At 41.6% G+C, this 214,434-nt stretch overlaps 4 protein-coding genes across 8 annotated transcripts; 2 read left to right on the forward strand and 2 right to left on the reverse strand.

The window, feature by feature from the left end:
- Positions 1 to 224: 224 nt before the first annotated feature.
- On the reverse strand, positions 225 to 4,960 carry LOC134296090 (taste receptor type 2 member 4-like). The gene has a single exon (XM_062970070.1). It carries the CDS (start codon positions 3,628 to 3,630, stop codon positions 2,728 to 2,730), a length of 903 nt encoding a protein of 300 aa, XP_062826140.1. The 5' UTR covers positions 3,631 to 4,960; the 3' UTR covers positions 225 to 2,727.
- Positions 4,961 to 8,565: 3,605 nt separating this feature from the next.
- Positions 8,566 to 55,702, forward strand: LOC100566351 (semaphorin-3D). Of its 2 annotated transcripts, none has more exons than XM_008105079.3 (18): positions 8,566 to 8,760; positions 23,659 to 23,878; positions 27,205 to 27,365; positions 27,658 to 27,720; positions 29,019 to 29,138; positions 31,555 to 31,657; positions 32,622 to 32,750; positions 33,616 to 33,761; positions 35,209 to 35,323; positions 35,998 to 36,067; positions 36,853 to 36,997; positions 37,692 to 37,914; positions 41,343 to 41,431; positions 42,899 to 42,940; positions 43,064 to 43,221; positions 47,632 to 47,696; positions 54,619 to 54,752; positions 54,940 to 55,702. In XM_008105079.3, exons 2-18 carry the CDS (start codon positions 23,743 to 23,745, stop codon positions 55,345 to 55,347), a joined length of 2,307 nt encoding a protein of 768 aa, XP_008103286.2. In that variant the 5' UTR covers positions 8,566 to 8,760; positions 23,659 to 23,742; the 3' UTR covers positions 55,348 to 55,702. The 2 variants fall into 2 exon arrangements, with proteins under 2 accessions (XP_008103286.2, XP_008103287.2); XM_008105080.3 differs by lacking the exon at positions 8,566 to 8,760 and adding an exon at positions 14,984 to 15,285.
- Positions 55,703 to 57,202: 1,500 nt separating this feature from the next.
- Positions 57,203 to 179,780, reverse strand: rad54l2 (RAD54 like 2). Of its 4 annotated transcripts, XM_003217632.4 has the most exons (23): positions 179,642 to 179,780; positions 141,258 to 141,467; positions 98,611 to 98,809; positions 95,542 to 95,681; positions 93,673 to 93,807; positions 91,358 to 91,590; positions 90,273 to 90,455; positions 89,889 to 90,022; positions 81,698 to 81,894; positions 80,580 to 80,922; positions 79,583 to 79,760; positions 77,786 to 78,037; positions 76,855 to 76,973; positions 75,612 to 75,730; positions 75,127 to 75,226; positions 73,353 to 73,558; positions 72,808 to 72,983; positions 72,180 to 72,376; positions 70,895 to 71,091; positions 64,797 to 64,886; positions 63,989 to 64,081; positions 63,149 to 63,595; positions 57,203 to 60,272 (listed from the first exon to the last, which is right to left on the reverse strand). In XM_003217632.4, the coding sequence occupies exons 2-23, from the start codon at positions 141,409 to 141,411 to the stop codon at positions 60,205 to 60,207; spliced, it is 3,960 nt and encodes a 1,319-aa protein (XP_003217680.2). In that variant the 5' UTR covers positions 141,412 to 141,467; positions 179,642 to 179,780; the 3' UTR covers positions 57,203 to 60,204. The 4 variants fall into 4 exon arrangements, with proteins under 4 accessions (XP_003217680.2, XP_008103289.1, XP_062826139.1 ...); XM_008105082.3 differs by having other exon boundaries at positions 57,203 to 63,595; XM_062970069.1 differs by lacking the exon at positions 179,642 to 179,780 and adding an exon at positions 179,125 to 179,461 and having other exon boundaries at positions 57,203 to 63,595.
- A 23,363-nt stretch (positions 179,781 to 203,143) lies between these two features.
- LOC134296091 (uncharacterized) lies at positions 203,144 to 208,253 on the forward strand. The gene is made up of 2 exons (XM_062970071.1): positions 203,144 to 207,164; positions 207,247 to 208,253. Exons 1-2 carry the CDS (start codon positions 204,545 to 204,547, stop codon positions 207,288 to 207,290), a joined length of 2,664 nt encoding a protein of 887 aa, XP_062826141.1. The 5' UTR covers positions 203,144 to 204,544; the 3' UTR covers positions 207,291 to 208,253.
- The last annotated feature ends 6,181 nt before the right edge of the window (positions 208,254 to 214,434 follow it).

Genomic DNA, 214,434 nt, shown 5'->3' on the forward strand with positions numbered 1-214,434 from the left:
TTGTGTGTCTACATATACACACAAAAGGCTTGATTGTTATCTGGCTTGGGAAATGGCTCAAGGGTTCCTGGCCATGGCCTTCTTCCCCAAGGGATTGTGTAAACTGGGTCATGGAGGGGTGGCTGCCCTCAAGTTACATTTTGATACATGTTATAGAAACAGGGTTGTTGTATGTTCTCCGGGCTGTATGGCCATGTTCTAGAAGTATTCTCTCCTGACGGAGAACATACAACAACCCTGTGATCCTGGCCATGAATGCCTTTGACAACACATTGTTATAGAAACAGTTTATACACTTCATATAGTAGGAATTGACACTGTGCACAATATATAAAAGATACAAGTTACACAAAATCATCAAAATGATCCATTTTATGGAAGAGTTTCTAGGGTACAGCTGCTGCTAGGTCCGTTTCAGAGCCTCTAGCACTCTGGATCTCCAGAAAATCTTTTAATAAAAAAAGGAAAAAATCATATATTTGTTGGAAGTCTCTTGATGCACTATAAATGTTTCAGGGGAGTATATAATAACATAACCCTCCCACTACCCTGTCTTGCCCTCCCATCACTCTATCACCATCCCAGTGCCACCCCTATTCTGATTCAGAGTCTGGTGCACATATCTAAAAAAGACAGGTTTTCCAAGAAAGTGCAAAGTAAAAATAAAATAATCATTTTTTAAAAAAAAATGTCTAAAAGAAGTGCTTCTGAAAACCACTTTGAAAACCAAAGGCAGTGGTGTCAAAAGGGTTGGTGTCAGTAACTCATAGTGTCACCCCCATGAGCTTCCTCCCATACCTGCTCAGGCCATGCTGTTGTAGCTAATATTCCAAACATTTTTACAAAATCAGTAACTATAAAAAAAACTAGCAACAACAAAAACAAGAGTATGTGATTGCAGTGATGGTATATCAAAACATATTATTCAAAGCCTCATTGTAATTGGGTAACAATTGCAGGTCTGACAGTCACAGGAGTTTTAGCCTTGGAAGTATGCTAATATAGTAGACATTAGCTGGGCTAATGAAAAAATGTTCTGTGGCTAAATCAAACTACAGGAATATTTTTATTTTAAGCAAAGGAATACATTTCTGCTGAAAAAGTACACCAGAATTTACAGAGAGTGGTTATGGTGTCATTGTGTGGAATCTGTAGCTCCCATCCCCCTAGTCATTAGCCAGAAACTCGCATTGGCTCCATGTCCATATTTTCAATCGTTCTGCAATAGCTCTGAAACCATAACATGGAATGCTCTTGAATACTGTATTCATTGCAGTACAAAAAATAAAATAAACCTTACATTAATAAGAAACAAACAGCCAACAAATAAAAAGCCCGACCAGAATTCTAAACCGAAATCCCAGTCAAAACACCCCTACACTTATACTCCCCAGCCCATCAGTTAAAGACATATGTTAAACCACTACAATACATTTCTTAAGTTTAAACTTCTGCTAAATGTCAACAGTTAAAACTATTTCAAAATAAAAGTGACTCCCAGTTTTATACAAAATTATGCGCAAATTGATCATTAATCAATTATCATCCTCGAACTATGAGGGATCGCCTAAGTCAAGTCATAGTTTGTCCAACTCTGCCATTTCCCAGCTTTTTACAATTCATTCTTCTTTTATGGGAAGCATAAAGCAATATTTTATCATTAACTGCAAGGTCCAATAAAAATAGTTCTGAATTCAGATGGATTCTAATTGTTTTAATGTTTTGCATTGATATCTTTATCATTTTCCTGTCCTTTTTTGTAGATCTACTACATATGCCTTCTAGAGATTCACATTTCCAACATATATTATAGGTCTTTTTGAATATTTTTGAAAGTCTTGTTGGGTTTAGGTATCGTCTGTATCGAAACTCAACAAAAAGGGCCAAAAAGTCAGTAATTGGCACTTAGAGAATGTTGCCTTTCTGGTGGATGGCCAACCGTGCAGCAAATTGTTTGCCTAGACTTTCTCTGGCAATCTTGATTTAAAAAGAGAAAGTTAAATATCTAAAGCACCTGAATCATATAGGGATTTGGAATGGAAAAGGCTTTTGGTACTTTGCTCCTGTTATGTCCGGATTCAAATCACGGACATATCATTTATTAGCTTATTTTTGCATCAAAGGAAACATCATATTACTATCAGGTACAAAAGAAATTTAATCCAGACATGATGGAAAAAATGAAGCCCTCTTCATGATACCCAGTCCAGTTTATCCTCCAATGTTAACTCTCTAAAAAAAAAAAGTTGTAAATTTTTTTCAGCTGTAAAAAAATGATAAAATGAGTCATGTCAAAATGAAGGATGTGAATACCTGATTTAAAAACATTTGCATTTTTTGAAAGAATGATATATAGATGAAACCTACAAACAAATTTACATTTGGACAATTTGTAGGCCTTTATAGAAACATTTCACTAACTTGGCTATCTTTTCTGTTTTTGTCTTCTTATTCTGCTTTTGTTATAATGGAATATCGTAGTGTATAACTAGGCAGGGAAAACCCACATCAAGTATATTCAGGATGTTAAGGCTTTGCTTTTTGAAACATATAGGTAAATGTCTGTTTTATTTTGGAGTTTGTCAAAAGGAAGATGGAAGATGGGAGCTGTGGAGTCCACTATCATCACTATACAAACAAAGAAAGCTTCATCTCTGCTTATATCCATTGTCCAAGACCTGATCTTTGTCTCATAAAATTAACCATAAAGGAAGGGGAAACGATGCATCAATTTTTCTCCTCACATATTAAGACTGTTCTTTGAACCATCACGGCTAAGGCCTGCTTTAATTTGGGGTTATTCAACACCAGAATGGCAGCCTGAGCAGGAGAGTATATTGTCATCACTGTGAAAATAAATAACCTTTCATTATATCCTATATCTACAGTCATAGACAAAGTCTGTGCCACAAAAAATGAAAGAAAAAGCAATAGCAGAGAGAGCACTGTCCGAGCTGCCTGAACATGAGCTTTTGTCTGGAAACTCCTGAGATGGGATTCTTTACCTGTCATTTGACAGACGTGTCCACAGAGTGATGCAACAACTAAAATGGAGCATAATAAAACCAAAAGGAAAGGACAACCAGATCCAACAGTTAAAAAGAACACAATTAAACTCTTGATGCTTTCACTATGTGACATTGCATGGATCACTGTTGTGACATTGGCCGGGGGTGGTAGTATATACATAAAACTTAAAATCATAACGAAAGCTAACAAGGTGATAATAATAGATCCCACCAGAAGTCGGGGTATTAACCATGATATCCTCAGTTTGCACCAAAGGAAGAAAGTGTGGGTACTGTTCACAATCTTGATGCAGTAGAAAAAACATAGCAAGACAGTGAGCCAATACCTGACTACCACAGCAAAGCTGAAAAAGGAGAAAAGGAAAATTTGATCATTGAAATTGGTTAAAGTTGCAAAACCGAAGCAAAACACAATCAGGACAATTGTCACCCACAAATTGGACAGACCCAGGCTTAGAAGGAGCTGTTCACTGGATGCAAGTCTCCTGCTTTTAGTCCATGCAGTGATCATCACAGTAACAATAAAGCCATTAGAGATGAACCCGCTGATGTTCAAGACAGCTGCAGTTACCAAAAAAGCAATGTACCCAGGAGAAAACATATCTCCTGAGCTTCTGATTCTTGCAGAGGATGCTGTACAAGGCTTTATTTATATAACCAAGGTTGCTGAGCAGAGGCAGAAAATGCTCATTTCAGAACCACACTGTCCATTTTATGTTGATAAACCATTCATCACGCTACGCAAATTAATGAGTTTCTCATGTTGCCTATTTCCTTAGTGCTTTTTGTATCAGAGGAGGAATTGCGCTCAGTTTTGGTGGTTACGTGTGTGTGGGGGGGGGGGGGAGTTAAATAAAAGGACCTGTTTACCTGCCTCTGCCTTGAATGCCTGAGCTAAGAAATTGCAGTAGTGTTGAGATACTACTGTTGAAAGGCAGAATCCTAAAGAGAGGGTAATCAAAAGTGGTTTGCACAGACCATGGCAGGGGCAGTCCAACTTTTCTGTCATGTTGATTTGTATGAGAAAGGTGTTGACATAATTGTGGTGGACCCTTTCCCAGCTGCTTCACTCTACTGTTCCTGATATGGCCTCTTGTCTTCTATTCTATACTATGAGACATTTCCTGGCTTTAATCAGAATAAGAATCATGCACTGGACTATGGACTACTGCAGCCATTGAATCAGGGTCAGTGTGACACTTGAATCCCTCACATGACACACACCAACTCTCCAAGTATCCTGCACCCCTCCAAAATACTTCTGCTGTGGAGAGAAAACAATCTTTATGGGCATGATTGGCATCGCTCTCATCTGATGGCCTGATTCTACCTGACTTTGCTGACACTTGATGCTTCCAAATACATGACAGGTTGGAGCAAAGAGTTTTCAAAGCTCTTCTCTTATCACTGGCTTAATTCAACTTACAGGCCAATTACAAGGAAGTTATGAGCATTCTATTGTTCCTATCTTTAAAATATCTATATATATAAAAAAGTGAAGGAATCCCGGCAACGGACAAAACAACAAAACTAAACACCCCACAACCTCAAAAATTGACAGCCCAACCCCTCATCCACGCCTCAAGGTCAAGACAACAAAAAGAAAAGAAAAAGTCCTAATTAGAGGGAGATGAATAATTGTTTTTATCCAATTGCTGCCAGTTAGAAGGCTAAGCTCCACGCACTTGGTCTCCTAGCAATCCACTCAGCCCAGGGGACAAGCAGAGTTAGGCCTCACTTAGGCCTCTTCCACACTGCCTATAAAATACAGATTATCACATTTTAACTGGATTATATGGCAGTGTAGACTCAAGGCCCTTCCACACAGCTATATAACCCATTTATAATCTTATATTAACTGCTTTGAACTGGATTATCTTGACTCCACACTGCCATATAATCCACTTCAGTGTGCATTTTATACAGCTGTGTAGAAGGGGCCTCATATAATCCAGTTCTAAGCACATCATATAAGATTATAAATATACAGTAGAGTCTCACTTATCCAACATAAAACAGGCCAGCAGAACGTTGAATAAGTGAATATCTTGGATAATAAGAAGGGATTCAGGAAAAGCCAATTAAATATCAAATTAGGGAATCATTATACAAGTAAAGCACCAAAACATCATGTTATACAACAAATTTGACAGAAAAAGTAGTTCCATGTGCAGTAATGCTATGTAGTAATTACTGTATTTACAAATTTACCACCAAAATATTACAATGAATTTAAAAACACTGGCTACAAAAACATTGACTACTAAAAGGCAGACTGCGTTGGATAATCCAGAACACTGGATAAGTGAATGTTGGATAAGTGAGATTCTACTGTAATATGAAATAATTACTGTGGTAGAATAATACAGAACAATATAATCTCTAAAACCAGGACAGTAAATAAAGAGCAACACTCTGAAAGCAGGGAAATTGGGAATTCCACAAAGGAAACAATCAGGGCCAGCTAACACCTCCCAAGAAAGGATTCTTCCAGAAAGGAAGCTGAGAAGGGAGTGAAGCATTGTGTATTACCAAAGTCATTATTATTACTATCATCATCATTATTATTATTATTAATATTATTATGTTGCTGTGAACCGTGAAAATGAATACAATCTGGCTCCAAGTATTCAAAAACACTAAAATCAGAATATATAAAAATTACTATGCTATACATATATATTATATATTTTCATTTTTTCCTCTTCTTTTCTCTACTGCGATTAAGTAATTATAACAATAATAACAAAAAATTTAGTTTTTCCAGTATATACACAATTTAGTGTATGTAATACACATAGTAAAATAGATACTCTAACTTGCAGTCTTAAATCAGTTCTATTTATGTCTCTCTCTTTTTTCATATCTATATATTAACCCTTCTTTTTCTTTTTTTCTTTTCCTTTCTTCTCTTTTTTCTTGTTTTCCCTTTCTCTATTACTATTGTATTTTTATTGTACTATAAAATAAATCTTAATAAAAAGTATTTAAAAAAATTACTGTGGTATAATAGAACAATACAGTTTCTAAAATCAGAACACTAAATAAAGAACAACACTCTGAAAACAGGGGAATTCCACACAGGAAACAATCAGGACCAGCTAACACCTCCCAACAAAGTATTCCCATCACCAAACTCTGGCAAATTCTCTGTTTTCTGAGGGCCACAGACAATAGAAGCACATAAAATATTGCAAAGAACACCACTCTGAAAACAAGGGAATTCCAGGCAGGAAACAATCAGGGCCAGCTAACACCTCCCAACAAAAAATTCACTCAGGGAGGAATCAGCCAGGCTTTAAAGCTGCAAAGCCATTACATGATAATCGTTTTGTCTAATTGCAGCATTATACTTGCCTCCAATCGACAAAAAAAAACCCAATCAGAAATATTGTATATTCACAACCTTTAGGAAATAATATCCCCTGATGGCACAGCGTGTTAAAGCGCTGAGCTGCTAAACTTCTGGACCGAAAGGTCACAGGTTTGAATTGGGGGAGTGGAGATAGCCCCCACTGTTAGCCCCAGCTTCTGCCAACCCTAAAGTTCAAAAACATGCAAATGAAAGTAGATGAATAGGTACTGCTCCGGCGGGAAGGTAACGGCGCTCCATGCAGTCATACCACATGACCTTGGAGGAATCAATGGACAACGCCGGCTCTTTGGCTTAGAAATGCAGATGACCACCAACCCCCAGAGTCAGACACGACTGGACTTAATGTCAGGGGAAAACCTTTACCCTTTACCTTAACTACCACCAATTCCTCAATACTTTATTTCCCATACCACCATACTTCGCCACAGCAATGCGTGGCCAGGCACAGCTAGTGTCTTTATAGATTACTTTTGTCAACATGCATAATAATAATACAGTTGAATATTGTTATATATAAGTTAACAATGCTTAAACATCAAGAAGCAAAATGACAGCTCCAAAATCTTACCATGATAAATAAATAAACAAACAAATAAATAAATAAATAACAATGCACTGTGAATACTACTGACATTAATCAACAAAGCTAACCAAATGAGTATAATTTAACAAGAATATTTATAGATTTTTACCACAGCATTACTGGAAATCATTTCTTCCCCAAGATCAGGTTGTAATTATTAACTAACTTTTTAAAAATTTGCTGTCAGCATAGTTACAAAAGCATAATAGAGCAAGTTGTCATGCTATGAGAATAAACTCAGTTAACTATGGAGCAGCTAGAACTGGAACACACCACACAAGCCAGTGTATAAATACCTTTTGTTTCTTGTTTTAACTAATTTTGGTTTTCCTCCTCTTTTCTCTTTACTTTCTTCCTTGTTTGGGCTGCTTCCCCCTTTTCTATTCCTATAACAATCAAACTATAACAAGGCAATTGTATCCCTATCTCTTAAGATGAAACCTGATAACAACACATCCAGAGATGATTCTTCAAATTAGCAGACTCTCTCTTTGGGAATTATAATCAAAATACAGGCTTGTGGCTTCAACATCTCGTCAGGATGATTTGAGGGTTTTTCTGTTTCTTTTCCCAGGCCCAGCGTGATGAAGATTTCTAAAAGACTCAAAGCCTCATTTTAAAAAGTATTTGAGTGGTCCAATAAATAAATAAATGACTCTGCTCCCATTTGCTTAGGAACTACATGCTGTGTTTCTGGTTTTGTGTTTCAGTTCTATAGCAGATTCACACAAACATAATACTATAATTGTTCAGGGCCACAACCCTACTATAGAGTCATAATGGTTAACAGAAAGTATGGAGAACAGTGGAGTAGGAGCATATTATTGAGCATCATACAGCTTTCTCACCACAAACAAGTGCCTATAATCTAATCGTGGAAGTGAATATATGGCAATAAAACACCTTCCATATTCAACTCTGAGTTCTTTGATAGATAAAGGTAAAGGTTTTCCCCTGACATTAAGTCTAGTCATGTCCGACTCTAAGGGTTGGTGCTCATCTCCATTTCTAAGCTGAAGAGCCAGCGTTGTCCGTAGACACCTCCAAGGTCATGTGGCCAGCATGATTGCAAAAAGTGCGTTACCTTCCCACCAGAGCAGTACCTATTGATCTACTCACGTTTGCATGTTTTCGAACTGCTCAGTTGGCTAACACTGGGAGTTCACTCCGCTCCCGATTCGAACTGCTAACCTTTTGGTCAGCAAGTTCAGCAGGTCAGCGGTTTAACCCGCTCCACCATTGGGGGCTCCCGAGTTCTTTGATATCCCACCTGTAAATAATAATAATGTTCTTTTGTATATCGTGTTTTAAGTGTGGTATATGGTTAATGATGTCTCATGGGATAAACAATTTTATAAAAAGATTACTGTGAGCAAGGGTCAGCTTGAAGCATCAGGTCAATCCTCAAAAAAGAAACTGTGTTGAGAAACCTATTTAGAAAAACGACAGTTGGCCACAAGATGTCATCAAAACTCTCTATATATTTATAACCCAAAGAACTGAGCAGAGGCTGAAAATGAGTTCGAACAGATGGTGTTCTAACCAACAGCTTCTCCTGATTTTTATGAATGGAGGTTGTCTCCAAATGACATCATAGTCTGTTCACTCCTCCTCCTAATTCGGATTCTCTGTAATTTTCAGGTATTTGTGTGCCTGCCTCTTGTATAGTCGACCCTACTTGGTTTGAGACTGCTTTGCAGGGTGGACAACAGCACAGCCTTCTGTGCTTAGAATGCATGCTGCATATGAACCCACTGGGCAGTTCTTGACAGGTAAGTAATTTAGCACTTTAAAAAAGTACAATACGTTATTCTGTAAATAATTGTGGAATGATTGTCTTGTACTTTTTGTTACCTCTTTTGTTGTTTTAGGAATCAAGAATGATTTTGTCAAAAACTGATAAAACAGTATTTCAAAAAGTCAATAATGTACAATAGTGCCTATTTTGAATATTTACTTTGCATGTGTGCATTTCCTGACCTTCCAACACTTGTGTGGTAGAAATTAGTAAAACAATTCTATGAATAGTATTTCATGGCAGAAGCTTTTCACAGTGAAGAAGAGAGTGTGCAAGAGAACTAACTTGAAGACATGGAAGGTTGTCTTGTTAGAACATTTTAATTCCAGTGAACACTTTAATTAAAATCTGGACTACAAATCTATGTACACTTCTGAGACTAAACTCTAATGTTGAAGTTATGCATATTTTAGTCAATCTACCAGTGTCTTAAAGTGTAATTAGGATGCCAACCTAATAGAACAATATTATACATATTTACTCCAAAACAAGTTCTGTTATGAGTCCATAGAAGTATGTATACATTTTTTTTCTGTTTGCTATAGATCTTAAATAGTATAGAATTTCAAAGCACATCAGACTTTTAGCAAACCCATTAGATCCACTCCGAAAGAAAGAAAGAAAGAAAGAAAGAAAGAAAGAAAGAACCAGATTCAGCCAAATATTATAGTATCTAGCTACTTAGGCCACCAGGCTGGGAGAAAGATGAGATATAAACAAAATGATAATGGATGTTAGGCTCTGATATTGTTATAAAACCTGGCACACACAAGCAACTATTACATATAATGTAAAATTGAACATGCTGCATATTAAACAAGTACATTTGAATAGAATTTGAAGATGCAACCATGTTAATCTACAACAGGGTTTCTCAAACTTTTTTAGCTGCGGAGCCCTTTTTGAGACAAGTGTTTGAGAACTCCTGCTCTAGAATGTCAGTATGCAAAGGCACCTTGTAGTTTCGATGGTGGTACAAGATCTTTTTGCCAGTACATTTGAAAAAGACATGTGATTGTTGGGCAAGCTTTTCCCTCAGCAGTATTGTACCACTTAGAGACATTTGGGTTCCTGGGTCGGATGGTTTTCCCCTGCCCCAGGGTCCATATGCAAAACAGCTCCTTTCAGTTGCTCTCCCCAGATCTCTCTCTTCCTTTTCTTGGCTTTGCAAATAGAGAAAGCAACATATAGCTGTTGCCAAAGGCTTTCATGGCCAGGATCACTGCATTGCTGTGAGTTTTCCAGGTTGTATGGCTATGTTCCAGAAGCGTTCTCTCCTGACATTTTGCCCACATCTATGGCAGGCATCCTCAGAGACCTCACAACCTCTGAGAATGCCTGCCATAGATGTGGGCAAAATGTCAGGAGAGAATGCTTCTGGAACATAGCCATACAGCCTGGAAAACTCACAGCAACCCAACATATAGCCGTTACTACCCGGAGACCTACAGCTTATTAAGAGGACAAAAGCAGCTCTGAATTATATTCAGTCATCCCTTTCCTACATGGAAGGAAGAGAAGCATAAAGCATATAGAGATCATTGCTATAGCTGTGCATCCTAGAAAATCCAATGTGGAAGAAAGACTAGAGTGTAGGTTTTTATGTGGTAAATCCAGGTTCAGGTTCCTGCCAAGGGCCAGTTCATGCCACATGCAGTTTGTTATGTATTTTAGTGAACCTTCGCCGGCTCTTGTAAATTGGTGTGGATGCTCAATGCTCATGTTTTAGGATACATATCTGATTGGTTACATTTTATTTAACTTTAGATGTCATGTTATATTGTGTTTTTATATGCTGGGTTATTTTACGTTATTATGCAGTAATTGTATTTGTTGTTGTATTGAGGCATTGAATATTTGCCTTTTTGTTTGTTGGAAATTGCCCTGAGTCCCCTTGGGGAGATAGGGTGGAATAGAAATAAAGTCTTATTATTATTAGTGAAAGGTTTGTGTTTCTATGAAACAGCTGAAGATTTGTCACAAGGAGTAAATCAGTCATGGCTCCTAAGCTGTAACCCTTAAAGGGGGCATGGATCTCTTAGTTACCATTTCAAACATTCAGCAGCTGGCAAAAGACAAATTCGGATTGACCCTCAATTGTGAATCTCTGTGGGGAAAAGGAGACAAATCACTATTTTGTAACATAACTTACCTCATAAAATTGTAATGAGACATCAGGATTCTTTGGAGGAAGAGCATGCGAGATGTGAGGCAAATAAAAACCATATCATCCACCTCCCTTCTTTTCTCAAGGGCTCTGTACCTTCATTATGTTTCTGCTAAGGCATTCTAATGAAAGAGGAGCCAAGATTAGGATTACTCTCCCATCCATTTGTCTTAAAATATAATGGGAAACTCCCAACTAAGCCTATTTTTATTGCTGTTTCTGCTAATGCTTTTCTTAGGAGTCATTGGTTTAAATAATAAAGCTAAGACTTTCTGTATATAGAGCTGGGAATCTCTATTATTATAAATATCTAAATTGCACCGATCTAAAGCATTTTTCAGGTTTTTTTGCTTAGAAAACACTTTTTCCAGATTCAGGCTTCTGGGACAATCAACCCTAATCCATCTAGATGAGATAGACTTCCTCTTGAACTGGTTAAGTGCATTGCTGACACCATAGAAAGTATCAAACTGTTCAAAAGGATTGGTCTATTAAGTGGCATTACTAAAGTTGGTGCAATCGATATATACATAAGGGAAAGTATTTATTTTTGTTAGTTGCTTTGTACCCCAAAGGCTCCTCCATGGCATGATGGATCTGGACAAAATGTGGCACACATATCCTTCATTATCCAACTTAAAATAGTTGTATCATTTGAACTACAAAATCTACCCTGTTTTGGGGTGATGGCCCCCAAAACTAAAAAAATGGCAACATAGGAATTGCTACTGGATTACAAGTATGTATGCATGCAGCACTCAGATGCAACCACAAGAGGACAGTATATAGATAGAAAGGATTCGCTCCTGGAACATGAAAAGGCCACCCTATGAGGGAAAGCCACAGCCCTGGAGGCCACAGCAGGGACATCCATGCTAGAAAAAGAAGTAAGCAATTTAATGAAGATTTATGTGTGCCTGCATCTTGATCTGAAGCTGTAAGAGTGTGACTTCCTATAAAATACCTGATTAATGAAGAAAAAGGAAAGTAGGAAAGTATGTGGCAAGGAAAGGAAAGGGAAGGGAAGGGAAGGGAAGGGAAGGGAAGGAAAAAGACAAAAAAGGGAGTTAAGAAAAAAGAAAGGAAAACAAAGCAAAGAAGAAAAAGGAAGGGAGGGAGAGAGGGAGAAAGGCAGATAGAGGGGAAGATGAAACCACTTGATTTGGTCATTTAGTTTGATAGTTTCAACCAGGGGTCCCCAAAATTTTTAAACAGGGGGCCAGTTCACGATCCTTCAGCCCGTTGGCGGGCCAGACTATAGTTGGCTAGCTACCGAGCAATAATTAACAACAACAACAACAACAACAACAACAACAACAACAACAATAAAGAGGGTTGGAAGAGACCCTTTGGGCCATTGAGTCCAACCTCCTTCTGCCTTTGTGCACCAAAAGGACAAGCAAAGCACCCCTGACAGATGGCCACCCAGCCTCAATGTTAATACTAATAATACTAATAATACTAATAATACTAATAATAATAAAAAGAGGGTTGGAAGAGACCCCTTGGGCCATTTAGTCCAATCCCCTTCTGCCTTTGTGCACCAAAAGCTCAAGCAAAGCACCCCTGACAGATGGCCACCCGGCCTCAATGATGATGATGATAATAATAATAATAATAATAATAATAATAATAATAATAATAATAATAATAATAATAATTGTAAGAGAAGAAGAGACCCCTTGGATCATTTATCCCAACCCCCTTCTGCCCTTGTGCCGTGGGGGCCAGATAAATGGCTTTGATGCGCTGCATCCGCCCCCCGGGCCAGTGTGGGGACCCCTGGTTTCAACTTTAGTTTTGTAGCTTGGCAATTTCAACTTTAGACTTATAGATACAGTAGAGTCTCACTTATCCAAGCTAAACGGGCCGGCAGAAGCTTGGATAAGCAAATATCTTGGATAATAAGGAGGGATTAAGGAAAAGCCTCATAAACATCAAATTAGGTTATGATTTTACAAATTCAGCACCAAAACATCATGTTATACAACAAATTTGACAGAAAAAGTAGTTCAATACGCAGGAATGTTATGTTGCAATTACTGTATTTACGAATTTTGCACCAAAATATCATGATATATTGAAAACATTGACTACAAAAATGGCTTGGATTATCCAGAAGCTTGGATAAACCAGGCTTGGATAAGTGAGACTCTACTGTATATTGAAGATTGAAGATGGGCTTATAAAAATGTTTTTATGGTAATAACTAACTACAGAGAATTTTTAAAATAAAAACAACAAACCCCAGCTGAAACGCCGCACAACAATTTTATAAACATTTTTATATTACACTCCCTTATGGTGGTGCCACCTTGTTTGATCCACACACCCTCATACTTCTAGTGATACCACTGGGTTTATTTAAACATACAAAGAGCCAACTATAATAGACTCACTATTGCTGCAACTACTGTAGCACTCTTTAGATAGCATTCATTCAAGGATTTTAGAAATCATAGATTTTGGCATGAATTCCTACACCTCCAGGGGGCTGGGTTAGATTTACCAGTAAGGTGATTCCACAGTCACAGAATGGTACTAGGACTTTACTATCAGGGTCTCAAGTCACTGAGAGATATTACCATTAGTTTCTTTTAAGCTGCTGGTCTCAAATGTGATGGTATGACCAACAAAGCATTGTAACTCCCAGGCATCACAGCAATTGAGAATCCTATGGCAGTGGTGCCTCCATGATTAAGATTTTAGTGCTATTGGCATTTATGTAAGAGTAAGACTCCATGAACACAATGATTTTTACTTCCACCAAGTGCACTGCATAGGATTATGTGGTAAGAGATGTAGCCTAATCTAGTGAGATCGGTATGAGATCTACAGTTAGCTGAATCTAAACACTCACTTCTCCATGTTTGGACAATAATGGGGAAAGTGTGCATACTGAATAGAGAGGGTTTCAAATTATGATGAACAGCATATGCTCTTATCTGTAAAAAAAAAAAAGTTGTAGTTGTGATATGCCCCCTACAGCAAGCAAAGCATTGACAAAAACAGTAGTAAATGTGGATATTAGGGGATGCAAAATGTGGAAGTTTCAAAGGATTATGTGGGACAGGATTGTATTGGCATTATGCATGCAGTTTAGATCTAAAGAACCTTGTGTGTGGCCTTATATATACTACGGGTCTCTGATGCAGACAAGCATTTTCTGCCTGTCACTGCCATGAGTTTGGAATGCATTGAACGGGAAGGCAAGAGAGAAAGACAGTGTAGGATTTGAATACAGAGGATTTTCACCTCAAGGTCATCTGCCCAAATTTGGAGGGTGTCAACATATGCTAGTAGTGATTGTGGTTACTGGCTGTTCAATGGCCTCAGAGAAAGAAGTGGGTGGTCCCTGCCACATTCCTAAGAGACCCATTGTCACCATTAATCTTGCCCCATCCTGCCTGCATTAGCAATCTAACTAGAGATGCTGATCCTTGAATGTGACAGACAGAAGTGTCTGTCTGGGAGGATACCCTAATGGGGGAAATATAAATAAAAGAGGGACAAATCTTGTTCTCCTGCACCCTGGGTTCCTGAAACAGGTGCAACGGAGAGCTCACAAAGTCAGCCGCAGGATTCCCTGTTTCAGGAACCCTGCGGCTGACTTTGTGAGCTCCCCATTGAGAGTTAATGCCTCACATTATTTTCAAAATGGAAAACTCCCGAAGATAAAATAAAATAAAGTGATGTTAACGAGCACAGTGCCTGTCCATTGGGAACCTCTAATCCCTGTCCTTTTAGGCTGTTGAAGATGATGGATGCATTTGGGAATGTAAGTGTTTGATCTGTAGTTTCTTCTGAAATCTCAGTTCTGAACTCTATTTCTTTAACTTTGTCTCCCTCCCTAGTTTGAAGTATGAAGGCTCTACAGTATTTTCCTTTAATCAAAAAGCTTTCCCCCTCCCTCAAATGCACTCTCTCCTACATCCAGCTGTAATTGGAAGAGCAGGGGGCGGGTGTAGGAGGGTTTGTCAGGGTCCAGGGAAAGTATTTTAATAAGCCCTGAGGGAAGACAGTGCGGATGATCCTTCTCTGTTATCTGCTTCTTGTCAATTTTTTTAAAGCTGGGATTGCTCTAAAATTAAGGGCTGTATATGGAGGCAGTGCTCCTTTGGGTTCTCAGGAACAATTCTCATTTCTTTAGTGCACATTATCCCTATTTGACCTTTGCCATTCCTCAAATGCTTTCTTCCTCGGAGCCTCTCTCTGTCATCTCTGAAAGAGCACAGGATCCGTGGGCAATGTCTTGTGATAGTCACTGTGGGCTTTTTTGAACAATGCCTGCTTCCTATGAAGCCTGGAGTATGCACCTAGGAAAAGAGTTGGGTAAGGGCCATTGCGCTGAGCTTCTTTTGTGTTCTGCTTTTCAGATCTGAGCAGGTCTAACCAGAAGTGCTTTCATATAGTACTATGATTCCATTTGAATTGGCTTGGTAACATCCTATGAAAGCCTGGGATTTGTAGCCTGTTGTGGTATTAGAGCTCTCTGGCCAAGAATTCTAAACTCCCTTCTTTAAATAACAAATCCTAGGATTCCATAAGATATTGCCATGGCAGTTAAAGTGAAACCAGAACTTGCATTTCTGTAGTGTGAAAGGTCCCCTTGAAGTCCAGCCACTGTATTTACCTCATCTGACCTGTAGCTGCTTAAGAGACTTCTCTGCATAACTGTTGTGCTATCATGAGTTTCTCTCTTGAGTTTGGTCATGCCCCAAGAAATGAATCTTCAAGCCATGGAACCAGGAGTGCCCATTGTAGTGGTGGTTGATGGTTCCCATGCCAATGAAGCACCAATCCCACTCCAAGTTTTAGTCAAACTGTAAAGGCAATTATTCCAAAAATAAATTCAGCACCTTGAATAACTCCTTTAAAGTTTTTAAACCAAAATCTGGAGTGGAGTTGCCATCCCAAAAACAAAGGAACTATCAGCTATGACTGGTGTGTTTGAACTTAAAGCCCAAGAGATGTTGAATAACTTCCTCACTTGCCTTGCAGACAATTTTATTGTCCAGAAGGTAGAAGAAGCAACAAGGTGGGTCAGTTATTCTCGATCTGATCCTAACCTTAGGTGGGAGTGACTATATGCTCCTAGAGTTTGTGATACAAAAGAAGGGTGAAACAAAGAGAAGTCAAACACACATTCTAGACTTTAGGACAGTTGACTTCAGAAAATTTAAGGAAATACTGAGCATGATTCCATGAAGAGGAATACTAAAATATAAGAGAGTTAATTATTAATGGGAGTTTCTTAAAAGTGAGATACTGAAGGCCCAATTGCAAACAGTGCCAGCAAGGATAAAAAATAGAAGAAGTGTAAAACAACCAGAATGGATGTCCTAAGATTTTAAAGAGGCATGCTCAAGAAATGGAAAAGGGGGAAATCACCAAAGAGGAATTTAAACAAATAACCAACATATGTAGGGAAAAGGTCCATAAGGCTAAGGCACAAAATGAACTCAGGCCTGCCAGATAAATTAAAACCAATGAAAAGGTTATGTCAGTAGAAAAAGGAAGAAAAACGAAATGGTAGGGCCTCTGCTTGGAGAAGGTGGTGATGTGCTAATAGGAATAGGGAAAAAGCACAGCTGCTCAACACCTTTGCCTCAATCTTCTCTCAAAAGCAGATTGGTGTTCAACCTGAACAATAAGGGTCAGTTGAGGTAATAGGGGAAATGCAACCCAAAATAGGTAAAGAAGTAGTCCAGGGATACGTGGCAACTCTAAATGAATTCAAGTCTCCAGGGCCAGATGAACTACATCCAAGAGTATTGAAGGAACTAGCAGAAGTCATTTCAGAACCACTGGCAATCATCTTTGAGAATTCTTGGAGAACAGGAAAAGTCCCAGCAGACTGGTGGAGGGAAAATGTTGTCCCTATCTTCAAGAAGTGAAAAAGGAGCACCCAAACAATTACCATCCAGTCAGCCTGACATCAATACCAGGAAAGATTCTGGAGCAGATCATTAAGGAGGCAGTCTGCAATCACTAGAAATGAATTGTGTGATTACTAAAAGTCAACATAGATTGAAACTAGGACTTGAAACAATGGGTTCAAATGACAGGAAAGGAGATTCCACCTGAACATTACGAAGAACTTCCTGACCGTATGAGCTGTTCAACAATTGAACTCTGCCTCAGAGTGTGATGGAAGCTCCTTCCTTGGAAACTTTTAAACAGAGGTTGGATGGCCATCTGTAAGGGTTACTTTGATTATGCTTTTCCTGCATGGCAAGGGGTTGGACTACATGGCTCATGTGGTCTCTTCCAACTCTGTTGTTCTATGAATGTGGTGTCACATGTCTGTTTATTCATGGGAATAAACTGATGTCAGTTTCAAATTTCCATATATAGTGGGCCCTTAGCATCCACTGGGGTTTAGTCCCAGCTCCCTTCCCATCCCTAACCCCACAGATAACAAATCCATGGGTCCTCAAGTCCCATTATATATAATTGTGTAATAAAAATCCCTTATATAAAATGGCAAAAAACTTGAAAAAATGCCAGAGGAAACCTGGGCATCTAAGAAATGGCAGAAACACATCAGCAGAGAGCTCAGTATGCAACAAAATCAAAAATTGCTTTTTGGGTTTTTTTTCAAGTACTTTTGGCCCATGATTTTTTTTGAATCTGTTGATTCAGAACCCATGGATAAAGAGGGCCAACTGTATATACCATTTTCATTTCCATAGACACTCTGGGAAGCCACTGAATATATTGGGATTGAGACACATATTTGAGTACCAATTTCTGATCAGAGCTGGCATTAGTTTTGCATTTAGGATTCAGAAGACTACTGCCCTGAATTCGTGTTACCTAGTGATTCTTCTGTTGTTTCTGTACTGGATGGAAATGAACTCTTATGTTGATAAAGTCTGTTTTGGAACTAATAATCATGAGGAGAAAGATTTCAACCTGTTCACACTTATCTCAGTGTAAGTCCCATTAAGTACAATGGGTGTTACTTCTAAGCAAATATGCATAGGTATGATTGCGCTGCACTTACGATTTCACATGGGATTGGTGTTTTCATCCCTCTTTGTTTTGAAAGTGTTTGCAGATGTGCCCAACTCCTTGGAACAGCTTTCCTTCACACAGTAGTTCTACCTTTCAAATACAGGAACAGGGATCATGCATATATTGTTCTGGGTTGCCCTCCCCTGAAGAGGCCCACTCAGTAATCCTTCCCAGGGGCTGTAATTAGAAGAAGAAGCAGCTCAAAGAATCCAGGAGCCAAGATTTGCCATAAATCTTCCTTCTTACTATAAACAGTCTCCAAGAAGATGTCACTAGGAGCATGGATGAGAAAGAGGCCTGTGTTTAGGGAGAGAACGTAGATGATGAGAGGGTCCTGTTTTGGACTGAAACTTTAATTAAAACAGAAAATAACCTCCTGGAAGAAGGAGGCAAAATGTATTGAGACATATAATCCACATCTTTAAGGTTGATGGAAGATTTATGGACTGGAGCACTCCAAACACTCTTTGTTTAATATCACTTTTTGGTGTGCAGCCAGAACCTGCAGGTAAAATGCACACCACAAGTTCAGAGCCACCTTCCAATAAATGTTGAAGTGGCCAGTATGTAGTGAGAGAATGGATGATTCCACCCAAAGAGTTCTGAGTTTGAGAAGAGTCAGCCAGTCTTCAATGTACTTGGAATCCAAATGGAATTTCACATTGGGGTTAATGTATCACTCTGAAAAAACCTATTGGGTGACCCTGACCAGGTAATATACTGTTAGCCTCAGAAAGCCCTGTAACAGGGCACCCTGCCAGAAGGCCCTATATCCCAGGATCTGATCCCAGGTTTTCTGTTTATCCCAGATTATCTGGCAGTGCGGACTCAAATAATTCAGTTTAAAGCAGAAAACCTGGGATCAGATTCTGGGATATAGGGCCTGTCTGGAAAGGCCCAGGGTCACCTTAGGATTACCATAAGTTGGAAATTACTTGAAGGCACACAGCAAAAAATAACAGTGATATTACACAGTAGTGGCCACCCTTAGAACCGAGATCATCCTATAACGCTCAAAATGAAAACATATGATCATGTCAATTAAAAGCTACACATTTGGCAATTTTGCTCTCATTTGTGTCTTTCTTTTAATCATGGCTTGAGATGACTAATGAGAAGACTCATAAGAGAAGTCAGTAATGTTTGGTAAGGTAGAGTAATGTAAATAAGGTAGAAGACAGTGGGAAAGAGTAAGATCAAGGAAGCCATAGCACTGAGGATGCATCTACACTGTAGAATTAATGCAGTTTGACACCACGTGAACTGCCGTGGCTCTATGCTGTGGAATCCTGGGAGTTGTAGTTTGGTGAGGCACCAGCATAGGCAGAGGCTAAAGACTTCGTAAAATTACAGCTCCCAGGATTCCATAGCATAGAGCTATGGCAGTCAAAGTGGTGTCAAACTGCATTAATTCTGCCATGTAGATGCACTCTGAGTTTGCAAGATTTGAGCAGGATTCTTAATTTCCCTCTGTCTTTGAACCGTATCTCTGCCAGTGTCAGTTTTTGTTCCCAGTGTGATTTGTGGTACGGATCAGGACTATATGCCTCTTGCGGTCCATTATAGATTTATGTTTCTATTATTCTATACCATGGGGAACAATGTGTATATCATACCATCTTCAACTTTAGAAGATCAGGAATGATTGTATCTGTACTCTCCATGAAAGGTACATGTGGAAAACAGTTCAAGGTGATCAAAAACATACCCTTTGAAATACCTACAAAGCCAACACTGTTTGGTAGAGCTTTGTATTGTTCTATCATTTTAATTATAGAGTAGGACCTAAATATTGGAAGGTACCAAATCCCTTCTGATCTTGGAAGCCGTGTAAGGTCAACCCTGGTTCATACTTTGATGGCAGATCACCAATGAATATCAGGTGGTGTAAACTATTTCAGAGGAAGGAACTAGCAAAATCACCTTGCTTAAGAAAATCCTATTAGATTCATGAGGTCACCATAAGTTAGCAGGCAACTTAAAGACACACACTGCATATCAATCCTGTACCTAGTTCACCATAAGTAAAATCCATTGAGCCGCAGAAACACGTTGTAATATCTAACAAAGGGAACAACAAGAAGCTTTCTCAGCTGGAGACATCATGCACCATCAGGAATTTGAATTGTTGAGCTAAATGTCAAGCCATGTGTTAGACAGGTGATAAGTGTCAGATTCATTCCACATGAAGGAATCCCTATGTAAAAAAAACCAGAAGAATGTAGGCCATTTGAAGGCTGTGTTGTTTCTGATACGTTATTCAATATGTACACACACATAACTTTTGTACTTGCATCTTTGGGATTACCAAAGCTCATATTAATTATGAGTCACAGTGCAATTCTAAACTGGGTCAGTACTGTCATGCACAGATGCCCCTCTGCCTCTTCAGTGAAGTCTGGAAGAATGTTATTAGCAAAGGGATATGCTAAACTAATCATGCCAATCTGGAAACGTATTGCATCTGGATGTAGTATCCTTATGGTGACTTAGAACCAAATCTCCGCAGATACTGAAGAAAAATCTTGTCCGTGAACCTCCTTCCTCTTTATTTGTTTTATTTATTTTATTTCTGCTCCTTTCTGCAGAGCTGACCATTGCATTGGATAGACTACATCAGCTCTAGATTATTAAATGTGTTTTTCCGTGGGTGAGCAGATGGTGACTACTGGATGTCATATGTTCTGTATCAGAAACAAGAGCCGATGTGGTCTAGCCAATGCAATTTTATGAATCAGCACCTCAAATAACCAAACAGAATCTAAAGTTGACCAAAAACTGATTAGTAGTCCTTTTGGTGCTAATGTTGAAGAGTGGTCCCTGGTCAAAGTGGTCCCTGGTCAAAAAAAGATTGGGAACCACTGAATTAGATGAAGGCTTTCACTGTGGATGTGCATTTCTTTGAAAAATGTCTGAGAATTGTTCTTGTGGGGTATTGTTCATGGAAATGGGGCAGTACAGATTTTCTTGCTTGGAGTGATGGGTGGGATGAGTCTAGCTTGTAGTTTATCTTTCTAGATAAAAGTTTTGATATCCTTCATACTTCCTGGATGTGTGCGTTTCTTTTTAACTTCACACATTCCTTTTCAGTTGCTGGGTGGACAAGAATTGGTGTTTTATTTTTTGTTTTCTTTCAGAATGTATCCAGCTGCTTCCTTCTCTCTCAGAAGGGGCGAGGGAGGGATTTTTCACTCTCATTCTAATTGTTTTTGGTGCAGCAATGTAATGTAAACTTATTCCCCTTTCCAATATACACATTCGTTTTTTAAAACTTTTTAGTGTAAATGTAATAACCAGCTCTACACACCCCTTGTCATGACTTATGCTGAACAGGACTGACGGGATTTATAATACAAAACATTGGAGAGTCACAAAATGGAAAAGAACATTAATGAGGCGGCTGTTCAGGTTCAGGATCCCAATCCAAAATCTCTTCAGACCAAAACACACCTATTTTCAGTAATTAAGTCATAACAACATTGTGCTGCAAAAGCTGTGCTCAACTCCAAGACAACTGCTCCCAGGGACAGTGAAACAGAAGTTATTGCTGAATCCTTAGTTCATGCCCTTGTAGTAAGCAGGTGGGAGACAGCTGTCACTCACAGGACTGTCAGTTCCTGGGGAGTCTGTATATTATTTTGCTTTTGGCTTAGTCCTTCTCCCACTACTTGTAAGCAGTTTATTACTGCCGGATACCCTCTATTCCTGTTACAGAGAATGCAGCTGTGTAGGTTTAACCAAAATCCATATTATAGCAATATCTTTATGAGGCTGAACAAACCAAAAAGAAAAAAAGAATGCAACCTCCTGTTACATGGCCTATTATTGGCCAACAGTAGTTTGGGGTCAGATTAGTAACATCATTTCTATCATTCCAAGGGAAGTGATAAGAGGTCTATAGTTCTCTGTGGCAGAACAGAAATCCCCTGAATGAATGAATGAATGAATGAATTACAGAAAGTGAGTGACAGCTGCTATTCTCTGGAAGAAATAGGTTTAACACAATTGGCAAAATATTCCCTTGCTCTGCGTTCACGGTTTCTTCTCAATGTGGGACCAAAACACACAGAAAAACTCACAGAAAAAAAATCCTTTCCTGCTGTAAGTGGGAGTATAGAATTGTATTATTCGAAAAGACTGACATGAGCAATTTGCCTGGGCTTTATCAGCTCAAGGATCATCTTAACTTTAAGGGATTGACTTACCTCTCTAAATTTCATTCCTTTCCCAAATGAAAACCCTGGATACAATTTAAAAATCTGGTCTTTTTGGTTTATTCATCATCACAGTCCTGGGGTTTCACTAATCCAATTCTGTTTAACATTTCAAAGATGGTGAAAAATACCAGAACATTTGTTAACTATACTTATGATAATCTAATAGTTGCCTAAGGCAACATGTCTTTGAAGTGGGCCTCCTTTTAGAATGCAAAAATAAGGCTGTGCTGCAGGGACCTAAAAAGAAAGGGCGTTTGGTAGTGCCTGATTTGAAATGATATTTTTGGGCAGCAAGAATGATATGGGTTAAAGATTGGATAAATTTACAAAAATGAACGATTAGTGCAATTGGAGGGTTTTAACTATAGCTGTGGTTGGCATGCATACTTAGGATACAATAAAACCAGATCAAATAAAAATTTCCATCACCACAGTATTAGAAGAGCATCATATAAAATTTGGGAAAAAGTCAAAACAAGATTTTGGATTAAAATACTGCAATGATTATCACCACACAAATCATTAACCAGAACCGAACTGCAATATCTCAAAGGATGGTTGAGATATAAATACATATTAATAAAAGACAAACAATACCTAAGATTCAAAACTAAAGAAGAATTAGAAAATGAAGTGGTCAATGTGCAGTGTTTTTTTATACATGAGGCAAACATAGGCATGGGCAAACTTCAGCCCTCCAGGTGTTTTGGACTTCAAACCACACTTCCTAACAGCCTCAGGCCCTTTCCTTTCCCCCCTCAGCCGCTTAAGTGTAAAATGAGTTTGCCAGGAACCAGAAGTATTTCCTTCAGCAGTGGGCTCCATAATCAAAAGCAAGCCCTATTTGAAGGAATAAAGCTGGAACAGACTGGGAGACCAAAAGGTACCATGAAAGGAAGGGTTCAGCACTCCACCACTTACACCTCCAACTTCTTTGCTTTAAACCACCACCAACTCCTATTTTATACTTTGCAACAGAATTGAAAGGGTTATGACATCATATTCTATTACACCAGCAGTGGGAATCAGGCAACCCTCTAGGTATTGTTTGACTTCAGCTCCCAGCATCTTTCACCACTGGCTATATTAAGACTTTCAATTCAACAACATCTGGAGAGGCAGCTGTTTCCTATCCCTGGTTTTGAGTCTTACTTCCAAATAAACATGCATGGAGTCTGGTCTCCAGGCAGGCAAGGGTAAGTTTCTAACCACCTACATTCCAGCAGGAAATTCAATGTTGTGAGGTTAGCATCTTGCCAAAACTAAACCAGGATCCATGAAGACAGGTGGGTTCCAGATAACAAACCTGAAATATATAGGCATCATATTCAGCAGAAAGGTCCTTGGGATAGTAACTTTACCTTTAATCACTTTGTTCTTTCAAGTTGTTTCACACGGGAATGATAAAGGAGACTTGTCTACCTCTACCAATAGAGGTATTGATGATTATTTTCCATTTCTGTTTTAGGTGGTAGGTGACTTTCACTGAGAAGAAAATGCATCTGTGAAGTCGGGTTTTTTGGACACTGGAGCATCTGGCAACAGAGAGGGGATGATCAGATTGACTTTTCCCATGTGCTGCTATTTCACCACCAACATAGCCCTTGTGGCTTGGTTTGTTTTACTGGAGGTTGAGAACAGTATTTCCTGGAAGCAGTGGGTTCCCCGTCTCCGCCTGTCATACCAAGGTAGTAAAGCTGGATGTCGTGTTGGTCTTTTGGGTTGATTCCTAGGATGGAGGCCCATAGCCATGGCACATTTAATTTTCACTGAAGACAAAAACAAGGCAGATGCAGGCATTTTTTCCCTAACCTAAGGATTCTTCTCACACTCCACCTTCCAGATTGTCACATTTACTAACCCCAAGATTCAACCTGTAACCCCTGGCTGAAGGGTCAATCTCTCAATATACCTCAGGCATGTGAGCATCTGTGGGTCATTCAAGTCAAGTTCATAAAGGCTAAGCAGCACATCTGAGTTCTTTTGTGTTGCTCTTTTTTTTGTCTAATCTTTACTGATCTGCAGGTGAACGATTTGGGGCCTTCCAGGTGAGCAGATGTAAAGCGGTTATGCATTTTGTTGTGATTGAGATGTTTTTGAACTCTTCAGTTACTGTGTTTTTGATCCCTCCACTTTAAATTTATTTTTTGTCACTAAAAGAAATTTTGATAATATTCATACTACAACCCAGATGGCATGTAGATTGTGTAAAATGTGTCTTCTATCCCTAGAGCCATAGAATTATAGTTGGGAAAGGCTACAAGGGCCATCTAGTCCAACCTTCTGCTATGCAGAAATGTATCATTCCTGAAAGTTGCCCATTCAACCTTTTTTTAAAAACCTCCAAAGAAGACTCTGCTCCCAAAATACCGGTAGCTTTTTTCACTGTCAAATAGCTCTGACAGTAAATAAGTTCTTAATGTTTAGGTGGAATCTCTTTTATTGTAATGTAAACCCAATGCTTAGTGTTCTAGTCTCTGGAGCAGCAGAAAAGAAGTTCGCTTCATCTTCTACATCTCTTCAGATATGTAAAGATGGCGATCATGTCACCTTTCAATTTCTCTTCACCAAGCTAAGTCATTCCTCATTCAGCATGTTGTGATATTTGTTTTATTAAAAATAACTTTCCAAGATTTGCTCAAGAATTGTTCTGACTTTTGCCTCTGGTAACAGATAACTCTGCCTGCAAGTCTGGCTAGATATGAAACAGCTTCCCCCCAGAAATTGGCAAATTAAAAGGAAACATTCACCAAGACATTTAAATCACCTTCTTCCCTTACACTTATTTATGAGCAGGGATTGGAAAAGTTATTTTGTGGGATTATAATTTCCAGAACCCACACACCACAAGAATCTGGGAGTGGTAGGTCATTTCCCCCCTGATTTCTGTTGTGGAATGGAAACTCTGTCCCTCTTCAGGAGTGCATTGCGTTCCCCAGCCTAGTTTGGGGAGTTGGGGGAGGGGGGGGTCCTTGTCTTTTTTGGGGAAGATGCACATGCATAGGACTATGCCCTCCAAAATTTCACAGATGAAAACGAGGACAAGTGTGGCCAAACAACACTGGAGTGCAATCAAGATTCAGAAGTTGTTCATGAGGAAGAAGACACGAGCGGAGAGAGGCTGCGCAGTTTGCTTTTGCCCAAACCTATTGGGAGGGGAAATCTTCCAGCCCTTGCTCTTTCATCTGCTAAACTAACTGAGTTCAAACTATTTTGGTAGTGAGTTTACAAAATTACATTACAAGGGGCAGGACCTAGTGATGTCATAAAGCATAATACATTTTAGTCTCAATCACTGTTAGATAGATATTCAAATAAAAAGTTAACAATGCCTTAAAGTCTAACCAATTTGAAATATATATGTACCTACATTCCTCCCCCACCTTCCCTAAAAGACCAGATAAGAGAGGTTGAGACTCCTGAGTTATGGAAATCTGAACTGGTAATCATGGATTCTCACTGCAATTTTTGGTAAAGTGTAGCAACTGGGCTAACAGAGATTGGAAGCAAGCCGATTGGCAAGTCGGCACTGATTTAAGTGAAGTGAAATGAGCTTTAGAAACAGGCTGTCATTTTAACAGGGATAGGTGACTATGGGCAAGTTTGGAACAAATACATCTAGTTTGCAGATACAAGTTATAAACAATTCATTTTCCTTCACCATCAACCTATTGCATTTCAGCTTTGCATTTCATAGCAGCCTGCCTGATTTAATTTAATATAACTTGTGTATTCCAATCTAATTTTTCTGGAATGAAGGAGGACAGGAAGAAATGAAGATGACAGAGAGATTAATGTTGCTTGCAACAGAGCCAGACAATTCTAACAGATACAATGCCAGCTATTACAATGCCCACTCCCACCCCCAAAATAAAGTAATCTGACTTTCCTTGAAAAGAAAGTATTTGAGACGGTGTCTCAGGACAAGAGCAAGCTCTCCTCCCGGGTTCAAAGGGAGGAGGCCAGGCACGGTTTCTGCTAGGGCTGGGCTCTTCATCTTGGCTCTTCAAAGAGAGGAAGTTCCCAGCCTGTAGAGGACCAAGGGCCAAGACAGACAATGGCAGGAGGTGTGACTCACAGATATCAAGCTAAGTTCAAGGACACAAGGGATGACAGCAGTTTATGTTAGACGGGCCCTTAAAGAGGTCCTCCGCCCTGGGAGTAGAATAGAAGGAGGAGAAAGAGACACGCAGATGGGCCTGCCGAAAGGAAATGATAAAACCAAGGCATGGAGTGCAAAGGAAAGATGTGCCTGAAAGACTAAGGGTGAGAACAATAGCATAACAGAGCAATTGTGAGAGTCATTTTGGAGTGTCAGGGCTATTGGGTACACGTGCAGAAATTCATGTAATGCAAGGAGGAAGGTCAATCTTCTTTCTGTGTTTTGAAAAACAATAACTATAGCCAGGAAAACATTGGCCTAAAGCATGAAAGCATGTTTTCAGTCAAGATAGTTCCTTGTTTATAGAGTGCTGTGTACTTTGTAAAAGAGCTTTCCATAGAGGAGTTCCACAAGCAAAGCAAACATTTTATGTATAAATTGGTCCAGACAATGCTCTGATCATTTGCAGTCTTCCTGTTTCTCTTTCACATGCCTCTTATCCCGCTTTACTCTCACTAGAATGATAGCAAGACGGTGAGTCTGTGAGATCTCACATTTATGATCCTGTTGCATTCTCTGTGAAAACAACATAAGCGGAATCAGTTTTATAGGTCTTTTGCCTTCTCTACCAGAGAATGCTCATGGCTTACCAAACTACAAATCCCAGGATTACATAGCATTGAGCCATGATAGTTAACGTGGTGTCAAACTATTCCGCAGTGTAGACACATTCTTCGTCATTGTGTCACTCATTTGTTTTTATTAAAATATTCATAACCAACTATGTGTCCCAAGATCTCAGGATGGTGTATATGTAAGATCAATATTAAGTAATTAAAATAAATAGAGTAAAATATATTACTAAAATATATATCAGTTTCAATTTCTCTGTTTCATTGTTTTATTTCTCAGATCTACTGAGATCAAATAACTCCCGGCTGCTTCTAGACTCGGATAATGACCTGGTCTTCCAGTCACTTCTTCTGGATGAAAAGAAGGCATGGTTGATGGCAGGTGCCAAGGATCATGTGTTTCTGCTCAACCTAGACAACCCCAACACAAAGCCTCAAAAGGTTAGCTGGCCAGAAGAGATTAATATTTCACCATTATATCACAAAAAAGCTAGTAAAGGTAGTAAAGGTTTCCCCTGATGCAGAGCCGGTCCAATATAGAGGCCAATGTAAGCGCCTTCTTGTGGTCCATTGTCCCCGGGGAAGGCAGCGGCGGGGACCATCGGCAGAAGGCCTTAGTCCTTCCGCATTCGGCAAGGAGGAAGCCGATAGCCCCGCCGCCACCGAAGGTATGTAAATTATCACTACCAAAGTAACAAAGTCTTGATTATGTACTTTTTCCTTTTTCCTCCAGATTTTCTGGCCAGCTCCTAGAGAGCAGAGAGAGCACTGCAGATTGGCTGGGAAGAATCCTGAAGTATGCACCTTAGGCTAAAGTCTCCAGTGGTGTTGTCAGGTTTTCAAAATAACAATAAGAGACTGTCTAAATTCATGACATGGCGGGCTATTAGGAATGTTGTGTTCTCTTTGAGTACCAAATGAAAGTATTGGATTCATTTAACCTAATCATGTGTTTCTCTGTGAAATTAGTACACATTGTCCACATTCATAAGATTACATGATGCACCTATTTCTGTCTTTGTGATGGATCCAAAATGAAAATATGGGATTTGTTTGTTGTCTTTTTTAGTCTATATAAAAAGAAATCTTTCCAACCCTCAAATAGGAGACACTCCTTATAATAAGGAACACTACTCAGTTCGATCAGGGCTTCAATCAGGGACACCTGACAAACGCCTCAATCGTTTAGATCAGTGGTTCTCAACCTGGGGTCCCCGGATGTTTTTGGCCTTCAACTCCCAGAAATCCTAACAGCTGGTAAACTGACTGAGATTTCTGGGTGTTGTAAGCCAAAACATCTGGGAACCCCAGGTTGGGAACCACTGGATTAGATTGAGGTGTCTCCCAAATGTTCAGTAATCCCTATGAATAATGTGGTTGAAGTGAAAATGTGCACAGACATTTATTTCTGTGGAACAACTGATGGAACCTCTCTTTCGCATCTTGCATGGCCCCAGGCCCAGTTCAGCAGCAGCAATAACTTGATAATTTATCAGGTGTGGGTGTATGTGTTGCTTGAGGCAGTTTCCATATTGGGGCTCATCTGAAAAGAAAGGCCATTCCACCATAAATGGAAAAGGGGTTGATGGCAAATGCAAAGTTCAGCAACATTGTGAGAGGAAGAAGAAGTATATTTTACAGACCTTCATTAGATATAGGTCTTAATGATAGCCTGAGAGAGAGAGAGGCTTTCTCCTGTGGTAAAAAAATGGGATGAAACAGAAGTATTCACAGGCTTTATCAGACTACACTACTGAAGTGAAATTATTCCACTTTAACTGTCATGGAAACATTATGTGGAATTCTGAGCTTTGTAGTTTACTGAGGTTGAAGTACCCTCTAGCTCAGGCATGGGCAAGCTTTGACCCTCCAGGTGTTTGGGACTTCAAATGAATTGTGGGAGTTGAAGTCCAAAACACCTGGAGGGCTGAAGTTTGCTCAAGCCCGCTCTAGCTGAGCATTCTGAATGTCCCTCCCTAAACTGCAAATCTCAGATTTCCATACAATGTTGCTATGGCAGTTAAAGTAGGATATAGCAATATAGCAGAGTAGTGTGAGAACCCAGAGTAATGGTTCCCTTTGGCTCCTTTCCAGACAGAATGTGCCAATTTCATCCGCTTTCTCCAGCGCTTTAACAGCAGCCACGTTTTTGCCTGTGGAACGGGCTCCTACCAGCCCATATGTGCCTTCATACACATCAAAACTGGAGCTGAGGTGAGTTGCCCCATGGAGGAACATAATGCAGTTGTTTCAGGTACCAGATTCTGAATGGTCTGTTCTTTCTGGCTTAGTGATCTGTGAATGAAAGAGTACTGAAAATAAGTTTGCATTTTCCTACCAGATGAAAAGATGTGCACTGAATAAACTCAGAGGAAAAGCGTCTTCCATTTCTCTGCAGGAACACCACACTAGACAATAGGACGTTCAGTCACTCTTCCAGTCCCAGTCAGCACATGTGCTATGCTTTTGCCCTTTCTACTGACACTGCAGAAATTCTTGGTGAAAATATTTGTATCAATAAGTGATTTAGGAGACAGAGACACTCATTCTGTTCTGACATTCTTAATATTCACACTAATGATATGAAAGGATATGAGAAAAATGAGGGGGACAGGAAAAATATGTGGGAAAATGGATGATAAACTTTTCTTTTACAACAACAAATACGGTAAAATGTTTGTGATAAGTTGTTCATATATTTACTCCGTTATTTCGATTTCTATTATTTTAAAAAGTTACGTAGCAGGTAGAATTTTATGTAAAACTACGTCCTGGTGGTGCAGCAGGTCAAATCGCTGAGCTGCTTAACTTGCTGACCTAAAGGTCGGCGGTTTGAATCTGGCGAGCAGGGTGAGCTCCCACTGTTAGCCCCAGCTTCTGCCAACCTAGCAGTTCAAAAACATGCAAATGTGAGTAGATCAATAGGCACCGCTCCTGCAGGAAGGTAGTGGCGCTCCATGCAGTCATGCTGACCATATGACCTAGGCGGTGTCTATGGACAACACCAGCCCCCAGAGTCGGACACGACTAGACTTAATGTCAGGGGAAAACCTTTACTTTTACCAATGTACAGTATCAGATCATTGCAATTCCTGGTCTTGGTTTCCTTTTCTCATTTATTTTTATCAATATTATCTAAAAGGGGAAAACATGATATGGGGTAAAAATCAATAGATAATGAATGTGAGGTTTGGAGAATAGTTTCTGTCATGGTTTAGTACAGTGGTTCCCAAACTTATTTGGCCTGCCGCCCCCTTTCCAGAAAAAATATTACTCAGCGCCCCCTGGAAAGGGGGTGTGGCTTAGGGGGTGTGGCTTGGGGGGGTGGGTGTGGCTCCTGCTCAAAAGGGTGGGGCTGAGCATCTACCCTAGTCCAAGATGCAGGGCTGGGAGGGGGAGGTGGGTGGGGCCACAAATGGGCTGCCAGGACTGGGATGGGTGTAGTTAAGAGCTCTGAGGCAGGGCTGAGCTTCTATCCCTGTCCGGCACCTGCCAGGACACAGGGGGTGGGGCTAAGGAGGGGGTGGGGCCTCCCAACGGGGCTGAACCTCTATACCCCACCCTCGTGTTCTAACAAGCGCCTCAGGGGAGGTATACAGAGGCTCAGCCCTGCCTCACATTCTTGGGAAGAGGCCCTGCCCCTAGCCCTGCCCTTTAGTCCTAAAAGGCTCAGGAGAGGTATAGAGGCTCAGCCCTGTCTTGAGCTCTTAGAAGGAGGCCCTGCCCCATTCCCTAGCTCCACCCCCATGTCCTAATAGGTGCCATCATCGCCCCCCTGGATCGCTGCAACGACCACCAGGGGGCGGTAGCACCCACTTTGGGAATCATTGGTTTAGTAGGTTTATATTCATGTAGGTAGGTGCAAGCATAGTGTGTCTGTCTTTGAATTAGTTATGTAAGGTGTAGTATTAGTGTTATATATTATGAAAGTCTGCTTTCTTTCTATTGTCTTTGTTTTGTTTTATACTTCTTAATAAAATTTAGTATTAAAAATTGACCTCTTGTTTCTTGACTGCCAAAGCCTGACATCAAGGGCAAAGCTGGCTTCCTTCTCTCCATGGATATGGCATCTTATATAACTACTAGCTGTGCCCGGTGAAGTCTGGTGGTATGGGAAATAAAGTATTGAGGAATTGGTGGTAGTTAAGGTAAAGGGTAAAGGTTTTACCTTACATTAAGTCCATTATAAATGGGTTGTATAGCTGTGTGGAAGGGCCTTGAGTCTACACTGCCATATAATCCAGTTCAAATAAGATAATCTGTATTTTATAGGCAGTGTGGAAGAGGCCTAAGTGAGGCCTAACTCTGCCTATCCCCTGGCCTGAGTGGGTTGCTAGGAGACCAAGTGGGCGGAGCTTAGCCTTCTAACTGGCAGCAATTGGATAAAAACAATTATTCCTCTCCCTCTAATTAGGACTTTATTTTTGTTTTCTTTTTGTTGTATGAATGTAGAGGCATGGATGACGGGTTGTGCTGCCAAGTTTAGTGTTTCTGGGATGTGTAGTTTTGCTGTTTTGTCCTAGGCCGAAATTTCATTACCCTTTTATATATATAGATGAGGTTTCTGTTTGCAGTGATTCTTCCAGCATAACGTTTGCTTGAACTAAAATGTCTCTGTTGTGCTCTGTAGGAACCAGGGCTGCCGACTATGCAGTTGGTGCAATACTCTATAGGATCTGGGAGAGGCAAGTGCCCATACAACCCTTATGAGCCTTTCGCAGGGCTGCTCACAGGTAAGAGGAGAAATAATGAACACAAACTAGGCCAAAGAGTGCCCTTTTGCTTTCACTGGAACTCTGTCATCCACCAGACACATGCAGGTGCAAAACTAAGCAAGGAAGGTTTATGTATCTGTGGAAGGTCCAGGGTGGGAGAAAGAACTCTTGCCCGTTGGAGGCCAGTGTGAATGTTGTAAATAATCACCTTGATTAGCATTAATGGCCTTGCAAGCTTCATGTCCTGGCTTCTTCCTGCTTGGGGGAATCCTTTGTTCGGAGGTGTTAGCTGCCCCTGATAGATTCATGTCTGGAATTCCTCTGTTTTCAGAGTGTTGCTCCTTATTTACTGTTCTGATTTTAGAGTTTTTTCTCCCACCCTGGACAAGAGTTCTTTCTCCCACCCTGGACCTTCCACAGAGATATAAACCTTCCTTGCTTAGTTTTTCCAATATACCTCACAACCTCTGAGGATACCTGCCATAGATGTGGGAGAAACATCAGGAACGAATACTTCTGGAACATAGCCATACAGCCCAGAAAACATACAACCACCCTGTGATTCCATCCATAAAAGCCTTCGATAACACATTTAGTTGTAGTTTCTGCTACACTAATCCCCTTTCAAATTACTACATCTTTGTGGTAGGAAAAGCCTCACTGGCTTAAAGTCAAGAAGGCAGGAAGCTACATAAATTCCATATCTAATTGTCCAATTTTTATCACTTTAACCTTTTCAGTATAGCGTCATGAGGGAAAAGAAATGTCCCTTGCATTGTAAGGTTGGATCCCAACTTACTCATTAAATCAATGAGGCAAGTCAATCATGATTAAATTCCATTTTAAGGAGTCTACTTTAAGCATAACGGAGTTTCAATTCACCCCCACAGAATGTATATTTTGCCATTAAAGGTCTCATTTAAGTTTTGTTTTTGTTTTTTTGTTATTTTTGTTGTTGTTGTTGTTGTTTTTTTTTTTACAGATGGAGAGTTTTATTCTGGCACTTCCATTGACTTCATGGGTAGCAGTGCAGCTTTCTTCCGGACACAACTTGACAGAGTTGACCAAAACTACATCCGAACAGAACAAAACCAAGATTATTGGTTGAAAGGTAAATGGAGGTGGGGAAATAAACTGCTAAGAAGGTGGTTGTAACAAGTGATGAGATGACTATAGCCATGCTGTGCAGTCAACAACAAGCAATAACAAAAGTAAGGACTGTGTTCTTATTGAATCAGACTGACTCCAAGAAACAAGTTGTAGGTCCAGGCCACAGTACTAATCTGAGAAGGACCTCTACCCCTCCCTAAAGATCATTCCTGGAGATCCCCTCTCATACATTCAGCCCTCAAAAGCAGAGCATTAGAAACTGTCTTATATTAAGTCAGACCATCAGTCCATGTAGTCCAGTTTTGTCATTTTTTGAGCAGCAGCAATTGCTCTTTGGCATTTCAGGGATTGCTTTTTTTCTAGCCCTACACTGAGATTTGGATCTCCCATTCAAATATTAATCATATCTGCAATCAGTGTGCTCAGGGTTGTATGCTGGTGGGAACAGAGAATTCAAGCAGGAGTGGTATTTTTGTTCAACTAGGTGTCTCTGATCCAGTTTCATCCATGCCAGTTTCCCTCCCAATGAAGGAAAATGCAACCTGATTGAAATTGCAAGACCAGTCTCACAATTTGCATTTGGCCCTGGAAGTTGGTTTTGCCTGTGCTTCATGTTTCTTAGGCCCCTTCCACGCAGCTGTATAAAATCCAGATTGAACTGGATTATATGGCAGTGTGGACTCAGATAACCCAGTTCAAAGCAGATGTCGTGGATTATCTGTCTTGATATTCTGGATTATATGGCTGTGTGGAAGGATCCTTAAAAGCTTTTAAAATTAAAAAAGGAAAAATTAGGTCTCTATCCATTTTTAGCATGTTATTCCTACAGGGTGTGTGCTGTTTCTATTCAAATGTCTTCCTTTCAGAGCCAGTGTTTGTTGGTGCCTATGCCATTCCTGACACGTACAACCATGATGATGATAAGGTGTACTTCTTCTTCCGGGAGACAGCAGTAGAGGCTGGACAGTGGGAGAAAAGGCGCATCTATGCCCGAGTGGCTCGGGTCTGCAAGGTAAGCTAGAGGCATCGCTTATAGAAACCAACTTAGTTCATAGAATGCACTTCTTTGGCTCAACATAAACACGTGGTTGCCTAGTGATCTGAATATTTTATTCTGGTGTTTGCTAAGATAATAACTTTGATAAGCACTTTAGAAATTTTATATATTCCTTTGGGTGCTTCTGGGAGTTAGGAGACATTAGCTGTCAGTTTCATTAATTCTAGTATGACTAATGGTTAACTGGGCAACCTAAACCTGTTTACTTAGAGGTCTGTCTTACTATGTTCAATGGGACTTGCTGCCAAGCATGTATATATAGTTTTGCAGATGAAATGCAACATCTAGATAACGTACTCTTGACAAATTCATAGATCCTTAACAATGCTCCTAAGGCAGTGGTTGCCAACCTTTTTTTGACCAGGGCCCACTTGACCAGGGAACACTTAACCAGGAACCACATTGACCAGGGACCACTCTCCAACCGAAAGGATTACGAGTCAGTTTTTGCTCAACTTTAGATTCAGTTTGGTTATTTGAGGTGCTGATTCATAAAATTGCATTGGCTAGACCACATCGGCTCTTGTTTCTGATACAGAACATATGACATCCAGTAGTCGCCATCTGCTCACCCACGGAAAAACACATTTAATAATCTAGAGCTGATGTAGTCTATCCAATGCAATGGTCAGCTCTGCAGAAAGGAGCAGAAATAAAATAAATAAAACAATTAAATAAAGAGGAAGGAGGTTCACGGACAAGATTTTTCTTCTTGTGGCACACTGCTGGGCCATGGCCCACAAGTTGAGAACCACTGCCCTAAGGTAAGCTAGCATTGTTAGAATAGTTACTGCAGATGAATAGAAATGTTATGCTGAAGTTAAATACCTTATTTTTCTCCTTTCCCCCATTGTTACCTTCAGGGAAGATTAGGTTCTAGCATCCTCTCTCTCTGAACACAGTACAGTAATCATTGAAGCCAAGCAGAATTCTTTTATCATACAGAGCTAGCACATCTTAATTTGGAGATAGACAACCATTAAGGGTAGTAACCACACTAGTCCCAGAGAGGACCTGAGAGAAGTGCCCCCTAATCTCCCCTCAAACCTATGTATAGTCCGCACCCATTTGAAATGTGAAACTGCTGTTTGTACTGTGCGCTGACAATCTGTCTGAGACTTATATATGTTTACTGGGAAATACATCCAAACCCATGGAATTTAGTTCTGCATAAATGTGCATTGGAATAAGCTATATGGAAAAAGATGGGCATCCTGGCCATGAATGTCCATTCATCTTTCCGCTAGTGACTTTCAGAAGAGATAAGGAAGCAATGACTGAATTTCTAAGAAAGGTCATAGTGACAGGACTGACTCTGGTTCGAGTAATATCTTAGAATAGCATGAAGCCAAGCTTGGAATATGGAGATGACTCCTGACCTTCTCCTGTTTGTGGTTGGCAGAATGATGTTGGTGGGAAGCACAGCCTCATCAACCGCTGGAGCACATTCCTGAAAGCCCGACTCGTCTGCTCCATCCCGAGTCTTCATGGTACTGAAACACATTTTGATCAGTTGGGTAAGTTTGTGTCATTCTATCCTCCTGTAACAAACTAGCCATTTGATTCTGGCTTATCACTCAGTCATAACCAGAAAGAGATATCTTTTTCAGTGTCACTGCTCAGTTGCAAAACTATTATTGGTGCCAAATTCAGTGGTGCTATCAATCCCAGCTTTTTTTTTCACTGAAGAGTTGACAAAATGAAAGTGATTCAATGACCCTTCCAAAATCTGGACATTTACTAACATTGCCCCATAGAGAAAGCTCTTGTTGCCACCCTTTGTTACATCTCAGAAGCTCAGCCCAGAATCTGAAACAATACAAAGTGCCATTCCCATTCTTCTCCAGCCCAGAGTTATGTGAGGTTTCCGTACTTCTGATGTAGCAGTTTTAGCTCCAACAAGGATGAGATTATTAAACACAGTTTATAAAGTGAGTAACATATCTGGGGAGATCAAGGTGCAAGTCCCCTTCAGCCATGAAAATCCACTGAGTGACTTTGGGCAAATCACACTCTTTCTGCCTCAGAAGAAGGCAACATCAAACCCTTCTGAACAGCTCTTACCAACAAAACCCAAAGGGTCCCTATAAGTAAAAAATGACTTGAAAGCACAACAACAATAACATTAGTAGCCTTGAAAATTGATAGTGAAGGCCTCTTTATCTTACGCTTGTTCTTTCTTTTCCATCAGAGGATATTTTTCTCCTTCGTATTCGTAATATCCAGGACCCTCTTATTTACGGCCTCTTCACAGTGTCTAGGTGAGTGAGAAAGTGATCAAAATATATAAGAAAAAGCAATTCCTTCTGTTGGGACAGCTCAGCTTCAGTAAGACTGAATTTCAATATTATGTGTCATGTAGTATTTGTGCAGACTCATGGCTAACTTGTGGGAGAAGCACTTTGTGACCTTGATTATGGAGGCAGGGTTCCAATTCAGTGGTTTCCATTGGAAGATGCTGTAGGTCTGCATCCAGATGCTTCTCCAACCCCCTTCCCTTCTCCGCCAACCCTGGAGTTTAGGGGGACTTCCATAGCAATCCCTGCCCCCCTGGGAGTAGGGAATCATACCACCTTTGGACTTCCAATTCTATGCTGGATGTTGTAGGGTCTATGCCATTATTAGCTTTCTGTGAGCATCCAGGTTATTAATCTCCAAATGACTCCGAATTCAGTCAATCTAGTGTGCAACAGGTCTTTTGTTTAAGATCCAACTATTTCCATGTCTTTGTTTCTTAAATAAAAACAAGCAATGTAGAATCAAAATCACTTCGCTACACTTTGAAACCAGTTTCCAGGGTCAAGCAGTTATGGCAGGAAAAATCTGTTAGCTCTGAGCAGTGGATTTCTGCAGTGTCTTCCCATCTTTACACCTGCATCAATCACAGCCTGTTTCTTTCTGCTATCACTGCCTGTACTACTGTAGTCACACCAGCTGAATGCAAGACTCCTACCGTATGTCGGTTGTGCCCACATTGTCAAGTTTCTAAATCTCAAGAAAGGTTGTAGCAGGTCTCTATTCCTTATGCATTTATCTTCTTTCCCAGTGGCATTTTTAATGGTTCTGCAGTATGCGTTTACTCCATGGCAGCCATTCGGGCTGCTTTCAATGGACCCTTTGCCCACAAGGAAGGCTTGGAGTACCAGTGGGTTGAATACAAGGGAAAGATCCCCTATCCCCGCCCTGGAACAGTATGTATATACATTACGAAGGTCACAATCCACATCTTGCTGGTTGTTGAATAAACGCTCGGCAATGGAACATGGTGAATGCAGCCCACAGGTCTGCCATAAAAACATATGGCTCTGTTTAGCCATTATCCCTAAAAATCAATGAAAGCAAGACAGGAGAAGTGCATTAACTTAAAAGCACTCACTTCACGTTGATAGGCATTCGAGGTTGCAGCTTTTGGCTTGTGCATCACCATTCCTTGAAGAGCATGTGTGCCGGTACACTTGTATTTCTTGCAATTAAATGGCAGGTTCTTGAGCACTTGTTCTCAGCACCGAGGAATGAGGTGGGCAAGAACTGATTTGCTGCAAAGTGTACAAAAGGACATGCCAAAAATTGGGCCTTTAGAAGGTAGGAGGTGAGCAGCTGCATCAGGAACTATTTTTCAGCCTGAGCCAGCATTAGGTGGATGCAGGAGTGGGTTCCCAGCAACCCAGAAATACATAACAACATGGGGTTTTTTTAACCTTAATTTTCAGGCAAAATTTGGCTCATTGGGGTTGTTGTTGTTGTTGTTTGGGTTGGGAATGTTGGAAGATTAATAAGATTAATCGCTATTAATAAGCCCTACAAGGCTACCTCTTCTGGGGGAAGTTCAATACTAATACTCTACTGCCCTTTCCCATTTTCACTGTCTGTCATTCTCTCTCCCAGTGCCCCAGTGAAACATATGACCCACTCCTCCAGTCAACCAAGGATTTTCCTGATGAAGTCATCAGCTTCATGCGCACTCACCACCTGATGTGGGACCCCATCTATCCTCTCCAGGGGAAACCCATCCTGATGCGAGCCAATGTCCCCTTCCAGATCCATCAGCTGTTGGTGGACAGAGTGGAGTCAGAAGCTGGGCACGTGGATGTCCTCTTCCTTGGAACAGGTAGAGGGTCCTAAGCAAATATGTCTGTGTGATATTACAACACTCCTCTTCTCACATCTTCCCATTTGACCTTTCCAGCTAAGAGGGCAAAGGAAGGTGGGAGTTGGTAGAGTGCGAAAGTAAGTTGCATGGAAAGGAAAAAAAGCAGGCTATAGTAGTAAAGGTAAAAAGTTTTTGCCAGTCAAAATGCTCTCAAATGATATAGGAATCTTTCATACTACCTGTTTATACTCCTATGGTTCCAGTTTAACTGCCATAGCTACACTATGAAATCCTGGAATAAATAGTTTAGTGAGGCACTGGAGTACTTTGCCTGGGAATCATAAATGCCCCTCTCTAAACTACAAATCCCAGGATTCCATGGGATGCAGCCATAACTGTTGATGTGAAATCACAGTGCTATAACTGTGTAGCATGAAAGGGATCCTAGTAACCAACTATGAAATAAGTTGTTGATTTAATGACTGTTTGTCCCCCGCCCCCATGCTCTCAATAGCATGAATTGCCTTACGCTTTAAAATAAGGTTCACAGACCGAGAGAAATAAGCATAAGTTGATCTTGAAATTGACTGGAATCAGCAAAAGCTTCTGCTTGAAATATCATTAAGTCTCAAAAGTGCTGCTGGAGTCTTCTCCAGACCCCTTGGATTTCTTTGAAGAGAGGACTCTTATTCTTCATGATGACTACAACACTGAGAACAACCTTGTTGAAATTTACTCATTGTAGAGACAGACATGATGGTAAAATGAGCTAACATGGGTAATACACCATTCTTTTCCCCATTTATTGACACTGAATTATCCTCAAATAGGAAGACTCTTAGAAGGGGAAGGTCTATCTAGGTTCTTCCATGTTCCCAATGTCGCTTTCTTCCTTGTAAATGTGCAGAAAAGAGATCGCAGGCAACCTTTATTAGTCCTAGGAGGGCTCAATAACAATCACTTTCTTAATATTCCTTGGTGTTCACTGCTTTGTTATTTAGTACATTTCTGATAATTCCCAAGGAGACATGATTACGTTGGTGGTCCAATTTTGTTTCATAAGGGCTCTCTAACCTAGTCTTTTTGGGAGGGCACAGGAAGCTTGAGCCCCTCTTTGCTTCATGTTCCATGGAGCTTGAAGAGAAGCAATTACAGATGGATGAATCCAGCTCCTTCCTGCCATGTCATCTGTCAGTTCTATACAGAATCAACAATGATACAATTCAGACTGACATGTCTACTTCCATCTCATCTCTCTTGGCTCAAAACACCATCAGGTCTATGTGCTTCCTTTATACACAGCCATATACAACTGGAGCAGTGGTGGTGCAATGGGTTAAACCCCTGGACTGCTGACCTGAAGGTTGCTGGTTCGAATCCACATGATGGGATGAGCTCCCGTCTGTCAGCTCTAGCTTGCAGGGACATGAGAGAAGCTTCCCAGAAGGATGGTAACAAATCCGGGCATTCTCTGGGTAACGTCTCTGTAGACAGCCAATTCTCTCACTCCAGTATGTTCTCAAGTTGCTTCTGACATGATATATATAGCCATTATAGCCCTTGCAAAGCGTAATAAATTTTGTTTCTTATGGTAAATGAAATGGGTAGATTCAGTTAAGGAAGACACAGTTAACCTGAGTTTACAAGAACTGAGCAGGACTGTTCATATCAAGGTACGCACAGGTCTCTCTTGCATCAGCTTGTCATAAAGTTAATTTGATGAAGTTTACTAATAACAACATATATCTCTATGTGTATGTACCTTCAAGTAGCATGTTGACTTATGGCACCCCCAACATAACTGGAATTAAAAGATGACTTTTCAAATGTCTGAGATATTTATTCTGCCCCTATCAAGCAGATTTAAATAGAACAAAGTATATATGCAGGTTCTTGAAATGATAGGCCATCTCTTTGGATAGAGACCACTCACAATTGAAAACATCATCCATAGGCTACAACAGCTATCAAAACAAAGTTAGAAACTCTTAGCAAAAAGGGAAAAACAACAAAGGAAGTATCATAACAGGTCTCAATGTGTTCGCATCTTGAACACAGCTTGCAGTCTTTCTAATAGTTTCATCTTAGCAAAGATCAAAGCTGTGAAAAAGTATGGATAGGTTCCAAAATGTATTATGGTTATGGAAGTAAGATCTCACTCTGGTGAATAGGGAAGAGCTGTTGAGCTGCAGAAATAATGGAAGCAAAACCAAAACCTTTCTGAACAAATCCTGCCAAGAAAACTTTGTGATAGTTTTTTTTTGCATTTCACCCTTTGCAAATTGCATTGTTTACTTCAAACATGCTGCAGCAAACTGATCCCAAAAGCCTCCTTTGCCATTCTGCCAGTGTCAACACAGCTCCCTGGTCACTTGGGTTTTTTTTTTCCAAAGGGAAAGGTTTAGGCAGTCAAATCCAGAGCAGTGGAAAAGGGGGAAGATGTGGACACCATCCTTCTGCAGTTCCCCCAAACTCTATAAATCATATGTGAAAAAAATCACCCTGATAGGCCTTACAAGGTAGCTACAAAAGATGTGCCTCCATGTGTGGATAGATTGAGGAATATTGAGGGGAACTTGCTCTTTTGAACACTTATGGATTGTGTACTTTCAACATTTTCATTAGATAGAAATTATAATGCTGCTGCCTCTTTTTACTTGAGACTCTGGGAACAGAAAGGAAATGTTACTGCTCCATTCAAGATTCACATCTGATTTAGGAAAGATGTTTTGATCTCATGGGGGGGGGGGGAGATATTAACATACTGTAATGAAACTCTTTCGTCCTGACCCTCTACTGGTTTTCTGACCTTTAAGACCAAAATAATAATCATGTAGGAATCCATGTTGTTGTTGGCTTAATTTAAGAAGTTGACAATAAACCATATTATTTCTCTTTTTTTAGATATAGGCATGACGAAAAATCCTTGGAAGTTATTAACCAGGGGAATCAAATGTAGCATTGTGTTTAGGCTCTTTTAAAAAAATTTATTGAATGTTAATGTATCAGGTTTAGGTGTATATACACTGGGCCTTGGTATCTGCTGGAGAGTTGCTTACAGAACCCATATGGATAACAAAATCCCTGGATGCACAAGTTCCATTATATCCAGTGGCATAGTAAAAAGATATAAGTCATATAAAATTGCTACTTTAACCATAACCCTGTAATTAAACACTTGTTTCTTGGAATTTTTAGGTGGGAGGGATGTTTTACAGCTGAAGTTGATTCAATCCATGAATACAGAGGGCTGACAGTACCAGGTTTTAGCAGCCTCTCTTTACCATTGTTGTCTAATGTAAACATCTCTCAGACATGATCTACTGAATTTGCTGAAGTAAACTGCTTTTCTTCCCTTTGATGGTTATGATGTGAGTAATCCTCTGAAGGATGAATGAACACAGCTTCCTTTTCTCTGACATATCTTCTTGTTCGGCTTCTAACAGATGATGGTAAAGTGCTGAAGGTGAGGGTTGCTAGCAAAGAAGGGCAAGAACTGCAGGAGATTAGCCTGGAGGAGATCAGTATTTCAAAGGTATGTGGAACTCTGTTTTCACTCTTAAATATATTTGTGGATATGGATTCATGTAGGTAGCCTTGTAGAGAAGCCCATTGTGACACATTTATGTTGACTGCAAATGTGTGCTTTAGGCTAAATTAAATCTTAATCCCAATTGAAATAAGTCATCTGAAAGGAATGGGACTTGTTAGTCCCATTATATTATACATATATATTATACAATATATTAAATTATATATTTTAGTGGCATATCTCTAGGTGGGAATTGTTAAAGCGTGTAAAAAATCTGTTGGGGTGTGTGTTAACTGTAAAATGCAAAGCATGAAGCTGATTGGTTGGGTCATGCCCAGGGAGCTAACTGAGCCTGGGAATTTTGGTAACAGTTACATTTAGTTCTCTGTGCAGGAGCAAACAGAGATGGAGGTTTGCTCCTGGGCTACTGGAGAGAAGACGTTCTACCTGGACACCTAAAGCCTATTTGAATCTCTCTCAAAGACATTGTGTGAGTCAGTGCAACTGTTCACATGACTGTATATATGTTGCTCTGCATTTCAAAGAGTAAAAGTTCCTGTTCTTTACTGATCATCTGCGTGACATATCTTTTCTCTGGCAAGACATTTAGTGGACTGGTCAAACATGAACTACGTGTGATTTTCATTTTGTCACAGGAATAATATTGGTTTAGCTATTCAGTCAGATTGCGGTGGCAGTGGCTGCAACATTTAGCTTCAGGGCAAGAATGAAATCCCAGGGATCTTCCCAGGAAAGGTATCCCCTGCCCCAGTTTGATTCATCAGTGTTAAAAAGACTTATGCTCTGCTCAGACTAAATGAGAAAAGCATATAAATAGAATTAATGTAAAGGGAACAATTTAAAATATCTCCATACATCATAGGAGGCTCCTGTACAAATTCATCACAAAATATATACCCAATTATTTGGTGAATCTCAGTTCTTCAGTTCATTCTGGTCTTTATTGTCACAGGTGAGTTTCTACATATCCATTGAATACTTCCTTCCACAAATTCCTCTGTGTGGATGGACACCCACTTGCATTATAGGTTGTGTTGCTAATGAAACACAACCTATAAGGGGCTCCATGAGCAGTCTATTTCAACCCCCAGCTCAGGACAGTTAAGAATTTTTAAAAAGATTTCTGTGTTCTTTCTTTTAATCCTCTTTTATATTGCGCATTTCATATTTTACAATGGCATGAATAGGTTTGGGACTTTAAACCACACACACCTTTTTGTCAAGCTAGCCTCTTCACCCAGGATGGCTATGGGAAATTAGTGGGGAATTACATTTAAGGCTAATTTGCCATTCCAGAAGATGGGGAGAATATAGGATTTCAGAAAGGGGTCAGGCTAGGTTTATGGGCACACAAATGTATATCAGGGGCAAAACTTTAGAAATGCACCTACTAAATTCAGCAAGGGTTTTCTGTGTCTATTTAAACTGCTGCTGTTCTTTTTTTTGTAGAAGCATTTACTCATCCTAGACATGCAGCTTTCTCTAAAAAGGGTAAGTGCTTGGTTGCTAATGAACATGCTAGAGTAAGGGAGAGGCAGGGATTTTTTTTTTCTTCAAATGTTGGGGAAATAAAATTGAGGTGGTTTCATCCCCTTCTCTCTCTCTTCTGAGCAGCAAGAAGTGTTTGTGAGCAGCTCCAATGGTGTGGTCCAGCTCTCCCTTCACCGCTGTGAGCTCTATGGCAAAGCTTGTGCGGAGTGCTGCCTGGCTCAAGATCCCTACTGCACCTGGGATGGCAAATCCTGCAAGCCCTATTTGCTCACTAAAAAAAGGTGAGGCCCCTGGTTTTCCTACTCTTTGCAAGGCTTATGCTTTGATGGTGGTAGGGGTGTTGGCATTGACTTTCCCCTAGACAAGTGAGCGCCCTCCCCTGCAATTGGATCACCTAAACTTCTGTGTATTTGAGTCATCTCAGGAATTAGAAGTGCATTAAATGATGAAGCACAAAATATATTGAGACAGCGTTTGAAGTTGAGCACCATGTTGAGAAGTATAAACAGCCTTGCTGGAATGGAATAGTAAGATCAAATATATTAATTAAATATATATGCAAACTGTGCAGCCATATTACTGGTAAGCTAACTAGCCAAAATTAATGAGAACCCTTCTGTTTGTTGTGTGCTTTCAAATCATTTCCAATTTAATGGGACCCCTATGATGACCCTATTGTGGGCTATTCTAGGGCTCCTTCCACCTTAAAAACAGTTTTGGAATCCCTTCCTCTCATACTCTACAAGTTAGCTGGCATTGCCCCTCCTGACGTGCGACGGGAAGTTGCTGCTAATGGTGAGAGAAAAAAGGTCGAACATTGTGAAAGCCACCCACTGCATGACTATCAGCCTCCTCCCACCAGACTCAAGTCAAGGAAGGGCTTCATGAGAACCACCACTCCTCTTGATGTTCCTCCAGCAGCAGCAAGGGTGTCTCTCTGGGCAGCTAAACCTGGCAATTCTAACTGGATGGCCCCCCAAGAGGGTCTTCCTCCAGGGGCAAACCAAGAATGGGCAACTTGGAAGTCCCTGAACAGACTCAGAAGCGGAGTGGGCAGATCAAAAGACAACTTGGCAAGGTGGCACTACCTGGAGGAATCCTCCACCTTGTGTGACTGTGGAGCTGAACAAACAACTCAGCATATGTATGCTTGCCCACAATGCCCTGCCTCATGTACGGAGGAGGAGTTGTTTAAAGCTACAGACAATGTGGTTGCTGGGTTGTTGTATGTCTTTCGGGCTGTGTGGCCATGTTCCAGAAGCATTCTCTCCTGACGTTTCGCCCACATCTATGGCAGGCATCCTCAGAGGTTGTGAGGTATGGAGAAAACTAAGCAAAGAGGTTAATATATATCTGTGGAAAGTCTAGGGTGAGAGAGGTCAGTGTGAATGTGTAGTTAATCACTTAAATTAGCATTGAAAAGCTTATCTGCTGTCTTCTTCCTGCCTCTGGGGCATCCTTTGTTTAGAGTCGTTAACTGCCCTTGGTTGATTCATGTCTGGAAACCCTCTGTTTTCAGAGTATTGCTTTTTATTTACTGTTCTGATTTTTGAGTTTTGTAATACTGGTAGCCAGATTTTGTTCATTTTCATGGTTTCTTCCTTTCTGTTGAAGTTGTCCACATGCTTGTGGATTTCAATGGCTTCTCTGTGTAGTCTGACATGATAGTTGTTAGAATGGTCCAGCATTTTTGTGTTCTCAAATAGTATTCTGTGTCCAGGCTGGTTCATCAAATGCTCTGCTATGGCTGATTTCTCTGGTTGAATTAGTCTGCAGTGCCTTTCATGTTCTTTGACTCTTGTTTGGGCGCTGCGTTTGGTGGTCCCTATGTAGACTTGTCCACAGCTGCATGGTATCCGGTAGACTCCTGCAGAAGAGAGAGGATCCCTCTTGTCCTTCGCTGACCGTAGCATTTGTTGGATTTTCTTCGTGGGTCTGTAGATAGTTTGTAGGTTGTGCTTCTTCATCAGTTTGCCTATGCGATAAGTGGTTCCCTTGATGTATGGTAAGAACACCTTTCCTCTGGGTGGATCTTTGTCTTGACTCTCATGGCTTGTTCTTGGCCTTGCAGCTCTTCTGATGTCTGTGGTGGAGTATCCATTGGCCTGTAGAGCCCAGTTTAGGTGGTTGAGTTCACCTTGGAGGAGGTGAGGTTCGCAGATTCTTTGTGCACGGTCTGTCAGGGCTTTGATTGTGCTCCTTTTTTGACTTGGGTGATGGTTGGAGTTTTTATGAAGGTATCTATCTGTGTGTGTAGGTTTTCTGTAAACTGTGTGGCCCAATTGTTGATTGGGTTTGCGGATGACCAGAACATCCAGAAATGGCAGTTTTCCTTCCTTTTCTTTTTCCATGGTGAATTGGATGTTTGGGTGGATGCTGTTAAGATGGTCCAGGTACTTGCTGTTGCTGTTGCCCGCTTTTGGTCCAAAACTATTTAGTTGCTTGTGATTTCTTTTTTTTTCTTTTTTTTAATTTTATTTTTATTTCCATTATTTGAAATGTACAATGCTTTTGACACGAAATAAATATACACTTTCTCTTTCACAAACCCCTTCAGAAACATTCAGCCAGGGAGGATCACTGTTTAGACATGTAGAGTTCATGGAAGGTATCTTCTAGGCTGCCAAATCAGTGTCCTCTTGACTAAAAAAGCACCACTGAACTAGTGGGAGATAGCCATAGTTGAACTTGGAGCTGATCACGATATTGTGGCCACTTCATTTCCTTTTCCTTCTAAGTCTGGCACTTACTGGACTACCCATTAACTACATACATACATTTAAGTATGACTTAAGGTAAAGGTTTCCCCTGACATTAAGTCCAGTCGTGACCGACTCTGGGGGTTGGTGCTCATCTCCATTTCTAAGCTGAAGAGCCGGCGTTGTCCGTAGACACCTCCAAGGTCATGTGGCCGGCATGACTGCATGGAGCACCGTTACCTTCCCGTCGGAGCAGTACCTATTGATCTACTCACATTTTGCATGTTTTCGAACTGCTAGGTTGGCAGGAGCTGGGGCTAACAGCGGGTGCTCATTCCGCTCCCGGGATTTGAACCTGGGTCCTTTTGATCCACAAGTTCAGCAGCTCAGCGCTTTAACACACTGTGCACCAGGGGCATGACTTACTTCACCCTTTTTAGATGAAGCACAGGAGATATTCTCTAGTCCAGGGGTTCTCAAACGTTTTCGGCCGTGGAGCCCTTTTTGAAGCAAAAGCATCTTGTGGAGCCCCCCCCCCCCCAAATGTTTATATATTATATTATATATAATGTATATATATCAGGCATGTACAAATTTTTTGATGCCTTGTGTTTTAAAATTTGACAGACGGGCCGGGGCAGTAGCAGATGGATTGGAAGTGTTTGTGTGAACTAACTGGAAAAAAATGAACAAATTTCTATGCACACTGCACATATCTCATTTGTAGTGCAAAAGAAAGAAAGAACAATACAATGTTTAAAATGAAGAACAATTTAAACCAACATAGACTTAACAGTATTTCAGTGGAAGACCCCAGGGGCCATTCGGTCCAACCCTCTTCTGCCATGCAGTAAAAGCACAATCAAAGCATTCCCAACAGATAGTAGTAATAATAATAATAATAATAATAATAATAATAATAATAATAATAATAATAATAATTTTATTTGTGTTCTGCCCTATCTCCACAGGGAGACTCAGGATGGATTCCCAACATAAAGTGGCAAACATTCAATATCTCTATAAAAACAAACAAATACCAATATCAAATCCCAGAAAAACCCACATATGAAAAACCCCACATATAAAAATAACATTAAAACCTCACATCAAATAAATTGAGCCAAACGTAATTAAACAAAAATTATATGATGACTTGGAATCTGCACAAACATCCACATTAATCTACAGAGCTAACTAGAGTTCACAAAGTTGTGTGTGTTGGTTGTGTGGTCAATGATGGTATCTGTGCTGACATGAACTAGCAGAGCCCAGATATAAAATAGTTCTCAACCAGGAGCCTAATGGTGATCTCTCATTATCTCATTATCAGATGGCCGTCCAGCCTTTGTAAAAATAATAAGAGTCTGTGCGGCAAGAGGGCGCCTGGAGTGGGGTCTGGGAGGCGAGGGGGGCATTTGGAAAAGGTTAGTGCCCCTGGTGGACAATGATGCCGCCGAGCACCCTTGAAACAGAAAGAGGAGGAAAGAGGAGGAGGATGAAAGTGCAGAGCCCCTCAGTATCTCCGCGGACCACAGTTTAAGAACTGCTGCTCTAGTCTAGTACACTCAGTACAAAACCATCAACTGGGAGCTGTCCAGTCACACACGAGACACCATCACTGAGTCTGCATACCAGAGAGGAGGGATGGTTGCGGGGCGGGGAATTGAGATTATGAAGATGAGTCTGCTCTGGACTTTTAAAGGAAGGGAAAGGGGGTGCCCCTAACTGTGAATGCGCCTTCATTTCTTCCCTCTCGGACTGAGTCCAGCTGCTACTTCATCATCTGAATTGCCTCCCTACTACATTCTGCCCACAAATGAAGCAACAAGGCATGGGGTGGAGAGAGGACAATGAACTGTGTGGGTGGAGAATTAGGCACCACCTGCTTAATGTAAGATTTCACTATATATAGTTGGTTAATTCTGCTTCATGGGCTTGGCCTTTGTGCAACCATATGCTAAATATACCTACTGGTTGTCTTTCCTGTAGAAAAGCACAGTGCCAACATATGCGGAAGGCCAACCCAGCTGGACGGTGCCAAAATGCTGCAAAAGGTGAGTCAAGAAAAAGTGGTGACGTATGGTATGACGTAGGTAAGAATTTCAGTTCAATTCAACTTTGATAAGAACTTACCAAGTTTTGTAAATGCTTTTATATTTGGGATAGAAAAAGCATGAGTTTTTTTTATAAAAAAAAACCTCAAAGTCAGAAGCCAAAAGTGGCAGATCAAATGACTGAGACCCAAGAGGCTTTGTTCTTAAATTAGAGGCTGTTAGAGGCTTTGCTCTTAAATTTCTGGCTTTGGGTACCTATATGATGGCCATGTTTGAAGTGTCATATCTTTTTCTTGCCCTCTTGAGATGATTCCTGGTCTTTAACAGCTACATGACAAGAAGGGACAAGAAGCTTCTCTTTGTGCTGGGAATAGCTATAGCTTTCTAAAGTGATACCTTTCTATTCATCTCTGAAGAACGTACCCTAATTCATCAGCTGCAACAGATCTTAAAATTGGATAGATTTTCCAGGAAACATTTTCAGGGATAAATGTGTAGGCTGTACAGCAAAATAAAACAAAAGCCACCAAAGAATGGTACCTTTATGGACCAAGCATGATGCACGAAACACTTCATGCAAGCTTTCCAAGCTCTGGTAGTTCCTTCATTAGGCAAAATATGTTTTAAAATCATACAGAAGAAGAGAAAAGTGATAGTGTTGGAGTAACAGGACAATATTGTATCAGGTGTTGGTTCTGTTTCTCAGTTGGTCTGGAGCAGTAGTTCTCAACCTGCGGGTCCCCAGATATTTTGGTCTTCAACTCTCAGAACTCCTAACAGCTGGGAAACTGGCTGTTGTATGCCAAAACACCTGGGGACCCACAGGTTGAGAACCACTGATCTGGAGGGATCTCAATGTAATCAGAGGCCACTCTCCCATTTTTGGCCATGAGGGAACCAAGGCAAAGGACGGTAAGATTCAAACTCGGTGAGCAACAGTGAAGTCATCTCATTTAGGATCCAAGATGTTTCTATCTTTTGTAAAGCTTCAGTGTTTGATGCATTTTGGTTGGCCAATAAAAATATCATTCTTTCGTAGATATTTCACTGTCTCATCAAGAGCCACTCACTGGGTCCACTTCTGAGATGCTAGGTCTGAACCACTCCACAGATGGAGTATGCATAATGCCATTCAGAAGTGGGGAACATTCCAAAGACCACTTAAACCAGCCCTTCACTGAAAGGCAGGCTTCAATATACCTATGAATCATTGCTTAGTAGAAATATGCCCAGCCTCCTCTTTTTTCACCCAGCACTGCCAGGCTGAGTAACCTGTACAAAACTTGCTTAGGTGGAGAAAGGATTAAATGTAGCCCCTGACTGCATGGGAGACAACATCCATTTCATTTAAAGTGCTCCCTAGTTTACACTGAGAGTTGTGTGGCTATCACAGATCTTTCATTAGTATTTTAGCCACAGCTGGGGAAATGGAGGCACTCACCTGACTTTCCATAAACACTGTCAGGCAGGGATTTAGGTGTCATTGTTAATATAAACCCAACTCTGGTTCTGTTTAATGCAAACGCTGCTGGATGCGATTGATACTGCTTTGCAGGGTGGCCTTATTCTACACCTTTAAGAGAGACTGTGGTTAAAGTCAGTGGTTAAAGTCTATTGGGCCAGTGCAATTAACAACCATGGATAAAAGCACTGGAGCACTCTCATAGGGGTTGGGGTAAAGTACCATCATTGTAGCACTTTACGCTGAGTATACTACTGCTCCCAGTTAGAATACCAATATGTCCTTAAAGGAGATAGAAGTAGGAGACAGCGGTAATAAGATCCTCACGTGTGAAAGTGAGTCTACCATTATGGTAGACCATGTAGGGAGAGGGTATGTGTCTAGCAGCTGGGGGGCCCCCATCGAGGTGATCCAGGGGAGGGGGAGATACGGGAAAGGGAGGCATAATCTAATTCTGCCTAGGGTGAGCAACAGAGTGCTTGTAGATTTAAAACGGCCTCCTGACACAGTAAACTTGGGTGCCCAAGTTGGCGGGCTCTCCGATCTGAAGGTGGTGATGCTGAACGCCAGGTCTGTCAATGGTAAAGCTGCAATCATCCAGGATCTTATCCTGGATGAGCAGGCAGACCTGGTGTGCATAACGGAGACCTGGTTGGATGAAGCTGGGGGGGCCAATCTCACCCAGCTTTGTCCACCAGGTTATGCCGTGCAGCATCAACCAAGATCTGGAGGGAGAGGAGGAGGGGTTGCAGTGGTCTATAAGGAGTCCATCCCCCTGACCAGGTGCCCCATCCCGCAGTCTACCTTGTTTGAGTGTGCTCATCTGAGGGTAGGGGGCCAGGACAGTTTAGGGATTCTGCTAGTGTACCGACCACCCCGCTGCACTACAGTCTCCCTGCCTGAGCTAGCAGGGATGGTCTCTGGCCTGGCGCTGGAGTCCCAATGACTCATTGTGCTGGGGGACTTCAATGTCCATGCCGAGACCACTCCTTCTGGTGCAGCTCAGGACTTCATGGCCACCATGGCAACCATGGGGCTGTCCCAACTAGTATCTGGCCCTACCCACAAAGCGGGGCACACACTTGACTTGGTTTTCTGCCAGGGATGGGAGGAAGGTGGCGGTGTGGAGGAGCTCACCATTGCTCCTTTGCCATGGACCGACCATCACCTGATCAGGTTTAGAATCACTGCGCCCCCCAACCTCCGCAGGGGTGGAGGACCCAAAATGGTCCGCCCCAGGAGGCTTATGGATCCGGATGGATTCCTGATGGCTCTTGGGGAATTTCCCGCCACCTTGGCTGGTGATTCTGTCGATGCTCTGGTCGCCCTCTGGAACAAGGAGGTGACTAGGGCAATAGACACGATCGCTCCGGAACGTCCCCTTTCGAGTACCCGAGCTAAACCATCTCCTTGGTTCACTGAGGAGCTGGCAGCGATGAAGCGAAAGAAGAGGGAACTAGAGGGTGTGTGGCGTTCGAAGCCGAGCGAGCCAAACCGAACACGGCTATGTCTCTATCTCAGGGCATATGCCGCGGCAATAGATGCTGCAAAGAATGTTTTCTTTGCAGCTAATATTGCGTCCGCAAAGAACCGTCCGGCGGAGCTGTTCCGAGTTGTCAGAGGTTTGTTATATCCCGCCCCCCAAGACGGGATCCCTGACAACTCGGCAGCCCGCTGTGAAGCATTTGCTCAGTTCTTTGCGGACAAAGTCGCTTTGATCCGTTCTAGCTTTGACACCATATTAACGGCAGTCTCCGAGGATGTAGCAAGAGCACCTGCTTGTCCCATTTTGATGGATTCGTTTCAATTGGCTCAGCCTGAGGACGTGGACAAGGTGCTTGGAGAGGTGAGGGCTACCACATGCATCCTAGACCCCTGCCCATCCTGGCTGGTGAGAGAAGCCAGAGGGGGATTGGCCGAGTGGGTGAAGGTGGTGGTGAATGCCTCCCTTCGGGAAGGCATATTTCCAGCGAGCCTTAAATTGGCTGTGATCAAACCGCTGTTGAAGAAGCCATCACTGGACCCCACTCAATTGGAGAACTATCGGCCTATTTCCAATCTCCCCTTTTTGGGCAAGGTCGTGGAACGTGTGGTGGCCGCACAACAGCAGGCATTCTTGGTAGATACCGATTATCTGGATCCGGCACAGTCTGGCTTCAGGCATGGTACCGAGACAGCCTTGGTCGCCTTAGTCGATGATCTACGCCGCGAGCTGGACAGCGGGAGTGTGTCCCTGCTGGTTCTGCTGGACCTCTCAGCGGCCTTCAATACTGTCGATCACGGTATCCTTCTGGGGCGCCTTGCCAGGATGGGTCTCGGAGGTACTGTTTTGCAGTGGCTCCGGTCCTTCCTGGAGGGGCGTTCCCAGATGGTGTCACTGGGGGACGCCTGCTCGGCCCCACAACCATTGACTTGTGGGGTCCCGCAGGGTTCAGTACTGTCCCCCATGTTGTTTAACATCTACATGAAGCCGCTGGGAGAGATCATCCGGAGTTTCGGGGTGAGGTGTCATCTGTACGCAGATGATGTCCAGCTCTGTCACTCCTTCCCACCTGTCACTAAGGAGGCTGTCCAGGTCCTGAACCGGTGTCTGGCCGCTGTGTCGGACTGGATGAGGGCGAACAAATTGAAACTTAATCCAGACAAGACAGAGGTCCTCCTGGTCAGTCGCAGGGCTGAACAGGGAATAGGGTTACAGCCTGTGCTGGACGGGGTCGCACTCCCCCTGAAGACGCAGGTTCGCAGTCTGGGGGTTCTCCTGGACTCATCGCTGAGCCTGGAACCCCAGGTCTCGGCGGTGGCCAGGGGAGCCTTCGCACAACTAAGACTTGGGCGCCAGCTGCGCCCGTTCCTTGGGAGGTCTGACTTGGCCACGGTGGTCCACGCTCTGGTTACATCCCGTTTGGACTACTGCAACGCTCTCTACGTGGGGTTGCCTCTGAAGACGGCTCGGAAGCTCCAACTAGTACAACGGGCGGCAGCCAGACTAATAACTGGGGCGGCTTACAGGGAGCGTACTACCCCCTTGTTAAGCCAGCTCCACTGGCTGCCGATATGCTACCGAACCCAATTCAAAGTGCTGGTTTTGACCTATAAAGCCTTAAACGGTTCTGGCCCAATCTACTCGTCCGAACGTATCTCCTCCTATGAGCCAGGAACATCCCTGAGGTCATCTGGAGAGGCCCTGCTCTCAGTCCCGCCTGCCTCACAGGCGCGGCTGGTGGGAACGAGGGACAGGGCCTTCTCGGTGGTGGCTCCCCGGCTATGGAACACCCTCCCCAGAGATATACGGCAAGCCCCAACCCTTTTGAGTTTTAGAAAAGCCTTAAAAACATGGCTTTGTGCCCAGGCTTTTAATGAATAAATGATAAAGACGACCCAGATTGTTATATGGATAAAGTTGGAGGATATTGGACGAACGGATTTTAAACACGTTTTATGTTTTATATTTTATACTGTATTTAATTGGTTGTATTTTTTATATGTTGTTGTTTTTAATGATGTATCGGCATCGAATTGTTGCCAATTGTACGCCGCCCTGAGTCCCTCCGGGTGAGAAGGGCGGGATAGAAATATTTGAAATAAATAAATAATAAATAACTGTGACACTTCTGCTGGTGTAAAAGCTGATGCTTCTGCATTTATCATTGTACTCTTCCATTATGATGACTTTTGCCTGACTAATGAAGCACTCTGAATTGCCTAACACTAAAAAACACTGAAAAGCAACATTCCCTCTACATTGTTTCCTTCGCTTCTGAATGCAAACTTCACTAAATCTCATACATGACAGCCTTAATTTCTTTCCTCTTGCTGAGATCTCTCCCATTAGGATTAGTCAAAATATGTAGTATTTCATTTCAAAATTGTGCCTTGTATGTGAAAGTCGCTATGTTGTCTGGAAATAGTAATTTTGGCACTCTTGGGTACTTTTTAAAGAAAAAGCTATAGAAAATGAACAAAACAAATGCTTGGCCAATTATTCCTGCATGTGACAATAGGGACTGCCTCCACCTTCCCTGTAGCTAAGACTAACAGCTTGGCCTGAAAAGTCAGGTGGCCATATCTTTCTTCCTGCCCAACTGCACTCCCATCCATTCACTCTAATGTAAAAATCTTTTAAGTGACTCCTGACATGCAAATACAGTAGAGTCTCACTTATTCAACATAAACGGGCCGGCAGAACGTTGGATAAGTGAATATGTTAGATAATAAGGAGGGATTAAGGAAAAGCCTATTAAACATCAAATTAGTTTATGATTTTACAAATTAAGCATTAAAACATTATGTTATACAACAAATTTGACAGAAAAAGTAGTTCAATACGCTGTCATACTATGTAGTAATTACTGTATTTATTAATTTAGCACCAAAATATCATGATGTATTGAAAACATTGACTACAAAAATGCGTTGGATAATCCAGGATGTTGGATAAGCGAGTGTTGGATAAGTGAGACTCTACTGTACATGTTTGAGGGTAGGAGGCAAGTAGAAAAGCTCTATGCTGTGGATTGAATCTTGCTGTCAGCACTTGTCTAGGTATGTGCCTTCAAGTCACCTCTCCATGATAGGTGGTGCAGTGGGTTAAACCCTTGTGCCAGCAGGACTGATGACCTGAAGGTTGGATTGCTGACCTGAAGGTTGCCAGTTCGAATCCAACCCGGAGAGAGTGTGGATGAGCTCCCTCTATCAGCACCAGCTCCATGCAGGGACATGAGAGAAGCCTCCCACAAGGATGGTAAAAACATCAAAAAACATCCGGGCGTCCCTTGGGCAACGTCCTTGCAGACGGCCAATTCTCACACCAGAAGCGACTTGCAGTTTCTCAAGTTGCTCCTGACACACACACACAAAAACCCCATGATGTCCATATGGTTTCCTTAGGCAAGGCATACCCAGGTGGTTTTTCCAATCCCTTCCTCTGAATACAGTCTACAGCACCTGGTATTCATTGACCATCTCCCATCCAAGTACTCACCAGGGCTGACATTATTAAGCTTCCAAAACCAAATGGGATCTGATGCCAATGTGTCACAACACAAAGTTTGGAAAGCACTGTTGTAGAGGCTTAGAAGACACTTGGCCAAATCTTAAATCTAAACTGAATTGAGCATACACCAGATTAAACTGAAGTGAGCATACACCATGAACTTTGCTGATTAGGCATAGCTATTCTCTAAACAAGGCAAGCAACAGAAGCGGTATGGAGGGAGCAGTGTGTTCTATAGATCCTTATGTTGGTTCTATCAAAGTCCCATTCTCTGCTGAATCACAGTGTTGTGCCACAAATTAAGATATTTGGCTTTGTAGAACAACGGGAAAAGGTGCAATCCTCCCCCCCCCCCCCCATATAAACGGGAGATTTTGTTTCATAGTTGTTACAGAATCTTCAGTGATGACTGGAAAGCATTTTTGTCCCACTGGTCATGCACTCTTCTCTCTTTTATTTCCACGCAGGAACCTTCTTGGCTGAAGAAATTGTGATCTTTGGCGTGCAGAACAACTCGACCTTTCTTGAATGCCTTCCACATTCTCCCCAGACCACCATTCATTGGCTAGTGCAGCACAGCAATACAGTTGCTCTGGAGGAGGTACTGGGTGAAACACAAGTTAAGGAGTAGGGCAGATTCCTTGGGCCCTTAGGGAGCCATGGGAAACATGGGCATCTGCTGCTGGGGAAATGGTTATCAATTAGGGAATGCAATGTGAATACCAGATTAGCATTGTAATTACAACCAAGTCCAATGCTAAACAAAATATTGTCTGGGTTCCTTGCAGATTCGGAGCACTGACCGCTTCTTCATTCTAGAGCAAGGGTTGTTGATTAGTCAGCTATCACAGCAGGATGCTGGTACCTACCATTGCCAAGGAATGGATAACTCCTTTTCTCAAACACTCAGCTTCTACAACCTGCGCATCATTGGACACCAGGCTGTGGAGGCATTAACCTCCAGGCAAAGCAAGAGCACAAAGGAAGTTGGAGTTTCATCCAGCACCAACCACAGGTTGGAGCTTCCATTTCCTTACAAGGGCTATTCATGGGCCTTAGGAGCACCTGGCACCAATTTGGATGAGATTTGCAAGGAAAGGAAAAAGCAGAGGCAAAAGGTCTGGAACCCGAACTGGCAGCAGCATCCCCCAGAAAGCAAAAAGGGCCGAGTGCGTCGGCAGCCTGGATCCTTGTAGCAGCACTGAACTACCGTACTCTAGCTGCAGATGTGTACAGAATGCCCCAATGGACACATGAAGGGCACTCACCATATTCTTCCCACTCCAGACCAAAGTCTATCCTTCTTTAAACTGCAACTCTTTTCCTAAACAAGGAATTCAAGGGAAGTGTAAAGAACCAAGTAAGTCTGCTTGAGAAATGCAGAGGTCTTTTGCCCAGTTTGACAAACACATACCATAAGCCTATAGAACTAATTATGAAAATCCTGTCCAATACAGAATGGAAGAGAGAGCTTTTGTTTCTTTATTCTTCCAAGTACATGCTTTATACAGTTCTTCCCATCTTGATTTCCTAATAAATGGTAATCATTAATGGTGCTTATTGTGGGGCTTTTTATTGGCCTAGCATTTGCAAAACGGAATTCAGTAAGCCCTAGTAGGGAGGGGAATTATGTTATAAAATAATACAATGCTGTGGGAATTTGGCTCCTTACATGCCAAACCTGTGTAAACAAGGATGATCTAACAGAGAATTGTTTTTTCTAAAGTTTTGGGGCTGCTTCACAACTTATGTACAGGATTTTTTTTTCTTAGTGAGAGTGTACATAGCAGAAACAGGGAACCAGTCCTAGTTGACAGGTGTGCTGTCAGATATGTTACCATTTTAAGGAATATACTCAAAGACTCTGTGAACATAGGTGCTCTCGGGAAGCAGCCAACTTGAAAGTGGAATTCAGTTTCTCGTTCTCTGGCCTGGCTTCGCTCTTATCAAGAAACAGTTCAGTTGTCATTTGTCTCATTCAACATCTCATTTTAACATTCTACTATTGTTCCTGACCCCACTGCTCATTTCCCCACCTTCAGCACTACTGCTTTTTAAGGAGTGGCCATTGTAGCTCATTGACAGAAAATGGTATGCATGCAAAAGAACTTTGGCTGTTCATCAAAAAGCAGATCATACTAGGCCCAGGAGCCACTGGTTTGAAATCAAAAGAAGATGGTTCCTTATTTATATGGTTAAAACCAATATTGTCCCTGAATAGCAAACTAAAGACATGGGGAGCAGTTCCATCTCTTGGCATTTTAATACAATGACAGATATTTGATCATTATCCTATCTCTCTTAATATTTTATTTAAATATTTTCAAGAAGAGACCAAAACTATGCTTGTCAAACAGCTTCTATTAGAGCAAAAGTAGGTGTGCTGCTCATAAAAGTGACCACGACCTGTTACATTTTTTGCAAAGGAGATATCCACTCATGTCATTGTTGCCACTATTTGAGGACTGGTCTCAATACTGTATCATTGCAGTGTGAACTCTTTGGCTATGTTTGCTAATTCTTGCCGAGCATAGTTTTGCTGAAAGAGAGTCACATCAATCTGCTGCCCTTTTGAGCTTTCCTCTCATTTTGATGCATTAAGTGAATTCCTTTTCAATATCTGTTATGAAGAATTAATCCAAAACTTACAATGATGCAGCCAACATTATATCAGAATTTGATGAAAGAACCCAGGAGCTTTTAAATGAACTTCTTATTTTAGCAGGCCAGTATACAATTTGGTAACTGGAGGTGCAAACATTGTTATTGAAGCCATTATCTTTATCAGAGGTAGTAGTCACACAGCCCTCTAAAAGTTGAACAACAACTTCGAGCATTCAGATTCAAGATTTTTAAGTGGCTGGCTGATGTCTCCACCACAGTGCAAATAAAACTGAAATTAGCAGAATAAGTTGTATGAAACAGGTCACACTGTTTCGAGGTGGCTTCATCACAATGAAGTTTAGTTAAATGAGAGCCAGTGTTTGTCATCTTTAGAAGGAGCTTATGAGCAAAACATGCCAAATTTATTTCAGACAAGAATTACTGAACTATTTGTAACATTTGAACTTTATTTTTTTTAAAAAGGAGAAAGAATTGATAGGCATTATACCAACTTACAATTTATTATTTTTTTAAAAAAATGACATGAAACACAAGTAAAAATAAATACATCATATAAACAACAAAATTGTTCAATGTCTCTGTTCTGGGAGATTGGGTGAGCACATCCCATTTGACAGAGAGATGAGGGAAGCACATGACCCATGCGTGCCACCAGCTGACCAACTGACCCTGCTACAGAAATGCCTTTTTTATTCCCAATCACAAAAGACAGGCCACACACTAAAGGCAGAACAAAAACAAACCAAGAAAACCATTGGATTCACTCAGCTCCCCTGTACAAATGGATTTAATGGAGGGACAGAGAACACAAGCTGCGAAGTTAATCATCTAGGACCCAAGAAGCAGTGCAGCTGTTAGTAGTCTTGTTTCAATACAGAGCACAAGAAAAAGAAATGACTCCTACCCGATCCCCTTCTCCGCCAGCCTCTCGCCTTACTTCTCCCATCCGTTTGCTCATCCTTGCAGTGCCTCCACCCCTTTTCAAGGCAATCTGCTCCTTTGCTTAAGTTACAGGGAGCAGATATCTCCACAAGGACTAAACATCCATTCACTTGTAAATCAAAAAGCATGGCTAAATAGAATTTTGATGTTAAAGACAAAATTTTCAATCTGTCAATGGGTGTTTCTCTCTTTAGTGGATCCATGGATCAAATGTTTCCCCAGGTTTAGTAAAGACATCCACAGTGCCTAAAGCCAAGATTTCAATGCAAACACGTGTTGAACTTCACTGCTGTGCCTTGAAGTATTCCCACAAGTATTTGCACTGTTGTTTGATCCCACAACTGAGACAGCATAACATGAGTCAGGATTCTCCAAAGCTAATAACATGCTCAATTTAATGGGAAAGGAAGAGAGGATATTTCTATACTGCAAGGGCAAGACTGTCAGATTTTGCTTTTTCAAGCTAGGCCTCAGACTGCAACCCGTTTCCTTTCGTCCATACCCACCATTTGTATCCACTGAGCTCCAAGCCTGTTCTAATCTGGCCATATGGAAGCATGACAGACAGGCCCGAAGTGGGCATAGACACACATGTAACTCTTATCATGACTAAGGAGAAGTCCCCCAGTCCTGTGCCCATCAAATGAATGAAAACAGACACCATCACAGTAAATGTGTGTCCATACAAAACCTCAACCAGTTTTTAAACCACAGGCTGCTCAAAGTTGGAGTTGTGTACAGCCAAGGCTTGGGAAATGTCACAGTATAAAGGTCACCCCTTTCCCTCACTTATTCAGGGGTCAAGTTTCATTTTGTAGCACTCAAGACTCAGGAAGGTTGCTTTAAAGCTGCTGGAGAAATATTACAGTATATGGTAATCTTGAATTGAACAATATGCTCTGACAAAAATAGCTCAAAGATTATACATATCTCCAAGGCTCCTTGGATATGCAGGAGTCCCTCACAGCATCTCAAGGACTTAACCAAAAGGTCTTGGCTCCATGTCAGCATATGTACAAACCTGAATGCCACGGGTTTTCTTCTTCAGTTATTTGTAGCCTGAAATTAAGCAGTGCAAGTCATACAGGCCCAAAACAGAGCCCATGAGAGTTAAGTCTCAGGAACTCAACTAAGAGCAGTGCCCAGAGGCTATGGTTAGAGACAGATCCCACCACAGTGCAAACTAAATACATTGCTTGTGAGAGGTCACTACATTCCTGGGGAATGAGCACTGGACCAAAGACGTAACCAGTCTCACCTCTAGAAACCTACAGCTTCCCGGAGGATGCTGATCATGTGGGAGAGCTGGAGTATTCGGATAAGGTTTTCCATGCCTGCTAGAGTAGAGACAAAATAATTTAATTCTCTCTTGGCAAGGACTGGGTATGTGTATGTAACAGTTTTGATCTCTGGGAGACAAATCAGTTTAAATTCCTATAGGTGGGAAAGAGACCCAGCTCAGGCACTTGCTGAAGAAGAGGCATCTGTCCCCAAAATGTACTTCTCTCCAAAATTTACAGAAAGTGGTTGGCTTATGAAGGTACGACTGAGAGACTGGGAATTGGGATAGAGTTTGTCAGTGGTATAAATATGTTCTCAAGCATTCTAACAAAAGATTAGGAGAGAGAGAGAGAAAGAGAGAGAGAGAGGGAGGGAGGGAGGGAGGGAGGGAGGGAGGAGGGGGAGAGAGGTGCACAGACAGACAACATTTTCATAGTTTTCTTACCAAGTACAAAAACAAGTTTTTTTTAAAATAAGGTATTTTAAACCTAAATAATCCATGTGATGCAACACTGCCATCCAGTGGCCAATGTTGTAAATTACAAGTGTACACCATTTCCTAGAGCTAAGTAGCTATCTTATCTTTCATTCCTATTTAAAAGATGATTACCTGGTTTCATTAGTTCCAGAAGCATCTATTCTGCTAACCAAGCTTCCCACCAACTGCAGAGAGGACATGTTTAAACCTGCGTAATCCAGTGACCCTTCCTGAGACTTTGTACATTCTTAAAATGGAACAAGAGAATCAGAAAGCACTGCTTGAAGTGACCAAGACCTTAGTCTGTCTGTTGATTTCATTACTCTGTTGAAACCAAAACAAGAACTAGCAGGATGTCTCAGAATGTTATCTGCTATGCTGACAAAAAAGCACACACTGAAGAGACTGGGTTTGCCTGAAACCTTAAGAAACAATATCCTTCTCCAAAATTTTGCTTAGGTTTCAGAAGCTTTGACTCCTTGCGGCTCAAGCAGGAACTCCCTGCCTACGTCCGGTCCCCGAGTCCACTTGAGCGGGTTGCAAAAGACATCTGAGTGAGTTTACAGTACAATCAGTGTCATCATATTTTGCATGAGGTGGACAAATACAAATCACAAAAGGGCATGATTCACAGACGTACCATGGCCAAGTCTTTGGAGAAACGCGAATGGACACCATCAGTTAATTTGCTTTGTTATTTTTGTGGGGGTTTGTGTTTGGTTTTTTTTTATTCCCATGGTGCATCCAAAGACAAGTTGTCCAGAAGTTTGCTCAGAACCCCTCGGTTTTCAACTCCTAGGATATGTTAAAGAAGAAAGCACTATTTTAATGTTTTATTTAAAATGATTAAAGTAATTTGCATAGCTAACTGTAAATCTAAGGCTTCTATGAATGGTGAAGTTAGGTCTGACAGATAGTGGCCAATAAGCAGAGAAAGACAGTCAGAAAAGCCCAACATTTCGTGTTTTAATTTCTTCACACAACTGCGTGCAAACACAGACACACAGACAGACAGAGACAAACAGACAGAGCTCTCTTTCAGAACCATCCACAGATAACACCTAGCCACTACCTTTAAAATAGAGGGGCTTGATATATGATTAAAACAGTGTGGACAAATGTTCCATTCTCAGATTACCTTGGCTAAATTAAGTGGGTCAAAAGGGTTCTGTTAAGACTGTGACTGAGATTTAGTAAACCACTCTCTTTTTTCTTTATGGCAACTACCAAACAAAGATAATGTGAAAACTGGGTCTCAGCCATTCTCTTGGAAAAGCTTACTTAGCACAAATCTCTGGCAGCCACTCTCACTGACTCTGTACCACGGATAATGCATCACAACCAAGCAGTGTCCCTTCCCCTTTCCCTGGAATGGCATTTCAATTTTTTTGAAGAGTGAAAGCATTGTTTAATAAAAACTATGAAAAGCACTCCCCTTCTCCATATGTATCTTGTCACCCAGCTGTAGCAAAAAGCCAACCAGACATTGACTCCTCTGTCAAACACCTGCAACTTCCTTTCTTCATTAAGCCTTTGATAAGTTTAAGTGTCTGAGGAAAGAGCTTTCTCCTCACACACGTCTATGGCAGCCTATGTGGAGTAACCTTGGACCAGAGCCTGGCCACAGAGCAGAGATGACCATTATCTCCAGAAAAGCACAGTGTTCCTGCTGATGAACTACTGGCCTGGTGGAAACCTGCCTTAGAAACCAATCTCTCTAACAAATGGGGGCACCCAGCTGGCAATCAGCTTTACAATCTCACATGGTCCGTTGCTAAGAAAACAAGCACAGATCCAGTCAACTCGTCAACTAAGTTGTTGCAGTACTGCCACTTGTTTGCTCAAAGAGGCACCAACAGTCCAAGGCTGTGGAAACAGTCTGAAGGGAGGACAGTTTGTCTTGCTCCTGCATGCTACCTCTGTTTTGACCAAGCAGTCTAGCTGTCTCCCTGCTTCTTCTTTAAATGGATCACTCTGTGAACAAATCCAGCTTTCTGCCAAAGCTGCTGTTTTCAGCACGGAAGAAGCAGAAAAGAGGTGAGAATTTCCAAATAAATAGCTTGCCTTCATGAAATAAATTAACAAAGCAGTTCTGCGGAAACAGTCCAATCACAGTGTCAGTAAAAACACAGGCAGCATCAAAACTCATCCCTTTTCTGAGGGGTTACATTTTCCCAAGGTTAAGAGAAGCTAAGCTTTCTCCTGCCCAACATGTGTGACCACATCCCTCAGCATTGGGGATGGGGGCCATGGACAGAGGGCGTCATCAGTAGAAAAAGGGAGAGAAGAAACTAAGAGAGCCTTCACGCTCACCCCACCAAGCAGTACCTCATTAAAAGACTCTTAAAAGTCCCCACCCAACCCTGCTGAACAGGAGCCAACAAAGGGGCCTGCCTTTGAATGGATCTCCCGGGAAGGAGGCAGGAGAGCCCCATATTCGCGCTGCTTCTCCCCAGCTCCTGTCATCATGCCACAGGGGCCTAGAGAAGGCCACCAGGCTAAGCTTTCTTGAGCTCTCGGCAGAATGAAAGACAAACTTGGTTTCCACATAAAACCTGCCCCAATCCCACCCCATCTATACATTACACAATGCCTGCTCCTTCCCATTCCACTTCCCTCCCTCCAATAATAATGTTTTCCATTAAAAAATTCTTCTTTTTCATCATTATCATGGCTCCTAGGGCACAAACTCACCCCCTACTTATTAATGGGGTAATGGACGTTCACAGATAAGGCAGTTCGTGTGTGAGAGTTATTCCACAGACAAAGTAAAAGCTCAACCCAGTGTCTCCAGCCTACTAAAGGGCACTGAAATGTAATGGCAGGCCTCCCTTTTGGACAATACAGACACCATGTGAGGGAAATTCAAGGAGGCACTCCTATGGTTTGCAATTATCCCTCACTCTCCCCCAATTGTCCAGTTTCCCCACACCTGGAAATGGGGTGTTCATTCAATAGTTTCCCACACAGAGCAGATCTTTGACAACTCATGATACCACCTCCTTCCCAAACTCCTCCTCCTCTGCTGTGTGTCCTGGATGTGAAATCCTGACCCCAAAAAGGTCCAGTGGGGAATTATGGCCTCCTGGCTGAGTTGAGATCTAAAAGAAAAGACTAGGCTCCTTACTTCCCTGTGATCTCTATTACATCATCATCTTTGTCCTCCTCCTCGTTGGAGCTGCAGCCCACCTCAGAGACCTCATGGGTGTCAAATGGAGGCACCTGGGACCGAAGAAGGCCCCCAGCTGGATATCCCGAATGGGGGGAAATGAAGCCAGGGTAGGCAGAAGCCATGCTCCTGGGAAGGCTGCTGGACAAGACAGGGGCCGGAAAAGGAGCAAACATCCTGGGCTCAGGCAGGAGGGACTGCGTGAAGGGCAGCGAGTAGTTGGATAGCATCCCCGTCATGGAGGGGTTTAACATGAAAGAGGGGACGCTGGCGGCGGCTGAGGTAGCGGCGGAGGAGGAGCTAGCAGTGCCAGCTGTCAGCAGAGGGTCAGTAGTCACAGGGAACACCAGATGAGGGTCTGAGAGCAAGCTAGGCAGCTGGTAATAGGAGGAGCCCGTGCCCATGTACAAGGAGTTGCCTGCTTGGGGAGCAAATGGATGGGAGAGGTTGTGGTTTAAAGGGACAGAGGGCATGGCAAAACCACCAGAGACAGGGTACCCACTTTCATATGCCTGAACGGTGGCCGGCAGTGAGCGCTTCTTCTGCTGCCGGTGGGCTTGGTCCTCTGGTCCGGATGGAGACGTTGACTTGCGCTTGTTGCCTCGTAAGTCCAGCACTGAGTGGCTGTCAATGTGATGGCTGCTGGCTGGCAGGGCTGAAGAGGACGAGGAAGCCACACCGTGGGCCCCACCTCGCTGTTCAGTTCCACGAGTGGCTGAGGAGGCTGTGCTGTCTTTCCGAGAGGGAAGTCCAGGTGCAGCATTGGTGCTAGGAGAGTTGTGTCGGGACTCGCGGGCTGCAGCGGCTTCTGCATATTGTTGCAGTTCACTGATAATTTCGGGGCTGTCGGGAGAGAGAGGCCGGGTGAGCTCCTCTGTGTTGGGATTACTGGGTGATGATGAATTGTGTCTGCCATTGCTGGTGGATTCAAGAGATGAGCCCTGGGATCCTGTGAACAAAAGAAAAGCAGTCAGTTTGGCAAAGAAAGAAGCCTACATAATCTCTACATAATCTCTTCTGACAGTCTAGCAGTTCAAAAACATGCAAATGTGAGTAGATCAACAGGTACTGCTCCAGCGGGAAGGTAACGGCGCTCCATGCAGTCATGCTGGCCACATGACCTTGGAGTCATCTACAGACAATGTTGGTTCTTTGGCTTAGAAATGGAGATGAGCACCAACCCCCAGAGTTGAACACAACTAGACTTAATGTCAAGGGGAAACCTTTATCTTCACCTAAAGTTTGTTAGACACTTTAAACATTAATAGTGAATAATTCAAAATTATCCCTCCCCTCCCAAGGTAAAGTTGAATAAGGACTCTCAAGGTCATAAGCGCCTCACCTGAGGGAACCATGTGATGATCGTCACTGCCTTTGGGTTTGCCAGTGGTCCGGATAGCAAAAATCCGACCATCACTGGTCCGGATATATGTCCCTGAATGAAAACAAGAATAGAAGATGCCACAGTCACACCAATGTGTAACTGGTGAAGGACAGAGGAAAATACATATTTGACTGAGAGCAAAATTTTACCCATCAAGTTACACAAAAAAGTAATCCCATTAGTTTTTGAAAAAGTTCAAAGTAAGAAGGGCTGAATTTCCTATATAACCTTTCCTCTCATAGGTGGTAAATTGCATGTGCCCCCCCCCCCCCACTTTTTGATGGTTTGCTTTTAGTCAATCAGTTGTTTCAACTCTTTAAGATAATAACATGAATCCATTAATCTAATGTGTGGTCCATTCTTTTAACCACAAACCAAATTAACAGGTCCCAAGTACGCATACCATATTTACTCAAATCTAGTGTGCCATCAAATCTAATGCACACCTCAATGTTCAAAACCCTGAAACCAAAAAAAGCATTTGCTGGCGAATGTAATGCCCTAGACAATCTGCAAAAGTTAAAGGTGGTAAGAACCTAGTCCAATCTAAAAGGCCTTGCATTTTCTTTTCTATGCAACATTGCTTAGCTGAATATCACTATGCAAATATGCATCAAGCTAGGTCTTTAGCAAAAGATGGGCATGTCAAATTTGATCACTGCAAAGCATGTAGTAGATTAGAAGCATTCAGTAAAGAATGAAAAAGAGGTGCTCAAGTGACAGTTGCTGGATCTTTTTTCACTGCATGTTGTTCCATCTCAGTTACCTTTAGTCCCACGAATGATGTGGATGCTCTCGCCAGCACTGATTCTTGCCTGCACATCAGTTGAAGTGTTTGTACCTGGAATCACTATATCTGAAATGGATAAAACAGTATTTATGTGACACACTGCTAGAAAACAAAACCATCATTTAAATGCTTTGTATTGGTGAAATGTAGAAATGGTCAGTATTTAACGGGTTTTTTAAAAAGAAAAAATACAAAAAAGGAGAGAATGTGAAAATTAATTACTAATGTAGAAAATACATATCATATAGCATTGGTTTTTCAAATGTAGAATTGCACCTTTAATTAGTTTTGCAGAATATTTTTCACACAGCATATCTTTTTTCACATATTGCATTGACAAAGATTATCTACCAAAATTCTCCCTTCTGAGTTATTACGAAAAAAAATGGAATCCTGGTTTCTTAAGGCTGTTGGAAATTTCACCATGGGAACATATTTGGGAAAACAAATTTGGATGGCTCATGATGCTCCAGGATGCAAAAACAGCACTGCTGTTAGATGTGTCCTGTTTTAGACATTATACAACATTTTTATCTTGATGCGAGCATGTTGCTTTTTAAATTTATAATTTAATTTACATGTAGACACATTTGTAGGAGCCCCCCAGAGGTGCAGCAGGTTAAACCGCTAAGCTGCTGAACTTGCTGAACAAAAGGTCAGTGGTACAAATCCGGGAAGTAAGGTGAGCTCCCACTGTTAGCCCCAGCTTCTGCCAATCTAGCCAATCTAGTTCAAAAACATGCAAATGTGAGTAGATCAATAGGTACCACTCTAGCGGGAAGGTAACAACGCTCCATGCAGTCATGCCAGCCACATGACCCTGTAGGCATCTACGGACAACGCCGGCTCTTCGGCTTAGAAATGGAGATGAGCACCAACTCCCAGAGTCAGACAAAACTAAATCTCAGGGGAAAACCTTTACCTTTACCTTAGACACATTTGTATAATTAGACTTCCATAAGCATGTCTGTTTTATTTTGCTTGAGTCCGTAACTGTTGATTTCACCCCTGCTAAACTACAAATGCAGGCAGGATGATGATAATAATAATAATAATAATAATAATAATAATAATAATAATAATAATAATACTTTATTTATATACCGCCCTATCTCCCAGATGGGACTCAGGGCGGTTTCCAATCATAAAAACCACACATATATTACATAACAACATAATAACACATTATTAAGCAAGGTAAAACAATACAATTATATAGCAATAAAAAACACTTACACAACCTGATCAAGGGGATGGGAACCATAAACCCAATATATTAAAATGTATCATTGTAGGCTAGATAAATCTTGTGCAATATATTCAGACCCAGAAATCGGCGGTATTCCAATGTAATTACTCAAAAACCTGCCAACACCACCAGGTCTTCAGTTCCTTATGGAAATTGGATAATGTAGGGGATTGCCTGATCTCTTTTGGCAGTGCATTCCAGAGCTGGGGGGCCACTGCCGAGAAGGCTCGTTCCCTTGTCCCCACCAGCCGCACTTGAGACAGTGGTGGGAATGAGAGGAGAGCCTTCCCGGATGATCTCAAGGTCCGCACTGGCTCATAGGAGGAGATGCGACCAACCCCCAGAGTTGGTCCCCAGATGTGACATTCATATACAACTGGGGTGGGAGAAGCATATCCTGTTTGGAATTTTAACCAAATATTGGTTAAATATCTCTCCTTATCAAATGAATAAACAAATATTTAAACAATACTGAAAATTATACATATCAACGTGTCTTCCTTTCCAACATAGAAGCTCTGACTTCAACCACACATATAAACATAGATGAAGAGAGGTAGGAGGGGATGATGAACATGGCCAGGAAAAAGGGGAAGTGGAAAAAAATGGGCATCTGCCAGCTGGTGATGAGAATCACAAAGATGAAAGCTTGTAGAAAGCAGAGACATGGTCTATGCCTGATAGAGCACCAACATACCACCAGAATGAAAAGAACTGGGTTAGGCACCATGTATTTCACTGGTTTTGAGAAGAAATAGCACACTTAAAAAGATAGAATTAACATTAGTAGGGACTGTGAACTGGGAATACATGCAAGTGCAGAAACTATAGCTGATGATGATGATGATGATGATGATGATAATGTGGGACTTCCGAATCCAACTGACAAAGTTCTGGAACACAACACATTAGACATCACAGTTGTGGAAAAGAAAAAGGTTTGGATCATTGATGTCGCCATACCAGGTGACAGTCGCATTGACGAAAAACAACAGGAAAAACTCAGCCGCTATCAGGACCTCAAGATTGAACTTCAAAGACTCTGGCAGAAACCAGTGCAGGTGGTCCCGGTGGTGATCGGCACACTGGGTGCCGTGCCAAAAGATCTCAGCCGGCATTTGGAAACAATAGACATTGACAAAATTACGATCTGCCAACTGCAAAAGGCCACTCTACTGGGATCTGCGCACATCATCTGAAAATACATCACACAGTCCTAGACACTTGGGAAATGTTCGACTTGTGATTTTGTGATACGAAATCCAGCATATCTATCTTGTTTGCTGTGTCATACAATATAGTAATAATATTTATATCACACCACCATCTTCCAGAGGGACTCGGGCGGCTCACAAAGTGTGACACACTCAAAGTGTGACAAACAAAATATAAGTACAAAACAAAACAGACAATAAAGAGTCAAACACAACATCATAAATTCACAGTACCCCCTGGTAAAAACAATAAAATACAGCAATTGCTGTAGATAAAACAGCAGTATTCAATCTTAGAATTGCAAAGTACAAATAAAAAATGTTTCCTGTATACACATAAGCATTCCAAATTTCTGAGTGAGAAACTTTTTTTTCTTAACCATCATGATATAAGCATAATGGAACAATGGACTCCACATTAGACCATGAAAAATAGCATGCATTAAGATAATTATGCTAAAATAAGGTTGGATCCTTCAGATCCACACAATCCTGTTTACTATCCCCATGTGACTTTTAAAGGCTATTTTTAGTGTATTTGTTTTATTTTAATCTGTTTTTACCTTAATCCACACTGTATTTTTTTTAATTTTTTAATTTTTGTATTACATTTTTTCAAACTATGATCAAAGTGTGGGATTATTAGCCGCATTGAGTCCCCAAAGGGAGAAAGGTGGTGTATAAACAAAGTAAATAAATAATACTATTGGTTGCTGTTATAAATGCTGATTTAACACTATAAGCCTTCTCTTTGTCTAGCCTCTACTGATGAAAATTTTCACCCAAAAAAGGGTATCAGCGAGGGACATTTAAGATTTCTATGTAAACTGGGTCCTGTGTCTATTTCTGCATTTATAAAAGAAAATTCCCACTTGATTTCCACCACCACAAGCACAACTTGAACAACAACAGAATGATAGGCAATGTCACAATTTTGAGGTTGCGTGGTTTAATGTAATGATTAAACCCACAGAAGTCCAGAATCAGATGAAGGCCACCATCTTTCCATTGCCTTTTGGTTACAGAAACAAGAAACATCTGGAATATTCTGACGGATCACAACTTTCTGGAGCAAGGTCTGTATCCCCTTCCATAGGGGGCAGAAGGGGTGTAGTCTGAAGGCGCACAATTGGGGAAAGGCTAGCAAACTCAATAGTATAGCAATTTCTGACAATCTCCAAGACCCAATGGTCCATCGTGATTTTGTACCATGCCTCTAGAAACAAAAGGGGGTGATCCAAAGAAATGTTGGCGCCAGAGTGAATGATGAGGCAATATCATCACAGGGCACAAATGGCAGTGGGCCCACAAATGAGTAAACACCAACACCTAAGGGTGCACTGGGTGCAGAACCATAACATTTGAAGCCTGTCACCCTTCCTGAAGGCGAGGGCTAAGTTCGTCAGCAAGACTGGCCAGGCTGCTCGCTAGCCTATTGGAGGCCCCAGGAGGGGAGAGGAGGTATTGTAGCTGAAGCAATCTGAGGCAAGTAGTCCTCGAGGTATCCAGATTATAGTGCCTCTGATAGTAAGCTGGATAGCTCGGCCCTTTTGCTCCAGATGGAGGAGCAGGCAAGGACAGGAATACAAACCTGTATGCAGTCTGTCGCATTTTATGAGCATGCTCTAGCTGCAAGTCTGTATCTAGGTTGAACAGCCCCAACTCATGCAACGGGAGATCACTGATAACCCATTGTGCCGATGAGGAAAACTCCAATATGTGAAGCCAGGTATGGCGGTGAAGGGCTACTGCTGTTGTGAACAATCTTCCCGCTGAGGCGGCCATGTGTTTAGCCAGGTCCTTTTGTATGCCTACAAGAATCAGCGCCTCCTGCTTGAAAGCTCTGCCGCTGGCAGATGGTTGAAATACAGGGCAACTTTATCCCAGAGAAATGTCTGGTATGCCTCCATATACAAGGGTTGAATGAAAAGTAATGCCTCCACCTTCGTAACCCCTCAACAGATGGCAGTACTGGTATGCGGCAGGTACTGGCTTGTTCAGTAAACTCTCCTCTACAGTTCCACTTGGCGGGAAGCCTTAGCATTGAATGGTTGTGTTGTTAAAGTGCGAAGTATGGAACCCTGCGCAGATGGTCCGTCAATGCGCAAAGTGCAGTCATTGAATTCTTGACAGCAGATGGAGCTTGTTGGGGTGGATCTGGAACGCTGGAAGAGGGTGCCGGCGCCGCTGACTCTCTTCGCACCGTTTGATTTATATATTTTGGAATAATTTATGTATTGCCCAATTGCCAGTAAAATTATAAGAAATTCATGGATGAACAGAAAGATAATGGAATTCCACTCTAAACACAGCAGAGAATGTTCAACGGAGGATTTGTAAAACCAACTAAAATTTATCTATGTATTCCTGTGTCCTCTTTGCCCCACATTAAAATAAGGAATAAGAAGAAACAAACTAGGTGGATCTCTTTAAGAATGTCCTTGTACACCACATCTTACTTGCGTTGTAGTGTCTGAGTATAAGCTCTTGATCAGCCAGAGCAACCTTTTGTCAATTGTGGTCTCTTGCAGTTTTTGCCACAGCAAGTTTCTTGGGACTGAGTCAAACGCGGCTTTTAGATCAATGAAAGTAGTAAATAATCCCTTGTAGGGATGTTTTTGGTATTTTTCAGCTAGGTGGTTTAGCACAATACAGTGGTCTATGGTAGACCTCCCTTTTCTAAAGCCTGCCTGTTCCTCGCCTATTATTTTTTCGGAGTCCAACCAGTCTAGGAGCCTGTTATATAAGTGGCGAGCATAAAGTTTACCCACCACCGAGAGCAGGCTGATGGGACGGTAATTTGCTGGGTCGTTTTTGTCCCCTTTTTTATAAATTGGGATTATAATAGATTTTGACCATGAGGCAGGAATTAGGGCTGTGCGGTTAATATGTGTGAAGAGGGGGCCCAGAAAGGCTGTCCACCATGAGATGTTGTTTTTTAGATGTTCAGGGGCTATTTGATCTGGGCCTGGGGCTTTACCGTTTTTAAGTGATGAAATCAAACTTTTAATCTCCCTACTGGTCACCAGGGGCCATTGTGGTGCGTCTGTGCTACCGAAGGAGATCACTGCATTTTCTTCCCACTCCCTTCTGGGTATCTCTTCATTTGACTCATATAGTATAGTAAAATACTTTTCCCACACCTGTGCTGGTATATGGCATTTGGGAGAGGTTTTCCCAGTTCCCAGCATTCCCGTGACCAGGGTCCAGAATTGCTTGGAGTTGTCGTTTAAGGAAGCATCAACCAGGGCATCCCATCTTCTGTTCATTTTCTCCCTCTTGTTTCTCACTAACATGGCTTTGTATTGTTTTTTGATTGTATAGTAAATTTTGGGGAGATTCTGGAAGTTTTCTGCTCTATAGGACTGATAAATCTGGTTTAACTTCATTAAAGATTATAAACATCTTAAGGTTATGGACACTACTGCTCTATATAGTATACATTAATGAATTACTCTTGACTTGAACAAAACCCTGATTTCAGGGGATCAGCACCAAAGGGCTGGCAACAAAGTCACTTTCACTATTCAGATTTAGTGCAATCTCATTTTCATAAAGGTGTTAAGATTGCACTTTTATGTCTCTTCCTTGATCTACATAAAGGAACTGACCTGTTGTGGTGACAATCTTCTGTACGAGAACGCCAGCGCGCTGCAGATAATTGATGGGGAAGTTGATAGCAGGATTGGAAACAGAAGCTGAGCCCATACTGCCCAAGGGAACATGCCGAGGCATCATAGGAATGGGAGTGGATTGAACAGGCCGCACACTTGCCACTGGCCTGTCCTCACCTTTGAGGCTTGGTCGCCTGTGGACAGAAGAGACAGGAATGAATCCACAAAGACTTACAGAACTGGAAGGGAGCCATCAACAAGATCATTCCAGGGGGAGAAAACAGTTGCTCTACAAGAGAAGGGACCCCAGATTACAACTAAGGCACCAATCACAGATTTCTGAGACAACTGTGCACAGAGCTATACTATGCCAAACACTAACAGAAATCCTGTCAATTTCTTCTAAGCAATCTGTCAAGAAATCAACATTAAAAAACAGTCTGAATGGTCTGAGGTACATTACACACATTAATATGTTATATGCATATGGGGGCCTGTATGTAGCCATCTTTAAAGGTTTACTCTCACACAGGGCCGGTCGGAGATAAATTTAAATATTAAGCGGGGGTGCTGAAAAGTGCCCCTCGCCGGCCCCGCCTCCTGCGCCCTGGCCCCGCCTCCCACCCAGCGTGCCCTGGCCCCGCCTCCCACGCTGCGTGGGAGGCGGGGCCAGGGCACGCTGGGTGGGAGGCGGGGCCAGGGTTGGCCCCGCCTCCCATGCTATTCGCCCTGGCCCCGCCTCCCACGCAGCGTGGGAGGCGCGGCCAGGGTTGGAAAGAGGGAGGCTTCGCCGCCCGGGGAGGGGAGGAGGGGATCCCTCCTCCCCTCCCCGGGCGGCGAAAGAGAGAGGCTTCGCCGCCCGGGGAGGGGAGGATGGGATCCCTCCTCCCCTTCCCGGGCGGTGAAAGAGGGAGCTACAAGGCCAGGGCGCACTGGTCGGGCGGCGGGGCACCGTCAGAGCGGTGCCCCGCCTCCCGCCCAGCCTGACGGCGCCCCCCGGGACCTGCGCCCGAGGCGGCGGCGTCACGTGGCCTCTATGGTGGGGCCGGCCCTGCTCTCACATCACAGCAGGAGGATTCTACAGAATGAACTTGGAAAACCTATCTGTTTCATTTTATTTTCCCCATCACCTCCAATTATTCACAGCTACCAGGAAGCACAAATACCCTTCTTTGCCTGACCTACTTTCTAAGAGCTAGGGAAATTTTGCCAGTAAGCAGCAAAGCATACTTAAAAATATGACACTCCCCTTCAGACTCAAAAAAACAAAGAAAGCACCCACCAGTTCCTCTGACTGAAGGCAGGTATACTTGAAAGACTCTGGTCAGTGGCTGGGTAATATTGGGCATAGGACGGACGGGTGTAGGGGACGGACGCACGCTTCTCTTCCTCATAGCTCTTCTTGGCCGCTTTCTTCTCTGCCTTGGTGAGCTTGTGCTCTTTACGGTCAATCAGCAGTGACTCATGCTGGAAAGGCTCCTGTGGTTAGAGAACAGGGAGGAAATATCATTTTAGACACATTCCTTTGCCAAAGGTACTGAAAAAGATAGCATGCTGTGAAACAACATGGCAAACATCCATCTTCCCCTCCTTTAAAGATTACTAGTAAGTTAAAAATGCTCACATAAAAATTTAGAAAAGTCTTAGGTGTTATTTTATGCACTTCACATTTAAGTTGCCCTAAAAATATTAAGAACACTTCTCAGGATATTTTTCAAAAATTCCATATATTTGCAAATCATATTATGTGTAGATGTTTTGTCAGGAAAGTTAATTTACAGCAGCTGAGAGTATTGTTACTGCAGTGTGAATCTTAACTGGAATATACTTTATGCTCATGTGTACATTTTAGAGCCGAGAAGCAAAATAAGAGAGATGTAGTATGTTTTCCCCCTCTCTTGTTTCCCAACCTTGGTGATGAGATGAGGGTATTTGAGACAGGCCAGCTGTAAAACAGATTCTTTGATCTTGATGGGACTGAATGAAAGCTGCGCAGGTTCAGATTCTTCTTCCACAAAGTGCAGCAAGTTCTCTACCTCCCTCCGGGTAAAGTTCAACACCGGATTCAAGTCATCCACAACACGATCTAAAGAAAATATGCACTGATCAGAAAAGAGGAAGAACTGCTACTCCTGTTGCAATTTTACCTGTGAACTGTGACATTAGCAAGCGATTGCACATATGCACAACACTTAGTCCCCTTCTACAGTGCCAGATAAAATCCAGATTATCTGCTTTGAACTGGATTATATGACAGAGTAGACTCAGATAATCCGGTTCAAAGCAGATAATGTGGATTATCTGCTTCAATAATCTGGATAATATGGTAATGTAGGACAGGCCTTAGAAAAAAGCTAAGGGGAGAACCAAAAGTTTGAAACTGAAGGAGATAGCAACAGGCAACCAACCAAAAGCCTGTGTGATTTGGTGAAAGGTAGGTAAAAAACTGGCCTACCTGACATTCCTTGCTTGGAGATCTGGCGGTCATAAATCTTCTTTTCCAATGTGAAATCAGAAACTAATCGATAGATATGACAAGGCTTCTTCTGTCCATAACGATACACTCGGCAGACTGCTTGAGCATCATGGCATGGATTCCAGGAAGCATCAAATACTACCACTCTGTTTGCACCAATTAGGTTCACACCCAAACATCCAGCTCTACAAGAATTTTTTTAAAAAATTGAACACAATTGTTTTATAAAAAGTTTGACAAGATTTTAGAAGTACAGTATGACCCCTGTGTCTGTTCAGGGTACATTCTAGGGTCTTCTGTGCATAGCTGAAACGGTGATAGCATTTTGACTATACTTGGGCAGGAAGCATACCACAGACTAACACTGGAGAACTTAGAGATGTCCACAAACACTTCCAGGGAGGACTTGTTTTTAGAACAAGTGTAAGTGAAACCATAGCTAATTTTTTTTTTGCAAACATAAATCATGGATTGACTTCTGCTGTTTTTGCTTAACTCTTAACATAAATTAACATGATGTTAATTGTACCTATTGAAGACAGTGAACATGAGATGTTTAACCCAGGTCATCAAGGGTTTCTAAAAGTGTTTAGGGTAATCCTTTCAAATTATACTTGAGGTTTTCAAAGATGAGTACCTAACTGTTCACCAGTGTCTATCCCATACTGGTCTGTGTAACGGAAAGCCTTATTTTATTGGTGATTTTTGTCTATGTTAATTAATGTTGATTCAGAGATAAAGGTGGGCAGGAGTTAGCTACTGATGATTGGCTGTGAGTCACCATGGTAACGTAGCTGCTTCTGTAGAAATGTAACTATTTCGAAGCTAGCACGAAAGGGGCGGAGCTAGATGGATGAAAAAGGAGGGAATGTTTTAAAAAGGAGTTGAATTAGATTCTTGTTTCTAGTGAGGGAAGCTAGAGGAAATACTTGTGTGTGTCTGGGGTTCAGTTAGTGAAGTTCTCTAGCCGGTGAGCTAGGAAGAAGTCTGAAATTCAGTTAGTGAAGTTCTCTAGCCGGTGAGCTAGGAAGAAGTCTGAAATTCAGTTAGTGAAGTTCTCTAGCTGGTGAGCTAGGAAGAAGTCTGAAATTCAGTTAGTAAAGTTCTCTAGCCGGTGAGCTAGAAAGAAGATGTCTGAAGTAAGTTAGGTTTAGGTTTCCAGTGAGATAGAGCTGAAAGGAATACTGTTGAGACAAAGTTTCAGTCAAGTTGTTAATGTTAAAGAATGAAAGATATAGTCTATATTATGTACAAATGAAACTGAAGAAGTAAACCTTTGCAACAAGTTATGCTTTTTAGACTAAAGAAACCATAAATAAATAATTTTTTGTTTTTAATAAAGACAGTGTTCCTGAGTGGTGAACTGCTCTACTTAGAGTCAGCGGAAGATTCGTCTCACATACTTTCCCTCAGTGTCACATCCTCTCATACATGCACACGCACAGACTCAAGTTTTATAGCTGGCAGTGGCTGGGATCCTGAAAGAAGGATTGCCGCCTGTCATAGTGGGATTTGAGAGATCGAATATTAAAAAGGCGTGGCAAAGGTGTGGGATATTAAGAAAAAGATTCCCTTAGCCTAAATGTAAAGGGGCTTTGGGCAGGGTGTCCCACATTTAATGGTGGCAGTGGTTGGGATCTTGAAAGAGAGATTTTCCCCTGCCTGTTTGAGAAGCCACTCTTGTGCCTTTTTTTCGAAGTGAACCCCGCAGTCTGCATCCTAATATCATGCCATCAGCAAGCAGTCAACTTACCGTGTGGAAAGAAGGAAGAGAGAAACAGATGTGTTGGTGGGATCATTGAACTGATTGATTAGTCGCTCTCTTTCAGAAGCTGAAGTACTGCCATCCAGTCCTACTCAACAGGAAATATATATGCATTGTTCAAACACATTTATCCATTAACATCTACCAAACAAAGAAGTCATAATGTTTTTGGTAGTATTAAACATTTAAATAAAACTAGCCTGAAGACAAAGAAGAAATGCAACTGAGTACATCACCATAGGAAACTGAAGTAGATAAGCTGTTATGACTTCACAACAAAAACAAGTCATATATTAACACCTTAAAAACTAAAAAGTTTTCTTTGGCTTTAGGTTTCAAGGAAGACAGCCCACTTTGTCAAATGCACAGGATGTTGCTCAGTTTGTGGATAACTACCTATAGAAAAATAATACATTACATCCTAACAAGAAAGAATCAGTATCCTAGACATGGCAGACTTAAGCCACACTTACGATAATAATTCACATTTCGGACCCAGGTATGGATTGCTTGTGCTTCCAAGCCTGGGGGAGAAGGCATTGGTCTCTTAGCCAAGAAATCCTCAATGACAGACAATGTGGAGAGGCTTTGGCTGCAAAACAAAACAAAACAAACATGAGCTCTACTCAGATGGACAAGGAATTGAGCAAGAAGACCAGGATAATTTCAACCAGTGTGTAATTTAATTCCCTGCTTGGCCATAGAAACCCACTAAGTGATGATGGGTGAATCATGTGCTCTAAGTCACAGAAAACCCCATAATAAGGTTGCCTTAAGGTCACCATATGTTGTAAATGACTTGAAGGTACACAACAACAATAATTTGAACAAAAGAGTAGTCTAGAACCTGTTGATAGCCTAAGAGCAAGGAATCGTATCTTACTTCACAACATTTAATATACCTTTTAAGTGCAGCATATGCATGAGATATTGGAAAGAATCTGAGAGGCATGAAGATTATCAGGGAATGGGTGCAAATCAAATGTGTGGAAGATGAATGATGTTATCACATATTTGACAGCAATGGGCAAGGGGAAAATGCTATCAACTGAGAAAAATATAACAAACAATGGCTTTTCATAGTAGCTCCTTCTTAAACATATGTCCCTCTTTCTGGATCTTTGTCTTCAAAAATAGGTTACAACAACATTAAATTAATCCAATAGAACAAAAAGAAATTACCTAAAATACAAATCTTAACTACTACAGCTCCAGAAGGGCAGATGTCTTCCAAAAAATTCCGAATTTGGGAGAAAATCAGAATATAAATCCAATAAATTAGAAGTATATATTATTTAATTAAAAATGTGGCCATGTAACAGCTCTTTCCTGATACAAGTTCTACAAATGGGATGTTCAACTATATTGTTCTGTTAGGAAGGGCACTTGCATCGGTGCTCCTAATAGGATATCAGTACATGGGAGCAGATATTAACTAAAGCAATAGTCCTTTAAAGATAGAAATATATAATTGCTCTGTCAGGCTCCTATTAGAAATCGTTTATACAACTTTTGTAGTTTCATAGTAGCACGGAAAGGACTAGAAAAGCCAAGAAGATACCTACCCGAAACATGAAACCCAATTAAGAATTCCATTACCTGAAGAAGTATTTTTGTTAACAGTTAAATTCTGAGTCACTTCTTTTAATTTATTTACATTGCTTCACATTTCCCTACAGTATGGTCAATGAATGCAGAATTGTAACTGCCTCCTACCTGAAGACCAGTATTTTATCTCCAAGTTTCACACTTTCTTCCACAAGATGAAAGAGCAATACCATCTTTGGTGAGTTCTGCAAGACCCCAGTCTGGTAATCACACAGGATGTCTTTAGCCTGTGGGTAAAACAAGACATAGAGTGCCATAATGAAAGTAATTGTGGCTACATACTGATTCACCAATGTACACCTCTGGAGTTCCACAAGTTCTACTCTGCTTCCATTCAAACAAGAACAGGAACACAGTAATGGGCTTAATACACCATTGACTCACTCCAGTAGGTCAAGCGCTTAAGATAGCACCTTTCATACAGAAACAAATCTTCCACAAAACTTAATTCCAGAGCCTTTGATAAATGCTGCAATTTTTCTTCAAGTCATAAATGTCAATAACCTCTTTACAACAAAGGACAAAGTGGAAAAAAGGTTTTCTATATGACGACTGTCTTCCAAAGAAGTACTCTCTAGGTGGGAATAAATATGTACACTGTCATGTGTGATGTCAGGCAAGAGTGTTTATAGTCTACAGATTAACTGTGACCTCCTCTTTCCTGAATTCTAATAAATACTAATAGGAGTGAGTCCCAGATTACAGGATGGATTGTGTACTTGCACATAACAGAAATTTTGTTTCCCCTTATTCTTCCTTCATCCCCCCCATCCCCCCCCCCCCACACACACACACATACACAACTGTTTCAGAGAGTCTCCATCTTGTGAGGCAGACTTATGGGGCATCCAAAAGACAGGAGGGGAAGAGAAACACTGGATACAACAGAGTTCTCTATTTTGTCCACAGAAGGAAACCATTGATACAGTGCATACATCTAACAGTAAGGAGATGCCATGGAAAGTCTGGTCCAAAATAAAGTATCCTTCTTTATTTTGGGAAGGGAAGGAATAACCCACATCTGGTCTTTGGTACTCACCCACTCATATGTTACAACCTGATTGGCTCTCTCCTGAAAGGGATTAAAGCCAATGCCCTGAATGTATTTGCTGTTGGTAGCCTCTCCGACAGGTGATGCCAACGCATTGTTCTCAGCTTTTCCTTTTACTCCCTGTGGCTGGCAGCGTGAATTGGTACCAGCTGTACCAAGGTCATCAACATCCAGGTCCTGCTCATTTGCCAGATTCTCTTTCTGCAGTGCTTCATAGAGCACATCCGGGTGATTCCAGATCTAAAAGACGATGGGATGTTACTTTGCCAATCCAATAATTCAGAAATTAATCAATTTAGTATCACTTCCTAAGTCATTTTCTCTCCTGACTTTATCTACAGCTGCTTGTGAGGCATTATGTAACCTTCTGGCGGTCAAATATTTTTCCCAAAATATTTTCAAAAAAATTGCCTCAGAATAACCTTTAGGGGATGTGGGTAGTATTTCCACTGTGTTCGAACACTCCCTGCCCTGCCAAGTATCAAAAGTTTTTGCAAAAATTTCCTCCTAATGTGTTGTTTAAGGCTTTCATGACTGGAATCACTGGGTTGCTTTCCAGGCTGTATGGCCATGTTCCAGAAACATTATTTCCTCACATTTCATCCACATCTATGGCAGGCATCCTCAGAGGTTGTGAGGTCTGTTGGAAACTAGGCAAGTGGGGTTTATATATCTGTGGAAGTTCCAGGGTGGGAGAAAGAACACTTGTCTGTTTGAGGCAAGCGTGAATGCTCCCCCTAATGTTTTGTCACATAAAGTCCCCAAAGGGTCCCAGAAGGCTGCAAAACATGGTGAACATGCTTCCATGTCCCTTAGAGGCATTTGGAGCCAATTTTCTGATGTGGGGTGGGGAGTGTGTCCTCCAAGGTCCCTGGGATATGTGTGTAACGCAGACTTATACATTTGCCATCCCCAATCTATAACTTTGTAGTTGTCCAATGCAAAGACTCAACCATGGCAAGCAGTAATGAATAGTAATGTGTGTGAAATTTGTTCCTTCCATTTATTCCGTTTCTTTCGTGTCTTCCACAGAAATCTGCTCAACTTGAAAGCTTCCATTTATGTCAAATTGAAACTGCCTCCTTGCCTGCATGTAGGCAGGCCTGGAGCTACCTAGGCTGTAGGCACACTTTGGGCCTGCCTGCAGGGCCTGCCACACATACACTCTTGGAGAGTGTGGCGGGGTGTGTGTGGCGGCTGGCAAGATGTCAGGCAGGCCCTGAGCATGCCTGCAGTTAAGCGCCTCTTACTCCAGAGGAGCAACAGCAGGTGCCATGTAAGAAGAATACCAGGAAGGAGAGCCAGTGGGTAGGAAGCCCTCCTCCATGATGGTCCGAATGTTGGGTCCCCAATCCGAAAAAAATCCTCCTGATTTCAGGAGGCTCTTGAAAATGGAGCGGGGGCCCCAACGAAAGCCAGGACACAAAACAGGACAAGGTTTACCCCGAAAGCACAAGACTAGTAATGAAGTTGCACACAAAACAGAAATATTACTCAACAAAAACAGAAAATAGTCAAAGTTATCCCACTAATAACTCTTCTGACCTTTCCACTCAACTCATAATCCTTTTATTGTAATTAAATGCGTTCTAATACATAATGACATATGGATTGTTATACTTTGTTATTTAATTTTTTATGTTTTGTAAAATGTGATTTTAATTTAATCTTGTTTTGAACTTTTGGAAGATACCTTTTTCCATCCTAGGAAAAAAAGGGGCATACATTCTATAAATCAATCAATAAATCATCCTGGTATTTATTGGGGGGGGGGGTTGTACATACCTTACAACAGACACAGAAAGCTTTCAGTGGGTTCAGTCCCAGCCAACCACTGTTGCCTGCATCACGAAACCGGTTCATGAACTCAGTGTAAAGAGCCCGCTGGATCTTTGACAAACGCACTAAGATAACATGTTCTTCCTTCGATGGAAGTTGAACTTTCAACACATTGTGTCCTCTCCTACAGAAGCAACATGGAAACGAAGATCAGGAAAGGATCTCTTATCTAGAGCTTCTGCAGCAGACTTTAGGGGAAAGAATCACATTCCTGACCTTCTGTTAAGAATTGAGAAAACGGAGTTCACCTTAATTTACCTATGGTCATTAACAGAAGTACTGACAGGTTTACAAGAATGAGCTTTACACAAGTGGATAGTGCTTTACCCAGGTACATCACAAGACAGCTCTCAACTTGTTGCTAACCAAACCAACTTTGTGTTTGGTTATATCCATTCCTCTGATTTTTGACCTGTTAAAGATTATATCTATACCATTGATATTTAACTCGCAATACTTACGATGTATTTGTATACGCTGATACAAAATATTACAAAACATGCTATTATTCATGCTATGGTGCTAGATTAAATTAAACATACATCAGAATGATAGTGTTAGAGATGACTTTTGTGTGCTGGACACCGCATCATCTCATACAGCCTGAAATGGTTCCCAAGGATCACGTTTCAACTCACAAGATGAATTCATCAGACAGGCCACCTATGGAAACAGTGGTTATCCCTTAAAACTTGCCTGTGTTTAATTGTAGAGCAAGTGTATCTAAAAATCAAGGCTAATTTGGCCTTTTAAATAATATTTTGGTAAACAGAGCCCGATTTCTGTGACATAGTGGCTTCCACCAAAGCCAGAACAGTTCTTTAGATTGTAGTAACTGAATCTATTACTCAGAACTTCAATTCACCAACATATCCAGCCACTATCCAGAAGTATGACTTATTGGACAATCTACAGTGATAGGAATCTGATGTAGCATCCTCACCTTTGTACAAATCCTTCCAGCAGGCTATGCAGGACGTGACTGCGATACCTCATGAGACGAACATCCTGCGGCGTACTGTCAATACACTGTCCGTTCAGAATGGGACGCTCAAACATGTTACTGAACTCCTGCCGGGTACCTAGAAAGTCAGGGCGGACAAAGTCCACCATACACCAGTACTCAATGAGGTTGTTTTGCAGAGGATAGCCAGTTAGTACCACCCGCCGTCGAGATCGGATGTTCTTCAAGGCCTGAGAGGTGCTAGCATGGCAATTCTTTATCCGGTGCCCCTCATCACAGATGACCACGTCTGGCCCAGGTCGGGACAAGGCCTTCTCAATTCCTGATGAAGGAAAGCAGAAAATGATAGAATCTACTCTATTAAGAAAAATTTAAAAGAATTGTGAAAAATGTAATAAAACATTTGGGAAAACAAGACTGGAGAACTTAGAATTCATGAATAAATTTCAGGGTAAATGGCTCCAGAAAGAGAACACTAGTTGCAGAATGACAGCGCCCTTCTAACTGAGATTTATATGTTACAGTGGAAATCTTATTTAAAATTACTATTATAAAACATCATGAAAAAGCAACAGTAAAATTAGTATAGATTTTTGGAGCAATGAATATAAATCTATAAAGAAAGAGACACACTATATAAAATATATATTGGCAAAACTGCCAATGAATCCTACAGTATGATCCCCTTATCCATAGACTCAATATCCACAGTTTCACTTACCCAAGTTCCAAAAAAATATCCTCTCCCTATGTCTTCAAGTGCAATTCTATGGTGTACTTCCAGCTAAAGTATAGTCAAAGTATAGGGTTCACTATTATCTGTGGTTTCGGGCACCCACAGGGGATCTTGAAATATATCTACACTGAGTACAGGGATCATACTGGAGTTATATAACTATCATACTGATCAAATAATTTCGTTAGAAAAGGGAGATTTTGTCTTACTTTATTAATCATCTTACTGACAGGACTGAAGAGACTTGTGTCCCTTTGTCAGGGTACAAATATTAGTCAATATAACCACCTCTTAACAAAAATAGTATCTCTTAAAAGTGAAATGAAAACAAGTTTTTGGGAGGAAACCACTGGCTCCTCACCTTTTAAAAGTTCTTGTTGACGGTCTTCTTCATCCAGATCAATGATGACAGGGCCAGTCTGCTTTTTACTTTTCTTCTTTCTTCCTACAGCAAAGGATTTCTTCAGTGAAAGGAGGCGGTACATCTCATAGCCCATCAGCAACACACCACCATCCGTCACCCAGTCAGTTACCACTTTGGCACGTGCTGCTGTTGTCCTTAAAGAAACAGATCAAGATAAAACAACCCAAAAATGGGATAATGCTTCTGATAGAGGGAAAACCAGCCAAATAAATCAATATTAAAACAATGTAAAACAAAGCCTTGCTGTCACAGCAAGGCTTGCAATAATTCAAACATCCTGAAGTATCATTAACATATAAATTTAAGGGTCACCTCGCAGTTCTGTCTGACTGGGTAAGGTAGGCCAAAACCAAAGAGGGAAGGCAAAGTCATATGGGTGTACAGATCTTAAGGAAAACAGCCTAAGCCTGTCAACACTAACAGAACTACATTTTAACTCATTCCCCCCCGCCCCAACCAAAGAGTCAATGGTCAGCACTACTTCTGCTGTGCTAACTGCTAGAGTGGATATGATCTGATATATTAATTATCAACACGACTAAAAATACAATTGTAGCAATAAGGAAAGAACATATATGCTCACTGACAGGCTGCAGCCTCTTTACAAAAGTTGATCTCACATTCTGAGACCCTTTGCCATCACAATTCAACTGGTATATATGGCAATGGGAATTAATTTGATTAATGAACAAATGTCTCAGATATGCATGATTAGGAGCAAATAAGCAAAAATATACTTTTTCACATTTAAGAGAAAGTAATTATGAAGGAAGTTCAACACTTTCAAGTTGCTTCCCGACAAGTACAGGGGAGCTTGGATAATGGCTACCTAAGGAAGAGGCAGATGATTTAATCTTTTTACTACCATTCCAGTAACAAAGGTGAATATAACTTTAAGTCTTGTTCCAAGTTTACTCTGAAGCAGTTGTTCTCAACTTGTGGGTTCCCAGATGTTTTAGCCTTCAACTTCCAGAAATCCTATCAGCTAGTAAACTGGCTGGGATTTCTGGGAGTTGCAGGCCAAAACGCCTGTGGACACACAGGTTGAGAACCACTGCTCTAAAGGAAGAGCTCAGTTCACAAAGCCTCTGAGATTAGAGGATCCTTTTTACAAATGCTTTTTATGTCCCCAGTCCCTCATTTCCTCCTCATCCTCTGTCCAAAAGAAAAGGTTTTTTAAAGTAGCATCAGTAGTGGGAGGAAGATGAAAGGAGGCTGGAGAAATATAGAGCTCTGTGATGACCCATGGGCCTTGTAGTCCTGCTCAGGACATTGTAATTCCTGATGAAGATGAAAACTTGGGTTTTTTACCTTCCCAGTCTGAACTGGATTCCTCTCAGCCAGATCTTTCCCAGGCAGATCTGGGAACCTTGCACCTGCAAGAAAGTTGTCTCCCAGAAGTATGTCAAACAAGCCCAGAGCCTACTTCTCCCGTGTTCTTGCGCCGGGAGTTTTGTAAACAACAGAGAAGTTTGGAATCAGCTTCGCGCAGGAGTGCGAGGATTGCAGCTAAGAATGTAGCCAATTAAGACTGCTTCTCGTGAGAATCTTTAAGGAGTTTAACATCTGGTCTCAGAGTTTAGCTTTCGTTTCTGATTCCCAGAGAACTGCTTCGGTGGGAAAGTTAAACTCTATATAGGCGTTTTACCCGCGTAGTAACTTCGCGGAGTCAATTCGTCAGCCTACGGAGCGAGTTGTGTCTGGACAGCGCGCTCCGATTCAAGCCTCGCTCCTGCTCAAGCCTTGCCTTGCTATCCAGCCTTCGCCTTGCTTCCCAGCCTTTGTTTATCTACGGACTTTGCCTTGTTTCCCAGGACCAATCCTTGCCTTGTTCCACGGATCTTACCAAGTTATTCCACGGACCTTGTTCTTGTTCCTATTTACCTTGTTCCACGTTTTAAGCCTTGTTTCAAGTATCAAGTTATTTCCTAGCCTTGCTCAAGTTTATGGACTAAAGGACCTTGTCATCTCCCCTCACTTTGCCTGGCAAAGTGAGTGTTTCGGTTATTGGATTACAACTTTGGACCTTAATAATCCATATTGGACATTGTTTCTTTGGACTAATTTTGACCTTTCCTGAAAGGTCTAATTCTGGACTATTTTCTACACTTGTTTTTATTAACTTTATATACTCCTTCAATAAAGATATTAGATAGATTCTGGCCTCTGTGTATGGTTATTGGTGCTCTGCAGCCTGGGTCTTGACAGTTTGACTCCGCCACCCTAAGCACCAATTAACCTCGGCCAGAATGTCTACCGGAACCGTGCCCGGTGGGCAGCCACTGAGCTACACCATCAGCAAGGACGAAGTGGATCGCATCCGCGACAGACTCAACGCCCAGGATGGAGAAATAAAGGGCTTGCGGGAGCGCGGAATCCGCCTCCCGGCCATGGCGTTGCCTACCAAGTTTACTGGAGAAGCTTCTAAGGTTCATGTTTTCCGTCGCCAATGTCAAGCTTATCTAGAGGCCCGTGATGCCGAGTTTCCCCAAGAAGACATCAAAGTGGCGTGGGTTTACAGTCTTCTAGACGGGCCAGCGGCCAATTGGGCGACGGCACTGTTCGACCAAGCCTCTCCACACCTAAGATCAGCGCAACACTTCTTGGACCACCTCAAGGAGACTTGGGGAATCGAGGACAATTTGGAGGCAGCCGGTCACAAACTCCGTCGCCTTTTCCAAGGAGACAGACCTATGTCTCAGTATATAGCCGAGTTCCGAGTGCTGGCCCACAACACCGGCTGGAACGATGTAGCCCTCAGAGGACAATTCCGGGAGGGTCTCAACATTGAAATGCTGGAAGAAATCTCCAAGGTGGATCCTCCCCAGACCCTCGAGGCACTCATTGATCAATGTTTACGGGCTGAAGTCATGATTGCCAACAGGAAACAGTGGGTTCGAGGCCAGGGCAGTAGAGCCGGGGCAAAACCCCCCGCTCCCGCCAGCGTTCAGCCACGTCCAGTGTGGAGACCCCCACCGCCAACCCCATACCCCAGAGGAGGCGAGGAGGTGCCGAGGCAGTTGGGCAATGTGCGTCCCAGACTAGATGCCGCCGAGAAGGCCCGTCGTCAACGCTTAAACCTCTGTTGGTACTGCGGGAACGGGGGCCACTTCGCCAGAGAGTGCCCAGCCAAAGGGAAGCCTGCCGCCCGTCTTGCGGCGGCGTCCTCCACGGAGACGAAGGCGTCTGAGCCGACTGGCACACAGCCGGCGGGGGAAGCCAACGACCGGGTGTAGAGAGGCTCGCCAACCCGGTCAAAAAATCCATTCAAGAGCCGCCAACCGGGGTCCTGTTCCTTCTCGTGGTCACATTATGGTCAGCAAAAAGGGGACCCGTCATGATCCACGCCATGATAGACTCTGGAGCTACCAACAATTTCATTGATAGAGAGTATGCCGACTCTCTGGGATTACAATATCATGATTTCAAGAATGCCCGTGTGGTGCAAGCCATAGACGGCCGCCCCCTCAAGACGGGCCCCGTAAGTCAGTGGTCGGAACCCACCAGGATGTGGATAAGGGAACATATGGAAGAGATTTCCTTCTTTGTTACCGAGGTTCCCCATTTCCCTGTGATTTTGGGAATTCCATGGCTGACTCTCCACGACCCTAACATCTCCTGGTCCAACAGAGAACTGCAGTTTGCTTCACCGTACTGCCAAAACCATTGCCTCGTAGCCAAGGTCTGCCATGCCACAGACACCGAGCCCATCATCACCTTGCCAAAGAAGTACTCCGAGTATTGGGATGTATTCAATGAGAAAGAAGCCGAAAAATTACCCCCACATAGACCTTATGACTGTGCCATTGACTTGGTGGAGGGGGCCCCGATCCCGCGAGGGCATCTCTACTCCCTGACTGAACCAGAGCAAGAAGCTCTCAGGGAATTCATAGAGACAAACCTTCGCAAGGGATTCATCAGACCCTCTCAATCCCCAGCCGCCTCCCCAGTGATGTTTGTGAAGAAGAAGTCAGGGGAACTACGCTTGGTGGTGGACTACAGAGCATTGAACAATATCACCAAGCGGAACAGCTATCCCCTGCCCTTAATCTCGGATCTACTGGATCGGCTTCGAGGAGCCAAGGTTTACACCAAGCTGGATCTTCGGGGGGCTTACAACTTAGTTCGCATCAGGGAAGGGGACGAGTGGAAGACCGCCTTCCAGACCAAATTCGGATTATTCGAGTCCCGAGTTATGAATTTCGGTTTATGCGGAGCTCCCGCAACGTTCCAGCATTTTGTCAATGACATTTTTCAGGACTATCTAGACAGGTTCTTGATAATCTACCTGGACGATTTTTTGGTGTTTTCTAGATCACAATCAGAACATGAGAACCACGTCAAAATGGTGTTACAACGATTGCGGGATCATGGACTTTATGCCAAGCTGGAAAAATGCGCCTTTGATCTACAAGAGGTAGATTTCCTTGGTTACCGCATCTCGCCTCTAGGGCTTTCCATGGATCCAGCCAAGGTTTCAGCAGTATTGGAATGGCGGGCGCCAACTAACAAGAAAGAGGTGCAGCGTTTCTTGGGGTTCGCGAACTATTACCGCAAGTTCATTCCAGATTTTGCCCGCTGGTCCGACCCCATCACTAGCTGCATCCGTGGAAAGCAGCCTTTCCGCTGGACTGATCAAGCAGAGAAAGGGTTCCAGCAACTAAAGAAACTATTCACCTCCCAGCCAATTCTACAGCACCCAAATCCTGGAACCCCTTTTGTTGTGCAAGCGGACGCCTCTGATGTGGCAATTGGGGCTGTACTCTTACAACCGGTGGGAGATCACCTCCATCCCTGTGCCTTTTACTCTCGTCAACTAACCACACCAGAGAGAAATTACACCATTTGGGAAAAAGAACTACTGGCCATCAAGGCAGCCTTTGAAACTTGGAGACATTGGCTAGAAGGGGCCAAATTTCCCATTGAAGTCCACACTGATCATCGTAATCTAGAACATCTAAGAACTGCCCGCAAACTAAATCAGAGGCAGCAACGTTGGGCTTTATTCTTTGAACGTTTTAACTTCCAGATTCATTATGTGACCCCAGCCCAGACCAAGCAAGCAGACGCCCTGTCACGTAAACCGGAATACGCTGCAGGACGCAAAGAGACCTTTGAATCCCAACTATTACAACCCGGGAACTTTGCCACGCTCACAGTGGGGAACACCAAATCCATTCCCATTGGTTCAACTTCCTCTACTCCAGGACCCCTCTGTGCTCAAGAAATCAGGGCTAGTCAGCAAGCAGATGCCTGGGCGCAGGACCAACTTCGCCAAGGTCTGCATTTTCCCTTTTCGCTTAAGGATGGGCTGCTTTGCTATAGAAATCATGTTTATATCCCACCCGGACCGGGCAGGGAAAAAGCGCTTCGTCTGTGTCATGATTGCAAACCAGCAGGACACTTCGGACTATTTAAAACCATGCATCTGATCCTAAGGGATTTTTGGTGGCCCAAGATCCGCAAGGATGTGGAAAAATATGTCAACACCTGCCCAGTATGCCAGCGCTCCAAGATAAGAAGGGAGAAGCCCTCAGGGCTTTTACACCCCCTTCCTACCCCATCTCGCCCATGGGAAATAATTTCTGCGGATTTCATCACTGACTTACCACCTTCCTGTGGATTCACCACGATCTTAGTGGTGGTGGACCTTTTCACCAAGTTAGCCCATTTCATTCCCTGCGAAGGCCTCCCCACGGCCAAAGAGACTGCGGATCTATTCCTTCAACATATTTTCAGACTACATGGATTGCCCAAGAGTTTAGTCACAGACCGTGGATCTCAATTCACCTCTCGTTTTTGGAAGGCGCTACAAAAACTATTGGGCATAGACTCTCGCTTATCTTCAGCTCATCATCCCCAAACAGATGGGCAAACGGAGCGCACCAATGCCACTTTGGAGCAGTATCTTCGCTGTTATGTAAACTACCAACAGGACAATTGGGCTTCTCTGTTACCACTGTCTGAGTTTGCCTACAACAATGGAGTTCAAGCTTCTACAAAAGAAACGCCGTTCTTTGCAAACTACGGCTTCCATCCACGTTTCTTTCCCCCTGTCATTGAAACTTCAGAAGTTCCCGCAGCAGAGGATTGGCTGCAGGAACTCACAGCGGTGCAACAACTTTTGCTCCAGCAACTGGACCAAGCCAAGGAGGACTATAAACACCACGCTGACAAACACCGCCAGCCGGGCCCCGAAATCAAGGTAGGAGATCGGGTTTTTCTGTCCACTCGCTTTCTGCCCTCCCACCGCCCTTGCCGGAAGTTAGATGCCCGTTTCATTGGCCCCTATCCAGTGGTGGCGCAATTAAACCCCGTGACTTTCAAACTCCAACTTCCGCGTTCAATGCGCATTCACCCAGTGTTTCACCGTTCCCTGCTCCTTCCGGCGGATGGTGTGCGTCCTGATACAGACCAACCGGCCCCCCCTCCTGTTTTGATGAATGGGGAGGAGGAGTTCGAGGTTGAGGACATTTTGGATTCTCGCTTTCACCGCCGCCGCCTACAATATCTCATTGACTGGGTGGGTTTTGGCCCTGAGGAACGCTCTTGGGAAGACGCCTCCACAGTCCATGCTCCTGAGCTAACCCGTCGCTTTCATCAGACCTATCCCGCCAAGCCGCGACCTCGCGCCTCGGGGAGAGGGCCCCAGTTTGGGAGGGGCCTTGAGGAGGGGGATAGTGTGATGACCCATGGGCCTTGTAGTCCTGCTCAGGACATTGTAATTCCTGATGAAGATGAAAACTTGGGTTTTTTACCTTCCCAGTCTGAACTGGATTCCTCTCAGCCAGATCTTTCCCAGGCAGATCTGGGAACCTTGCACCTGCAAGAAAGTTGTCTCCCAGAAGTATGTCAAACAAGCCCAGAGCCTACTTCTCCCGTGTTCTTGCGCCGGGAGTTTTGTAAACAACAGAGAAGTTTGGAATCAGCTTCGCGCAGGAGTGCGAGGATTGCAGCTAAGAATGTAGCCAATTAAGACTGCTTCTCGTGAGAATCTTTAAGGAGTTTAACATCTGGTCTCAGAGTTTAGCTTTCGTTTCTGATTCCCAGAGAACTGCTTCGGTGGGAAAGTTAAACTCTATATAGGCGTTTTACCCGCGTAGTAACTTCGCGGAGTCAATTCGTCAGCCTACGGAGCGAGTTGTGTCTGGACAGCGCGCTCCGATTCAAGCCTCGCTCCTGCTCAAGCCTTGCCTTGCTATCCAGCCTTCGCCTTGCTTCCCAGCCTTTGTTTATCTACGGACTTTGCCTTGTTTCCCAGGACCAATCCTTGCCTTGTTCCACGGATCTTACCAAGTTATTCCACGGACCTTGTTCTTGTTCCTATTTACCTTGTTCCACGTTTTAAGCCTTGTTTCAAGTATCAAGTTATTTCCTAGCCTTGCTCAAGTTTATGGACTAAAGGACCTTGTCATCTCCCCTCACTTTGCCTGGCAAAGTGAGTGTTTCGGTTATTGGATTACAACTTTGGACCTTAATAATCCATATTGGACATTGTTTCTTTGGACTAATTTTGACCTTTCCTGAAAGGTCTAATTCTGGACTATTTTCTACACTTGTTTTTATTAACTTTATATACTCCTTCAATAAAGATATTAGATAGATTCTGGCCTCTGTGTATGGTTATTGGTGCTCTGCAGCCTGGGTCTTGACAAGCTCTGGAATTGGATAACAGCAGCATGTCTGCAGTAAATTATGCATCAAAATGACTGAGTTGGGGGGGGGGGGGGAAGGACAGGGTTAAGATATAGGGCTAGTCTTAGCAACTGTACTACACTGGCACTGAAGCATCACAGTTGGCTTCCATTAATTTTGGGGTGGCCAAAGAACTTCCAGTGTAAGGCATCTATGAAATTTATTCATTTGAGGGGTGCTATAGAAGTTCATACGCTTCACATTTTTAGCCCTTGGTGGGTAACTAAGGATAGGTCAATTTAAGAAAAGTTTGAAGTAGCAAGCTAAAAGAGTTATTTTATAAATGATAACTTCTTGACAATTTTAGCTACTATATTTATTGTTTTTTCACATATAGGAGAATCTGCTTTGAGGTTCTTTCCAGGGCCAAAATGCTGGATGCAAAAGTGACCACAACAGAAGTAGCAAGTGTGAAGGTTTCAATCCCACTTACTTGTGTTCATCATTCAAGATGTGGACTTTAAATGTACGAGGCTGCATTTCTTTTGGGTCATAATCAGCAGGAAGGGCTTCTGATGCTGGAAGCCACATGTTAAATTCTGCTAACCAGTTCTGAAGAGTATTTACCTATAAAACAAGTGGAGAGGAAGGAAGGAATGGGAACACATCACAATGAAACTGCTTCTGGGAGTGAATAAAATTCTAGCTAGTCCTCAGATAAATTGGAGAAGGGAGACAAAAAAACCCAGAAGGTATCAAGTACGCCTGCTTCACAGAAGTATTGGAATGACAGAAATCAAGACATGTCAGAATTTGCTTACACATTCTTACTGTCACCAACACCGAGTTGCATAAACACTTTCATCAAACTACTTACAGGAACAATGGCCAGTACAGTTTTTGCTTCAATATGCCGGAAGAGTACATCCAAAAAAGAGATGACTTGGAGGGTCTTGCCCAGTCCCATGCTATGAGCTAAGATACAGCCGAACCCACTGCTGGTTTTAAATCTATCCAAAGACTCCACCAGATTATCATATAGGAAGCGGATGCCACCAATCTAGAAATAGTAAAAAATAATAATAAAGAGATACAAATGGGAACAGAACAGATTACAAAGTATGAAGATGCTACATAATAATTACTGTGGCTTTTGCTATTATTATTGTATCTCACCCTGATCTCAGTTCAGAATTCAATGCAGTTTATGCAAGTTAAACCAAGTACATCTAAAAGTTTACATAATAAATATCTTGCATTATAATATTGTCCAACACACATTTTGGTGCCTCAAATGTTAGTCTGTTTCTGGGTATATTTGACCTGCTGGTTCCAAAAATGACACCAGTTTTTCCCTATCAGCTGTAGTTTTTGAAATGCATACGCCATATACTAGTCTCCATCTGCTCATCCATAGAAAGTCATAATACCCATATCTAAGAAACTAGAGTTGATGCAATCTATCCAATGCAATTTTCTGGATTAGCACCCAAAAAAAACCCTAGACACAGGTATAAAAATCAAGACATCGAGATTTCTTTTTAGTTGGGCTGTGTAATTAAACTATCAATTGAATTAAAAGCAGATAAAAGCATGACTATTAAAAGGCAACCTCTAAAGCATATATAGACAATATTTCCCTTTATGAAAGGCCTCTCTCCCTGCACAATCAGTCCTAATAGCCTTGCTGAAATTAAAAAAAAAACTGTTCACCTGCCTACAGAAGGATAGCAAGATTGTCCAGTCTATCTTCTCTAAAGTAGAGAGTTCCTCAGCTTGGGAACAACCACTGAGAAGGTCCTCTGCCCTGTTTCTATTTGAGGACAGTGGAAAGAGAGATGGGCCTTCTCAGAAGATCTCAAAACAGAAGCAAGCTCATGTTGGAAAAATCAGTCCAGGAATCAAGTGTATAAATCGACATTACTGAAATCCTTCTGGGTCTAGGCTCCAAATCTCCAGTACCTGATGAGGTTTTACTGCCCGTGCAAGTTGAGGAGCCAGATAAATGTCCTCTTCATTTGGCGGATGGTTGATGTTGACAATGACTTGCCCCGAAGCATCCAACTGATTTAGAGCATCATTCACATGGGCACCACTGCTCTCTTCTGTACCATCTTCATCCCCCTCATTGCCAGAATCACTGCTATCTACAATCTGGAGAGCTTCATCTTCTCCAGAGCTTAGCTCTATCACTTCTACAAGACAACCAGATATGGGAGATCGTCACAGTGTTTTCTATGCTTATAAACTGGCTATACTTATATACTTAGTATATAAAATACTAAGGATGTGGATAAAATGAGATTATGATGTTACCAGTCAACAATAACTTTGTAGCAAAACAGCAGTCCCAACACACACACATACTAAAGGCACCTATTTAAATAACAACAACAACAACAACAACAACAACAACAACAACAACAACTTTATTTTTATACCCCGCCTCCATCTCCCCGAAGGGACTCAGGGCAGCTTACATGGGGCCAAGCCCAAATAATAACAGTCATTGTAAAAAAAAACCACATCAAAGTAAAGCAAATCAATAAAACATATCAATAAAATATATCAATAAAACATGGGTTGGATAAAAACATGAAACACGCATAAAAATGACTGGGCCATAAAGTGCATGCAGTGAGGAATGTAAACAAAAAGAAGTAAGTAACCTGAGACTGTTATCATTGATAAGGGGCTAAGGATGAGGTAAACATGGGAACTATTACCAACTGAAGGAATAGAATAAAGTGCAACAGATATATTATTGATCACCAGGACAAGCCCTAACTTGAGGGCAAGGCTCATTCACCAAAGGCCTGTCGGAAGAGCCAGGTTTTTAGGGACTTCCTAAAGATTAGAAGGGTAGGGGCTTGCCTAATCTCCTTAGGGAGTGAGTTCCAGAGCTGGGGGGCCACCATGGAGAATGCCCTCTCCCTCGTCCCCACCAACCGTGATTGTGAAGGTGGTGGGATCGAGAGGAGGACCTACCCCGACAATCGAAGAGAATGTGCAGGTTCATAGGGGGAAATTCAATTACGAAGGTAGGTGGGTCCCAAGCCGTTTAGGGCTTTATAGGTAATAACCTGCACCTTGAATTGGGCTCAGAAAATAAACGGAAGCCAATGGAGCTACACGGGGGTAGACCACACCCTATAATTCACTCCAGTTAATAATCTGGCTGCCAAGCACTGGACCAATTGTAGTTTCCGGGCCATCTTCAGGGGCAGCCCAATGTAGAGAGCGTTGCAATAATCCAATCTGGAGGTAACCAAGGCATGGACCCCATGGTCAGATCTGATTTCACGAGGTACGGTCGCAGCTGGCGGACGAGTCTTAGTTGTGCAAAGGCCTTTTTCAATACAGATTTAGATAATCAAGAAACACCCTAATTTAAATCACCATTTAAATCAAGTTTTTCCTGATACTTCTTCCATTCTTTTAAAACAATTGTGCAAATATATAGACTAGCATATATTAATGTACAGCCCAGTAAAACAAACTACAACTAAGAGTGCAAAATTTTAAAGAAAACTTTATTTTTATTAATGTAGAAACAGAAATATAAAATATATTATCTGTATAAAGCTATGGATGCTGCATCAGTTTATTAGGAATAATAAGCAAATCATTCACATTTTAACCAAAATAGGCACCCAAAGCCCTAGGACCTTTAAAAAATAAAAAACAATTTGGGGCCTATTTTCGGAAGTGACATCATGTCACTTTAGGGGCACCAACATGTTCTGGTACAAATGATCTCTACTCCTATGTATTGCTCACCCTGACTTAAGACCATTTGGCCTCTAGATCCCCTGCTTCCTTTAAAAAAATGTTAAAGCATACTTTTAAGTGGACATTCAAATAGCATGTTTGTATTGAATTTTCGTATAAACTGTTTACTTTAAATGTGATTGAAGTGAAAAGTGTAATACTTTGCCCTAGCTTTTCCCAAAAAGATTAAAAATCCAATAAAACAGAAGTTGCATTGAATTTTAAAAATATATGTATATATTTAAATCATCACATTTATTCTCCTTGACACACTGTAATAAACACATAACCCAAGCTGCTCATCTTTAAGAAAAACACCTTATGACACAAAGGACAACTTTGACATGAGCACTTCGAATAAAATTGCAAAGATAAGCCCTCATTATACCAATGCATTCTTTTAAAAAGTTCATAAAACTATACTTTATTGTGAAGACTGATATCCAGAGGTACTGTTGAGTAGACCACGAGCTTGGGATGTCAAAGAAGTTACCACCCATTCTTACCATCTTTCATGCCATGGAGCCTTCCCTTACAATCATCCTCGCTGCCACTGCTGGTGCTGTCTAGGCAGATGACTTCTTCAGCTAACACTTGAGGGGGAAGCTGCGCAACCTCCGCTGTTCTTAAAGCAATCTCCTCTAAACCAAAATAATAAACAAGGTAACCACAGCAGAATGAGAAAACAACAACAAAATCAGATAACTTTCCTAGGCCCTGATGGATTTCACTTCTTTTTAAGTATATACATGTAATAGAATCATAAAATCATAGAATCATAGAATTGGAAAAGACCTTGTGGGCCGTCCAGTCCAACCCCCTGCCAAGAAGCAAGAAAACCGCTTACATATTATAGATAACATATACTGCTTCTCTAAAATCAGTAATATTTCAGCCTTTTGTAGAGTTGCTTTTCTTAAGGGAGAAAATAAAGTACTGTTAGGAATGTATGTGTACTTGCTTTCAAGTCACATGTGAAATTATGGTGACCCCCATAAATTTCATATAGTTTTTTTAATGGCGGTACATTTGCCAGTTCCTCTGAAATACAACCTGCATTACTTGGTATTTATTATGGATAGTAATGACAAAAAGAACACATGTATTGAAACCATAGTATAAGGTTTGCATTCCTTGGCTGCCACCCCAACACTTATTTAAGAGTAGAGAGACCGGATATCACAGAACCAAAAGAAATAGGTATCTTTTAATGGAATATTCACAATTATTGATAAGCTTTAAAAATCATACAGAAATGTATCTGGTAATGAATAATAATTTTGATATCATTACAACTACTACTACAAGCAGTACTATTATCCCCCAAAACTGAAACTCAAAGCAGCTCATCATTTAAAACAATACATTTAAAAACATAAAAAGTGAATATTAAAGTAGAATTAAACCATGTACATTATTAAAGCAATTCACGCTTCAGTAAAAAGAAAATGTTATTCAAAAAGATAAAAAGCTCTTTAAAACAATTCCGTTAAAACAATATAGTATCCTATGTCCACACTTTTAAAACTTTCTGTTTCAAAAGCCTTTCTGAATAAAAAGGTATTTGCCTGCCGACAAAGCACAGCAAGGAGAGAATGAAGAATACGAGCTATAAATTTTATTATATTTTTAAATAATCCTTCACTAGTTACTTTTAATATTAAGAAACAATTCATTCTATAAATGGTGTATTATATATATTAAATATTAAAGCCATGGGAGGACCTCTGCTGCCTTCACTTGTCAGTGGGGATGGGAGGGAAGGAAGAGGCAATTTTGACCATTGAGATCCAGTTGCTCTTGGCTCTGTGGAAGGAAAAGGTACATGCACTCCATGTGAGAGTGCACTCTGATTTCTTCCCCTGACAAAACTGAGACCAGTTGCTTCTCATGGTCTGAATCACTTCCAAACTAGTAAAGAACAGCAGCTTGGTGTTGAACTGCCTTTGCAGAGCTATGTAAGATTTCAGCCCATACATAGCATATAGACCGGGCATGGGCAAACTTTGGCCCTTCAGATGTTTTGGAATTCAGTTACCTGAAACCCCAGCCAGTTTACCGCCCATTAGGAATTGTGGGAGTTGAAGTCCAAAACACCTGGAGGGTCGAAGTTTGCCCATGCCTCATACAGACAATATTAAAAGGATTTGATTTTCAGATCTTCAGTTGGGTTTTGGTTTAACGCTGTGTGCAGGGCCGTAGCCGGGGGGCGGGCAAGGATTCACCCCCCCCCCCAAACTCGGTTTACTCATGAATTTTAACTGGTTAACCAATTTATGGGTAAACCAGGTTTTTTTTACCTGACACATTTCAGGGGGTTGGACTTTTAACCACCACCACCCCCCACTACAGCCCTGGCCATGTGTATTGTTTACCTGGGAGAAACTCTATGGGTACTGTAGGGATGCTGGCTTGATAATCTTTCCTTTGCTGCTCAAGCCGTTTCCTTCTTTCCAGTTCTTCCTGCTGGGCCGCTTTTGTCACAGCTTCCAACTGGTCCTCTCGCAGTAGTTTTCTAAACATACAAACAGAAAATATGTTATTCCAATCACTTTGGTTTCACAAGGAGGAAATAAAAATGGAATCCTAGCTTGAAAAGGTCCAAAATTACCATATTTGGGCATTCAGCTGAGGCAATTCACTTTTATAACTGAAGAAAAAGAAGTAGGGACTGGTGTGACAGGTTAATACAGTGTGTTCTCAAGATTTTAAAAATGTTTAGCTAGAGCCAGAAGAGAAAAGCAATCAATGTGTTGCTTATAAGCATGGACCAGCACTATTGTATCTTAAAACAAAGCTTCTCAGTTTGGCAGTATTCCTGAATATAGCTCTGCAACTGGAGGACCTCAGTTTCTGCAGTGACCAGTAGCACTTTGCATTTAAAAGATAGTGTGTCAACTGGCCCATTCTTGGACAAGTCGGATCTGGCCATGGTGGTACATGCCTTCGTTACATCCCATTTGAATTATTTTAATGCACTCGAAATGGGGCCGCCTTTGAAAAGTGCTCAAAAACTTCATTTGGTCCAAAGAGTTGTGGCCAGATTGTTAACTAGACCTGTCTACAGGGAGCAGACAACCCCCATTACAACAGCTGCATTGGCTATCTATTTGTTTCCAGGCACAATCTGAAGTGTTGGTTTTGAGCTATAAATTAGGTTATTTGAAGGACCATATTCCCCTGCATGAACCCAGCAGAACTCTGGAATCATCTGGAGAAGCCCTTTTCTCTGCCCGACCACCTTCTAAGGTTTGGTTTGCAAGAACAAGGAGAGGGCTTTCTCAATGGCTGCTCCCAGACTTTGGAACTCCCTCTCCAGAGAGACGAAGATAGCCCTATCTTTGGTCTCTTACTGACGGCAAGCCAAAACATTTTTGTGTTTCCAGGCTTTCATATACAGGTAATCCCTAAGTTACAAACAAGATAGGTTCTGCAGGTTTGTTTTTAAGTTGAATTTGTATGTAAGTTGAACAGGTATATTTTTAAAATGTAACTTCTGATATATATAGCACAAGAAACAGAGAATACCCATGTGGTGTTTGTTTTGCTCTCTATGCCCCTATTCAGAAGATTTCACCTCACTTTCTGTCTCTGTGGTAATTGGATTTTGAAAAAATTGGCTTGTTGTAGAAACAAGGATTGATTATAAAGTTACAGTGGAGACACCTTTTCCCCATGATAACTTTCAGGAGTGAATTCCTCTTTCTAATGATAGATTTCTCTCACTTCCTGTTGTCTCACCTTCATTCTTAACTATGAGTAGTTTGTAAGTCAGGTGTTTGTAACTCGGGGACTGATAAACCTTGGGCTTTTAATGCTACATGGTGCTGGTTTCAAAACTGTTTTATAGAATGTATTTAATGCATTTTAAAGTTTAATGTTTTAACTTATAAAGTATTGTTAATGTTATACATGTTGTAAGCTGCCTTGAGCCCTATTATTAGGAGAAAGACAGGATACTATTACTCCTTTTTTGTATTTCATGTCAGCAGCAACTTAAAAACTGCAACTCGCTTCTGGTGTGAGAGAATTGGCCATCTGCAAGGACGTTGCCCAGGGGACACCCAGATGTTTTGAAGTTTTTACCATCCTTGTGGGGGGCTTCTCTCATGACCCCAAATGGGGAGCTGGAGCTGACAGAGGGAGCTCGCCCACTCTCGCTGGATTCAAACTGCTGACCTGACAGTCAGCAGTCCTGCTGGCACAAGGGTTTAACCCATTGTGCCACCAGGGGCTCCACTATTACTATTATTACTACTACTACTACTACTACTACTACTTATTATTATTATTATTATTATCCACACTTCTGAGGTTCTGATTTGTAATAGCATTTCATAACTGAGCGGTTTTCTGGCATTGTATATTTCTGCCGCTTCTATGACTGTTCATTTGTATTTTGATTCTGTAGCCCACTTGTCGATGGATGTCCAGAATCAGCAGCATCTACCACTGTCCTTTTTATCCTGGGCGACGACCGAGCCAGTATAGACCTTGTTTTGGTTTTTTTCTCCATAATGCTAATGGGTTAGGTGCTCTTAGTTCCATTCCTCAACTGAGATTTCTCTGGCTTGATTGGACCTGCCGGTAGTTACACTACCGCCAGCACAGCTCTCAGCATCCTTGGAGTAGTTAAGCCCCCACCACCACCACCACCACAACAAGGTGGCACCCATCGAGGGGTGGTGCTGAAATCCGGGAAACGTTATTATTATTATTATTATTATTATTATTATTATTATTATTATTATTATTATTATCCACAACAAGGATATATAGGACCCAAGTGCTGGAACTAATCAGACAACCTCATGTTGCCACTGGCAGAATACTCACCTACAAATAAGTTATTCAAGACAAAAAAAAATAGACAAAGAATAGTGAGTGGGTGGGAAATGTGCAGCAGTCCAAGTGTTGTTGGACAGGCTTCATGTTTTCATATTGGCTATGTTGGCTAGGGATGATGGGAGCTGCATTCAAACAGAGGATAGCACATTCTCTTGAGTTCACATGCCTAGTCTTCCACTCCTTGTCTGGAATATTGTGTGTTTTTGGGCTCTGAATAAAATCCTGAAATTAAGTTTAAACTGTTAAAATGTTCAGGTCTTATTGATGTCTTTTTGCTTGGTTCATGGAACATAAGATCATGCTCATTTAAAAAATATCTAATGGAAGCCTGTATTAACCATCATAGTGTTTATTTATTGAGCCATGTGTTTTCTACATTTTTAATTGTTGAAAAAAATGCTGAAACCATTGGAGTATTTTTTATCCTAACCACCAAAGACACTCCACTTCGTTTCTACTGTAGTATCTACTGTAGTATCTCATGAACACATAATCGTAAACATAGATCTAAGGAAAACAAGTTGTTAGTAGCCTGGCAATAATAATTAAACTCTCCAAAAATTCAAATCTTATTGTTTGTTAAAACTGCTGTTCACCTGATGTTCCTCCTCATGTGAGAAGGTTTCTGAGCCCTCTTCTTTTTGGTGTCCTCAGAGGCCAGGCTCTTGTGCTGGTTCTGCAACTGTTTCTCTGCCTGTTCGCTCTGAGATGAGGTAGTTGAAGTAGAGCGCTGCCATTCCCCATCTTCACCATGTTGGACAGGATCACTGTTGAACCCCACTTCATGGGACTTGTCTGAAATGACAGAAGAAGAATAATGTTGCATAAAACTAACCATAAGTCACTTTCTTTTTATAGTTCATCAGATAAACAAACCAACTGACTTCTTGATCAGATCAGCCACATTTATTTACATGTTTGAAAGATTCCAAACTTACTTTGCAGATGATTAACAGTAATTCTGGTAACAAACTAAACTTCTCTACTCTGTATATGTCAACCTACCCTTTGATAAGAAAAATATGGGCATTTTAACACCAACTAAGATGTGTGCATTTCTGTGACATGCTTACTATAAATGAACAAAATGCAGCACACAAACTCACTGTGACAAGAAACAAAGCATGCCAGGGTAATCACAGACATGTATTCTTTGTACAGTTCCCTTGCTTTTATGGTTTGCTTTCTTTTACAGAGGGACATGGGGAAATCACAGTTTCCTATTCACCTAATTTTAAAAGTCATGCCATTTCATACAAGGAAAATCTCCACATGGTTGGGAATGAGATGGTTACTTAATGTGCCCTTATTTACTCCTCAATGATAATTGTATCCTTCCTTCCCACCTCTACCTCCTATCATTTGACAGACATTACAGTCATAGCACAACATTATCCTCCATGGCAGCAAGTCCTGTCTCAACAATTCAATATTAGTGTGTGTCCAGATGTGGTGAAAGAAGACAAAACAAATGCTGATCTCTATCTGTCAATGTGCTGCTATATGCCAAAAATCCTTTCTCTACAGACTTATAACATTTTTCTGTTGTGACAAAACATTGAGGAGACATGAACAAAATATGAACAGCAGCTATCGCTGTGCTATTTTATATTCCAGTAAGCAACAAGTGTAGCTGAACCAAGAATGACCTCTCTCATTCTGTTTCTCTCCCTTCTGCTTGAAGCACAAGCTCAGTCACACTGTGAACTTGATACATTTCTAGTACAGACAGGGCCTTTAGGGAAGCATGTGGAAACAGAGATGTCACAACAAGCAAGCCCAAGACCATTACACTCATTTACCCCAAGGAATCCCAGGACTGGGAATAGAAACTAACTTCTCTGATTTTCTCAGACAGAACTCTGCTGTCCATGTTCAGTCTCATTTCCATAATGCATCAACTCAACCAGGATTTGGTAATGCTATACACAGCAATTTTACATCCATGGCTTTCTCCCTTCATTCACTCTTATATAACTAGATCAAAAGACTGGATAAAATAGGGCAGTATGAAGCAACACCAGCAGCACACGTGACTGAATTCTGCAGGATGAGTCATTAAACCAGTGACTTCCCCCAGAGTGAAAAACAAAGCCATAGTTCAGGCAGAATACCGTGGGGATGCAAAATCAAATGTTAGTGACAAACAGTCACTGTGTAGACACACACACCCTTGAATACATCTTTAGGTTGCTTTTATGCATCTTTACAGAAAAATAAATAAGCAAAACAAACAAAGGCAGGCAAACAAAATGTTGGGTCTTGGCAAGATTGCCAAGAAAAGAAAAGAAAAGAAAAGAAAAGAAAAAAGAAAAAAAAAAAGAAAAGAAGGAAAGGAAAGGAAAGAAGGACTGATCCCCTAATTTTCATGTACATGCCTCATTTATTCTGCACACTCTCCTCCATTTGTCTCAACTAATTTTCTTTCAATTTGGGATGGGATCTTTTTCTGTGGCCTCAACATATACAAAGAGCAGCCACACAATACTCATGCAAACCATTTTCCTTCTTTGTAAATCCTGTCATTTCTATAAGATATTTTTCCAAATGTTTATATTTGTTCTTCCTAGTAATGTGGCTTATTAAAGTCATAAACACACACACACACACACACACACACACACACACACACTCTTTAACATCTCTTTTCTGCACAAATACAATGTAAGAACTGTCTGTCCTGCCTCACCCAGTTGTCCCAGCAACACCTATCAACTGTGCCATAGAAACTGCGAGAGCAGTGTGTGTCCCATAACTAATAAGGATTTTCAAACAAGCCAAATCCGAAGACATACCAAATATCACCAATCAACATTCATATTTCCTTTAAAAATCTCACATTACATGCTTCTCTGCTCCAATGTAGACCATCAATAAATCTTTTTATAACATGGTACAGTATTGTACATTGTAGCAGCATTGTCAATGCCATATATTTTGGTTACTACCTCCTGATTTAAGACACCAGCTCCAACATGACCCAATGCAGATGATACAGGTTGAATTTAGGTTTACTAGATCATAGTAAGTATGACACAACTTGAACAAAGAACTTGCAATTTATGCTTGCAGGACTGTACTTAACCATCACAGATGAAAAAAGATAGAAAAGGAAAAACAGAGGAGATACATATTATGTTTTATATAACTTTCTCCAATCTGTTGCCATGTTGACCATAATTCCTCAGAATCCTTGAGATCACAGCAAACTAACACAAGTTAATACACCTACAAGTACCATTTGGGTGTATAGGGAATTAATCTTGCAAAAACTGGGATTGATCAAATGGGTTATATACCGTAATTACCAGCAACAGTAGAGAAGCACATGGTTGTCTGACGAATGTTAGGCTGGAAGGCTCTCCAGGTTTTATGGAAAGGGTACATTTAATGATTTAAGATTAATGAATAGTCTGCTAGTAGAATGAACTTAGTCATTATTTAATAGCATGGGGGGACTCTGGCTTGGAAGCTCAAGGTTTCTCCCAAACAAGCAATTAAATTAACTTTAATTTGTATTCTTACAAAAATGCACAGTAGCAACAAATAAGCAACAAAAGGCTATGACATTCCAACAAATTCACCAATGAAGAGCAAACATTATTTTCAAATTAAATATGTCACACTTGTTCTTTGAATTTTTACTTTGCCATGATAGCTGGCATCTTTTATCAGTAGAATGTTTTAAAATATAGGTCAGAATGTTTTGTACGTGTTTAACTTAACTGAGAGCTTATAACATTTTATTTGAGTAAACAGACTTTTTCTTCAGCATGGTTATAATCTGCCTTACATTCTATGGTCACTCTGACTTTTCTTTTAACTATCCCACTGCACATTGAAGAAACAAAATATAAATATGTCAGGGAAAAAGAATCAGAGGGGTAATTGCTCTTCTAAGTGTTAGAAACGTTACAATACACTTAAGGTACCAGATCCTCTCTGCCGATGGAAGCTAAAGCATGGGCAACTGTGATTCCTACTTGGACAGGAGACCACCAACTAACAGCAGATGATATAGGCTATTTATCAAAGAAAGGAAGTGGCAAAATCACCTTGCCTAAGAAAACCCTCTGAAATTCATGAGGTTGCCATAAACCTACAGTTACCATGGGCACATACAGTGAGCCTTTAGTATCCAGTGTGCTTAGTTCTAGGACCCTTTCCCCCATGGGTACCAAAATCTATGAAGGTTCAAGTCCTATTACAATGGTTTAGCAATAATAGTGTTCTTTATATAAAATCAATCTTTGCTTTTAGTGAATTATTTGTTCTTGAGGATGGAATAACCCATGGATACAGAATGCATGGATATAAAATGCATGTATATGGATGGCCAACTAACTGTATACACACACGTATATGAGAAATCCTTCTAATGTGCTTCCATGCAAACAGCAAGTCTAGCTGTCATAAGAATGTCATTTAACTTAAGAGGTGTGCCAAAAATTACTCTACACCAAAGGTTCTCAAACCTTTTCAACCACAGAGCCCTGTTTGCATGGACAAACGTTTGGGCACAGGGGCTGCATTGCATTTTAAAATTTGACAGACAGGCTGGGGTAGTGGCAGATGGGTGGAGTGTTTGTGTTAACTAATTGGGGGGGAAACAAATTCCTATGAATGCTCTGCACATGTTTGTTTGTATCACAAGAAAGAAAGAAAGAAAGAAAGAAAGAAAGAAAGAAAGAAAGAAAGAAAGAAAGAAAGAAAGAAGACAGAAAGAAGGAAGGAAGGAAGGAAGGAAGGAAGGAAGGAAGGAAGGAAGGAAGGAAGGAAGGAAGGAAGGAAGGAAGGAAGGAAGGAAAGAAAGAAAGAACAATACAAATATTTAAAATGAAAAACAATTTTAACTAACATAAACCTAACAGTATTTTAGTGGAAGACCCCAGAGGCTATCCAATTCAACCCCATGCTGCCATGAAGGAAAAGCATAATCAAAACACCTCCAACAGTTGGCCATCCAGCATTTGTTATAATAATCTCTGGGAGTGCAGAGAAAAAGGTCTGGGTGGCTTAGGAATGCAGGGAATAGGGTCTGGCCAGCATGGGGGGGGGGGGGGGGGGGGGTTCTGGGCGGTAAGCTGCCTTTCCAGGGCTAAATCCTCTCTGCAACACTGAAGCTCTGCATCTCCACAAACCTCCATGTCGCCTGTAGCCTCCCTACCCTGCCTCGTTAAGTGCCTCACTGTCTTCCCAAGGGCAAGCGGTTTACTTCTTTCTTTCTGTCTCTATGCCTGCCTTTCTCACTCCATTTCTTTTTTTTCTGCCTCTTCTGCATGGCAAGGGGGCACTTTCGACAGTGGCAGGGTTCCAGTTAAGTGAGCTTGAGGAGAGTAGGTGGAGGAGAGAAGCACAGAGCCCCTCTATTTGCTTTGCAGAGCCCTTAGGGCTCCATGGAGCACAGTTTGAGAGCCACTGCTCTACACAATTTATCAAGCAGACTGGGGGTTTACTAGAGATAAACAAATGCATTTCTTATAGATACACATGCATGAAAAACCTTCCTAGAGAAATTAAAGGACAAATGGCAGGAAAAAAACCAGGAAACCTGGGAGCACTAAGTCCTTACTTTATGAAAAGAACAAGGCAATTGATGTCTTGGTTTTAATAATTGTCATGTTATGTTGTTTTATAACTATGTTATTATATTGTGTTTTAAATGTATGGATTGTTTTTCTTATGTAAGCCACCCCGAGTCCCTTTGGGGAGATGGAGGCGGGGTACAAGAATAAAGTTATTATTATTACTATAAGACAGAAAAGCCAATCCAGTATTAGCAAAACATGTGGACCAGCAAAGGACATGTCATGATGCTGTTAGTTTCTATCTGGCTCAACGAAGTAATTCACCTCCCACTTAGGATGGGAAAGGAGACAGTCTATTTGCCAGACGCCAAAGTGCCAAGTCTTTGAAAAACCTCTGCTGCTTTTATCAGGCCAGCTAATTAAAGAGCCGTCTCAATCCTTCAGGCAACTCAGGAACTTGGGGCCCCTCCCACTCTGGAAAGGCTGAACAAAGAACTAATTATATAATGATTACATAAGATGACACACCTACCAAGCCCAAACACTCTGGAAGAGTTATTCTTGCTGAATTCCCAGCAAGCTAATAAGACCAGAGGATATCTCAAATGTATCCCTTCTCTATACATGAAATAAAGCCTAAACCTAACATCTGCCACAGAAAAAAGCATCAGCATCCATAAAACAAGTAAGCTGCTTGTGCACATATCTATCTTCCGGATGTCACTTCTTTTTCCTTTCCCCAAAGAGTCTTTCCTCATGTTCGCTTTCACTCTGTTCAGACTTACGTTGTTTTCCACCATTGTTTGCAATACTTAATCAAGAAATCACACCTTGTCAAAGTCATTTTCACGTCTCACATCTACACACAGCCTATGCATAGAAGCCAGGGTAGCTGAACATGCTTCTTTTATGTTTTAGCTAGTAATTGCCCTACTGGGAACGAACAACCAAAGCATACTTACAAAGGTGCCAAAGAACTCCAATTCACAGACTAATATGTTTTTCATGCTGCAATGAAGATTACACAGCTTAACTAAAAATCAAACCACTTCATTTGCTCTACTACATGTTATTTCAACAGCTCAAATCAAATTAAGATAAGCAGGGACAACCTAATTTTGCTCGAATTGCAGACACACCCCTAAAGGTGAAACCCCACAACATCACCTTCACACTTCTGAAATCCAATCATAATCACAGGCAATGAAATTAACCAGCAGACACCCATAAGATATAAAACAGCGAATGTTACAGAGGTGCTCTTTCAGGAAGCATAACCTGACTTTTACTCTTTCTGGACAGTGCAAATTCGGCCATAGCTCATCTCTAGCTGTGGATCTCAGTCACAGCTTGTTTAAAAATAAGAAACAGAAAATCTTTGTCCACATGTAGAATAGTCCAACCCATGTTTCCTCTTCATATTGGGTTTTTATAGCACTCCATCCCCCTCTCCTATAGAAAGGTTATATTTACGGCATATGTACATATTCATATTTATTGTTGTTGTTGTTTCATATTTACGGCATATGTACAGCAGAAAACGGTTCCTGCAATTTTTAGGACACAGAAGTGATAGAGTGGATTGCGTTTATTATTTTTCCTACACAGAAGAAGGCTTCAATCTTGTCTTTGCAACAACCAACAACAAGCTGATGTGGGGGGTCATCAGTTTCTAGGGATTTTATCAGGGCACTAATTGCAGCCCTTTACTTTCTCTCACAGATCTTTGCTTCAAAAACATAACAAAAAAATACAGCCATTTATAAAGACAGGTGTTTTCCTGGTCTGTTGATAAACAACAGTTCTGGTGGACTCTCAAACAAGCAGGAAAGACATGTGACTTTGCCAGACATCAACTCTGCCAATTCTCTATTGTATCTGTGACTAAATCTAGAAAAGAAGAGAAAACGGCAAGGATTTTAACAACAACAACAACAATAATGTTTGTATTGGATGTGGGAAATCAAAAGTTCAGTTCTTTACTAAACCATGAAACTTAACTAGGTGATCTTGGGCCTATTCCTCACTGTCAGCCAAACAAAAATAAAGTTGCGAGGGAGAGAACAGTCTATACTCCCCTTAAGCCCTTTGCAAGAAAGTGTAGAAATAAGCATTGCCTTGGATCATACATAGTCAAGAAATATGAAGGAGAAAGGTGGTAGGCACAAAAACACAGATACAGATTGCAAAAGAAAGAGAGAGGGTGGGAGAGAGGGAGAGAGAAGGAGAGAAGAAAAGTGGAAGAAAAGAAAAATAAGTAGCCACAGACAGAAAATCTGGAACGTCTAAAGGCTAACTTTCAACGACAGGCAATTTATCTTCGAACTTCAAGATTATGCAAGCCAACCAAGGCCCCAAATACTCAAAAGCTCTCATTCTGGCCTCACTGCTGCACATAGGAAAGAGGCCTGAATTACATAAACACTAAAGAGCACTTATATAAGCTTTTATGAATATCTGTCCAAATATCAACACTCACAATCCAAAAGAAGAAACCAGGTAGCTTACCTTGCTAACTATAAACATGTATACAGAGCAGAAACCTGGACAATAGAGGACAAAATCATCCAAACAGGTTTCAGCTAATAATACAATTTTTGTTTTTAGTTGGGGGGACAATTAAATAGTGTAATAATAGTTAATTCTTAACAAAGGCAAAAAAAATGCTATCAAAGTTGCAACCTGTTTTAATTACTTATCTGAAAGCCTTATGTGGAAGATGGAGAAATGGAAAATACCACTGCCCTGTGCCCTCCTAAAATGTAGAGCAGTACAACCTTTCCACTACTACTGAAACATAAACTTCCCTTGCCCACAATGTCCCATCACACAAATGCTAAACTATGAGGTAAATACTGGAAGCCTGGAAATATGCACTTTGAATTTTACAGCACTTCGTGAAATGATGTTGATGCTTTGAATTATTTCACTTCTCTACCAAGTGAGACAGGGTCACCATGCCCAGCAAAAATTGCCAGTATTTTCTTCGCGTGTTGAACAAGCCTCTGGGTTTTGTTTTTTTTTAAATAAGGAGAAGCAGAAACTAACTTTTTCTAAAAAAAATGCTCACTAGATTCTGCTATTGCTCATACTAATCTCCCAATAATATTCCAGGATGGAATAAAAGGACCTATTTAGGGTGGTGGTTGTTGTTGTTGTTGTTATAATTCTCTTCTCATCATCTCAAGCAAAAATTCTGTGGCTTATTGCTCTTACAAAGGGAGTGTTTGTTTTAACTTCTTAAAAAATGTACCCTTAACTTGAAAAATTCTGGCTCCATTAGACACACACTTGCACTTTTTGCATGCCTCATGTAGTGTCATCTATTATCATTTTCCAGATATTAGGAAAAGAAGACGAGTTACCGGGGGGGGGGGGGGGCTTATGCAACAATTGCATAAGCTTTCAAGTTACAAGTCGTAGTATAAGCTTTATATTACAATCTTCATAGTGATAAGAGGTAAACAGAAATCTTATTAAAGCTTATTAAAGCTACCCAGTTCCAAAGCCACCAAGTAGCAAAAACAAAACAACCTTCTGGCACACACTTGACACTTAAGCATTAAGGGCAAATAATATAGAATCTTCATAGGTATCAATACTTCTTTTGAGGTAATGCGGTTTTGAAATCACTAAATCCTACCATTATTGTAGTTGTAAACCACTCCAGTCTTTGCAATACAGTCATTGCAATATTTGAGCTTTATAGTTAACTAACTACACATACAGGAGAGTAACATTTTCTTTTGTAAGATTAGCTTTCAGGTTACTCCATTTAAGTGGATGTGAAATACCTCTATCAGTGAATACATTTGTTGTTTTATTCGTTCAGTTGTTTCCTACGTGCCCTCGTAGACCAGTAAATACATTACCAGCCACTATAGATAAGCCTCTATAAATTGCAATGTGCATTGAGTTTTTTAGGTTGCAGTATTTCAGTGGAGAGATTGGAATATTTTGGCAATGAAACAAGCTTCATGTTGGCAGAAAACACTGATTTGCACAGTGAGCCACCCACACATGAATAAGTTACTATGTAGAGCAATTTCTAATCCTTTGCTAGTAGCAACTGTAACCTGCCTAATGGTCATCTTAAACACACATTTGACTATATCCAGGCATCTCAGAAACAACATTCCACTAACGTAAAACAAGAGGCATGTCTTTTTAATTGTTGTAATAACTACAAACAGTTTATACAGAAATCTTGTGGTACCTTAGATATTAACAAAGACATTATAATACACATTTCAACTGACTTTAATATTATTTACAGATATGTTTAAGTTCTGCAAAATTAGCATTATACACAGTACTTCTTTTATCTCTTCAAAGTGAAGGCACAGATATCAGCTCACTTCCACACTACTTTACTTTTTGTTATATGAAGAAAAATATTTCCCAGGATGCAGAATTCCCATTCCCATTCCAAGAAGTCAATTGAGATTGCTCTGAAATTAAGGAAGAAAGCTAGTACTTTTGAGGAAGGTAAATAAAGTACCTTAGCTTCCTAAATCATATGTAGAAAATGAGCAAATCCACTCAGATAATATTAAATGTTTTCCTAGATGTGAATAAGAAAAAAACCCTGAAATTACTAATGTCCACAGCTTTTTCCAAAATGACAAAAGTAAAACTAACCCAGAAATGGCATCAGATAAATTGCTCTTTGTAGAATGTGCATTTCCTTCTGCTATATTTTTTCTCTCAAGAAAAATAATATCATAATGTTATTACAACAAAGAAGCATTTAAAACAACAATTCACTATTTCACCACATGGTGGAAGAAGAAAAGTCCACAATGAAGTTAACAAAGAAAAGTTTCAAAGCACCTTGCTCCAGACTGTTGAATGTCTTCTTAAACAATTCTCTTATAACACCACCAAAACTGTACATAATCTAATGTGTCCTCCCAAGGACAACCATCATAGAAAGAAATTCCTCTTTTTAAAATGAAATTAGTAGCACTAGGAACTGTATTACTTCACTTTGTTTTTGGATTAGCTGTTGAAATGATTCCATTGTTTATTATTTTAAACTGTTGTTTGATTATATTATATCTGTATTTGAAATAGTTTATTCCAGAGGTTTTATTCAATCAAGTACTAACCAAATATAATAAATATAATGAATAAAATTAAATCTCTGACATCCAACATTTTGATTATATTCAATGAAACAGCTAATTTAAACAATCCATGGTGGCCATTAAAATAAAGATAAAAGGAATTGTTTGCCAAGCAGAGCAACAGATAGAGATACTCTATCCCCGGCTAATTGACAACACAGTACAAACTACCTGGTTTATCTGTACCACACATTCCATACAATAACACAGAAGCTAGTGATCATTGAGGAGCAATTATTGAAGATAAAAGATAGTGTCCAGTGGCAGCCATGCCTGTCATGGCAGAAGTGTGGAATTTAATGGATTTCAGAGAAAGAAAAATCCCTATTGCAACTTCCCATACATCCCCCCCACCCCCGCCCAATAAATCGCCTCTGAGGGCTGACAGACTACCTGTCTTTTGTACAGCACTGAAGAGAAGAAGAGAGCCTGACACCAACTGCCAGCAGAACCCCAGATTTAACCCACTGGAAGACTACCTCCAACTAATGTAGTTCTAAAAGCAGTATCGCTGTATTGATACCTGGACACATGTGACAACTCCTCACAGTCACGTTGCATACAAAATAAAACTAGTTGTTTTCACCATTTTAAGAAATATTTTGGTACTACATCAATGAATAACTTGTTTTATCATTTCGAGCAATCTCGAAATGGTTTTTTGCATTTACGGACAGTGTGGAACCACAAAAGTTCTCAATTCTCTTTCTAAGTTCAATCTCAGATGCTCAGAGTAAATTTAATTTAGCATGCTCCAGTTTTGTTCATTTTAGCCATATTTATTTCATGCGGGGTTAAATCACTTACCATTCATGTTGCTAAAATTAACGTTCAAAGTCTGACTTAATAAAAATTAACAGATAATTCTATTTAAATCCATTTAGAATGTAAAATATAACTTCCTTCAGATTTGTATTTGCATTGTATTTGTATTCTTGTGCTAGATTCCTGATCTTGTTGGCATATTCTTTCAGCATGTTCTCTCTCTTAATTCTGTCCATGAAACAGCACTTAAAGTAATCCAAAAGTGATCAAATGCAATAAAAATTCATGCAGTTAAAATATAAAAGCAAATTGAAACACATTTAAATCATACTATGAAAATAACAAAATCAACTAGTCAAATGTCTCTGGGAAATTCCAAGGAAAACTTTAGATTTTAAGATTGTCTTCACAGAACACATAGGTTTAAAAAGAACTATTTCATGCTGCTGTGGAAAAGAGCAACCTGACTGATTCTGAGGATGTCAAGCACAAACAAAATACTGTCTACACATGGACACAAAAGCCTTTTCCACTGCCGTAATAGGATAACTCAGGGTCTAGGAAATACAGGATCATTCAAAAGACAAAACAAAAGCCTGAACCGTCTTAGCATGCAGAGACAGATTCAGGGGGACATCAGTAAAGAAGAAAACAGGGAAAGTAAAATACACCCACTGTTACTCAGAAAGGCAACATGTGCTAAGCGAGTGTATTGAATATTAAATAGTGAAGCATGCAAAAGAAAGAATGTTCCATATCTCAGTCAAAACATCAAGGCTATTTTCACCAAGTTATTGTCTTATAAACAAACAATGAATCATTAATGCTCCCAACAAACTCTATATGGCATAGGGAATATCAACAAGAACTTTAGAAACCATCACCATCACACCCCATTTCCTATAACAATTATTCACTTGTCAGAACAACAGAAGAGGAGCAAAGGGAAAGGAAAGGAAGGAAAAGAAGAAAAGAAAAAGAAAGGGGGGGGGGGAGAGTAAAAGAGATCCTAGTCTTACCTGAAAACTGCTGAGGCTCATCCAAAAGCAGCATTTTTGCCCAGCACACAGAAGTCTTCTTTAACAGTTAGTTTGGTGACAAACCACTGGCTAATATAAACTATTCCAACCCCAAAACAAGTGCCTAAAGTCAAAGCGACTCATTTATAACCTCTGCTTGGAATCACATCATGGTAACATGATAATCATAACATCATTACATAATATTCTTTCTGTTAAGAGATCTAAAGTTTTGTGAGAAAGACTACACAATTTCACGGCACTGAGAAATGTGGGTAAGTAGCACTTAACACCCTGTCCTACAAACCTGCATTAAATACATCCAATGAATGTATATCCTGTAACTTGGCTATGGCTAAGAAGGGTCACTTATGTAACCAATTACATATGCACAAGGTTTATTCCTCCCCGTGTAGAAACAAGCAGCACTTCTCTCCTTAGTCAGGTACTTAAAACCATGCCTACAAAAAAGCCAGCAACTCAGTCACATAAACTATTATTTCCTACTCACAGAGAGGTGTGTGTATGCTAAATTAGAGGAAGTCCCAGCACCTCTTTTTGTTAAACAAAAAAAAAACCATGTTTCTATCTGGGAGGTCTCTTTGATCTGACTTGGCTGTTGCAACCCAGTTGCATGCCCTTTTCATCTGATACCATTTACTCAGCCCGCGCGATCCATTTGAACTAGTGGCAGCGAGCAGAAATAAAACAAAATCCTTACATAACTATTCAAACCCAACTGGGGCCCACACAGGGGGAATTCCAACAGGCAACAGTAAACAAAGGGCAAAATATCCAGGACCTAAGACCAAGGTTGGGGAGATGGAAAAATAAATTTAGCCACCCCAAAAAATGTTTCACATTGCTCAGAAGAGTACCTTGGCTTCAAGGTTTTTCTAACATCATATGAGTTTCTTAATTCAACACAATTCCACAGGCATGAATAACATCAGCAACACCAAGAACTCAGCAATCTACACAGTTCAGGAAACAACTGATTTATTGACTTTATCATAAGGTTTTTACTTCGATTACTACACATTGTGGTCAACTCTGGGCCAAGAACACTAGAAAATTCAGGGTTTTTTTAAAGGATATAAGCAATATAATAATAGTAATAGTAATAAAAATAATAATAATAATAATAATAATACTTTATTTTTCTATCCCGCCACCATCTCCCCGAAGGGACTCAGGGCAGCTAACATGGGGCTATGCCCAAAACAGAAACAAAATATAACAGTCACAACGGATATCTAGAGTTAAAAAACATTAATACAACAATCTAATAAAATAAGCAAATAAAATATAGCACACAATAAAATACATAATAACCAAGACAAATGAGGTGATAGTAAAAAACATCAACCACTATAGTTAAAAAGGTTCGGGCATATGAAAATACACGATTTCAAGGCTTTTGATAAAATGCATGGTCAAGTTCAGAGAGACAACTGGGTAATGTGGGATAGGGTAGAAAGGAGAGGAATAAAGTGCTATCATGTTGGTGGTTATTCAAACACACACTGAAAGTGCTTATTCAAATGCACACTGAAAGAGCCATGTCTTCAGCTGTTTAATGAAGGCAGACAGGGTTGGAGCCAATCTAATCTCCCCCGGGAGAGAATTCCAAAGCTGGGGGGCCACTACAGAGAAGGTCCTCTCCCTCGTTCCAGCAAGCCGAGCCTGCGATAGTGAGGGGAACGAGAAGAGGGCCTCCCCTGAGGATCTAAGAGATCGAGCAGGCTCATAGGAGGAAAGGCGGTCGCGAAGGTAGATGGGGCCCAAGCCATTGAGGGCTCTAAAGGTGATTACTTGCACCTTGAATTGGGACCGGAAAGTGAACGGCAGCCAATGGTGCTCCTTGAACATGGGGGTTGACCGGGGGGCTACTACAGAGAAGGCTCTCTCCCTCGTTCCAGCAAGCCGAGCCTGCGATAGTGAGGGGAACGAGAAGAGGGCCTCCCCTGAAGATCTAAGAGATAGAGCAGGCTCATAGGCGGAAAGGCGGTCACGAAGGTAGATGGGGCCCAAGCCATTGAGGGCTTTGTAGGTGATTACCTGCACCATGAATTGGGACTGGAAAGTGAACAACAGCCAATGGAGCTCCTTGAACAGGGGGGTTGACCGCTCCCTGTAAGTTGCATCGGTTAGCAATCTGGCTGCCGATAGTTGGACTAGTTGTAGTTTCCAGGCCGTCTTCAAGGGCAGCCCCATGTAGAGTGCATTGCAATAATCCATCCTGGAGGTAACTAAGGTGTGGACCACCATGGCCAAGTCAGACTTCACGAGGTACAGTCGTAGTTGTGCAAAGGCCCTCCCAGCCACCGCCAACACCTGGGCATCAAGTGTCAGCGACAAGTCCAGAAGGACCCCCAAGCTGCGGACCTGCGCCTTCAGGGGGAATGTGACCCCATCGAGCACAGGTTGCCACCCTTTGCCCCGATCAGTTGAACGACTGACCTGGAGGACCTCTGTCTTGTCAGGATTGAGCTTCAGCTTGTTCATCCTCATCCAGCCCAGCACAGCGGCCAGGTACTGGTCCAGAACTCGAGGGGCTTCCTTAGAATTCAGTGGAAAGGAGTAGTATAATTGAGTGTCATCTGCATAGAGATGGAACCGAACTGCAAAACTCCAGATGACCTCTCCCGGCGGTTTAATGTAGATATTGAAAAGCATGGGAGACAGAATAGAACCTTGCGGGACCCCACAGGACAATGGCCAGGGGTCTGAGCAGCTGTCCCCCAGCTTCACTATCTGAAAACGGCCCTCCAGGAAGGACTGGAGCCACTGCAAAGCAGTACCCCCAAGGCCCATCCCGGAGAGGCGTCCCAGAAGGATACCATGGTCGATGGTCTGTAGTTACTCAGATCTGACGAATCAAGGGATGTCCTTTTCAGTATTGGTATCAGTTTTACTATAGCCAGTTTAAAGCTTATTGGGAATATCTCTTGGGCCAACGAGGTGTTTATGATAGCCAAAACCAATCAACCAACCCGCCACTGGCCAGTTTGACCAGCCAGGAAGGGCAAGGGTCCAGAGCACAAATGGTCACCCTCACAGCCTCAAGGATCCTGTCCACGTCTTCATGGCGAACAAGCTGGAACGAATCCCACAAAATCTGACAGACAGATGCCTCCCCTGGCATTGCATTTAAACTGGAATCCAAGTTGGAACATATCTGAGCGACTTTGTTTGCAAAATGGTGCACGAACTCGCTGCACGGAGTTGCTGAGTTCTCGGAGAACTCCCCCACCTCAAGGGGGTGAAGGAGCTCCCCGACAACCCAGAACAACTCAGACAATCTGTTAGTTGCAGACGCTATGCGGGCAGTCATGAAGGTCTTCCTGGCTGCCCACAAAGCCGCGGAGTAGGCCTTAATTGCGGCTCTAGCCCGTGTTCGGTCGGAGATGCTACGAGTTTTCCTCCAGCGGCACTCTAGTCCTCTTCTCTTGCATTTCAGCACAGCCAGCTCCTTGGTGAACCAAGGAGCTGAAGTAACTCTACACAATGAGAGAGGACACTCAGGGGCGATCGTGTCTAATGCCCTGAGCTTCTCGCCATTATAGCGATCCACCAGGACGTCGACAGGAACGTCAGCCTCAATGACAGGGAGATCTCCAAGAGACCTCAGGAAACCATCCGGATCCATTAGTCTCCTGGGGTGGACCATCTTAATTGGTCCACCACCCCTGCAGAGGCTGGAAGTCGCGGTTAGTCTTAGACTGATCAGATGATGGTCGGACCATGACAATGGAAGAATGTTTTGGACTTCCACTCCAACCAATCCACCGTCCGGCACAAAGACTAGATTGAGTGTTTGCCCCCCCGATGCGTGGGCCCCAATATTATTTGGGACAGCCCCATGGTCATCATGGCAACCATCAAATCTTGAGCAGCACCTATTTGGGTGGCCTCTGCATGGATGTTGAAATCCCTCAGCACTACCAAGCGCTGGGAGGCCAGCACCATGCTCGAGACCACCTCTGCTAACTCCGACAGGGAGACTGCTGTGTCGCGGGGTGGACGGTACACCAGCAGAATCTCCAGCTGTCCCGGGTACCCAGCCTCAAGTGGAGACACTCAAATCCAGAAGATTGCACCTGACCAGGGAGCTGGACTGCCGAAAGACCACCGTAACCCCTCCTCCCAGCCCCCCAGGCCTGGCCTGCTGATGCATCCCGAAACCTGGAGAACACAGCTGGGAGAGATTCCCCCCCCCCCAGCTCGTCCAGCCAAGTCTCGGTGATGCAGGCCAGATCCACCCCCTCATCCCCGATCAGATCATGGATGATGGATGTTTTGCCATTTACAGATCTGGCATTAAGCAGCAAGACCTTCAGCCCTGGGGGTCTGTCATGAAGGTTACCACGTCTATCCTTCTCCAGGGTCGCAATGACTTTGTTGCACATTGCCCTGGAAAAAGTGCGATTACCCTTCCTCCTCCCCCACAGGACATCAATGGGCTTCCCCCGGCTCCAATCCCCCCCCCCCTTGTCAGGGAGATCAGCTGGGTAGAGTTAACATTTGGGGACACTAGTCAGCTCCCTGATAGGAGACCTGTCTCCTTCCAAAGACCTGTCATGCATAGAATATACAGATGACTCCTGGGAGAAAAGCAGGAGGGAAGCCTCTGGTGTAGGAGGTGGGCTAAATTGGGGTAAGGTTAGTGGGGGAGGGTGAGTTTGGGGGCTGGGTTGGGATGGCGTCGATGGTATTTGGGGTGTCCTTAAGCCAAAATCTGGCAATGGGGAAGGTCTGATTACGGGGTGAGAAAATCTGTTTTTGTTGGCAAGTGTAATATTATGAGAAAGGGGCAAATCAGGGGGTCCATACAAACCCTCCTGACACCTATGCCCCATAGTTTGAGACGAAATCCGAGAACTAGTAATTCTGTAATCAATGAACTGTCTTCAGTGGTGATAAGAAGATATGTGGAACGGTCCCTAGATTGAAGGTCTCTGTGAAGCCAATTTAAGTTGTCAATTTTGACTTCCGTTTGAGATCTAAATAATATTTAGGCTAGAGACTGCTGGACCGATCTCCTTGAACCCCATCTGCCTCTATTCAACTGCGACTCAGAAATTTCGAGTACCAGTTTGTTTGGATGTAACTGGTATCGAGGTGTGACAACCAATGTCTGAGCATTTGACTCGAGTGATGTATTATTGGGCTCTGTTGGTACATTTAGAATCCTGTGAACGTCATCCCCCCCCTTATTCCTCTCCAGTCCGCAGATGCCCCCTCTCTCCTCCACAGTCTCCAATTTCTGCTGTGGCTACCGTCGGAATTTCTTCTTGGTTTTTTCTTCCCTCCACTCCCATATCCAGTGTATGACTTTGCCTTCCTAAGGGGGATGTACTGTGTTGGGTTTCTTACAAGAAGGGAAATCCCTTTAAAGAGATTATCTAATTTATCATTCAGCAACTGAAATTGTTGTAGCATCAGATCAAATGATTTTGCCATAAGGTCACACAATAGGGATAGTTCATTATTTCCATGAGAATCCATCAAATCCATCATCTTCCTAGTTTCCATCTATTGCAGATCCTTACGGATTCCAACCCAGCTCCTTTCTACGAACTGTACTTCAATTTCAATATGCTTCATAGAATCATAGAATCATAGAATAGTAGAGTTGGAAGAGACCACATGGGCCATCTAGTCCAACCCCCTGCTAAGAAGCAGGAAATCGCATTCAAAGCACCCCCGACAGATGGCCATCCAGCCTCTGCTTAAAAGCCTCCAAGGAAGGAGCCTCCACCACGGCCCCGGGGAGAGAGTTCCACTGTCGAACAGCTCTCACTGTGAGGAAGTTCTTCCTGATGTTCAGGTGGAATCTCCTTTCCTGTAGTTTGAAGCCATTGTTCCGTGTCCTAGTCTGCAGGGCAGCAGAAAACAAGCTTGCTCCCTCTTCCCTATGACTTCCCTTCACGTATTTGTACATGGCTATCATGTCTCCTCTCAGCCTTCTCTTCTGCAGGCTAAACATGCCCAGCTCTTTAAGCCGCTCCTCATAGGGCTTGTTCTCCAGACCCTTAATCATTTTAGTCGCCCTCCTCTGGACGCTTTCCAGCTTGTCAACATCTCCCTTCAACTGTGGTGCCCAAAATTGGACACAGTATTCCAGGTGTGGTCTGACCAAGGCAGAATAGAGGGGGAGCATAACTTCCCTGGATCTAGACGCTATTCCCCTATTGATGCAGGCCAGAATCCCATTGGCTTTTTTAGCAGCCGCATCACATTGTTGGCTCATGTTTAACTTGTTGTCCACGAGGACTCCAAGGTCTTTTTCGCACACACTGCTGTAAAGCCAGGCGTCCCCCATTCTGTATCTTTGATTTCCATTTTTTCTGCCGAAGTGAAGTATCTTGCATTTGTCCCTGTTGAACTTCATTTTGTTAGTTTCGGCCCATCTCTCTAGTCTGTCAAGATCGTTTTGAATTCTGCTCCTGTCTTCTGGAGTGTTAGGTATCCCTCCCAGTTTTGTCTCGTCTGCAAACTTGATGATCGTGCCTTCTAACCCTTCGTCTAAGTCGTTAATAAAGATGTTGAACAGAACCGGGCCCAGGACGGAGCCCTGCGGCACTCCACTTGTCACTTCTTTCCATGATGAAGACGACGCATTGGAGAGCACCCTTTGGGTTCGTTCGCTTAGCCAATTACAGATCCACCTAACCGTAGTTTTGTCTAGCCCACATTTTACTAGTTTGTTTGCCAGAAGGTCGTGGGGGACTTTGTCGAAGGCCTTACCGAAATCCAGGTACGCTACATCCACAGCATTCCCTGTATCGACCCAACTCGTAACTCTATCGAAGAAAGAGATCAGATTAGTCTGGCATGACTTGTTTTTGGTAAATCCGTGTTGACTATTAGCAATGACCGCATTTGTTTCTAAGTGTTCGCAGACCACTTCCTTAATGATCTTTTCCAGAATTTTGCCTGGTATTGATGTGAGGCTGATCGGACGGTAATTGTTTGGGTCGTTCTTTTTTCCCTTCTTGAAGATAGGGACCACATTCGCCCTCCTCCAATCTGCTGGGACTTCTCCCGTTCTCCAAGAACTCTCGAAGATAATTGCCAGTGGTTCTGAAATAACTTCCGCTAGTTCCTTCAGTACTCTTGGGTGTAGCTGATCTGGCCCTGGGGACTTGAATTCGTTTAGAGAGCTCAAGTGTTCCTGGACAACTTGTTTCTCTATTTGGGGTTGGATTTCCCCCAATCCTTCGTCCATTCCGTGTTGCTGAAGTTGAAGATGGCTTTCTTTTTCTGAGAAGACCGAGGCAAAGAAGGCATTAAGTAGTTCTGCCTTTTCCCTGTCACCTGTCGCCATCACCCCATCTTCTCCTTGCAATGGAGATGCTTCAATAAGCATCGATTCACTTTACAATCCATTTACTGAAAGCAGTCACAATGCTATACTTCACAACAAAATATTTACTTTGCTTTCCTAACCCTTTCTCAACTCTGGGCAGGCTGCAGTATACTTTCCTAATTTATCCTCGTGACACTTCTAGTAAATTTAGATGAGCAGCAAACCGAACAAAATGTTTTGATATCGAGTGCAAACTGAAGCATTTATACTTACAAATCCTACTACATTCAGTGGGCTTTGCTCCCATGACAATATGTTAATGCCTGAGCAATGATAGCAAGCAGAAATTAAAATCTTTATCTTCTGCATACAACTCAAATGCTCTGCCCATCTTCATAAGCCCAGTGTCAAGCTATTATGGCATTATTTAGTACCTTAAGCAGTTATGCAACATTAACCTGTCCATACTGTTCTAAACTGCCCTTCCATAAAAATCCTATTTACATTTAACACTGTGCCTGTGAATGATAAACTAGAGAAATATCTCTGCTACCAAAATACCTTTTACTTCATGAATTGTACCCTCACTAGGAACTCAAAGCTATCCTCTGCTTTCAGTAAGTATATGTGGTACTGATCCAAGATACCCTAATTAGCAAAACTCAGAAAAGAAGCCCAATGTGAAACGGACAGTATAATGAAACTTTTGCTAAAAGAATTAGACACTATTCTATAGTTTACTGTGAATATATCTGCTGTAAAAATCAACATTTCTACAGGCCAATATTGAAAAGAATCCTGAGACTTCTGGAAATATATAAATGAACACGATGTATGGAAAATATGGACAGAAATTAGCTTTTCACCTTATCTCATAATACTAAAAACCAGCACCATCCGCTGAAATTGAATGTTGAGAGAGACTGAGCTCATGCGTTCTATTCAATGCAATTTTCTGAATCAGTGCCCCAAATAATCCCAGGAATAAGCCTAAAAACCAAGACACCAAGGTTTTTTTTGTTGGCTGTATAATCAATTCAAGAAATGGAAAGAAAGAGGAATATATAGAATAATGTATTTATTTATAGAGGATAAACCTATACAATCCAACGAAGTTAAAATCAAATAGGAACCAATAAAACCATCATGGCTGAAATTAATGCAAATAAATGTCTTTCCAACTAAACTCCGCAGAATGGAGGGCCTACCCAGAGCTCTACATTTGGAAAATATGTAACAATACTAGTCTAAACCAGGGGTCCCCGAACTTTTTAAACAGGGGGCCAGTTCAAGGTCCCTCAGACTGTTGGAGGGCCAGATAATAGTTTTTTTTAAAAAATATGAATAAATTCCCATTCACACTGCACATATCTTATTTTGAAGTAAAAAAAAACAAAATGGGAACAAATACAGCCTTAATGTTAATAATAATCATAATCATAATAAAAATAATAAAGAGGGTTGAAAGAGACCCTTTGGGCCATTTAGTCCAACCCCCTTCTACCTTTGTGCACCAAAAGCACAAGCGAAGCACCCCTGACAGATGTCCACCCAGCCTCAATGTTGTTGTTAATAATAATAATAATAATAATAATAATAATAATAATAATAATAATAATAATAATGTGCCGTGCCAAAAGATCTCAGCCAGCATTTGGAAACAATAGACATTGACAAAATTACAATCTGCCAACTACAAAAGGCCACCCTACAGGGATCTGCGCGCATCATCCAAAAATACATCACACAGTCCTAGAAACTTGGGAAGTGTTCGACTTGTGATTTTGTGAAACAAAATCCAGCATATCTATCTTGTTTGCTGTGTCATACAATAATAATAATAATAATAATAATAATAATAATAATAATAATAATAATAAATCACTCAGTCCTAAATGCTTGGGAAGTGTTCACCTTGTGATTTTGTGATACAAAATTCAGCATATATATCTCGTTTGCTGTGTTATACTGTGTCCTTCTGTCAATAATAATAATAATAATAAAGAGGGTTGGAAGAGACCCCTTGGGCCATTTAGTCCAACCTCCTTCTACCTTTGTGCACCAAAAGCACAAGCAAAGCACCACTTAATAATTAATTAATAATTAATTAAATAATAATTAAAATACCATTAAAACAAGCAAAGTTTTGGAAGGCGCGCACCAGGCTGCACGCGCTTTCCTCAGTGGAGGAGGAGGGAGCCGCCGCCACATCGGGGGCCGGATAAATGGCTTCGATGGGCTGCATGTGGCCCCCGGGCCTTAGTTTGGGGACCCCTGGTCTAAACAATACAAAAGAACAAGATTTAAAATTACTTCAAATACTACAAGGTACTAGAGGCTAATTTTGGCAACTCTAAAGGAACAAGAATTGCTTGGAAATTGGACTCCAGAATAGAACAGATGAAAACAAATGGAATTCAATTTGGGAAAACTTACCTTTCAAATTAGAGGGAACATACTGAAAACTATTCATAAATGGCATTATTATCCACTGAAGCTTCACAGGATTAACAAGGGAGTATCAAAATTATGCTGCAGAGATTATTAGGAGATTGGAACCGTATGTGGCTCTCATGTCCAAAGATATTTGTTTTGGCAAGGGGTTTTAACTCGGATAAGCCCTATAATAGGAGAAAAAGTCCATTATAGAGGAGTATTACTGCTTCTCTCCTTATTTGAGGACAAAAATAAGAATCTACAAAAACAAAGGCTTTTTCTGGTTTGTGCTGCAATGATGAAAATCGTAAATGCATGGATTTTTTTTTTTTAAAAAAAAGATTACCAATATAGAATTGGATAAATAGAATATGGGCCATAGCTCTATCTGCGAAATTAACATACAACAAAGTGAATATAGAGAAAGAAGTGAGAATTTGTTTGAGGCCATATGGAAACCATTTATGAACTATATGTGCCAAAGTAACAGCAAATTTAAATCACTCTTGGATAAAGTAAGATTTTGGTTAGATGACTACGGCAAGATATCCCTATTATTAAGAAAACTAGATAACAGAATATAGAATAATTCACAAGTTAGAGGACTGACAGGAAAGTAGAATATAAACATTTGTAACTTGAGGAAGGAAATGAGAGTAGGAGGTTGAAATAGTGAAAAATTGTAAATAGTGATTTCTAACTGTATTAAAATACTGTATATAATGTGCAAAAAATAAGAACCTTAAAAGGTTTTTTAAAAAATTCCATGAATGAACATGGTTAAATACAACCATTCAAATATGACCAGATTATTCAATTTTAATATGCTGTTATACATGTTCATTGGCAAAATGCATGTTTCAGTTTTTAACTCCTACATGTTCAAATGCAGCATCCATGAATATCCAAAAATGATGAATTGAGACATGCATATGAACTTTTGAAAGGGTAAGGTTACACTGTTTCAACAGGATTGATTACTCTCTTTAAGATAGCAAGCTATACACCGATAAAAATAATAATTATTAAATCTAACTTCTGAGAAACAGTTAAATCATGGAAATAATGAAAGCAGAGAAAATAATAAATTAATTTGGTAGGGAAATGTGGTTTCTTAATTTTTGAGAGAGGGGGACAATATTTAAGTTTATCTGATAATGGGCAACTGAAAGGTGAAACAAACAAGAGAAATGAAAAGTCTTCTCTTATGCATAGAAACACAGTGCATTTCTTTATTAGGATAGCCTTTAATTAACTTTAAACGTACTTGGACATCTATTGCTACATTCCAGAATGTGTATGTTTGAAGACAATTATCAGCCAAGAGCAAGGAACAGGGAAAGAACTGGTGTTCAAGAATGTAACAAAATTGCATAGCATTTTAAAAATCTCATTATACAACTAAAAAAGCAAGGAGCTAGTAGCATTTTCTTAACAGAACAGTATAGCTACACAATCCTGCAGATTTGGGGCAGAAAGAACTTTGGCTTCACTGCCTCCTTTGGAAAAAATTAATACAAGTCATTTCTTATTGTTATATAACGTTGTTTGACTCTGCCAGAAATTCTGTAACTTTCTCAAAAATGAAACTGATACCAAAAAGCACAGAGAGATAAGTGAGGAGAGGCAACATCGCAAGTCAATGACTGTCTTCCTTAATGGAGTTGTGAATTAAAGCCTCACAGCATTTTTTAAAAAATGAAACCTGATCCAAATTGTTGTCAGTCTGTGAAACCCTCAGGGGAGAGAGCAGGAGGGCCCTGTCCTCTCTTCCCATGCAACGTCCCGGCCACACCTCACTCTAACAAGGATCTCTTAGGTAACAACAGGTAACCCAGTTCATGGAGCTAGTAAAGTTCTAGAATTAGCAGGAAAAGATCTACTCCATCCCCAAACCTTGCCTGTAACTCATACTAGACTCCTGTGAATTTAACTAAGTCTCCAATGGCTTCTTCCAACATATCTCTGCCACAATAAATTCCAGATAAATAGAACAAGAGGAAAGCAAGTCCACAAATGCATCCATATTGCATAGAATAAAAAAAACAGTAATAAGTACAATACGGTATGATCTTTTCAAAAGACAGACAGGATTTTTTTTAAACATCATCACTAGGCTGATACAGAACAACTAATCCAAAAAGAGCCATGAGTCTACAGTGGAATACATTGCTACTGCCAATTCAGAATTTCCACACATAAACCATGTATATGCATGTCTCCTTTTTTTTTTTTTTGCCTTGATCACTGTTTATACCACTTTAACCCAATTATATAATTCAGTGCAATAATTTTTAATGTACTCACAAGAAATATACCCAACATGTATAACTTTATCCTAGCTACTCTGACACTGATGGGATACATTCAAGCAAGGTCATTATGCTCAGGAAGTATACTTTGTACTGTTCACTCCTGTGTTTACTCAGAAGGAAAGGATATAACAATAAATACCCTTATCAAGAGTTCTACTAAGAGAGAGATAATCCTTCAGTTTTAAAAAAGCAAACCATCCAACAGAATGCAATAACAACTCCACTGTATGACACACAGAGATAAGTGAAACTATGTTCACAACTATAACATTGCACTGATTTTTTTTTTAAACACTTTAGTTGAGACAGAGCCTTTGTTAATTTTTTTAAAAAATTCAGGTGATAAAATAATTGTTCACTGTGTTATAATACACAAAATCCCTCACCTAATAATTAAAACTTCTTGTGGTGATCGCAGACCAAATAACATTTGGACCAGCGAAATGCCATTCTTGAATTTGAAAGAGGCTGGGGAATTATCTACCAAGGTCTGCAGCCTCCTTTCCGGCTGATATCAGTTTTGTGACTAATGATTGTGGGTGGAGAGGAGAGACTGGGACTACTAACGCCTCCTGCCTACCTAGCTCTGAAAGTCCCCAAAATATGTGAAAAACACTTTTTAAACAGAAAACAAAATAATGGACTATGCTTAAGAGAAGCTTTCTCACTATGACAGAGAGATTGACAATTCCTGAGATAAACTGAGGTGTATAGTACATCCAAGAAGCCTATTCAGGATGATGAAGACTGGGGGCCTCCTATCTCCCACAAAGGAAATGGGGAAGTTCAAAGATGAAAACAAGGGAAACCAAGAGGAACATGCTAAGAGCAAAAGATATTATATCGGAGAGCAGAAGGCAGCTTTGAAGGATTTTATTAAGAATAAAGGTGTCCAGGACAGCACTGTGAAAGAAGAAATGAGGGGGGGGGGGTCTGTCCAGAGAGTTGATGGGAAACTACACGTAACATCTAAAACTAAGCTGAACTATGTGTTTGGGATGATATATGCATTGTAGGTTTATTTACTTCGGATGCGTTATGTCCAGTTGAAGATTTGGTAGAAAACCCCTATGTCAAATATAAATGTTTATAGGTGAGAAAAAAGAGGATTGACTGATATATTTCTTCTAGAAATAAGCATGACATCTAGTTTCTGTTCTGAGGTGTGGATCTAATAAAAAAATGTCCATACAAGGATGCTTCTAGATTATATTAATTTTTAAAAGATTAGATAAATGTTATAAGCTGTAAGTTCGATAGATATAGGGCACAGACCACATATGTTACGACATATATATATAAGTTTTATATACAAACTAGGTATTTTGCAATGATAAATATTAGAAGTACAGTAGAGTCTCACTTATCCAACACTCACTTATCCAACGTTCTGGATTATCCAACGCATTTTTGTAGTCAATGTTTTCAATATATCATGATATTTTGGTGCTAAATTCATAAATACGGTAATTACAACATAGCATTACTGCGTATTGAACTACTTTTTCTGTCAAATTTGTTGTATAACATGATGTTTTGATGCTTAATTTGTAAAATCATAACCTAATTTGATGTTTAATAGGCTTTTCCTTAATGTCTCCTTATTATCCAACATATTCGCTTATCCAACATTCTGCCGGCCCGTTTATGTTGGATAAGTGAGACTCTACTGTAATTGTTTGGCTTTGTATTTTATGGTCCCATTAGAAAATGCATATAGCTCTTTGGATGTAGAATGCACAAAGGTCTGCATCTGAGTGTACTACAACTCCCATCACCCTGGGCCAATCCTTCCAAAACATGCCAGTATTTTCACTTGGCCATGATGGGTATTGTGTGCCAACTTTGGTCCAGATCCATAGCTGGTGGGATTCATATGGCTCTCTGGGTGAACTACAACTCCCATCATCCTGGGTCTATTCCTCCTCCCCTCAAAATTGGTTCCATAACCCCCCATAGATACCAAAATCTCTGAATGCTCAGGTTCCTTATATACAATGGCATAGTAAAATTGTGCCTCTTATTTAAAATGGCAAAAATAAAGTTTATTTTTGGATTAAAAATATTTTAAGGACTGACTTGTAGGACTCATGAAATCGTATCTGAATATAATAATATTTTTCAGAAAGTAGCCTCTGTTATATATATATATATATATATATATATATATATATATATATATATATATATATCTAACACGAGCACCTTCTTGTCCTATTTTGATGGATTCTTTTCAATTAATTGAGCTCGAGGATGCAGACAAGGTGCTTGGAGAGGCGAGGGCCACTACCTGCATCCTAGACCCCTGCCCATCCTGGCTGGTGAGAGAAGCCAGAGGGGAATTGGCCGAGTGGGTGAAGGTGGTGGTGAATGCCTCCCTTAGGGATGGCATTGTTCCAGCAAGCTTCAAATTGGCTGTGATAAAACCGCTGTTAAAAAAGCCATCACTGGACCCCATTCAATTGGATAATTATCGGCCGATTTCCAATCTCCGCTTTTTGGGCAAGGTCGTGGAACGGGTGGTGGCAGCGCAACTCCAGGCATTCTTGGTAGATGCTGATATTCTAGATCCGGAACAGTCTGGCTTCAGGCCGGGGCATGGTACCGAGACAGCCTTGGTCGCCTTAGTCGATGATCTTCGCCGGGAACTGGACTAGGGGAGTGTGTCCTTGCTAGTTCTGCTGGACCTCTCAGCGGCCTTCGATACCGTTGACCACGGTATCCTTCTGGGACGACTCGCCAGGTTGGGCATTGGAGGCACTGTTCTGCAGTGGCTCCGGTCCTTCCTGGAGGGACGATCCCAGATGGTGTCACTGGGGGACACCTGCTCGGCTCCACAGCCATTGTCCTGTGGGGTCCCGCAGGGGTCGATATTGTCCCCCATGTTGTTTAACATCTACATGAAGCCGCTGGGAGAGATCATCTGGAGTTTCGGGGTAAGATGTCATCTGTACGCAGATGATGTCCAGCTCTGTCACTCCTTCCCACCTGTCACTAAGGAGGCTGTCCAGGTCCTGAACCGGTGTCTGGCCGCTGTGTCGGACTGGATGGGGGCCAATAAATTGAAATTGAATCCATACAAGACGGAGGTCCTCCTGGTTAGTCGCAAGGCTGAACAGGGAATAGGGTTACAGCCTGTGTTGGACGGGGTCGCACTCCCCCTAAAGACACAGGTTCGCAGTCTGGGGGTGATCCTGGACTCATCGCTGAGCCTGGAGCCTCAGGTTTCAGCGGTGGCCAGGAGAGCCTTCGCACAACTCCGCCTCGTGCGCCAGCTGCGCCCGTTCCTTGGGAGGTCTGACTTGGACACGGTGGTCCACGCTCTGGTCACATCCCGGCTGGATTACTGCAACACACTCTACGTGGGGCTGCCTTTGAAGACGGCCCGGAAGCTCCAGCTGGTGCAGCGGGCGGCAGTCAGGTTAATAACGGGAACGGCTTACAGGGAGCGTACAACCCCCCTGCTAAGCCAGCTCCACTGGCTGCCGATATGCTACCGAGCCCAATTCAAAGTGCTGGTTTTGACCTACAAAGCCCTAAACGGTTCTGGTCCTGCCTATCTATCCGAACGTATCTCCTCCTATGAGCCCATTAGAACCTTAAGATCTTCCGGGGAGGCCCTGCTCTCGATCCCACCTGCCTCGCAGGCGCGGCTGGAACTCCCTCCCCAGCAATATCTGGCAAACCCCATCCCTCCTGCGATTTAGAAGAAAACTAAAAACTTGGCTCTGCGCCCAGGCATTCAGCGAATAAGCTCATTAGCTGATGTAATCGGGTCGCAAATCTGTAATTGTAGCAGTATTGAATGACTGAGGATGGTGCAATATCGCTGCCTTGCAGCGTTTTAATTTTTGTATACTTTTTATCATGTTTTAATTGTTTTGTTTTATAGTATACTTGTTGCTGGCCCTCGTGGCAGAATGTAAGCCACTCTGAGTCCCCTCGGGGAGAAGGGCGGGGTATAAATGCATGTAATAAATAAATAAATAAATATGTAGCAGGAAATTAGAGCTAATTCCCAAGAGCAGAGGGAAATTCTGGCAGCACAGAACACCATTAGTAGCTACGTGCGATGTCTCATGGGTCTCAGAGTTCTGATCCTAGCGCCATCATGGATAATGATGACGAAAACATGGGTTTTCTGCCGTCTCAGCAAGAGACGGATTTCTTCCAGATGCCTGTTGTTGATGAATCTACCCAGGACTTAATTAGAAGGGACCTTGAATCGGTTTCTCCCAGTGTTTCTCCCCCCTTTTCGAGAAAACATTCCTATGCGGCGAGTTGGGGCCAGAAAGAAATAACAAGGAGAAGTCTCCGATTAGCAGCTAAACAAGACGCTAATTAGCCAAGTTTCTCTTGGGAATTTGCAGGGAGGATTGCAGCTGCAGGAAGATGTGTTTCACTTCTCTTTCCCTTGGGAAAGGAAGCTTTGGACACCTGCTTTGCAGGAAGATTGAAGCTCTTAAAAGTTACCCACACAGGGAAATCCATGCGGAGTCAACTGATCAACTTCAGGAGTAACTTCGGCTCCTTTTCTAGTGTAGACTGCGTTAAGTCTACAACCCCAGTTTCCTTGCCTTCACCGTGCCTCGCTTTGCCTTGTCAAGTTTTCAAGAACTATCTCGTCTTGTTTCGAGCCTTGGATTTTTGTCTCAAGTATCTAGTCTTGTCTCCAGTTCTTGCCTTGGACTTACTTTGAACCTCAGAAAACATTGTTGGACGTTTCCCCACTCTACGGCTTGAAAGTAGAGTGTGTTTCGGTTATGGGATTACAACTTTGAACTCTAATATAATATAATGGACAAAATATTTCTGGACTATATTTGACCTTCTCTGAAAGGTCTATTCCTGGACTACATTTTCTACTTGTTTTTATTCTTCTATAATATTTCCTTAATAAAGATATTAGATTATATTTGGCCTCTGTGTCTGGTTCTTAGTGCTCCGCTGCCTGGGCGTGACACTACACTACATAAGTTAGTCAGCTCTTATTAGAAACAGGACACACTTTTTGGAATCAGTGCTGACAGTCCACTAATAGTTTTGTAAGAGGTACTTCTGACAGTCTGATTCTAAACTATGTAGTACTTTAAAACAGCGCTATTCAGAGCGCTGCCGTGCAAACTGATGCTGGTTTGTAAAACATCCAAAATTGAGCCAGAGAGAAATGTTGAAAAGGAAAGCTGTAGCCACTGGCACAAATATAATAACAAATCGCTCTGAACCCCATTTTGGAAGAAAGAAATGATATAAAACAAATTAATAAAATAATGTTATAAGAAAATGGCCATCCCTCCATATTACACGAACTAGGAATTCATGTTCTAGAATATCTGAATAGCTAGACAGGGTTGACCCATTAACTGAAAACATCTCAGTTCCAATCTTACTTTAGATGAAATTCATGAATGAGTTCCCAGGAGAATATGATTCAACCTTCACCTACTGGCCTTCTCGCATGATGGTAATATCTCACTACTTAGCAAGATCTGATTTTATTGTCCAACTCAGGGGTGACAAACTTATTTTCATCAAGGGCCACTTCAGCCTTACGGTTGCATTCAAAAGGGCATTGAATTAATGGACAGAGAATCCATGGATACAGATGGTCAACTACAATTTTTTACAGAGCGGTAAATGCTCTTTAATTTTATCTGAATTTGGGTCCCCAAATGTAATCAAACAACAACTCCCATAATTTGAGATAATGGAAATTGCAATCCAATAGCACTTGTTGGGGAAAAGTTAATGGACATTTTTCAGTCAGATATCAAATGGAAAAGAAAAGTACAGAATCGTATATTTTGGCAAATGGTAGATTTGCATGAAGCCCTAATGAGTGGATCAATGACAAATATCATACATTTGGGGGGGGGGGAGTATTTAGAGTTAGATACCAATTGTACAAGTTCTCCAACTTAAAAAGATGAGAGAGGCCTATAATTGTCATCATAGGTAGACCTCAACTATGACAGACAACATGAGAAAACACATCCAGAAAATCACATTGTCTGATTTTTCAGCCGGTCATGACACATTCTATTCAGCATCACACGGTGTGCAAAAACGCTGCCGGATGCTCGCACAAGGTTTCCCCGTGAGCCCTGCCTGTTGGCCAAAGGCAATCCTACATCACCTAACCTACACATACCACCAGCTCCTTGTTCCCTTGTTTGGTCTGCAGCTAGACTAATAAAGGGCGGGGTGGCTACCAAACCACTCCGCCCCCGACTACTGGCCATCCTGGGGGTCTCCTCCTTCCCCCTCCTCCCCTTTCCTTCTTTGGGGGACTGATTGGCTCTTTGTGGGGTGGGGTGGTCAGCCAGTCATTCCACCCCTGACCTGATGTCATCCTTCTCACCTTGTCCCTGAGCCCCTCTATTGCTCTTTTTTGGGGCTGCCACCATATTCCCTTTCTGAATCAGTCAAGCTGATGACCTGCTCCGAACCATTAAGAATTAAAATAATACGCTCCAAAAAAAATGGTGTCCCCCCCCCCCCAAACATGGCTAGATCTCTCACAATACATTTTATTTGTTTATTTATTTATAACATTTTTACCCCACCCTTCTCACCCGAGGGGACTTTTCCCGAGTGGATCATACAGGAGTGTTTTTCTAATACAGAGACAATGCTTGCCTGCTGCTGCTGGCCTCTTCCAGTATGTTTTGTGAGAACAAGAAATGCAAAAGCTTTGGAAGAAGTTGCTTGCTGTTGTTTTTTTATTAGTAAAGAAGAAAGTGTAACAGTGGGGCACTGGGCTGTGTGATGAGGAGGTGCATCTTTGTCACTTGGCAGGGAGGAATGGTGTCCTATTGCTGCTCCTAGAGAAGTTACCGGGGGGGGGGGGCAGCAGGGGGATACCTTTTGGGGAATTTCTTAAAGAAGATTTTATTTCTAAAAAGAAAATGATGGAAAGGGAAGCCCGGGAACCACCCGCCCCCCTTGCCACCAATGGGTCAGATATAGCCTCATTTTTTGCCTGCAGACCAAAAACAGCTATTCGGCTACCCGTACATTTTCAGGAGGCACACAAAATAACGGATCCGGAGGTCTTCCGAAATTCAGCCAGCAGAAATGGATTGAGGTTTAACCAAAATGCAAAAGCCCTGTATATACACAGTGCCTTAAATTAATTGTTGCTCCCAAAGATGTGCTAGGTCTTATTTTCAGGGGATGTCTTATTTTTCCATGAAGAAGAATTCACATTTATTGTTGAACAAAAAAAATGAACAATTATTATATACTGTACAGTAGTTGCCATCACAAACCAGCATGAACAGACAAACTGTGAATCCTATCAGGAATTCCTTGTTACTACCATTAAAACAATCTATGGTATGTACATTTATCGATCCTGCATGAGTTGGTGTTCTGTTCAGCGGGCATGCTTCCAAACAAAAACTCATGTATGTGGGTTTTTTGCACACCAACAGTCCTTCTAGGTAGGAAAACAGCATTTAGAAAAGAGGGATCAATGCTAATTTCATAATGCTAGAAACGTAGTGATCCATATTTTCTTTTTGCTACGTATCACCAGTGAGAGGTTATTAGGCTAAATCCAATGTTAGTCCCAAGTAGAGCAGACCCACTGAAATAAAAAGGACAGGTCTGCCACCACTTACATATGCCAGGTTTATTTCAGTGGGTCTCTTTGAATAGGGATTAACATTGAACACAGGCACCAGCAACAAAAACCACTGGCCTAAATCCACTTGATGCCCCCACCTAAAGTTGTCTATATGGTATTTATGACACCACTGACTTAGCAAATTTAGCAAATTATTCAAATGACTTACTTAGCTGTAACTAACAATTACATTTTCATTCCTATCACTTTATTCTGTATTTTTTGTAAAAAGAAAATATTAATTTACTATAAATATACTCTACTAGATTCATATACAGTAGAGTCTCACTTATCCAAGCTAAACGGGCTGGCAGAAGCTTGGATAAGCGAATATTTTGGATAATAAGGAGGGATTAAGGAAAAGCCTATTAAACATCAAATTAAGTTATGATTTTACAAATTAAGCACCAAAACATCATGTTATACAACAATTTTTAATTACTGTATTTACAAATTTAGCACCAAAATATCACGATATATTGAAAATATTGACTACAAAAATGGCTTGGATAATCCAGAGGCTTGGATAAGCGAGGCTTGGATAAGTGAGACTCTACTGTACTTAGAAAAAATGTCTTTGATATTTAAATAAATGGTATGAGGTATCTACAAATGAGTTCCTAGATTTTATGTACTTACTGTGGCTATGCTTGTACTCTGCAATGACCACAAAAAGGACAAGTCACATGAAACCATGCTCATGTGATCTATCTGTTTTATGAATCTTTATGTCCATTTCAGATTAACTGCAATTTAACAAGATATCCAAATCCTAACATGCAGTTAATCAGGAAAAAGATATTTCACTTAGACAGTGGCCGAAGATAACCATTACCTGCTTTCAAGGTAAGCCAATATAACCATGCAGAACCAAAAGATCACATAAGATACCACCTATGCAATGAAAAACTTTAACTGAGATATTTGTCATAGATGGCAGTACCAGGGGTTTACATTTGTGCCACTGACTCCATCTGTTGATGCTAAGAGATGAAATAAGTAGTTCCAGCTGCACCTAGAACCGATAGGGAGAGAAAGACGTTTTCTTTGGTAATAAAAGAAGACATCGATGGCTAGAGTAGGATTTGTTGGAAGCAGATGCAGCTATAGGAAAACAGTTTGCTACTCTGATAAGATAGTCTGAAATCAGAGAACAAGTGGCTAGCACAGAGGAGCTAGCTTTATTCCACTGATTTATTTTTTGTACTCTTCCTTTTTAGTTCTCAGTTGCCCTGAGAGCTTGTTTTACAAGACAGTGCATAAATAGTTTAATTTAACACACACACACACAAACACAGACACACACACACAATCAATGCTGGTATTTCCCCTATTTGCATTCAAAACTGCAGAATTCCACTCCCTAAATACCTTGCTAGAAACTCTAATTTGGTTTTCTTTATCTTTAATTTTGTCCAGAATTTCATTTGTTTGATGCTGCTTCTTTTTAAGTTCACAATTTTTTTTTGGATGAAAATACCCCTCATATAGACCTTAATAGTGTCCCAAATAGTTCTTAGGAACATTCCCAGAATCAGATTAGTTTTTTTTAAAATTCACTAATCTCGTCTTTACATTTTTCTACAATGTTTTCTAGTTTTAATATATTTTCATTTAGTCTCCATCTAAATTTTCTTGGTATTAATTTTATTTCCACAGATATTGGGATGTGATCTGAGGTGAGTGCTGGATGGATTGTAGTTTTTAATCTAGTTGTAAATTTTGCTGGGGGCCCAGATCATGTCTATTATGGAATAGGACTGGTGATGTTTAGAATAAAATGTGTAATCCTTATCATTTGGATTTTGAAACCTCCATATATCTTTAAGTGTGTATTTTTTACCGTTGTCCAAAAACTAGATGGCAATTCACCGTTTTGCTGTAATCCTCCCTTGATAATTTTCCTATCCGGTTTGTTGTTTAGTACAGCATTAAAATCTGCAAGAAGGACTATGTCAGTATAATCCATTGAGGCAAGTTCTTTGTGTAATTTTTGGAAAGAAAATTCCCTTTGGCACTGCTAGGGGCACAAAGATTTTCAGTTAAGATTTTAAAATTTGCAATTTTTATTGTAACTAATTGGTAGCGACCATCCTTGTCTTTTCTCTGTTGTGGTAGGAAATTTTCTTTAATGAACAGGGCCACTCCCTTCTTCTTTTACATACCAGAAGCTATAATTTCCAATTTTTGTTTCTTTTGAATTAAGTACTTGTGGTCCTTCTTATAGATGTGGGTCTTCTTCAATGACACGATACCTGCTTCATATTTTTAGGTTACAGAAATACTCTTTTTCTTTTGTTGATGGAATTCATGCCATTGACGTTCAATGATAATACCATCATTTTAATGAGGCAGTACTTGAGCCTGCCAAGGCTCCTCGTTCCAGTTCTTCATCGTGGCTGTTATCTTTTGTGGGTGCCATAAGAGCAAATTTCTTTGTTGGATTCTTCTTACAAGGTTGTTTATATGAAGCCTTCATTTTGCTGGAGGCTGCATTGCCATCGGATTCATCATATTGTTGATGACTTCTATCACCTTCTGTCAAAGACAGAACGCCACAAGATAAAATATAACAAAGTTTATTGGAGTTACAGAACCAAAAATGTCCGTAAAAGACAAGGGCTAGGCAAACACTGGCCTTAAAAGTAAAAAGAGACAAGAAAAACGTTCAAAAGATAAACCGGATTAAACCGGAGTTTAATCCGGGTTAAATCAAAACAGCTTGCTTCAGCCTGGGAATAAACAAACAGAAGCTGGTGAACAAAAAGTTCAAAGGAATGCAAATAATTGGCAGCAGATGCTTCTCTGCTGCCAAGAGCTATGTTTGAGTAACTTAGAGGTTACTCCTCCACACAGCAGGCAATTTCCAGATACAAACACAGCAGACGAGGGCAGATGCAGTCAGCGAAGTCCCAATCCGTTCCGAAGGTCGTAAGGCAGATACAGATGTTTGTAGTTCACCAGTTCCAACAATAGACACAGGTAGGAGAATCCGAGGCCGTAGTCAGTCAGTCCGTAAGTCCAGAGTAAGCAGACGGCGTCCGTCAAGAAGACAACGGAAGGTCAAAGCTATTAAGATTAAGCAGAGGTTGCACAACAAAAGCCCACACAATACCTCCCGCTGTCTGAGCCCAATGTCCAGGATAACTTACGTAGTCAGCAAACAAATCACACCTGTCTTCAGGAAAACTTCCCACACAGATCCCAAGCGTTCGTCCAGATTACCTTGCCCAACGCAATTTGCTATTGCTCCCAAACCCCATTTTATGCCAGTTACAAGTCCTCATCGCTATCAGCTGTTCTCCTCAGTCCGGGCGTTTCCTCATCACTTTCCTCATCAGAACTGAAACACCTTTGACTACGCCCCACAGCATCCCCAGCTGTGGATCCCGTCCCATCCCTCCAGCTTGTCCACGGGTCTAATCCTGAAGGTCCCCAATCGCCTTCCATACTATCATTGCCAGTGGCACCCAAATCCTCCCTCACACGAGTCCATTCCATGTCATCCTCTTCCGAGCTAACCATCTCTTCCTCCATTCTCTCAGTAAACCCCTCAAAAGAATCCTCGTCAGATGGTTCTGCAAAGATATCTCGCAGCCGCTTCCTTTCTCGCTCCTCAAGAGTATCTGACTCTCGAGGAGTCTTACGCCCAGTAGTAGAGCCATGAGGCTCAACCATAACACTATCCCCTCTCACAAAGGCCTCCTCCTCCAAAGGCGGAGAGACGGCAGTGATGTCTTCAGCTACAGCACCACGACGTCCGGAGGTATCTAACTTTAACAGAGAACGGTGGAAAACTGGATGGATTTTAAAAGTAGAAGGTAAACGCAAACGAAATGCTACGGAAGAAATCTTTTTAACAATAGGAAAGGGTCCCAAATACCGTGGCGCAAACTTTCCCCCAGCCTGTTTAATGTACTTAGAAGACAACCACACTAAATCCCCTTCTTCCAACTCTTCCCCTGCCTGCCTATGACGGTCGGCCTGAGTCTTTTGCGTTGCCTTGGCTTCCAATAGTAAACGACGGGCAACATCATGCAACGCAGCCATTTCAGAGGAACGGTACACCGGGTCAGAGGAAACCACATTGGTTGACGGCGCCACACCTCCCCGCGGATGAAAACCATAAGTCAGTTCAAATGGAGTTTGCTGACTAGACGTGTGCACAGCGTTGTTATAGGCGAACTCAGCCACCGGTAGCCACTTTACCCAAGCAGTGGGTTGATCCAAACAAAAACAACGTAAATATTGCTCCAACAACCCATTAACCCTTTCCGATTGACCATCCGTTTGTGAATGAAACGCTGAGGAGACATTCAATTTAGTACCTAAACACTCATGGAAGCGTCTCCAAAAACGTGACACAAATTGTGGAGCCCTATCAGAAATAATCACCTCAGGAGCTCCGTGCAAACGATAAATGTGTTTGGTAAACAATAAAGCCAATGTAGGGGCCGCCGGAATGGTCGAACAAGGAATAAAATGAGCCAGTTTAGAAAATAAATCCACCACCACCCAAATACATGTGTAACCCCCAGACTTAGGCAAATCAGAAATGAAATCCATGGAAATAATTTGCCATGGTCTCTCAGGAACAGGCAAAGACGACAACAACCCTCTAGGGCGCCCAACAGGCGTCTTACTCTGCTGGCAAACAGCGCAGCTATCACAAAAGCGAAGAATGTCTTGCCGCATCTTTGGCCACCAGTAGTTCCTGGTGATGAGCTGTACGGTCTTAAATCTGCCAAAATGCCCAGCCATGGGTTCGTCATGATGGGCTCTAATAACCTCCAACCTGAGTGCCCCCACCGGTACATAGACCTGTCCCCTGCGTACCAATACTCCATTCTGATCTTGCAAGTGAGGCAGTATTGTACGATTCCCTGCTGACAACAGCATGAGTTGCTCTTGAGTCCAAACATCTTCTTTCTGAGCCTCTATGATTTGATCATGTAACCCGATCTCATTTTCCACAACACATAAAGAGGCAGTAGGCAAAATGGTCTGGCACACTACCTGCTCATTAGTCTTAAACTCAGGCTTGCGAGACAATGCATCGGCCCGCAAATTTGCCTTCCCTTCCACGAATTGAACTTTGAAATTAAACCTGGAGAAAAACAAAGCCCATCGGATTTGGCGTTGGTTTAATTTCTTGGCCGTTTGCAAATGTTCCAAATTCTTGTGATCAGACCTGACCACGATTTGATGCCGCGCCCCCTCTAGCCAGTGCCGCCACACCTCAAACGCCACCTTGATTGCCAATAATTCTTTCTCCCATATGGTATAGTTTTGCTCAAATGGTGTTAGTTGCCGAGAGTAAAATCCACAGGGACGCAAAGTCCCTGATGAATCCCTTTGAGACAATACAGCCCCCAACGCATAGCTAGAAGCGTCTGCTTCTACTACGAACGGTTTGTCCACATCTGGATGTATTAGTATGTTGTCTGCCTGAAAGCTAGACTTTAATTGTAAAAACGCATCGTGAGCTTCCCGCCCCCACACAAATGGCTGTTTCTTACGCAGGAGCTGCGTTAAAGGTACCGTGAGTTTGGCAAAGTTTGGGATAAACTCCCGGTAGTAATTAGCGAATCCTAAGAACCTCTGAACATCTTTCTTAGTCTTGAGCTCTTGCCATGAGTTGACTGCGTCAACTTTATGTGGATCCATTTTGAGTTCCCTTCCTGAAACTACATGACCTAGGAACTCAACTTCAGGTACATGAAAAACGCATTTAGAAGCCTTAGCAAAAAGCCCATTAGCCCGCAGACGATGTAGTACCTGCTTAACATGCTGACGATGTTCTCTTTCATCCTTAGAAAAAATTAAGATATCATCCAAATAAATCACCACAAATTGGTCAATTAAGTCTCTAAATACATCGTTTATGAACCTTTGGAAGACCGCAGGCGCATTGCAAAGTCCGAAAGGCATTACACGGAACTCGTGGCATCCGAAACACGTGTTAAATGCCGTCTTCCATTCATCACCTTCCCGTATTCTAATCAAGTTATACGCCCCCCGCAGGTCAAGCTTGGTAAAGACCTTAGCCCCTTGCACCCTCGATAGTAATTCCGAGATTAAAGGTAGCGGGTACCTATCTCGAATGGTGTGTTTGTTAAGAACCCGGTAATCACAAACCAACCTGAGGTCTCCTGTCTTTTTGGCAACAAAGAACACAGGAGCAGCAGTTGGAGAGCTAGATGGGCGAATAAACCCCTTAGCTAAGTTCTCATCGAGGAACTCTCTCAAAGCTTGCCTTTCTGGTACTGTTAAGGCGTACAACCTTCCTGCTGGCAATTTTGCACCTTCCGCTAGTCTAATGGCGCAATCGTATGGTCTATGCGGTGGTAACTTATCCGCTTCCTTCTTACAGAATACGTCTGAGAATTCCCCATATTCAACAGGCACTCCCTCCATATCAGGCTGAGTAGGGTTTAGAGTAAAACATTCCTGCCTCCTAAAAGTTAGCTTACGCGTCACCCAGTCCACTTGAGGATTTACTAAGGCTAGCCAATCCATTCCCAGGATCACATCGTATCTTGGTAATCTCGTAATATCCCAAACAAACGTTCCCGTTACTCCCTGTACTTCCCACATTATTTCTGAGGTCTCATGGTTAACCACCCCAGTCTCCAATGGTCTCCCATCCGCTCCTTCCACCCATACGTCGCATGCTTTACGCACTACAGGAATGCCATGCTTCCTAGCAAATCCAATATCCACATATGAGACCGTAGCCCCTGAGTCCAGCAGTGCCAGAGTAGAAGCAAGTTCTTTTCCCCCAACAGATAACGAAATGGGTACAAAGACATGTTTCTTCCCCTCAGTTGACTGCTTTAAAAGCCCTAATGCGTTGGACTCACGTCGCACTAGGGCTGGCCTTTTCCCGAAAGCTGGGAAGGTTTTACATTACAATTTCTGGCGAAATGCCCAGCATTTCCACAATACAAACACAACCCCAGTTGTCTCCTACGGTTCTTTTCTGCTATAGACAGTTTTTTAAACACCCCGAGTTCCATAGGTTCGTCCCCCTTTGTCACAGGTGCCCTAGATTCAAACATAGGTGGCGCACACATTGCTCTAGACTGTTTACGGGACTCGAACCGGGCGTCCAAACGTAACACTTTAGATATTAAGGCATCCCAATTTTCTGCCGGCTCTAAGCGTGCCAATTCGTCCTGGAGGTAATCATTTAAACCAGCAGTAAACAAAAGCATAAATGCATTTTCCCCCCAGTCTAACTGATGACGGTACGAGTTAAACTTATTTAAATAATCCAAAACAGTCCCCTTTCCCTGTTTCAACCGGTACAGAGCCCAACTAGCATTCTCCGTACGGAGGGGATCCCCAAAAGTGTCAGTTAGTAATTTTTTGAAATCACTCAAATTGTCCTTGACTGGGTCATTTCCCAAAATCAAATTAGTGGCTCATTGTCCTGCGGGACCAGTCAACAAACTCAAAATAAATGCCACCTTGCTAGTGTCCGTAGGAAAAGCTTGTGCACGAAGCTGGGAAAAATAAAGTTCAATTTGTGCCAAAAAAGTTGGCAGTTTGCTCCTAGACCCATCAAAGCGTTCGGGAGTCATAACATGTCCTTTAGCTGGCTGTGCTGCTTGCGCAGCGTAAAAAGCAGCCTGTAATTGATCAAAACGAGCCTTTAACTCCTCCATCGTCTTCTTGACGTAATTAACTACTACAGAAAAACTTTTTTATGGGCGTTGGGCAATCTGTCAAAGACAGAACGCCACAAGATAAAATATAACAAAGTTTATTGGAGTTACAGAACCAAAAATGTCCGTAAAAGACAAGGGCTAGGCAAACACTGGCCTTAAAAGTAAAAAGAGACAAGAAAAACGTTCAAAAGATAAACCGGATTAAACCGGAGTTTAATCCGGGTTAAATCAAAACAGCTTGCTTCAGCCTGGGAATAAACAAACAGAAGCTGGTGAACAAAAAGTTCAAAGGAATGCAAATAATTGGCAGCAGATGCTTCTCTGCTGCCAAGAGCTATGTTTGAGTAACTTAGAGGTTACTCCTCCACACAGCAGGCAATTTCCAGATACAAACACAGCAGACGAGGGCAGATGCAGTCAGCGAAGTCCCAATCCGTTCCGAAGGTCGTAAGGCAGATACAGATGTTTGTAGTTCACCAGTTCCAACAATAGACACAGGTAGGAGAATCCGAGGCCGTAGTCAGTCAGTCCGTAAGTCCAGAGTAAGCAGATGGCGTCCGTCAAGAAGACGACGGAAGGTCAAAGCTATTAAGATTAAGCAGAGGTTGCACAACAAAAGCCCACACAATACCTCCCGCCGTCTGAGCCCAATGTCCAGGATAACTTACGTAGTCAGCAAACGAATCACACCCGTCTTCAGGAAAACTTCCCACACAGATCCCAAGCGTTCGTCCAGATTACCTTGCCCAACACAATTTGCTATTGCTCCCAAACCCCATTTTATGCCAGTTACAAGTCCTCATCGCTATCAGCTGTTCTCCTCAGTCCGGGCGTTTCCTCATCACTTTCCTCATCAGAACTGAAACACCTTTGACTACGCCCCACAGCATCCCCAGCTGTGGATCCCGTCCCATCCCTCCAGCTTGTCCACGGGTCTAATCCTGAAGGTCCCCAATCACCTTCCATACTATCATTGCCAGTGGCACCCAAATCCTCCCTCACACGAGTCCATTCCATGTCATCCTCTTCCGAGCTAACCATCTCTTCCTCCATTCTCTCAGTAAACCCCTCAAAAGAATCCTCGTCAGATGGTTCTGCAAAGATATCTCGCAGCCGCTTCCTTTCTCGCTCCTCGAGAGTATCTGACTCTCGAGGAGTCTTACGCCCACGTCTCCCAGTAGTAGAGCCATGAGGCTCAACCATAACACCTTCTGAATCGTCTGAATCTAGCTCCCTTCTGTATTTTGCAAAGAACACCTTGGCTTTGCATATCGAAGTTATCCAGTGTTTCTTACCTTTGCATAACATTAGTTCCCCTGGGAATTCCCTTCAATATCTAATATTTAATTTCTTGAAATAATCTTTTCTCCTCCCAATTATATAAATGAGGTATTCCCTGATAACAATTACGGTGTTTCCATCAATTAGTATGGGGAAATTCTAGTGTGCTTGGTAGATAGTTTCCTGAACCTTTTATCTAACAAAGGTTATGATAATATCTCTTGAGAGTTTTTTTTATTCATAATTGGAATTAATCCTGAAAGTTTGATCATGTTCAGCAGCTTCTGATTTGCCAAGTATCTCTCATGTTATTCCTATTATCAGGCGTTCAATTTCCATAATCTCTTGGGAATTCCTCTTCTTTTTGTGCAAACTCAATTCTTTGTATGTGGGTCTAATTAATCGTGAATCTCTTTTAGATTTATCTCCAGCTGTTCCCCCTTAATCTCTCGCAGTTCTTGTTTTTCTTTTATATCCGAAACCATGTTCAACATTCGTTTATTTCTTTTCTCATCTCATACTGCCCTTCTTCAAGTCTTTTAGTCCTTTGATTTGGGACTAAAGGGTTTGTTGAATATTTATCATTTCTTTATTTCTTTATTTCTTAAAATGGCTCAGGATTATAAAAAATCAATGAATTACATATAAAAACTCTGTAAAGTTAGTAAAATGTTTAGTGATCTAACTAATGATGGACAACTGTGACCTGGTATAAAATAATTATGAGAAAATGTGGCCATTATAAGGTCTGATCTGGCCAAGTGGTCAAAACAAGAACTATCACCACTGGGCCATATAGCGTCAATAAAAAATAAATGTCCTCCCCAAAATTATATATTTATTTGAAAATGTATCAATATTACTAAATGACAACTACCTTAAAAATTGGAACAAGGACAACTTAAAGTTTATCTGGAATGGGGAAAAAACACAAATAAAATTAAAGTATCTACAGGGCACAAAAGAGAGGGGGGATTGGCTCTTAAATTTGAATCTATATTATGAAGCAGCAGCACTATGTTGGGTTAAAGAGTAGATCACCTTAGAAAAGAAAAAAAACAACTAATGCTGGAAGGATATGATCTGAAATTTGGGTGGTACACCTATTTAGTAGACAGAAAAAAAGGAAACTAATAAAATAAGAAATATTCTTTTTAGAATATAGATTAAACAAAGATCCAAATATATTTTGAAAATCCCAAATTGGACATCACTACAGAAAGCATTTCATAAATCACAATACAAAAATACATCCTGGCTGACATATAAAAACCTACTGAAAACAGGCAATAATAAGAAACTACTAAAATCCCTATTGAAACTCCAAAGCAATGGGCACTGATCTCCTGGTTCCAAAGTTTTCAAATTCAACAGAGATGACAAGATGATCACAAGGTGGGTATTCAAGAAGCAGATACAGAACTATATGTACAACTGCAAAGAAAAGACAAACTGATTGCTAGAATCTACAAAGTATTACTAAAAAAAAACCACACAGAAGAAGATCAAGTAAAAGATCACATGACTAAATGAGCACAAAACACTGGACATAATACTAAAATGAGTATATGGGAATACATGTGGAAAAGAGGGATAAAATTCATTCACAACTATGGCCTCAATGAGAATTTTTATAAGATAATGCATCATTGGTATATGATGCCAGAACAACTAGCTAAAATCCAGTCTAGGAGAAATAATATTTGTTGATCCAATAGTTGGCTCCTTTTACCATATGTGGTATATGCCCACAAATTAAAAAATATTTGACCAAAAAACACAAAATAATGGTGTTCACAGAAAAGGTGTTCACAGTGCATAGTATAATGTAACTGGTACCCTCATAAGCACAAACTTCTTTCAAATACCATTGTCAGACTTGGAACTTTCCTAGCAGATCCAGAGCTCTACAGCTCTGTCCTACTTATCAAAGCTAAAATATTATTTTAGCTACAGTAGTGCAAGCACCAATCCAGTGTTGTGCTTTCCCATTATATAATTTACTGACTAAAATGTTCCAAAACCAGTACAAATACAAATTTCAGAGTGAACAAATCTGTCTCTGCATAAAATCAAAGAATTCATTCACCAGATTTAACAGTTCAAGGAAGCTCATACAAGTAAAGTATTGATTCCCTGATTTGCTACTCACCATTCTCATCCAGCAAGTCTTCCTCGTCGTCACCATCATTGTCCTCTTCCATTGCTTCCTCCTCCTCTTCCTCCTCCTCTTCCTCTTCCATATCCTCCTGCTCCAAGTCCGGGTCAACATCCGGATCACTCCCTGAGATTGACTCGTCCGACATGATTCCCAGTGGCACTCCTTGTGCATTACCTGCTCATGATCTATGTTAAGGCAGCCCTGCAATACATGAAAATGCAATTGGGGGAGATTAAAAATCAAGTAAAAACTGTGCTCAGCTCTCATAGCTGCTAACTAGGATTTTTTAGGAGCACAAGATGTCTTTAAAAAGTGGTAACCATATTGATTTAAAAGAATTAAGAAGAAATTCGATTTTACTTTAATTGCCTTTTGGAAATAAAAGCTGACAATGTAACAGTACAACCAGAATCCAAGAGCAATCTAAACATTTATGCACTTCCATGATGGAATCAAACATGAAACTGATACAAAGCCATGCTCACTTAAATTAAATCATCCAATATGGGGTTGCCTTAAAATAGAAGAAAACTTGAGGGCATACAGCAACAAAGCATAGAGTGATTAATATTTTGTAATATATAGACAGAGTTGTGTATCAGTTTGAGCACTATGACTCTGGAAACCAGGGTTTAAATCTCCACTCAGCCATAGAAATCTAGTGTACAAGTCACTCCCTCTCAGCCTCAACAGAAAGCAAGAGCAAACCCTCTCTGTACCGATTTTTTTTAAAGGTGATAGTTTCACCTTTATTCAGAAACAGCTTGAAGGTATATAACAACTACCAAATGCAGTAGAAATGCAGTGAATGAATACCCATAAACCCTTTTGTCAACATTTAAATATTTATCTCACACACTACCTGACTGCATCTTTAATGGGATAAAGATATAATTTACCATAGCATGCATCCAGCCATGACAGAAGCCTACTGCAAAGCCCTGAATAACTTGAATGTTATTTATATTTATGTAGTTAGCAATGTAAATGCACACCTCAGTATTGCTTCTTTAACAGAAACTTTGCCACCAGAGGCAGGAAAAGCACAGAAAGAACATGGATAGGCTCCTCTACCACAAAGATCAAGGGCAGTTCAACATTTTTCTTCAAACGTTTTTTATCAAAAACTAACAACATGGAGGAAAATCACCAGGTCAGGAGAGTCCTGAATGAGAAAAAGCAAGCAAGCTGTTTCTTCTTAAAAGCACTTGGAAGCTTCTTCCAGGGATGATTTTCCTTTCTTTCACCAGCCTCCACTTTTCTTATAATTTCCATTTTGGGAGTAAAACTTAATTGATTAGGCAGGCATATCTGCTTTTCCCTCTGCCTTGCTGTTCACACATGATCAGTAAGTGATTCTGGAAACAATTGCTGTTGACCTTGGCTGTTGTAGGGAGACACATTCACATGCGGTAGGAGGTCAGAACCCTGCTACTAGAGCCTGGATGTGGCTCTGAGTTTCAGGGTCACTGACATTGATAAGACACCTGCGGCTCAGGGCTCGGAGAAGAAACGGCTGCTGGACTTGGCGGGGAATTTGCGCGGGGTTTTGCTGAGCGGGAAGAGACTTTTCAAATGAGGGGGAGGGTATATAAAGGATGGTTGGCCGGAGCCTCCCATTCTTGGCTTTTTTGATGTTCATGTTTCCTACAGTAAAAGTTTCTGGTGATAACACAGAGAGTCTCGTGTGTTCATTCAGGAGCGGCTGTGGTGAGCTGACACTAAGCCAAGAATACGGACACCATCCCGCTGTAGCGGTGAGGTGTAACATGCAAGTGGAGGATGAAGAGCTCTTGGGCGCAGGAGGAGGAAGGTCGGAAAGGGCCACTCCCGAGCCGGACGCTGAGTTCCACCAGCTGGCGGCCCTGGCGTCATCCACCGCTTATGCCCAGCCAAATGGGGTAACCCAGAGGCGTGGAGTGGTGCGGGGAGACAGCACCGGAGGAGAGGAAGGTTCACCTTCCCCAGGCCCACAAAGGATGGTGTTTCTGGAGGAGAGGATGTCGGCGATGGAGACCACCCTGGCAGTGATGTCGAGGGCGATGGAGCGCCTGGCGTTTTTGGCGGAGCCAGAGAGAGGAAGGGAACTTCGGGCTGGCTCAATGTGGGACGTGAGTGTGGGAAGCAGCCAGGGCTTTGCAGACCTCCCAGCACCGAAGGGAAGGGAAATGCGAAAGGAGCCCGGCGCCCGGCCCAAGACCCAAACAAGCCTGACGCGGGTGGAGGAGAGTGACGACGAAGGGGAAAAACCTCCGAGAATCCCAGCTACGCTCCCAGCTGAGACCCTGGTGCCCCTGGCGAATGCCGGGCGTGGCACAGGGCCAAGAGAAGCAGCAGCGGGGCCCACTGGTCCGCAAGGGGGCTTGCGACGGGCGGAGAATTGGGGATTGCCACCACAGGGACCCCTACCGAGACGAGAGGAACTAAGGATCGAGTTTGGGGGAGAGTCCTCTGAACTTGATTTTTTCCTGACCACGGTGAGGGGCTATATGGAGGACAATGCTCACACTTTTAGAACGGAATCCAGCCGGATACGGGCCATTGGTGCAGTGTTGAAGAGGGGAGCGGCCAGCTGGTACGTTCAGCTGCACGCGCGGCGCGACCCATGTCTGGGGTCACTCCGACGCTTTATGGGGGCCCTGGAGACCCGTTTCCGAGATCCACTGGAGCAGATCCGGGCGAGGGAGAAGTTGAAGACCGTCTCCCAGGGGCAGAGGTCGGTATCTGAGTATGCGGAGGAGTTCCAATGCCTCGCCGAAAAGGTGCCGGAATGGTCTGCAGTAACAAAGATAGAACTCTTCAAAGAGGGTCTCAGGCGGGAGATCCTCTCCTGGGCGGTGCATCGTGATGAGCCTGACACACTGCGCGGATGGATTCAGCTGGCGGGGCGCGTCGAGACATCGCTGGCCCAGGCGAGGAGGCACCGAGGAGGGCTACAGCAGCGGCCGCAGATGAAAGAGGGGAGCCGGAAGGAGGGATCAACCCCAGCCGGGAGGAGAACGGAGCCGACAGGGAACGTGAGCGCCAGCAGGAGTGGCTGCTTCGTGTGCGGCCGGTTGGGCCACAGGGCTGCCGAGTGCTGGCAGAGAAAAGGGGAAGGCGGAGGCCAGCCCAAACCCAGAGCCGTGGCAGGAAAACGCGCCAAGGAAGAACCACCGATGAGGCACCACTCGGGGGGGTTGGTAAGTCAGGACAAAGCTATGATAGTGGTCCCCATTCAGCTTGAAAATGGCAGCAAACAAGCAACCTGCAAAGCATTTGTGGATTGTGGATGTTCCAGGAACATCATCTCCCCTGAATTAGCCGAGGGATTGGGATGCGAAAGAACGAACCTAGAATCCCCAATAGCTTTTTCGCAGTTGGACGGATCCACAGCATCGGGATCGTTAGCTAAGTACAGTGCCGAAGATGTAAAGTGTAAGATAGGGAGTTGGGAAGGAAAGGTGTCATTTGTGATATCACAAATAGCCAGCTATAATGTTATACTAGGCATGCCGTGGCTGGGGCAGGCCAACCCGCAAATCAACTGGGAGGATAAGAGCATGATCTTCAGGATGAATTTGGAAGAAGGGAGCCAGGAAGTTGAGAGGGAGCCAGGGAAAAGGGGGGAGGAAGACTCTATCAGAATAGCAGAACTGGCAGATAAATTACCCCCAGAGTATCGGGATTTTGTGGACGTGTTTGATGAGAAGGAAGCAGACAATTTCCCACCGAAGCGGAGAGTTGAAGTGAAAATAGAGCTAGTCCCAGGAGCAGAGCTTCCCAAGGCAAAAATATACCCGATGTCAGCTAGGGAAAAGGAGGAACTGAGAAAGTACATTGATAAAAACCTAGCGAGGGGTTTCATAGAGCCTTCAAATTCCCCTCTAGGGGCGCCTGTGTTGTTCAGGCGGAAAAAGGACCAAACGCTGAGGCTCTGCATTGACTACAGGGGCCTAAATGCAATCAGTACTGTAAATAAATACCCCCTACCCTTAGTGAAGGACTTGATCGCCCAGTTATCGGAAGGACAGATATTCACTAAATTGGACTTAATTGAGGCCTACCATAAATTGCAGATCAAACCAGAGGACAGGTGGAAGACGGCCTTCTCCTGCGCATTCGGATTATTCAATTATCGTGTGCTCCCCTTCGGTTTGTGCGGGGGAGGGGCCGCGTTCATGCAATTAATCAACGAAGTGTTGCATCCATTGTTGTACAAGGGAGTCTTTATTTTTTTAGATGACATATTGATAATGTCTCGAACTAAGGAGCAACACGTAGAACTAGTCAGGGAAGTCCTACAAAAGTTGAGGGAAGCGAAACTGTATGCGAAGCTTGCCAAGTGCGAGTTCAATAAAGACCAGATAGACTTTCTGGGGTATAGGATTTCCTCCCAGGGAGTGGCGATGGACCCTGCGAAGGTGGAAGACGTGAGGGGGTGGGAAGCCCCCAAAACACGGAAGCAGCTGCAATCCTTCCTAGGGTTCGCAAACTTCTATAGAACATTTATCAAGGACTTTGCGCGCCTCACTTTGCCATTAACGGATTTGTTAAAAACTAAAGGCAGGGGAGAAACAGCCAAAGTGAAGGCCCCAGGGGCCAAACTGACATGGACAATAGAATGCCAGGAAGCTTTCGAAGCCCTTAAAAAGCGTTTTACTGAGGAACCTGTCCTACAGCACCCTGATATGTCTAAAGCCTTTGTACTACATTGCGATGCGTCAGACCGGGCATATGGGGCAGTTCTGCTGCAGAAAGACGAGGGGGGGAACCTGAAGCCATGTGGCTATCTGTCAAAAAAGTTTAGCGATACAGAAAAAAACTGGCCGATTTGGGAGAGAGAAGCCTTAGCGATTCTAAAAGCACTAGAGTGCTGGAGACACTTTCTGGAAGGAAGTGGAACACCGTTTGAGGTGTGGACTGATCATAGAAATTTACAGTATCTAAGATCCCCTCGTAAACTATCAGCGAAGCAAATTAGATGGGCCCAATATTTCAGCCGTTTTGATTTCAGACTCAGATTCTTCCAGGGGAAACATAACATACTCGCTGACGCTCTCTCTCGGATGCCTCAGCACGGGGGAGGAATTCAGGAATCTGAAGGGAGCCTGTTCCTAGATAAGCAGTGGGGCCTGGCAGTACTAACTCGAGCACAAGCGGCCAAAGAAAACAAACGTACTGCCATTTCCACGGGGGGAGGAGAAATATGGGAGGAAGAGTTGAAGCGAGCGTATGGAATGGACAAATGGTTACAAACTAACAAAGAAAAGGGAGAATTGTGTGGGGATTTGGTGTTTGTAAATAAGAAATTGTATATTCCTGAATGTTTAAGACGAGAAATGTTAAGGAAGTGCCACGATAACAAGGGTGCGGGTCATCTAGGCCCCACCAGGACTATTAAACTGTTGGCCAAACAATGCTGGTGGCCCGGAATGAGGAAAGACGCCAGGGGGTACGTCACGCAGTGTGAATTATGTGCAGAGGGAAAAACACCACCGGGGAAGCCCCAGGGGCTATTGCAGAAGGTGGTGGAGCCCATGAGGCCATGGGAATGCGTGGCCATGGATTTTGTAGGCGAACTACCCCCCAGCAGAGGCCACAGATACATTTGGACAATATTGGACCTATTCTCAAAACAGGCACACTTTGTGGCCCTGCCAAAACTCCCCTCAGCTGAAAAACTTGCTGATTTGTATGTGAAGCATGTATATCGCCTACATGGGTGTCCCGACAAAATAATTAGCGACCGGGGAGTCCAGTTTACTGCAAAATTTTGGGGAAAATTCTTACAGCTGTTAGGAGCAGAAAGGAACCTGAGCTCGGCTTTTCATCCCGCAACCAACGGGGGAGTCGAACGCACCCAACAAACACTGTGCCAATTCTTGAGGATGTACACCAATTATAGACAGGATGATTGGGCGGACCTTCTACCGTTTGCTGAGATGGCTTTTAACGGGGCCGTACATTCGGCCACAGGTCGTGCCCCATTCGAAATAGTATACGGACAGGAGGTGGCACCTTTCCCCAGGCTACCCGAGTGGAAGGAAGGAGAGGGCCAGACCGACGAGGAATGGCCGGCCAAAATTAAGCAAGGGTGGCAGACCGTGGTGGAGGCATTGCGGGAAACACAAAAGAAGTACAAGCTCTTTGCCGATCGTAGGCGCCGAGAGGGGGACAAATTGGGCGAAGGGGATCTGGTTTGGCTGAGCACAAAAAACCTGAAATTGGGGTTCCCATCTAAAAAATTGGCTCCACGCTATATAGGGCCGTTCAGGGTAGCAAAAAGAATAAACGAAGTGACCTATGAGCTGAGGCTACCCAAGGACCTAGGAAAGGTACACCCGGTATTCCATTGCAGCCTGTTAAAAAAGTATAAAGGAACTCTGGACAGCGGAGAACAATAGTTGTGTTTAATCTTTTCCTTCCAGGACGAAGGGGAGGAGGACGCCATGTCAGAACCCTGCTACTAGAGCCTGGATGTGGCTCTGAGTTTCAGGGTCACTGACATTGATAAGACACCTGCGGCTCAGGGCTCGGAGAAGAAACGGCTGCTGGACTTGGCGGGGAATTTGCGCGGGGTTTTGCTGAGCGGGAAGAGACTTTTCAAATGAGGGGGAGGGTATATAAAGGATGGTTGGCCGGAGCCTCCCATTCTTGGCTTTTTTGATGTTCATGTTTCCTACAGTAAAAGTTTCTGGTGATAACACAGAGAGTCTCGTGTGTTCATTCAGGAGCGGCTGTGGTGAGCTGACAGTAAAATACTATTCTTTCCCATCTCAAGCTTTATTATATTGTTAACTGCTGACATGGTGCTGAAATATGCCAACATGCTATTGAAAGACTGTTTCTCCAGCCCTCCTTCATTATACTCCCAAAGCTGATTCTGCTAAATAAACTTCCAGGTAGACTGCGGACACAGAGAAAGCATGGTGGTTGGGAGAGCATAAAAAGACTTTGTGAAAAACAGCTTCTTGATCAGGGGCTTTGTTAACAAGGTATGTCTGTATCTTAAGGATTATCACAAACTCCACCAAAAACTTCATTTAGGAAATGTTCAACTTTCTAAAGCTGAGGAAGTGACAATGTTTCCAAAGATTTATTCCAAAACTTTATACTGCATAGCTGCCAAATGGTTCTTCAGATCACAAAGAGCACATGCCAGTCTTGTCCGTGCTACAAAAATAGAAAAAGAGAACCCTATCTACAATATAAAAGTACACTGTGGGCTCTGATGGTATTATTACTGATAAAAGAGCTGTCTTTCAGGGACTGAGTCCACTATGAGCTGTTTCTTTTTTATAAACTTTTTGTTATTTAAATCATGGGTTAATACATCATCAATTTTAACTAAAGAGCAATATAGACCCTAATGCAGTATGCTACCTACAATGTCGAGATCTATACTGAGTCTACACATGTTTTGTCACTCATCCAAATTTGCACAAGATAACATCTTTCCAGTTCATGATTTGTTTTCTCCAGATTTTGTACAAGCACAAGAACTACTAGGTACAAATCAAAAGTGATGTCAGCAGGAGTCAAGATGCCTACAGCTCTTGGTCCCTTTTGTGTGAGTCAGAGGTGAGAATAATGTGGACCCACTAGACATCATTGGATTGCAGTACCCATCATCCCTCACCACTGCTTTTCATCCTAGACCAATGATGGGCAACCTTTTGCACTTGGTGTGTCAAAATTCACCAAAAAACCTAGCATGACTTGGGTGGTGTGTCACTTTGAGAAAAAAAACAATAATTTCGCAATATGTATAGTTTAAATAACAAAAATGTATAATTGTAATATATACGTAACTATATTTAATAAATCAAAAACTATTTACTACAATTATTTCCATGTACAACAATCTATGGTACCTCTTGCAGTTTCCACGCTGATTTCTCTCTATTCTGGTTTCAATGTAGTCATGAATAATGAATAATATAATAATAATATAATGGTAATAATATGATAATATACTACAATAATAATAGAATAATAATAGAATGATATAATATATATAAAAATGTAATGTGCATAATTCCCATGGAGTAAACAAGAAAACCACTGGACCAAATCACACCAAATTTGGCTACAAAAGACATAGTCATCCAATCAATCTGCAGGCAGCAGCGTGTCAGCAAAAATGGCTAGGCGTGTCAGTGCTGACACGCGTATCATAGGTTGGCCATCACTGTCCTAGACTATGCAGCTTGCATTCTTTCCAGTGGCATGGTGTCAACACTTCTGTGAAGATTTTGATCCTGCAAACAACAATAAACTAATAGTTTTTTTAAAAAATCAATAGTTTCCACTGTTATTTCTTTCTTCTTAACAGTTTAATTAATCTTTGAGATCAATGAATTCAAAGAATTTTTCAAAGATCAACTGCTAACAATAGCATATAAGAAGTAGAAAGTGCAAGTCTGCAAGTCTACAAACATATACTGATTCCTTGTATTTTATCCAGCCTATGAGATTTCCCATTCATAGAATCATAGAATAGTAGAGTTGGAAGAGACCTCATGAGCCATCCAGTCCAACCCCCCGCTAAGAAGCAGGAAATCGCATTCATAGCACCCCCGACAGAGGGCCATCCAGCCTCTGCTTAAAAGCCTCCAAAGAAGGAGCCTCCACCACAGCCCGGGGGAGAGAGTTCCACTGTCGAACAGCTCTCACAGTGAGGAAGTTCTTCCTGATGTTCAGGTGGAATCTCCTTTCTTGTAGTTTGAAGCCATTGTTCCGTGTCCGTTTCCATGGTTTTGGAAAAAAAAGCACAACCTTTTTAGAGATTGCAACCTTTTGGAAAACCAGAATTTTCATAACCTTTTGGAGAAAAATGGAATTCACAACCATTTGAAAATCATAGTCTTTTGTAAAATTATGATCTTTCAGAGAAGAGCCAAAAACTCATTTATGTAAAAGCTTCTATTCAGTGGTATATAACCACATGTACTTAAAATAATAGAATCATAGAGTTGGAAGAGACCTCATGGACCCCAGTCCAATCCCCTGCAAGAAGCAGGAAAATCTCATTCAAAGCACCCCCGACAGATGGCCATCCAGCCTCTGCTTAAAAGCGTCCAAAGAAGGAGCCTCCACCACACTCCGGGGCAGAGAGTTCCACTGCTGAACCACTCTCACAGTGAGGAAGTTCTTCCCAATGTTCAGGTGGAATCTCCTTTCCTGTAGTTTGATGCTGTTCCACGTCTTAGTCTCCAGGGCAGCAGAAAACAAGCTTGCTCCCTCCTCCCTATGACTTCCCTTCACGTATTTGTACATGGCTATCATGTCTCCTCTCAGCCTTCTCTTCTGCAGGCTAAACATGCCCAGCTCTTTAAGCTGCTCCTCATAGGGCTTGTTCTCCGGACCCTTAATCATTTTAGTCGCCCTCCTCTGGACGCTTTCCAGCTTGTCAACATCTCCCTTCAACTGCGGTGCCCAAAATTGGACACAGTATTCCAGGTGTGGTCTGACCAAGGCAGAATAGAGGGGGAGCATGACTTCCCTGGATCTAGATGCTATACCCCTATTGATGCAGGCCAGAATCAGAGCAGGTACAGAAAGAGTGAAAAAGAAGTAACAAGAAATACAGAAGGTAAAAAAGGGAGACCAAGGAAGAATCAAGGGAGCCTGTCACAAAAAAAAACCGATGCTAAATTTTGATGTTTATTTTTCTCAACCTTTTTTTAAAACTAGCTTGAAGGCCCGGCGGTGCCCGGGTCATTTGAGAATGGTTTTATTTGTCTTTCAATGTTACGGTATGTATTCTGTTTGGAGTGGGTGAATTCCCAGAATCATAGGTCAATCCACCCCCCCAAACCCTGCCAGTATGAAAAGTTGGCTATTTTTGGCCTGTGTACCAAGTGTGGCCCAGATCTGTCATTGGCTGGTCATCGCCTGGCTGTAGTGCTCTCTGGATGGGAGTGAACTACTACAACTCCCAGAGTCCCAAGGCAATTGCCCCAAAACATCTGTCAGTATCCACAGCAGGCAATGTTCAGTCTGTGTGCCAAGTTTGGTCCAGATCCGTCATTGGGTAGGTTTAGTGGTCTTTGGATGCAGGTGAACTACAACTCCCAAAATAAAGGCCCATTCCCAAAAACACCCTGCAGTATGTTATGAGGTCCTGGTCTATTGTCGGTGGGGGTCACTGTTTCTCTGGATGCAGGTGAACTATAACTCCCTTTTCCCCAAAGTTGTCCAATATGTTCTATTGGTTATGGGGCTCTGTGTGCCAAGTGTGGTCTTGGTCCATCATTGGTAGGTACAAATAGATTTTACAGATTATAATGGAATTCATACTCAACTTATATCAACTTATACTGAAGTATTGCTTACTGTGTCACTCTCCAGTTAGCTTGGTAAACTCTCACAACTCAGTAGTCAAAGGGTTAAATAAAAACTCTCTTCCTGAAAAGATTAAATAACCCTTTCAAGAAACTGGATGAAACAATAAATCAACTCACTCTGCACGCCCATCCCAATCCTAGTAGCTGCCCTCTTTTCAGTTACATAAGTAGTGCTTCTCTAGAGGGCTTCCAGCCAGCTTGGCAAACTTTAGATATACAACATTAATACTGCACCACAGGCAGGTAAGAATTACAGACATTAGCCTGTCCTCATTTCTCACACAAGTCTGACCCAGTTCAGAAACATCCATCAAGGAGAGTTACATAATATACAAAGCTAACACCCGTCTCTCTGGCTTTATGACTAGGTTATTACAACCTGCCCCTATTCAACACTAAAAGCATGCTGTTACTACCTAATCAATGGAGGTACAACTTGTTTCAAATGAAGAGATTACCTCCATTAATTACAATATGTCTAGACTGCCATGCCCTGTTATTTTTAAAAAACATATTATTACAGGAAAATACACACAAAGATTGCATTTTACATGTCTTGAAAGTGCTTCAATATTACAAAGAAAGGAACATTTCCAGAATATTAGAATTCCATGATTTTTATTTGGAAAACAGTGTTCCCTAACTACTTTGTGGTTCACTTTTTGCGGATTCGCTGTTTTGCGGTTTTTCAATAAACTTTAAAAGAATATTATAAATCATAAAAAATTGCAATTTACAGCCTAAGGAAAGGAGGAAGGCGAAGCTGAAGGGGAAAAAGGAGCCCAAGTGCCAATGGGAGAAGGAGGCTATTTAGCAACACACGATTAGGTGATAAAGACTTAAAATAGTGTATAACTACTAAAATAATGTATAAATATATAGCGTCACTACTTCGCGGATTTTCACTTATTGTGGATGGTCCTGGAACCTAACCCCTGCAGTAAGTGAGGGAACACTGTACTCCAAAATAAGTGGAATACCCTGACAGAATCTACATGGGAAACAGAGTAAAACACAAAGAAAACGCTAATCATTGCCTGTAAATGAAAAGGAAATTCATTTTTCACCATTGGTGTTAAGAGATCCCTTTGTATTCATTGCAAAAAAAAGGAAAGCTATTGTATAAACATCAGCGTCATAAGCATGGTGATCTCTAACAATTCTATCCTGTATCATTCAGAAGCAGTTTTAGTGTGCTTCTGAAAATAGGTAAGCTACATTTTCCTATTTTGGTTGTGCTTGTTGGCCAAGCAAAGGTTGTAATTACTACTCCTTCTTCCCTGGTCATGTTTTCTGACAATAACGCAAGTCAGAACACTGTGTCTGACTTCAAAACTTGAATGGAAGTAAGCCATAGTGAGTGGATTTGTGAAAGCCAGGGGAACCATGGCCTTCCCATCATTGTTGAATTACCATTCCATCATGGCTTATCTATGATCAGGGCCAATAGCAATGGCATCTACTAAGGTCTAGAAAGGGCCACAAGTTTCCAAGATCTGCTATACTTAAAGATAAAGCTTTCTTCATGGCAAGCATGTTTTTAAATCCACGCAATACTTTTATTTTTAACATTCTGTTTATTCCATTTTGGGAAAAAGCAACTGTAATGTACACAGTCACACCAAGAACATGTCATCAACAGTATTACCACTGTCAATATAAAGACAGACATTTGAACAGATCTGAATGCAGTGTACTCCTTAAATACAGCAAGCAATCAGCTTGAGCGAAAGCCTAATCCTATGAGGTTTTTTTATACTGTCAAGTAAGTGTGTTTTCCCATTCCTATTTTATGACAATATTCAATGAAGATTATAAAACAGAGTAATGAACCAGAGCCTTTTAGTATCTCAGAAAGCTGGAGAGGGCTTGTGCCAAGAGGGGCAGAGTCCAAGGAATGCAGGTTGGTTCAACAAAAAATGTTTTATTTATAAACACCTTTATAGGTAGTAACTAGAACTTAAACTGGGGCCCAATCTGAGCTTCTAGTCAAATTAGCTGGATATGCTTTGTAGTGGGCACAAGAAGACAGAAGCCATAGAACCATTTTATATATCAGCTGTGGATTCTCAACTACAATATTTCTGGGTAATTGTCCCAGTGCTCAATACAGTGAATCATCTTTGGGGTAACAATAATTACACCCAAAGATTGGAAATTCTAGTTTCTGTATCGTATCAAAAACACAGCAAGCTAACTAAACTTTTGCAAGTGAATAGGTTCAACCATAAAGACAACTACCGGTTAGGCAGAATATTATAAGCTATGTGTGCAGGTAACTGTGAATATTGGGTTAGTTTATCAAAATATGTTGTTACTGCTCTCGCAGAGGGAAGATCTTATCTTTTATCAGGAAGCCATCCTCACTGTAGGGGAATAAACTCATGTTACACTTTCCCTAAATCAACCGAGCTCAAACAAGACTACTAACAGAATGTGAGAACACAGTGTGAAAAAGCAATTCACACAAAATGGGTTTCCCATATTTTTACTTACTCAGTTTTACTCAGTAAGATTTTCCCAATATTCCTTTTTGTAAATGATCTTAACACCAGTATGGGGATATGAAACCCTGGAACAAAATTTGAAAGGGGGGGATTCCCATCTTGTGCCCCTCCTCCAAGTAGATTAGAAAGGTTTTGCTGACTTTCTCTCTTTTCCAATTATTATCAGAAAAGGAATAATTCAGAAGGTGGGGGGATGAGTCTTTGTCTTCTCCAGTATATGTGGGCAGATGTGCAGTTTTCCCTGGTGAGTCTAAGGACAGAAATGGATATAGCTGCATTTATCATTCATCACATCCATCTCATTTCTAAAATCTATCATCCAGAGGAACAAAAGAAGTTACAGTGGGGGGAAAATATTTAGTTAGATACCAATTGTACAAGTTCTCCCACTTAAAAAGATGAGAGAGGCCTGTAATTGACATCATAGGTAGACCTCAACTATGAGAGACAACATGAGAAAACACATCCAGAAAATCACCTTGTCTGATTTTTCACGAATTTATTTGTAAATTATGGTGGAAAATAAGTATTTGGTCACCTACAAACAAGCAAGATTTCTGGGTCTCACAGACCTGTAACTTCTTAAAGAGGTTCCTCTGTCCTCCACTCTGTAGTAATGGCACCTATTTGAACTTATTATCAGTATAAAAGACAACTGTCCACAACCTCAAGCAGTCACACTCCAAACTCCACTCTGGTGAAGACCAAAGAGCTGTCCAAGGACACCAGAAACAACATTGTTGCCCTACACTAGACTGGGAAGACTGAATCTGCAAAAGGCAAGCAGCTTGGTGTGAAGAAATCAACTGTGGAAGCAATAATGAGAAAATGGAAGAGATATAAGACCACTAATAATCTCCCTCAATCTGAGGCTCCACGCAAGATCTCACCCTGTGGGGTCAAAATGATCACAAGAACAGTGAGCAAAATCCCAGAACCACAAGGGGGAACCTAGTGAATGACCTGCAAAGAACTGGGACCAACGTAGCAAAGGCTACCATCAGTAACACACTACGCCGCCAGGGACTCAGATTCTTCAGTGCCAGACGTGTCCCCTGCTTAAGCCAGTGCATGTCCGGGGCCAACTGAAATTTGCTAGAGAGCATTTGGATGATCCAGAAGAGTACTGAGAGAATGTCATATGGTCAGAAACACAACTTGTCGTGTTTGGAGGAGAAAGAATGCTGAGTTGCATCCAAAGAACACCATACCTACTGTGAAGCATGGAGGTGGCAACATCATGCTTTGGGGCTGTTTCTCTGCAAAGGGACCAGGGCGACTGATCCATACACATGAAAGAATGAATGGGGCCATGTATCGAGAGATTTTGTGTGCAAACCTCCTTCCATCAGCAAGGGCGCTGACAATGAAACGTGGCTGGGTCTTTCAGCATGACAATGATCCCAAGCATACCACCAGGGCAATGAAGGAGTGGCTTCATAAGAAGCATTTCAAGGTCCTGGAGTGGCCTAGCCAGTCTCCAGATCTCAACCCTATAGAAAACCTTTGGAAGGAGTTGAAAGTCCGTGTTGCCCAGCGACAGCCCCAAAACATCACTGCTCTTGAGGAGATCTGCATGGAGGAATGGGCCAACATACCAGTAACAGTGTGTGTCAACCTTGTGAGGATTTACAGAAAACATTTGACCTCTCTCATTGCCAATAAATGATATATAACAAAGTATTGAGATGAACTTTTGTTGTGGACCAAATACTTATTTTCCATAATTTGCAAATAAATTCGTGAAAAATCAGACAATGTGATTTTCTGGATGTGTTTCCTCATGCTGTCTCTCATAGTTGAGGTCTGCCTATGATGTCAATTACAGACCTCTCTCATCTTTTTAAGTGGGAGAACTTGTACAATTGGTATCTGACTAAGTACTTCTTTTTCCCCCACTGTATTTCTATCAAGCCAAGATTATGAATCTGTCCAAAGCTTAAGACCCACTAGTGGAAAAAATACTGAGCTATCTAATATAGGGGACTGGTAATTTTCTCTCACCAGTGTGCCATGGATGGGTACCATATTTGTTGACTAATTACAACTGTTGCTTTCTTTCCCCCCAAAAAACTCATTGGAACACCACATTAGGTAAAACAGTTTTACATTAACTGGCAGCTGCTCTCCAGGCTTTCAAACTGTTTCCTCGCTACAAATACTTAATGTTGGTACACATTGAAATTGGGGTCTCTTGTATATAAAGCATGCACTCTAAACTATGACTTTTCCCATTGTGCAGTACAGTGCAAGACAGTGTGGGATAGATGTGCTACCAAGGACAGAAGTCACAAGAATAGATAAAATCCCATCAAAAAGATGAATACTGGGTCACTTACTAGGTAGTAACTTACCATAGGGTGCATTCATACAAAATGATGGAACATCGGTTTATAAGTACAATAGTGCCCAGTATCCATGAGAGATATGTTCCAAGTGCCCCACCCTATGGATACTTGAAATAGGTGGTAATAATGACCCCTACATTTTGTCTACACTTGAACTGACTACACTTCTGTTCATGGGCCTCTCTGGGTGCTCTAGTGCTGTTCTATGATAAGCTTGGACCAAAACAATAACATAGAATCACTGTAGAAGTCCTAAAGATCCCTAGAAACACTTTTGGGAGGAATATTTTTGAGAGCATGAGAAAGCGAAACTGTAGATATTGAGTCCATGGAAAAAAAGGCACATACTTTATCTTCTATAATCCCTATATACCCTACTGCTACAACATATTTTCAACTTATTGGTTACTTGTAGAACATTAAATGTCATTCTCTATTCTGGTTTACAAAATTATTATAACAAAAGTTTCAGTCTGCTGCAGCTTTTCTACAAGAGACCTGAGGATTCCATCCAGCTTTGCTGTCTCTGGACTACTTGTGAGTAGGCAGAAGCCCTAGGCCCATTCCAAGTGGGTGTGACTCAGTAACCTCCAAGCAGGGAGAAGCTATAAAAGCTGAGTCACACTAGGCCTGGTAAGGCTTCAGTCTGCTGCAGCTTTTCTACAAGAAACCTGAGAATTCCATCCAGCTTTGCTGTCTCTGGACTACTTGTGAGTAGGCAGAAGCCCTAGGCCCATTCCTAGTGGTGGTGGTGGTGGTGGTGGAGTCAACGAGGTCGGCATGATCTGCTGAGAGGTCCGACCGGGTCCTTGTGCGGGCATTGTCATCATTCATGCTGATGGTAGCGTGGGAGATACAGGGTTTGGGGTGCTGTGTGGCCCTGACCTGCGATTCTGCCCATCGGATTGCATATTTCTCAGCAAGGCAAAGCATCGGCTGCACTTTAGGCACTTCGCAAAGGGATTTACCACCAACCAGGACTTTACTTCATCTTGCTCTACCTTACTACCAGCACCTTACCCCACCGTATCCTGTCAAATAGATACTCTATTCCATCCAAAGGCATGTCATTCCATCAAATAGGTATCGGTTGTGAAGTCCTGCCCTATTGAACTGCGGCCTGCTAAATTTTTAAAGACCAAATGCTCAAGCACTTTAGGTGGGACAGTGTTGTTAGCACTAAGGCACTTTCAGAATACAGGGCGGATACTATTAAGCACTTTCCATTAGAACTGAACTGCTGCATTCTGGCACCTTGCCGGAATGGGGTTTGGGGGTACTGTTTTGCAGTGGCTCCAGTCCTTTTTGGAGGGTCGTTCCCAGATGGTGTCACTGGGGGACACCTGGTCAACCCCACAACCATTGATTTGTGGGGTCCCGCAGGGTTCAGTATTGTCCCCCATGTTGTCCAACATATACATGAAACTGCTGGGAGAGATCATCCGGAGTTTCGGGGTGCAGTGTCATCTGTATGCAGATGATGTCCAACTCTGTCACTCCTTTCCACCTGTCACTAAGGAGGCTGTTCAGGTCCTGAACCAGTGTCTGGCTGCTGTGTCGGACTGGATGAGGGCGAACAAAGTGAAACTCAACCCAGACAAGATGGAGGTCCTCATGGTCAGTCGTAGGGCCAAACAGGGAATGGGGTTACAGCCTGTGTTGGACAGGGTTGCACTCCCCCTGAAGACACAGGTTCGCAGTCTGCGGGTTCTCCTTGACTCATCGCTGAGCCTGGAACCCCAGGTTTCGGCAGTGGCCAGGGGAGCCTTCGCACAACTCAGACTTGTGCACCAGCTGCGCCCGTTCCTTGGGAAGTCTGACTTGGGCACAGTGGTCCACACTTTAGTTACATCCCGTTTAGACTACTGCAACGCTCTCTATGTGGGGTTGCCTTTGAAGACGGCCCGGAAGCTTCAACTAGTACAACGAGCGGCAGCCAGATTAATAACTGGGGCGGCTTATAGGGAGCGTACCACCCCCCTACTAAGCCAGCTCCACTGGCTGCCGATATGCTACCAAGCCCAATTCAAGGTGCTGGTTTTGACCTAAAAAGCCCTTAACAGTTCTGGCCCAATTTACTTGTCCAAACGTATCTCCTCCTATAAGCCAGAAAGATCCCTAAGGTCATCTGGTGAGACCCTGCTCTCAGTCCCGCCTGCCTCACAAGTACGGCTGGTGGGAATGAGGGACAGGGCCTTTTCAATGGTGGATCCCCGACTGTGGAACACCCTCCCCAGAGATATACGGCAAGCCCCAACCCTTCTGAGTTTTAGAAAAGCCCTGAAAACATGGCTATGTGCCCAGGCTTTCAATGATTAAATGATAAAGACAACCCTGAATGACTTATGGCCACAGTACGAGGATATAGGATGAATGGACTTTAACTATATGTTTTATATTTTTATATTGTTTTAAGTCTTGTAATTGGATTTTATTCATTGCTATGTTTTAAATGTGTGTAGGCATCAAATTATTGCCAATTGTGTATGCCGTCCTGAGTCCCTTCGGGTGAGAAGGGCGGGATATAAATGTTGTAAATAAATAAATAAATAATAACATATAGCAAAACTGAACTGAATAATCATATGTGCTGTTTCTCTGCAATCCTTTCCCCCTTTGTGTGTGTATTTGCCTTCAATAAACCTGCCAGCTTGCTTAAGGGTTTTCTTAGGCAATGAACACTCAAAAATGGTTTTCCCAGTTCCTTTTTCTGAAATATAACCTACAGCACCTGTCATTTATTGGCAGTCTCCCATCCAAATACTAACCATGGCTGACTGATTTTAAGCTAGATAAAGGTAAAGGTTTTTCCCTGACATTAAGTCTAGTCATGTCCGACTCTGGGGGTTGGTGCTCATCTCCATTTCTAAGCCGAAGAACCGGCATGATCCGTAGTTACCTCCAAGGTCATGTGGCCAGCATGAGCGCCGTTACCTTCCCATCAAAGCAGTACCTATTGATCTACTCACATTTGCATATTTCCAAACTACTAGGTTGGCAGACGCTCACCCTGCTCCCCTGGTTCGAATTGCCGACCATTTGGTCAGCAAGTTCCGCAGCTCAGCAGTTTAACCCACTGCACCACAAAGGGTTCCCATTTATTGGCCAACCAAAATGCACCAAGCACTTCATGCAAGCTTTCAATGCTCCATTGGCTTCTTCATCAGACAAAACACAGAAGAAGAGATATGATAGTGATTGGAATCACATGTTGACATTTTATATCGGATATTGTTTCTGTTGTTCAGTTGGTCTGAAAAGATCTCAATGTAGGCAGAGACCACCCGCTTCTATTGGCAACGTGATAACTGTGACAAATGATTGGAAAACTTAAGCTCCATCAGCAACAGTAAAGTAACTCATCGTAGAATCCAAGATGCTACCCCTTTTTTAGGCAGAGAACATTGGACTCCTCAAAAATTCTCTGTACTACTACATTCGGAAAAATATTTAGATGTTGTATACGTAAAACTCAGCCAATCTCAAAATTATTTTGTTATACGGGCTGAACAAATCCCCTTGAATACATTTGTTTGATGTAAAATTGTCACACTATTTGTTTATACTAAATAGTACAGTTTATTAAAAACAATTATACATTTAATTGACTTTTTAAAAAAATCATATTTTTTTTTTACAAAGGGAGCTACAAGATCCTCAATTGTAAGGAATTCTGATTTGGCCAGTTTATAAGAAGCAAGTAAAAATATAAGAACAGAAGAAATAATCGCTTTTAAATTTTTTAAAAAAATAATGTATCTTTGAGTTCTCTTTGGTGTCACGCAAACATAAAGGACTCCTTTCTTCTAAAAAACTCGAGAAAAGGAAACCAAGACAAGGAATTACAATGATCTAATAGTGAACATTGGCACTTCTCAGGCTATCTAATATGGGCGAACTGGGATTTTCTCTCTAATATGTTCATATCCATGACCATTGATTGCAAATGTTTCTTTTTTTCATGAAAACTCACCAGATGTGGCAGTCAATGGTGCTTACAGAAGCACAACTCTACAGACCACTATACTGAGCAGCACACTGCTGTACACAGTCTTATATAAAACTACACCTGCAACATAGTTTTAGGAAATTTTCAGGGTGCAAACATGTATGAACATCATGTCATAAACATTTTCTTTCACATTCAAAAAGAAAATACTTCACAATCCAATTTTTCTTGAAAAATAAGACCTCACCCAGCTATCCCCTCAGGGCATTCATATCTTTAAGTGATAAATGAGTACTTAAAGCATATATTTCACTTCTGTTCTACTGAAATCCAAGGTAAGTTATGGATACTGAAACTTAAAGATTTCAGCAATGGACAATTCTGCCCAGAAACAAGTTGCACATCACTTTATGCAGTTAGTCTAGTAAGTTTGCGACAAGTAGAATATCTCATTCTCAGTACTTTCTTTGGAACAACTAACAGAATAGCATCAGTATGATGTATACAAAGAATACTAAATAAATATTTTGCAAATGGCCTTCCACTGCTACCGCAACATTTATCTTTTTTTTAATTGCTTAGGAATAGAGAATATATTTGCTACATCTGGGAAACAAATATAATACAAATACGACACAAAAGCAATTATAATACAAAATCACTTGACTTTTGAGAAATGTCTCATTAAGAAATCCCCCTTCCCCAAAACAAACTATATTGACATAAAAAGTGAACACACTGGTCCTATTCTGGTAACTATGTGAAGGATTGACATGTCACACGCATTTAGCTTTACATTTATGTAACCATCACATTGAACCCGTGGCTGATGGTAATTGTGCTGTTCCCCAAGGCACTAATTACGTTCAGGTAGCAAGTGAAATTCAGGCCTATGTTAAGGATAAAATTCAGAGAAGATAATAAGACAGCTTATTGAATAAGCTTGCCCAACCGATACCATTTAGATGTGTCAGACTACAACTACTGCCCCTAGCAAAAAGGGGCAATGATCATAATGTTTGTAATGTTAGTTGTAGTACATTGTATCCAGAAAAACCTTTGTACCTCTGCAGTTCATAAACAGCCAACACAAGACCTCACAACACAATGGTGTGTTATTATATCTCCAAAGGAGAAGAAAAAGAGAATCTGGGCAAGTACTAATGATTTAGCTTCACAGCTGTACCAAGAACAATTATAAACAGCATTAACAAAATAATATGCTGATTATTAAGAGCCAGCATGGAATTCTCAAACAAGTTATACCAAACTGGTCTTTCTCTTTCCTTTTTTCCTCCACACCGCTGCAAGCTTTATGGAGCAAAAGAATGCTGTGGATCTAAAATATATTGATTTCAGCAAGGCTGTCTACTAGGCCCCTCACTATATTTTTGCAGATATGCTGGTAAAATGTGGAAAAGACCATGCTACTATTAGGTAGATTTATAAATGACTCATGGACCATACCAATGATTTCCCATAATCTTGGAGGAAAATGACAAGTGCTATAGAGCCTGGTATTACTCATCCCCATGCTTTCAAATCATTTCTAATCTATGGTGATCCTGAAGCAAACCTATCATAGGTTTGTTGAAGGCTAATTGTGAGACTTGCCCAAAATCACCCAGTGGATTTTCATGGCTGAGCGGGGATTCGAACCCTTTTCTCCAGGATCATAATCCAACACTCAAATCACTAAGCTATAGTTACTGCTCATCAAATATGCAGATGACACTAAACTTGGAGAATTTCTAATACCTCAGATACAAAATCAAAATTCAAGACATGTTTTATAGATAGGAGAACTGGGTTAAAATGATGGATAACACAAAAATGAATGCCAATAGGCATAAACATAGAGTTCTACACTTCAGACAGGAAATATCAGATCCACAAATATACAGATATGCAGATGACACCACTTTGATGGAGCCTTATAACCAAGGTAAAAGAAGAAAGTGCAAAAGCTGGGTTGCAGTGAAACATAAAAAAAGATTATGGCAACCAGACTGATTGATAACTGGCAAATAGAGGGAGAAAACGTGAAGGCAGTGACAGACTTTGTATTTCTAGGCACAAAGATTACTGCAGATGCAGACTGCAACCAGGAAATCAGAAGATGTTTACTTCTTGGGAGGAGAGCAATGACCAATCTCGATAAAATAGTGAAGAGCAGAGACATCACACTGGCAACAAAGGTCTGCATAGTTAAAGCAAATGTATTCCCCACATTAATCTATGGATGCAAGAGCTGGACCATAAGGAAGGCTGAGCAAAGGAAGATAGACACTTTTGAACTGTGGTGTTGGAAGAAAATTCTGAGAATACCTTAGACTGAAAGAAGATCAAACCAGTCATACTTCAGGAAATAATGCCCGACTGCTCACTGGAGGGAAGGATATTAAAGGAAAAGATGAAGTACTTTGGACACATCATGAGAGGACAGGAAAGTTTGAAGAGAATGATGTTGGGGAAAATGGAAGAAAAAAGGAAGAGGGGTCGACCAAGGACAAGATGAATAGATGTTATCCTTAAGACTGGCTTGAAGGGTGCTGACGGCGGACAGGGAGCTCTGGAATGGGTTGGTGCATGAAGTCACAAAGAGTTGTAAATGATAAACAACAAACAATAAAACAAATATTCAAACGACAGCACCATTTGTAAAAAGGATCTACTGATCTTATAAGATCATAAGCTAAACATGAGTCAAAAACATGTTCAGACAATCTAAAAAGGCCAAAGCAATTAGCCTTTAATGAACAGACTAAGAGAAGTAATAGTGTGTCATCTGTATGGTGTCCAGTTCTGGGCACCTCACTTTGAAAAGGATATCAACAAACTGGAATGTGTCCATCCAATGATTACTAAATAGAGCTCAAAACACTAGTAATGTATGGAAAGATGCTCAATTTAAAATAAAATAGCACAATACTCCCAAATGCATTTTTGTACTTTTTTGTTCATAAAGAAGCCTGAATACTTAAACAATGTAGACCCTGAGGGTCCCGTATGAACACATGCACACTTCATTACATGATATTTAGAACTGTGGACTTGTTCCATGCACATTTTCCATAATTTAGTGACAGAATTATATTTTTGTTCCTTTAAAACAAACATGGTAACTGTGTGCCCTCCGTGGTATGCAGCTTTCAGCCATCCTCACCATCAGTTATGCTGCAGTTCAAGAGAAAATATTTTGCAGATTGCCAAATAACTCTAACAGATACCCATCTGTCTTATTTTGTGTTCTCTTGAAAAGGCATAGTACAGCACAAATACTTAGGCTTTGCTCTATTCCTTTTCTACCAGCTACTGTCTTCCTGTCAATATATCCAACAACAAGAATCTTTTATAGTAATCCCTGAAGGACAGCACATTTTGAATGGACACATTCAACAGAATTTTTAATTTAATGCTCATAACATCCAATCTAACCAGTCTTATAAAGCTTCAAGATATGCACCTAATATGCTCCCTTTTCTCTAAAAGCAAATATTATTATTTTGAATGAACACAAAATATCAAGGGTTGAAGGGCTAAATATGATTATTACTTTTGAGTAGCTCCACTGAATTTGTGGGATGGCTTAAGTCAATACTAACATATAGCAGAAAATGGGCCTATTCTACATAGAACTAACAAATGGGGTTAGCTCTGTATTTTTATAAAGATCACTGCATATTTCTGTGTTATAAATGGTGAAAGATGAGCAGGTGAAATTCTCTTATAACAATCAAGTATGTACTTTACTGCCCAAAGCATTCACCAGTTCATTTCCATCCCTTTCTTGCATCAACTCTTTGTCCTGCATTGCCTAACTTTCTACTGGGCTATCACCCTTTTTTTTTTTATTCCTGGTGTCTCTGTGTTACATAGCTTTAAGACAACTCTGACTTATAGAGAACATATCCTGTGATTTTCTTGGAAACATTTGTTTAAAGGGGATTTGTCATTACCTGCCTCTGTGGATCTGAGTATGTGAGTTTCCCAAGATCATCTGGTACATTTCCATGGGAAGGGATTTAAATCTTGGTCTTCGGGATTACTAGTCTAAAATCCATTACACTGGCTATTTCCTGGTATATTTTGACTTTTATTCTCCCAGTTCCACCACTAGGAACTGTTCAAAACCTCAATTTTTTTCATCTAGTACAGTATTTCTTCAATTCTAGGATGCACTTTTTTCCTATATAAACATCTCTAGAAATGGGGTGCATCTTAGAATCACAGGTGTATGTTATGCATTTTTTGTGGAAATACTGAAATTAGAGTGTTTTACAATCAACGGCATCTTACAATTGAAGAAATACAATACATTCTTCCTTCCTGCTTCTAGACTTGCAATTCAACCCCTTTTACCTTCAGAAAACACTTTCCTGTGAAGCCTATGATTTAACCTCTTATTCTTTATTCCCTAACTGGAACTACATCTAAGCATATATAATTATATCTAGTCAAATTTAATCTTTGCTGTTCTTAGCATATCATATTCTCCTCACTGACAAATAGTCTATAGTCTCCTTGGGGCTTTTCTAATGGTAATTTATCAAGCATCACATACATTGATAGTGCTGAAATATAGCAAGTTCTGCATGTGGATTTTGAATCCAACAGGCCTCATAAAAATCACTGGAACATACTATATAGGATATTCTTTTAAAAACCAAGTTTAAAACACACAGTTAAGCAGCAGGTTTGTTGGATACGATCCAGCAGTCCATTCCACTAAGATGTTTCCTGCCATTCTGGGTCAGAATGTTGACTCTCTACTTCTCTGTTGTCCCACTAACAGATTCTGCTCAAACCTTCAAGGAACATTTTTAGGAGGCAATGGAGAGCATAGAGGAAAAGCAAAATCTATCAAAAACAACTATTCTCTCATTTTGCATCATATAATTATTCGAAGTCATTTCAAACAAGAAAACATAATTAAAACCAGCAACTAATAGGAAGCACTTTTTATCAATGAAAATGTTAATTCAATGACACATTTCATTCTGGAAAATCTAGCCACCCATATGTGGCTTTACAAAAATATTTTCAGAATTACCCAAAGCAGTTTTGCTCAAAACTAAGTTCTAAGCAAATTCTACAACAAAAACTTTTACCATATATGGAATGAGAAATATCAACTGTCCATGCTGAGTTAAGAAGAGGAAGAGACACAAGGGATCATTATTGAAAAATATGTTGGATAATGAACTGCCCAAAGAACTTCAAGAGAAAGTCAGTCTATACTTTACAGATTATACCAGGGCTTTTGGTTGTACAAAGCTATGGATCATTCCTAAAGAAATTTGTATACCACAACATTTGATTATCTCAATGTATAACCTATACTCAAGGCAAGAGGTCACTGTTATGACAAAATATGGAGAAACTGTCCTTTCAATTTGGGAGGGGATCAGACAAGGCTACATTTTGTTGCCCTATCTGTTTAAATTGTGTGCTAAGCAAACCACCAAAGATGGATTAGATTCTGAGGAAACTGGTGTGAAAACTGGAGGAAGGGACACAAACAATTTCAGTTAAGCAGGCAACAACAAACTATGAGCAGAAAACAGCAAAGACTTGGAACACTTAAGAAAGTTAAGAAAAAAAGCAGAAATGCATGTATACATTAAAAAAACCAAAATAATGATGATTTACTGAACTTTAAAGTAGAGAATGAAGAAATTGAGATAGTGAAATGTCATGGGACCAATTCCAAGAGCTGAGTTTGCAAGCTCTTGAATCGGAGCCATAACAAATTACACTCCTCTACATCTCACACGGAACACCTGGCAGCGAAGCCTGGGAAACTCAGGAGAGAAACCAAAACATTTTTGATGAGTAACTGTTTTGTAGTGATGATATTTACGTGTGATGTGACGTTGAAACAAAGGTGATAAAGGTGATTGTATGTAAACATTATGTCATTCTCGACTTTGTTCATGTCGAGTGTTCTTCAATAAAGATCCTGTTTGATAACAGCTACCAGTGGTCTGTCTTCATGCCGGTCGTTTGAAGTGAGCATGACATAAAGTCGAGAATCCTAATTCTCACCCTCCTGCGGAGCAGCAGTGAAGTGACGATGAGCGGAGGGGGCGATCGGAGCCCGAAGGGGGCAGAGGGCCCCTTACCAGATGTTCATCTGGAGGAAGGGGAAACGCCACAGGCCATCGCTTCCTCTACCGGCTACCCTAAACCTAATGGAGTGACCCACAGAATCCCTGGAGGAGGGAGAGGAATTTCGGCAGTTACGGAGACCAGTTGGGGATCCGGTGGGAATATGCCAGAAACCGTGGCACTACGGTTATCTATTCTGGAGACCAACCTATCCCGACTATCGGAGACTGTGGGAAGGTTGGTGCCGTTGATGGAGGAGAATCTCCAGAGGGAGTCAACCCAATACGGCGCCGAAAGAGGACCGGGCGAGAGCGAAGCCTGGAGCCAAAGGGGCCAGCGCGCGTCAACGCAAAGCCCAACGGCAGTCGGCGGCGACGAGAGCGAGGAGTATTGGCAGGAGCTGGAGTTCCGAGAAAAGATGGAACAGGAAATGAGTCGCCAGCGAGCCTTAAGAACCCTTAGACCACCAACCCCGACGAGAGTCCCAACCCCCTGGCTTGGCGTTGGAGTTGAAATACCATTAGGGCCAGAGGTCGGGTCCAGCGGGTTGGCGGGGGAGGACCGAGAGGAACCAGATGCCCCTAAGGACGGGGAGGATGCACCATCCGACGACGAAAGGACGACAGGGGGCCTCGGAGGAGTCGGAGGAGCAACAGCGGCGCCTGCGTTCAGATGGACGGAGGGACCCACGGCAACAACGGGAGGCGGATTGCTAGCAGCATCGAGAGCGAGGATAGCGGCCCCAGGACTGGGCATGGGCAGGGGTCCGGTCCGGAGAAACCCGATGCAACCCATTCCCATGCCGCCCATCCAAAGGCAACCCATCGCAGAGTGGAGACCCAGGAGAGACTAACTCAAATTAGAATATGGAGGGGAATCATCCGAACTGGACTTTTTCCTCGTTTGTATTAGAGGATACATGGACGACAACGCGCATACGTTCCCCTCCGAAGAAAGTAAAGTTCAAGCCATCGGAACTACCCTCAAAAGGGGGGCAGCCAGCTGGTATGTGCAATTACATGCTAGGCACGACCCGTGCTTGAGGTCGGTGCATCGATTTCTAGCTGCCCTAGAGAACCGTTTTAGAGACCCGCTGGAGCAATTGAGAGCTCGCGACCAGTTGAAAACCATAAAGCAAAGGGACAAGACGGTGTCCGAATATGCAGAGGAGTTCCTCCATCTCGCTGAAAAGGTACCAGAGTGGTCTGAGGTTACCAAAGTCGAGATGTTTAAAGAAGGACTGCGCCCAGAGATATTTAGTTGGGCAGCACACCGAGATGATCCAATGACTTTGCCGGGATGGATCCAGCTGGCAGGGCGCGTAGAATCTACTCTTTCCCAAGTAAAGCGCTACCGGAGCGGCAGCGCCCAGCAACGACCGCCAGCGAGAGGTCGAGGGGAAGCAAGGAAGCAAGAGCGCCCCGGGGTACGACCCGGATCCACTTCCAAAGGCGACGACTGCAAAATCAAACAGGGTTGTTTTGTGTGTGGGAAAGCAGGCCATCGGGCGGCGGAATGTTGGGTCCGGAAGGGGGAACCACCAAAAGCCCCGAAACCCATGCCCGCGGCTGGGAGGCGAGCGGAGGAGGAGATACAAGCCCCGGAGCCTACGGAGAAGCTGGTGAGTCAGGACAGACGCATGATGGTAATACCAATTTGCTTATCGGGACTAAAGGATCGAGCCACCTGTAGAGCGTTTGTAGATTGTGGCTGCTCTAGGAACATTATAACTCCGGAATTAGCAGAGGCTCTAAAGTGCCAGCAGACAATACTGAAAGTTCCAATTGCGTTTTCGCAGTTGGATGGATCACTTGCTGCTGGAGGACTAACGAAGAAAGAAACACAGGGTATTCCATGTAAAATAGGCAAATGGGAAGGAAAAGTACCCTTTGTGATTTCCCCTATTGCCACGTACAATGTAATACTTGGGATCCCGTGGCTAGAACAGGCAAATCCCGAAGTAGATTGGAGGGGAAAAAGCATGTCTTTCAGAGAACAACAAGCGGAATGGGAGATAGGTAAGATAGCGGAGGAAGGGGGCGAGGGGGAAGAATCAGAAGAAATAACTAAAGAACTATTGCCCCCGGAATACAGAGACTTTGTAGATGTGTTTAATCAAAAAGAAGCAAGCAAATTGCCTCCCAAGAGGGATTTAGAAGTGGGAATTGAAATCACACCAGGAGCAAGTTTGCCAAAACCCAAAGTTTATCCCATGTCCGTTCAGGAAAAAGAAGAGCTGAGAAAATATATTGATAAAAACCTGGCACGGGGATTCATCAAGCCATCTAACTCCCCTTTGGGGGCCCCGGTTTTATTCAGGAGGAAGAAAGACAATTCATTAAGACTGTGCATTGATTATAGAAATTTGAATGCCATTACAAAAGACAATAGATACCCCATGCCCTTAGTAAAGGACCTAATTACCGTACTGAAGAAAGGGACCATATTTACTAAACTGGATCTAATCGAGGCTTACCATAAGTTGAGGGTTAAGCCTGGAGATACTTGGAAAACTGCATTTTCCTGTGCTTATGGGCTTTTTGAATATTTAGTTTTGCCTTTTGGATTAAAAAATGGGGGCTCTTGCTTCATGCAACTCATAAATGAAATACTACGTCCTTTATTATATCGGGGGGTATTCGTATTTCTAGATGACATCCTTATAGTGAGTGAGACTAAGAAACAGCACATTAAATTGGTCCGGGAAGTCTTACAAAAACTAAGGGAAGCCAAGCTATATGCAAAGTTCGCTAAATATGAATTCAACAAAACACAAATAGACTTTTTGGGGTATTGAATATCTTCAGATGGGTTAGCCATGGACCCAGCTAAAATATCGGATGTACAAGAATGGGGGGTCCCCCAAACAAGGAGACAATTACAATCATTCCTGGGGTTCGCAAATTTCTATAGATCTTTCATAAAAGACTTCGCCCAGTTGGCGGCGCCCCTCACCGACCTTTTGAAAATGAAAGGGAAGGGGGAAACTGCAAAAGTAAAAGCCCCTGGTGCTAAATTAATTTGGACGCCGGAATGCCAAAAAGCTTTTGAAATTCTAAAAGAACGCTTTACCAAAGAACCCATCTTAAAGCATCCAGACATGCAGAAGCCTTTCACAATACATTGTGATGCTTCAGACTGTGCATATGGAGCAGTACTATTGCAAAAGGATCAAAATGGGGATTTGAAGCCATGTGGGTATTTATCAAGAAAATTTAGCGAAGCCGAAAAATGCTGGCCCATATGGGAAAAGGAAGCGTTAGCAATACTGAAAGCATTGGAATGCTGGAGGCATTTCCTCGAAGGGAGTGAAATCCCATTCGAAGTGTGGACTGATCATAAAAACCTCCAATATCTAAAATCCCCACGAAAATTGTCTCCTAAACAAATTAGATGGGCACAGTACTTTAGTAGATTTAATTTCCAATTAAATTTTTTCCAAGGAAAGCGAAACATTCTGGCCGATGCGCTCTCCCGCATGCCCCAACATGAGAACACAACCGTAGCGAAAGAAGGAACTTTATTTTCTGAGAAGCAATGGGGTTTGGCAGTCACCACCAGGGCACAAACGAAAAAAAAGGATTTGGCCGCAGTCAACGAGGGCAGTATTTGGGAAAAGGAACTTGCCCAATCGTATGAAGAAGACCAATGGATTATGTCCAACCCAGACAAGGGAGAACAAAAGGGAGGATTATGGTTTGTGAAAAAGAAACTATACATCCCAGCAGCTCTAAGAGTCAAAATATTGAATCGTTTTCACGACAACCAAAGTGCAGGACACATGGGGATTACAAAAACTACCAAGACTGTAGCGAAACAATGTTGGTGGCCAGGAATGAGAAAGGACATAAAGAATTATGTAAACCAATGTAACAGTTGTGCTATGAATAAACCGCCGGGGGGAAAACCAATGGGACTATTGCAGCCAGTGGCGGAACCTACCAGACCTTGGGAATGTGTAGCAATGGACTTTGTGGGGGAATTACCTGCCAGTAAGGGTTATCGTTATATATGGACTGTATTAGATTTATTCTCCAAACAGGCCCATTTCATAGCACTTACAAAGCTACCATCAGCAGAAAAACTGGCTGAGTTATATATAAATCACATCTACAAACTACACGGATGTCCCAGCCGGGTGGTCAGTGACAGGGGTGTCCAATTCACAGCCAAATTTTGGGAGAAGTTTTTAGAAATGTTAGGGGCAGAAAGGAGCATGAGTTCCGCATTCCACCCTATGACGAACGGGGCAGTGGAACGCACACAGCAAACACTTGGACAATTCCTTCGCATTTATTCAAACAAAAGACAAAATGATTGGTCCAAGTGGTTGGCATTTGCTGAGTTAGCGTTTAATTCCATGATTCACTCCGCAACAAATAAATCCCCATTTGAGGTAATCTATGGACACGAAGTTCAACCTTTGCCCCAATTGCCGAAGTGGCCAGAGAATGGAGGAAAGGGGGCCGAGAAATGGAAAGCTCAAATGCAAGAATGTTGGGACCAAGTGACTGTAGCTTTGAAAGAAGCTCACAAAAAATACAAAACATTTGCAGATCGGAAAAGGAAGGAGGGCGATAAGCTGGAAAGGGGAGACTTAGTATGGCTAAGTACAAAAAACATAAAACTAGGACTACCTTCAAAAAAGTTAAGCCCTAGGTTTATTGGACCCTTTAAAATACAGGGAATCATAAACGAAGTAACCTTCCAATTGCAATTGCCAAAAAGCCTAGGGAAAATACACCCTGTGTTCCATCGTAGCTTACTAAAAAAATATATGGGTACTTTGGATAAAGTGGATACATAGTTTCCGTGTTTGTTCTATTGCAGGATCAAGACGAACGGGATACAGAAGAAATCGTAAGACGGGGGGGAAGTACCATGTCATGGGACCAATTCCAAGAGCTGAGTTTGCAAGCTCTTGAATCGGAGCCATAACAAATTACACTCCTCTACATCTCACACGGAACACCTGGCAGCGAAGCCTGGGAAACTCAGGAGAGAAACCAAAACATTTTTGATGAGTAACTGTTTTGTAGTGATGATATTTACGTGTGATGTGACGTTGAAACAAAGGTGATAAAGGTGATTGTATGTAAACATTATGTCATTCTCGACTTGTTCATGTCGAGTGTTCTTCAATAAAGATCCTGTTTGATAACAGCTACCAGTGGTCTGTCTTCATGCCGGTCGTTTGAAGTGAGCACGACAGTGAAATATTTCCTACATCTTGGGCTCAGTTTTTAATCAAAATGGAGAGTGCAGTCAAATCAGAAGGAGAGCACGATTTTGAAGGATAGTTATAAAGAAACTAGACAAAATACTCAAGTATAAAGATATATTATTGAGTGCCAAAGTTAGAATTGTCTATGCCATTGCATTTTCATTTTCTATGTATAGCTGTGAAAGCTGAACAGCGAAGAGCTGATAGGAAGAGAATTGACTCATTTGTAACGTGCTGCTTGAGATTTCTGTGGATATTCTGGAGTGCTTTAAAAAATAATTAAATGAGTCCTAGAGCAAATCAAGTCTGAACTCTCTCTAGAAGCCAAGATGACTAAACTGTCATACTCTGGCCATATCATGAGAAGACATGACTCACTAAAAAAGACAACAGTGTGTGGCAAGATAGAACAGATTAGGAAAACAGAAATATAAATATTGCATATGGATATACTCAAGGAGGCCACAGCCCTGAATTCGCAAGATCAGAACAGGGCTGTTGATGGTAGGGTTGTCTTGGAGTTCTCTTATTCATAGGATTACAAAAATCTGAAGGGTGCATCTAAACTGTAGAATTGATATAATTTTACACTACTTTAAACACTATAGCTCAATATGTACTTTGAAATCCTGAGATTTGTAGTTTGGTGAGGATTATTTGGCAGAAAAGGCTAAAGACTTTGTAAAATTACAATTTCCATAATTCCATAGCATTCAGCCATGGTAGTTAAAGTTTTGTCAAACTACATTAATTCTGCAGTGTCAATGAACCTAAAGTGTTAGCAGTAGCTAACAATGAAAATCCTACTGTTCAATATAACTTACACAAACATATTCAGGATGAAATTTTCAAACTTTTCCATAATAAAGGCCTGAGGACAGCTTGAACAGCTAAAGTTGTCCAAACTCTCTTTTCTATAAAATATTAAAGGTTTTTGAGCCTCAGGACTCTGCTAACGGTTAGCTATACCAGTTGTATATACCCTCCCTTTACTTTCTTAATGCAGCTAGTTCTTGGGCTAAACAAAACTACATTCAATCATCTTAAAATGTATCAATATTTTTAGATTTTAAATAGATATAAGAAAGGAAAAATAAAATAGTATTTGGCAATACAATTTCTTTTCAGGGTTACAGCTCAGTATGAGTGTTATGTGAAATATAACAAGGTGATTCTGAGCATATGTAGTCTGCCTCTCACATGAGAGGTATCTTTCGCACATCTAGGTTTATAAAAAATATCTAAGTTGGAAGGTGTAGTCTTCAGGGATGCAGAAACCCCAGATTTGATTATACTAAATGAATATGCATAAAAGTGATAGACAAAGTTTTAAGTGGTGCTTCATATCTATCAAATGTTTAGGAAATGCAATACTTATTCCCAACCAGAAGCCTTAAAATCAGAAGTCCAATGTTCATAAGCCAACAAAAATTACAGAAATGCCAAAAAAATCAGCCATAAATGATACAAATAGTAACAGAAAGAGTTCAGGCTTAGGAGTTTCTACATTTTCACCACATCAAATCTATCAGCATCATTCTGAAAACATGGAACAGTACTGCTCAGGCTGTCTAATGTGAGGTCTTTTTATGCTAGAGACCATGTTTTCCTCCTTAGGCTACAACTGATTTTTCTTGCCTGGTAAATTGGTGTGAACCAGCAAGTGATGGAAGAGAAGCACGGGTTCATGGACCAATCTGAATATCACTGATTAGATATCACTGCCTCTTTGATCTGCAACTAAGCAGGAACAAATTTTAGCAAAAAAAAATCTGTAATAATAACAACAACAACAACAACAACAACAACAACAACAACAACTTTATTTGTATCCTGCCCCATCTCCCTGGAGGGACTTGGGGCGGCTTACAAGATAACAACAATGCAAACAAAAGCAACATACAATATGCATCAAAACATTAAATCAGTAATAACAGACACTACATAAAATAAGAATAAACAAACAGTTAAAAAATCAGAGAGGTAGGTAATAAAATAGTAACAACATTAAAGAAATGTCACAAATGGATTAATAACTAACTCCAGAATTAAAAGATGCAGTAGCCAAAACTCATACCACAAGCACATCAAAGAAGCTCTGAGATAAAAGGTCTATGGTTAATCTCAAATGCTAGATTGGGAAGCTATACAATGGTGCCAAGGTAAAATGTAGTTTCCTATTGTTGAATACATAATGATCACTTATTAGTGTGTCTGAGATAAGTCTAAATGTATTAAGGAATGTCACAGAATAGGATCACAACCAACAGATACCAAAAAGAGTTAATGTAGTGTGCCTAGCAAACCCTTAGTAATCAAAATCATCATAGAATGACAACTAAGCAAGCACCTGCCAGACAAGGCACGAAGCCAAGACCATACTGAATGGGAGTCAAACATCTGGATCAAAACCTTGTATCAAAGGAAACCTACAAGTAATAACAATTTCAGAAACCGTCAAGAAATACAGGTCACGCAATTTCAGGACTCCTGGAAAGACTTTGGTGAAAATGTAAGTTTACACAAAGGTTCAAAAGGGGAAACAAAATTAGATTTTTCCTAACCAGGAAGCTCCAAAAGGCTACACAATTAGGTCTGATAACAGAGGTTACTGACCCTATATAAATACATGTTACTATGTCTAACTCTGCTTATTATTCTTGTACTATGACTGGATTTCTGTCTACTAAACTTTACAGTATATTATGAAGTCTTGTTATAAATAAATAAATATATAATTCTAATTGTCCCTGCTACGTACAGTGTGTCTGTACTCTGATAAATTGTAACATCTACCCTTGAGTTACAATCTGGAGAGAGCAAGACATGACAAGTTAACCGCCTAACCTAGAGATGGTGAAGTATGGAAGGCATGTTCCACCCATATTTATCTTGAGTCCCAACAGCTTCAAGTCTCACTTTTGGGGAAAAGATGGGATATAAATAAAATGACTGATAGATTATCAGAAGAATCTTGCATTAAGGCATCATTTGACAAAATAAATAGTATAATGGAAATCTTTATTGCTGTAGTGCTGCTTCTTGTATTGCTGAGTGGGAGCAGAAATTCTGTTTTACAGAACTGAACTCAAACATTTCTGAATAAAAACAGTCTAAAAAGAAATAACCTCTTCATATGCTGAAAGATTGCTTGAAGTGGCAATATAGATTGCTTCATCTATATTGCCATATAATGCAGTTGGAGCTGCATTATATGATCACTGAAGACCCGTTGTATGGCACCATAGATCCAGCCTTATGCAATTAACTCTACCTGGAAAATTACTTCAAAATTCCTAAAGAATCTTTAGGCCCTAATAACCTTGGAAAGCTGGCAGGTGGCTAAATTTCCAAAGCAATAGTGCCACATTTTGGAAGGTCAAGCAAATTAGTTCCTCTATTTAATGTGTTAAGGCTAGTGTTGAGGTAAGTGTTCACAGGAGTAAATATACTAGTGAAAATTAAGACCACTATCATAAAAAGCAGAGAACTATGTTGGCCAAAGTTTCCTTCCCATAAACTCTTAGGAAATGTGCTGATTAAGGAACAGAGTGTCTTGGGAGTACTATTCTAGTTCCCACAGTTTGTTCTCGGTTATTCTATAACTAAACCAAAACTATGGAAACAATTGTTGCTTTTTGTTTGCCTCTGCCCCATATGCCCTCCTTTCTCTGTGTTATAAAAGTACTAGTAGTAACAGTAATAATAGTAAGAGCAACAATAAAGATGATACTTTCTCACTAAGCAAAGAAGAATGTAGAAAGAAATAAAAAGTAAAGTAAGGATTATAGATACACAGAAAGGATGAGCAACCTCGGAATAATTCAATATAAGACTGCATTGGCAATTCCACATGGCACTTTCTGTTCTTTTCCATAAATTCCTCTCTCATTATCTCACACGAAAGCAATATGCTGTTGGTTAGCCTTGGTTTGTTTTTTTTTATCAAATAATGATTAAATTAAGAAAGAAACCAATTGTTCTTATAGCTCAAATAGCAGAGCTTTAGGAGAAGGTGAGCTCTTAACTTTATTTTTCCAATATGGAATACAAATACCTCTAGTAGCCTACTGTGATTTGAAGACCAGGATTTGAAATATTGTAAGATCAGGGTTTCAATCTTCTTTAAGACATTTCTAATTATCTAATATTAAGCATGGGCATTCTATTTCCCATATAAAGGGAAGTATACTGTTCTTGCACAGACACTGATCACATACGCACCAAACTGTTTGGAGTCAAAATTAACTCTGTTTCAACTACCGTGTTTCCCCGAAAATAAGACAGTGTCTTATATTTATTTTTGCTCCCAAAGATGCGCTAGGTCTTATTTTCAGGGGATGTCTTAGTTTTCCATGAAGAAGAATTCACATTTATTGTTGAACAAAAAAAAATGAACATTTATTATATTCTGTTCAGTAGTTGTCATCACAAACCAGCATAACCAGACAAACTGTGAATCTTATCAAGAATTACTTGCTACTACCATTATTTCCATGTACAACACTATAATACGTACATTTACCAATCCTGCATGCTCTGGTGCTCTGTTTGGCGGGCATGCTTCCAAACACAAACTTTGCTAGGTCTTACTTTCAGGGGAGGACTTATATTTAGCAATTCAGCAAAACCTCTACTAGGTCTTGTTTTCTGGAGTTGTCTTATTTTAGGGGAAACAGGGTGGAACTAAGTCCTCCTTTCCACGAGTCCTCTTTTTGTTTCTTTCCATATTTACTTTGTTAAAATATAGAGTGTTCATATTCCTGACATGCAGCTCTCTTACTAGAGAGATTGTAGAACAGTTATTTCTGATATAGAAGCTTCTATGTCTATTGTACAGGGCACATGCAAAACTTCCCGTTCAAAACAAAAAGAAATGTGAGAGACAAATACACACAATGTGTTGTCGAAGGCTTTTATGGCCCGGATCACACACCAGCCAACTATACTTCATTTTCTACTACTCGTACCAATGAAAAAATAATTTCTGGACAAATGTGTCTTCTATCAGCCTCATTTGCTTATTTTTCCTACTGCTGCCTTATGCTATGTATTTTCATCAAGCCTGAAGCACAGTGCACTTTGTTTTATCAAGTCCTTGTTTTCTTCTTAAATCAGGAAAAAACTAATTTTCTGTAAACACTTTTGCATACATTCTCTTTTATGTGCCTACTTTTCAAGCTCTACCCTGCATGCCCATCAATGTTACAATGTGTTAAGAACACATGCAACCTTTTGTACAGCAGATTCTCAGTTAACCGGCACCCATGGGGATTAGTAGGTGAGTTACTATTTAAAAATAGGCCTAACACTGTACCCCACACTATACCATACTATAAACCCTGTACTGACCTGATATTCAGTTTGAAATACAGTAATTAAGAACTGTAATTAACTGTAACTGTAAGTAATTAAGATGAATAAAGACAAGTGGAACTTAATGCAACATTGTTACACTGTTTAACAAAAACAGTTTATTTAACAGATTATTTCTTTTAAAAATGCCAGTTGCTTGAGAGTTATGATTACTTGAGTCCTGAATCTTGTAGATCAGGGGTCTCCAAACTAAGGCCCGGGGGCCACATGCGGCCCATCGAAGCCATTTATCCAGCCCCTGTGGCGGTGGCTCCCTCTTCCTCCGTCGAGGAAGGTGCTTGTGGTGCGAGGGAGGAGGGGAAGGCACGCACCTTTGCCGTCTCCTCCCTCGCCCGGTGCGTGCCTTCCAAAGCTTTGCTTGTTTATAATGGTATTTTAATTATTATATAATTAATAATTATTAAGGGGTGCTTTGCTTGTGCTTTTGGTGCACAAAGGCAGAAGAGGGTTGGACTAAATGGCCCAAGGGGTCTCTTCCAACCCTCTTTATTATTTTTATTATGATTATGATTAATATTGAGGCTGTATTTATTTTTGTTTTATTTTTTTACTTCAAACTAAGATATGTGCAGTGTGCATAGGAATTTGTTCATTTTTTTAAAACGATAGTCCAGCCCTCCAACGGCCTGAGGGACCGCGAACTGGCCCCCCGTTTAAAAAGTTTGGGGACCCCTGTTGTAGATGCTCGGTAGCAGCTACAGTTAACCCCCCCCCCCCACAACAAATAGTGAGATATAGGCCTCTCCCACATAGCTGAATAAAATCCCACAATATCAACTTCGAACTGGAATATATAGCAGTGTGGACTTTGATAACCCAGTTCAAAGCAGATATTGTGGGATTTACTGTGTTGATATTCTGAGTTATATGGCCGTGTGGAAAGGCCCATAGTGACCTAGCACAAGGCATCTGATAAGCTTCACCAGGGGCCCTTCCACACAGCCATATAACCCAGAAAATTAAGGTAGAAAATCCCACAATATCTACTTTGAACTGGGTTATCTGAGTCCACACTGCTATATATTCCATTTCAAAGCAGATAATGTGGGATTTTATTCAGCTGTGTGGAAGGGGCCCAAGACAAGCAATCTGGCAGGTGCAGTTCTCAAAGCTTTCTCTCAATACTTCTGGTAAAAAACAGAAACGAATAACTCCTTCAAAGGCAGGCTAGATTTTAAACTGCTACTTAAGTTTCTTTATTCATAAAACAAAAATAACATTTTTTATTTTTAAAAAACCCTACTAATCCACCCTATGTGATACTCATGTGCAAATACTGAAGAGCCTCATTCCTTGGGAGAACAAATAAATCCCCATTCATATCCAAACCTGGGAAATGGATGGATCCATCTACAACCAGAGGCCTTAGAAAAAGCTAGTAGTGACGCAACCTTGATCAATGGGTGTGAAGCTAGTAATAGGTTGCACTGGTGGGCGGGTTGGTGGTTTCTTGAAGAATGTCAGGTAACTATCTGACAGGTAAGATCCAGAAAGATCTCTGCTAATTGAATTTAAGTCAATATTGGTTATTATATAATCATGAGGAAAATAAATTATGCACATCAACATAATATGTGCTATGTACTTTAATAATAGAAGATAAAGGTGATGGTAAGTTTTCCCGACATTAAGTTTAGTTATGTCCGACTTTGGGGGTTGGTGTTCATCTCCATTTCTCAGATGAGGAGCCAGCGTTGTCCATAGACACTTCCAAGGTAATTTGACATTTAATAGGCTTTTCCTTAATCCCTCCTTAATATCCAACATTTTCGCTTATCCAACGTTCTGCCAGCCCATTTATATTGGATAAGTGAGACTCTACTGTATGTATTTTGTATTAATATTGGTAGTTTTTCCTTGTTTAATATTCATGGGGAAAATAGTTGAATGCAAGATATACATGTGGATTATATGAAGAGTACTAGACATTACTACACCTAGCATTCCTACGGCTGTTAGGAATGGTGGGAGTTGAAGTCCAAAACACCCGGAGGGCCGGAGTTTGCCCATACCTGATCTACACACTGTTGAATGAATGCAGCTTGACGCCACTTCGGCCAATGCTACGGAATCCTGTGAGTGTCACTGTGGCAGATGAGAAAGCAACAGACCTTGTGAAAACTGCAACCGCCAGGATCCTGTCGCATGGAGCTGTGGCAGGTAAAAATGGGGCCCAGCTGCGTTCACTCCATGGTGGAGAAGGGTGCCCTCTCGGGCCTCCAATCCATCAAGTCCCGAGGCCCCACTGGGGAGAGGGAGGCACTACTGTCGGGGGCCTCGTCCTGGCCCTTTTGTTCCTCGGGCTGCCTTCCGAGGCCCAGGCCCAGGCCCAGCCGGAGCCGGCGCGGGAGGCCTCCGTTCCCTGGGCAACAGCGCCGGGCCTGGCTCTACCTCCCTCCCTCCCTCCCGGGCCCACCGATCCCCCGGCGCCTCTAGCCTCCTCCATTGGAGAGCGGTCCCTCCCCCTGCCTGCCAGTCAGCCAGCCATCCTTCCTGGCGGCCCTCTCTCGCGCTTTCTCTCTGTCTCACCTCCTGCCGGGGCTGCGGGCCAGGCCTCGGACAGAGGCACACCGGCAGCCCACGTTCAGCCGCCGCGTCGTCGTCGTCGTTGTTGTTTCCGCCGCTGCCGCTGCCTCCTCTTCGTTTTCTCTCCCCCTCTCTCTCTCCCTCTCCCTCCGCTTGGGGTCCGCAACAGTAAAGCGTCCCCTCAGCCGGAGCCACCCAGAGGATCCCCCGGGCAGCAACAGGCGCTCGGCAGCAAAGGTTCCGAGGGGTGGAGAAAGGTTCCCACGTCCCTTTGCGGGGGAAGAAGGCGCGGGGAGGGACCCCCCGAGCAGCGCCATCAGGAGCCCTCTGGGTGGAAGAGTCAGCCGGGGAGGGAAACCGCCATCGCCAGCCTCCCCGGGGAGGATGTCCGGGTGTTTTCTCCCTGGAAGCGCCATTATGATGATTATTGCCCCAGTCCGAGGCCTTTGGAGGGAGGAAGGAAGAGGCTTAGAGCCAGTGCTGACCTTCTCCTGTTCTGGAGCAGGGCTCCTTCGCCTTTCTCTCCCACCCCCACTCGCCACCTCTTTTTACGTGACCCCGGGTATATAAAATATGAAATAGGTACAGTAGAGTCTCACTTATCCAACATAAACGGGCTGGCAGAATGTTGGATAAGTAAAAATGTTGGATAATAAGGAAGGATTAAGGGAAAGCGTATTAAACGCCAAATTACGTTATGATTTTACAAACTGAGCGCCAAAACATCTTGTTTTACAATAAATGCACAGAAAAAGCAGTTCAATACAGGGTAACGTTATGTAGTAATTACTGTATTTACAAATTTAGCACCAAAACATCGCAATGTATTGAAAACATTTGAAGGGAACAAGGGACACCTGAAACACAAAACTACAAAACATTGACTACTAAGAGGCAGACTGCATTGAGTAACACAGAATGTTGGATAAGCAAAGATTGGATAAGCGAGACTCTATATAAAATAGAAGTATACAAATCAAACATTTACTGATCATAAAGACATTTTAAACCAATTCTTTTACCATTTATTAAAGATAAAAGGCAATGTGCATACTAGTGAGTACTTGTTTATTTCTGCATAAATAATTTTTGCATTTTTCTGATTTGGTTCTGACAGCCTGAAGTGGCAAATATTGTTGGCCCTTTTTTCCCTCCTGGAGTCATGAAAATGCCTAAAAGAGCCACTGGGTGGCAACCTACACATTTCAGGACCCCCCCCCCCCCAAAAAAAATTGAATTAAAGTAAAGGTTTTCCCCCAACATTAAGTCTACCCTGTTTCCCCTAAAATAAGACATCCCCAGAAAGTAAGACCAATTTATTTATTTATTTACAGCATTTATATTCCGCCCTTCTCACCTCGAAGGGGACTCAGGGCGGATCACATTACACATATAGGCAAACATTCAATGCCTTTTAACATAGAATAAAGACAAGACAAACATAGGCTCCGAGCGGGCCTCAAACTCATGACCTCCTGGTCAGAGTGATTCATTGCAGTGATTCATTGCAGCTGCTCTCCAGCCTGCGCCACAGCCCGAGCCCTAGTAGAGCTAGTAGACGTTTTGCTGAATTGCTAAATATAAGGCCTCCCCCAAAAGTAAGACCTAGCAAAGTTTTTGTTTGGAAGCATGCCCGCAGAACAGAACACCAGAGCATGTAGGCTTGGTAAATGTACGTACCATAAAGTGTTGTACACGGAAATATTGGTAGTAACAAGAAATTCTAGATAGGATTCACAGTTTGTCTGGTTATGCTGTACAGTATATAATAAAATTTCATTTTTTTGTTCAACAATAAATGTGAATACTTCTTCATGGAAAAATAAGACATCCCCTGAAAATAAGACCTAGAGCATCTTTGGGAGCAAAAATTAATATAAGACACTGTCTTATTTTCGGGGAAACACGGTAGTTGTGTCCAAATAGGTGCTCATTTCCATTTCTAAGCTGAACAGCCAGCGTTGTCCGTAGACACCTCCAAGGTCATGTGGCCAGCATGACTACCTGGAGTGCCATTGCCTTCCCGCCTGAGCATTATCTATTAAGCTACTCATATTTGCATGTTTTCGAACTGCTAGGTTGGCAGAAGTTGGGGCTAACAGCAGGAGCTGATCCCGCTCCCCAAATTTGAACTGCCAACCTTTTGGTCAGCAAGTTCAGCAGTTCAGTGGTTTAACCCACTGCACCACCAGAGGCGCCCTCCAATTGAATTAGGGGACCCCAAATGGGACTCAGGCCCACCCACCAATAAGAAGCTTTGTTCTAGTATTGCTCCATAAAGGCAAGACAAAGCACCTCAGACTTCTTTGTCACAAGCACGTACAAAGGTAGGTAAAACAAAAAAGAAGTAGCAATAGACACCTTAAGATTTATTTTGAAAAGAAAGCCTAAGCATATACACATCCCTTCCAATTTTTCACAAATGAAAACCAGGTGTGCATCTAGACTAGAATTAATGTATTTTGACACTGCTTTAAATTGCTATGACTCAATGCTATAGAATCCCGGGACTTGTAGTTTAGTGAGGCACCAGCACTTTTGGGCAGAGAAAAGCTAAAGACCTTGTGAAAACAATATCCAAGCCTGGTGAAGATGGCAGATGTTACTAATGAGAAGAACACACAAGTAGGCTAGCACAGTTGGCTTTTGCCTGGGACTGCTGGGCGTTGTGAATTCGGCCACAATAGCAGGAGCCTAGGTTTCAACAATAGGAGAATAAGCCAAAGTCAAGAGTCCACTAACAGGGAAGCCCTTGAAATCAGCCAATACTAATTTCCAAAGTCCAATTAGCCAAAGTCAAGCCAGAGAGGCAAGAGTGTCAAATCAGGAACAAGCAAAAGCCAAGGTCACAATCCAGGATCAGAAATGCCAGTAGTCCAAAGAACAACAGTCAGGATTCAAGACAAGGATAAGAAAAAAAAAGCCAAGGTAAGAGTTCAGAAGTCAGAAATACCATTTGTCAGGGTGCTGGATCCTATCATATGGAGCTGTTGCAATTGAAATTGGTGTCGAACTGTGTTCACTCCAGGGTGGGGAAGAATGGCTGGGTGAGATGCCCTCCCATGCCTTCAATCCATAAAATTCCCAGACCCCACTAAGGAGAGGAAGGCCCTATTGTTGGGGGCCTCGTCCTGGCCCCTTTGTTCCACAGCCCCTTTTGGAGGCGACCCCTAGGGCTGCCTTTCGAGGCCCAGGACCAGCTGGAGTCAAAGACAGGCTACCAAAAATTAAAGAAGCAACAGAGCCAAATCAGGAACAAACAAAAGCCAAGATCACAATCCAGAATCAGAAATGCCAGTAGTCTAAAGAACCATAGAGTCAGGATTCAAGACAAGGATAACAAAAAAAGCCAAGGTCAGAGTCCAGAAGTCAGAAATACCATTTGTCAGGGTCCAAAAGTCAAAGCCAGAAATTCTTGAAAACCAGTCAAAGGGGCTCTTTATCTTGAGATCTCAGCTGGTGCTTGTTTCATTAATCTTTCACAGCTAATCCCTCAGGCCTGTGATATGTTCCCTATTCCAGGGAAGGAGATATCATTAACCCTTCAATAGCTTGCTACAAATGCAAGGGAGTGCTTCCAGAAGGAGCAAAGCTAGGCCAGACAGCCTACTGGGAGCTGCTGGCCATGACACTGGGAAGGGCAAGATTCAGCCCTTTCCTTTCATCTCTTCTTGCCAAGTTATCTGAATGCAAACCACAATTGGTCTTCAATATCAGTGGGATTTGGATGCAGAACCTCCCATAGATTACCAAATCTGCTGATATATAGCCCCGGTATATACAATGGTGTAATAAAACAGTCTCCAAACAAAAATGGCAAATAACTCAAAACTTTGCTTTTTGGATTAAAAAAATATTTTGGAGAAGTTGGTTGAATCCTGTGGATATGGAGGACCAACTGTATTGTCTCACTTTGAGCTCAGTTTGCAACAATTGAAGACATACCTCAAATACCATATTTACACAAATCTAATGCACCGTCAATTTTGAAAAAAAATGAAACAAAAAAGGATTTGCTGACAAATATGTGGAGCGGCAAAAAGTGCACTCTACAATTCAATGATTTTCCCTGGGTTTAATTATTTCTTTATAAGAAATATTAGACCCATGTTCAATACTTTAATTTAATTGATTGTGGAAATCAAGTTATTTAACTTTGAATACCATTCCATTCATTGCTCTGAATTGTGTCGCCTTGCAATAAGGCAAACTATCATAGTAGTAGAGTGTCTGCCAGTCATTCTGCAGATGGGGAGATAGATAAAAACCAAGAAGCCCAATGAGGCTCAATTTTGTTAACTACAAAACTAAATTCCTCTCTTTAGTTGCCTGTGTCTTTTACCCAAATTTTTACTATTTGGATATGACCACCAGAAAAGGCAGGCCCATCAGGACTCAATCACGCCATCTACAGAATGGCAGGCAAAGTACTATGTTACTTTGTCTTTTGACCATGTCTTTCTATCCAGAGCAATTAGTGAAATAATGTTTGAAGTTAAATGTTAAATAACTTAATACCTTGAGCCATTCAGTGAAAATATCAAGCATGGCTCTAATAGTTTCTTATAGAGAACAAATCCTCAAATTCTGACCCAACTGAATGAGTCCCACTTTCTACCCTCCCCTTTTCCGTAGAGTAGCAGGAGGCATGTCACCGAGGAAAGCCATTCACCAGACCACATAATAAGCTGTGATGAACCACATACTGCAACTTCTACACTACCTGCCCTCTCCGTGTGGCACTGAAATCTGTGTGGTGCTCTACAGCCTAGAATGTATTCAGCATTCTGTATCTTTACACAAACAAGGATATCTGATGGGAATCTTGAAAAGTCTAGCAAATTTGTGATAAAATGTAGATGCTACAGGTCTGAGACAGAATTGAGAGCATGCATTTCTGTGATGGAACCCTGATTGTCATGGTTTGCAAAGGCACTGTACTGTGCGTGTTAACTGGAAAATGAAACCAATTGCCTGAAACCAATTGCTTGAGTCTGCAAAGACCTGGGGATTTGATACTGTTTCTGTTCTGCTGCTGCAGAACCAGTTTGGTCAAGTTACAAGTAACTTTCGATAGAATTACAAGCTGGGTCGATACAGGGAATGCCGTGGATGTAGCCTATCTGGATTTCAGTAAGGCCTTCAACAAGGTCCTCCATGACCTTTTGGCAAACAAGCTAGTCAAATGTAGGCTAGACAAAACTACAGTTAGGTGGATCTGTAATTGGTTAAGAGAACGAACCCAAAGGGTGCTCACCAATGCGTCTTCTTCATCCTGGAAAGAAGTCACGAGTGGAGTGCTGCAGGGTTCCGTCCTGGGCCCTGTTCTGTTCAACATCTTTATTAACGACTTAGACGAAGGGTTAGAAGGCACGATAATCAAGTCTGCAGACGACACCAAACTGGGAGGGATAGCTAACACTCCAGAAGACAGGAGCAGAATTCAAAACAATCTTGATAGATTAGAGAGATGGGCCAAAACTAACAAAATGAAGTTCAACAGGGACAAGTGCAAAATACTTCACTTAGGCAGAAAAAATGAAATGCAAAGATACAGAGTGGGGGACACCTGGCTCGACAGCAGTACGTGTGAAAAAGACCTTGGAGTCCTCGTGGACAACAAGTTAAACATGAGCCTATAATGTGATGTGGCGGCAAAAAAAGCCAATGGGATTTTGGCCTGCATAAATAGGAGTATAGCATCTAGATCTAGGGAAGTCATGCTACCCCTCTATTCTGCCTTGGTCAGACCACACCTGGAATACTGTGTCCAATTCTGGGCACCACAGTTGAAGGGAGATGTTGACAAGCTGGAAAGCATCCAGAGGAGGGCAACTAAAATGATCAAGGGTCTGGAGAACAAGCCCTATGAGGAGCGGCTTAAAGAACTGGGCATGTTTAGCCTGCATAAGAAAACGCTGAGGGGAGACATGATAGCCATGCACAAATACATGAGGAGAAGTCATAGGGGAGCAAGCTTGTTTTCTGCTGCCCTGCAGACTAGGATGCGGAACAATGGCTTCAAACTACAGGAAAGGAGATTCCACCTGAACATCAGGAAGAACTTCCTCACAGTGAGAGCTGTTCGGCAGTGGAACTCTGCCCCAGAGTGTGGTGGAGGCTACTTCTTTGGAGGCTTTTAAACAGAGGCTGGATGGCCATCTGTCGGGGGTGCTTTGAATGAGATTTCCCTGCTTCTTGCAGGGGGTTGGACTGGATGGCCCATGAGGTCTCTTCCAACTCTACAATTCTATGATTCTAAGTTTTCAGTGCTGACTGAGTTCTGCTGGTGAAGGGAGCAGTGTACTTAAAGAGGCTTTGCTATTTTGAGGCCCGTTTGCTGCTGGGAAAAAGGGAAGAAGAACCAGGACTGTATTCTTCTCTGAAGCAGATTTGTGGACTGAGAAAGGACAATTTATGACTGTGGACTTTTGTAAGTGATCAGAAGTACCATTGTAAATACTACTGTTTTGATCTCTTGGAATCAGTAAAGTTACTGTGTTTTTGTTCTGCAAACCTGAATGGCGTGTTATTGTTCGGCGGGTGTCTCTGGATCACGGGTACACATAGGAGCTTCGATTTATTATCATCAATCCATAACATTGATCACACTAGAGACAGGATCTGTGTAATAGTGAGTTACTAAAAAATCAACAAGTTCGTTTCCGGGGAGCATGGGAGGCAGATAATATGAGCATCACTCACAGACCAAACAGTATGTGCAGGTTGGAATGTCTGTGCACACCAGCCAAGTATGTGCACAATAAGAGGATAGGAATTCAGCCATCCAACTCCAAACATACACCAAACAGTGTTTACAAATGTTCAGCAGACTTGAATCATGTGAGCAATGCAAACCCACATGGAAGAGGCTAAATGTATGTTGCTTTAATTGACAGCTTAGGTCCACAAGTATATTTTTGTATTATGACAGGTGTTATGATGCAATCAGTGAGTTATTAAACATTTTTGTCACTTATCACTATGGGGGGATTTTTAGAAATTTACTCACGAAACATATTAAGCGATCATGGCAGGCATAAGGGTGAGTTGGCCTTATGCATCATTGGACTCCATGGTGTCTGTTCACCTCCACCCCACCTCATTTGGGCCATGTAGACGGGCCCTTAATGAGTAACGATTATGTAATTCTTTTGGACAGTTGACCAGGAGCCTGAGGAAGTAGTCAAGACATTCTGGTTGCTGTGATGACTCAAAGGACTTTCATTTCAAGGCAATATTCTGACAATGCCTTTCAATGCCTGCCCATTAAAATCTGCACTATATTCAACAGAGTATCAGGTACAGTCATTAGAGGACTCAAAAGTCATCAAACGTAAATGATCTTCCATTCTATGAAGTTGTTTAATTTATCAGAAAATGCAACTGTTGAGATCTGAATTACCAGGACATGTTTTATATGTGTTTACATGGAAATAAGGTCTGCTAACAGAATTACTCCCCCATCCTAAAGAAAATTTTTAAAAAGGAAAATAAAATCGCAAATTATGCTTATACCGGATGAAGTGGCCTGGAATCCAGGAAAGTTTCTCTAGATTGCATCCAGTAGCCTCAAGGGTGATTTAAATCTTTTTATGCCAAAATAATCTAACATGGCTATTTCTTTTAATTAGTTCAGAATAGGTGTATTTACAATTGTAGCTTTATATCTATCAGAGCTGTATTATAACAGCAATTACAAGATATTTCAGCAGTGCTTTGATTCAAATTTCTGTAAGAATTTGACTGTATGCAAAAAGGTTGTGTGAAATCATAAGAAAACATTCCAGTGAGAAAATTTAAACCAACCATTCCAGATTTTGATGATTATTACAGGGGCTGCTGATGTTGTTTTTTCTGTGTGCCTTCAAGTCTCCTCTGACTTATGGCAACAACTAAGGTGACTCTGTCACCAGGTTTTCTTGTTATAATTTGTTGAGAGGCAGTTTGCTCTGACCTCTACTGATGCTGAAAGTGTGAGGCTTGGTCAAGGTCACCCAGAGACATATCCTGGTCTCCAGGGCCCTAAACCAACACCAAACCACTGCACCATGCTGGCCCTCACTTTAGCAATAGTTTTTTTTCTCAACATAGTGGTTGTCCTTGTTTTGAGATGCAGGGTGTATATTGAATGGATTGAATGTTTGCCTAGGACTCCGGAGAGCAGTGCTCAATTAGAATCATAGAATCATAGAATAGTAGAGTTGGAAGAGACCTCATGGGCCATCCAGTCCAACCCCCTGCCAAGAAGCAGGAAATCGCATTCAAAGCACCCCCGACATATGGCCATCCAGCCTCTGCTTAAAAGCCTCCAAAGAAGGAGCCTCCACCACAGTCCGGGGCAAAGAGTTCCACTGCCGAACAGCCCTCACTGTGAGGAAGTTCTTCCTAATGTTCAGGTGGAATCTCCTTTCCTGTAGTTTGAAGCCATTGTTCCGTGTCCTAGTCTGCAGGGCAGCAGAAAACAAGCTTGCTCCCTCCTCCCTATGACTTCCCCTCACATATTTGTACATGGCTATCATGTCTCCTCTCAGCCTTCTCTTCTGCAGGCTAAACATGCCCAGTTCTTTAAGCCTCTCCTCATAGGGCTTGTTCTCCAGACCTTTCATCATTTTAGTTGCCCTCCTCTGGACGCTTTCCAGCTTGTCAACATCTCCCTTCAACTGTGGTGCCCAGAATTGGACACAGTATTCCAGGTGTGGTCTGACCAAGGCAGAATAGAGAGGGAGCATGACTTCCCTGGATCTAGACGCTATACCCCTATTGATGCAGGCCAGAATCCTGTTGGCTTTCTTAGCAGCCGCATCACATTGCTGGCTCATGTTTAACTTGTTGTCCACAAGGACTCCAAGATCTTTTTCACATGTACTGCTGTCTAGCCAGGTGTCCCCCATTCTGTATCTTTGCATTCCATTTTTTCTGACGAAGTGAAGTATTTTGCATTTGTCCCTGTTGAACTTCATTTTGTTAGTTTCGGCCCATCTCTCTAGTCTGTCAAGATTGTTTTGAATTCTGCTCCTTTCTTCTGGAGTGTTGGCTATCCCTCCCAGTTTGGTGTCGTCTGCAAACTTGATGATCGTGCCTTCTAACCCTTCGTCTAAGTCATTAATAAAGATGTTGAACAGAACCGGGCCCAGGACGGAACCCTGCGGCACTCCACTTGTCACTTCTTTCCAAGATGAAGACGACCAAGATGAAGAATTCCCCACTAAGGCATGGAAACCCATTGAGTGATCTTGGGTAAGTCACACATTCTCAGCCCTATAAAACTCTGTTGTAGGATTGTCTTAGAATTGCCATACATGGGAAATAACTGGAAGGTAAACAGCGATAGCAACAACAGTATGTTATTTTGTAGTTAACCTCGTATTTAACTTAGGTCCTGTAAAAGTCACTTTGCCATCTGTCCATAATACGAAACATGGAAGGCACCCCAAATGATATAAATGTTTTGAGAGTAGATATTAGGGTTGGGCAAAAAATTCGAATCCTTCTGATGTCGTATCCAATTCGTATGTTTTGTCACTTTTGAACTGTGTTTAGAAAAAGGTTATCCTGTCGTATGTATCCCACGATATCGAACCCTTGATTGCCAATTTTTCGAATGGTGTCGAATGTTTCGGAGGGGGCAAGCATTTGCAAAGGGGTCCTGGACTACTTGACTGCTTATGGGGCGCTTTAATCCGCTTTGCAGAACGAGCGGGGAGAGGTCTGGGTGTGCTGGAGTGCTTGGCTGCTTGCAATGGGGCGCTTTAATCCACTTTGGAGAAAGAGCGGGGAGAGGTCTGGGTGTGCTGGAGTGCTTGGCTGCTTGCAATGGGCCGCTTTAATCCGCTTTGGAGAACGAGCGGGGAGAGGTCTGGGTGTGCTGGAGTGCTTGGCTGCTTGCAATGGGCCGCTTTAATCCGCTTTGGAGAACGAGCGGGGAGAGGTCTGGGTGTGCTGGAGTGCTTGGCTGCTTGCAATGGGCCGCTTTAATCCGCTTTGGAGAACGAGCGGGGAGAGGTCTGGGTGTGCTGGAGTGCTTGGCTGCTTGCAATGGGCCGCTTTAATCCGCTTTGGAGAACGAGCGGGGAGAGGTCTGGGTGTGCTGGAGTGCTTGGCTGCTTGCTATTGGGGCGCTTTAAACCTATATCCCAGGATCTAGTTTCAGATTATCTGATTTAAACTGGATTATATGAGTTCTCTCTGCAGATAATCTGGGATAAGAAGAAAAGTGATGGATCTGGACCAAGTTTGGCACACACCAGCTGTGAATCCTAGGGGGGTTTTGGATGGTTGACCCAAGACTTTTGGGAATTGTAGTTCACCCATACATTTTCTCATGGGAGCATTCATAAAAAAAGAGAGAGAGAGAGAGACACCATGGTGTAATGTAGTGCAGGGGTTCATAGTCCCTCAGACTGTTGAGGGGCCAGACTGTGGTGAAATAGTCCAAAATTAGGATTGTTGTTGTTGTGTGCCTTCAAGTCATTTCAGACTTAAGTCAACCCTAAGTGTAAAGTTTAGGACAGGGGCCAGGTCAATGGCATTGGAGGGCCGCATCTGGCCAACGGCCCTTAGTTTGGGGACTCCTGGTGTAGTGCATTATGGTTTCCTGAGTCCACCAATTTAACAAAGTTTCAGCCACAAAAACAAAGTTTCTGAAGTAGAACAATGACTTTCAAAGTAAATACAACCCAATGAAACAGGAAATAAGACTTCCAAACCAGGAACAGATTTCTGCAATTATTATAAAATGGTTTATTATAAAAGCTATAAAAATTCGCCAAAAATCAGAGGGTAAGGGAAATGTTCTGAATTTTCATGAGCTATCAGTGTTAAATTTGTTCTACCACTGTACCAAGTTTGAAGAAGATAGCTCAAAAAATGAGGGCGGGAGAAACCTGCAAAGTCTCCCCCCCGGCTGTTTTTTTTTGCCACTGCGCATGCGCGTCCGCCATTAACGAATTACTTTTGAAATTAACGAATTTTCGTTAAATTTCAAAATTTTTGAGGGGCAAAATTCGGAAATGACATCAGAAACGAAACGCTAGCGCCCCCTACTTTTGAAGCGAGTTTAGAATCAATTTTCTCATGGATCGCTCAAGCCTAGTAGATATATTGCTGAAATTCAACCCTCACACAATATAAGCATAAAAAATTCTACTAATGCTCTTTATTGAGACTGATGCTTTTGTTGGTTCCTCAGACAGAACGTCCCATTTGAGAGGTACTTATTTCCCCCTACTGGTATTGTGAGGAACATACATTAATTGTGAGCAACTCTACAGTACTTGCAAACCAAGAAAGGAAAGGAAAGAAATAAAAGAGGAAGAGAAATGTTCAAGCTGGATTTGTGAACACATTAGCAAGAAGGTCTTATTTCACATAGACCCCTTTATAAGAAAGAGAGGAATGTTTTCTTCAGTGTAAGAGATCAGCTTCCAAGGAAGAGTTGGAACTACCCAGGCAAAGCACAGAAGTAAAAAAAAAAAAAAAAGCTGTAAGCTGGAACAACCTTTGAAAATTTGATTTATTTGTTATAGCTTGTCTGTATTTCATTGGACGGGGGGGGGGGGGGGGGAGTTACCTGAACTTGATTGGTGGCTTGATCTCCAAATAATCTTATATTAAACACAAAATATTATTTTATAGATACACAGGGGTCCATGGATACTGGGGGTTCCCGCTCACAGGAACCAGGGTACCCATGGGGGCAAGGGTTGGCAAAGGGGGATAGCTGAGGTGCAGGGAGGTTATCTTGAAGGGAAAGGAAGGGAGGAAGCCCCGCTCCAAAGGCTATGGAGACTGTGGGGCCATGTGGTTATCAGGGCCTACTGCAAAAGGTGAAAGGGAAAGACACAGGAGGCAAAAAGGATACAAAGAGTCAAAATAAGGTATTGCAGTGCACATTTATTAAAGGGGTTAGTTTGTAATAAGGGGGGAAGATAGACTGTATCCAGGGTGCTGGAAGCTACTGCTGGGCTCCTCCGTACCTCCGATTGTTCACGTAATCTATCTCAACGAGGCTCCAGGCTCTCGCTCTCTGTGGCTTCCTCTGCCATATTTCTAGTTATGTTTTATTAATAATTTGACCCCAAGGGGGTCCCACTTGACCTCCCATCATCATCTGTAATTATCCCCAAACCACACCAGTAGTCAAAGTTGGTTCATAATGGATATGTGTGCCAGGGCTCTCTTGATGTGGGAGTAACTTTGGAAAATACCTACAAACATAGATAGATATATACATACAGGGCCATAGCCAGAAACCTTTTTTTTAAAGAGAATCATGAAGAATAGTTCCATAATGCAAAATAATTTAGAAATCAGGCTCCATCGATAAACTTCAGTGGATACTCATGGGGATTTGGTTAAACAGTTAAAATTCATGAGTAAAACTGTTTTTTAAAAAAACCTGAAAAATTGGGGGGGGGGTATGAACTCCTACCTGCCCCTTGGTTACAGCCCTGCATACATAGGTAGATACAAACATATTATGACTTTTATTATATACTGTAGAGTCTCACTTATCCAACACTCGCTTATCCAACGTTCTGGATTATCAAACACATTTTTGTAGTCAATGTTTTCAAAGCATTGTGATATTTTGGTGCTAAATTCGTAAACACAGTAATTACTATATAGCATTAATGTGTAATGAACTACTTTTTCTGTCAAATTTGTTGTAAAACATGATGTTTTGGTGCTTAATTTGTAAAATCATAACCTATTTTAATGTTTAATAGGCTTTTTCTTAATCTCTCCTTATTATCCAACATATTTGCTTATCTAACGTTCTGCTGGCCCGTTTATGTTGGATAAGTGAGACTCTACTGTACATAGATATAACCAGGATCACATAAACATTTCTTAGGCTGAAAGGGGTCACAAATTAAAATGTTTCAGAAACTTTGTGCTAGAACACTTGACAGTCTTCTGAATATTGTTGAACTGCAATATCCAGCATTCCTAGCTGGTATAACTGACGATGAGGAATGCTAGGAGTTGCAGTCTAACAACATCTGGATTTCTCATCCTGGAAATACCTATTTCAAAGAGCTAATTCTAGATCTGTATTCTAAACAAACTGGAAACATATATACCCATAAAACAATTGTAAGAGTATACTCAAAAAAATAAAAAATGAAGAGATTAAAATTAATTCCAGATTTTCTGAAAAAGAAAAACGGTACTACTGGTTATATAACCATTCTGTAACTGCAAAATAACAAAATTTCCAGAGCAGTGTTAGTTTGTTTGAGCAAATAAATTTTATTTGGCCCAAGTTTAAGAGATCTCTGCCCATTGGAGTTGCATCCAGTGAAGTGGCTAGAAACCATTAAAGTTTATGCCAAATAAAATGTGTTACTCTAGGGTGTTAGAAAACTCTTTTTATAAAACAACCCAGTCAAAATCAATCTATTCGGTCAATATCAAACATTTCTGCGAGTTGAAGCATGAAAAAAAAATCCTACAAAATACTGCAAACAACTGGGAGAGCTGATATACGGTTTAAGGTGAATTCTTCTGACATGCAGAACTTATTACAAACATGTAAATAATTGCTGAGTGTTGGTTAAAGTGCTATAATGGAAATTATCTCTTATCCTCTATATTTCCATTCAAGTAGTAACCAGATTTGACCATGTGTAGCTTTCAAGATCATAATAGATTTAATGTCTTCAGCGTTTTTTGGCAAGAAGAAATGTGTAACTCCTTACATAAACCTACAGTAAAGATAAACGCCATAAGGGTGCCAGATCCCTCCAGTAGAAATTGATATCATAGAATATAACCAGTATGTTCTATCTGCCTGTTTAATCAATTTTGCTTAGAAATAATTGTCAGATGATTCCATATGGTATTCTGCATTGAAACAGAACAAATGGGTACCAAAAATGCCTTGGGATTTATTCCCAGTTACTCATCAAATTTTGAGACAGTCCTGGCAATGACTAGTAAAGTTTATTTAATTCAAAGCAAAACAAAAAATCACCAGGACCAAATCAAATATAGCTCCTTATTCTCAGTCATTTGGTATTTGGCTACGTATATCACAACAGATTTACATAATGTTGAAGTCAGTGATATGGACTAGAGAAGTTTTCTACAGCATCTTGGTTCAGTCAATCAAAATGAAGACAAGTGGGGGGGGGGGGACAGAAAACTAAGGGTGCATCTACATTATAGAATTAATTCTGCATTAATTCCATGCCTTAATCCTATGGAATAATGGGAGTTGTAGCTTTGCAGACTGCTAGTGCCTTACAAAACTACAACTCCCAGGAATCTATAGCAATGAGTCATGGCTGTTAAAGTGGTATCAAACTGCATTAATTATAGGGTCACCATAAGTAAAAGAAAATCAGTGTAAAAATAAAAGTCTTCTACCAATAGAAGAAAACACTTCAGCCGCATCACTCAACACTAACCTGCAATGATCAACCACCAGATACTTCTTAAAATGTAAATAGAAACTGTTCTGTGAAACAGAAATCTGCTGCAAAATACAGACACCTGTATTATCACATGGAAACCTGGGCTTTCCCTCAAGTGTGCCTTTAATAATAAGCCATCTCCAATCCTATTTCTTTAGTGAATATATAATTTGTATGATGTGTTTTCAGTATCTGCCAGATTCACACAGCATATGGAGGTTTTGTTTTTTTAAAAGAACAATAATATTTTGGGTGTACGTGCATCACAAAAGGAATGAAAAGGCCATAAAATCAATGTGTGACAAGTTCCAGCAAAGGAAATCAAACACATACAGGGAAAGTGTTGGGGAAAATCATGTTTAATACACCGGCTAAAACAACTTGAACCTAGTAGCCAAATGTAATTCTGCATTCCTTTTTAAGTTTTTTTTAAATATTTTCTCAAAGGGTACTTCACATAAAAAGGGGGGGAGCAAGGGAGAAATTGGGGAAAGGGAAAAAGGGAGGGTGTGCAAGATGGGTGGGGAAAAGTTGTTTAAGCAGAATTCAAACAAGGATACAGTATTTCTATAACAAAAAAGGCATATATTTTAAAGGAGAAACAAGTGTGAATTGAGTATCTGTGATAGAGCTAAATACAATTGTTAGTTTAATTCTGCTAGACAAATTGGATCAACATAACTTGATAAGCCAGAACTTAAAAGTCATTTCAACTAATGCAATAGATCTGGTTTAGTTGGGACTGACAATAAAATCTAGGCTTAATCTTTTGCAACAAGAATGTGATGTCTCAGGCACCTTTGGCCCCTGACCCCACAGCCATTACTGACCAAATTGAAGAGGACTTGGGTTTTTTCCCAAGTGAGCAGGATTCAGTTCCTTTCCAGATGCCTTCTGTTGACATTTCCGTGCCAGAGCCAATTAAAGACGGCCTTGAGAAGAAGCCGGCTTTTTCCGGCTCTCTGGAGGTTACCGTTCGATAGAAGGGCTTTTTTGAAAACAGACCGCTCTCTGAGACAATCTTTAAGAAGAAGTGTAAGATTAGCAGAGCGAGGCGATTGTGGCTGAACCCAGTTCTCTTGGGAAGAATTAAGGAGTCAGGCACCTGGCATGATGTTTTGGAGGTTCAGTTCTCTTGGGAAGTTTTGGGGAGTTTAACACCTGGTTTGGGGGAGCTATGAACTTCATTAAAAGTTGTGCGCGGAGAACCTTCTGTGCGGTGTCAATTAACTTTGGACTAAGAAGTAGCGTCGCCTCTCGTTCCTGATTTCCTAGCGGCCTGACCGCACACTTACTCTGGAGTAGACCGGGTGTTGGTTTACCTTCTTGACATGATGGGACTGCGTTTCAGCTCCTGAACTTCCAGCTTGCCTTGCCTTAAAACCCTGTTTGGAATCTTGCTTCTAAAGGACTCTTCTTGCTCTCTGCTCTTTTCCCCACTCAAAACTCAGGCGGAGTTTGAGTGTGTTTCGGATATTGGATTTTGAACTTTAATACTTTATATTTTTGGACTAAAATTGATCTTACCTGGAAGGTCAATTGCTACTTCTACTTAACTGCTTATTTCCATTTGGAACTTTTATTGCTTTAATAAAGATATTATATTGTTATTAGCTGTTCTGTTGGTTCCCAGTGTTCGTGCCGCTTAGGAGTGTTACAAAAAAGTTGTGTGGTAACCTAATAACTAACAAACTAATTATAACATTAGCTGTTCTGAAATATAGTCTATGAGTTATCAAATATTTTCAGTTATTTGTTCTATGGAAAGTGGGACTGGATATACATTGTTACACAAAGTGTTCTGTTTATGCATACTTTATTTTATTTTATTTTAAAAATTCAACAAAAAAAGGGAAAACAGAGAAAGAGAAAAAGGAGGGGTGGAGTTATTGTTAGTAGATTAAACCATGACAACTATTAAACATGTCGCAAAGGAATAGTGAAGGGGTTAAAGAAAAAGAGGAAAGACAATTATCAATGAACAGTTTTCTTAATATCCATATTAAGCATTTATTCACTTTAATCCACCTTAAATGCTCTGACTGCCTCCTGCAGAATTCTGGACTTTGTAGTTTAGGGAGGCCCAGGGCTTCTTTCGATGAGCAGTTTAAAGGCTCCTCCCTAAATTACAAACCCTAGAATTCTGCAGGAAGCAGTAACAGCATTTATAATGGATTAAAGTGGATAAATGCTCAAGTGTCATAAAGCACTCTTCTTCCAATTTCTCTTCATTAAGAGTGTATCTTTATTATTATTACACAATGCAGCTTTATATTTAAGTAGAGTTCAATTGCATCTATTACATTTATCTTTAATATTATATTTCATATTGTGAAGAAGTGTATAATTATATTTTGTTTATAGATGATATGTGTATTTGATTTTGTTTAAACAGCCAGGTTTGGCTAAGTTAAAATGGTGAGTATTTGAATTGACATTATGTATGGGGGAAGGTAGCCATCTTAGAATGCTAGAGCAGGTTACCATAGCAACAGGGGCGGAGCCAACCGCCGCCTGGAAAGGAAAAGGGGGAATATTTTAAAACCCAAGGGCAGTCTGTGATTTTCTAGTCACAGAGAAGTGTCCTGCTCACTTCAAACAACCAGCATGAACGCAGATCAAAGACAGCTGCTATCAGAACCGGTCTTTATTGAAGAACACACGACTTGGAAAAGTCGAGAATGACATAATGTTTACATACAAGCAATTTTATCACCTTGGTTGCAACGTAACACCACACGTAAATATCATCACCAAACCCCACCCCCTGTATCACATTTCTACTATTCCCACAAAAACTACTCATTATAATTGTTATGATTTTCCACCCCGAGTTCCCAGGCTCTGTTGCCAGGTGGTTTCAAGAAACATTCAGGATTGTTGATGTTATGGCTCCAATTCCAGGACTTGCAAATTCAGCCCTGGGAATTGGTCCCATGACATGGCGCCCCCCTTTTCTCCGTCCTCCTCTTCTGTGCTTCTTCCATCATGACTCTGAAATAAACCAAACAAGAATACTAGGTATCCATTTTGTCCAAAGTACCCATATACTTTTTTAATAAACTGTAATGGAACACTGGATGTATTTTCCCCAAGCTTTTTGGTAAGGACAATTGGAAAGTTACTTCGTTCATCACACTCTGTATCCTGAAGGGTCCAATAAATTTGGGGCCCAGTTTCTTTGAAGGTAGTCCCAATTTGATGTTTTGTGTGCTTAACCACACTAAGTCCCCTTTTTCCAATTTATCGCCTTCCACCCTTTTCCTGTCTGCGAAAGTTTTATACTTTTTGTGAGCTTCCTTTAAGGATGCAGTTACCTGACTCCAACATTCTAGCATTTGTGTTTTCCATTTCCCTGCCCCTGTTTCTTCATTCTCTGTCCACCTTGGCAATTGGGGCAGAGGCTGGACTTCATACCCGTAAACTACTTCAAAGGGGGTTTTATTTGTTGCAGAATGTATGGCCGAGTTAAAAGCTAGTTCAGCGAAGGCTAGCCACTTAGACCAATCATTTTGTCTCAGATTAGAGTACATGCGAAGAAACTGCCCCAGCGTCTGTTGAGTACGTTCTACCGCCCCGTTTGTCATGGGGTGAAAAGCAGAACTTAGGCTCCTTTCCGCTCCTAGCATTTCCAAGAATTTTTCCCAGAATTTTGCTGTAAATTGAACACCCCTGTCACTGACTACTCTACTGGGACATCCATGAAGTTTGTAAATATGGTTTATATATAATTCAGCCAGTTTCTCTGCCGATGGTAGTTTAGCCAGTGCTATAAAGTGGGCCTGCTTAGAGAACAGGTCTAATACTGTCCATATGTAGCGATGTCCCCTGCTAACAGGCAGTTCTCCCACAAAGTCCATGGCTACACATTCCCACGGCCTGGTAGGTTCTGCTACCGTTTGTAATAGTCCCATGGGTTTCCCTCCTCTCGGTTTATTTTTGGCACAATCATCACATTGGATAACATAATTTTTTATGTCCTTTCTCATCCCTGGCCACCAACAGTGTTTTGCTATTGCCTTCGTCGTTTTTGTAATCCCCATATGACCAGCGCTCTGGTTATTATGAAAACGATGCAAGATTTTAACCCTTAATATCGCTGGAATGTACAGTTTCTTGTTCACAAACCAAAATCCCCCCTTCTGCTCCCCTTTTTCCGCGTTGGAATAGATCCATTGATCTCCTTCATATGACTGCTTCAGTTCCTTTTCCCAACTATCTTCCTCTTCAAATTTGACAGTAGCAGTGCTCTCCCGTTGAGCCTGCGCTCTTGTACTGACAGCTAAACCCCATTGTCTTTCAGAAATAATGTTCCCTCTTTTGCTGTGGTCGTGACCTCGTGCTGAGGCATGCGTGAAAGGGCATCTGCCAAAACATTCTGTTTCCCTTGGAAAAACTTTAATTGGAAATCGAACCTGCTAAAATATTGTGCCCATCGAATTTGTTTGGGGGATAATTTTCGAGGAGACTGTAAGTACTGGAGGTTCTTATGATCAGACCAAATTTCAAATGGGATTCCACTCCCCTCGAGGAAGTGTCGCCAGCATTCTAAGGCTTTTAATATAGCTAATGCTTCCTTTTCCCATATAGGCCAACATTTTTCAGTTTCACTGAATTTCCGAGATAAATATCCGCAAGGCTTTAAGTTCCCATTTTGATCTTTTTGCAATAGTACTGCTCCGTATGCACAATCCGAAGCATCACAATGTATTATGAAAGGGCTTTGAATGTCGGGGTGCTTTAGGACAGGTTCTTCTGTAAAGCGTTCTTTTAGGGTTTCAAAAGCCTTTTGGCATTCTGGCGTCCAGCTCAACTTGGCGCCAGGGGCTTTCACTTTCGCTGTCTCCCCTTTCCCCTTTGTTTTCAAAAGTTCCGTGAGGGGTGCGGTTATCTGTGCAAAGCCTTTTATGAATGATCTATAGAAATTTGCAAATCCTAGAAACGATTGCAATTGTCTCCTGGTTTGAGGCACTCCCCATTCCCTTACGTCCGACACTTTAGATGGGTCCATAGCTAACCCCTCCGGAGATATTCGATACCCCAAAAAGTCAATTTGCGTTTTGTTAAATTCACATTTGGACAGTTTTGCATACAGTTTTGCTTCCCTCAGTTTTTGCAAGACTTCCCGGACTAGTTCAATGTGTTTCTCTTTGTCTTCGCTTACGATAAGGATGTCATCCAAAAATATGAATACTCCTCGATATAATAGTGGATGTAATATTTCATTTATGAGCTGCATAAAGCAAGCGCCTCCATTTTTTAATCCGAAAGGCAAAATTTTATATTCAAAATGGCCGAATGCGCAGGAAAATGCAGTTTTCCAAGTATCCTCGGGTTTGATTCTTAATTTATGATAAGCTTCAATTAAATCAAGTTTGGTAAATATGCTCCCTTTCTTTAACACGGTAATCAGATCCTTTACTAAGGGCATAGGGTATTTATTATCCTTAGTAATTGCATTTAAATTTCGATAGTCAATGCACAGTCTTAAAGAGTTGTCTTTCTTTCTCCTAAATAACACTGGGGCTCCCAAAGGGGAGCTGGACGGCTTAATGAAGCCTCGCGCCAGATTCTTATCAATGTATTTCCTCAATTCCTCCTTCTCCTGGACAGACATGGGATACACTTTTGGTTTTGGTAAGTTTGCTCCTGGGGTTATTTCGATTTCTACTTCTATATTCCTTTTGGGAGGTAATTTACTTGCCTCTTTCTGATTGAACACATCCACAAAGTCCCTGTATTCAGGGGGCAATAGTTCTTGGTCTATTTCCCCCCCTTCATCTCCCTCGCTCTCTTCTTCTGCTATTTTGCTTATCTCCCATTGTGTTTGTTGCTCTTTAAATGCAAGGCTCTTTCCTCTCCAATCTACTGCGGGGTTTGCCTGTTCAAGCCATGGAATCCCTAGTATGATATTGTATGTGGCAATAGGGGCTATCACAAAGGATATTCTTCCTTCCCTTTTGCCGATTTTACATGGGATCCCCTGTATTTCTTTCGTAGATACTTCCCCAGCAGCAACTGATCCATCTAGCTGCGAAAATGCAATTGGGGAGTCAAGCAGCGTCTGCTGGCACTTTAGTGCCCCTGCTAATTCCGGAGTTATAATGTTCCTAGAGCAACCACAATCCACGAATGCTCTACAGGTGGCCCGACTCTCTAACCCCGACAAGCAGATCGGCACCACCAGCATGCGTTTGTCTTGACTCACCAGCCTCTCCGGAGATTCTCGCACCTCCTCCTCTGCTCGTCTCCCGGCTGCTGGCGTGGGCTTTGAGGCTTTGGGCGGTTCTCCCTTTCGGGCCCAACATTCTGCCGCCCGGTGGCCCGTCTTCCCACATACAAAGCATCCCGGTTTAGGTCTGTTGTCGTCTCCTTTGAAGGGGATTCCCAGCCTCCCTCCGGGTTTCTCCTGCTTCCTCGTTTCTCCCCGACCCCTCGCCACCGGTCTCTGCTGGCCGCCGCCGCCGCTCCGGAAGCGCTTTACTTGGGACAGGGTGGATTCGACGCGCCCTGCCAGTTGAATCCAACCCTGTAGTGTCTCTGGATCATCTCTGTGTGCCGCCCAACTAAACACCTCGGGGCGCAGTCCCTCTTTGAATATCTCCACTTTGGTCACTTCGGACCACTCTGGTACCCTTTCCGCGAGATGGAGGAATTCTTCTGCGTACTCGGGTACCGTCTTATCCCTCTGCTTTATTCCTTTTAGTTGGTCTCGAGCCCTTAATTGCTCCAGCGGGTCTCTAAATCGGTTTTCCAGTGCGGCGAGGAATTGGGGCACTGACCTCAAGCACGGGTCGCGTCTGGCATGTAGTTGCACATACCAGCTGGCCGCTCCCCTCCTCAGAGTATTACCAATGGCCCGCACCATGCTTCCTTCGGAGGGGAATGTGTGTGCATTGTCCTCCATGTATCCTCTGATGCTAATGAGGAAAAAGTTCAGTTCGGAAGATTCCCCTCCGAATTCTAGTTTGAGCTCCTCTCTCCTAGGCATCCATTCTGCAGCCCTCTGCCTTTGCATGGGTAGTCTGGGGAGGGGTTGCATCAGGTTCCCCTGAGCTGGCCCTTTAATCACTCCGCGTCCCAGCCCAGCGGTCGCTCCCCGTGGCCCTCGGGATTCCGCTGCTGCTGTCGGCCCTTCCACCCATCTGAATGCAGGTCCTGCTGTAGCCCCCGCACGTCGCACTCCTTCGCCGTACGGGGCATCCTCCCCTTCTCCGGGGATCTCCGGCTCCTCCTCGCCTTCATCCATTAACCCGCTGGAGCCGATCCCTGGTCCCAGCGGTCTTTCAACCCCGACACCCATTCGGGGGGTCGGTAGTACTGTTGGAGTTGGCGGTCTCAGAGTCTCCATGGCTCGCTGGCGCTCCTCCTCGCGCGCCATCCTTTCCCTGAACTCCATCTCTTGCCAATACTCCTCGTCTCCGTCGCCGCCTGCTGCCGCCGGGCTCTGCGTCAATGCGCGCTGGCCCCTCTGGCCCCAAGCCTCGTCCTTACTCGGCTCTCTTTCGGCACCGTATCGAGTGGGCTCCTTCTGGAGATTCTCCTCCAACAGCGGCACCAATCTTCCCACGGTCTCCGACAGCCTGGACAGGTTGGTCTCCAAGATCGACAACCGTAGGGCCACGGTCTCCGGCATGCTCCCTCCAGACCCCCAACTGGTTTCTGCAGCTGCTGAGACACCTCTCCCTCCTCTGGGGATTCTCTGGGTAATTCCGTTCGGTCTGGGGTATCCGGTAGAGGAAGCAATAGCTTGTAGCGTTTCCTCTCCCAGCGGCCGAGCCTCTGGCAAGGGCCCCTCTGCTCCTTTCGGGCTTTGATCGCCCCCTCCACTCATTTCCACTTCACTGCTATTCCGCAGGAGGGTGAGAATAGGGGATTCTCGACTTAATTGTCCTGCTCACTTCAAACAACCAGCATGAACGCAGATCAAAGACAGCTGCTATCAGAACCGGTCTTTATTGAAGAACACACGACTTGGAAAAGTCGAGAATGACATAATGTTTACATACAAGCAATTTTATCACCTTGGTTGCAACGTAACACCACACGTAAATATCATCACCAAACCCCACCCCCTGTATCACATTTCTACTATTTCCACACAAACTACTCATTATAATTGTTATGATTTTCTGTGATGACTCATGGGCCATGTAGTCCCGTTCCTAGTGCTGTTGTGAATGATGAAGAGGAAAACTTGGGTTTTCCACCATTTCAGCCAGAAAAGGAACTATCCCAGCCAGAAATTGAGCCTTTGCACCTGCAGGAGGCTTGTCTTCCAGAAATCTGCCAAACAAGCCCTGAGTCGAGTTCTCCCCCTTTTTCGCGCCGTAATTATTATCTCCAGCAAAAAGGAGTGCAACAAGCTAATCGCAGGAGTTTGAGAATTGCAGCAAAGCATTCAGATGATTAAGCCTGCTGCCATGAGAAATTTTAGGGAGTCATACATCTGGACACAGAGATTGACTTTCGTTTCTGATTCCCCAGAGAAGTGTTCTCTGGTGGGAAAACGAGGCCTATTTAGGTTCCTTGCTCCCGAAGGAATCTTGCGGAGTCAATTCGTCAGCTACCGGAGCAGCGTGTGTGGACAGCTACTCCTGTTTTCAAGCCTTTGTTCCTGTTCCAAGCCTTCGTTCTCAGCCTTGTTTTCTCCCCGGATCTTGCCTTGTTTTCCGGACCTTGCCAAGTAATTACCACGGATCTTGTTCTTGCTCCTCGTTTCCTTGTTGCCTTGAATCAAGCTTTGTGTGCCAAGAATCAAGTTATTTCCTAGCCTTGCTCAAGTTCATGGACTAAAGGACCTTGTCATCTCCCCTCACTTGCTTGGCAAGTGAGTGTTTCGGTTATTGGATTACAACTTTGGACCTTAATATTTCATATTGGACATTGCTTTTTTGGACTAATTTTGACCTTTCCTGAAAGGTCTACTTCTGGACTATTTCCTATACTTGTTTTTATTAACTTTATATATTTCCTTAATAAAGATATTAGATAGATTCTGGCCTCTGTGTATGGTTATTGGTGCTCTGCAGCCTGGGTCGTGACATTTTCCACCCCGAGTTCCCAGGCTCTGTTGCCAGGTGGTTTCAAGAAACATTCAGGATTGTTGATGTTATGGCTCCAATTCCAGGACTTGCAAATTCAGCCCTGGGAATTGGTCCCATGACAGAGAAGGATCTGATTCTTGTGTGGAGAATCAGGCTGGCTTAAATAGGAAGATTTGAGTCAGATTTAGGTTAGACCAGACTAGGCAAGTTAGGTGATTTGTCTAGGGTCTTTTATAGAGTCTGTGGATTAGGGAACATTAATCCCAGGGGATCCAGGAGGATTAGGGTTTAGTGTAATCCAGAGAAAGAAGTATTTCGAAAGTTTAACCACCTCATAACCGTTTGTAACCATTAAGCGAAGTGCCTTTACTAAGTTATCTGAAACCATCAAGCTCTGTACCTGCAATAAACTTGTTTTGTTTTTATTCTAATTAAGCCTCTGTCATACTCTTAAATTAAGTTAAGTAACATCAACACCTGAAGTGGAACAAATAGAGAAAACTTATAAGAACCAGTACCATCTGCCTGACGTCTCCATTGGTGGCAGCGAAGAAGAAGATAATCAAACAAATCATTAATTAACATCATCTCTCATAAAACATCTTTATTAATTGGTGGTGGTGGTGGTGGTGTGTGTGTGTGTGTGTGTGTGTGTGTGGGATCAGAAGGATTCCACCTCTGTCACACATTACCTGTCAGACACCTCACCTCTATACATATTGGTGGCAAAGCTGAGGGATTCTAAAAGGGACCCCATTCCCTGTCACCTCGGTTCTCCACATAATTTGGTGGCAGTGGTGGGATTCAAAGGGGGATTCCATCCTCTGCCACATCACCTCTCTACATAAATTGGTGGCAGCGGTGGGATACGTATAACATCCCTAATTTGGTGCCTAAGATTGCTCAATAAAATTTCTGAGGTAAAAGTTATAAAGAATGGCCACCATTAAGCAGAAAAGAGGAGCAGGAGAGGTAGAAGTGTACCAAGGGGAAGAGAGTTCAGATTCGGAACAACAGACCACCATGTCAGAAGCAATGATGAAATATCAATTAGAGATGAGAAAATTAGAATTAGAAGCACAGGAGAAAGAAAGAGAGAGACAGGCACAGATGGAGAAGATAAAATGGGAGAAAGAGGCGGAAGCACAGGAGAAACAGAGACAGGCAGAAGCACAGGAAAAAGAGCAAGAGAGACAGAGACAGGCACAGATGGAGAAGATGAAATTGGAAAAAGAGATAGAGCTGGAAAAGTTGGAGATCGAATGGGAAAAACAGAAGCTGACACTGTCTCAGCCTTCTGTGGAGGCACAACCAGGGACTCCCATCATTAATCCTGTTGATTCAGCCTTAAATACAACAAGGAGGATGATGTGGAGCAGTTTTTAATTTCATTTGAATGGTGTTGTAAAGATCTGGAAATAGCTGAGGAAAATTGGATGATTTACCTCAGGCCACAGATTTGTGGAAAGCTATTAGAGATCTATAGCGAAATGGTGGAAGAAGAATGCAGAAATTACCCTATATTTAAACAGCTGGTACAACAAAGGTTACAGCTGACTCCTGAATTTTACAGAACAAAATTCAGAATGCTGAGGAGAGAGAAAAATGAAAGTTTCTTACAATTAGCTGCCAAACAGGCACAATATTTTGAGAGTTGGTTGAGGAATTCTGAGGTAAAAGTCTTCCAGCAGTTGAAAGACTTAATAAAGTTAGAGCAGCTATACCAGCAAGTTCCATCAGATTATCGATCGCTGGTACAAGATAGAAAGCCTCAGACTGCTAACCAAGCAGCTGGGATGGTGGACCAACTAATTACTTTAAAGGAAGGGTTTAAAAGGGAAGAAGGAGGATTTAAGGAAAGACAGTTTAAACAGCCATCTTTTTCCCTCACGCGCGCACAGCAAGGGAGAGGAGCTTCCATAGAAAACACCACCTGGAGGATGGCTAGTGTAATGAACCCTGCCAAAACGGAGGGTAATATTCGATGCTTTCACTGTGGTAAAACAGGGCATTATAAGTCACAATGTGCTCTTTTAAAGAAAGAAAAACCCTCTTTCTATGTTAAGAAAGTCCCAACCAAAGAGGCAACTAAAGAACCAGCTAAGGTTCAAAAAGATTTACCTCAGGAAATTCAAAAGGAGAGGCAATGTCTGTTTGTTTTGTTGGATCAAACATCAGATGAATATTTGGAAAACATCAACATTGATGGAAACCAAATACAAGGATGGAGGGACACAGGTTCAGAAGTCTGTATAATCAGACCTGAATTAGTACCATCAAAATGCCAACACCCTACTTATCAAGTTAATTTAAAAGGTTTGGGTCCCGTGATCCCAAGCGAAGTAGTTTCTTTACCAGTTCAATATGGCAAGTGGGAAGGAGTATGGGACTTTGCTATTAGTTCTGATATTCCATATAAATGCCTAATTGGAAATGACCTTGCCAGAGAAGTCAAAAAGATACCAAAGACTCTTGATGAGGATGAATGTAAAGAGGAAAAATCTGATAAAGAAGTTGTCTGTTTACCTATACAACAGAACTTAGAGGAAAATCCCGAGGCAAGTTCTGTAATGGCTGATTTGGTAAATAAGACTGAAGGGGAAAGAGAAATCCTGAGGGAACAAAAGTCTGATGACACATTGCAGCTTTTGTTTGAGCAAGCCCAAAACACTGAGGGAGATTTAACTTTAGAGAAGCCCACCAGGTTCATTAGTAAAAATGGAGTTTTGTACAGGGAAGTTTTAAATCAAAAAGCCCCAGAGATGTCCGCTTCCTATACGCAGATTGTGGTACCTCAGAAGTATAGAGAACAGTTGATGGAGGTAGCCCATGACAGCCCACAAGGGGGACATTTAGGAATTAGACGGACCACTCAAAGAATCACTAAAAATTTCTTTTGGCCTGGCATGTACCAGCAAATTAAAAGGTTTTGTCAATCCTGTGACACATGCCAGAGAATCAGCTCAGGAAAAGATAAACTTAAGGCTCCATTAGTCCCAATGCCACTAATTGGGGAACCTTTTTCTAGAGTGGGCATAGATATCATCGGTCCTCTTCCCAAACCCAGTAGGAGAGGATGCAGATATATTTTGACAATGATTGACTACGCAACTCGTTATCCTGAGGCAGTAGCCCTAACAAACATCGAGACAACAACCATAGCCAATGCACTGCTATCAATATGGGGAAGAACAGGTTACCCTAAAGAACTAGTATCAGATTTGGGAACCCAGTTCACTTCTAAGTTAATGGAAAGATTGCTAGAACTGTGTGGGATAAGGCATTTGACATCATCAGCCTATCATCCACAAACCAATGGCCTTGTTGAAAACCTAAATAAGACCTTGGTTCGCATGATTAAGTCTTACAGTCAGCAACACCCACATGACTGGGACATCAAGCTCCAGCAATTGTTATTTGCCTATAGGGAAGTTCCCCAGGACAGCACTGGCTATAGCCCCTTTGAGTTGTTGTACGGGAGGCGAGTGCGAGGACCGCTTGATTTAATTCGGGAATTCTGGGAAGCAAGTCCAAGACCGGAACCTGTTTCAGTGACCAAATACATCAAAGATCTACAGTCAACAATGGAAATGGCCAGGAACACCGCCCAAGAACATCTAGCGACAGCCCAGCAGAGACAGAAAGCTCACTATGATACAACTGCCAGATGCAAGAGCTTCGAGATAGGGGATGAGGTCCTGTATCTCACACCAACCAAGACCAACAAGCTCCAAGTAGATTGGACTGGACCATGGAAAGTCATCAAAAGACACAGTGGCGTGAACTATTCTATATATGATGAACAGTCTAATATAGAAAAGCTGGTGCATGTAAATATGTTAAAGCCATATGTAAATAGATCTGTAAATGTATGTATGATAATTTCGGGGGAGGAAACAGGTACTTTTCCTTTTTGGGAAGGAAATAGGAGAGCCTATAGGAGCAGTGAGCAAGTAAAGGTTGACGAGGGTTTGTCCCAGAGTCAACAGAAACAAGTCAGGAAATTATTAAATAAGTATGACCATTTATACCCCTTTGAAATAAAACATGTAAAAGGTAACCAAGGGAACTAATAACAAGCTTCTTCGATGGAGCCTGTTACTACAGGATTACTCCTTTGAGATAAAACATGTAAAAGGTAAAAACAACATTGTAGCGGATTCACTTTCCAGGACATATTAGAGGTTGCAACAATGAAGGTTTGTGTTTATATATGTTGCATGATAATGTGTTAATATTATATGTTAAGAGTGTATTAATATGTATTGTTGTATATTTTTAATTACAATCCACATTATTATTTTTTACCATTCTAGGATGTAGAAAAGTCAAAAATAATCTTTATGGGTTGGGAGGTGTGTGAAGAAGTGTATAATTATATTTTGTTTATAGATGATATGTGTATTTGATTTTGTTTAAACAGCCAGGTTTGGCTAAGTTAAAATGGTGAGTATTTGAATTGACATTATGTATGGGGGAAGGTAGCCATCTTAGAATACTAGAGCAGGTTACCATAGCAACAGGGGCGGAGCCAACCGCCGCCTGGAAAGGAAAAGGGGGAATATTTTAAAACCCAACAGTTGGTGATTCTCTAGTCACAGAGAAGGACCTGATTCTTGTGTGGAGAATCAGGCTGGCTTAAATAGGAAGATCTGAGTCAGATTTAGGTTAGACCAGAATAGGCAAGTTAGGTGATTTGTCTAGGGTCTTTTATAGAGTCTGTGGATTAGGGAACATTAATCCCAGGGGATCCAGGAGGATCAGGGTTTAGTGTAATCCAGAGAAAGAAGTATTTCGAAAGTTTAACCACCTCATAACCGTTTGTAACCATTAAGCGAAGTGCCTTTACTAAGTTATCTGAAACCATCAAGCTCTGTACCTGCAATAAACTTGTTTTGTTTTTATTCTAATTAAGCCTCTGTCATACTCTTAAATTAAGTTAAGTAACATCAACACCTGAAGTGGAACAAATAGAGAAAACTTATAAGAACCAGTACCATCTGCCTGACGTCTCCATTGGTGGCAGCGAAGAAGAAGATAATCAAACAAATCATTAATTAACATCAAGGAAATTGAAAAGGAAATTGAAAGGGGTACACAAAAAGTTTTTTTGCGCCCCCCCCCTGCGCTGTGGGAGGCGTGACCAGGATTGTCCCTGCCTCCCGCGCCCTAACCCCGCCTCCCGAGCCGGGTGGCCAAGCTTCCTACGGTGGGAGGCATAATGTTATAATGACAGATCCTAAGCTATCCTAAAGACTTATTTATGAGACACAGTAAAATGATTACAGTGTTAAGCTTCAAACTACCCTCTGTCTTGAATAAAACCCAGTGCTAGGCACACATGAAGCAATGTGTCCCACTGCATTCAGAGGGATGTCAATTCTACAGCAAGGGCTTCAGAGAACATCTGCCTATGGATCTGTGGAAGTATCTAATTAGCCATGATGTTTGCCTGCTTTTTGACAAACAACAACTAAGCAAAAAAAATTTTTTTATCTTGACAAGCAATTTATTATGCTGATTTAAATCAAAAATTGTGTGTGTGTACACAAGAAACAACATCTAATAATCCAGGATAAAGAAAATCCAACAAATGCTATGGTCAGTGAAAGACAAGAGGGATCCTCTCTCCTCTGCAGGAGTCTATCGGATACCATGCAGCTGTGGACAAATCTACATAGGGACCACCAAACGCAGCGCCCAAACAAGAGACAAAGAACAAAGTCTCAGAGCACTGCAGACTAATTCAACCAGAGAAATCAGCCATAGCAGAGCACTTGATGAACCAGCCTGGACACAGGATATTATTTGAGAACACAGAAATGCTGGACAACAACTATCATGTCAAACTACACAGAGAAGTCATTGAAATCCACAAACATGTGGACAACTTCAACAGAAAGGAGGAAACCATGAAAATGAACAAATCTGGCTACTAGTATTAAAAAACTCTAAAATCAAAACAGTAGATGGGAACCAACACTCTGAAGGAAGAGGAGCCCCAAGGACGGCTATTGACTGAACAAAGGATCCCCCCAGGCAAGAGACAAAAACCTTTCCAATGCTAATTAGGGTGATTAACTGAAACATTAATGCTGGCTTCCCAATGACAAAGGACTCTTGCCACACCCTGGACTCTCCACAGATATATATTTTTTCCTTTCCTAGTTTATCCATACCTCACAACCTCTAAGGATGCCTGCGATAGATGTGGGCGAAACGTCAGGAGAGAATACTTCTGGAACATGGTCACACAGCCCGAAAGACATACAACAATCCTGCAATCCAGGATACCTTGCTATTAAGAGACAATCCCTACCATGCCTAGTCTGCATTGCAATTGGTTGTTTTATGCTTTCAATTTTTTCTGATTGGTGGCAGCCCTAAGTTAAACCTATCACAGATGATTTTTTTTTGGGAGGGTGGGGGAACAAAATTTAATTAAGAGAGGGTTTGCTGCTGTGGTTTGCTGAAGATCACCAAGTCGTTTTGAGTGGCTGGGCAGGATTCAAACTCAGTGCAACACTCAAACCCACTAAACAAGGACCTCCTGGTAAAGCAAGGGAAGAAGGCCAAACAACCAGGAGAGATTTTCAGCAGCTTGAATAATTACATTTCCACAAGTGTGGTCAGGATAGCTGATAAATATTCTAATATGATATAACTATGCATTGCCATGTTTTGAAGATAAGCCTTGCTATATTGGCAATCTCTGTCTTTAAAAAGAGACAAAGATATACAGAGTATAAATGTCATGTAAAACCAAAGCATTACACATCGTTTGCTCTTAGCAGTAGGGCCTTATTTCACCTTGTGGGGTAATAATGTGTTTACATTGATGCTCCCATATGATTTCATGACAGACGCATCTGTTAAAAATCTAATTGTATGAAAATTGTATGTTAGGTTAACAATGTTTTCAGAGGGTTTGATATAGAGTGACATGGGTTGTCCTATGTCTGCGCTCTTAACATCCCTTTTAAAAATGAGGCCATAATTCAGAATTAAAGAACCTGTGGCCCTTGAGTGTTGCTAGATTTTAACTCTTAATATTCCACACTATTGCTCATGCTTGTTGGGGCTGATGGGAGTTGGAGTCCATTAACATAAGGAGGGCCAAAGGCTCTCCTTATTATTTGCAAGACTAACAACAAGAAGGCTACACTAGTTTCAACTGCAGGTCAGGAGTACAGTAGAGTCTCACTTATCTAACATTCGCTTATCCAACGTTCTGGATTATCCAACGCAGTTTGCCTCGTGCCCTGATCCACAGCTGTTTCTCTAGACAGCAAGGATTGACTTTTTTATGGATTTAATTTCCAACAATTTTGCTACTGTAAGTTCATTTTATGCAATTCTATCTTTATTTGTAGTCAATTTGTTAATAGTCAATGTTTTTTAAGACAATGTTTTCAATATATTGCAATGTTTTGGTACTAAATTCATAAATACAGTAACGTTACTGTTTTTTGGACTCCTTTTTCTGTCAATTTGTTGTAAAATGTGATGTTTTTGGTGCTTAATTTGTAAAATCATAACGTAATTTGATGTTTAATAGGCTTTTCCTTAATCCCTCCTTATTATCCAACATTTTCGCTTATCCAATGTTCTGCCGGCCCGTTTATGTTGGATAAGTGAGACTCTACTGTACTTATAGCAGCAGCTACATCACATAATGGCTTACTCTTGCAGCTAAAACTAAAAAGACGTTCTTCTGTGTGATAATTTTATCAGATTAGATGACAAAATGGCATTATGGAATGCAGAAAAGAACTGCAACCAATCTGATCATGAGCAGGAATGACACGTAAGTGTCTGTGGAAAGTAAGTGAAGTTTTACAACTCTGTTCACACTATTACTTTCCATGAAGATTAAACTGTAGAAGGCCTCATCCCCTTTGACACTGCATTTGCCATAGTTTGAGTGCCATTGCAACAGCTATTAAAAGATAGCATACTGAAATTAGTGCCGTAGTTACTCAGTAAGTGTTATAAAGAGAGAAGAACTCAAGTGAGAACTACCAAAAAATGTGAGTAGATCAATAGGTACCACTCCAGCGGGAAGGTAATGGTGCTCCATGCAGTCATGCTGGCCACATGACTTGGAGATATCTATGGGCAACACCGGCTCTTTGGCTTAGAAATGGAGATGAGCACTTAACGTCAGGGGAAACCTTTACCCTTTACCTTAATTATATAAGATTTGTAAATTAGGAGTAACTTCATTTTGAAAATTTTTATAGAAATTTGTAGTAAGCCCGTTGGGTCCTGGTGATGAATTAAGGTTTACGTTTTTAATTACCTCCTTTATTTCATTGCTAGTTATGTTTGAATCCAATGCTGCTCGAGAGAGAGGGTCTAATTTTTTGTTAAGTAATCCTTCCAAACTCACTGCATCCTTATTCATATAAAGCTTTTCGTAATAATTTGCCATTGTTTCCTTTAGGTCTTCCTCCCTTGTTTTCATTTGACCATTCTTGTCTTTCAATTTGATTATCTTTGCTTTCCCTTGTTTCTTTTTTAGAAGACTTGCTAACTTCTTTCTGTTATTGAGTTTATCTGAAAGTCATTCTTGACCCAGATATATTTCTTTGTGACTTTAATTTCTTCAAAGTTTTCTAGGTTTTTTTGTCTCTATTTATTTCTCTTTTCCCCCACTGTTTGGTCTTTTTGAAATGCTTGGAATGCTTCTTCTTCAAGTCTCAGTTTTCTTGATATTTCTTTTCCTTTTTTGTTTATGCCTTTCTCAATTGTTATACATACCCTGTTTCCCCTAAAATAAGACATCCCCAAAAAGTAAGACCTAGTAGAGGTTTTGCTGAATTGCTAAATATAAGGCCTCCCCCCAAAGTAAGACCCAGCAAAGGTTTTGTTTGGAAGCATGCCCGGCACTCACCAAACAAAACACCATAGCATGCAGGACTGGTAAATGTACATACCAGTTGTATATGAAAATAATTGTAGTAACAAGAAATTCTTGACAGAAGTCACAGTTTGTCTGGTTTGGTTATGTTGGTTTGTGATGACAACTACTGTACAGTATAGAATAAATGTTCATTTTTTTGTTCAACAATAAATGTGAATTCTTCTTCATGGAAAAATAAGACATCCCCTGAAAATAAGACCTAGCGCATCTTTGGGAGCAAAAAATAATATAAGACACTGTCTTATTTTCGGGGAAATACGGTATTTATCTAATTACTGCCTTGTAGGCATCCCAAAATATGCATTCTTTCATTCCAGGGGTTCTATTTAGGTTAAAATATTAATAATTTGGTATTTTATCTCTTTTCTATCTTCATCTTTATAGGCAACGTTTGAATTAAATCACCACTTTTCACTATGTTTTTGATATAATTTCCCAATTTTAAATAGAGAGGTGCATGGTCTCCTGGCCATTGTTTACCCACAAATAGTTCTTTTATTGGCATTACATTATTAATCCCTACTAGAAAGTAATCTATAGTGGGGAATGTTGAATGTCTATGTGAGAAGAAAGTGGGAATATCCGTTCTTTCCCCTATTCTATTATTAGCCTTTATTAGGTTCCACTTTTTAAAATGTATTTTGCAATTTGCTCCTGTAATGTAAATGTATGTTCATTTGCTTTTTTTTTTGTACAATTATAAGTTCAGGTCCCCTCCTACTATTATATCTCCCAATGCTTGTTTCTTTATTTTTGAGCAGATTTTGTTTATGAATTCAACTGGTCTCTGATTTGGGGCATACACACTTGCTATGGATACCTGGGTGTTGTTTATTTTGCCTATTATCATTATAAATCTACCTTCAGTGTCTTTAATTCCCTTTTCTAACTCAAAAGATTGTCCTTTATGAGTATGGCCACCCCTCTAGATTTACTTATACCCCTCAATTTGAACTGTAGTTCCCAGTTTCTATCATTCATCAATTTTGATTTATCCTTTTTTTGTGTGTTTCCTGTAATAACACAAAATTTACTTGATTTTCCTTTAACAATTTGGACAGTTTGTGTCTCTTAACTGGTGTTGAAAGACCATTTGTATTTACTGACATAACAATTACCGTGTATACTCGAGTATAAGCCGACCCGAATATAAGTCGAGGCACCTAATTTTACCACAAAAAAACCTGAGAAAACATTGACTCCAGTATAACCCGAGGGTGGTAAATTTCAGAAATAAAAATAGATACCAATAAAATTACATTAATTGAGGCATCAGTAGATTAAATGTTTTTGAATATTTACATAAAGCTCAAATTTAAGATAAGACTGTCCAACTCTGATCAAATTATTATTCTCATCTTCTTCAATGTAAATGTGCTTATGTATCCTTTTAATAATAATAGAGTAAAATAATACATGTAATAATAATAATAAATACAGGAAAATAATACAAGTAATAATAAATAGAGTAAAATAATAAATGCAATAATAATAATATCAGAGTGAAATAATAAATATATTAATAATATTAATAGAATAAAATAAATGTAATAGTAGCAACAATAATAGAGAAAAATAATAAATGTAATAATACCAATAATAATAGAGAAAAATAATAAATGTACTATATATTCTTGAGTATAAGCTGACCCAAATATAAGCCAAACAGGACCCTTACCCGAGTATAAGCTGAGGGGGGCTTTTTCAGTCTTAAAAAAGGGGCTGAAAAACAAGGCTTATACTCGAGTATATACAGTAGTTCATCCATCATATTTGATTTGTTCTTTTAGCGGTCTCCTCATGATTTTGTTAATCAATTCTCCTTCTCTATTCTTAACTGTTCCCTCCCGATCCTCCCATCCCTCCCATTTAACCCACACACCCCATACCTTCCACCACCCCTTCTCCATCTGGCTTCTGATTCCCACCCCTGTACTAAGGGAAGAATGACTGAGTGAATTCTACCTTCATCCAGATGACTCACTGCAAATGAGCTTCCCTGTCCCCCTTTCCTGTCCTCCATTTAGATCCCCCCCAAAACCAAATTAATTGTAATAGATTATATTAATTGGCATTCTGCCATTAAGTGTCAATCAGTTATCAAATAATCCCGATGTAGAGTCCAATAGGCCTCATGTGAAGCCTTCCCTCACCAGAATCACTGGCTTTAGTATCAAAGTTTCCTCCCATCTGACAGGAGGGTATTCATATTCTACTAACACCGCTGGCAGACTTTATAATTTGAAGTATATCTAGTTAATCTAATTATCTACACCGTTTGTGATTCATTATTTAGCCTGTATTTTATACAATTGTCTTTGTGAAAATGTTGTAATTCAGTTCTTCTAAGTGTCTATATAGATTGTAGTTTATACACGCTGTCTTTAGACAGAAGTAATC

Source organism: Anolis carolinensis, chromosome 2 (assembly GCF_035594765.1).
Source record: "Anolis carolinensis isolate JA03-04 chromosome 2, rAnoCar3.1.pri, whole genome shotgun sequence".
NCBI classification, from domain to species: Eukaryota; Metazoa; Chordata; class Lepidosauria; order Squamata; family Dactyloidae; genus Anolis; species Anolis carolinensis.

Coding starts and splice junctions, on each gene's coding strand:
- rad54l2 (XM_008105082.3), bottom strand. CDS start 141,411: ATGTCGGACGAGTCAATCTCAGGGAGTGATCCGGATGTTGACCCGGAC. Junction 91,591..93,672: donor GCTCCATGGCATGAAAGATG/GTAAGAATGGGT, acceptor GTTGTCTTGTAG/AAGTGATAGAGCTAAGCTCT. Junction 63,596..63,988: donor TCATCACATGGTTCCCTCAG/GTGAGGCGCTTA, acceptor TTTTGTTCACAG/GATCCCAGGGCTCATCTCTT.
- LOC134296091 (XM_062970071.1), top strand. CDS start 204,545: ATGATTTACCTCAGGCCACAGATTTGTGGAAAGCTATTAGAGATCTAT. Junction 207,165..207,246: donor TGAAATAAAACATGTAAAAG/GTAACCAAGGGA, acceptor AACATGTAAAAG/GTAAAAACAACATTGTAGCG.
- LOC100566351 (XM_008105079.3), top strand. CDS start 23,743: ATGATCAGATTGACTTTTCCCATGTGCTGCTATTTCACCACCAACATA. Junction 29,139..31,554: donor ACATCAAAACTGGAGCTGAG/GTGAGTTGCCCC, acceptor TGTGCTCTGTAG/GAACCAGGGCTGCCGACTAT. Junction 42,941..43,063: donor TGCAGCTTTCTCTAAAAAGG/GTAAGTGCTTGG, acceptor TCTTCTGAGCAG/CAAGAAGTGTTTGTGAGCAG.
- LOC134296090 (XM_062970070.1), bottom strand. CDS start 3,630: ATGTTTTCTCCTGGGTACATTGCTTTTTTGGTAACTGCAGCTGTCTTG.